At 50.9% G+C, this 272391-nt stretch overlaps 15 protein-coding genes, 2 non-coding genes and 1 pseudogene across 44 annotated transcripts; 8 read left to right on the plus strand and 10 right to left on the minus strand.

Annotated features, from left to right (window-relative positions):
• Positions 1-1425: 1425 nt before the first annotated feature.
• On the minus strand, positions 1426-10375 carry LOC113936558 (carcinoembryonic antigen-related cell adhesion molecule 1-like). Its single transcript, XM_027619914.2, has 6 exons — positions 10208-10375; positions 9011-9370; positions 7220-7498; positions 6577-6831; positions 3560-3838; positions 1426-2612 (listed from the first exon to the last, which is right to left on the minus strand). The coding sequence occupies exons 1-6, from the start codon at positions 10269-10271 to the stop codon at positions 2533-2535; spliced, it is 1317 nt and encodes a 438-aa protein (XP_027475715.2). The 5' UTR covers positions 10272-10375; the 3' UTR covers positions 1426-2532.
• Positions 10376-13793: 3418 nt separating this feature from the next.
• LOC113936614 lies at positions 13794-14358 on the plus strand (annotated as a pseudogene).
• Positions 14359-26064: 11706 nt separating this feature from the next.
• On the minus strand, positions 26065-44626 carry CD177 (CD177 molecule). Of its 2 annotated transcripts, XM_027619107.2 has the most exons (9): positions 44245-44625; positions 32779-32919; positions 31226-31411; positions 30192-30311; positions 29891-30007; positions 27956-28096; positions 27056-27241; positions 26788-26922; positions 26065-26535 (listed from the first exon to the last, which is right to left on the minus strand). In XM_027619107.2, the coding sequence occupies exons 1-9, from the start codon at positions 44399-44401 to the stop codon at positions 26312-26314; spliced, it is 1407 nt and encodes a 468-aa protein (XP_027474908.1). In that variant the 5' UTR covers positions 44402-44625; the 3' UTR covers positions 26065-26311. The 2 variants fall into 2 exon arrangements, with proteins under 2 accessions (XP_027474908.1, XP_027474909.1); XM_027619108.2 differs by lacking the exon at positions 29891-30007 and having other exon boundaries at positions 44245-44626.
• A 5626-nt stretch (positions 44627-50252) lies between these two features.
• Positions 50253-53962, plus strand: TEX101 (testis expressed 101). 8 transcript variants are annotated; one of them, XM_027619446.1, is made up of 6 exons: positions 50253-50271; positions 51404-51505; positions 51621-51764; positions 51896-52078; positions 53295-53423; positions 53583-53962. In XM_027619446.1, exons 2-6 carry the CDS (start codon positions 51442-51444, stop codon positions 53792-53794), a joined length of 732 nt encoding a protein of 243 aa, XP_027475247.1. In that variant the 5' UTR covers positions 50253-50271; positions 51404-51441; the 3' UTR covers positions 53795-53962. The 8 variants fall into 8 exon arrangements, with proteins under 8 accessions (XP_027475247.1, XP_027475241.1, XP_027475248.1 ...); XM_027619440.1 differs by lacking the exon at positions 50253-50271 and adding an exon at positions 50698-50817; XM_027619447.1 differs by lacking the exon at positions 50253-50271 and adding an exon at positions 50698-50817 and having other exon boundaries at positions 53840-53960.
• Positions 53963-89321: 35359 nt separating this feature from the next.
• Positions 89322-89428, plus strand: LOC113936814. The gene has a single exon (XR_003524377.2). It is a non-coding gene; the product is annotated as a U6 spliceosomal RNA (small nuclear RNA).
• Positions 89429-91990: 2562 nt separating this feature from the next.
• Positions 91991-96032, minus strand: LYPD3 (LY6/PLAUR domain containing 3). Its single transcript, XM_027619562.2, has 5 exons — positions 95951-96032; positions 95198-95329; positions 94292-94462; positions 93849-94010; positions 91991-92992 (listed from the first exon to the last, which is right to left on the minus strand). The coding sequence occupies exons 1-5, from the start codon at positions 96030-96032 to the stop codon at positions 92505-92507; spliced, it is 1035 nt and encodes a 344-aa protein (XP_027475363.1). The 3' UTR covers positions 91991-92504.
• Positions 96033-101047: 5015 nt separating this feature from the next.
• Positions 101048-120659, minus strand: PHLDB3 (pleckstrin homology like domain family B member 3). 2 transcript variants are annotated; one of them, XM_027620182.2, is made up of 16 exons: positions 120535-120659; positions 119667-120043; positions 118878-119060; positions 118541-118636; positions 116936-117064; positions 116522-116683; positions 115614-115724; positions 115368-115451; positions 114878-114988; positions 107776-107875; positions 107536-107626; positions 107362-107449; positions 107157-107213; positions 103184-103403; positions 102483-102568; positions 101048-101470 (listed from the first exon to the last, which is right to left on the minus strand). In XM_027620182.2, the coding sequence occupies exons 2-16, from the start codon at positions 119916-119918 to the stop codon at positions 101336-101338; spliced, it is 1905 nt and encodes a 634-aa protein (XP_027475983.2). In that variant the 5' UTR covers positions 119919-120043; positions 120535-120659; the 3' UTR covers positions 101048-101335. The 2 variants fall into 2 exon arrangements, with proteins under 2 accessions (XP_027475983.2, XP_027475982.2); XM_027620181.2 differs by having other exon boundaries at positions 107362-107470.
• A 1177-nt stretch (positions 120660-121836) lies between these two features.
• Positions 121837-139566, minus strand: ETHE1 (ETHE1 persulfide dioxygenase). 2 transcript variants are annotated; one of them, XM_027618168.2, is made up of 7 exons: positions 138799-139548; positions 138312-138456; positions 138055-138203; positions 125000-125129; positions 122684-122773; positions 122168-122284; positions 121837-122005 (listed from the first exon to the last, which is right to left on the minus strand). In XM_027618168.2, the coding sequence occupies exons 1-7, from the start codon at positions 138877-138879 to the stop codon at positions 121953-121955; spliced, it is 765 nt and encodes a 254-aa protein (XP_027473969.1). In that variant the 5' UTR covers positions 138880-139548; the 3' UTR covers positions 121837-121952. The 2 variants fall into 2 exon arrangements, with proteins under 2 accessions (XP_027473969.1, XP_027473970.1); XM_027618169.2 differs by lacking the exon at positions 122168-122284 and having other exon boundaries at positions 138799-139566.
• Positions 123895-124000, plus strand: LOC113936820. Its single transcript, XR_003524382.1, has one exon. It is a non-coding gene; the product is annotated as a U6 spliceosomal RNA (small nuclear RNA).
• Positions 139567-139723: 157 nt separating the features above from the next.
• On the plus strand, positions 139724-148005 carry ZNF575 (zinc finger protein 575). Of its 7 annotated transcripts, XM_027618158.2 has the most exons (5): positions 142304-142479; positions 142935-143167; positions 143447-143542; positions 143891-144136; positions 144595-148005. In XM_027618158.2, exons 4-5 carry the CDS (start codon positions 144055-144057, stop codon positions 145251-145253), a joined length of 741 nt encoding a protein of 246 aa, XP_027473959.1. In that variant the 5' UTR covers positions 142304-142479; positions 142935-143167; positions 143447-143542; positions 143891-144054; the 3' UTR covers positions 145254-148005. The 7 variants fall into 7 exon arrangements, with proteins under 7 accessions (XP_027473963.1, XP_027473966.1, XP_027473959.1 ...); XM_027618162.2 differs by lacking the exons at positions 142304-142479; positions 142935-143167 and adding an exon at positions 139724-139834; XM_027618165.2 differs by lacking the exons at positions 142304-142479; positions 142935-143167 and adding an exon at positions 139724-139834 and having other exon boundaries at positions 143979-144136.
• Positions 139828-172646, minus strand: XRCC1 (X-ray repair cross complementing 1). 3 transcript variants are annotated; one of them, XM_027618156.1, is made up of 18 exons: positions 172523-172646; positions 172058-172150; positions 165163-165273; positions 155506-155664; positions 154537-154611; positions 154336-154441; positions 154003-154112; positions 153816-153927; positions 153187-153442; positions 152747-152863; positions 152464-152557; positions 152198-152330; positions 151678-151732; positions 151444-151583; positions 150452-150542; positions 150019-150094; positions 149799-149913; positions 139828-141347 (listed from the first exon to the last, which is right to left on the minus strand). In XM_027618156.1, the coding sequence occupies exons 1-17, from the start codon at positions 172571-172573 to the stop codon at positions 149800-149802; spliced, it is 1893 nt and encodes a 630-aa protein (XP_027473957.1). In that variant the 5' UTR covers positions 172574-172646; the 3' UTR covers positions 139828-141347; position 149799. The 3 variants fall into 3 exon arrangements, with proteins under 3 accessions (XP_027473957.1, XP_027473956.1, XP_027473958.1); XM_027618155.2 differs by lacking the exon at positions 139828-141347 and having other exon boundaries at positions 149690-149913; XM_027618157.2 differs by lacking the exons at positions 139828-141347; positions 155506-155664 and having other exon boundaries at positions 149690-149913.
• Positions 172483-177673, plus strand: LOC113935761 (phospholipase A2 inhibitor and LY6/PLAUR domain containing). Of its 2 annotated transcripts, none has more exons than XM_027618166.1 (6): positions 172483-172615; positions 173780-173926; positions 174900-175016; positions 176672-176824; positions 177081-177224; positions 177437-177673. In XM_027618166.1, exons 2-6 carry the CDS (start codon positions 173857-173859, stop codon positions 177589-177591), a joined length of 639 nt encoding a protein of 212 aa, XP_027473967.1. In that variant the 5' UTR covers positions 172483-172615; positions 173780-173856; the 3' UTR covers positions 177592-177673. The 2 variants fall into 2 exon arrangements, with proteins under 2 accessions (XP_027473967.1, XP_027473968.1); XM_027618167.1 differs by lacking the exon at positions 172483-172615 and adding an exon at positions 173340-173427.
• Positions 177674-179886: 2213 nt separating this feature from the next.
• On the minus strand, positions 179887-197969 carry IRGQ (immunity related GTPase Q). 4 transcript variants are annotated; one of them, XM_035724982.1, is made up of 4 exons: positions 197852-197969; positions 195729-195861; positions 186332-186863; positions 179887-185118 (listed from the first exon to the last, which is right to left on the minus strand). In XM_035724982.1, exons 3-4 carry the CDS (start codon positions 186859-186861, stop codon positions 183759-183761), a joined length of 1890 nt encoding a protein of 629 aa, XP_035580875.1. In that variant the 5' UTR covers positions 186862-186863; positions 195729-195861; positions 197852-197969; the 3' UTR covers positions 179887-183758. The 4 variants fall into 4 exon arrangements, with proteins under 4 accessions (XP_035580875.1, XP_027473773.2, XP_027473774.2 ...); XM_027617972.2 differs by lacking the exons at positions 195729-195861; positions 197852-197969 and adding an exon at positions 187318-187451; XM_027617973.2 differs by lacking the exons at positions 195729-195861; positions 197852-197969 and adding an exon at positions 187189-187327.
• ZNF576 (zinc finger protein 576) lies at positions 187401-191225 on the plus strand. Of its 5 annotated transcripts, none has more exons than XM_027617976.1 (3): positions 187401-187515; positions 188299-188399; positions 190043-191225. In XM_027617976.1, the coding sequence occupies exons 1-3, from the start codon at positions 187454-187456 to the stop codon at positions 190468-190470; spliced, it is 591 nt and encodes a 196-aa protein (XP_027473777.1). In that variant the 5' UTR covers positions 187401-187453; the 3' UTR covers positions 190471-191225. The 5 variants fall into 5 exon arrangements, with proteins under 5 accessions (XP_027473777.1, XP_027473778.1, XP_027473779.1 ...); XM_027617977.2 differs by lacking the exon at positions 187401-187515 and adding an exon at positions 187522-188068; XM_027617978.2 differs by lacking the exon at positions 187401-187515 and adding an exon at positions 187522-187833.
• Positions 197111-205966, minus strand: ZNF428 (zinc finger protein 428). Its single transcript, XM_035724984.1, has 3 exons — positions 205623-205966; positions 202870-203074; positions 197111-197973 (listed from the first exon to the last, which is right to left on the minus strand). The coding sequence occupies exons 2-3, from the start codon at positions 202943-202945 to the stop codon at positions 197456-197458; spliced, it is 594 nt and encodes a 197-aa protein (XP_035580877.1). The 5' UTR covers positions 202946-203074; positions 205623-205966; the 3' UTR covers positions 197111-197455.
• Positions 205967-208009: 2043 nt separating this feature from the next.
• On the minus strand, positions 208010-221875 carry CADM4 (cell adhesion molecule 4). 2 transcript variants are annotated; one of them, XM_027618842.2, is made up of 9 exons: positions 221747-221875; positions 212696-212842; positions 212216-212368; positions 211890-212024; positions 211357-211521; positions 211138-211228; positions 210553-210725; positions 209587-209715; positions 208010-209040 (listed from the first exon to the last, which is right to left on the minus strand). In XM_027618842.2, the coding sequence occupies exons 1-9, from the start codon at positions 221808-221810 to the stop codon at positions 208931-208933; spliced, it is 1167 nt and encodes a 388-aa protein (XP_027474643.1). In that variant the 5' UTR covers positions 221811-221875; the 3' UTR covers positions 208010-208930. The 2 variants fall into 2 exon arrangements, with proteins under 2 accessions (XP_027474643.1, XP_027474644.1); XM_027618843.2 differs by lacking the exons at positions 208010-209040; positions 209587-209715 and adding an exon at positions 210233-210369.
• Positions 221876-229344: 7469 nt separating this feature from the next.
• PLAUR (plasminogen activator, urokinase receptor) lies at positions 229345-242388 on the minus strand. The gene is made up of 7 exons (XM_027620239.1): positions 242228-242388; positions 240627-240737; positions 239177-239320; positions 233434-233592; positions 232723-232857; positions 231166-231312; positions 229345-229878 (listed from the first exon to the last, which is right to left on the minus strand). Exons 1-7 carry the CDS (start codon positions 242283-242285, stop codon positions 229625-229627), a joined length of 1008 nt encoding a protein of 335 aa, XP_027476040.1. The 5' UTR covers positions 242286-242388; the 3' UTR covers positions 229345-229624.
• Positions 242389-251461: 9073 nt separating this feature from the next.
• Positions 251462-263549, plus strand: LOC113936314. Its single transcript, XM_027619369.1, has 9 exons — positions 251462-251549; positions 252918-253019; positions 253300-253446; positions 255526-255669; positions 257134-257274; positions 258952-259083; positions 260454-260618; positions 260878-261024; positions 262767-263549. The coding sequence occupies exons 1-9, from the start codon at positions 251495-251497 to the stop codon at positions 262994-262996; spliced, it is 1263 nt and encodes a 420-aa protein (XP_027475170.1). The 5' UTR covers positions 251462-251494; the 3' UTR covers positions 262997-263549.
• The last annotated feature ends 8842 nt before the right edge of the window (positions 263550-272391 follow it).

Below are 272391 nucleotides of genomic sequence, written 5' to 3' on the forward strand. Positions count from 1 at the left end.
ATAGAGAAGCTTTCAGCCTTTCACCACTGAGTATGATGTTAGCTGTGGGCATGCCATAGACAGCTTTCCTTCTGTTGAGGACCAGCCTGGTAGATAAGTTTTCTAGTCTTGTAATTTCTGTATACAAATTTGTCTCTGCACAAAAAAATGCCCACTGATTAGAAAGGGGAGCACTGCTGCATGCTGGTGGGAATATAAACCGGTGCAGCCACTCTGGAACATGGTAGAAAGACTCCTCAAAAGTTAAAAATAAAACTACCCAGTGATCCAGCAAGTGCTATTTACCCAAAGGATACAAAAATACTAATTCGAAGGGATACACACACCCCGTGCTTATAGCAGGATTATCTACAATAGCCAAACTATGGAAACAGCCCAAATGTCCATCAGTTGATGAATGGATAAAGATGATGTGGTATATACATATAATGGAATCTCTCTCTCTCTCTCTCTATATATATATATATAATGGAATATATATGTATATATAATATATATAATGGAATACTGCTCAGCCACAAAAGAGAATGAAATCTTTTCATTTGCAACAATGTGGGTGGAGCTAGAGTGTATTATGCTAAGTGAAATACGTCAGTCAGGGAAAGAGAAATACCCTATGATTTCACTCATATGGAATTTAAGAAACGAAGCAAATTAGAATAGGGGAAAAAGAGAGACAGAGAGACAGAGGCAAACCAAGAAACAGATTCTTAACTATTGAGAACAAGCTGATGGTTGCTAGAGGGGAGGTGAGTGGGGGAACGAGTGAAATAGGAGATGGGGACGAAGGAGGGCACTGGTTGTGACGAGCGCCAGGTGTTGTATGGAAGAGCTGAATGAGTATATTGTACACCTAAAACTAATATTACACTGTATGTCAATGAACTGGAATTTATTTTATTTATTTTTTAAAAGACTTCATTTATTTATTTGAGAGGGAGAGAGAGCACAAGCAGGGGGAGAGGCAGAGGGAGAAGCAGGCTCCCTGTTGAGCAGGGAACCCAATGGGAGGCTGGCTCGCAGGACCCCAGGATCATGACCTGAGCCGAAGCAGACCCTTAACTGACTGAGCCACTCAGGTGCCCCTGTTTTGTTTTATTTTTTAATTTTGAAGATTTATTATTTTGAGAGAGAAAGAAAGAGAGAGAGAGCTGGGAGAGGGGCAGAGGGAGAGGGAGAGGACCTCCAGCAGATCACCCCTTAAACATGGAGCCCCTCGAGGGTGCTCAATCCTGCGACCCTGAGATCACGACCCAACTGAAACCAGTAATCAGACTGCCAACCGACTGAGCCACCCAGGTGTCCAAACTAACTGGAATTTTTTTTTTTAAGATTTTATTTATTTGACACAGAGAGACATAGTGAGAGAGGGAACACAAGCAGGGGGAGTGGGAGAGGGGGAAGCAGGCTTCCGGCGGAGCAGGGAGCCCGATGAAGGGGGACCTTCAGGGATCATGGGATCATGACCTGAGCCGAAGGCAGACGCCGAACCACTGAGCCACCCAGGCGCCCCCTAACTGGAATTTTTTTTAAAAAACCTAAAAAAATGTGCCCACTGATCAATTTTTATGTCACTGAAATCGTTACACTGGCCTAAGGTCTGGACAACAAGTTCGTATGTGCCTCTTGTGATGATGCAATAGAAAACCGAGGAAGCATTCTTGCCACAAAATATAACCTGAAACTATTTAATATTTGAGATTCATTTTCCAAATTATAGGGAACACAGGGTTTAGAGAAGCTAGTGAAATGACACCATAAGGAAACAAAGTCAGAACGTGGGCGTTCTACTGGACAACATGTCTGATCTGGTCTTTTCAAAGAGTCTCTATCATGAAAAAAAATTCAGGGCGTAGGGGAACTGTTACGGAATGAAGCGTTTTGCTTACTGAGTTTTCAAAAATTGAACACACCCATGTATCTAGCAGCTAGATCAGGAAACAGAACATTGCTGGCACCCTACGAGTTGCTGCCCTCTTCCATTTATAAATTTCTTTTCTTTCTAAGATTTATTTATTTGTTTGAGAGAGGGGAGGGGCAGTGGGAGAGGGAGAGAAACCCTCAAGCAGACTCCCTGCTGAGCTCAGGCCCGCCATGGGGAGCAATCCCAGGACCCTGAGATCATGACCTGAGCCAAAATCAAGAGCCGGCTGCTTAACCGACTGAGCCACCCAGGTGGCCCCCATTTATAAATTTCTAATGTTGAATCACCTTACTTTGCTGGGACAATCGGAACTTAGTCACGGCGTACTGTCTTCTTCTATGTACTGTTGGAGTTGGTTTGAGAATACCTTGTCTAGCATTTTCCCTCTATGTTCATGAGTATGATAGGCCTGATATTTTCTTCTTTTTGTACTTTTTCTGTTATTCCTATTTCAACTTAAAGGTTATATTAACCTCAGAATGAGTTGGCTGGGGGATATTCCCTCTCTACTCTATGGATGAATTTGTATGTTTTTGAGATGATCTGTCTTGAAATTTCTGCGGAACTCTGAAAAAACTGTGCGGAACAGGAGACATCCCAGGGCAGAACTACAGTGCCAGTCCGACCAGGACCCCGACTGCAATGCCAATGAGGGACCCCACAGGGAGGCCTGTGGTGCTTCTTTCATCTGAAATAAAAAGAAAAAGGGAGGGGAATGAGTCCCAAGTCAAATCTGGGGAAGCCAAGACAGGCCGTGGGGGAAGGGCCTGGTTAGGGAGGAAGGAAAGGCCACTGGGTCTGGGTGATGTGTGTGTTGTCACCACAGTGTCCCCACCCCCTTGACCGCTGCACCATTTCTGTTCCTCACAGTGAAACCCTGGATTTGCTTTAATCCTCAAGTTGTGCCCCCACCCCAGGGCCAGTGCTGGCATCCTGTTTCATTTCCTCTCACATTATGCCTCTTCCCCTGTGTCTTCTGTTCCATCATCATTGATGGTCTTAGAGGGAAGCCCTTAGAAGTCCACTCAACACCGATTAAAGAGAATAACATTAGCTGACTGCTTTTGAGGTCGGCCCTGTGCCAAGCACGTGGGAAATACTTTATGTTTATCTCATCTGCTGCTTCCCGGCCCATGAGGGACCCGGGTGTCACCCCACTGTGCAAAATGAGCATCTGAGTGTGTAAAGGGCTTCAGTAAATCAGTGAGGGTCAGAGAACTGGAACGTGATCAGACAACACTTAATCTCAAATCCCCGAGATATTACAGCTACTTACAAAAATGTTAATAACAAAACAATAGCTGCTAAGTTTGATTGAGGCCAAATCTGTAAATGACGCTGTCTCAATTTCATCACATGAACTCATTTTAACAACCTTCACAACAGCCCGAAGATCCAGCTGTTCTTTCCAGTTTTAGAGATGAGGAAACTAAGGTTCAGGTGGTTGAACATCTTGTCCGAGGTCCAACATTAGAACCAAGATGCTAACAAGATTCGTCTAATTCTGGGGAATTTTATCCACATTGCCCTAGAGGCTCTGAAGGCAGCTCCCACCTCCTCCAGGCCTGCATCCGTTTCACACCCCTGCCAGTAGAATACACAGGGAGGAGGAGGGAGAGGTTGAGGGTCACTCACAGCTCACATCCAGCCTGATGGGGTCACTTTTGCTGGAACTGACCCAGCTGGAGACCTCACACTGGTAAGTCCCGGCATCCTCCCTCCTGACAGGGTCTATGGTGAGGGTCCTGTTGTCCTGGGACAGCTTCATCCTTTCTGTGAGCTTTAGACTCTGGCCATTGAAGAACCAGTGGATGGAGACCCCAGCGTTTTTTGTGGAGCAGGTCAGGACCACAGAGTCCTTATCTTCTGTGACTGTGGTGTTGCTGGCATGGAGAGAGGGCTTGGATATTGGCTCTGTGGGGAAACACAGCATGTCACTAAATGAGAATGGGCCTGGGGCCCAGGGCTACGCACCTTCCTTTGAGATCTTGGACACTTCAAGGGCCCCGGCGAGCTCTGTAAAGGTGCCCCAGAGGATGGCCCTGCTGTCTGCAGAAGGACGAGTGTCTTTGTTCAGGTGACGATCTGTAAGGAGAAGGCTGTACCTCCCCCTCTGACCCTCGGTCATGTGTCTGCTCTGCCTGGACATCACTGTAGTATCAGCACCTGGAACCTCTTAGCCCACGTGGCCAGCAACCTCATTATCATGAGGAATTTTTTCCCATGGACTTCGGTGGGATTTTCTTGAAATTTGTGACTTTAAAAATCAGGCCTCATTCCTTATATACATTGCCAGGTATGTTGGGGGGAGAAGACTCACAACCCTTCTATCTCTGTGTCCAGGGCAGCTTCATGTAAAGTAGGGAAGGCATTTGCACTGTTTTATTTACTAGGGAATGAAAGCCGCTTGCCCTGTCTTCATTACCTCAGGAGTCAAAGAGTTTTCAATCTACAGGATTTCTCTACAGATCTGTGGATTGACTCTCATGGTGAAAAGCTTCTGTCGAGTGGTGGTTACTATATACAGAATACTGGCACCCTTGCAAATAGAAGGAAACTACTGAACATAATAAAAGCCTTACATGAAACGCCCAGAGCTAACATCACACACCATGATGAAACACTGAAAGCCGTTCCTCTAAGATCAGGCAGAAGATAAACATCCCACTTTCAACACAGGACAGAAGTCCAGGCACAAATACTTAGGAGGAAAAAAAACCACAATGTGATCAAATTGGAAAAAAAAAAAGTACAGTTATGTCTGTTTGCACATGACATGAAATTTTATATACAAACCCCTAGAGATTCCACTAAAAACTGTTGAACTAATAAACAACTTCAACAAATTTGCAGGATACAAAATCAACATACAGAAATCACTGTGTTGCTAACACTAACAATGAAAAACACAAGAAAGAAATAGGAAAACCATTTTATTTGCAATAACATTAAAAAGAATCAAATACTTAGGATTTAACATAATTAGTGAGTCAATAGACAGTATATGGAAATCTATAAAACATTGCTAAAAGAAATTACAGAGGACGTAGATAAATGGAAAGACATTCCATGTTCATGGTGATGAAACTTAGTCTTGTTAAGATGACAGTGTTATCCAAAGAGATCCACAAATTCAGTATAATTCTTACCAAGTTCCTTTTTTTAAGATTTCATTTTTAAGTACTCTCGACACCCAACATGGGGCTCAAACCTAAAACCCCAAGATCAGGAGTCGTATGCTCCACCAGCTGAGCCAGCCAGGTACCTCCATCTCAAATACTTAAGGAACTGCTTTGCAGAAATAGGAATTTCCAACAATTCACACAGAAATTCAGGGGCCTCAAATAGCCAAACTTATTCTGGAAAAGAACAAAGTTGGAGGACTCCTACTTCCTGACTGCTGAGTTACAGTAACTGATAATAATGAGGTCTGGTATAAAGACAGACATAGAAACCAATGGAATAGAATAGGCATCCCGGAAACAAACCCTGTCACATGTGGTCCAATGACTTTCAAGAAGGCTGTCAGGACCATTCAATGGAGAAAAATATCTATTCAACCAATGGTGTTGGGAACACTGGATATCCATGCAAAGGAATGAAGTTGGACCCGATCTTACATCATGTACAAAAATTAACTTAAATAGGTCAAACATCTAAACATTAGAGTCAAATAGTAAAAGTCTAAAAACAAACATAATGCAAAAACTTATTGAAACTGGATTTCCCAGGGGCGCCTGGGTGGCTCAGTCGTGAAGCGTCTGCCTTCGGCTCAGGTCATGATCCCGGGGTCCTGGGATCGAGCCCCACATCGGGCTCCCTGCTCTGCGGGAAGCCTGCTTCTCCCTCTCCCACTCCCCCTGCTTGTGTCCCCTCTCTTGCTCTTTCTCTCTCAAACAAATAAATCAAATATTTTTAAAAAACTGGATTTCCCAATGATTTCTTACACCCAAAGCAAAGACAGTAAAAGAAAAAAATAGATGAATTGTATTACATCAAAATGGAAAACTTCTGTGCATCAAAAGACAGAATCCGGAGAGTGGTAGCAGTAGCTATGGAATGAATAGGATATAGGAGTGAAATGTACAGCACAGGAAGTATAATCAATGGTATTTTAATGGGGCTGCAGGGGTCAGATGGGAGCTACATTGTGTTGAATAGAGCCTAACATAGAGCGTTGTCCAATCACTATGTTGTACACCTGAAACTATATCACATTGTGTGTCAACTAAAGTTCACTAACAAAGAAATGTGAGAGCAACCCATGGGTTGGAAGGAAACATTTGCAAACCATATCTGTAAGAGGTTAATATCCGGATTATATAAAGGACTTCTGCAATTCAAGAACAACAAAAAGCAACTTGAGCCAGAGGCTCCTTCTTCCCCATTTGCAAAGCCCCATTTTATGCATGGGGCTTTCTGGAGCTGAGAAGCTCACACCCCACATTCCAGGCCGGACCCAAGGTCTGCCATGAAAAAAATCAGAGAGCAAGAAAAGGAAGCATCTGCAGACATGTAATGGGAGAGTTCAAGGACAGATTTCAGATTTGTTTGTGACATAAGCAAATGCCAATAACTTCAAGGCTCTTTTCTGAAAGCCAGACAGACCTTCATCACAGCGATCCATGCAGATGCTCCAGGGATCCACTTACCAGAGACTGTGATAGTCTTGACTGTGGTCTTATTGAGGCGAGTGCCAGAGTTATAGGCGAGGCAGGTATAAGATCCACCATCATTCGCAGTGATGTTGGGGATAAAGAGCTTCTGTGTGAACGGCTGGGGTTTCCCATTGATAAACCAAGAATACTGTGCAGGCGGGTTAGAGGCTGCGTGGCAGGAGAGACTGAGGTTGGCCCCTGAACGGTGATAGGAGTCTGAGGGGGAAATGGTGGGGGCATCTGGGCCATCTGGAGCAAACAGAATAAAGCCACAGGTGATGTAATCTGAGTGTAACCGAAGTTCCTGGTGTGTATTAGGGCCACAGTGTCCCACTGGGCCCCAACCTCATTTTAAAAAGTTCCAGTAGAATCCCCCTTGTTCACTGAGCCTGGGTCTGAGACATTCACCTGATTCCCGTCATAGGCTGCTGACCCTCCCAGGTAGGAGCAGCCCATCTCCTCCTAGTCTTGGCTTAGGCTGGGCCTGCCCAGGTTTGCCTGGGACAAGAAGCAATGGCCAGCCTGGGGGTCCAGCTGAGAGTCATGGACTCGGACCCCAGAAGGATGGATGGGCCTGGCCCCCGGCATGTGGATTTGGGCTGACAGCCCGGGCCAGGTAGGAAGGGAAGTTACTCACAGAGAACATTCAGGGTGAATGGGTCACTATGACCGGCACTCCCTGGGTTCCGAATTTCACACTCATAGGGTCCTGTGTCATTCCTTGTGACATGGCGTATAGTGAGAGTCCTGTTGTCCAGGGAGAGCTCTAACCTGGTGCTGGCCGGGAGGCTCTTATTGTTTACTGACCACAGGTAGCTTGCGCTCTGAGTCTGAGGTCCACACGTTAATACAACAGAATCCACATTCTCCACAGGGTCGGAGTTGTTGCTTGTGATGTTGGGTTTGGGTAACCCTGCTGTGCAGACAACAGAGAGAACATTGCCCTGGGTGGTACCTGTGATTCCTCCACAGGCATCTTGAATCAGAGTTGGCATCTCTCACCTCTCAGCCAACCTGCGGCCTTCAAAGATTAGGCAGGTGTGTGTAGCTCAGGACAAACACATGAGGATCTGAGCGCTAGGAGAAAGTAAAGCCCCTGCTCTGTGTGCTTACAACACAGGCTGTCTCCAGGGTCAATTACAGAGCAGCATTTGATCCTGGAGGACACAGGACAGAGTCAGAGACAGCCCCAGGCCTCTCCTGGCTCGGCACTGACCTGCCAGCCCAGCCTGGGGATGGGGGTCTGAGCAGAAATGACACCTGGGGACAGCAGGAACAAGCCCGGAGGTCAGTCCAGTACTCAGGTCCCAGGGCCTGGATGGCAGCTCTGCCCAGCTGTTTGATAATGAGTGACATGAAGTAGTGACCCCATCCATGGCAGAGCCGAGTCAGATGACCAAGCCGAGAGCGAGGGGATGAGCAGGAAGCAGGGGTGGTGAGGGAATGAATGATGCATCATCTCTTCAGAGAGGCGTCCTGGGTGCAGGATCCTAGGAGGTCTGGCCACCAGGCTCCCTGCCCTCCAGCGGGAGAGACACCCACACCTTTGACTCCTTCCCTCCTAAGCAAGAGCAACCGAGTTTGTTAACATGTGGACACTGGGCTGGTTTCAGGGGCAGAGTCGGGAGGAGAAGGCAAGTCCTTTCCCTGACACCCCAGTGGGAGTGACAGCAACACAGCAGGAAACAATCAGATCTCAAGTCCAGCACAGGGAGGTGAAGATCGGCCACCTGAGGGTCGGCCGGATCATTCTGCCTCTGATTGCTGATGCAGGTCATATGGTTCTAGAGTAAACACGGAGTGAGCCTCCAGTTGCCGTCACTGCCCAGACCAGCATCCCTCCCTCTGCTGGAGGAGAGGACAGGGCTGTGTCTGCACACAGAGCCTGGGTAACTCTGATCTCCTGCTCACCAGTCTGGGCTCAGTCTCAAGAGCCACATCTGGGGAGGTGAGTCTCGGGTGAAGGACGAGGCTCTGCCCTCCCCAGATGTGGCTCTTGAGACTGAGCCCTGGCTGGTGACCAGCTCAGGCAGCTGGGAAATCATTGCTCCCAGGCAGCTCTGCCCAGGAGCCCTAACCCTTCCTGGCACAGACCCCCAGGGTCACTAGAGTTAGGAGCCCCAACACAGGGGTCTGAGCAGGGGCTTTCTGGGCTGAGCTCTGGTCACGATCCCAGAAGCCCCTCAGGCCTGGTCCTGACTGGGCCCAGCAGGGTCTTTCTCAGATGATCCCAGAGTCTGGATTCTGGGAAAAGAATTCTGATCTTAGGAAGTTTGTCTTCACTGTGTGTGTCCCACACTAAATTCTTGAACCCCACACAGGACATAATGCCGAGGGGGATGGAGGCCAAGTCTTGGCCTGTGCATCCTGTGTGTGTGAAGTAGAATTCACCCCACCCAACACCAGAGGTGAGAGAGGAATTACTCACGGAATACGCGCAGCTGTCCTGTTACTTGTTCAACTTGAACATTTCTCTTCACGGTTTGTAGGGTGTAGTACCCTGTGTCATTCAGGGTGACATTCTGGAACAGCAGGGATCCGTTGGGGTATATTGTCTCTCTGCCGCTGTGTGCGGGCCCTGGGATAATTACTTGTGTATCTACTACATATGATACAATTTGACGCCTGGGCGCTATACTTTTCCCTTTGAACCAGCTAAGACCTACAAGATCCCCAGGCAGACTGTTGACTCGCAGAAGAACATCCTTCCCTTCGGCAACATTGGGCGGCACCGATTCCACAGTGACTTGGGCAGTGGTGGGCGGGTTCCAGAAGGTTAAGAGTGAGACTAGGAGGGAAGGGAGGAGACAGATCAGTATCTGGACCTATGTGTTGGAGGGAAAGCTGGGGCCCTGGAGACAGAGCAGGTCCTAATCCCCCAGCCTCGGGGTGTGTGTCTGAGAGTGTGTGTGTGTGTGTGTGTGTGTGTGTGTGTGTGTGTGTGTGTGTCTCCTGCTGGTCAAGGTCAGCGGCATGATCACACTACTTCAGCGCCTCTGAACTTACTTCCTCCGTTTCGAACACTGTTCCTCACATGTCTGTCGCTCACTCCCTCCCTGCCCTCGGATACCTGCTCCCACTCAGGGGGTCCTGGGGAGAGGCCTGCCCTCCCCACCTCCTCTAGACCCTGTCTTCATGTTCTGACCTTTCCCTGCTCTGTTCCCTTCCTGGTGCTTGTCAGTACCTGACATCACGTTCTAGACGTCTCTGCGTGTCTGTCTTCCTCCTCATAGAAGTGAGCTCGGGGAGGGCAGGGACTCCTCTGATCTGTGCTGTACCCCAGGGGTGGGGACGGCTGCAAATACCCGGGGCTGAATGAATGTGGCCCCAGGGCTCTCCAAGTGTGGCATTTGTCTGTCATGATCTCAGGTTGGTGGGAAGGGGCAGCGATTAGGGTCCCTGGTTGTTGTTATCAGTTTCAGAATTCAGTCCTCAGTGATGAGTAACTTGGGAAACGGCCCTTGGCTCTCCACTTCCAGATCATGAGATTTTCCCGTTGCTGAGCCGGCTCCCCGGTCCTGCCCTGCTCCCCTGTCTCCTCTCAGAGCCCTGTCCTCCCCGGGAGACCCCAGCCAGCCTCTCTCTCCCATCCTCCCGCCCCCTCGCAGGGGATCATCCCTCTCACCTGCCAGCAGGAGCTCCTGCCAGGGGACGCGTCCTCGTCGGGGAGGGGCCGAGGGGGGCTCCATGGTGCCTGCTGCCCGGCCCGTCCCTCCCTCTGGGGGAAGAGCTTCTGCTCCAGAAACGCTCAGGAGCACTGCGGTCCTGTCCGGTCAGCTCTACGGTCCTTCCTCCCTCTGAGCTGCGCGGCCTCTGGGGGCAGGAGCGCTGGGCGGGGTCACGTGGGCCGGGGGCGGGGTCTCTCCAGGGCCCCTCCCTCCTGACTCCCTTGTCCCCTTCCTCCCCTTTCATTTCTGTCCACATTGCGGCTCCCTGGGAACTGCTGAGGCCTCTCCGTCTTCAGATGCGATTTCCCAGCATATGCGAGAGCGCGCACACGCCCTTGTTTGGACAAACACAAGCCTGTGGCGTTGGGGTCCAGTCACCCCCACAGCTCGGGGTAAGGGGCAGGGTCAGCGTCCCCACGGCCCTCTCTCCCTCCCTGTGTGGCTTTCCCTTCAGAGCAGGAGTCTGGGGGCTGCTTCAGGAACTCTTGTCACAGGGATGTCACCCCCACTGTGCGCTGGAATCACCTGTGGAGCTTTATCAAGACTGTGGATGCCCAGGGGACACCCAGAAATGCTGGGTCAGCAGATGCCCAGCCAGGCTGAGAGCCCATGATGTGGGGGTGGGGCCGCCTCTCCCTCTCCTGAGCCCACGGAGGGTCTGCAGAGGCTGTGAAAATGCAGATTCTGACTCAGCAGGTGTGGTGTGGACCCCAGAGTGTGCCTCTAACAAGCTCCCAGGTGATGCTGATCGTCCTGGCCCCGGAGAGCACACTCTGAATAGCCAGACTGAGGGGGACCCTTCCCTTAGAGGATGGCCCTTCTCCCTACTCCAAGTTGGCCTCCGCTGTGTCCTGGCCTTGAGTCTGTGGGCACCACACACAGAGCCCCAGGTCCCCAAATCCAGGGGATTATTTCCGTTTGTAACAGAGAATCCCAGCTGGGCACCAGTCTCCCCGGGGTTCTCACAGGTCTGGGGAGGTTGGACTGACTCCTGGCAGCAAGATCCCAGAGATGACTCTGGAGGTGAGAAAGGGGCAGGCCGGGTGATGACTGGTGAGGGACCCACGGCCCAACCCTGGGTGTCCCCAGTCTGGCCTCTGCTTCCAGGGACAGAGACCCAGGACCGGGTGTCTCAGGAGCTCAGTTCCCAGGTGGGAAGGGGATTTCCTGTGTCCTGGGAAGAGAGAAGGTGGTGGGAGTTCCGGTGGCTGAGGCTCCCAGGAAGGTTCTGAGGAGACCCTCCCTCAGCGTGTGTTGGCTGAACTGTGGCGCAGAGACTGTCCATGTGCCCCTGAGCGTCCTAGGCAGCCTGTGTGCTCTGCCTGGGGGACTTTCCTGTGGTCACTCTGCCTCCCCCATGGGTGGTGCCAGATAATGAGTGGGGGCTGCACAGGGACCCCTGACAGATCAGGGAGCTCCTACGCCTCTAGAAGGAGAGGACAGGAACGTGGGAGGGACCCAGAAGTGTCTTTTGGAGAAAGGGATGGAAAACAGTCTCCTCCTCCACCTCCTCAGCCAAAGCCAGCTTCAGGGTTTAATGGCCTCTGTGTCGTCTGCATGTCCCTATGTTGCCCCCAGGAGGCGATGCTGGGGGCTGCAGCAGGGATGCTGACCAGGCTCCCAAGGATATGCCTCAGTCCTGGGCCGAGGTGAGGGACCGGTCAGCCCGGGTCCTGGTCCCTGTGGGTCCTAGACTGCCTGACTCCATCCCAGGGCAGGGTGAGTCCAGAGAGAGGACAGGCAGTGTCCAGAAGATTCCTGATCCTGTCAGGAGAATTGTCCACCCAGAGGGAGGTGCTCACTCAGCAGGAGCTCTCTGTCCTTGAGATTTCAAGGAATGACTTTGTAGGGGTCCCTTGAGACTTTGGGGAAGAGGCACCGGCCTGAGAGGCTGGGCACCACAATGCCCTGTCTCCCCATCACAGCACTGTGGGGGGATTGCATCCAAGTCATCTGTGTCCCTGTGTCTGCTCTGCTCTGGTCTCCTTACAGGAACCAGGAGCTGGGGCGGCTCCACCCGGAGGGCAGCTGAGGGATCCCAGGGCTGCCTCTGTGAAAAGGGAGGAGACCCTCAGCTTCGGGGAAACAAAGGCAACTCCTGGGTTCTCCTGTGCCGTCTACCCAGGAAGCTCCGCTCATTCCCCATGACTCCTTGGGCTGTTGAGAAACCTTCAGGGAGACATAGCAGGTGTCCCCACAGACCAGGGGCCCGCAGGAAGAGGAGTCACCCCCTGATGTCTTTGGAGGGCAGGGTAGGGCTGTGAACTCCCCTGGTCGTAACTGCAGCTGGGCTGGTGATCCAGAATCTGTGGCAGGTCAGATCTCTGAGAGCAGAGGAAGGACACAGCTGCCCACCCAGGCCCTCCGGGGAGAGCAGTCAGTCACAGACAGAGATGGGAGTGTCCGTGTTCTGGGAATGAATGGGGGTCTGACCTCTAACTGGAGGAGGTCCCTGTCGTCCCTCCTGAATCAGGAGGGAGAAAGACCCGACAGCCTTACCGGCACGTTCTGGCCCCTCCCATGCTGATGCCAGTGGCCTAGGTCTGCGGGAAAGAGGCTCCGACCCCAGGTGAAAGGGAGTGACATGCTTCCATTGTGTGGTTTCCCTCATGCATTTAACGAGTATTTACTGGGCATCTGTGATGTGTCAGGCCCTGGGCTGGGTCCTGGGAGCTCCATCGAGAACAGAACAGATGGGGTTGCTGGATTCGTGGGATTTACCTTGTTATAGGGCCACGGGCAGTCAGAAAATCATGGCACTGAGGAGTCAATTTTAATACAGAGAAGGGCCAGGAAGGGAAAGTGTCTGGTGCGTCTGGACCATGTCAGGGGGTCTTAGCTGACGGTGGGTCCCATGGAGCACTCCTGAGAAAGTGACCTTTTGGCTGAGGCTGGAAGTGTGTGTGAGTGGACCTTTGTCCCTTGAAGGACAGAGGTGTGGAGGGATGACCTGCCCACAGAGGTACCAGTCTCAGCGGGCAGATGCCTGGCTGGCTGGAGGGGCTGATGGAGTCCAGCGTGGGGCACCTGGAGAGCCAAAGGACTGTGACTGAGTGAGGCTGGGGAGGGTCAGACCCTGCTGGGCTGTGGGAGCACTGAGGAAGGCTCCAGGCTGCGGAGCAACTCTGCCGCCTTTGGTTGACTAGAAGGGAAATGTGGAAGAAAAAGTCCTGCTATGCAATTTTGTATTTTAAAAAATTTGTACTTTAAGTAATATTTCATATATGTATATATAATTTTTAACAACTTTTTTGAGTTATACATGTCATATAAGAAACTCAACAGGGGTGCCTGTGTGGCTCAGTTGGTAAGAGTCTCCCTTTGGTTCAGATCATGATATAGTGGTCCTGGGATGGAGCCCTGTGGTGGTCCCTTGCTCAGCACGTAGTCTGCTTCTCCCTCTCCCTCTGCCCTACTTGTGTTCTCTCTCTCTCTAAAAATAAGTCAATAAATCTTTAAAAAATACTATTGGGGACTGGAGCCGGCTAGGCTTGCGAGCTCCGCTGAGGAGCGTTCATTCCTGGTCCCTGGCCCCTCAGCCGCATGGTGTGCGTGGCGACGTTGAAGCAGCCCATGGAGCTCGAGGCGGCGCTGCTGAGCCCTGGTTCCCCGAAGCGGCGGCGCTGCGCCCCTCTGCCCGACCCCACTCCGGGCCTCAGGCCCCGGACGCCGAGCCGCCGCCGCTTCTCCAGACACAGACCCCACCGCCCACTCTGCAGCAGCCAGCCCCGCCCGGCAGCGAGTGGCGCCTTCCAACACGAGAACAAATTTTTCAGAACATAAAACAAGAATATAGTCCTTATCAGAGGTGGAGACATTTAGAAGTTGTTCTTAATCAGAGTGAAGCTTGTACTTCGGAAAGTCAGCCTCATTCCTCAGCACTCACAGCACCTAGTTCTCCAGGTTCCTCCTGGATGAAGAAGGACCAGCCCACCTTTACCCTCCCACAAGTTGGAATAATAGGTGAGCGTCTCTTCAAAGACTATGAAGATAAAATTCGGGAGGAGTATGAGCAAATTCTCAATACCAAACTAGCAGAACGATATGAATCTTTTGTGAAATTCACACATGATCGGATTATGTGATGGTATGGGACAAGGCCAACAAGCTATGTCCCGAAGCTTTCTTGCACATCTGGGTACCAGGTTTGACCTCAAGAGATGGCTGCTGTATACTTTTAGCAACTGGTTTGATATCACATTTCACCTCCAACTTTGCATCCTGAGAACATGTAAACTTTTCTGCAGGTCCATTTTATGCAACTTGAAAGACCTTAAAACTTTCTGGTTGCCACAAGCATATCTTTCTTTTCTGCTCAGCCAATAAACAGCTGTGCCCTACTGTGATAGATTTTCCAAACAAAAATACCTGGAGCAGCAGTTTAGCAAAATATGCCCTCAGTGGCACTCAACAAATGGAGTTTCCCCAAGCACAGTTCTGTAAGAAGTGTGTGTGTGAGAGTGTGTGTATATGTGTGTGTGTGTATTTTAAGTTATTATTTGTATTGTGCAAATTTTTTTGATCTTGGGGATTCTGGCTGTGAATTTGATGCACGACAATTATGGTTAAAAACATTTGCTTGGTCTACAGAAGATCGTTAATGTTTTGTGACCGTGTAAGTTGTAACGATGGATTGTTTTATGTTGTAGGTATTATTGTTAAATACAGGGACTGTTCCCAGGCACAGAATATGAATAATAAGTTAGGATGGACATTAGGTGTGATTATGATGACATAACAAAGGTCTGTGGTCCTAGGTCTACAAATGCGTGGTGAGGAATTAGGACAAACTGGAGACGGGCCATTTGACACATGGACTCTGCCTAGCCGTGTTGAAAAATACTTTGACTCCAAGCCTTAAAATACCCATGTGGAGTCTGTGCTCACCTCATTCACACAGAGAGCTCCCTGGACACTGAACCTCTAAAAAGAAAAAGTCTCCCTGGAGCAGGAGCATCAGGGTTTGCTTGGGAGCACAACACAGGTGAGCGTGGGGCTGGGACAGCCCCTGGTGGCACTGCTATTTGGGAAGAGCCACTTTGCCTTTGTACTGGTTATTAAAAACAGAATTTGGATCCTTGTGGTCAGGCTCCCCCAAATTCTTTTTTAAGAATGACCATGTTCAACTGCTTGAGCTTTGTTTTGGCAACCCCCTGCCCAAAGTTGCTTACAGACTGTTCTTCAAATTGTTTCCAAGGCTGTGGAACAGAAAGTAGCCTCTGTTTTGAGGAGATGGAAGTTAAGTATACATTTATTTTTTTACTGTGACTTGTTCAGGACCACGTTTTACAAAATGCCTTGTTTCCTTTATTATTGTTTCTGGAAAGGAAAGTTCTATTAAAATTGTTTTAGTTTGAATATAGAATAGTTTTATTAATTAGGGGTTATTTTGAAAAATTCTGAGTTTAATTCAAGTGTATGCCAGTACCTTCCAAAGTAAGGTAATATTCAGAGACAGTTGTTCTGATCAGATGGCTTAGAGAAATTCTGGAATATTCATATTCGAAGATGCCTTATTAATGAGTGTCTTTGACTTAAATCTAACCAAAAACTGCAACATTATTCCTTGTACATTTTCATTATATAGTGTTAACAAGCTTAGTTGCAAACAAATAAAAGACTTAAGCTATTAAAAAAATACTATTGTGAATTATTGTTAATTTTGTTAAGTTTGATAATGGCATTGTGGATATGTAGAAGAATATCACTCATAGGAGAGGCAGCCAAAGTACTTAAGAATCGGGAAAAAAGGGAATAAAAGGAAAAAAAGAAATGGTTCAGAAAAAAAAGTAAATGTGGCAAAATGTCACACTTTGAAACTAAGGAGGGGATACAGGTATTCTTTGTATTATTTTCCCAACTTTTCTGGATGTTCGAAAATCACCATAATAGAAAGTTGAAAACAGGGAGATGTGTAAGAACATGATTTGTTGCAGCAGAGGTCATGGAAGGTGGCATCAGGACAAAGATCTGAAGGATGGCAAGGAGCCAGGCATACAAAGACTAGAGACCACAGGCAGAGAGAACAGTAAGTGCAAAGGCCCTAAAGTAGGAAATAGTGAAGCATATTTAAGAAGCATAATGAAAGCTAGTCTGACTAGGACATATTCAACAAGGAGGAGAATGGTAGGAAATGAAGTTGGATGGGTTGGGAGAGTCTGGAGCATGTAGGACCCTGTAAGGACTTTAGCCTTTATTCTCCAACTTATTCACTGGAGGGATTAAAGCCTGACCTTGACATGATATGTATTTTTAAAGGATCTTTCTGGATTCTGTGTGCAGAAGAGATACACTGCAGAGAGGCTAAGGGAACCAGTAAGGAGATTGTTGCAATTTAATCCAGGTGAGAGACACAGATGTCTTGGACCAGAGTGGCATTGGTGGAGGTGGTGACAAGTGGTCTGATTCTGGGTATATGTTGAAGATGGAGTCAAACAGGATTTTCTGGAAGATTATATGTAAAATGCAAGAGAAATAGAAGAGTAGGGATGACTCCAAGCCTGTTGGCCTGAGCAGCTGGAGGAAGAAGTTGCCATTTATCTTGAAATGAAGAAGACTGCAAGAGGATCAGGCCTGGGGTGGACGTTGGGGGAGACAAGGAGGGATATTAGGAGCTTAGCTTTGGGTATGTTAAATTTGAGCTTATTGGACATCCAAATACTGATGATAAATAGGTGTTTGGATATATGAGGTTGGAGAGGTCCTGGCTGGAAATAGAAATGTGGAAATCATCAGCATGTAGGTAATATTGTATTTAAAGCCCTAACATGGGATGGCAGCATGAAGTGCAGGTGGGGGTGGGTAGTAAAGAAGAGAGGGTTGAGAACTGAGCCTCAGGGCACTCCAGGGTCTAGACGGTGGGAAGATGACAAACATGACAAAACAGTGGAAACTTCGGGGAGTAACCGGAGAGGCAGGAGGAAACCCAGGTGTGCTAGCAGATAAACACATGCAGGTGTAATTCAGGTAAGATGAACGCTGAGAATCAGACATTAGCTTTAGCAACATGGAGGTTACCTTTCAAGGAGTTCTGCCAAAAAGGGGTGTAAGGCTTAGGAAGGAATGGAATCAAGACAGGATTTTTTTTTTTTTAATAGGATGAGAGAATTTGTAGCATGTTTGCATTCTGATGGGAATGAGTCAGTAGAAGGGAACAGTGAGCTCCAGCTGAGAACATCCCAGTCTGAGTAGCAGGACTCCAAGGAGAATGACCTCTAATGATCCACCCATGTGGGCATCCCCTCCCCACTCTTGGATGCAGGAGATACAGCCCCTTCCTCATCCTCTTCAGGAGCTATGGCATTATAGACTTTGGTCATGTCTGTGCTCCTGACTAATGCACACCAAATTGAATGGAGTCTGACCCAAATAAAGAGTCATACTGAAAATGAGCCAAAAACACTATCACACCAGGCAGGAAAGTACTACAGGGACAGAATCTGTGACAACTGTGATTCCTGAGTAGTCACCCCATCTGGTGTAAACTGGCCTCCAGACTGGTGATAACAAGGGAAGCTGGAACCCCTGAGCGTGAGTGGAAGCCATCAGGATGGATGGGAGCCTGTGTCCATTCCTGCTGCCTCCATCTTGGCAGTGTGGGTGTCCTGCAGGTGAAGCTGGCGTCCTTTGTCACATAGCTAAACACACACCTGGCTTAGGAGTCGGAGGAGCTGAAAGAAGGTGCAGGGCAAGGTGAGCCAGCAGAAGAGCAACAACTGGGGAGAGCCGCACAAACGCCCACCTGGATCTTTGAAGGGAAAATGCAAGATGGCTGCTATTTCCGGCAAAAATGTCTTCCGTGGCCCAGCCTCACGGAAACCTCCAGGGGAGGGAATTCTGGGAGTTGTAGTTCAGCCCTGACAAGTCGACCTGTTACAAAGTCACCTCAGCTTTCATAGGCCTGAGCACTCTGCCCTGGCTGTGCGTTCTTGGGACCAGGAATTCCACGAGGGTAGGGGTGAATGGCATTCATATCTGGGGCTTGGCACAGAGGAGGGGCCCAGGGAATAATCAGTGAATTAATCAGCAGTTATTGAAGAGAAACGGAGTCCCAGGTTCTCCATTTAAATCAGAAACCTATTGGGGCACCTGGGTGGCTCAGTCGTTAAGCGTCTGCCTTCAGCTCAGGTCATGATCCCAAGGTCCTAGGATCAAGCCCCGCATCAGGCTCCCTGCTCTGGCCTGCCTCTCCCTCTCCCACTCTCCCTGCTTGTGTTCCTTCTCTTGCTGTGTCTCTCTCTGTTAAATAAATAAAAAAGAAACCTATCTAACAGTATCATAGACTTTTATTACCTCCATGTATGTGGGAAAATATGGACCCCTCCATGGCCTGAAGAGGATCAGGATATGAGACCCCCAAAAATGCTACTTCGGCATAAAGATTATTCTGAGCTGAGGCCAACTGTGAATCAGCAGATGTAGGAAGAGTTATCCATCCTCCCCTTATCTGCGTTAAAAGCAGGGCACAAGTTTCCCCTGGGAAGGTGTGTCCCCATGCTGTACCAGAAAGAGAAGAGCAATGTGCATTCCACCTGAGATGGGGAGTCAGCAATGAGACAAGTCTGCATAAACAGACTTCCCTACAATAACCCTATTGTCCATTCTTTCCCCCATTTATTTGTTGGTTGCTTCTTCGAGATTTATCATACCCTAAAGCCGAAAGCTCCTTTCCTTTGTTAAAATAGTATAGAAGCCCCTAAGTCTAACTGCTTCAAATTTCACTTTTCTGTCAACTCCTGTGCACATAAATACAATTGACTCTTGAACTGTGCAGATCTACTTATATGTGGATTTTTTCAATAAATATAGTACAGTCCCGCAAATGTATGTTCTCTTCCTTATGATTTTCTTAATATCATTTTCTTTTCGGGGCACCAGGGTGGTTCAGTTGCTTAAGCAGCTGACTCTTGATTTCAGCTCAGGTCATGATCTGAGGGTCGAAGGATCGAGCCCCACATCGGGCTCACACTCAGTGAGGAGTCTGCTTGTCTCTCTCAATTAGCATTGGCTGTTTTAAATAACAACTCTCCTGATAATGAACAGCAAGTCATCAGAGGTCATGGCTACTGTTAGGATAGTTGAGGGAGCACTAAGTGGGAGCACCCACCAAAGCCTCACTAGGACCCTTTGAGGAGAGTGGCTCTGTCCAGAATTACAGTGTGGAAACTGAGGCTCATCTGGTCATAAAGGCCAGGGAATGACGGATTGGGATCCAGGCTGTGAGCTCAGCCACTTTCTGCAGTGCAGCTCAGGGCCATGGGGTGCATTCCCTCATTCACATTCAGACATTCTACCCATTTCTGTATTGTAAATATTCTGCAATATTTACAATCCAGACCCATGTGGCATGATACAGATGCACACAGAGTATATAAGAATATGGAAACCCAGACAAGGGGCAACCAGTCAAGGGTTAATCCAGTCTGAAAACATCTGAGGTGGCTTCTTGGAGGAGGTGACACTGGAACTGAGTATAGAAAGGGATAGATGATGTTGGCAGAAAGAATTACATGGAGAAAGACCTGGAGGGGAGAGAATGCTTGATTCCTTGGAAGATAGTTAAGAATAGGTAAATATGGAAATGCATAAGGAAGAAGGGAGTTCACAGAAAAGGAAGTGCAAAAAACTCCTGATGCTTAGCCCCTTAATTAGAGACTAGAACTTAATTATTCCAACCACTAAAAAGAAAGGAGAATTATGTAATGTGATCAAGGTGCTAAATATCACTACAATGGCAATCGTATTATAATATTTAAATGAATTAAGTTAATAATATATTGTACACCCTAAATTTATACAAGTTATAGGTCAAATATAGTCAATAAAAAGGGGGGGAGAAAAAACAAAGTCTCCTCTCAACCCAGAAAACCTCTCCACAAGGTGGAAGAGAAAAAAAATGAGAGTTTTATTTTTGAATAAGTATTAAACCAGAATGTGATGTGCACCACAGGTGACCCGCTAAGAAATTGCACAGAGAGGGCGTCTGGGTGGCTCAGATGGTTAAGCGTCTGCCTTCGGCTCAGGTCATGATCCCAGGGTCCAGGGATCGAGTCCCGCATCGGGCTCCCTGCTCCTTGGGAGCCTGCTTCTCCCTCTGCCTCTCTATCTCTCTCTCTCTCTGTGTCTCTCATGAATAAATAAATAAAATCTTTAAAAAAAAAAAAAAAAGAAAAGAAATTGCACAGAGAGAAAGCTCACCCCCTTACATGGCCAGGCAGATACAACTTATTACATACATCTTCTCAGTCTGAACACTAACTAGTTCTCAAGCGAGAGCACTTGACAGCCCCATTTGTCACACATAGTTCATCCTAAATTAGCCTGGTTATTGGGGGTGACCATCTGTGTTAGTTAATTGGTTTTATCCAAAGGAAAAATAAACTTTTCATATCTTTTTTTAAAAGACTTTATTTATTTGAGAGAGAGAGCATGAGCAGGGGGAGGGGCAGAAGGAGAGGGAGAAGCAGACTCCCCACTGAGCAGGTTGCTGATGCGGGGCTTGATCCCAGGATCTTGAGATCATGACCTGAGCTAAAGTCAGACACTTAACTAACTGAGCCACCCAGGTGCCCCTAAACTTCTTATATCTTTATGGCTGCAAAGTCATAATTTAGTTCTGCAAAGTTGGAATGAGGTGCCCCCACCTAAGTTAGGCTCCTACTCTTCCCCAGAAACTGGGAGATAATCTGGGGGCACTATCTTTCTTGCCGGTTCTGTTTCAAAGAAATGGGTCCCATGTCCTTGAAAAAAAAAAAAAAAAACATCCCTGAGTTGTAAAGGGCGCAAGAGGCCTATTTAGATGTTTTCAAGATTTACATACATCTCGAAGGGACAGAGAGAGCACTTACTTACAACTACACATTTCCTAAAGAAAATACTTCTGAAAGAAAGGGGGGGGTCTCTTTTCCTTTTTGCACCAGGGAAAACTAATTTTTCTTTCTTTCTATGTTTGTATTTACCCTTTCAGGGGTGATTGCAGGGAGGAAGTGGTGTGTCCTGTCAAATGCTACAAAACAGTAGCCTGAGGAGCACCTGGCAGGACGTGGTGACCTTGGTAAAAGCAACTCTAGCGGAAGGGAAAGATGGAGAGACGGACAGGTGAGTGGAAGGAAGAAATGTATCCAGAGAATGGAAGATGCTTGTCTGAGAAGAGAACAGGCAGGATAAGGAATGCAAGACCAACGAAGTGATTTTTTTTTTCAATGAGCGGCTTCAGAGGATGTGTCAGATGGGGACACAGCCAACGCAGATGGGGGAGTAGAACACTGGCAGGATACAGGCTGCCTCAGCCATCGTTACCCCAAGAAGAGCCATCTTGGGGGAATCTCTTGGAGGAATGGCCATTTTAGGTTATATAAAGTTCAAATCTACAGAAAAAATAACAGTGAAGGTTTAGGCTCAGGGTCAGGGCTCAGCCAGGTCAGGGTCAGGAATTGGTGATGAGAAGATATTCATGGTCAGAATGTGGGTTCGGGTGGGATGAGAGCTTGTGATTCTGGGGTCAGATTAGAGGTCAATGTCCAGAAGACAGAGGCCAATCTTCAGATACTATAAACCTGAACTTCACTCCATCTCTTCCTACTGTCTATTTCTCCTTCTCTATTCTGTAAGTTTCTTTTGCTCCTATATTTCATTTTTCTTTCTCCCTCTTCCTCTCTTTCCACCTCTCTCTTCTCCTTAAGGATGAGGCAGACAAGAAAGGGGTTAAGAAAAATTGTCTCCCTCGCCCTTATTTTTGCAACTCATGCCCGCAGAATTTAAATAGCTTTAAACGTCGGTTCTTCGTTGATTGAAATTGACTTTAGACCCAACACGAATAATTTAGAAAGCAAATGGGCATAATCTGGCTCAAGTCTCTGCAAATAAGTAAAATCTAAATTCCAATTCCTTTGTCTTCTGGAGTAGCCCACAGTTGATTTTTTTTTTTCTTTTTGCAATGGATCAGTTACTTGTATTCGATTTTTAAAATCTTGTGACTGGTTTCATAAATATAATGGGGCAAAAACCTTACTTCCTGTAAGGGGAAATCAGACTTGACTAATTCTCGTGCTGGCACTAAAAGAAGGAGAATTGCATGTTTGTAAGTGCAGATACATTTGAATATCAAAATAGTAGGGACAGTAAGTGATGGGTCACAGAGGAAATAGTCATAACTTATAAAAAGGCCAAACCATTAAAAACACAAAAGATTTATGCTAGAAATTAACCCTAGCCTTCTCCCACCAAAGTCTTCCAGTTGGAAATATCAAAATCTAAAATAACTCCTGGTTGATTATATTTAGAAATTAATGACAGTAAGAGCGTCTGTTTCAAACCCAGAACGCTTTTTATGGAGTATCTTACAATCTCCAATAGGAGAATCACAGTGAAAAACTCCAGGTTTTGGAGAAAATCCATGTCTCCCTATGCAGATACTGATTTGGAAAGGGACTCCTGGCTTGTCACTGGGCCCGGGTGGAATCTGGATGCCAGGTGCCCTGGACTAAATGTGTGTGTCCCATCCCACAATTTGTATGTTGTTTTTATTTGTTTGTTTGTTTGTTTGTTTGTTTGTTTATTTATAGAGTGTGTGAGTGACTGGGGGGAGAGGCAGAGGGAAGAGGAGGAGAGAGAGAGAATTTCAAGCAGGCTCCATGCTCAGTGCGGAGCTTGACATGGGGCTCAATCTCACAACCCTGGGATCATGCCCTGAGGTGAAATCAAGGTCAGATGCCTAACCAACTGAACAAGCCACGCGCCCCAAGGTGGTATTCTAAGGAAAACCTCAGGCCTAAGAACCAGGGAGCCAGTGGTATAAATCCCAGTCTAAATCCGAAGGCCAGAGAATGGGAGGACTGATATCTGAGGGCAGGAGAAGACAGATGTCCAAGCTCAAGCAGAGAGCAAATCCCTGCTTCCTCCACTTTTTCGTTCTATTTAGGTCCTCAACAGATTGGAAGAGGCCCAACTGCCTGATGTGGGCCATCTTTGCTCAGTCCACCGATTCAAATGCTATTCTTTTCTGGAAACAGCCTCGCAGAAACACCCAGAAATAATGTTTTACTAGCTATGTGGGCATCCCTGAGGATAAAATCAACCATCACATCACCCTTGTAGGAAGCAGCCAGAGCTGCTTAGTTTTCATTCAGCCACGTGAAGACACAGTGAGAAGTCTGCCATCTGCAGCCCACAAGAGGGCATCCTGGTCTTGGACTCTCAGCCTCCAAAACTGTGAGAAACAAACTTCCGTTATTGATAAGCCATGGTATCTTGTTGTAGAAGGCCAAACTGACAAAGTCACCTGGCCACAAACACCAAGGACATTGTGACCCGAACTGCACATCACATACTGGGTGCAAACTACCAAACCATGACTTTGGGTGTGCACAGCAGCATCCGTCATCCACGGAAAAGATGTTTATGGGATTAGATTCAAGTGGGGATGGAAGGTACAGGCGTACACCTAAGCAGATGGCTCAGATGCCCATGGTACCTGCTCCTGATGCATCTCCCTTCACCTATGCCTATGGGCTCATGGATATTCCCTGTGATCTCTTTACAGAGAAGGGGAACAACAGACCAGGTGTATGGACGGATTCGTATGATGGACTGGCACCAGGCAATAGGTAGATGCTGGGTTAGCATTGCACTCATGTGGCCCTGAAAGAGTGATGTAGGGAAGGCCTTCAGGTGGTGAAACTTCAAGGGTCCACCTTGTGGGAGAGAGGGATGTCCTTAGGTCCACTTATGCATGGATCCATATGAGCCACCTGATCAAGGACTTGGAAAGAATAAAAGTATGAAGAGAAAAAAGAAAAGAATGAAAGTATAAAAGGAAGACAGGGAGGATATGTGGAGGTCCTCTGGGAGTGGGCACAGAGTGTGAAGATGTTCATGACCCATGCTGATGCCCACCAGAACAAAGGCACTGAGGAATGGCCATGTGGGCAGGTGTGGAAGCTCCATGTGGTTACAACAAATAGGCTAGCTCTCCGCAAGGCCGACCTGGCTGTTGACAGTACTCAGTGCCCAAACCAACAGAGGCAGAGGCCAATGCCATTCTACAGCAGGACTACCCAAGACATGCCCCGTCGTGGAGAGGACTGAGCTTTATCCTCACAGGGCGATAGACACATACCGTGGGTTCCCATTCGCCTTCCTTGTACACCCAATGCTTCCTTCAACACTGCCATTTGGGAACTTAGAAAATGTCTTTTCGAGTGCTGTGGTATCCCATGAGGTAGTGAGGTCATTAACTCACAGCCATGGAGCTCTCTGATCTTCCCAGGTGCCCCATTTACACAGAGACAGTTGGCTTATCAGAGTGATAGAGTGGCCCATGAAGGCTTATGAGGGCACCGGGTGAGAGATGGTACCCTGGCATCCATCAGGAATGTACATCTCAGACCACCGGTCAGTCTATTGTGCCCCATCCCCCACAGGCAGAAGGCAGGAGTCCATGAGGCAAGAGGAGAATAAGGAAGAGCCCCTCCCGCTACTGCATACTCCCACCGACCACCCACTTAAAGAATTCTTGCTGTGGGTCTCTGTAGCCTTGGGATTGGTGTGGGTGAGGAACCCATCACAGCTCTAATCAACTGGAAGCCATGTCTGCAGCCCAGCCGTTTTGTGCTTCCCCACAAGGCAAAGAGGAGGGGCATTCTGCTGATCACCAGATGGAACGTGACCGCCAGAGGGAGGTTGGGTCGCTGGGTCAGGGAGGACTGTGTTTGGCAGCCAGGCGACATGTGAGGAGTACATCTTCCTATTTCCATGGCCAGTGGCCCTGCTCCATGGAAAACTGCAGACACTCAGTAAAGATCATCAAACACCCAAACCTCCTAAGAACGAAGACTTACGTCCCACGACAATTGCTTAAACTAGGTGTTGGCAGGTAGTAAGCTGATACGGAACGGGTGGGGGAAGGAGCACCCAACCGCATGCAGGACATTTGCAGCTTTGTTTTTACATTATTTCCTGCCCCCCGTCTGCCTCTCACTGTGGGCATATGAAGAACTGGCTATCGCCGTGGGCGTCCAACTCATTGTCACCAGCACACCACGTTGCTGTGATTACGTAATGGGTGGCAATGGTGCGACCTCTATACTGAGGACTCTGGTTTTCATCTGGACAAGGAGAAGGCATGGATGTGAGGAGGAAGAGGGTGGGCCAGGACGGACACCTGGTTTCCTTCTCCCCCTGCTCTGTGCCGTGGGTGGCAGATCTATGGGGCTGCATCGCAGGAATGCCTGCCCTCCAGCTGGGTTCAGTCAAGAGGAGCCCCAACGGGAGAACGGAGGAAGGACACTGAGTAAAGCTGGGGTACTCATTCCCCAGCTCCCTCCCTACGGTGTGGGCTGGGTGGCTTTTTCAGCTTAAGATCAGAGCATGTAGCAGGCAGCCCTCTGAAAACCTCCCCCACACACCCTTCCCCCTGCAGATTCCAGTAATGGTAAAGACTTCTCCCCCTTCTCGGGCCTAGGATGGTTACAGAGACCCAAGGAGATCAGCCTCGGGAAACTGCGCAAACCTTCTATGTCAAGTTTCTCGGGTAGGATGAATCCCCTTTTGTGCTGGGGCCTTGCCTGCTAAGAGGGTAGCCTCATCAGTGGTGCAACACCACCTCCCAGGTCATGGTGGTGCCCACTTACCTTTGGCCCGAGCATCCTGAAGGCTCTGCTACCCTTCAAGCTGGAATGGGGACATGCACCAGAACAGTGACAGAAGGTCCTAAGATGGTGAATCTCTCACCGGGCTCCTCCCCTCCCCAGCCAGATCTCTGCATGTCCTGCCCACCCCCCAAACACACACACAGAGAAACCCCATCATTCAGGGAAAGGACAATGTCTTTATTATCAGACACATGTGGCCACTCTTGACCTCTCCCAGAGGTCAAGTTCAGCTTTTCCCAGCTGCTTCTATATGTTGTTATCAGGCCATGAAGTATGTGGGTGTGCTGAGGGATGATGATTCATGGAGAGGGCAAGGAAATAATTCAGCATCCAAGGCTGCTTGGTTATGAGGTCAGAAGGAAGGTTGGTTTAGGGGGTCAGCAAGGAGCTAAGAATCATAGGGAAATGGGGTCAGCAGAGAGGCATCCCACACCAGACAGCTAGGGATAGTCCAAGCCCCACCACCCAAGCCAGTAAGGGCACGGGGGCCGCTCCAGCTTGGAGAATAAGGTCCTCCAGCTCTTCCTCAGAGGTCTCAATCACAGAGAAGACCCCAATTTTCCGGGCATCGTTCAACAAGGAGCTGGAAGCTTGGGTCACGCAGCCCTGAATGTTCAATTCAGAGTGTATCCCACCTACAGAGTGAGTCAGAGAGGTTTCAAAAGACAGCACACTCAAAGTCCTAAGACCCAGGAATCCCAGACCCCCCAGCCCCCTCAGACGGGGAGACCGCGCTTAGTCCTCTCCTCCCTCAGACCTAGAAATCCGAGTTCCCAGGCCCCCACCCTCAAACCCTTGAGTCAGGGCCTCAAGTACCCTCCCACCTCAGAACCACTGCATCCAGGCCCCCAACCCTGCATTCTTGGAACCTGGCCATCAGCACTTACCTCCCTGGATCTTAATGTAACCACTGTAACAATGAGTGGTGCCATTGGGGCATATAATAGTTTTTGGGTTTTCTGGGCAGGATCCAAAGATGTTCACACAGATGGGACATTGCAGATTTCCCGGGGCAGGGGCAGCTGAAAAGTAGAGAGAAGGTTGGGGTGCACAGCTCTGCTCCTAGCTGGAGCCACCCTCCTCGATCCCTGGAGTCTCTGTGTCTCCCCATCTCAGGGTGTCCCCGGTCCCACCCAACCTGCTGGGCTTCCGTACCTGGACGAGGGAGAGAGTTCAACAGGACGTTGGTATTGCTGGCCCCGTTGCACCTGTTGGAGGAGCAGAAATGGGCATAGGAGGCCACCAGCACTCCAGGGGGCCCCGAGTGTACGGTGATCCTAGGGGCATCCTGCGTCCTGCCCTTGCTGCAGCCTTTGCTTCCTACTATGATTGATTTGTGTCCTGCGGGGAGGGGCGAGAGAGCAAAAGCTGGGCTGGGGGAGTGGGGCTCTGAGGGTCAAAGGCAGGAGGCAGAGCCAGGGGGGCTCCCTGACGCTCAGCAGGCAGGCAGAGGGTGAGTGCATGTGCCCGACTTCCAGAGCCCGGGGCACACTGAGGGCAGGGGGAAGGCTGGGGCCAGGGCCAGCTCTGCCGTCCGTCAGTTCTTCCCCCAACGCCACCTGCTCAGGACAGTCTCCCCGGAGCACCCACTTTCAAACGGGAACCTTCACCTAACTCTCCCTACCTCCTTTCCCCACGGGGTGCTCTCATCTCCGCATCCATATATTACTCTGTTTTGTGTGTGTGGTTTGTTTTTTCTTCCCCACTGGCGTGTAAAGCCTGAGGAAGGAGGACAGAAGGGACCCACGGTGCCTACAACAGTTGTCTGGCACACGGCGGGGGCTCGATAAATCTCAAACGGACTCAGCGAGGTTACCCTGTGCCGGCTCTGTTCTTGCCCCGCCCCCGCCCCCGCCCCCGCAGGGACTGTGACGACCACCCAGCGAGGGAGGTAGTATCACTGCTGTCATTTCTCCGCGTCCAGAAGGGCCAACTAAGGCACAGAAGAAGGAAGGCCTGAGCTTAGAAATTGAGGCATGAGGGGAACCCGGCAGGAAAATCGGGGGACAAGGCCCAGGGTGGGGACATTCGGGACTCTGAGTGCAGCCCACGTACCTACATCGACGAGCAGAAGTGTCTCCTGACACACCTCCCCAACACTACAAAGCTCGTAGCGACCTGTGGTCCACCTGAGGGGCGTCTGAGACAGGTTTTGATTGCTGTACAACGTGAGCCCCCGTTGACAGGTCAGAAAAGCTGGGGAGAAGGAGTTGGTGTGTAAGGGTCTGTGTAAGCCAGGGAATCAGCCATGTCCGCCCCTCCGGGTCCCGTGCTTGGGAAGGTGGCCACATTCTTGGGTCATTTTCCAGGTGACCTGGCCACAGAATCTCTCAATCTCAGATTTAGATGGGACCGTGGAAGTCGGGGTCCCATCCACATTCTTTACCCTGTTTTTTTTTTTTTTTAAGATTTTGTTTATTTGACAGAGAGAAACACAGCGAGAGAGGGAACCCAAGCAGGGGGAGCGGGAGAGGGAGAAGCAGGCTTCCTGCCGAGCAGGGAGCCCGATGCGGGGCTCGATCCCAGGACCCTGGGATCATGACCTGAGCCGAAGGCAGACGCTTAACGACCGAGCCACCCAGGCGCCCCATCTTTACCCTGTTTTTGCCTGAACACCTGTGGGAGCCTTTCTCAAGGGTCCTTGAGGAAGGCCCCTCCTCCCTTTGGGTGTGACAGGCACCATGGCTCTTCCTTGGCCTACATCAAACTCTACTTGCCCTCTCTGACGCTCGGGGCCCTCATCTGGATGAGGAGGGTAGCCTGCCACTATATATATATATATATATATTAAGATTTATTTATTTATTTGAGAGAGAGAGAAAGCGGGGAGGGACAGAGGGAGGGGGAGAGAAAGAAACCCAAGCAGACCCCACAGCTGAGCGTGGAGCCCGACGTGGGGCTGGATCCCACAACCCTGAGATCACGACCCAAGCCGAAGCCAAGAGCTGGACGTTCAACCCACTGCACCACACAGATGCCCCACCACATATTTCTCTCCAGACCAAAATACTCAAATGCCTGGTGCACACTGAGCATCTACCATGTGCCAGGCTGTGGTAGCTGCTGTGCATGGACTAGCCCGTGAGTCTCTCAGGGAGCTCCCCTCACCCGGATTACCTCATTGCCTCACGGCAACCTCCAGTGTAGGTGGCTTAATCATCATCACCCCAATGTCAAGTTGGGAAACAGAGGCACAGGACTTGTGCAGGAGGTGCAGAAGCTTGCCCCATGTCCCAACCCAGGTGACTGGCAGAGCTGAGCTCGAAACGCAGGTGTTCTGGCTCCTTGGGGCGGGTGCTGACCACGCTCGGCCACCTCCGGCCCCCGAGGTCTAAACCTTCTCTTTAGACCTCACATGGCCAGCAGGGATGGGTCCCTCGATGCAGAAGCACCTGGGCTGGTGAGGAGGCATCCACAAACGTGGCACCTTCACCACGGCCCCTCGAGGGAGGCCTGTTCATCTCCCGGCTACGCAGATGACAAAACCGCCCTCTGCTGCCTGCTCCAAGCCTCATCCCACTCCCCCCCACCCTCCAGCCCCCTGCTTCCCCATCTTGCTCAATGGCACCTCCTTTCTTGCAGCCGCGCCAGGAAAATATTGCTGTCACTTTGGACAATTGCCTTTCTCTTAGGTTGCACCCATCAGGAAATCCTGTGGCTTCAGCCGCAAAATACCACCAGGACCTTGTGGGCTTCTCACCAGCTGCACTGCTTTCCCCAGAGCCGAGACCACTGGCCCTCACCTGCTTCCCCCCGATTTCCCGGCCCCACCCCCAGCAACCATGAGGGAATCCTCAAAAGGGGGTAAGTCCATTCATGTCCCTCCTCTGCTCGGAAGACTCCAAAAGGTCTCCATCCCTCTCAGCATAAAATTCCTAGTCCCTCTGCTGCCAAAGGCCCACGGATCTGGTCTTAATAGCCACTCAGGTTGCTCGAGGCTCCTCGCTGTGTCCCCCACCCCTGCAGGGCTTCTTGCGAGCTGACACTCACCACCAGGGCTGCAGTCCTCCCTCATTTCGATGGGCCCGATTTTCTGAATCCCGTTGAGCAGGTTGCAGCCTGCTTGGGACGTGCATCCTTGGACTCTCAGAATGCTGAAGCTATCCCCTGTGGACCGGGGCAGGGAGGGAGACGCTGCTAGGACCACCCCGCCCCTTGGGGGAGCCACCCTCCTCAGGTCCCAGCTTCTGTCCCTCACCAGAGAACCAGATCTTGGTCCTCCATCTCCTCCTCCTGCTGCCTTAGTGCCCCACATCCCATGGCCCACGGGGGCCCCCCTGTGCTGGCTCACCTTCCCTGAGCCTGATTGCTCCGCGGTAGCAATGCGTGCTTCCGGCTGGGCAGGTCAGTTCTGTGGCAGACTTGCAGTCTTCTGTAGACAAGCAGACTGGACACCTCAGGGAGCTCGGGCCTGGGGAGGTGAAGAAAGGGCTCTGGATCTAATGGGGGCCTGCTCTCCACGGCCCTGCCACTTTGCTGGTCCCTAGAAGGAACCTCCCCAGTCTCCCACAAACGCGCCCTCCTTGGCTCCTCCCTTGCAGGCAAGCCAGGGAATCAGGGACAGGTGGCAAGGGAGAGAGCAAGGGCCAAGGGGCGGGCAAGAACCCCGGAGGGGTCATCTGGGCCTGAGTACCTGAGGGGGCGCAGGGAGGGGAGGGGTGCCCTAGGAGGAAGCAGTGGATTCACCCACAGGTTCCACAAAACAGTCCGAGAACACTAGAGCCTCGCGTTCACAAACTAATCCAAAGAGTCGAGAAGCACGAAACATTGCCCCAAACCTGATCTGGGGCTACCAGACAAGGAAGGTGTGGTCCGTGACACTGTAACAGTGTTGTGTGGCTAGATGGGAACCACACTGCTGGTGAGCACAGCACCACACAGAGTTGGGCAATCACTTTTGTATTCCTGAAGCTAATGTCACACTGTGTGTTAACTAGGCTCAAGGAAAAAAAAAATTTTTTTTAAGTTCCAGGCTAATTTCACTTTGGAAGAGGAACTGCCAAAACCCTAAACAAAACATGAGTGAATCAAATTCTAACTCAAAGAAGAAGAAAAAGAAGGAGGAGGAGGAGGAAGGGGTATGCACTAGGTTAAGGCCATGCCCCAGTCTAAGCGAGGTGGCTGAACACCAGGAGATCCCTGTGGCTTGCGGCTCCAGGACAACAGAAGAAGGGGTGCTGAGGGAGGGAGCCCCAGACAGAGCCGACAGGGAGTCGGGAGGGAGGAGGGATCCAAAGGTCGCTCCCTCTGTGCTCACTTCCACTCCTCAGCCCTGCTGCTCCCCTGCGCCCACAAGCCCCTTCTCTGCCCGCTCCCACCTCATACCTGCAGTGGAGGGCAGGGTCCAGAGCGGGAGGCTGGTGGACATGCTGTTGCATTTGTCCTTCTCCCGGCACACACGGGTGTAAGAGAGGACAGTGAGGCCAGGGCCTGCACTGTGCTCCCTGATGAGGACATCCTGATCTGCCACAGGGGTGCATCCCTTGTTGATCACCACGTACACTTGGGGTCCTGCACCAAAAGAGAGTCAGGCCCTGGACCCCTGGGTCTGAGGGAGGAGGGGACTGGGGGCAGGACTCCTGGGTCTGAGGGAGGAGGGGCTGGGGGCAGGACCCCTGGGTCTGAGGGAGGAGGGGGCTGGGGGCCTGGACTCCTGGGTCTGAGGGAGGAGGGGCTGGGCGCAGGACTCCTGGGTCTGAGGGAGGAGAAGGCTGGGGGCCTGGACCCCTGGGTCTGAGGGAGGAGGGGCTGGGGGCAGGACTCCTGGGTCTGAGGGAGGAGGGGCTGGGGGCCTGGACCCCTGGGTCTGAGGGAGGAGGGGCTGGGGGCCTGGACCCCTGGGTCTGAGGGAGGAGGGGCTGGGGGCCTGGACCCCTGGGTCTGAGGGAGGAGGGGCTGGGGGCAGGACCCCTGGGTCTGAGGGAGGAGGGGCTGGGGGCCTGGACTCCTGGGTCTGAGGGAGGAGGGGCTGGGGGCCTGGACTCCTGGGTCTGAGGGAGGAGCGGCTGGGGGCCTGGACCCCTGGGTCTGAGGGAGGAGCGGCTGGGGGCCTGGACCCCTGGGTCTGAGGGAGGAGGGGCTGGGGGCCTGGACCCCTGGGTCTGAGGGAGGAGGGGCTGGGGGCAGGACCCCTGGGTCTGAGGGAGGAGGGGGCTGGGGGCCTGGACCCCTGGGTCTGAGGGAGGAGGGGCTGGGGGCAGGACCCCTGGGTCTGAGGGAGGAGGGGCTGGGGCCAGGACCCCTGGGTCTGAGGGAGGAGGGGCTGGGGGCCTGGACTCCTGGGTCTGAGGGAGGAGGGGCTGGGGGCAGGACCCCTGGGTCTGAGGGAGGAGGGGCTGGGGGCAGGACCCCTGGGTCTGAGGGAGGAGGGGCTGGGGGCAGGACCCCTGGGTCTGAGGGAGGAGGGGCTGGGGGCCTGGACCCCTGGGTCTGAGGGAGGAGGGGCTGGGGGCCTGGACCCCTGGGTCTGAGGGAGGAGGGGGCTGGGGGCCTGGACTCCTGGGTCTGAGGGAGGAGCGGCTGGGGGCCTGGACCCCTGGGTCTGAGGGAGGAGGGGCTGGGGGCAGGACCCCTGGGTCTGAGGGAGGAGGGGCTGGGGGCCTGGACTCCTGGGTCTGAGGGAGGAGGGGCTGGGGGCAGGACCCCTGGGTCTGAGGGAGGAGGGGCTGGGGGCCTGGACTCCTGGGTCTGAGGGAGGAGGGGCTGGGGGCCTGGACCCCTGGGTCTGAGGGAGGAGGGGGCCGGCGGCAGGACCCCTGGGTCTGAGGCAGGAGAGGCTTCCAAGTCCCTACACAGAGTACAGTAGGACTGGGCAAGGAAGGCTCCTTCTCCCGGGAGAGGGTGGGAGTCAGGCTTGGGGCCCACAGGGCCCTCCTCACCGTTCTCAATGAGGATCAGCGTGTCTTGGCAACCCCAGCCATCCTCACATTCCTCCAGGCCAGTCGTCCACTCAAGGGGCAGTTCCGATACATTCCTCAGAGAATTATCTGTCCCCCTTTGACAGATCAGGGCCTGCACTCCTGAGATGGGCAGAGAAATCCATCTGAGCCCATCCTCCAGGAAAATGCCCTCCCAGGTCAGGGTCCTCCCTCACTCACGGGGCAGCATGAGGGTGGCGCCCAGGAGAGCCAGCCGCAGGGCAGGGCTCATGGTCAGGGTGGTTGGAACTCTCGCTCCTGTTCTTTCTTCTGGGTACCCCAGCCTTTTATATCTTGCCAGGAAAGGGCAGGACGGAGAGCCCTGACAGAGGAGGTCCGAGCGCACCCTCTGAGTCTCACTGGATAAGAAATCCGGGTACGCCCTCCTTCCCCAGACCCAGGAGTCCAGGCTCCCCGACCCCCCAACACTTAGAAACATCCCGGCCCCCAGGCCCCCACTGGCCCAGCTCCCCAGCCCCCTTTCCTCCTGCGCCCCACCTGGCGGGTGCCCACCCCCATGCTGTTTGGGTAGTTTGGGAAGGAGGTTTCCTCAGGGCAGCCTGGCCACCTTCTGGCCCCAGGTGGGGATGTTGGGGATATGACCCAACCGCCTGTGAGGACATTGTGCGGTGGGCACTGGTTACTCCCTGCTCTAACCTCTGCCCACCAGGGGTTCTTGCTTCTCCCTCCTTTCTCTTTCTTTCTTACGTTGCTTGCCTTTTTATTCCCATTTTCCCCGATGTTCCCTCCTGCTGTCTATTCCTCTGTTCTCCCCACTCCTAATGCAAGAGGAGCTGGGGTTCCTTCGTCCGGGGAGGGGAGAGGGGAGGGGGGTGGTCGTGGAAAGTGAGTTGCTGTCAAAGACAGGATATCCCTTGACAAAGCAAAGTTTCTTCCCTGGGATGTGCCAACAACCAGCTCTGCAGAGAAACAGCATCAGCGCAACGTGCCTTGTAACAGGGGCCTATTTCTGTGTATAAAACTCGGACTTTGAGCTACCGATCATTTAACAATCAGCTCGCAACATTCTGAAATATTTAGCCATCGGCTTTTGCAAGCCTGTACAAACCAGCTCCAGCACGCTGGGGAGGAGAGGGCCAGGGAAGAATAGAAGCCTTGGCAGTGACTGCAGAGCCGACAAGTGGGTGTATGAGGAAGAGGAAGGTGGGGGCGGTGGTACCAGCAGCAGAGGGGGAGAGAGGCAAACATGTACCTTACAGTTCAAGTCTCTTCTTGATGTCTTTATACATTCTGTTTTATGTTTGCAAGTGTCACATTGCCACACGGGCAGAGACGCGATTCCCACCGCATCTACGCCACTCATGGGGCACACGATGAGTCCTCAATATGTACTGATCGATTGAACAAACGAATTGAAAGGTGGGGGAAGGTGGGAACAGAGTATTTGTGTAGGTCGTGCACCATGGAAACACCACTTCCTCCCCAAAAAGTCCCCTTGTCGCCGTGGCAACAGTGCCCTCTGGAGGTGTGTGTGGCCTGAAGCAGTGTTTTTGGAAGGAGAGAAGGACTGCTAGGCAAAGACACACAGAAGGTCATAGGTGGTCAGTGAAACATCTTGCTTTTAGTCCACAAATATTCACTGAGGCCGGGCTCTGTGCCAGGCACCATCCCCATTGCTGGGGGACTCGGGAAGACCAACAAGAATGAGGCCCAGCTTTTGTTGAGCTCACACCCGAGTGAGAGAGAGAGAGACACTGAGCAAACACGGGAACACACACACACACACACACACACACACACACACACACACACACAGGGTGCTGAGTGCTGGGCAGGGTGAAGACCAGGTGATGTGAAAGGAAGTGAGTGAACTGGATCAGGGCAGGCCTCCTGGAGGAGGTGAACTATGAGTTGAGAACAGAATGCAGGGCGCCTGGGTGGCTCAGTTGGTTGGGCGACTGCCTTCGGCTCAGGTCATGATCCTGGAGTCCCGGGATCGAGTCCCGCGTCGGGCTCCCTGCTCGGCAGGGAGTCTGCTTCTCCCTCTGACCCTCTTCCCTCTCGTGCTCTCTATCTCTCATTCTCTCTCTCTCAAATAAATAAATAAAATCTTTAAAAAAAAAAAAAGAACAGAATGCAAAGAAAGAGTTTGTCATGGAGGGCATGTGGGAAAGGCATTCCAGCCAGAAGGAAGAGCAGGTGCAAAGGCCCTGAGGTGGGGCCACTCTTGGCTTATGTGAGGATTAGAAAGAAAGCAGGTGGCTCGGCTGCAGAGAAGGAAGGAGGAAGCGATGGGTGCTGAGGGTAGAGAGGCTGGCAAGGGCTTGGCAATGCAGGCCTGAGTCAGGATATTAAGGCAATCTTCCTGGGAGTCCCACATATTTCAAGGGGCAAATGCAAGGCTGGGCGTGGAACTATTTAGCAAAAAGGCTTTACAGTTGTAGGTATGTGAAACTCTGCTACCAGGCCGGATCTTGTTGCTCCCTGATTGTGAGGCCTTGGGTCATTCATTTCCCCTCTCCCAACTGCCTCGTCCTCTTCTGTAAAGTAAGGGTGATGACTATTGGCACCTCATGGGTTGCTCATGGACCCAGAAGCTCAAGAATGAGCAGCGAGGGGGCGCCTGCGTGGCTCAGTCATTAAGCGTCTGCCTTCGGCTCAGGTCATGATCCCAGGGTCCTGGGATCGAGCCCCACATCGGGCTCCCTGCTCAGCGGGGAGTCTGCTTCTCCCTCTCCCACTCCCCCTGCTTGTCTCTCGCTGTGTCTCTCTCTGTCAAATAAATAAAATCTTTAAAAAAAAAAAAGAATGAGCAGGGAGGCTGGGTCCATTTGAGAAAGACCCTGCAATGCAACCATGGGTGTAGACAGTGACTCTTCCCCTATGCCAGAAAAACCGGGGGCCATTGATCCGGGGGAGTTGGGCACTGGCCAAAGGCATAAATGCTCAGGCCTTGCAGGGATTCTTTGGATGATGGCTCTGGACAAACATGAATCGCTGCCGTGAAGGAGGTCAGGGCTCCTGCGTGGTCCTGTGATATAGTTCAGAGGGACCTGGATCATTTGAGTTTCTACAGAGCATCACACTGCTCCACTTCATTGACAGATTTATGTTATTTACTCAGATACAGTGAAAAGAGGTAGCAAGCACCCTTGATGATTCAGGAGGAAGACGTGTGTGCCAGAGGGTGGGCAATAAGCCCCCCCATCGTGTTGGTGTAAATCCTAGGGGCCCAGAGGTCATGGGCATGCCCCCCAACAGTAACCCCCCTGTATCAGCAGAAGAGACTTTCCAAAGCCCTCAGTGGACGTCTGAAACTGTGGGAGTACCAAGCTCCATATGTACTATGTGCCTTTCCTGTCCATACATACGTATGATAAAATTCAATTTATAAATTAGAGGCACTAAAAGATTAATCACAATGACTACTAATAAAATAAGATACTATAATACAAGTTGGGTGCATGTGGTCTCTCAAAGTACCTTATTGTGCTGGACTCACCCTTCTTTGTGTGATGACAGGAGATGATAAAATGCCCACCTGATGGGGTGAAGGGAGGGAAATGACGCAGACCTGGTGACCAGTGTTCAGCGAGTCCTGGTCTTCTGACCATATGTCTGAAGGGGGATCATCTGCTTCCAGACCACAGCTTACTGCAGGGGCGGGGGAGGGGGACCACTGTACTCTTCTGAGACAATTTGCTACACCTTTAGGAAAAAGGTCCCTTAAGATTTGGGGCGGGGGGGCGCGGATGTAGCACATTTGACATACTACTCCTACTCATTTCCGAGCAAACCCACAAGACTGCCAAATTTTTTTAAGATTTTATTTATTTGACAGAGAGCACAAGCAGGAGGCACGGGAGAGGGAGAAGCAGGCTCCCAAGACTGCCAGTTTTGAGTAGATCCTAGAGTAGGAAGGGACTCGAATGAAAGGCATGTGACCCAACAGACCCAACGTCATCAAAATCTTCTGTGATATAAAGAGATAATAGGATAGTCACAGTGAGAAACTCAGGGTTTGGGAGCAAAGATGCGTCTCCTTCTGCAAATAACTGTCTTCCATTTAGAAAGCAGCTCCTGGGGCACCTGGGTGGCTCAGTCGTTTAAGCGTCTGCTATCAGCTCAGGTCATGATCTCAGGATCCTGGGATTGAGCCCTGCATTGGGCTCCTGCTCAGTGGGGAGCCTGCTTCTCCCTCTCCCTCTGCCCCTGCCCCCTGCTCATGCTCTTTCTCTCTCTCTCTCTCTCTCTCTGTCAAATAAATAAATAAATAAAATCTTTAAAAGCAAGCAAGCAAGCAAGCTCCTGGCTCCTTACTATGTCCCAGGGGAGCCTGCATACTGGACTCTGGGCCACCAAGGGCATCCTGACCTGCACTGCACATCACATACGGGGCATGCACAGCAGCATCCATCATCCATGGGAACAGTGTATGCGGTGTGTATGGGATCAGGCTCTCGCAGGTCCAGAGGGCAGAGGCGAATGCCTCAGTAGGTGGCTCGGATGCCCACGGTGCCTCCTTCTACTGCCTCTTCCTCTGCTTGCACCTGTGGGTTCATGGGGATACCCTGTGATCTCTTTACAGCGAAGGGATGGAACAGACCAGGTTTATGCACAGATCTGTACGGCGGGCTGGTGCCAAGCAGTGGGTAGCTGCTGTTTAGCCCTGCACTCGTGTGGCCCTGAATGACGTAGGGAAATCCTTCAGGTGGCTAAACATAGTCACCTGAGGGCCTCACCGAGGGCCACACTGTGGCAGCGGATCAGCCGGAACCGTGAGGCACAGGTGGGAGTGAGCCTGCTGTTGCCAAGAAGGATCTGCCTGAGAAGGGCTCATCAAGAGGATGGGGTGCAGCCGGGACTGGGGGTGACTACAAGCCTTCCAGGTAGCCAGCGTGGGTGTGGGCAACCAAGGGAGAGCCATTCCAAGCAGAAGGAACAACGGGGCAAGGCCAAGGAGGCAGGAAACGCCTGGGCACGTCTTGGGAATGGCTGCGGGGGGGGTGGGGGAGCGGGGCCTGGGCTGATCAAGTAGCTGCGAAGCCAGACGGAGGGGTTGGCCTGCGTCCCGAGGGCAGGGAGCCACGGAGGGGTGCAAAGCCGGGAAGGACGCTCTGCCAGGGAAGCCTTCTGACTGCCCTTCCCTTTTCCATGTGGACGTTCTCATCTTTTGGTCGCTCCTTTCCCCCACGTTTGCTCTCTGGGATCATCTGAAGGAACCAACTGACCCCAGCATCAACATATTCACCTCTGCCACCTCAGTGGGGATACCACAACCACCTCGGCATCCAATATGGCGCTCTCCACCTGCACTTCTGTCTCTGCCACCACCAGTGATCCCTTGGGCAACTGTAAAATGATCACAGGACTTGCCTTACCTATACTCCTGCTCCCCCTCCACCCCCAGAGTTCTCTCTGTGCTGCTCCCATGTGGTGGAAACCAAATCCCCAAATGCAGTTTTGTTTCCTGATCCGAGTTATTGAATTGGTCATGGTCCCAGCAGGATAACGGATGGTACACCCAAACTGGGTAATTTGAGTAGAATTTATGAAAGGAACTGCTGTTCGCAAACGTTAAGGTTGGATCCAGGGAAACACAAAGGGTGGTGCAGGAGTTGGGAGTCATCCTGTATTTTAAATATATCGTTTGTTGTGACAATATATAACAAAGAGTCAGGACTACTGTGAACGCAGGTCAGGTTGTGCACTGCACAAATGCTCTACACCTAGGGGGTGCCATGCACTTTGCAGACAACATAACTTGTAGGGAAAGGCTTAATACTGAAACAGGGAGAGAAAGCTCCCCTCTACAAAAACCCACACCTGAACACAAGGCCATGCACATTGATGATATGCTGCTGAATGTTTAACTGCTTCCCTGAGGGGAGAAATAAAAGCTCTGATTTGTAGTGTTTGCCAATTTCCATGGGGTAAATATTCCCACCATGGCTGATTTCAAGCGACCACGATGTCTCAGAACATGGAGTTGGCAAGAAACGCCCTGTGGCAACCCTTATATGATATTTTTACCACACAGATGCAATAGATGTATATAAATAATCTCAAGAGCATAGGTAATACTTGGGGCGCCTGGGTGGCTCAGTCGTTAAGTGTCTGCCTTCGGCTCAGATCATGATCCCAGGGTCCTGGGATCAAGCCCCGCATCGGGCTCCCTGCTCGGCAGGAAGCCTGCTTCTCCCTCTTCCACTCCCCCTGCTTGTGTTCCCTCTCTTGCTGTGTCTCTCTCTGTCAAATAAATGAATAAAAAAAAAAAAAAGAATTTCCACTGGGTTTTTTGATAGTTAAAAAAAAAAAACAACTGAACCTGGGGTGCCTGGTTGGCTCAGTTGATTAACCATCTGACTTCGGCTCAAGTCATGATCTCAGGGTCCTGGGATTGACCCCCTACATCGGGCTCCGTGCTGAGCACAGAGTCTACTTGTCCCTCTCCTTCCCCCTCTGCTCCTCCCCCAACTGATGCTCATTCTCTCTCTCTCTCTCAAACAAATAAATTAATAAAATCTTTAGGGAAAAAAGCAAATAATCTTTTGATCTAAGGAAGGCTAAGCCTAATGTTTTCATTAGTCTTAAATTTTCTGAACCATGCCAACTTGGCCCTGCTGGTTTAAAATCAGAGCAATGGGCCTCCATTCGCTGTGTTTAATTTATCGACAGTGATCGACACCTCGTCATTGGTTTAAAAATAAAGAAGTGTTCTAATCCGGTATGGTGGCCTTTATAACTTTTAAGACCGAGCGGCCATCTGAGTGTCTCCATAGCCTGTCCCAGGGGCAGAATACCCAGCCCACTTCCACGGAGCTGCACAGCCTTGGGTGGGGTCTTTGAGCCTCTCAAATGACCATGATGGGGGCAGCACACTGAACCCCCAGAGACTGTCACTGTTTACGAGTCCTCGTGGGAAGGGAAAGGTCTGAGAGGTATGGACACAGGGCTGGAGAAGGTGAAGGTGTTGAAGGGGGACAGATCAAAGGATCCAAGGGAGCTGAAGGGAAAGTCGAAGGGCCAAACAAGAGGAAGGAGGATCGGGGAAGACTGTGGTCAGCGGGACAGGGGACAGGAAGATGTCAGTGGCCCCTGGGATGAGCAGACTGTGAGGAAATCTTGAAAGGGGGGGTGGAATTTTCCCACAGCACTACTTCCTCTCATGCAGAATCCCTGGGGTCCTAGAGGAAACGGAGCCCCACTGGCGCGTGGAAGAACTGCAAAGTTCCTGTCAACACAAACAGAGCTACTGGTGTCCAGAAGATCTGGAGCACCAAGAGCCAAATGGTAAACCTGGGCCTCTCGGGGGCACCCAGGTGGCTTAGTTGATTAAGCCTCTGCCTCCAGCTCCGGTCGTGATCCCAGGGTGTTGGGATCAAGCCCCGCGTGGGGCTCCCTGCTCGGTGGGGAGTCTGCTTCTCCCCCTGCCTGCCCCTGCCTCCCGCTTGTGCTCTCTCTCTCTCAAATCAATAAATACAATCTTAAACCAAAAACCCAAAACGTGTCACCCAGCTGGTAAACAGACTGCAAGGTCACGAGACATGCCTAGTGTTGTGAGAAAAAAAAAAAAAAACGTGGTTCTTCTATAGAGCTTCCATATCAGTAGTCGCTGGGATTCGTGCAACAGCTAGGAGCCCTTCCTGCGTGTGAGAACGTGATGACGGAGAATGACTCATGCCAGTTTATAACAGGCTGGTGGGAAGCAGACAAGCGCACACTCGCTACGGCCGGTAACGAGTCAATCATGTTCCCTATCAAACTTTGGGTCGTGGAGCTCATGGTGGAAGCTGTAGCTACCTTTGTCCTGCATAAGATAAGAAGGTATATCCCAGGTTTGTTCATGACATTTCCAGAGAACCGATGGAAATTCATAGATTGGTTTAAAAAGATGAGCCAATTTCTATTGAAGAGAACTCTTACTTATATCATTGACAAACTTATTTCTGTTGTACATAATATGATTGACGGAAAATTCTTGATAAATATGCCATATTGTTTTGCACACAAGATGTTTTCTAAACCGGACGATGTGATTGTGGTTTGACTACTCGTCTACCTGTGTGATCTGAACTTTCTGTGAGAATTCTTTTCATTGGAAAACTTATTTCTGTTGTTCACAATATGATTGACAGCATAAAAATTTTTTTTACAGAAAAGTCTTGATAAATATGCCATATAGTTTTGGAGACAGGATGTTTTCTTAACCGAATGATTTAACTACTCGTCTACCTGTGTAATCTGGACCTTCTGCAAGAATTCTTATCATTGGAAAACTTGTTTCTGCTGTACACAATACGATTGACGGAAAAAAAATTTTTACGGAAAATTCGTGATAAATATGCCATATTGTTTTGGACACAAGATGTTTTCTAAACGAATCATTGAAAATCATGAAAAACTAATGATGCACTATATGAAGAATTTATATAAACCTATGGGTTTTTACCTTCATCAAATCTTTCTCCTCCCCCGCTCAGAGCACATTTCAGGTTCCTCCTGAATCTGTGCCTCCCAGATTTCAAAAAAAAAGTTTTGTTTTGCTTTGCAGCCTCAGTTCTTTCTTTTTTGACACACAGGAGCAAATAAACTTCGTATCAACAAAGAGAGTGTCTGCAGCCTTATTGCCGCGTCCTAGGCTCACTTCTTTCTCCTGTGTGGCTCAGGCTCTGTGGCCAGGATCCGAGGAGAAGTAGGGAAAAACCACGGTGGATGAGAAAGAGAGCTCCAGGCCATGGCGTTGGGTGGGCTGGGGAGGGAGAGGTCCGCAGCCTGGCTGGGATTTGCTGCGTGGAGGATGGGGGTGGGGGTGGTTTCTGAGACATAATATTGGGGGCTCAGCATCCCAGGGGGCTTTGGAGATGACTCTTTTCTGAAGACTTGGAAAACTGGGGTCTGGGCTGCTCTGAAGCTTCAGCGGCCACATTGGAAACACAGCTTGGAAATGGCAACCTTGAACTCAGCCCCACAGCCCCGGGCCCCCGCCAACAAAGAGACACGGGGGACTGGTCCGTCCTCATGAATCTATCTGTCTGCTCCCTTGGAGACCCCCCACCAGGGGTCTGTAAATATGCTTTGTAGCCTGGCAGGCAGCTCTGAGAGCTGGACGCCCCCCGCTCCTGGGGGCCAAAAGCCTTTCCCACCACCCCATCTGCGCAGGTGGCTTCACACAAAGTTTGGGGATCCTGTGGCTGGTGTCACATCCAAGGCACCCTTGGTGGCAAATGCAGGAACTCTGGGGGCTGTCTGCTTGACAGTTTCAAAAGCACCTACTAGTAGAAAGGCCCTTTTATTTAGGAAGAAATAAAACTGGCTGCCAAGTGCCCTGAACCCCACAGAATTCCCCCCTCCCCTTTCAAGTTGACCCCCGTCATGCAAGGCTCGGCAGATTCTGCCCCCTTTTCTCATTGCATCCGGGCTCTGCCCACTCCGAGGTCACCAGCCTCAGTCCCCTTCCTGACGGACTCCTGTCCTCCCCATGCCTTCCAGTTACGCCAAAACCCCCTGGAGGATCTTGATAATGAATCCCACAGGAGGATTGGAGGATGTAGAGGTATCGATGGGGGACAATCAAAGGATTCAAGAGAGCCGAAGAAAACATCTAAGCTATAAAGAGGGATGAATAAGGATCGGGGGATGATGAGAATGGAAGTCTTAGATGAGCCAGGTTGGGGATTCCATGTTGCTGGAAATGCCCAGTGAAGTCCCCCAGTGTCCTTAGGAGATGTTTGCTATTTCTGGAGATACGGATCTGATTTAGTGCCATGGCAGTAAGCACAGTCACTGACAGATGAAAAGATGACAAACTACAGAAGAAGATGACAAACTACCCATGGATTAATAGGTAGTCAAACCAGAGAGAAAAAAGCTTGTAGAGAGGGGCGCCTGGGGGGCTCATTCGGTTGAGCTCCCAGCTCTTGATTTTGGCTCGGGTCCTGGGATGCAGCCCCACATCAGCCTCCCTGCTCAGTGGGGACTCTGCTTGTCTCTCCCTCTGCCTTTCACCCTGCTTGTGCTCTCTCTCAAATAAAAGAAAAAAACAATCTTTAAAAGGAACAAAAAAACTTGAAAAGAGCAGGGAAAGAGTCCAGCTTTCTCAACCTCCTTCCTCCTGAAGGAAAGGGGACCACAGCAACTGCTTCTTTGAAAATCCATCCTCTTTAGGAACAAAACCATGTCTCGGAAGACTTCATATTGTTAATACGTCCAAACCCCCAAAGTGATACACAGATTCAATGAAATCCATGTTAAAATCCCAATGGCATTTTTGGCAGGAAGTAGGAAAAAAAAATCATCCCTCAATTCATAACCCCAAGGAGCCAGAACAATCTAGAAAAAGAAGTGGGAGGCTTGTACATCCCAAAACATATTACTGAGCTACAAGAAACCAAAGAGTGAGGTCCTGGCTTAGACACAGAGACACACATATAGACCAAACGAAGAAAACAGAGAGCCCCCGAATAAAGCCTCCCACACATGGCCAAATGATCTTCCCCAGGGTTCCAATCCCACTCGAATGAGAAAGGACAGTCTCTTCAATGAAAAGCCTTGGGAAGACAGGATATCCACATACAAAGAAGGAAAACGGACCCTTCCTTTCTACCATACACAAAAAGTAACTGAAAATAGATGACGCATCTCAACAGAGAACCTAAGACCGTGAAGCTGAGAGAGGAAAAGGGGAGAAAAGCTTCATGACACTGGATTTGGCAATGATGTCTAGGACATGACGCCAAAAGCACAGGCAACAAAAACCAACTACAGGGCGCCTGGGTGGCTCAGTTGGTTGAGCGACTGCCTTCGGCTCAGGTCATGATCCTGGAGTCCTGAGATCGAGTCCCGCATCGGGCTCCCTGCTCAGCGGGGAGTCTGCTTCTCCCTCTGACCCTCTTCCCTCTCGTGCTCTCTGTCTCTCATTCTCTCTCTCTCAAATAAATAAATAAAATCTTTAAAAAAAAAAACCAACTAGAAAACTGGGGCCATTTCAAGCTTACAGACTGTTGGCCCTCAGGAGAAACAATAAATTGAGTGAAGAAGAAACCTACATAATGGTAAAAGGATTTGCAATTCCTATGTCTATCAAGGGATTCAAATCGAAAAGATGTAAAGAAACTCTAAAATTCAAAACAACAAGGAAAACAAACTACCCAACTAAACAATGGGCAAAAATCTTGAAAAGACATTTCTCCAAAGATATACAATGGCCACCAAGCTTCTGAGAACATGCTCAGCACCACTAATCATTACAGAAAGCAAAACAAAGAACAAAGATACATCATGTCACACCCATTAGGATGGCCACTATCAACAATAACCAAAAGAACCCAAAAACCGTAAAACAACTTGTGTTGGGGAGGATCTGGAGGCATTGGAACCCTGGCCCGATGTCGGTGAAAATGTAAAATGGCCCATCTGCCGTGGAACACGGCGCAGAGTTTCCTCCAAAGGAAGAAATAGACTTACCACGTGATGGAGCAATCTCACTCCTGATTGTACATCCATAAGAATTGGAAGCAATGTTACGAAGGATACTTGCACATCCCCGTCCATTGCAGTGTTGTTCTCCAGAGTCAAGCGCCCACATGTCCACAGAGAGGAATGGAGAAAGAACGTGTGGCATCTACATAACAGAATGTTATTCTATCTTAGAAAAGAAGGTAATTCTGGACCTTCTGCGAAGTGAAATGAACAAGTCACAGAAAGACAAATACCCTATGATTCCTCTTATATGTGTATCTAAAATAGCGACATGTAAAAAACGGAAAGAACTGTGGGGGCAGTGGGGCAGACGGGGAGGAACACAGAGCAGTGGGTACAGATCTTCAGTCACAAAATGAACAGGTGCTGGAGAGGCGTTGTATGGCAGGGAGAATATGTACAGCCCTGCTGTAGGATACACTGGTGCATGGCTAATGGTAGCAAACATAATGTTATGTGTTTTTTACTTTAATTTTTAACAGATTTCTTTAAGGGAAAAACCGGGGTAAAGAACCCTGGGGCTTTTGAAACCTTCTTGCCTTCAAAGAGGAAGTTCCGGGTGTGACAAATACAAAGTGTTGGTGGGTGAGTTTCATTTCCTGTTCCCAATCAGCCCGTTTCACCCCAGATGGTTGCTTGTGGGGTCTCTGAGCCCCTCAAGAGCCCACGGTGGGGGAGAGGCTCAAAGCTCCAGGGATTATCGGGAGATAATCGGGAGAAGGGCCGGGCAAGGATGGAAACAGGGGTAGAGGAGGTGGCAGTGTGGAAGGGGGCAGATGAAAGGATTCAGGACAGCTGAAAAATCTAAGATGTGACATTAAAAAAGAAAAAGAACAAAGGGGGTGCCTGGCTGGCTCAGTCCATAGACCATGAGACTCTTGTCTCTAGGTGGTGGTCTCAAGCTTCCTTTAAAAAATAAAAATAGAAGTTCTTGGGTGGCTCAGTTGGTTAAGCGTCCAACTCTTGATCTCAGCTCAGGTTTTGATCTCAGGGTTTGTGTTCCAGCCCCACGTTGTGTTTAAATTAAAAGTGAAATTTAAAATAATGGAAATCAAAAAAGGAAGAATGAGGAAAGGGGATGGTGAGGAGGGAGACACCTTAGATGAGCAGGTTGGGAAGCTCCTGAGTCAGGGGCTCTGTGCGGCCATGGACGCTCCCCTGTGTTTAAGAAAACCTTGCCTTTTCTGAAGATACCAAATGCAATTCGCACCCTAAAGGGGAAGCGTCTAGCAGGCAGTGCAGAGGAGAGAGGAGCAGAGTCACTCGTGGCGTTCACAAATGGTGAGGGCAAAGAGAACACTTTGCAGAGGGCACGGAACGTGTCTCTTGGTGACGTTCCTCCCACTCATGGGCTCCAGGATAGGCATGGAGGGAACCCCTCCGAGCGGGCAGAGCTGCAAAGTCCCAGGAAAGGGACCAGAGCAAGTGCTTCTTGGAATATCAACCATCCTCACCCAAGAGAGCCACATGGTGCTCTGGGGTCTGTCCCCTTTCTGGGCTCAAGGGTACCGTTGGGGTTCACATTAAGAGACAGGACTTCTTACCACAGGTTTTGACCCCCACACAGCCCTGGGACGTCGTAGCCACACTGGGCTCACCAGGCCTGGGCTTGTTGAGCGGACCTTCCCTTTCTCTGGGAGTCTTTGCCGCTTGGGTCCACGCAGCCCCAGCCTCCCGCCTGCTGGTGGCCTGAGGGAACTTCCGTGCAGGGGCTGCCCTCCCCGGTCCACGTGGGCAGGGATGAAGGCATGTGATGAATCTGACGACCCAGAGGAAGGACCCTGGCTCAAGAGAGACCATGGAGGGGAGAGGGTGTGCGTGCAGCAACCACCCAGTGGGGCATCTCCCCTGGGGCCGCCTGGAAATGTGCAGCTGGCCGAGTTCTGGCTCTTTCGGCTCATCATTCAAATGAGGTCTTTACAGAGGTAAAGCGCTACAGGGAAGGTTTGAGTCTTCATGACCCCACCACACAATTGCAAGAAAGGGGATCTACCCCCAGGAACGAAAGGACAGGGGGACCCAGCCTCCCTACTCACACCCACCTCCCCTCAAACCTGGAGCAGCCAGTGTCCCTGAAGCCCGGGGGCCCATCATGCAGGGCTTTGGGGGGCCACATGAGGGACCCTGTGTCTTTTTCGAAGTGCAGTCGGACGTGTCTAAAGGGACTATTTATTCGTTGTTTGACGGACCTGTTTTCCAGAAGCGACATGATCTATTTACATGACGTTATTCTGGTGGCATCGCTCTGCTTGCCGCCCAGAGAAGGCCCCAGAGAGAGGAGACAGTGGAAGCTGTCATAGGCAGAAGAGTGACCCCCCAGGATGTCCACACCCTGCTCCCCAGAGCCTGTGAATACGTGACTGGACAAGGCAACGGGGAATTAAGGTTGTTACTAGGCTGGCCTTTAAATGGGGAGATTGTCTTGGGCGATCCCTGTGGCTCTGTGTCAGGCTTCTGAGCTACAAAACTCTAGCATTAACAAATTGTGTTGTGTGAAGCCACTGCGGTTGTGGTAGTTTGTCACAGCAACAGTAGGAACCTCACGCCCTGCAAGGCTGGTTAGACCCGCCAGGTTCACGTAGGAAATGACAATTTGGACTCGTGGTCGCGGTGGAGGAGAAACTGGTAGAGAAACAGGAGAAATGTCGGGGCAGGTGGGGGACCTGGAGAGCTTTGGGTGACAGATTCCACGTGGGGCAGGGGGGGACCAAAGATTCAACAGTGACTCTCATGATTCTTGCGGCAGCACCCACGTGGCGGGAAAGACCTTTAATAGAAGGAGACGTGTGCAGGCTGAGCCTGTGTGAAGACCGGAAGTGAATGCTGGAATTATGTGTGCAGTTAAGGCGCTGAGGGGGGCGCAGGGACGGGTTCGGCTTGGTCCCAGCTTGTGCGAGAGGCCAGAGAGGAGAGGTGGGGGCAGTCCATCCAGCAGGACACGATCCTCACGGTGTCCACCAGGGCCTGGAGGCATCCATCAAGCCCCACGTATCCCCCCCCACACTTGAAAAGTACATCCAGTGGGGCGCCCGGGTGGCTCAGTCAGTTAAGCGTCTGACTCTTGATTTCCATTCAGGTCATGATCTCAGGGTCGTGGGATTGAGCCCCATGTCAGGCTCCACGCACAGCGGGAAATCTGCTTCTCCCTCTCCATCTGCCTCCCACCCTCCCTGGTGCGCGCGCTCTCTCTCTAATAAATGCAATCTTTAAAAAAAATTAAAATAAAAGATAAAAAACTGAACCTAAAGAAAGACTTACTATTACTTTGTTTACATCAGTGAATACAGTTTTAAACGCACACTAACTCTGAATGCCTGCTTTTGTGTTACTTTATAGAGAAGTGGGTTGGGGCCATCTTTACAATGCCAAAAATGAATTAAAAACACACATGGCAAATAAAAATGCCATGCTCCCTCCCTGACTAGGGTCAAGCAAGCAGATACATACAGGTGATTTACTTTAGAATAGAAAAGGAAAAAAAAAAAAAGCCCCTCATCTAAGCTTGGGAATTCTGGTACAAACTTTAAAAAACCTTCCTGGGAGCTGTATGTGGAACAATGTCCAAAGCCCCCTCTGAAAGGGAAAACATTCAAATTCCAAGAAACCAGGGCTGAGAGACCTTGTTAAAGACACAGGACATTCAGTAGAGACCCTAGAAAAATCATACCTTAGGTGCAGGGCTAAACCAGCCCTAGAGTGAAGTCTATACCCAAGCTAATAAAATTCAAATATTCTATATTATTCTATACTACATATTCTTAAATATTTCCAGATATTAGCAATGAACAACTGGAAAGTGAAATATTTTTTTAAATACCACTTGAGCGGGGGGTGCCTGGCTGCTTGGCGAGTGGAGCGTATGAGTACACTATTCTGTACTCACCATTTCAACTGCAACACACACCTCTCTCAATATATGATGGCTTGAATTGTGTCTCCCCCCCTTCCAAATTCCTGACCCCCAGTACCTCAGAAAGTGACCTTATTTGGAGATAAGGTCTTTACAGAGGTAATCAAATGAAGATGAGGTCATTAAGGTGGGACCCGATCCCGTATGACTGGTGTCCTTACTCAAAGGGAAAAATCTGCACACGAACACACATAGAGGGCAGAGGATATGAAGACTCAGGGAGAAGACAGCCATCCACAAGCCAAGGAGAGAGGTCTGGGAGAGGTCCTTCCCTCCCAGCCCTCAGAAGGAACCAACCCTGCCCACACCTTGACTTTGGGCTTCCAGCCTCCAGAAGTGTGATGATAATACCTTTCTGTTGTGTAAGCCTCCCAGGCTGTGGTACTTAGTAATGGCAGCCCCAGAAAACAAATCCACAGGCCAAGAGTCAATTTAGGATGATCTTCACTACAGGAGCTAGAAGCCAGCCGTGGCGTCAGGCCTGGAGGCAGGGCAAGTGCTAGTCAAAGAGACGGGAAGGGATAAGGGAGGGTCCCAGGGCCTAAGGGACAGGGTCCTTGGGACCAGAACTACCTCTTCATATTTATACTAACCTTAATGTTTTTGTTAATAATATATTAATAATTATACTTAATATTAACTGTCCCCAATTGAAAGTTTTTAATATATTTTTATGTAAAATTAAGAACTTTTACTAACACCATTCTGACTGAGGCATTTTCTCTATTCAAAATAAATATTCATTTATAGCTTAACTTCTAGGAATACTACCAATTCTGAAAGTACACAAAGGGTACTTTATTTTATGTTTGGATGCTGAGACTTGAGGGGGGTAGTGACTTGGATTGCTGGGTCCAGATGACAGTAGGCTGGGACCTGGACCCCTGAGTCAGAGGGAGGAGAGAACCAGGGGCCTGATTCCTGGGTCTGAGGGAGGAAAGGGCTGGGGGCCTGCACTCCTGAGTCTGAGGGAGGTGGGGGCTGGGGACCTGGACTCCTGGGTCTGAGGGAGGAGGGGGCTGGGAACATGGACCCACTGATTCCTGAGAGATGAGAGAACTGGGGACCAGGCATCAGGGACCCAGTATTTGAAGTGAATTTCTTACTATCTTTTCTCTTACTTTGCTCCTGGAGCAGGTGCCAAAACCACAGTGAGCACTAAAAACCGTCTGTCCTGTAAGTCTGTTCCTTCTTAAAGGGCATCAATCAAGACAGTCCCTTCGGTTATTCTAAGAACTGCCAAAGCTTCCAGAATATGCCAGCCAGACAGTGAGGACAGAATCAGCCATGCTCACTCTTCCATCATACAGAGAGACCTCCTCCCCTGAAATCTGTGGGCACTGCCCTGGGCAGGTTGCTGGGGCAAGGATGGGATTGGCCATGGCCCTTTTGTAAGGTGCTTCATCCTTTCCTGCCTCCTAATGATCCCAACGCACCCTGTCCTATAGCCCCAAGATGCAAAGGCATCTGACACCTAAATATTTCTCATCCCCTCCAGGAATCACATGCCGATTCTTAGTGTTTGGAATGTTAAAACATGAAATAATTGGGGGCTACAGTATAACCTAATTGTAACTCTTTTGTCTTGGGTTATTTCATCTTTGAAAACATTTTTGGTGGATTCTAAAAGGCCATGATATTCTTCCTGATCTAGCTAAATGGCTTTCTCTTATATTTATATTAACTCTCCCTAGTTTTTTTAAAGTTCTAATTGTGGTATTTTCTCTATTAAAAATATTCATTTACACCATAGCACTCACAGAAACAGCATCAAGTCTGAGAGTACACCAAGGACCCCTTTGCTTCATGTTACATATAGATCTGGACAGCTTACATATAAATGAAATAGAATTTTCAGCCACGAACAAGAAATCTAAATGAAAGCCACGTCTACTCGGTGGTGGTGGCACGGCCACGTGGGTGAGCTACAGCGGCAACCTGTGCCCTCACAGTCACTGCTCATGCGCACAGTCAGGGGGGCTGGAAATGACTCTGAAGCCGGTATTTCTCTATTCAGCCTTCCAGAAGGCACGGAGGGGGCCGGTGCTGTGACGCGATCAGAGGGAGACGCCCGGGCCGGCCAGGAACCGCCGCGAGGGAAGGTGACAAGGCCAAGCTGCCTCCCAGGGACTATGGCCATCCGGCGGGTGCTGGGGCAGGGCCCAGGCTGGGAACACGGGAGGCGATTTGGGCAGGGAGAGTAGTTCAGTGGAGGATAGCCAAGGCTGTGACCTCCTAGCCTGGCTGGAGAAGCAGAGGCTCCACCGCCCAATGAGAGAAAGTGATCAGGGAGGCCGTTTGAGGACGCACCGCCCACCCTGCTTTGCTCACTGAGCGCTGCAAACACAGCGACCTCCCCGCAACCCCAGCATGCTCGCCACTCGCCATTCTGCGCATGCGTGCCTTCTTAGCCTGGCAGGAATGGGCTTCTCCAGGGCCAATGGGGTGCGGCGTTCCTTTGGGTTCATCCAATAAGCGCATCAGATGCTCTCACATTGACCAATGGGGCTTCGAGTGACCTGTTGGGTGAAGCTGGCCCCGCCTTCCGTGTCTCTCAGAGACGAAGCCGAGGCTGAGTGGACCGAGAGGGGCGTTCCAGGCCGTTCCTTCGGCACCGTGAGGTTCTTGTGAGGTTATCTGAAAGCCAGGTGGAATTTGCGTCCCTTAAAGAGAAAAGGAGGGCTGGGGACCCAGATTCCTAGGTCCTGAGGAAAGAGGACGGGTGGGGGGGGGGGGGCAGGACTCCTGGGTCTGAGCGGGATGGAGGCTGGGGGGCTCAGAATCCTGGGGGAAATGGCGGCTGGAACCCAAAGCCCTGGATCCCTCGGTAGAACAGGACTGGGATCTCAGAATTCCGAGTTCTGGGGGGCCTGGGGCCTGGTGGGCCGAGAATCCCGGGGCGTGGGAGAACGTAGGCTTGAACCAGGCCTCCTGAGCCTGAGGCCGAAGGGGCGTCTGGGCCACACCCGCGACCCCGAGGCCGGAGGGTACCGGTCGTTGAACTCTGTCGTCGGAGAATAGGGGTTTGGGTCGGAGGGTTGCAGCTGTGGAAGCTGAGGCACAGTAAACGTGCTAATGTGCTCCCACTCGCAGGCTAGCCAGGGCCACCCCGACAGTGGCGGCCTCAGTCTTCTGTCGCGCCGGCTGCGCCCCGCAGTGACAGTACTTGCCAGAAGGTCGATGCGGCCTCGTTGTGTGAGGCCGAACAGCCCCCTCTTCTCTCTCAAATCGCAGATCCTTAGCCGCTCCTCCAAGCCGCTCTGAAAGGCGCCATGGGACCCCGTCGTGTCCAGGGTTTGCTGTTCCTCGTCCTCCTCGGGGCGCCCTCCTTGGCCTGTAAGGACGGGGGGTCTCAGGGGGGGGAGCTGGTTCAGGGAGGAGGCACCTCTGGGGAAGGAGGACTGGCGGCGGGGCGGGCAGGTGCTTAACCGCGATCTCATTTCCTCCCCAGTGAAGCAAAATCTGTACTGTCACAAGGGCATATCGGTGAGTGTAGAAAAGGACCCAAGGAAGAGGTTTAATTGGACCACAGAGAAAGTTGAGACTTGTGACAGTGAGTCATTGTGCCAGGAATCCCTTCTGATGATTAAAGCAGGTAAAGTGAGAAAGGGCAGTTGGGTCAGGTGGGGGGAAGGGTGAGTATGTTGTGGGCAGGGCTGTTCCCCCTCCCCTGGGGCCAAACCATAGGCCCACCATCCCCTGTCTTTCCCTCCTGTCTCCGAACAGGGGCCAAGACAGCAGTTTTGGGCACTAAGGGCTGCGTCGCAGATGGGACACAGGCGATAATGTATGTCCAGCACTCCCCACCCCCAGGCATAATCACAGTCTCGTACAGCAGCTACTGTGAGGAGTCCTTATGCAACAGCAGGCAGAACTTACTGGAGCTGTGGAAGGAGGAAGAGACCCAAGGTACGTGGGGAGGTAAGACATGGGCACTGAGAGAAATCAGGTAAACCCCTGAAAAGATGGCGGGTCTTCCTTCTCTGTGTTCTTACTTGGCTCCGGCCCAGTGGGGCCATACACAAAAGAACCTCAGAGCTTTTGCCTGCCTTTTTCTAAATTGTTACCTTGGGGTCTAAACACTGCTCAGAGCACTGGGCTGTCAATGAAGGCTGAGGTGTTAAGTTGGGTTTTGTGTTGATTAAGCAATAAAGTGTCAGTGGAGGTTTCCAAGCAGGATGGTGTGGCATCATCAGTCTGGCAGTTACTGCTTCCCTGATCTGGCCAGGCTCTATGGCAATCTGGCCCTGCCTAACTTTCCAGCTCACTTCCTTCTCTTTCTTCCTTGTTTGTTGTGTTTCAGCTGGGGCCAGTAGTCAAAATACTTAACAATAGATATGGTACTGGCCAATCAGAATGGATGCTGGCCATACAAAAAACAGTCCATCTGAAAAACAAACTGAGGGTTCTAGAGGGGAGGAGGGTAGGGGGATGGGTTAGCCTGGTGATGGGTATTAAAGAGGGCACGTTCTGCATGGAGCACTGGGTGTTATGCACAATGAATCATGGAACACTACATCAAAAACTAATGATGTAATATATGGTGATTAACATAACAATAAAAAAATTAAAAAAAAAACGGTCCACCCCTATCTGTGCCTACCAACTGAATACCAACACTGCAGTGTCTCACAGTCCTGGAAATCCACCACACTGCTCACACCTCCCAGCCTTTGTCCTTGCTGTTTACTTTGCTACCCACCCCAACTCCCATTTTCACTCAGCTAACCTCTATTCACCCTCCACCTCAACTCAGGTGTCCACTCTGTGAAAATAGTTAGCAAATTCTCCCAGATGGTTAGATACCCCTCCATTCCTTTGCCATTATACCTTGGACATAGTGCCTACTGAGATGTACCATAATTACTGGCATGTCCTTCTTCTAGATGGTGATCTCAGTGGCAGGAACTGTGTCCTTTTCATCTCTGTCTTCACACCTAAGCACACAGTTTGAAAGTCATGTTGGATGGGTTCTGATAGCAAAGAGAATCAGTTGGAGAGGCATGGTGAGGTTGCAGTGATAGGCCTTGACTGTGGGGGCAAAGACTTGGGGAAGAGAGGGAAGCAAGAAGAGACAAGTCCAGAGGCAGGATATACCCTAATTGCCCTCTGTTTCTCCCTCTAGCTCCCAGTATGTCACCACGCCTCCACTGCCCAACCTGTGTGGCTTTGGGGAACTGTTTGAATGCTCCTTCTCTTCCCTGTCCCAATGATACAATTCAGTGCTACCAAGGAAGACTTCACATCACTGGAGGTAAACTGAACATCTGGTGGTTTCAGAGGCTGGAAAACCAGACATCTGGGTGGACCCCAAGAGGTTCTGACACTCGGGGTTTGGGGAATGAGGAAGGACTGATTCCTCTCTGATTTCCTAAAACATCCATGTATCTCCCCATCCTTTCTTGTTCCATAGGAGGCATCAGCTCATTTTTGGAAGTCAAAGGCTGTACATCCATAATTGGTTGCAGGCTGATGTCTGGGATCTTTACAGTAGGGCCCATGTGGGTGGAGGAAATCTGTCCATATCAGTCTCTCCCTCAACCCCGAAAGACTGAAAATGGGGCCACCTGGCGTCCTGTTTCGGTTTGGAGGTTAGAGCTAGTGCTGCTGATGTTACTGCAGTAACCTGTCCATTGTTCCTGAGGAGGTGCTTTTTGTCCTGGACTGCAGGACACCCTTCCTGACTGCTGGTCATCAACAAGTTGAGGAGCAAGTGGAGAGCTGAAGAACAGAGAGAGTTCCTGTAGATGTATTTTATGTTTCTAATAAAGTTTCTGCTGTGATTGGTGTATAACCCAAGACTAGAAGTGGAATTTTAGTGCTGAAAGGGCCCTTAAAATTCATTGTCTCCAACCCACACATTTTGCAGGAAACAGAGATCTGGAAAATTTGAGTGTCTCACACTGACATAGCTACGGGCAAAGCAAGACCAGAACTTTGATACTTGGACCTAAAGTCTGGTTTTCCTTTCACTCTAATGGGTCACTTTCTCTTGATAGCTGGGCAAGAGATCAGTATTAGCCTCCTTCAGAGCACTCTGAGCCCAACCTTAAGGCCACAGTTGGCTGTTTTGTTCTAATATTTCCCTGGGAGGTATGGCAGATTTTGAAAAATCAGACTCCAACTTCTTCTGTTAAAACAGACCCCATCTCCTATGTCCTGTCTCTTGCCCCTTTACATCATTCCTTTCCTTCTCTGCTGCTTACTTCATTCATCTTCAGTGGACATAAGAGGCAGCTGGGGCTCAGCAGGGTATGAAAACTGGGGCCTGGGACTCTTGGGGGGAAGATTTGTTTTTGGTTTCTCCTGCTTATTATGCAAGAACACATAAAACCCATCTTATTATAAAAGACTCCAATGATACAGGAGCCACATAGGAAAAAGTAAAAGGTGGGGAGAGGATAAGGGGGAATAGACGTTTATTATTTTATTTAAATAGTTTTATTGTGGTTTAACTGACATAGCTAACTGCACCAGGGGTGGAAGAAGACTTAATGAAAACTACTGACTCCTACAAAGGACAAAGGACAGGGGAGTTTGTCTATCCAAGTTCTTTCTAGAAAGTGTTCTGGTTCTAAATCAACTCTTTGAGTTAAAGACGCACTCCAGCTAATACTTTATCTTTGTCCCTAGGCATCCAGTTTCCCATCATGTCAGTTTGCAGGTGAAAGCACAACAAATCAAATTTGAATTTAAGAGGGGGCATATAAGTTTCTGAAATAATAAGCATTCAGAACCATGACTGGTAAATGCCATCTAGGGCAAAAACAAAAACAAGCCAACTAGATATTTCCCATAGGAGAATGGCTTTCTGATGGCACTGAAGAGAGTTACAAGAGAAATCCCTGAGTGAATGGAAGAATGATACAATTTTCCAAAATTTGGAAATTTTGTGGATTGTTTTGGTATTTTAAAAACTATATGTATCGTATGCCAACGAACTTCAGCGGCACGGGCAAATTTCTCAGGCCGCAAACTCAAATATAATAATATATTTACAAAAATATATACATAATATATATAATATAAAAGTATTTTAATATATTGCTTATTTTTATGATACTTTGGTTGTAACAATCCCTCATCTGACCCAGTGGTAGGCAGAAACTTAACTAGTTTGAATAAACTCAGCCACCTCAGGGCTTTCTCCCTTTCTACTCTCCTTGCCCAGGGCTTGGCTACAGGACTGGTGGGAAGGAGGTGACTGTCTCGTTTTTGCCTCTCTGCTGCTCATGTCCACATTCCTGCTGATGCCTGGTACTTGGCTTCCATTCCTGCTGGCATCCACTGGGAACCTCCAACCCTGTCTGGGCACTGATGGTCATCCACATGGGCCCTCTCAGCTCTGCCATTCCTCTCTCAGCTACTTCAGGGCCTCTTCCAACAGCTCTCAAGTCCCACTGCAATGCTTCAGGACTCTGGGTTGTAGAGGCATCCCATATAGCTGATGAAATTCCCCCAAGATCTGGAGAAAAGATCATTGTACAGGGAACTGCTTCCTCCCTAGGTACTAGGGAAGAGATGGGGCCTAGCCGTTGGGAGTTATCATCCACCTTACACAGACCACTATCACACATTCTTCTCAAATCTATGGTTTTGCAACAATCGTGCCATAAGGCCTTTCAAGGAACTTGAAAATTCCAGGTCTATCAAATCAAAAGTTAGGCCTTCAGAATTATTGTCTCTGTCTCACTTTACATAAGACTATTTTGAAACTTCAAGGCTGAACATTAAGATATTTCTGGCTCTTTGCATTTCTCGATAATGGCCCTACTAACTGAGGGACAAGGAGCAAAAGAAGTGGTATAAAGAATTGGAGAGTGGGGAGACAACAGTTAAAACGAAATATAATCCTGCCATGCACCTATTCATTCATCTGCCTGGACTTAACCTCTGTCCTCACCCATACTGCTCTCTCCAGGGCTCTGGTTCACGTTCTTCCCTCCCTGAAATTCCATCTCCCATTCCCACCTACCTCTCCATGACAGCCCCACTGGACATCTCACTGCCAATTCTAGCAGACCTTTCCTGACTTCTCTGACACCCACGATCTCCCTCCACAGAGCCCCAGCACATTCAGCCATCTTACTTCAGTATTTTTCTGTTGCCCACACAACGTATCAACTCTCCTGACAAGGTAACAGCACGTCAGGCACAGGCCTTGTTTCCAACAGCTTTCCAAGAGCACCCATAAGATGTGACCAGCAAACTGATGCTATGGTTTCTTCCAGAACTGCTTATTGAAGTGAACCAAATTTCCCCTAAACACATACACACTCCTCTCCAACAACTAAACTGACTACCACCAACTGCAGCCAATTACCTTAAACTTGATGTTAACGTGGAGGACAAAAGCAGTGAGTTTCTAGAGGGTAGAGAAGAAAAGAGGCGGAAGTTTAGGAAGGACGGGCACTGAAAAAAGGCAAGAATTTGAAGATCCATCTCCCTATTTCCTTAATAGTGTTATAGTGGCCATGTGAACAAATCCTGGTTTGGGGCAGTGATGTCAGAGTAGGAGGTCAGTTTTGATCAGGAGCTAGGAAACCAGTTGTTTAAGTTGTTTTACTATTATTTAATGTTAACTAAAGTAATAATTTATTGGGCATTAAATCTGTTTCTTGCTCTATGTGCAGAACTTTAGGAATACAATTTATATAATCCCACTGTATGTTTCTGGTGAAGAGCTGGAGGTGACTTAAATAGCCATTACTAAGGGAATGGATAAGCAAAACGGCAGACCTATTCTTTGCATGGTCAACACTTATTAAACCACAGCACTATGTTAAAAAAAAAAATTTCTTTCACAACAAAATCACTTGTAGAAGTTAATACCACAATCAAAATACAAAAGTTCATTCACCCCAAAACTCCCTCATTCTACTCCTTTGTAGCCCCATCCTCCCCTCATCCCGGTCGTAGACAACCACGGATCTGTTCTCTATCACTATGCATTCGCCTGTTTGAAAATGGCATAGAAATGGAACCACACGGTATGGAACCTTTGAGACCAGCTACTGTCACTCACTATTCGTGCCTCTGAGATTCATCCATGTTGTATGTGTACTGACAGTTAATTGCTTTTTAGGGACAAATATCATTCCATTGTATGGACATACTCCAGTTTATCCATGAAGCCATTGAAGATGTTCGGGTTGTTTCTAGTTTGGGGCAGTAACGAATTAAACTGCTGTAAACATTTATTGTACAGGTTTTTTGATAAACATATAATTTTATCTCCAAGATAAATACTTAGGAATAAGATTGCTGGGTCATAAGGCAAGAGTTTGTTTAACTTTACAAGAAATGGAGAAACTGTTTTTCAGAGTGCTTGTGTAATTTTTTTATTACCACCAGCAATGTATGAGAATCCTAGTTTCATAAGTTTTCAGGCTATAGGTACTGATATATCATTAGATTCATATTCATTTCACCTTTTTGAACTATTGTAAATAGTACTTTTAAAATTTCAGTTTTCAATTTTTCATTGCTAGTATATAGAATAAATGCAATTGATTTTTGCATGTTGACCTATATACTACAACCTTCTAAATTCATTTATTAGTTCTAGCAGTTTTTTGTAGATTCCATGGAATTTTTGTAGATTCCATGGAATTTTTCTAAACAATCATGTCATCTGCAAATAGTGACAGTTTTGTTTTTTCCTTTCCAATACGTAGGCCTTTTATTTCTTTTCTTTTCTTTTTTAAGATTTTACTTATTCATCTGAGACACAGAAATACAGACAGAAAGAGAGAGCATGAGCAGGGGGAGAGGCAGACAGAGAGGGAGAAGCAGGCTCCCTGCTGAGGCAGGAGCCTGATGTTGGGCTTGATCCCAGGACCCTGGGATCATGATCTGAGCTGAAGGCAGACAGTTAACCATCTGAGCCACCCAGGCGCCCCTTATTTCTTTTTCTGTTCTTATTGTACCGGTTAGGATTTCTAGTATAATGAATAAAAGTAGCGAGAATGGACATTTTGCTTTGTTCCCAATCTTAGGAAGTTTCTTTAAAAATTAAACATACCCTTCCACAGGATTCAGCCTTTCCTTTCCAAAGTACTACCACTCCCCACCCAAAAAAACCAAAAGCATATGTCCATACAAAGATTTTTATACAAATGTTCATAATAGTTTTATTTATAAGAGCCCCAAACTGAAAACAACTCAAATGCTCATCAACAGAGAAAGAATAGATAATAATATATCTCTCTAATGCAATAATACTCAGTAAAGAAGAAAGGAATGAAATATTGATACATATAACAACCTTTGTCCCTCTACCTACCCCCTGTCCCTGCCTGGGCTTGCAGGCACTTGCACTCTCGCTCTTAAATAAATAAATAAATAAATAAATAAATAAATAAATAAATAAAATCTTAAAAAATAATTGCTCATGTATTTTCCTTTATTGAGATCTTTATTTCTTCATATGGCTTTGAGTTACTGTCTAGTGTCCTTTCATTTCACTTCGCAAAACTCCCTTGAGCATTTCTTGCGGGGCAAGTCTGGTGGTCACAAACCCCCTCAGCTTTTGTTTATCTGGGAATGTCTTAATTTCTCCCTCACTTTTGAAGAACAGTTTTTCTGGATATAGGATTCTTGGTGGACAGTTTCTTTCTTTTAACACTTTGAATATATTGGTCCTCTGTCTTCTGGTCTCCGAAGTTCCTGATGAGAAATCTGCTGGTAATCTTACCAAGGTTCCTTTGTATGTGATGATTTGCTTCTCTTGCTGCTGTCAAGATTTTCTCTTTGGCTTCTGAAAGTTTGGTTATAATGTGTCTCAGTATGAGTCTCTTTAAGTCCATTTTATTTGGAGTTTGTTGAGCTTCCTGGATGTTTATATTCATGTCTTCCATCAAATTTGGAAACAACCCAAATGTCCACCAATATTTCTTCAAATATTCTCACTCCTCCTTTCTCTGTCTCTCCTCCTTTTGGGACTCCCACACTTGAGTACTGGTTCACTTGATGGCATCCCACAAGTCTCTAAGGTTCTGTTTGCTTTTCTCTAACTTTTATTTTCCCCGTCTCAGACTCAAAATATTCCATTGTCCTACACTCAAGTTCACTGATTCTTTCTTCTGCCTGCTCAAATCTGTCTTTGAATCCCTCTACTGAATTTTTCATTTCAATTATTGTACTTTTCAACTACAGAATTTCTTTCTGGTTTCTTTTTAGGTTTTCTATCTCTTTATTGATATTTCCATTTTGTTCACACACACTGTCTTCTTGATTTCCTCCACATCTTCCTTTAATTCCTTGAACATCTTTAAGATAGCTATTTTAAAATCTTTAACATATCTGCCATTAGGTTTTTTTTTTTTAAGATTTTATCTTATTCATTTGAGAGAGATAGCAAGCATGAGCAGGGGGGAAGGGGCAGAGGGAGAGGGAGAAGCAGATTCCCCACTGAGCAGGGAGCCCAACGTGGGGCTCCAGGATCCTGGGATCATGACCTGAGCCAAAGGCAGACTCAACGACTGAGCCACCCAGGCACCCCATGGTCTTTTTTGGAGACGGTTTCCGTTGGGTTTTTTTTTTTTTCTTCTTTGAATGTCACATTTTCCTGTTTCTTTGTATGCTTTGTGATTCTTTTGTTCACCATTTGAATCTAATAATGTGGTAACTCTGGACAACAGATCAACCCTTTCTGAGGGTTCATTGATTTTATTGTTTTTATTTATCATCATTATTGTTATTTTTATTGTTGTAGACTATCTCTGTGCTGAGGATCAGCCTGAGGTATAAACTTAGTCTTCTCCTTCTTCTTTTTTAAGTAGGCTCCACACCCAGCATGGAGCCCAATGCGGGGCTTGAACTCATGATCCTGAGATCAACACCTGAGCTGAGATCAAGAGTTGGATGTTTAACTGACTGAGCCACCTAGGTGCCCCAAACTTAAGGTCTTCTTAGGTCTTTTCTGAGGCTTTCCTTGGGCATGCGCAGTCACTCTCTAATATTCCCTGTATATGTGGTTATTTTTTGAATATCCTAGTCTTTAGTGTCTAGCTCTGAAAGGGGAAAAAGCAAAAGTGAAGGGAGGAGAAAAGGTGCCAACCCTTCACATCCCCTGGAAGTTACTTCAGCTGGAGAGAAAGGGGCTTGCGACAAAGAGGGAGGTACAATAACCATGACTGCCCACCTCTTTGTCTGCACCTCTGTGATCAGAAGCAGCAATCAGCAATCAGAGCACAGATCCCCAGTATCTGGAGAACAGAGTCCTTATTGCCCACATGGGCTCCCACAGCTGCATGCAAGTTGCTCCTGGAACACATGCAATGACAGCCTGTCACGTGGCTGGGGTTGGTGGATGGCTAGCTGCTACTATGTTAAAAACCAAAATCAGGGGCATCTGGCTGGCTCAGTTGGCTAAGTGTCTGCCTTCAGCTCAGGTCATGATCCCAGGGTCCTGGGATCAAGCCCCACATCAGGCTCCCTGCTCAGCAGGGAGTTTGCTTCTCCCTCTCCATTTGCCCCTGCCCTCGCCCTGTTCGTGCTCTCTTTCTCTTTCATTCTCACCCTCTCTCTCAAAATAAATAAAATCTTAAAAAAAAAAAAGAACCAAAATTAACTACAATTTACCATCCAAGCCTTCCCTTGGAAATTGAAAGCCTTCAACAGACACCAGAGTTCCAAAATAGTTGTATCAGACAGATTCTGCAAAAGCAACTGTAGTCTAGATGGAGAGACAGATTCCTGGTGCTTCCAATTCTTCCATCTTCCCACTGTTTGCCATGTTTTTTTTTTAAACTTAGATCAGCAGTTCTAACTACCAAATTAAAGGGAATTCTTGGGGCAAAGGAACATGTTAAATGACACTACATGTATACAATCAGCAAAATCCAGGCTGTGGGAACTCTGTATGACCTGGCTTTGTCAAAAATTATGTTTAGAGAAAAAAAAAAGAGGTGAAGCTATAACTTAAAAGAGACTTAAAAACACAAAACCAAATGCAGTGTGTGGACCTCACTTGGAAGTTGACTTGAAAAACCAGGAAAAATATTTTTATGAGACAAGAAAGGAAATCTATTGATCGCCTGGCTATTTAACCGTAATAGGTATTTTAAATTCTATTTGACATAAGAACTGAAACCATATGATTTCAACATGGCGATGGTTTGTTCCAAGAAGGTCTTGCCTAGGGGTGCCTGGGTGGCTCAGTGGTTAGGCATCTGCCTTGGGCTCAGGTCATGATCCCAGGGTCCTAGGTCAAGATATAGAATATTCTAGGGACGCCTTGGTGGCTCAGTCGGTTAAGCGGCTACCTTCAGCCTGGGTCATGATCCCAGGGTCCTGGGATCGAGCCCCGCATTGGGCCCCCTTCTCCGCGGGAAGCCTGCTTCTCCCTCTCCCACTCCGCCTGCTGTGTTCCCTCTCTTGCTGTGTCTCTCTCTGTCAAATAAATAAAATCTTTAAAAAAAAGAAAGAAAGAAAGAAAGTCTTGCCTAGAAGAAAAATCTGTAAAAGCTCACTTACCAGACAACAGCTTGCTTATCATTTTGTTGTGGTCACCAATCCTAAACCATTGTGTCACAATCCTTGCCTAATCCTGGCCAGTTTCTTGGTATCCTTGATTTTCCCTTTTGTGGTACCGCTGAGATTCTGGTGGTCTCTGTTAGAGAGTCAACTATTAACAGGTATAATAAATTTTTTTGTGTCATGTTTAGTAAGAAAAGGGGAGGCTTATCTCCTTGAAGAAATATACTGAAGGATTTACATATTTTTAGAAGATTTTATTTATTTATTTGAGAAAGAGAGAATCGAGCGGAGGGAGAGCGGAGGGGCAGAGAGAGAGGAAGAAGCAGACTCCCCGCTGAGCAGGGGAGATCCCAGGACCCCCCTCCCCCGCCCAGATGATGACCTGAGCCAAAGGCAGTTGCTGAACCAACTGAGCCACCCAGGCGCCCCCTGATGGATTAAAATGCAAGTAAGACTGAGATTTGCTTCAATATAGTATGGGACAGAGAATGGGTGGGGCATAGAAAAAAATGAAATTGACCATAAGGTGATAATTTTTGAAGCTTGTTGGTAGGTTGGTAGTTACCTGGGGTTTCCTACACTTATTTTTGTCTACTTATGTACATGTTTGAAGTTGCCCATAATAAAAGGTTTTTTTTTGAAGTGTGCTACTCAGACCACAACATTGGAGTTACGCTTAATCATCCTCTCTTCCTCTCTTATGCTATTATATCCAATCCATTAGCACATCCTACATATATTCAAAATTCCTCTAGAATCTGACCATTTCTTATTACCTGCACTGCCACTTCCCTGTCCAAATACCACCGTTTCCCACCTTGATTCCTGCAATAGCCAATGGTTCGATGCTTCAGCCTTTGCCCTCCCTGATCCCCATTCTGTTCTCAACACAGCAGCCAGAATGATTCTTTTTAAAAATAAGTCTAAAAGCTCTTCGCAAAACCTTGCAATGACTCTCCATCGCACTCACAAAGTCAAAGTTCTTACAGTGGTCTACAAGGTCCTACACTCTCTGTCCCACTCCTTGATCTCTCTGACCTCATCTCCTAAGACACATCCTTTGGGTCAGTCCAGTCACACTGGCCTCCTTCTGGTTTTACCAATGCACCAGGCACGCTCCCACCTCAGGACATTTGCACTTACCGTTCCTTCTGATCTAGGGTGCCACCTCTTTCAGGTCTTTACACAAAAGTCCCCTTCTCAATGAAACCCTCTCTGACTGCCCCTATTACAACTGCAGCCATCCCCTCCCCACCGAGGCACTCCCTCTTCCCCACCTTTTTTCTCTCCTGTACTTAGCACCATCATATGTCATACTTGTTTATAGTCTTGTCTCCCTCCTTAGAAAAATAAGTCCCACAAGAGCAGGGATTTCTGTCTGTTCTGTTCCCTCCTATAGCCCCAGTGACTAAAACAGTGCCTGGAACAGAACAGGTGCCCAGTAACTATTCATTCTATGACTTTGGTCACTATTGTTTTCCATACAGTGCCCTCCGCCACCGCGCTATTCCTCCAGGGTTCAAACTTAGGTGTTAGGTCCAAATGGGATAATTAGGAAAGACAATCTTGATTTAAAAAAAAAAAAAAATTATCCTAAGGGAAGAGAGGTAGGGTCCTAGCACAGCAGTCTATGTAAATGATGCACCGAGGGGCAGCGTCTGTGAACAGTGCCTCTGGGGTGAGGGCCGCCAATGGATCCAGGCCCTTAGACAATGGCATTACCGGTAAATCATCCCAGTGTGCTGGGAGACCGGAAATAATGTTCAATTTCTCTTCCTAGGAACCCAAGAAATGCAAAAACAGTAAGTTACTTTGGCAGCTTTACAAACAAGGTAAGGAAATAGAAATGAGCAAACTTTGTTCAGGACAAACTTTCAATGCAGTGTTTGATTTTCTGTGTGTCTCAGACAAATGACTCCAATTTCTGACTTTTTAAAAATACTGAAAATAATCATATCATGGAATCAAAAATACCAGTACGCACTTTGGAAAAACTGTTTGACAGTACCTGCTAGGACTATATCTATGTATGCCTTATGACCTACCAGTTCCACATCTGGGTATTTACCCAAGAAAAGTGATCGCATATATCTACATACAAGAATGCTCCTGGCAGCTCTATTCATAAAAGCTCAAAACTAGAAACAGCCCAAGTGTCCACCAACAACAGACTTGGGAAATAAATGTGGCATAGTCACAAAATGAAATGCTTTACAGTGACGTTTAAAAGTAACAATCCTGCCACATGCAACAATATGGTGGACTCTCACGACATAATGCTGAGTGAAAGAAGCCAATGACAGAAGAATATATAATTGTATGATTCCTTTTATATAAATATCAGGAACAGGCAAACCTAACTCGCAGTGAGAGAAATCAGAAAGTGGTTAGCTCTGGTTGGTGTTGACTGAAGGGGGCACAAGGGAACCTTCTAGAACGTTAGAATATCTATATCTTTTTTTTTTAAGATTTTATTTATTTGACAGAGAGAGCACAAGCAGAGGGAGAGAGAGGGAGAAGCAGGCTCCCTGCTGAGCAGGGAGCCCGATGTGGGACTCGATCCCAGAACGCTAGGATCATGACCCAGGCCAAAGGCAGCCGCTTAACCGACTGAGCCACCAAGGCGTCCCTAGAATATTCTATATCTTGACCTAGGTGGTTGTTACATACACATACACATGTATAAGTTCATAGATATATATGCATATATACAAATTCATTGAGCTCTACACCTAAGTTATACCCCAATAAAAAAGTTAAAATTCTTAAAAATTTTAAATAAAATAGAATAAATAATGTGTGTCAGTACTTTCAAGACCTGAAATACCAGAATGCCGGGCTGGTGGCCCAGTGGAATGTACACATGGAGAATGGGGCCAGGTTCTCAGTTTCCCTCTCTCGCCACAAGGTGGCTCTCTCCCCTCTCTCAAGTCTTCCCCAGTCCTCTGGGAAAACTCAGAAAATGTCCCAGGAAGCAGAGGGTTGTGTGCTCCTGGGCACTTTGGACAGCCTGAGCCCCGGACTAAAAATACTGTGTAATGACGCCGGCCTCACTACAGAAGAGTGTAGCCCTTTTAAGGCAAAGACTTGAATCCCAGTTCTGCCATTTCCTAGCTGTGTGACTTTGGGACTGTTCCTTAACTTCTCTGTGCCTCAGTTTCCACATCTGTACAGTGGAAATAATAATAGTACATACCTTGTGGTGTGGTTGTTGTTGGTGGTGGTGCTGTTGTTGTTAGCGTGAAATGAGTTCACCCTTAGGAAACTCTCAGAACATCACCTGTCAGAGAAGAAGAGCTCAACGTCGTTATCTGAGTTAGTATTAAGAGAGGAAAATGTCAGTAACTGAAAGGGGAACACCTGGCATCTCACTTCTTCTGGGGGCCAAGCAGGTATTAGAAGGCTGATGAGCTGGAGATGAAAAGAGCCTGTTCTGGCTTCTATGTTCTTTTCTAGAACCTATGTTCTTTTCTAGAACCTTCTATGTTCTTTTCTAGAACCTGATGGCCCAAAGGGTTTCGCCAGTCTTTTGTAGCTTTCAGAGCTCTGTACCTCAATGTGGGGAGGCAGAATAATGGTCCCCTTCCCCAAAGATTTCTACAGCCTCATCCCCCGGGCCCGTGAATATGTTACCTTACATGGCAAAAGTGACCTTGTAGTGACCTCATGAGTACCCTGAGATAGGGAAGTTATCCTGGATTACCCCAGGCAAGAAGGATGGACGCAGGAGGATCAGAGTCACAGAAGCAGAAATGAGAACAAAAGCAGAAGTCAGAGTAGCTTGGCTAGGAGCCAAGGAATGCAGGCAGCCTCTGGAGGCTGGAAAACTCAAGGAGGGGATTCTCCCCTAGCGCTTCTGTAAGAACTGCAGGGGCCAACGGCGCACCGCCCCAAGATGCACCCCTTTGGCATGAAGGCTGTTTGAGTTAAAAAAGCAATCGAAGGGCGCCTGGGTGGCTCAGTCAGTTGAGCATCCCACTCTTGATTTCGGCTCAGGCCATGATCCCAGGGTCATGTAATTGAGCCCCTTGTCGGACTCCTGAGAGCGAAGAGTCTGCTGGAGATTCTCTCTCCCTCTCCCTCTGCCCCTCCCCACTGCTCACACGTGCGCTCTCTCTCAAATAAATACAATCTAAAAAAAAAAAGCAATCAAAACCCAGCAGACTTAGGAAAAGCTCTGTAACCACCACCCCCCTCCAACTCAATCTAAAAGAATTTAGATAGGGGACCTGCCCCGGGAAAAGAGCCAACACCATAGATGACTGCATTATAATATGAACTAGGCATGGTGCCCAGGGGGGAGCCTAGCAAGGCCACTCTTGATCAAAGTCCTCCCTTCATCCCCTTGTGTCTGAGTGGCCCGGCAAACATTTGTTTACCAAACATTTGTTTTTCAGCTTTGTGTAAACTGTATTCCTTTCCTCTGAAGTCCCAGCCACCCACCCACTCCTCCTCCATCCAGAAGGACATATAGACCTCTTTTTGCCTGAGTGTCTGGAATTTCCTTGTCTGTGTGGATTCCCCATGTGTACACCTATAAAATTTGATTTCCTCCCGTTAACCTGTCTCATGTCAATTGGATTCTTAGTCCAGCTAGAAGGACCTTGAAGGGGGCAGGAATTCCTGCTCCCCAACAAAACACGGTCTTTGATGTTAGTTAGCCCTGTAAGACCTATTTCAGATTTCTGACCTCCAGAAACTATAAGATAATTAGGCGGATAATAGACGTGTGTTAGTTTAAGCCACTAAACTTGTGGTCACTTGTTACAGCAGCAACTAGAAATGCATACACTCAACTCCACGCAATGTCTGGGCAACCTGCGGGTGTCTGCAGTTGTGGCGTGATTTTGGAGTAGTGTTGTTGGGGTCCGGGCTGACGGCCAAGAAAGAATTCTTAAGACCTGAGATGTCTTTGGTGCAAAAAGGTGGTTTTATAAAGCAAGGGGCAGAAAGAGCTGCTGACTCAGCATTGTGAGGAGCAATTGATTCTATATTTTGGAGTTGAGGGAGGTAAAGACAAAGGAAGTTCCAAAAGGACTTTCATATGCTAAAGAAGACTCACAGGATCCTGGAAGCTTTGCTATTGTCAAACTAAGGTTGTTTTTCCCTCTAGCAAAGCATTAACATTAAGACAGTTGGGAGTTTCCAGGAGGAACATTATACTCTGCCTGCCTCAAGTATTTGTCAATGGGCTGCAGGTTATAAGGACATTTAATCTTACCAACATTTCCCTCTGCCTTTGTTTCCCACATCAGTTGTACATCTTAATTTCCTTCATTTATTTAATCAGGACAGGCAGGGGCGCCTGGGGGCCTCAGTCGGTTAAGCGTCTGCCTTCCGCTCAGGCCATGATCTCAGGGTCCTGGGATCGAGCCCCATATCGGGCTCCTTGCTCAGCGGGGAACCTGCTTCTCCCCCTGCCTCTGCCCCTCCCCCTGCTTGTGCTCATTCTCAAATAAATAATAAAATAAACAAATAAACAGATAGGACACCCAATCTCATGGTTCAACATTCAGTAAGTACACACAACCACTTTAGCTGAACCCATGCATACCCTTGGACCCCGCACTGCCACTTCTGCCTACGTATTTGACAGAAATACCCTGGTATGTCCACCCAAGGACCTTGACAAGAATGTTCCTAGCAGCACTATCTGTCATTGCCAAACACTGGAAGTGACCCAAATGCCTGTCAGCAGCAGAATGGATAAATAAATACACTCATCATTTCCTGCACAGCCACCTCAGGCCCTGAATCTGCCCTTCTCAGTGCTCACGGCAGGAAGGAGCGCCTGAAGACTCTGACCGCAACCCCCCCCACCAGTAAGTACATATAATATCAACAGTCAGTATTTGGGGCTGTCTACGAGCACAGAGGAGTTGAAGCACTGTCCATATGTCAACTGATCTCATCCTCACAGACCTCACAGGTCAGGGCTTTTATTATCCCCATTGTACAGATGGGGAAACCGAGGCACGGGACATCTAAATAAGACACCAAGGCATGCTTGCTAGTGCAGAACGAGGATGTGAACCCAAGCAGTGTGGCTCTACTATAGGAGTAGGAGACGTAGAAAGTCACAAGTGGACGGAGCCTGGGAGCGGCAAGCTTGTCCCCTCACAGCTGGGACACATGCAACACTCGGGTCCCAAACTGCAAGGGGTCGGCAGCCTCAAGACTCTGTCTGGCAGCACTTTCTAATCCTTGGGCTGGCCCTACAAGGGGGCAGCCTTCCCAGGAGGTTGGGGGGCACAGGCTGAGGGTGCCGGAGTGTGGGGCTGATCATGTCCTTTCCCGCTCCAAGCTGGGTGGCGGGACACTTGTTCCTGGTCTGATGGCCAGTGCAGGGAAGCCCTTAGGGACACTGTGGAGGGCACGGAGGTGGAGGTGGGAGAGTCAGGAGTAACTTCGATATTGCAAAAGCCCAACACTTGAACCCGGTCCTTAGCTCTGGACCAGAATAACATCCCTGAGTGGCCAGAATGTACTGGTTGTCCCCCTCTGTTCCCAGACCAAGGACCAGAAAAACTGAGTTCTGATTGGTAAAACACAGGGAAATTAACGAACACTCCAAAGGCATCATGAGGAACAATACCTCGTCCAAAGGTGGGAGACCGGGGTTTGGGTTTGCCGGATCAGCTGTAAAAGCTTCACTGTTATTACAGGCATGAGCCTTTCCAAGGCTGTGAGCCCTGAGGACAGGGAGGCCACTCCAGGAGACCAAGAACCAGGAGCCACCCACACCCAGAGTTACTGGAAGAATGACTGCTCCGGTCTGCGTACTGCAGAGACAGGCCCCCGTGCCAGGACAGCTGTCTCTAATCTGCTGGTGACAGCCCAGCCAGCCTCACTTTGCCCAAGGAGGGTCTAGAACTATCTGGGTCCAATTATTTTTATAAGCAGCAAAAGTCCTGGGAAACTGGCTTGTGCAAACCACTAAATTTCTCACTTGTAAACTGGAGATAATCATCATTCTGGCTGTGACAATTAAGTGGCCTCCTCTTGTCACGTGCAAGAACCAAGCGGGGGCGGGGGGGGGGGGTTGGGATACGGGTCTGTGAGGCCTGAAGCTTACATAAGAACTAAGAGGGAAGGTGTTGAAATGAACTCAAAAGATCTTGGGAGGAGGGGGGGTGCCTGGCTGGCTCGGTCGTGGGAGCATGAAACTCTTGATCTCGGGGTTGTGGTTTCGAGCCCCACGTTGTCTACACCCCTCGTTGGGAGTAGAGATGACTTAAAAACAACAACAACAACAACAGATCTTGGGATGCATAAAACCCACGCCTGCACCTTTACTTACAAACGAATTCTTCGTTGAGCTAAAGACAAAAATTAAGGAAAACCTAGACTGATGTACATTTGATAGATCAAAATTAACTAATCTAGATTAAAAACCCGGGGGGAATGCCTGGCAGGCTCAGTCAGAAGAGCATGTGCCTCTTGATCTTGGGGTTGTGAGTTTGAGCCCCATGTTGGGTGTAGAGAGGGCTTAAAAAAAAATAAATAAAATCTTTAAAAAAAATAAAAACAGGTAACACAGTGACTAATTACAATTAAATAATGTCAAGGCATTCACTCATCAACCCGCAAACATGGATGCCATCAAAGCTTCTGGCCGGCCTCCTGCAGACAACCACACCCAAATGAGAAACACAGACACAGTTTTGCTGAGCCACCCTCTCCTGTTCTGTTCCCTTCCACCACACAAACCCTGTCCATTCTGAGCATGAGGGTTTCCTTCAGAAAAGCCCCGCAGGGGAGTTCCCCGGGGTCCTCTCTCAAAAGGCCTCCCACTCCCCTGCCCAGGAGCAGAAGGCAAGAGCGCCGAGCTGATGGGAGCTATGGAGATTGCACCACCGGCCTCGGTCCTTCCCGTAGTCACAGGACTGGCATGGCCGCGTGCCTCGCTTTCGCCGACAGAATGAGGTGCAAGTGATAGAGTGCCGGTTTCAAGCCTGGGTCTCATTTGAGGGGCCTTGCACGTTTCTACTTGTCCTTTTGCACCTGCATGAGGACGAGCCCCGGCTAGCCCACTGGAAGGCGGCAGACACTTGGAGGGAAACCAAGTCTCCTAGCCATCCCGCAGACCTGGGAGCCAACACAGCCAACCCCAGGAGACCCAGTGGGCCAGCCCTGCTCAAACCACCCACCTGTGAAGTCAGCTTAAATAAAGGAGATCTCGGACAGAATGTCAGGTGGAGAGAACAGCGGGGAAGAGCAGCCCAGCAGAGGGAAGGGATGGAGCACTGGGGGGTTAGGGAGAAGGGAGGCTGCTTTTGATCGGGTGGTCAGGGAAGTCCCCTGGGAGTGGGTGACCTGGCAGCAGACGCAGGAAGAAGAGGGAGAGGGAGCTCGGCACAGCTGGAGAGGGCACAGCCAGTCAAAGGCCAGGAGGCAGGCATGCGGTCGGCGTGCATGAAGAATGGAGTGAACTAGGCAGGGAACAGGGTGGCAGGAGGTGGTGTCCAAGCGGCAGGCAGTGACTGGATCACGAGGAACGAGGACCGTGCATGCTATCATTGCAACAATTAAATGTGTTACTATGTGGAAAGCGCTCAGGACAGTGCCTGGGTCATGGTGAGTGTCCAGGAAGTGTCAGCCCTTGCTTTACTGTTGGCACTTTTATGCACAAAATGCAGTGTCTCCCTCTCCTGGGATCTGAAGAGGAAAATCCCCTCGGGATGATTGCCCCTTCCTGGAACTAAGGAGAAAGAGGTTCACGCAGGGGGTTTGGGGGGGGTATCTTGACAAGGAAACTCACTTTTGACTCTATCTGAGTTGGTAACCTTTGAATTCTTATAGCAAGACTGAGTCCATGTATTATTTATGATATTTAAAAAAATCGCCAAACAACCCAGATGAATCGATAAGCCAGGTGTGGTATATCTACACAGTGGACTATTATATAGTCATAAAAAGGAATGCAGTATTGATCCATGCCACACTGTGGATGAAAACGTGACTCTGAGTGAAAGAAGCCAGGACCAAAAGGTCACATGTTGTTCGATCCCATTTTGATGAAATGCCCAGAACAGAGGACCCACACAGAAAGCAGACTGGTGGTTACCAGGGGCTGTGGGAGGGAGAAATGGGCAGTCACTGCTTCATGGATACATGAAGTCCTTTTGGGGTGATGAAAATGTTTTGGAACAAGAGATAGGTGGTGATCGCACATCACGGTGAATGTACAAAATGCTACTGAATTGTACACTTTGTTTTTTTTAAGATTTTATTTATTTTATTAGAAAGAGAAAGCATGAGTGGGGGGAAGGGCAGAGGGAGAGGGAGAAGCAGACTCCCCACTGAGCAGGGAGCCTGACACGGGGCTCAATCCCAGGACGCCGGGATCATGACCTAAGCCAAAGGCAGACGCCTAACCGACTGAGCCACCTAGGCACCCCTAAATTATACACTTTAAACTCTGGCTAGTTTTACGCTATGAGAATTTTAGTTCAATTCTGTAAAAATACCAAAATAATTGGAAGTCAAGCCTCCTGGGAGGAATCACTCCCATCCTTTGTAACCTGGCAGGAAATCTAAAACCCAATCTGTTCCCTAAAACACTCATTTCGAGTTTCATGGTAATTCCTCCCAGAAGCCATTGACAGGGAGAGGAAGAGCGAGCCAGGCAAACCTCCACCCACCTGTGAGAGGTTGGGTACTTCCAGGGCACCCTCCATGCAGCCTGCCCCGCCTGAGCGTTTCCGGGTGCTGTCCCGTGGCTGAAATACCACCCCCTCCACTGTCCCCTCAACAAGGGCAGTAACATCTAGATGGTTAAACACCAAGTTGGTCCCAGAGCCAGATGGCCCCCTACTGCAAGCTGTGCATTCTCAGGAAGGTGACTTCGCCTCTCAGAAGCTCCACTCCCCCATCTGTAAAATGGGTCCAATACTAAGACCTTCCACTTCACAGAATTGGATGTGAGGATGAGATGACGTGATTTGTGGATGGCACTTCGAACTCAAGAACTCCATACATCTGTTCCACGAATATACACAGGGCACCGACTGAATGCCAGTCACTGTCCCCAGTACTGGGGACACAGCAGCGATCGAGACAGACACAATCTTTGCCTCCGACGAACTTACATGTTAGTGGGGGGCAGGGGGGACAGATGATAGACAGGGCAGAGCTAACTACACGATACGGCAGCCGCAGTGTCAAAACATGGTAGGGAACTGTTAAAAAAAAATGAAGTAGGGAAGGATAAAAGTGTCAAGGGGTGTGTTGTGCAGGGGTGAGGGGTGTTCAACCAGGACGGCCTGGGAAGACTTCATGAAGAAAGCGATTCATGGAGTTAATGTGTATAAATTGCTTAGAACTGTCCTTAGCACATAGCAAACACTGCAAAGTGCAGGTGACACTGCAGATGGTGGGGGATGGGCATTCCAGGCAGAGGGAACAGCAAGTGCAAAGGTCCTGAGGAGGGAAGGGGCCTCTGCTGGCGTGGATCGTTGAGGGGGCCGGCATGGCCGGACAGAAACAGGCAGAGGGCAGTGTGCAAGCAGGTGGAAGGCAGACAGGAAGTGGGAGCTGGACCCCGAGGGGCCTGTGGGTCATGGTGAGGCCACGGTGAGGCCACGGGCCTCTCCCCTGAGTGAGAAGGGAGGCCGCTGCTGTTTTGAGAGCTCACTGTTTTTAGTAATAGTCTCATTTCCCTCATTCACCTCCTTTGTGAAAAGACATCTTCGCCTCTCTCCTTTTCTTCCACGGCTGAGTCCTCCTGCCCCACGGGGATGACGCCTGCCCACACTGCCTCCTCCTCCCACATTTGGGAGGAGGACTTTAAAGAATTTTTGATCACATAGCTCTGTGTAACACACGTGATATTTCTAGGAACCGGGAGTCTTCGGGTCTGGGGACTATGTGACTGGGAGTTTATGTTGCCCTGAATTTTGATAACTGTCAGATTGGAGATGAGCCCCTGACACAAATATGTCATCAGACCAGGCATCCCAGTGTAAAGGAATGCCTACACAGTCAATAACACCCCTCGGGAAAAAAACGAAGAAAGAAAGAAAAAGGAAAAGCACCGGCTTAGGAGAAACATGAAATTCTAGTAAAAGGTAATTTAAACAACAGAGAGAAAGGATTAAGAGCTTGAGCCCATCTGCTCAGGATGGAAGTCAGGACTTTGTAACTCACCAACCATCGGCCTCCGCTGCTGGGCTCAGCAGGAAGGAGGCGCCCAAGGGCTCCATCTGAGAAGGCACCAAAGGTGTGTCCCAACACGTACCTGAATGATTTCATGGTTTATTCCAGAATTGGGTATTTCTGCTGTGTGATCCCCATCCTAAAGCCCCAGAACATAAGAAATGACCATAAAAATCAGATGACTTATTTTTTAACCTAATGCTATAGAGAGTGACTATTTCTCACTTTACTCCCCTCTGTCTCCAAATTTACCTGTAACCCCAAGCACCTCAACCTCATTCCCAGCACCTCAGTCCTGCCTGCATCATGCCCTAGCAAATATCTTTAGGTTTTTTTGCTGTGTTTTTTTTTTTTTTTTAAGATTTTATTTATTTATTTTTTCTGAGAGAGAGCGTGCGAACACAGGAACAGGGGGGAGGGGCAGAGGGAGAAGCAGACTCCCCGCTGAGCAGGGAGCCTGATGCAGCTTGATCCCAGGACCCCAGGATCATGACCTAAGCTGAAGGCAGACACCTAACCTCCTGAGCCACCCAGACGCCCACAAATATCTTTAGTTTTATTCATTCCTTTCATTAGGGGCTTTCCATGACTTGGACTTTGAGGGTACAACGGTGGACAAAACAGACTCAGACCCTGCCCCAGATCAATCCCTAATATACAGAAGAGGCTCCATAAAAGCTTTCAGAATGAACAGAAATGGTCTCTCTCTCTCTCTCTTTTTAGAAATCTGTACCGGCAGAAAAAAAGAGCTGCCCTCCAATTCTGTCTTTGGAATTTGCTGGCTCCCAAGCTCCAAAGTGGGTTACAGAACAAAATCCCAAGACCAAGGTTCTTTCCTAAATGGGCCACGACCTATTTCCACAGCCTCATCTGGTGACTCCCTCCCACGCAAAGCTGCACCCTCTTCCCAGAACAAGGCGGGTTCTCTCGCGCCTTTGCTACTTGGGGCTTAAAGCCCTGCTCCAACGTCACCTCCTCCAAGAAAACATGCCGGCACCCCAGCAGAGTCCACCCGTCAGTGTCTCTGCGGCAGGATTTAGTTGAATGTTGTGTCCCGCACCCCGCCCCACCCCCACCAGCCGGAGAAGGAAGCCAGGAGCGGGCAATGCTCCTCGCAGCCGCCAGAGGGCGCTTTAAAAACACCAACGCGACCTCTTGGTTTCAAATTCTCCCTAGTGTCTCCCAAGTGCTCTTGAGAGTTACCAGGTAAGACGCTTGCTGGATTTCCAAATCCTGGGCGGGCCACTGATCCTGCAACTCTGAGCTAGTGGCATCACGTGTCCAGGCCTCTGGTTCTACACAGTGTCGTCAGGGGATGAAACAGATGGCTTCCTACAAAGCCCTTGGAAGAGCGTCAGACACGTAGGCCATCCTCAGTTTGCGCTGGCTGCTGCATCGCTAAGCCAAGGCTTCTCGGCAGGAAACGTCAAACTCAGATCAAGTGATTGGGGAGAGTTTAATAAAGAGACTATCACAAGAGCAGAGGCAAGTGGTGACACAGCTCCCCAGGGCTGGAAAGGAGGACTGACGGATAGACAGACGGATGGAAAGATGAGTGGATGTGTTTCAGAAAGTGGAGTAAAAACGTTAACTGTAGAATCTAAGTAAGGGGTGCATAAGCATCCACTGTAAAATTATTCCAACGTATGTTCGAAAATGTTCATTAAAAGTGTTTGGGAGGGGGCCCAGGGTGACTCAGTTAAGCATCTGACTCTTGATCTCCCTCGGGTCTTGATCTCAGGGTCAGGAGTTCAAGCCCCACATTGGGCTCCAGGCTGGGCGGAAGCCCACTTAAAAAAAGAATGCTGGGGAGGGTGTTGAGTCAGCAAAGAAATTTGGATGGAATTGGTTAGAGAAGCCAAGAAACAAAGAATTTCTCTGGAACTTTCCACAGAAACCACAGCCCCTTTCCTGCAGCATTCAGGAATGAATTGTGCCAACTGTCAAGCTTCGGCTCCTGAGGAAACAGCAGAAAAATGAAGAGAAGAAAGAAGCAAAGCCCATGCTCCCACTTCTCAGGAATCCTGTCATCGCATCCTGAGATCTGTTTAACATCTGAGCTCATTTATTACTTGATCAACAAACGTTGACTGAAACCCTCCTCCATGCCTGGCCCTGAGCTGAGCAGTGCCAAAAACACAGGCTGGCCCTGCCCTAAGGGGACTCAGAATCCAGGGGCAGAGACAGACTCCTTCTTCTGATACAGACCATCTAGAGTGATCAGAACATTTATGGGGGAAACCCAGGGGCCGTGGGAGCCCCAAACAAGGCACCTGATCCGGATGGAGGCCAGAGAGGGCTTCCTGCTGGAGAGGACATCTGAGTTGAGTCTTGACAGTGTTAGGTGTCAGCCAGGTAGAGAGAGGGGAGGACAAGGGAAAAGCATCCAGGGCAGAAGGAATAGCACATGGAAAGGCAGGAGGTGAGCAGAGGAGCATGATGCTCACAATGAACGACAGGTCCAGTTTAACTGGAGTATGAATGTCAAGAAGGGGAGAGGCTGAAGTAAGCATGGAGCCGTCAGCATGATGTGAAAGGGCGGGTATGGCCTCCTATGCCACAAAGCACATGGACCTTATCCTGACAGTGCCAGGGAGTCATGAAAGGGTTACAGACAGTGGGAGGATGTGAGCAGATGTGCAAACAGGTGAAGCAGGAAGGGAACGTCAGTCAGGACTGGCTAAGGTATGCTGCAGTAACAAACAGCTCCCGGAATTCAACAGCTCAAAACAGACAAGGTTGATTCGTTGCTCATGTGACGTATCATGGATCTGTAAAGACCTGTTCCACGTCACCTTCATCCTACGGCCCTGGCTGACCAAAGCTCCAGCACTGGAAAAGTTGGTGGGCACACCGGCAAGAGCAGAGAACATGGAGAATCACACACATCTGCTCAGATGCTTCCACCTGGGAGCACCTCTCACCACTTCTCTGGCCACCACAAGTCACATGGCCGTGCATTTCTTAAGGCGTGGGAAAGCGTGATCCTCCCACAGGCCCAGAAATAGAGGAAGACTGCCCACTGATGACCAGGCGCAATGGCCACCACAGGACATGAGCGTGGAAGCAGCAAGAACAACAGGGAGCAGGCAAGAAATGAAGAATTTCGGACTTGGGGGGGCGGAAATGGAAGACGTGAAGATCTGAGGGACATTCAGGAATCACACAGAATTCTGTATCTGCTGGCAATCTGTCCCAATTTCTTATTCTGTAAACCAGCTAACACACAGAAACAATCAGACTAACAATCAGTGAAATGGGGAGATGTTGGTCAAACAGTACAAACTTCCAGTTATAAGATGAGAAAGTTCTGGGATCTAATGTGCATTATGGTGACTATGGTGAAAAATGTATTGTATACTTGAAAGTTGCTAGGAGAGCAAATCCCTTTTTTCTCTCCTTTTTTTAAAGCTTTATTCATTTAATTAATCTCTACACCCAACGTGAGGCTCGAATTCACAACCCTGACATCAAGAATCACACGCTCTTCTGACTAAGCCAGCCAGGAGCCCCTTTTTTCTATTTTTAATTGAAGTATAATTAACGTAGAGTGTTATATGAGTTTCAGGTGTACAATATAGTGATTCAACACTTCTATACACACTCAGTGCTCATGGCCACAAGTGCGCTCCTTCATCCCCATCTCCTATTTCACCCATCCCCCAACCACCTCCCCTCTGGAAACCACCAGTTTGTTCTCTGTATTTAAGAACCTGTTTTTTGTTTGTCAAAGAGACTACATCTTTTTTTTTTTAAGATTTATTTATTTTACAGAGAGAAAGAGAGAGAGAGAAGGCACAAACTTAAGGGAAGGGGCAGAGGGAGAGGGAGAGAAGCAGACTCCCAACTGAGTGCAGAACCCCACAGGGGGCTCAATCCCATGACCCTGAGATCATGACCTGAGCTGAGATCAAAACTCAGATGCTTAGCCAACTGAGCCACCCAGGCGCTCCACAAAGAGAGTAAATTTTTTAAAAGATTTTATTTATTTGAGAGAGAGAGAGCATGAGTGTGTGTGTGGTGGGGGAGGAGCAGAGGGAGAGGGACAGACTCCAAGCTGAGTGAGGAACCCTTCGCAGGACTCAATTCCAGGACCCTGAGATCATGACCTGAGCTGAAATCGAGAGTCAGATGCTTAACCAACTGAGCCACCCAGGCTCCCTAGAGAGTAAATCTTGGGTGTTCTCACCACAAATACAAAAAATGGTTAACTAGGTGAGGTGACAGATGTGTTAATTAGCTTGAATATGGTACATTTCACAACGTACGCATGTCTCAAATCATCATTTCATGCAGCTTAAATATATACAAGCTTTAGTCATCAATTATACTTAAATAAATCTGGGAAAACCAACCAGGTAGCCTTTGGAACAAAAATGGGCTCTTTAGTGCTGCTTGTAATAGGAGCAAAAATTCGTGCACCCAGCACGTCTACACCAGCACCACCCGGGAGAAACAGAATGCGAGCCACGTGTGTCCTTCTAAATTTTCTAGTAACCACATTAGAAAAAGCAAAGAAACAGGTGAGATTAATCACATTAACCCAACATATCCAAAATATTATCACTGTGGAATGGGATCCGCACGGACATTACTAACGAAGTATTTTACATTCTTTTATTTTTCCTAAGTCTTCAAACCCAGCGCATCTCCTTTCGGAGCAGCCATGTTTCAAGGGCTCAGCAGCCCCCCTGTGGGCTACGGTACTACAGAGTGCAGATCTAGGCAAACTAGCTAATTACTACATCTTCACAAGAGCCCTATAAAGCAGGTACTGCTTCTGTTTTATAGATGAAGAAACTGAGGCACGGGAAAATGAAGGGATTTGCCCCAAGTCACAAACTGGGGGAGGAGCCAGGCTGTGGACCCAGGCAATGGAGCTCCTTGCACGCAGAGCCGAGATGGGCTCCTACACAGGCCCCCTATGAGGCTGGGTGAGGGAGCGCGTGTGGAGGCCCCTCCCACACTCACTGGAAGTCTCTGCAGAGGCTGAGGATGATTCTGGAAAATCCCGAAAAAACCCGCACTGGTTCCAGGCATGAGGGTGTGGGTGGGCATGAAAAGGTGTGGGAAAGGATTGGATCATTGCCTCTCACTTGCCACAGACTGCCAAGGCCTTAGGAAAATCCCTCGTGCATCTGGCTGCAGGCCATGGGCTTCGATGCTCCTGACTCTGGTAGGATGGAGCAGAAAGTTGGGGGTGAGTCCCTGGGAAAGGCCCAGACCCAGGAGGGTTGGGGTGGCAAGGCCTCTCTTCAATGGCCCGTCTGGTGTCCAGCTCCACACTGAGAACCCCAGTGTCTCAAGTAATGACCCTCCCTTTCCAAGTGGGGAAACCGAGGCTCAGAGAAGTCCTGTGACTTGTCCAAGATCACATGGGAAGAACGGAAAGGATGCATCAGGAAAGACAAAAAAATCTCCCCTCACCCCCATCCCATGGCCACCCAATTCTTTTTCCAGAGGCAAGGGTACCGACTGCCTTGCAGTATTTCCTGCAATATTTTAGGCTATACAAGCATTCACACCTGGATCAGTTTTTTTAAAGATTTTTTTTTTTTTTTTATGTATTTGAGAGAGAGAGACAATCTGAAGCCGAAACCAAGAGCAGGATGCTCCACTGATCGGGCCACCCAGGAGCCCCCGGATCATTTTTTTTTTTTTTTTTACACAGAAGCGGCACAGTGTTCTGTGTCTTATTTTTATTTTTCCCTTAATAATATTATCTTTGTGATCTCTCCAGAAAATACATATGGATGTGCCTCATTTTTTGTTTTGTTTTTTTTTTAATGCCCAGAGACCTCAAACTCTCTGAATGTAGCATGATGAGCTTAACCAGTCTCCTCTTAAGGAACGCCTGGGTTATTCCTCGTTTTCTGCCATTACAAACACGACTGGAATTGGCATCGCTTGGGCAGACCTCCTGCCAGCCACAGGAAGCCAGGCCTGTGGTATAAATTCCCCGGAGGAAAATGGCCAAGTCAAAGTGATATGCATTTGTCATTCCGAAAAACATTTCCACACTGCCCTCCAAATTCCTACCTCCGCCCCTGGTTGGACCGCCCGTGCCTCAAAAGGCCTCTTGGCTCTCTCTGCTGCTTAAAGATTTCGCAGTGAGAAAGGTCTTCACGTAGTACTTATGTAATTAAAATTAAATAAGCCCTTCGTTGAAAACACAAACCTGGGGAGGAGAGAAACCAGCAGGGCCAGTTCAGGCCCTGCCTGATGGTGTCCCCTGTCACACCCGCCGGGTCCCCAGCAAGCCCTGTCTGATAGTGAAATCCATCTCTCAAGCACAAACACAGGCCTCAAAGACCTTGGGGGGAAAGGCAGGGATGAGAGGATGTCATTTTGCCTCTGTTGCTTTTCATCAGAACTAGATTCTTCTGCTCTTCGTGTTCTTCTTCCTTCTCCCTCTTCTTCTCTCTCAAACTTCTGTTTTGGTGAGCACTGTGCTGAAAACATCTCCAAGTTAATGTCCAGTTCAACAAAAGAACACTCAAGTTCTGCAGAATCTGGCATTTTTCTTTTCTTTTTTTAAAAAAAGATTTTATTTATTTTTTCAAGAGAGAGAGCGAGAGAAAAAGAGAGAGAAGGAGCAGGGGGAAGGGGGGGGGAGGCAGAAGCAGGCTCCCCACTGAGCAGGGAGCCCCGTGTGGGGCTCAATCCCAGGACCCTGGGATCATGACCTGAGCTGAAGGCAGACGCTTAACCGACTGAGCCTCCTAGGCGCCCCGAATCTGGCATTTTTCACAAGAAAAGAGGAAAGGGAGAGCAGAGCTAGGAGCTTAGAAGTAGAAACTGGAAAAGCAAAACAATAATTTATTCTACTTTAGATACATTAATCTCAGGGCACCTGGGTGACTCAGTTAAGTGTCTGTCTTCGGCTCAGGTCATGATCCCAGGGTCCTGGGATCGAGCCCCGTGTCGGGCTCCCTGCTCGGTGGGGAGCCTGCTTCTGTCTCTCCTTCTGCTACTCCCCCTGCTTGTGCTTTCTCTCTCTCCCTCAAATAAATAAACAAAATCTTAAAAAAAATACATTAATCTCTCCCTTTCCTTTCCCTTCCCTTCCTGAACACAAGCAAGTAGGTGTCTGGAAGAGGAGACACAGCTGGGGGGGCGGGGCACAGGGCTCAGAATCAGGTGTCAGAGCCAAGTGGGGTCAACAGGGCATCTACCCCAGGGCGCCTGGGTGGCTCAGTTGGTTAAGCAACTGCCTTCGGCTCAGGTCATGATCCTGGAGTCCCGGGATCGAGTCCCGCATCGGGCTCCCTGCTCAGCAGGGAGTCTGCTTCTCCCTCTGACCCTCTTCCCTCTCATGCTCTCTCTCTACCATTCTCTCTCTCTCAATAAATAAATAAAAATCTTAAAAAAAAAAAAAAACTATATAAACAGGGCATCTACCCCAGGGACCAGGGGGTGTGGGCAGAAGGCGACCACAGGACATTGGTTACATTCAGGGGGAATCAAGCAAAGAAGTAAACATGTTAAGATTTCTCACTGATGGAGAAATGAGCCAAAATTAGGCAAACAGAGAAAACTAGGGTGGACTGTGCAGTGCGGGGTTGGAATTGGAGATGCCAGGGGAAACTCACTGATTTTCAATATGTGAAAAGAGATCCAGAAATAAACACAGATGTAAGTCTATGTGCATATATATGTACATATTCCCTGCCTCCGTCCACTGAGCGAGCCAGGGTGCAGCAAGAGCTCATGGCAATGACCGCATGGAATGGCCAAATCCTGGTTTCTGAATCTCATTCCCCAGTGAAATGTGGCAGTGCTTCTTGGAGTGAAGGCGACTTTTGGGACTGGGCTGGGGAAAGTACCAGGTGAGTCTGGCACATCTCTTCATGCCAGGAAGCAAAGAAATGCTCAGAGAATGGGGTTAGGGGGGCCAGGTCAAAAGGACACAGGAGTCACCTCAAAGGGGCTCCCTCGGGTCAAACTGGGGACAATTAGAACAGCAAAGTAAACAATGGTTACAATCGATTGTCTATTCGGATGTGACTAAGAATAAATCAAGGGCGCCTGGGTGGCTCAGTTGGTTAAGCGTCTGCCTTCGGCTCAGGTCATGATCCCAGGGTCCTGGAACTGAGTCCCACATTGGGCTCCCTGCTCAGCGGAGAGTCTGCTTCTCCCTCTTCCTCTGTGTGCTCGCTCTCTCTCTCTCTCAAATAAATAAATCTAAAAATTTTTTTAAATGAATAAATCAGAAGTTTGGATGAGGAATGGGGTATTTGCAGAGCCCCAAAATGCCTCCCCCAGAAAACACGTGAATTACAAAGAGAAAAAAAGAGTAACTTTACAGTAGAAAAGCCTGGAAGACACCACTTTACTGAAGTATCAAAGCGAACGTCTTGATGGGACGTAAGAAGACCCCATATGACCTCTGTGATGCTCCTGACAAAGATGTTTAGCCAGACTCTGATTATAAGAAGATACTAGATGAACGCACATTTATGGACATCCACCCCCAAAACAGCCTGTCCTGTTTGTAAAGTCACGAAGTTCAAGGAAAGAATGAAGAATGTTTCCAGACTAAAGGAGGACATGGAGACATGCAAGGTCATGCAATGCAAGAATCCAGATCGGAACATTTCCTGGGACGATACAGGGCCGTTGCTGGGATAGCCAGTGAAAACGGAATGGAATATAAGGATTAGGGGGCAGTAATTTATCGATGCTAACGCTATTCATCTGTGAGGCTGTAGTTTGGTTCTACAGGAAGAGGTCCCTGTTCATAGGAAACACACACCGAACATCCATAGGTGATGGGGCATACTACTGGCAACTCACTCTCAGGCCGTTTCGGAAAAACAATTTCTTTGTACCGTACCTGCAACTTCTCTGTAATCTTGAGATCCTGCCAGTTAAAAAAATATTCAAGCAGTGCTTTTAAAACTTGTTTGAGCACACGGCAGAGGGGGTGGGGCGGAGAAATACATCTGACATCAAGACCAGCGTGAAACACATTTGCAAAACTGAGAAGAAAATGTCACTGAATGAAACATAACTTTGCTTCAAAAGAGAAGCGCAAACATGGTTTTATAAATTGTTAATATAACACAGGAAAATAACTTCCAAGGGCAACAAACCCCAGAAACACTGCTGGAGACTAAATTGACTCCATGACCTACAATTTTTGTCCAGTCTTTTTGCAAGTACGTTATAATAAGGACAAACACATACCGAGATTGTAGCACGCCCTGGGTGCTGTTCTAAGGACTCTGCAGATACTGCTTAATCCTTGCAACAATCTTATGAGGAAGGTAATCTTAATTCCCAATTTAAAGTTGATGCATCAGAGGCTGGAGAAAGGTGAAGTAACTTACCCAAGGTCACCCAGCTAGGAAAAGGTGGGGCTGGCACAGAATTTTAATCTGACTTTACAACATCCTGCAGAAGGGACATCATTATCCCCCACTTGACAGACTGGGTAACCAAGTTTCAGAGAAACTAAAGGGCCAGCCCACGGCCACGCTGATTTTGAAAAGCCCAGACTAGTACGCAAGAACAGTCTGGCACAGTCGGGGAGACTTCATGTCAATGTTGAATCCTGAATTAGGAACCTCGGGCTGTCCATCGAGAGCTTTGCTATCCAATATGGTAGCCACTAGCCATATGTGGCTGTTTAACTCAAATTAATTAATATTAAAACTTTGGTGTCTCACACTTACCACTTTTATTTCTTTTAAGATTTGATTATTATTTTTTTAAGTAATCTCCACCCCCAACATGCGGCTCGAACACACAACCCCGAGATCAAGAGTCACACGCTCTACCCTACCGAGCCAGCCGGGTGCCCCTCACCACTTTTCAGCGTGTGCTCCTAGCTACCACACTGCACATCATAGACTACAGGACATCTCCATCATCATCGGAAGTTCTCCAGAGATTGCTTTGCAAGGGCTCAACGATTATTCTTCCTTTTTTTTCTTTCTTTTTCTTTCTTAGTTTCTTCTCTCTTTCTTTCCTTCTCTCTTCTTTCTTTCTTCTATTTATTTGAGAGGGAGCACAAGCAGGGGGAGCGGCAGGCAGAAAGAGAGGGAGAATATAAGGATTCCCGCTGAGCAGGGAACCCTACGTGGGGCCCGATCCCAGGACCCTGGGATCATGACCTGAGCCTAAGGCAGATGCCCCACCAACTGAGCCACCCAGGTGCCCCAATTATTCTTTCTAAAACAGGGATTGGAATATTCCAGATAGTTTTTAATTGAATGACAAATGCATGAGCAGCTCCTATCAGACTATTGGTTAACAAGCACATTTCATTGTGTTTTCACGGGAGTGGCACAGCCAGATTTTTCACATAAACCAGTACGTCAGGAAAAAAAGCCTGTTGGCCCACAAATCCCAACTGGGTTTCAGTCCATGGTCATGCCGCCTGATGGTACCTGTACACTCTCACCTTGTAGATATCCTTTTTTTTTTTTTTTAAGATTTTTTATTTATTTGGCAGAGAGAGAGAGAGAGAGAGAGCACACAAGCAGGGGGAGCAGCAGAGGGAAAGAGAGAAGCAGGCTCTCCACTGAGCAAGGAGCCTGACGCGAGGCTCGATCCCAGGACCCCAGGATCATGACCTGAGCCAAAGGCAGACACTTAACCGACTGAGCCACCCAGGTGCCCCCCCCACCTAATCCACTGGGTCGAAACCCCAGATCTTGCTTTGGTATTTGGCATTCTGCATCCAGCAAGGTACCTATTGCCTCGAAGACAGAAAAGTGGGAGAAAACAGAAAGCAAACAAAATGTCTGCCAATAACAGCAGCTACCAATAACTAAACACTCTTCCCAGCGAGGGCTGTTTACAGACCTCATCTTCATCATTCTCACGCTCCCCCGGGGAAGCACACGGGATTACACCCATTTTTACAAATAAACCATGGCAGCTCGGAGAAGCGAAGTCACTGCCCAGATCCACACAGGTCATAAACACAGCAGTCCGAACAGGGATCTGTCCCACCTCGAGCTCCTCATCCAGCTACTTCCCGGGCATGGATTTACTTAATCTAAAGCAAGCCCAGGAGAGACACCGATTCCAGCCTCCAAGCAATTCTGGCTCAGCCCCACTGCAAAGCTCGTCCGACAACTGTGGAAGCAAATAGGATTACAGGACACTCAGGACTAAATCCATGGTAATGACATATCAGAGGCAGGGTGGAGATGAAGACAAAGAAGAGGCTTAAAGAGGACGAACAGAGGAGAGGTTTAAAAAAGATTACAGAGGGAGGGAAGGAACTGTCCCGCTGGCTAAACTTCTCCCTAGTCTGTCGCTGTATTCTCTAGCCCCGCCCGGTGCTCGCTGCTATCGCGGCCGCCACGTGGATTGAAATCGTAGGTCTTTTCTCTCACCCCCTGGAGTCCAGTGCGGCAATAAGAGAAATTTTGATATCCGCACCATCCACCAAGCGGCCCCGTGTGGCTATTTGAGCGCTTGAAAGGGGACTGAGGAACTGAATTTTAAATGTCATTTCATATTAATGAACTTAGACTCAAACGTATACACTACCTGTGGCTAGCGGCTACCATATTGAACGGCACCCCACTACATAGTGAGCTACAGAAGGTGAAGGCAGGGCCTCCCCAGGTGCGGCCCCCAATGCCCAATAGGGGAACTAGGTGTTTTGGGGGCACCCTCTGGGGTCAGGCTCCCTGGGTCCAAACCCCAGGTCTGGGAAACCTTGAGGAAGTGACGTAATCTTGTTTGTACCTCAGTGTTTGCAGCTGTAAAATGGAGCGTCGTGAAGTGGGCCTGAAAAAGCGTTGGAAGTTATTGAATCTAAGTGCAGAGCAAATGAATGTGCATTGTGTGATCTTTCCAACTCGTCTGCATGAGATTTTTTTTTTTTTTTAAATAATAAAAGTTGGAAGGGGCGCCTGGGTGGCTCAGTCGTTAAGCGTCTTGCCTTCAGCTCAGGTCATGATCCCAGGGTCCTGGGATAGAGCCCCGCATCCGGCTCCCTGCTCAGTGGGAAGCCTGCTTCTCTCTCTCCCTCTCCCACTCCCCCTGCTTGTGTTCCCTCTCTTACTGTGTCTCTGTCAAAACATAAATAAATAAAATCTTTAAAAAAAGTAAAAATAATAAAAGTTGGAAAAGTAAATGCTCGTTCTATTCTACGAGACTGCTCTGGGCATTCTGGGCGCCTGTAAACACATGCGTGCGTACCTCAGTGCCTGGCACCTAGAAACAATGGAGGCCTTAAGAAGCTGAGCAAGCATTTACCTGGCAAACATCTCTTCTGTCACGTGCCAGAGACATAAAGACAGAAGAAACAGTAACACGTAGTGAGCACCTTCTAGATGCCAGGTACCATCCTAACCATTTCCATGTATTAACTCATTTTAATCTCCACAACCCTCTGAGGCAGATGCTTATTATTATTTACTTTAGGACAGTAATATTGTTGCCTCTTTTTTATTTTTTAAATGTTTGACATTTCTTTGTTTGACATTGACTTCCTCTTCTACAAGCAGAGTATTTTTATCTAAATCAGGCAATTAATACTGGACTTCAATTATCTAATCTGTGGGCTTTCTTGAGATTTTTTTTCCCCCAGTTACTTAAATCATGTCTCTTGTAGCAAAAGAAAATTCTGGCTCATGCACTGCATTCTGTGGTCAGGGCTCCTTATTCCCCTTTCATCTGGAACACAGTCTCTGTCATCCTTTGTTTCATGACATGGATATTTCTTTTATTTTTTTATTTTTTTAAAGATTTTATTTATTTATTTAACAGAGAGAGACACAGCGAGAGAGGGAACACAAGCAGGGGGAGTGGGAGAGGGAGAAGCAGGCTTCGCTGCAGAGCAGGGAGCCCGATGCAGGGCTCGATCCCAGGACCCTGAGATCATGACCTGAGCCGAAGGCAGACGCTTAACGACTGAGCCACCCAGGCGCCCCATGACATGGATATTTCTGAGGACCAGAGGTGATTTGATTAGTAGAACGTCCCCCAGTTTGGGCGTGTCTGATGTCCCCACACGGTTAGGTTCAGGATGTTTTGCCCAGTACCATGGAAAGCGATGCTGTGTCCTTTCTTGGGACATCCTATCAGGAGGCCCAAGATGTGCGTCTGTCTGTTACGAGCGATGTTAACTTTGATCACTCGGTTAAAGTGGTGCTTCCAGGGTCTTTCTGTCTTTCTTTTCTTTCCTTCCTTCCTTTCTTTCTTTTTTTTTTTTTAAAGGTAAGGTTTTTTTGTTTTTGTTTTTGTTTTTAAAGATTTTTATTTATTTAACAGAGAGAGACACAGCGAGAGAGGGAACACAAGCAGGGGGAGTGGGAGAGGGAGAAGCAGGCTTCCCGCGGAGCAGGGAGCCTGATGTGGGGCTCGAACCCAAGACCCCGGGATCATGACCTGAGCCGAAGGCAGACACTTAACGACTGAGCCACCCAGGCGCCCCCCTTTCTTTCTTTTTTAAGGATTTTATTTTTAAGTAATCTCTATGCCCTACATGGGGCTTGAACTCACGACTCCGAATCAAGAGTCATAGCTCCTTGGACTGAGCTAGCCAGGCTCCTCCCCAGGGTCGGGGGGGGAGGGGGCTGTCTTTTTATGTCAATATTCCTTCCTATGAAATTAAGTATCTCATGGGGAGAAGTTCACAGGACTCAGAGAAACATTTTACTTACTATATCACCAGTTTATTATAAAAAGATATAACTCGGAACAGCCAGATGGAAGAGACACATAGGGCGAGGTATGGGGGAGCCACCATGCTCTCTGAGCGCACCACCCCCGCCACACCTCCAGGAGATCACCGACTCAGAAGCTTTCCAAACCCCATCCTTTGGGGGTTTTATGCAGGACTTCACTGCATAGGCAAGACTGATTTAAGTCATTGGCTACTGGGGACTGATTATTCCATCCCCAGCCCCTCTCCCCTCCCAGGAGCTCAGACGGGGTGGGAATAAATCTAATCACCTGATTGGTTCCCCAGGCAACCAGCCCCCACCCTTCAGCACTTTCCAAAAGTTGCCTCATTAACATAAACTCAGGTGTGACAGAAAGGGGTTTGTTATGAATATGAAGACACTTTTATTGCTCTTATCATTCAGGCAATTCCATAGGTTTTAGGAACTCTGTGCCAGAAACCAGGCCAAAGACTAAATATGTATTTCTTATTATAAATCAAAATATAGCATCTATTACTGGCTCCTGCCTGAATCAGTTATTCTTATGAAAATTCCTAAATGGTGATGTTCTGATTCCATCACTCCCTCTACATTCACTTGTTGACTTGTGACTATAAGAAAGAGCTTTCGCTTATTTATTTATTGACTTACACCCTTAAAAAAAAAGATTTTATTTATTTTGAGAGAAAGAGAGAGAGAGCAGGGGCGGGGGGTGGGTAGCAGAGGAAGAGGGACAAGCAGACTGCGCTGAGCACGGATCCTGACATGGGGCTTGATCTCAAGACCCTGAGATCATGACTTGAGCCGAAATCAAGGGTCCGATGCTTAACCAACTGAGCCACCCAGGTGCCCTGACTTACTCACACCCTTAATATCACTATGTAGTCATGGATTCCTGTTTATTCAATGGGTTATAATACTTTACTATCATTTAATTTCGTGCTCAACTTGCCCCAGATTTGGTCATAGACAGCCCCTTTCATATGTGTCCTTTTGACACACGCCCATCATTCTTTGACTATTTTCTTACTCTGTAGGTCACCTCTGTTTTAAAGATGAAGAAACTGAGGCATAGAGGACTTGAATAACTTGCCCACTTTATACTGATGGTAGCCACGGGGTCAAGATTTGAAGGCTAGCATTGTGGATCCAGATCTAAGCTCTTAGCAACTCAGCCAGCGTGCGTCTTTACCGGGGCCAAAACCATGATTTCATGTTCACAGCTGTATGCCCACCACTCAGCAAGATGCTTGGACCCATGGTACATGTTAAATAAAAATGTATGAAGGGGCAAGTCGGCTTGCCTCCCTCTCCCTCTGCCCCTCCCCCGCCTGCATGCATACATTCTCTCTCTCTCGGATAAATAAATCTTTTAAAAAAAAATGTATGAAATCTGGAGTGCCTGGCTGGCTCAGCTGGAGGAACGTGAGACTCTTGATCTCAAGGTCATGAGTTCGAGCCCCACGTTGGGCGTAGAGCCTACTTAATTTTAAAAAATGTATGAAATGAATAAATGAATGAATGAATGACCCCTCTGTTATATCCCTCAGGTCCCACCTTCCCTCCTTTCTGACCTTAAATCCATTCTGAATCATGATAGTCTCTCTTTTGCATGCACACTCCAGGCCCCAGCTTTGTCCTATTGACAAGGCAATCTGGCAATGTCCCCCCTTCCACCTGCTCAATGCCTGTACCCATGTAAGTGACCAAAGCTGGAGAAAAATCACACAACCCTGCTGGAAAGTCTTACTTTAAATTCATGACTCATAACCTCCAGTGGGCCCTTAATTCTAGAAGTCACCCTACACAGTCAAATCCATTCCCTTGCCTGTGCTCTGATGTCATACCTTCTCAGCTCCCCACAAAGTGACTCCTGTTACCCCCTCAGACATCAAACAAGTGAGGAACGACTCAACGTGATTAGTCTTCAGGGAGATGCACCCGAAAACCACCATGAGACACTACATCACATCTACAGATGGGATAACATTTAGAAGAACTCCGAATGACACCATACGTTGATGAGAATGTGGAGTTACAGGAATTCTTATTCATTCGCAGGACTGTTAAAACAGTACAACCGGTTTTTTTTTTAAGATTTTATTTATTTATTTGAGAGAGAGAGCACGAGAGGGAAGAGGGTCAGAGGGAGAAGCAGACTCCCCGCTGAGCAGGGAGCCCGATGTGGGACTCGATCCCGGGACTCCAGGATCATGACCTGAGCCAAAGGCAGTCGCTTAACCAACTGAGCCACCCAGGCACCCAGTACAACTGGTTTTGAAGAGGGTCAGGTAGTTTCTTCTTAAGCTGAACACATGTCAATCCTCTGACACAGCAATTCGACTGCTGAGAATTTACACATGAGCAACGAAAGCTTATGTCCATAAAAGTAAGTGTACAAGAATATTCATAGCGGGCGTTATCCATAATAGCCCCAAACTGGAAACAGCACAGGTGTCCGTCAATAAAGGAATACAAAAAACAAACCATGATTTCCACATTCTGTGGAGTGAAAGAAACCTTACACAAACGAGGATATGCTGTATATTTCTATTTATGCAAAGTTCTAAAGCTTTAGATGTTGAATACTTGCCTCATAGCTACTGCGAGTTGAAATGTGATGTAAGCATAAATACACAAGGGATCCCAGAGACTGGGTACAAAATCCCCATAAAATATCTCATTAATAATGGTTTTATATGGATAACTTATTTAAATGATGTTTGTATATATGAGGTTAAAATATACTATAAAAATTAACCACACCTTTTTTTACTTTTTTAATGTGGATACTAGAAAATTTTAAATTACATATGTAATTTAAATACGTCTTGCAATATATTTCTGTTGGGCAATGCTGATCTAAAATTGATAGATAGGTGCTCACTTTGGCAGCACATATACTTAAATTGGAACCACACAGAAAAGATTAGCACGGCCCCTTCACAAGGATCACATGCAAATTCGTGAAGCATTCCATATTTTTAATATATGTGAAAAACGGATAGACAGATAAAATTTATAAATAACACAAGGAGTGCCTGGCTGGTTCAGTTGGTAGAGCATGTAACTCTTTTTTTTTTTTTAATGATTTTATTTATTAGAGAGAGAGAGACAGCGAGAGAGGGAACACAAGCAGGGGGAGTGGGAGAGGGAGAAGCAGGCTTCCCGTGGAGCAGGGAGTCCAATCCCAATCCCAAAGCAGGGCTCGATCCCAACCTGAGCTGAAGGCAGACGCTTACCGACTGAGCCACCCAGGCACCCCCGAGCATGCAACTCTTGATCTGGGGTTCAAGCCCCATACTGGACGTGGAGCCTACTTCATCAAAAAAAAATTTTTTTTACATTATAAATAAGACTAAAGCAGAACCACATATATTTCTAACACCTCACTGGAGCACTGTCCAACTTCTAGAACCACGCAAGGATTATCTGGTTCTCAGGGGGAATGTAACTTTTTAAGTCCTACTATTTATTACTGATTAGGGCCCCGACTCTATAAGGTTTAGATTTAACTTTGCAAATGACAAGATTGATAAACTGCAAACGATTTTTCTCTGGTAAGATGCAAATGACTTCAGATGTGAATGACTTCTGCCCAGTAGACAACAGAACCCCAACAACACTGCACCTAACGACGTCAAGAGTATGGCAGGAGAGGCTCTAGAGAGGCCAGCACTCCGTCCGAACTAACTCAGCAGAAACAACGAGCAGTTGAGTTTTTAAAAGGTGGGGTGAGGCGGAGATCTTAGGTCATCTGTGTTTGTTAATTGGCTTTCCCCAAAAGAAAAGGAAATTTGCTTTTATCTCTGTGACAGGAGGCAGTTTAACAACCTGGAGGAAGGTGCCCACACAAGTGAGGCTCTCACCCCCCTTAGGAAACTGGGAGGCAGGAGTACTATCTCCTTTGATATTCACATCTCAGAGAGCTGGCTCCCAGGTCCAAGAGAAAGACATTTTCTGGGCAGGAGGCTTTTAAAGACATTTACATACATCTCAAAGGGCCAGAGAAAGAATCTATAATGACGAGTTTTCTAAAGTGAATGCTCTAAGAAAAGTGAGGTCTGGGGCTTCTGTGGTTAGACCATCTGGATTCTGGAAGGGCCCGGGGTGAGAGGGAGGTCAGGGGTTTAAACGCGGGGAGAGGGGCACCTGGGTGGCTCACTTGTTAAGCGTCTGCCTTCAGCTCAGGTCATGGTCCCAGGGTCCTGGGATGGAGCCCCGCATCGGGCTCCCTGCTCAGCGGGAAGCCTGCTTCTCCTTCTCTCACTCCCCCTGCTTGTGTTCCCTCTCTCACTGTGTCTCTGTCGAATTAAAAAAAAAAAAAAAAAAAAAAACTAAAAATAAATAAATAAATAAAATAAAAGCAGAGAGAAGCCTATCTCAAGTTTAGTCAAGCTGAAGGAAAAGTTACAGCCATCTTGGGCACGCTCTGTAAAGCTGGTCGGCTTGGGTTCAAATCTGGATTCCAGTGCTTATTAGCTGGGTGACCTGGAGCAAGTTTCTCAACCTCTCTGGGTCTGGTTTCTTCATCTTGTAAAATGCAGATGATTAACACTTATCTCATAGGATGGTTGTATAAATTAAGTATGTTAATCCAAGTACAGCAGACAAAACAACACCTGATACATGGATTACACACAAAACAGTACCTGATACACGGATTACTTGCTGTGGGTAAATTACTTTACTGTTCTGAGCCTCGGTTTCCCCAATCATCCCATCTGAGAATGTATATGGAAAATTAAATGAGACTCCAGGTGCAAACACCCATAGTACAGGCCTGGCAGCGTGATAAGACTTTTAAAAGTTATTAACCTTCCTTTAGTTACTATTACTGTTGTTCATGCTCTTATTAATTTCCTATTTTGTTCCTATAATCATCATTTACTTTGAGTTGTCATACTCTTTCTCATTAATAGTGATATTGGAAATATCACTATTATTATCTTGCTCTTGCCCACACCTGGTCACCCTTCCATCAAGCAGTCCCAAAGCCAGCCAGGGCCTCAGGCCCAAACCAGGCGTTCCCTCCCAGGGGCCTCTACGCCTTCATCTGATTGGAGGAGATGGAGGTGGAGTTCAGGCCCCAAGTCCCCAACATGAAGCAGAGATTGACAGCAGCACCCTTGAGACCTCTGGACAAGTGGGACACAGTGGCCAAGCCCACGGAAAGATTCTAAAGAAGCCAAACAGAAGACAAGGTGGGCGGGGCCTGGGGAGGGTGTACCACCTGTTAAACAAAGCTCTCCTCTGCTCCCAAACGTTGCTAAAAGCCCCATTCACCCTCATCCTCACTTAATGGTTTCACGGGGCATCCCCCTCGTCAATGGGACTGCCCCACAAGCTGGCTAAACCCCAGGAGATGAAAGGAATTCAAACCCCAACTTCCCCCAGGGCCATGGTTCTAGATCTCAGCTTCTCTGTTAAAGGTCTTGGCATTCCTGCCCTAGCTCGGCTAAGGGGTTACACTAAGAGGTCAGTGTAAGAGATGAATCCTTCAAAACACTATACAAAGGAATTAAATTTTTATTGAGACCTTTCTGTGCCAGAAGCTGACCACACAGGGGCATAAGGCACAGTCCCTGCCCTTGAGGAGCTCACAGTCTAGTAAGGAAGTCGGCTGCCCAAAAAATTGCCACAGAGATGGGGGGCAGGGGCAGCAGCCAGCACAGGAGGGCATGATTAGCCCACTCCACCCCCCATATTCCAGATTGGCTATAAGAAGGCAAACAGGAAGCTTATCATTATTTCTCCCATTTTCCCTGTGACAGCCCTGACTTTTCTCGGTCCCAGGCACCATGAGGAGAGGAGGGAGAGACAAAGATGAGGGAGATGCATTTCCTGCCTTCAAAAAGCTGCAACACCCTGGAAGGATATATACAATGGTAACTTTATTTCCCAAAGCCGCAAACCAGTGCAGCAGAATCTGGGGAGAGTGGGGGAGATTGGAAGAACAGAGGCTGGGCCAGCCCAGTCCAGGCAGGGAAAGGGAAGTAATGGAAGAGAGGGTGCCCAGGGCCGGGGAATAGGGCAAGACGGAGGTTTCTAGATGGGAAAACTCATAGTAAGTTGCCAACAGTCACAGCCAACAGAAGGGCCCCCAACCCAATGGAGAAAGTTGCAGAGCCTTTACCATAGGCCACATCTTCTGTAGGGAACTGCCCCATATTACTACGGTCCTGGTGGCCAGCAGCACCTCCGGCCAAGCTAGATTCCTCCTTCCACGAGGTCTCAGGATGTACTTCCTGTGGAGAAGTCTGGCTGGTTGGGGCTGAGGTGGGTTTGGTGGTAGAGACAGCAGTGGTTGGGGCTGGGGTAGAAGTAGTGACAGAGGTGGTTGGGGCCAGAGTGGTGGGCTTAGGAGCGGGCAACAGGACAAGGGGTGGGATTCGAGGGGAGAAAAAGGTCTTGTTGTGGAGGTCCGAGTTACAGCGGGACCCCTGGCAGCAGGAGCCACTGAGTGTGAACCCTGGGCCTGTCACCGCATCCCGGGTGCAGAACTCGTCCTGGACACAGCCCCGAACAGGCAAGGATACAGTCACATTTGCTGCAGGAGGGAGACAGGTAGGTCGGTGGTGGGAGGGTTGCAGATAGGGGCAAGACAAGGGCGAGAACCCCCAAAACGGGGGACAGAAGGGCTCTGCATCCATTAATCCGAAGTCTCAATTCAGGCCCCACTTTGAGAAACTCTGTCCCACTGTCTCTGGCACATGGTGAACCACATTTCCCACTTTTGAGAGGAAAAGTGTGTAGGATGAACTACAAGTCCCACAATGCCTTGGGAGAAAAGTTGGGACAGTTTGGCCAGGGATACACCTCTCACAAGACCAAAGAGCCCAACAAACTTTCCCTACAGCCCTCTCTTCATTTTTTTCCCCGTCTCTCTCCCTTCCACCCCCACCCCTGCCAAAATTTAGTCTTAAGAGTTCAGAACTACATCTCCCATAATACACCTGGCAGAAGAGGCGTCTGAAGAACATCCCCCAGGGCTCCCTGAGGCAGAGAGAGGCCAGCTGGATGAACTACCTCTCTCCTAAGTGGTTGGGGGGGGGGGGGCAAACCCCTTGAGTTTTAAGGAGTCGGAACTAGAGTCCCTGCAATCTAGAAGCTTGGAGGCTTATATTTCCCATAGCACATCGTGCCGTTCTGCACCTGGCAGGCCTCTACGGAAATGTATTTCCCCCCAAAAACCTCTAGAGCAAAAGCATCCGTAGCCCCATGCTACGCTGGGCATAGAGCTGCATTTCTCCTGACGCTCTAGCATAAGACAAGAACTTAGGCCTACAGTTTCCAGAACGGGTTGGAGGTGGGGGAACTCTTCGGGTAAAGGGCTACCCACCGCCCATGAGGCCTCGGAGAGGCTACCACAACTCCTGTCGACCCCGAGCTCCCGACTCGCTCACCTGCCGTCAGGGTGACGTTACCGTCGAAGCAGCCCTTGTAGACCCGGTCGCTGGCGTTGTAGCAGCTCACGACGGGCGGCGCCGTGCCCTGGCACGCCTCGCGGCTCAGCCCCACGCAGCTGTAGCACTCGGCACCGTTGGACGGGTACGCACTCTCATTGCCTGCGAGGGCAGCGGGTTGGAGGGAAGGGGTCCAGAAGGTTCCGGAAGCACGTCTCCGCCCCCCGACGGACCCCGGGCTCAGTCCCCTAGCCCCGCCCAGGGTGTGACCCGACCCCACCCAGTGGCCTCGCTCCCTCCCCCAGCCCCGCCTCTAGCGTCCCACCCCACGTGGCCCCGCCCCCAGCCCGTGTCGAGTTCTCCCGCCTCCGGGTTGGGATCACCTTAGTGGCTCAGCGGCGGTGTGGCTCCGCCCCCGAGCCTAGGGCCCCGCCCCCACCGACCTGCGGGGTTGAGCGCTCGCGACGTGAGGTTGAGTTTGGTGTTGCAGCGGTCCTGGGAGCACTGCTGCAGCTGAATGAAGGCCAGAAGCCCGTGAAGGTCCAGGCCGCGGTCATTCTTGCCCGGGAGCCCCGAACCGCAGCCCCGCACTGCCACCGAGAACTGCCCGTGGACTGCGGAGAGCGGCGAGGGGGCGGAGTCAGGGGCGGGGCCTCGGGGCAGGGCCTCTAGTGGACCCCCCTTACCCCTCCCAGAAGAGAGCCGGGCCACGGTCGAAGGGCAGGGGCCTCAGAAAGCCGATCGAAAGACAGACGGAGGGGCAGAACCTCAAAGAGCTGAGTCCGAGGGAACAGACAGGCTGACAGACTCTGGACAAAACCGAGGGGGGAGGGCGATAGAGGGACAGAACCGCAGAAAGCATCCTAAGAAGGAACTGGGAGACTGACAGAAAGGGCACAGGCGCAGGGACAGGTGGGGACTCCCAGGAGCTGTAGCCTTCGATAGGGGCGGCATTCCCCCCGGGAATGGGCCAGCGGGGCGGAGCCTCAGTCTAGGGAACCTAGAGGGAGACCTCGAGAGGGCTCTGCATGATCACGGGCCTACCTGGATAGAGGATTCCGGCAGGGACAGGGTGAGTAGGGAGGTCTCAGGGGCGGGGCGCAAAGGGCTAGGGTGTGCCCTCGAAGGGGACCGGGTCCCAAATCCGGGCTTTCCCAGTTCACCCCACTCACCCCTCAGTCCCGCGCCCTAACGGCGTGGTTGTGTTGAAGGGCTTCCAGCCAGGCTGAAAGGGACGCTTTGAGGGCGCTGATGGATGTGGGCCCATTTAGAAGGGGCGGGACAAAAGGAGGCGGGGCCTGGCTGGCGGAGCTTGTAGGGGTGGGAATGGACCAGAGGGCCCCACTCACTGGTCTCCACCGCCCCCACGGCCTCTGTGCAGACGTCCACGCCCGGCGCGCACTTCACCGTCTTGGTCTTCTGCGGAGAGCATCCGTCGTCTGCTTTCTGCACGCAGCTGTAGCACTCCAGGGCCTGCGCTCCTGGGGATGCAGGGCCGAGTAGAACTAAGGGATCCCTACTGAAGCCTCCTCCCGAAAAGGAGAAATGGTCCTTCCCATGCCCTCTGTCCCCGGGACGGGACAATGCTGTTGCCCACCGTTTTGCAGGGCAGGAGTAAGGAAAACCTCCCCACAAATCTGGTGCCTCCTCTTCTTCAAGCCCCCTATGCCTGCAGTGGGGGCATCCTTCCCACAGCCCCTGACGCTCAAGATGGGGGATCCCGGCTCTGGATGGGAGGGACACCTTCCCACAGTCCTCCGTTCATGATGGCAGAACTCTTCCCACAGTCCAGGCAGCTCAGTGAGGAATCCCTTCCCACTGCCCTTCTGACCAGGGCAGGGGAATCCTTCCCACAGCCCCCATCTGCTCAGGATGGAAGAACTTGTCCCACGGTCCCCCAGGGCAGGAATCCTCCCCTACAGCCCCCTCTGCCCAAAGTGGGGGATCTCTCCCACAGCCCCCTCGACCGGAGCAGATGATCTTTCCCACAGCCCCCTACTGCTCAGGATGGGAGATCCTCCCCACAGCTCCCCCTGTAGGAGACAGCTCCTTCCTAGAGCCCCTACTGTGCCCCCTCCATCCCCTCCTGGCCACAGACCCACCTCCTCCAAGAAGGAGCAGAAGCAACAGCTGCCCTGTCGTCCGGATCACTGCCTGGGCGCCTACTTTCCTGGCAGGGTCCATGACTCCGTCCTGCTCCCTCAGCGTCCCCCCTGGGTGTGCCGCCTCCCAACCTGGGCCCTCTTACCTGAGCCCAGGATGAGTAACCTCCCCCCAGGCAACCCTGGCCTTGCCCAACCAGGCCAAATCAGCGTCCGCCGTGGGGCGGGGCACCCACCCCTGGGTGCGTCACCCACAGCTGCTGAGGCGGGAAAGGGCAGGAGGCAAGGTTCCCTGACAGTCCCCAGGAGAAAGTCTGTGTGTTTGGGGCCCCCGGGGTGGGGGGGGGGAAGCAGGTAGAGGGGAAAGTACTGAGGCTCAGAATGGGGAAAAGGGTCTACTCGACACTCAGCACTCCGGAAATATTTCATGAGTACGTAACGGGGGGCAAGCTTTGGTTTGGGCAACTGTTGGAGGGCAAGACAGAACCAGTGCCCGTCCTCACGGAGCTTACTGTCTGATGGGGGAGACAGATATTAAGTGATCACACCAACTGTTATATACAAGGAACAATGAAGGGAGAAGTGTAGGGAGCTCCAAGGAGGAGGTATGGAGGTATGGAGTCCAGGGGTGGGAGCTGGTTGGTCAGTGAAGCTTGCCGGGAGGTGTCCTTCAAGCTGTGGTTCAAAGACAGGGGGGCAGAGCCAATTACAAAGCAGAGGGAGGACATTCTGCTCAGACGACAAAGAGGAGGAAGGTGGGCGCTGAGGCCCAAGAGCCAGGCAGGGACTAGACTGGTCAGGACATTACAGGCCCTGTGAAGAGATTTCAGTGAATTCTGAGAAAGGTGGATAAATGTTAAGAGGCTCTAAATTTATGTAGAGCTCAGAAGCCTTACACAAATAAACCATACCATGTAACTCCGTTTACATGAAGTTCTAGAACAGAACACGGATTCCATCGTCCCAAAGGAGCGATGGTGATGAGCCCCCACTCTCTTCCTCGAGGCAGTAGTTATACGTGTGTACAAATCTGCAAAGAATTACCCAGCTGGGGATGCCTGGGTGGCTCAGTGGGTTAAGCATCTACCTTTGGCTCAGGTCCTGGGATCGAGTCCCACATTAGGCTCCTTGCTCAGCGGGGAGCCTGCTTCTCCCTCTGCCTGCTGCTCCCCCTGCTTGTGCTCTCTCTCTCTCTCTCTGACAAATAAATAAATAAAATCTTTTTTTTTTTAGATTTTATTTATTTAATTGACAGAGAGAGAGACAGAGAGAGAGGGAACACAAGCAGGGGGAGTGGGAGAGGGAGAAGCAGGCCCCCTGCCGAGCAGGGAGCCGGATGCGGGGCTCGATCCCAGGACCCTGGGATCATGACCCGAGCTGAAGGCAGTCGCTTAACCAACTGAGCCACCCAGGCGCCCCTAAATAAATAAAATCTTAAAAAAAAAAGAATTACACAGCTGTATACTCATATACTTCGCTAAATGTACATTATATTTAAAAAAAGAAAAGAGAGAGAGAGAAAAAGAAAGAATGTCACTGTGGCCTCTGTGTAAAAAAGGAAAGGACTCTGGAAGGAGAGAGAAGGCCAGGGGACCAGTGAGGGAGCTGGACAGTCTTCCAGGTAAAGAAAAGCAGCCCCTGACATCAGGGAGTTGGCCAGGCACCCACAGTGAGGCCGTGGGGTTCTGTTACACACCAACGCCAACACAGAACACCAACCCCAGCCAGGGCCACACTGTGACGTGCTGGAGGGGGACACACTCAGGACCACTGCATCACCGTGTCTGAATTCCAAAACAAACAAGAACATCCTGCGAACCGCAAAATGACTAAGCATCCCCGTATCCAGGCTCATATAAGTGACTGCCTATGTTACGTTAGGCTGTGTTATATTATAGTATTTATATAGATTATGTTTATTATATAATAACATTTATATTATTATACTATATTATATCATTATATAAGCTACATCTCTAAACTTCCTTTGTTTTTCCCAGCTCATAGATAAGATGTTTCTGTGCCAGGGAAAAATAGCGGCTGTGTCCATAAAGATATTATCTATTCCCCAGACCCCGTTGGGCACCCCTATTCCCAATAATGACTAGCACCTCAGTCATATATATAGGTGACGTCACTTGGCATCATGCTGAGGCTCACAGAGAGAAAGTGAATGACTACTTGTGAAGTCATCCAGCACTGGGCCCCTGCCTCCTTGCCTTCCAGCCTTCCAGCCTTGAAATCCCAGCCCCGCTTAGGGTTTGCTGTGTGACCCCAAGGAAGTGTCTTTACCTCTCTGAGCCTCTGAGACATCTGTTTTATAATAAAGGAAGGAGCATCAAAGTATCAACTCTGAAATTGGACAGACTGAAATTTTAATCCTGCCTGTGCCATCCTCTTGCTGTGTGACCACAAGCAACTGGGACTCCCTCTCTGAACTTCAGCTGCCTCTTTTGCCAAAAGGACCTGAAAACCCCTATCTCCTGAGGAATGGAGCGAGGCAGGGTAATAATACTGTAACTATTGTGTGTTTGGGACCAGAGGCCCTGCAGGCCCCAGCTGCGTGGGAGAGTTTCAGGGAGGAACCCCAACTAGCCAGACCAGAAGAACTAGCATCTTGGGAGGGAGTGGTACCCAGGGTGGGGAGTCTCCTCTTGCTCAGGCCTGCCTGGATCCTGGGTGCTGACCCCAACCTGGCCCAGGCCCAGCGAGCAGAGGGAAGGCTGAATGCGGGGCCTCTCCTTACACCTGCTCTGTGATTCTTCCCTGCTCCTGTTCCCAGAGGTCACTGCAAAGTGATTCTAGAACCTGGTTCCCCAGATGTGTGAACAGAGAGGTCAGTGTAGAGGCAGTCCCCAGCTCTGGAGGTCAGGCCAGGGCCTCAGACAACCTTGAGGCCATATCCACTATGGTTTCCTGTACCCTGGGCCAAGGCAGGTCCAGAGCCCGGTGACATTCCCAGCCTATCCTCAGACCCACTCCCTCTGGGACATAGAATCTGGGATGTGTCAGAGAAGGGGTGGGGTTAGGGGCAGGGCTGGCTACATAATTTGTGGGGCTCGGTGCAAAATGTAAATATTGGGGACCCGGTTCGAAAGGCAGGAAAGAATGCCATTAAAGGTATTAAAATAGAAATGCATTTTTCTCTTTCTTCTGCCGTCTTTCTCCACTCCTCCTGGTGTTTAATGTCATATTCCCAAAGGCAAACACCTTGGACACTTGAGAGCACAGACCCTCACAGGTATCTGCAGACCTTGTCCCACAGCCAGAGCAACTGGGTTGCTGGGCTCCCCTTCCGGTAGGCAGCTGCCCACTGCCATGCCCCACCCGAGATGCTATGAGGCACGAGTGCATGACCCTGCTCTTCCCGGCTGCACCCAGGCCCTGCTGAAGTTGGAGGTGACAGTGGTCACGGGGCAGGGGCAGGGAGGGAAAGGCAGACAGAACCTGTCCCAGGGACGCGGGAGGTGGCAGGAGGTGAAGCCGTGTGTGAGCCAAGGCTCCAGTCCCCTCTAGCGCATGCTTGACATCCCTTCAGACCGAACTTACGAGATCCAAATTCAAAAAGAAAATTAAGAATTTCCAGATGGCAACCACAGAGCATCACACCTGAAAGGGCTCTCGGCACAGGGACCTGTCAACTACACTGATCACATGTCTGAGAGGCTGGCCTCCGTGAGCACTCAGTCTGCAGAGGGGCTGGGGGATGAATTGATCCAAGAATCCAGATGTCTGGCACCCGGGGGTAGAGGCCAAGGGACACAGCCGTCCCCGGAGGGCCCAGGGATTGAGGTGTTTGTATTCCCAAAACTCAGGAGCACCGCATCTGGAGCCTTAAGAAATCCTGAAACAGGATGCCCAGGCCCTAAGCAAATAGGAACCAGAGAGACTGAGTGCCTCATTCCAGAGAGGTCTTTCCAGTGGGCGAAGACCTGTCTCTACACAGTGAGGGCCTAGAGTGGTCAGGGCTGTAGTGAGCAATCCCAGGGGACTGTGGAAGCCCAGAATAGGCACCTGATCCAGCCTAGGGATCAAGGAGAGCTTCCTAAAGGAGGGGACACCTTGAGTAAGACTGAAAGAATGGAGAGCCATTTCTTTGTCTGCTTTGTTCTCTGCTGTCCTCGATCCTCAGCAGCTCTTTCTCATCAGTTTATTCAGCCAGCAGACGTTCCTTCAGCACCTAATTTGCACCTAGGCCTTTTGCTGTGCCAAGGACAGAATAGTGACTCGAACAACCTCCTGGGGCTCCCATCCAGCATAGAAGACACACTCATCGACAGTGATGACCCAGAGTCGTCAAGGCTGTGATGGCGGAGGCACAGGCTGGATCATGGCTGGCTGGCACAGGAAGCCCAGAGGAAGCACCTTGCTCAGCGAGGAGAATCAGGGAAGGCTTCCTGGTGAAGGAAACATCTGAGCTGTGACCAACATGATGAGTAGTAGGGTGGAGTGAGGAAAGGTACCTAAGCAAAAGGAACAGTATGTACAAAGACCAAGAGGTGAAAGGGAAGCATTTTTTCCACTTTCATGGAATGAATGTGCCCTATGGTGCTGAGGATGTGGTAGTAACCAGGACACCACTGGCTTTCACCTCATGGGACTCCTAGTCCATATGGGACACAGATCCATTACCAGTGATGACCTAGGGTGTTCAGGGATGGGACAGGGGAGCTCAAAGTGGGGTGCTTGATCCAGGGGGGCAGGAAAGGCTTCCTGGAGGAGGGGACACCCCAAGACCTGAGGAACGAGGAGCTAGCTGCTTAAGGACAGGGCAGAGGGAATAATTATGTGCCAAGGCCCGGGGGACAGGAGCCTAGAAGTTCTTCAAAATTGCCAACAGCCCAGTCAAGTCAAAAAGGGTGGAAGTGCGGGGGGGGGGGGCACAAACTAAAAAAACAAAATTGCCAAAGATTAAGGACGCATGCTTCCCCACCTCCCTCTCTGAGCCTTGACCTTAATGTTGAAGCCTCCATTCCTAAAGAGAGGAGAGCGGGCTGTGGGACGCTTGGCTCTCAGAGATACCTATAACTCGGATGTCCTGCCTAGGGGCTAAGGGGCCCTGGGACGCCTGTGCCAGAAATACACAGCAGCAACAACTGTCTTCCTCCGTGTTTAATTCAGTATTGCAGGAGCACCAATAAATAGTTCCTTCCCGCCCCTGCAATCTTCCTTCTGCCCGGGGCAGGGCCCCAAGGGCTGGCTTCCCGTCGCGGGAAGGCACCTGCAGCCCAAAACACCACGGCTCAGGCCCGCCGAGCCGCGGCACCTGCAGGATTCCCGGAAGTTCTAAAAGGGCGGACCCAGCCCTTCCCGCAGCGGGCGGGGCCTCGGGTGGCGCGGCGGGGGCGGAGCCTTGCCGGGACGCCCCCAAGAGGGCGGGGCCCCTCAGGGGGCGTGATTCTCATCAGCAGCTGTCACAATGACGTCCATCCAAATACGCATGGCCTCCGGGCTGGGCGCCACCATGTAGAATAGGCGTTCGTAGGTTTTCACGCAGAACGTCAGGCGAGGGTTGGGGCTCTGGGTTAAGCAGCAGAATGAAGGTGGTTAAGAGACGAGTTCGAATCCCAGCCTTGCTACTTACGTGCCGTATGGCATTGGACAAGTTACTTAGACTCTCTGAATCAGTTTCCCCATCTGCCTTCCTAAATAATGCTACCTACCTCATTGGGTTATGAAGATTAAATGAATTAACATTTGGGGGCTTACGATTTGGGGAGCAGGAGAAATCTAGAAGGAAGACCCATGTCCCCTTTTTAGCCTACCTTCTATATTAGAAATATAAGCATTCACATCCCCCAAATCTAGGTCCCCCTGGTTTGTAACTGGAGAAAGCAAATATTTATACTCCATTTATTAAGTAGCTACTTGCCAACCCCGAATTGAGTAAATCCCTTAGACCCATTCATTACTTTCTGTTAACCTTCTCAAGTCTGAGAAAATGGGTTACACTGTGCCCATTTTGCAGGTGAGAAAGTGAAGGCTGGCTAAAGGAAGTCACTTTACTGATGTCCCACAGCTGGGATTCCAACCTAAGCTCTAAAAGGCCATAGTCGGTTGCTCCCCAGAGCTTTCTAAATACCGTACCAGTTGCCAACATTTAGATTTCTGGCACTGCACTTGTACAAATTTCAAATTTCTGAGTTCCTTAGGGCAAAAGAATATGAAGTAACACCGTGTGGCCCATTCCCATTTGGCAACTATGGGCAGAGGCTGAGAAACGATCACCTCTTCTAGATGCTCCCAGGCTGCCTCCATCCTTACCCTGACGTCTTCGTCCATTTATTCCCAGCTTGGCCTCAGAGCTTGCCAAATTTTTGCTCTCGATCTTTTGCTCCAAGAAAAGTTAACAGTGGCTGCGAGCCAGGGACTGAGCTCTTAATTTGTGGTCGCTGCAGTGAAATGACCCGGTGGGCTCCTTCTGGGCTGGATGGAGGACCCTGATGGTGCGGTCTACCCAGGGGCAAGCTAGGGTCTGACTGCAGGGGGCTCTGACCAGGAAGGCAGGGGGGGCACCAAGCGGGGGCTTCACCTTGAAGGCACAGCGTAAGTGGTCGTAATAGACTTCCTCGATGGCCTGGAAGTAGATGACGCCTTTGAGCTTGGTCTCTTCCTTGTCTAATGGAGGGAGATGAGGGGGAGACAGCTAGTGAGAGGTGTGCATCTCTGTATCTGGGCAGGGGTCGCTAGACCCAAGTCCTGAGACTGGTGTTGGGGTGAGGGAATGGTGGCAGGGTCTGGAGGTCCCTAAGATACCCTGGTTGGGAGGTGAGTGAATGTTGAGGTTGGAAGGGAGACTGGACAAGACTGGGGAATGGGGTCTGGGGAGCTGGAATCCTAGGTCCCTGAGTGCCTTGGTCCTGGAGAAGAAAAGAGACTCAGGAGAGGTTCTGAATCACTGACTGCCCGGGAGAAGGGTGAGGGGCCTGGACTCCTGGGTGTTGAGGGTGCAGGGAGGGCGAGGACAATGCCGGTTCATATTCCTTCCAGGTATCTTAGGAAAAAACGGGGTTTGGGGAGCCAGAATTGTACGAAAGTGTTACCCATGTCACCGAGGAGGGCTGGGGATTTGGATTCTGGGTCGCTAACAGGGCTGGGGATCCAGACTCGTGGGCCTGAGCGAGAAGGGGACAGGGGGCCGGGTCTCTTAGGTGTCTGGTGGGGAAGGCCTCCGGAGGGGCCACTTCCAGGGTCCTGGGGGCCCAAGGTCCCAGGTGGCCAGGCCGGGCTTACCGGCATAGTAGGCCAGACGGCGGGCCTGGCGGTCGAAGCAGAACCACCGCTTCTTCCAGGTCTTTATGCGGCCACCCATCTTCACCAAGGTTCCGCGGCAGCAGCCTCCCGACACCCTTAGGTGCGGGCAGCTTTCGGGACTGTGGCCCCAGCGTTCCAGGTGCTGCCGGAGATCCAAGACCCGAGGGCTTGGGGGGCGGGGTGGGGGCGTGGGCGGGGCCTGGGGAGGGAAGAGAAGGGGGCAGCTGACATCAAAGCATCAGGGAGGGGGTGGTCCAGCAGCCCGGGGGGTGGGGGGGTCCTGCTCTCCTGCTTCCCTGGGGGGCCAGCCACAGCCTTTAACCAGCCATATAAACCATGCCAATCGTAAGAATGATTCTGGCAGTTCCACTCAGTGACTAGGACACCGTGTCCCCGTCTTACTAGCAGCAACAATTTGACTCCCCATGATTGCCCCTGGGACAGGGCTACTGGGAGCCCCATTTTACAGATGAGCAAACTGAGGTACAAGAAGGTAAAATGAGGGGCGCCTGGGTGGCTCAGTTGGTTAAGCTTCTGCCTTCGGCTCAGGTCATGATCCCAGGGTCCTGGGATCGAGCCCCACATTGAGCTCCCTGCTCGGCGGGGAGCCTGCTTCTCCCTCTCCCTCTGCCTGCCTGTCTGCCTACTTGTGATCTCTCTCTCTCTCTCTCTCTCTCTGTCAAATAAATAAGTAAAATCTAAAAAAAAAAAAAAAAAAAGGGAAGAAGGTAAAATGATCCACCCAAGGTCACCCAGAGCTTCTAGGGGGTAGAGCTGAAACCCAAACCCAGGTCTTCCTGCCCCCAGAGCTCACCCTGAAGCACAAGAGGTATGGCAGAGAAGTGAGGGAGCCCAGTGGGACCCTCATATACTGTGAAACAGGGACCAAGTAAGTGATCCCTACATGAGAGTGGTTTCCATTATTGTTGTTGTTATTCTTGTTGTGATGAAATCAGTGATTATTTCCTGTGCGAAGCACTTTATAGGTGTAATCCCTCTGCCCTCTCAAACTCTCTTGGGAGGTAAGTTAAAAAAAAAAAGTGTGTGTGTGGGGGAGGTATGTACATCATTACTCCCATTTTACAGATGTGGAAAGCAAGACTCAGAGAGGTTAAGTCACTAGGCCCAAGTTACATAGCGAGAGCTGACCGAGCCAGGACTCGCCAGCAGAGTGTCATCTCAGACCAGAAAGGGGAGAACCAAGGCAATGAAAGTGTCCAGTGTGTATGAGGCCCAGCCTGATTGCACCTGTTCTGATCCCTGCAAAGAACGGTAATGATCCCCGTGGTCACACTGAGGCTCAGCGCAGTGTGCCTCAGACTTGAGTGGATAGGCAGACCCACGAGGGATTTTGTTAAAATGCAGCCTCGGGTTCAGTCAGGGGTTGGGGGAGGTTCTGCAGGTCCAACAAGCTCCCGGGCCACCAAAGCTGCTGGTCCACGGACCACACGGTATCAAGGGCTGAGAAAACAGAGGCGAGGCCAGGGCAAGGAAGGACGAGAAACAGGAGACTCACTGGATGGAGATGGGAAGAGCCAGGCGGAGGGGAGATGCATAGGAGGGGAAGGAGCAGTTAGCAGTTAAAAGGGCACCCACTGGGGCCTGGAATCTTCTATGGGTCCTGTGGCCAAATTAAAAGTTACACTAAGGATCACCAATGTGTATGAAAGGTCCCACTCCCTGTCGGGCACTGTGCCAAGTGATCACAGTGATCACAGAGGACACTTTCCTCTCCAGAAACAAAAAACAAACAAACAAAAAAAACCCCTATCTCTTGTCCCCATTTGCCAGATGAGGCAACTGAGGCTTCTAGAGAGGAAGTGGCTCACCAAGGTCACCCAGGTAGGACATGGCAGAACGGAGGCTTCAATCCAGGAGAGCCAGTGGGCTCGGGACTCTCGACTCCACCGTCGCCCACCATGTCACCCCCACGGAACCCCTGCCCCTCTCGGAGCCTCAGTTTCCCCATCACTGAAATTCGGGGGCTATCACAGTACCCTCCTCACAGGACTGTTTTCAAGGACGAGCTCGAGGTCAGGTTCTCCAATCCCGCGACTGCGCTTCTAGGTGCGAATCCCAGAGAAACACTTGCGCGTGCGCACAAGAAAGCAGCTTGGGGTGAAACGGGGGCGGGGGCGGGGGCGGGGGCGGACAGAGCAGGAGACTGTTTAATAAATGATGCTCCAAAGCAGGAGTGCTTCATTTTTAATGAGGTAGAGCTTATGCCTGGCAGCCCGGAAGGCTCCACTGCCCTGCCTGCTTTATTTTACTCCCTGCTGCTTATCAGCACCTGACAGGCTACTTAAAATTTCACTTACTGAAGCTGCTTTTTCTGTCCATCTGCCTCTAAATGCCGGCTTCCCCCAGGGCAGGGATTGTTATTTGGGTTGTGACCCTGGGCCTGCCACACAGTAGGCACTCAATAAAGGAAATATTAAAATAATAATAATAATAAGGAAAGGACAGATGGTTGAGAAAACAAAAAGCAGACTGAGAACAATGTGCTGGCTTATGGGAAAAATGAATTCACAAAAAAGGATTTGATCAGTGTATGTGGAAAAGTATTCAAAAAGACTCGAAGGGGGTTGCCTGGGTGGCTCAGTCGGTTAAGCGTCTGCCTTCGGCTCAGGTCATGATCCCAGGGTCCTGGGATCGAGCCCCACATCGGGCTCCCTGCTCAGCGGGTAGCCTGCTTCTCCCTCTGCCACTCCCCCCTTTCGTACTCTCTCTCTCTCTCTCTAATAAAATAAATAAAATCTTTTAAAAAAAAGATCTGAAGCCTTTTCAACAAGAGGAAACACTTGTGCCTCCTGAGGTACAACAGGGAGACCCTCACTTCCCCAAATTCAATAGCATTTGTTATAACAAAAATGTATTCATGCTATTAGCAGGGGTAAAAATAAAATTTTAATAAGGAGCTGTCAGCTAAATCCAGAATGTGCAAAACTCTGCAGGATAAATGACTCAATATTTTTCCCCACAAATAAATGGCATTTTTTTTTTTTAAAGTAGGGAGGGAGGACGCTTCATCTCAGAGATTTAGAAGACATTTTAAATACATTATGTGTACTTTCTTGGATCCAGATTCAAATAGCCAACCATAAAAAGACATTTCAGAGACAATTAGGGAGATGTGAATGTGGATCACATATTAGGATGTAACAGAATTATTAATCATCTCCTAAAGTATGGCAATGGCATTTTTGTTTCGTTAAACAGAAAACTTATCTATCGGAGATACACAGTGAGGTATGGAGGAAATGATACAATATCTGGATTTTGCTTTAAAATATTCCAGTGCAGCATGGGAAGTAGGTGAGGGATCAGTACAACAAAGTTGGCAACTAAGACAAGATTTGAGACTGATAATCACTGGAGAGCCCAGCTGGCTCAGTTGGTAGAGGGTACGTGCGACTCTGTGACTCTTGTTCTTGGGTTCGTGAGTTTGAGCCCCACGGTGGGTATAGAGATTACTAAAAATAAATAAAAATCTTAAAAAAAAAAAAAAGAAAGACTGGTAATCATTGAAGCTGCGTGGTGGGTACACGGGGGCTTACCAATCTATTCTACCTCTGCATGTGCTTGAATATTTGTATAATGAAGATTTTTAAAAGAATCAAATTTTTAAATGTTTTAAGTGATTCTGAATCAAATTTGAATTGAAACCAGCATATCATTGCCCTCATTTTACAGTAACTGCTGACTTTATCACCCATTTATAGAAGAGGAAACTGAGGCACAGAGAAGTAGAGCATATTACCCGAGGACATGCCATGGATATAGATAACCATAATGGGAACAGAAACCAGGCCTTTTTAGTCACCCCCCCACGCCCCCGGCCAAGCCCCAGACACTTTTCTTTTGGAGGAGAGGAGAGGCTGAGAGAAGAAAGAGCAGAGACTGGGGCAGAAACAGAACAGGGAGGTGGGGCTGAGGGCAGGGGTGGACTGACCATGATGGCAGGTACCGCAGGGCCTGAGGAACCTTCTTTGCTTCTTCTCATCCCTTCCTGTGGGGTGAGGATGAAGGAGTCAATGAGGATGCTAAGCAATAAGAAGTGGGGAGAAGGGGAAAACGTACTGGGTTCCCGGGTCTGAGGGAGGAGGGGGGCTGGAGGAGGGGCTCCCGACCGTAAGGAGGAGGGCCTGGGGTCTCACCCTGGCCTTGAGCAGTCGCTCCCTCTCTGCCACAGCCTGCTGCAGGAGCCGCTCCATGCGGGCAAGGTCTGGATGGAGGGCCCCACAGCTGGGAGGAGGGAACAGAGACCTGGGCGGGTTACAGTGGCCCGGCCTCTTCCTACGTCCCCACCTTCTCCCTCCCCGACATCTCACCTATTCCCAGGGCCACTGTTCAGCAGCTGATAGAGCGGGTGTCTTCCAGAGTCTCCTGAGGCTGGTGGGAGGGCCGAGGCCTCGAGGGGTCCTGGGGAAGAAGGGCTGGGGCTAGGGGGCAGGATTCTCCCTTGTCCAAGCCCCTCCGCCTCTACCCACAGGCACCCGGATTCCTCCATCCCTGCTACGGGAAGGGCGGTGACGGGGAAGGAGGTCCGCAGGACTGGGAGGGACCCTCACCAGTGTAGTGGAGGGACAGAGGTCGGGGGGAGCCCCTCTGGCTTGCTCTCTCTCCCCTCTTCCGGGGCAGGCTTCCAGTCCTCTGGAGGCCGATGGAGCCCTGAAAACACACAAGGCCCGTGCATATGGGAGAAGGGGCTCAATCTCGACTGCCAGTCGGAGGGCTGCCAAGGAAAACCCAGCGGTTCCTTGGCTCAGATCAGAAAGCTACTGTAAACACGATGCTGGGTGGAAGCAGCTAGGCACACAGGCCCGCGCAGGGCAGTGTGCAGAATGGGCAGCCCCAGAGACAGGAAGGAGATGAGTGGTTGCCAGGGCTCGGGGGGAGGAGGGGGGCTGAGCGGGGACAGCTGGAGGATGCAGGGCTCTTCTGGGCGTGATGAATATGCTCTAAAATGGAGTGTGAGGACAGCTGCACCACTCCGTGAATATACAAAAACCCACTGAATTGTACACTTCAAACGAGTGAAGTGTAGTGTAGGTCAATTATATCTCGATAAAACTTAAAAAAAAAAAAAAAAAGCCTACCACGTTGGCTCTCCCCACAATGCTGGGGGAGGGGGAGGTTTCCACTGGAATAACTTTCACAGCGGCCACTTTGGCTTTCTGTATTTTTAAAATGGCAAATGCCGAAACGTTTGAGCCCCAGCTCCACTTCTAGGACTATATCCTATGGACGACACTCATCCATGTACAAAATGACTTGAGTTTGAGGTGATGCCCTGCAAAGGCCAGAGAACGACCTAAGCGCCCATCAGAGGGAGGCGGAGTGTATAAACCGGTCATCGTCCACAGCCCAGAAGGCTCTCCGGCGTGTAAGAGAAGGATGCTTTCTCTATCCAGACAGAGAATAATCTCCAAGATAAAATCAAGTGCACAGCAGCATGAAGAATATTCTAGCTCTGCATAAAAAGATGACAAAAGTGTATTCACGACAGACTGTATAAGCACTGGATAGCTCCGAGAAGACTCGAGAAACCGGTAACCCGGGGCTGCCCCCAGAAGGTGAACACAGTGGATGGAGACAACGAGGGAAGTGTCATCTCTCTGAATATCCTGCCATACCCTCCAACTTGGAATGAGGGGAATGTTGGCTTTTTAAAAAAATAAACCTGACAACCAAATACATCCTGTTCTCCTGGGCCAGAAAAAAAAAAAAACAGGGGCTTTGTTTTGGTTTGTTTTTGCTAGAAAAAACAAGAGGGGCCCAGGGGCGCCTGGGTGGCTCAGTCGGTTGAGCGACCGCCTTCGGCTCAGGTCGTGATCCTGGAGTCCCGTGATCAACCCGCATCGGGCTCCCTGCTCAGCGGGGGTCTGCTTCTCCCTCTGACCCTCCCCCCTCATGCTCTCTCTCTCAAATAAATAAATAAAATCTTTAAAAAAAAAAAAAAAAGATGGGCGCCTGGGTGGCTCAGTTGGTTGAGCGACAGCCTTCGGCTCAGGTCATGAACCGGGAGTCCCGGGACCGAGTCCCGCATCGGGCTCCCTGCTCAGCGGGGAGTCAGCTTCTCCCTCTGACCCTCCCCCCTCTCATGCTCTCTCTCAAATAAATAAATAAAATCTTTATAAAAAAATAATAGGACACCTGGGTGGCTCAGTCGGTTGAGCGACCGCCTTCGGCTCAGGTCATGATCCCGGAGTCCCGGGACGGAGTCCAGCATCGGGCTCCCTGCTCCGCAGGGAGTCTGCTTCTCCCTCTGACCCTCCCCCCTCTCGTGCTCTCTCTGTCTCTCTCAAATAAATAAATAAAAAGTCTTAAAAAAAAAACAATAGGGGCACAGCTGACAAAATATGAATAAGATCTGGTTATTTCAATAATATTATCTCAACGTTAGTTTGAGAACTGAATTTGATCACTGCAGTGTGGTTATGTAAGAGAGCGGCCTTGACCTTGGGTAATAAATGGAGACGTATTTAGGGGTAAGGGGAAATCACGCTTTGAGAGAATAATAAAATGTGTGTGCATGTGTGTGTGTGCGTGCGTGTGTGTGTGTGTGTGTTTATGTACAGAGAGAGTGTAATAAAGCAAATGTCCAGTGTGGTAAAATGTTAATTACAGAATCTGAAATCCACATACACAAGTATTCTTTCTACTATTTCTGCAATTTTTCTGTAAGTCTTACATTATTTTAAAATAAAAAGTTACCAAAGATGAAAATTTGAGAGTAAGTTATAATTTATAATAATACTCTTATTTGAGAGTAATAAAGAAAGAAATAAAACTGACTTTTAAAAAAGAAAAAAAACCCAACTCTGCATGGATAACAAAGAATAGAAATGGGGCATGTAGACAGCTCAGTGGGAAGAACGTGCGACTCTTGATCTTACGGTTGTGAGTTCAAGTCCCATGTTGGGTGTAGAGATTACTTAAAAGATAATAAAAAAAGAATAAATAATAAAAATAATACCTTGCATAATTTGAGCACCAATAAGGATACTCACTGCTATAGATCACAACTCATCAAATATATTTAATCTGTGAGTTGACAACAGTAAAGGAAAAATCGAATTGGTTACCTTGGAAAGGATGCAACCGAAGCAACTCTTTTATTTTGAAGACAGGTGAATAAAGTGAAACCAGCAAGCATGTGTCCTGCATTTTGTACAAAAAACATACCCCTGGTTACCCAGGAAGGCAAGTCTCTCTCTATGGGAATGTTTTAATGAATAGATGAGGAGGAATAACAGATTTTATTTATTTATTTGAGAGAGAGAGAGAGCACAAGTGGGGCAGAGAAGTAGAGGGGCAGAGGGAGAAGCAGGCCTCCCGCTGAGCAGGAAGCCCGATGCAGGGCTCGATCCCAGGACCCTGGGATCATGATCTGAGCAGAAAGGCAGACGCTTAACTGACTGAGACACCCAGGCGCCCCAAGGAGGAATAACAGATTGGAATTTTACCACTCGAGACCTCTCCTTAGACCAACAGATGAAGGAACCCATGCCAGAGAAAGAGAAACAGGCACACCACCCCCATCGAGGTTTGCAAAATGCTGACCCTGCCTCTGCTCAGGCCCCCGCAGCAAACTTCCTGGGAAATACGAAGAGGCAGAGAGGTGACAATGACCCCCATGACGCAATTAGCAAACCCTGCCTGGGAAACTCTACAGGACAGCCATCTGGTTTCTTCACCAAGTAAGTTGCAAGGGGGACAAAAAAAGAAAACAGAGGGGAAGTCTATAAAGACTTAAAATATACTGCCACCAAAAAAAAAAAAAAAGAGTAAACTATCGTGTTTAGGGACAGACGCTGAATGGATTGAACTTTGAAGAAATGTAAGGAAGAGATTGCTAGGAACGTCAGGCCAGTGGTCCTCCCCTGGGAGGCGGGTGGGGTCATTGTTCAGGGGCATGTGGTGTGTTTCTGGAGTGGCTGTCAGTACTGCCTCCTGACATAGCTGGCAGCTCCAGAATGTTCCCATGTAATAATTAAGCTGGGCGTGTGTTCCACGTGACTTTCTATAAGCGTGTTATCTTTAATAAAAAAAAAAAAGTTGGACAAAATAGTAACAGCCAGGATTTGTCAAGTGTTCATGCCATGCCTCACGGCATACCTGGCACCCTGCAGAGCCGCCGAAGCTTCTAGAAGCCCGGGGAGTCGGCAAAGTTTCACTTCCCTCTGCAGGGAGGACACCGAGTCCCGAGCCCCTGGGCCTCTTCACTCTTTCCTTGCTTCAACCGCTATCCCCAGCACGTCCTAGCTCGAGACCTGAGATGCCTGGGAGAGGAAACGTCTGCATGGCGCTCATGTTGTAGGAACTGAATAAGCCATCGTACAAATAACTGTATCATCAGAAACAGCTGTGAGCAAAGAGAATCAGGTGTCCTAGGAGAGGATCAGATTCCAACTGGAAGACTAGGGACAGCCTTCTGGACACTGACCCTAAGGCCCAAAGAATGAGAGTGGGCCAGGGAAGATTGAGGGGAACAGTGTTCCAGGTAGAAGGATCAGCAAATGCAAAGGCCCTGAGGCAGGAGCAAACAGGGAACGTTGGCAGGTCAGGGCTCCTGCAGCTAAAGCAGAGCGTATGTAGGGGACAGCGGTGAGAGGTGGGCAGGGGCCTGATCATGCAGGGACCCGCTCGCTGAGGTGAGGAGGCTCGGGGGATCACTGACAGCATTAGGTGGGGGAGGATTGAAGTAGGAGGGGTCAGGATCATTCTGGCTGTTGTGTGGGGAAGAGACTTCTGGGAGACAAAAAGTAAGATGGAGACATTCAGGAAAGAGGCTGGTCTAGGGTCACAAAATCAGAGATGAGGGTGGAAGTGGGTAGCAGAAGGGCACTAATAATTATAATAACCCTGATAATTGTAATGATAACCAGAGTAAGGGCAGAACATTCACTAAACACCTCCTATGTGCCAGGCACCATGCTAAGCACCGTAGCCATCAACCAGTGGGCGCTGTTATTATTCCCATTTGGCAGCTAAGTAAACTGAGGCAAAGAGACGCATCTCAGTTCAGCCAGCTAGGAAGCAGCAGAACAGGTATTTGAACCCAAGCAGGGTCTGTACACTCGCTCGGGCAACACCTGATCCTGGAAAGAAGGGGTGGAGTTTGAGCCTTGACGGGACTTGGAGGGAGAGAGGGAGGGAGAGGGAGAGGGAGAGAGGGAGAGAGGGAGGGAGAGGGAGAGGGAGAGGGAGAGGGAGAGAGAGAGAGAGAGAGAGAGAGAGAGAGAGAGAGAGAAGGAGGAGCGAGGGGGAGTCATTTGTTAATTCACACACTCGGCATCCACTGGTGTGTGTTCACCTGGCCACGTAAATAAATCCCCCCTGCGTTCTTCCTGTGCCCTCCGAGCTGGGGCCAGCGGCACTGGCCACCTGGACTCTGAAGGATTCCTGTGACCCCCTGGCCTCCTGGAAGGCACTGGTCGTGGAAAACAGGCAGACTTGGCCCAGACCTAGCTCTGCCACTTCCTGGGACTGTGACTCGGGAGTGACTAGTCCCACCACCCTGCGTGGCTGATGCAAAGATTAAATGAGTGGCCTGGTGCAAAGCACCCAGGAGAGTGTCCGGATCGGCCCCCGAGGTGGCACCCAGGTGCCAGGTGGGTACGGGATCCCCAGCTGTGGGCACAGGGTCCGCGGGAGCCAATAAGTCAGGTAACAACTCCACAGGAATGGATGCGGCTTCCCGGCAAGTATTCATAGGTCGGCAATTTACTTCTAAGGGTCATATTCATCATAAGTCATGTTGCCTGGCAATGCAGCTGACCCTTCACCTTTATCAGGCTCCTAGGGCAACCAGCTGGAAAGTGAATTTCCCAGACGGGAAGTCTGCAAACCCTTTACACACAACAGTGGGATCTACCTTGGGGGTTCCTCGGAGCAAAGAATGGAATATTTTCATTTTATAGATAGATTTCATGATACAGATAGGAGGTTGAACCACGTCACACTGCCAACATATGGCTGCTTCTCACGTCCAAATAATAGCAACTCCATGCTTCAAAATGATAAAATGGGAGATGCCTGGGTGGCTCAGGTCATGATCCCGGGGTCCTGGGATCGAGTCCCTCGTGGGGCTCCCTGCTCAGCGGGGAGCCTGCTTCTCCCTCTGCCTGCCGCTCCCCCTGCTTGTGCTTGCTCTCTACTCTCTCTGACAAATAAATAAATAAAATCTTAAAAAAAAAATGATAAAATGGCTTAGAGCCGACCCTGGCCTACCTTAAGCTCTCCAAAATCATGATCGTTATTAATATTGGTTAACATTAATTAATAAATAAGAAATAATATATAGTACATATTCTAGTAATATTTTACATGGTATATGACATCAGACAATACGTTAGTAATGATTAATATTAACTAATATTATTATTAGGTATACGAAAAAGGACACATGCACACACGGGTGTTCATAACAGCATTGCTGAAACTACAAAAGCCTTGGATCCCCATTTTGGCAGAGGGAGGGCTGGGTCAGTGCCCAGTGGAGACTCCTGTGCAACCCCCACCACACCGGGAGCCTGGAGCGGTTAGAGTACTGAAACCAGTGCCTAGTTCAAATCCCAGCCCCACTGTATTCTAGCTATTTAAATACCTTCACCTCTCTGCCTCTGTTTCTTTACCTATAAAATGGACGCAAGAATCTAGCTGGTAGTATCGTTGCAAAGACCAACTGAGCGAATCTGTGTGAGTCACTTAAAACAGTGCCTGGCACACTCTAAGGACTCAACAAATATCAGGTGTCATATTCTTCCTGTTTATAGTGTTACCATGAGAGTCATTAAAAATGACCAGGCAGCTCTAAATGGATCAATACAAAACAGTCTCCACGATAGAGCGTTAATTAGAAAATCAAAGCCAATGAATAGCTTATCTACACATTTCTGAAAAAAAGTTTGCATCAGAGCTACCAATTTTGGGGTGCCTGGGTGCCTCAGTCAGTTAAGCATCTGCCTTCGGCTCAGGCCATGACTCAGGGTCCTGGGATCGAGTCCCACATCGGGTTCCCTGCTCAGTGGGGAGGCTGCTTCTCCCTCTCCTCCCCACTCCTGTTCTCTCTCCCTATCTCTGTGTCTCTCTCTCTCAAATAAATAAATAAGATCTTAAAAAAAAAACAAAAAAACAAAACAGCTACCAATTTCTAAGTGTTTACCAAGCATCCACACAAACTGAAACAAAACTTCACCTAATATTCACCCCCTGCCTCCTGAACAGGCTCTGACACTCTCTACTTCTGTTTCAGTTTAAAGAGTTAGTAACAATGAATGTTGTAACCCGTTAATAAGTGGGGACCCCCCCCGCCCCAGTCTCAAGGAGATCTGGAAGGAGGGGTCCCAAAGAAACAAGTAGCCATGCTGGGGATGGAGGTTGTGGGCCCGTGGGGTGGAGAGAGGGGGCCTTCGTATCCTAAACACGCCCTGTTTGGCTGCTTTTCAAATTTACTGCTGGGTGCACCCAGTCCCATTCTGCCAGGGGAGTGGTGGGGTATTAGGCAGAAGAAAGAAAATCAGTAAGTAAAGCTTGAGCCTAATAAAAATCAAAATAGCCCTCGTTCATCCTTCCCTCTCCCCCAGGCCCCCAGGGCGGAGAAAGCCACAGGGCAAGTTCTGGAGATGTGAGTGACATCGAGACAGTGGTGCGGGGGAGCCAAGGTACCTGCAGGGAGCTGTGGACCGAGAAGAGGCAGGAGGAAGTGGTAGAGGCAGTGTGGGTGGCGGGGTCCTGGAGCACCAGCAGCTGGCGGTCTGTCTTCTGGGTGAACAGGAGCTTCAGGAGAGGGGTTGAAGGTTAACAGGAGCTGGAAGGATCACAGAGGGCCCACCTGTTCCCGGGAGCTCTGGTCCTCGTCTCCAGTGTCGGCCCATTTCTCAGATGGAAAAACAAAGGCTCCAGGTCACAAGGGAGCTGGACTGTGGTCTTAGGGGAGCAAGGACTGTGGGCGAGACCACAGGTTCACTGAGGGGGAGGGGCTGGGGGCCCAAACTCCTGGGTCCCAAAGGTAAAAGGGTTTAGGGGCTGAGAACTGTGGATCCCAAGGGAAAAGGGGGTCTGTGGGCCTGGACTCCAGAGGGCGGAGGAAGAGGCTGGGGGATGGACTTCTGGGTCGGAGGGCGGAGGGGCTGACAGGTGCATGAAGTCCCCATACCTTAGTGAGGGCCTGGTTGGACTCAGAGAAGTCTCCACCTGGGGTTCCCTGGAGGCAATTAAGCTTGAGCAGGCGGCTCCGCTCCTAAGGCAGAGCAAGTTATCACCGGCTAGCACATCACAGACTCAGAATGGGCCGTCCCGGCAGCCTTCCCTGGTGCCGGCAGGCATCTTGGCGTGCAGAGTGGCGATGGACTGCCCCAGAGGGATGTGAGGACAGTCGGACAGGTCTCCCAGGAGAACTCACCTGCGTCAGGGCCTGAAGAGCCTCGTCCTTCTTCCGGCTCAGCCCCCTGCTCTCAGCTGCCATCTGCCCCCCGAGCGACTTCAGCTGCTCCTCTAAGACCTGGATCCGGCGCTGCGGGGCACGGCCCAGAGCCCTGGTTACTCAGCTGTCCCAGGGCTCCCAGCTGGCTCCCACAGAGCCAAGTCCTCCTCGAGAGCCTGGGGTTTGCTGCACCCCGTAACAGAGATCCCCAGGACCTGGGTGCCCATGAGTGGGTGGGGAGTTAAGCTCCCTGGCGCCCTCTTCCCTTTTGGGGATCGGGAAGACATCTGGGGTGGCTTGCGGGGGGTGGTGGAGGAGCTGATGGACAGACCCAGAGAGAGTTGCGGAGAACAGAAAGGGAAAGGGACAGAGAGACCAACTAGAACAGATAAAAAAAAAAAGGACCAAGACAGTCCCCAAGAGGAAGATGTGAGCAAGGAGACAAAGTGCAGACAGAAGGGAAAAGAGAGAGTGACAGGGAGAAGATCCAGAAATGGAGGTGGAGAAAGGAGCCCGGCATCCGAACCGAGTAGGTTCAGATCCCAGCTCCGCCCTGGACAAACTGAGCAATCTTGGAAAAGGTCACTTGAGCACCTTGACCTTCAGTTTCTTCATTATAAAGTGGGGGGGCGGGGGGGGGAAGTCAGATTGGGCTGCCCAGATTCTTGTAAAGATTTGATGAGTAAGGACTCATGAAACATTTAGGACCATGACTGGCACATAGTAAATGCTCAATAAACATCAATCATTGTTGTTACTCTTCTGAAGAGGGTGAGGCAGGTGGGAAAGGATGAGAGAAAGGGCCAGAGGGAGTAATGGAGGAGTCAGAGGGCAGCGGCAAGGGAGGGAGGGAGGGAGAGAGGGAGGGCGAGCCCCGCCCGACTCACCCTGTGCTGCGCCACACTGGCCTGGAGTTCCTGGACCTTGGGGTCCAGCGCCCGGGCCCCAGGGCTGTCCTGGTCCTCCTCCTCCTGCCGGCTCTCCTGCTCCAGCTGCTGGAACTCGAGGTCCTCGTAGGCACGCTGGGCCACATCCAGCTGTTCCCTCATCTGGGGGTGGGAATGCAAACACTGGAGGCCTGGATCCTGGTGCGGGGCGTGGGGTAAGTGGGCTGGGGCCAGGAGTCCTGGGCAAGGAGGGAAGAGGGGCTTGAAGACCTAGACTCCCAAGTCCTGGGAGTTATAAGGCTGGGGCCTGAACTCCTAGGTGAGGGAACAGGGGCCTGAGGGCCTGGACGTCTGGGGCCTGAGGAAAGAGCAGCCTGGATACCAGGTCCCGGAGAGGATCTGGAGGACCCTCACCTCCTGTACTCCCTGCAGGAGCCGCTCGCGCTGGTCCTCCGGCTGGGAGTCGAGCTGTCTCTGGGCCTCCTGGAGTCTTTGGCGAAGACCCTCCACTCGATCCCGCTCCTGGCTCAGCCGCCTCTGTTCCTGAAAGAGCAGCCAGGCCCTCAGCCTTCTCAGTCCAGTCCAGTCTGGACACAGGAAGAGACACAGAGTCCAGCACGGGCCAGGCTAGCTGGATCTCAGAACCCTGCCTGGGTGCCGGCTCCAAGACTGCAGGGACCCTGTCTGTCTGGTTCACTTTCTTTCTTTCTTTCTTTTTTCTTTTTTTTAAGATTTATTTATTAGAGAGAGAGCGAGAGCGTGAGCATGAGCAGGGGAAGCAGCAAAGGGAGAGGAGGAAGGAGGCTCCCTGCTGAGCAGGGAGCCCGATGTGGGGCTCGATCCCAGGGCCCTGGGATCATGACCTGAGCCCAAGGCAGACATTTAACTGACTGAGCCACCCAGGCGCCCCTGCTAGTTCACTCTTGTACAGGCTGGGACGATCAGGGCAGTGAAACACAGAGACTACAGGAACCGAGACTGGAGAGCATCTTCCTGGACGGGAGGATTTTAAGATAAGCCTCAAAAATCAGGGAACATTTAGACCCGCAAGCTAGAGGGAGCTGGAAGGGCACTTTGGGCTGAGGGAACAGTGCAGCCCAAACGCACAGTTGAAAAGCACAGGAAGTTTCGGGGGTAAACTCTGGTCAGAGGGTAGAGATGAGGAGCACAGAGGGAGGTGACAGAGAAAGGCAGGCTTGGCGCAGCTCCTGTCTGGTTGGGCCAGCCTGGCTGAGGAGCCCTTATCCTGGGGCACTGGAAGGACGAGAGGCAGAGGTTCAGGGAGCAGAAAAGACGGGACATGTTGACTGACCACAGGTTTGGGGGTGAGAGAGAGGGAGGTGTGTAGAGCTCGGCCCCTGCTTTTATTTTTATTATTATTATTTTTAAAGATTTTATTTATTTGACAGAGAGAGAGACAGCAAGAGAGGGAACAGAAGGAGTGGAGTGGGAGAGGGAGAAGCGGACTCCCCGCTGAGCAGGGAGCCGGATGTGGGGCTCGACCCCAGGACCATCAGGACCCAAGCTGAAGGCAGACACTTAACGACTGAGCCGCCCAGGCGCCCCAAGGCCCCATTTTTAAACACACCATCCCTGTTTCCTTATCAGACCTGAAGAGTGAACAGGTTGTTAAAGAGTTTACAGACAATATCATGTCTGGCACTGGCTTTTAAGACGGGGGCAGAGGGAAGCAAACTGGGGGATATGAAACAAGAACGGAAGACTGATTACTGCTGAAGCTGGTGAGCACACCACGGAGCCACCCGACTGACTATTCTGTTCGTCCGTTTTTCACAAGATGACAGTTAAAGAGCCAAGAGAGAGGACCAAGGGAAGAGGTCCCAGAACCATGGTGGGGGAGGGAGAAGGAAAACAAGAAGCATCTGCCCACCCCTCACTCCCGCAGCCCAAGGATCCCCATTTGGGGACAACCCTGGGGCTCAGGTCCCAGGAGCACCACCAGGAATTCGGTCCGATGACAAGGAAACTGACGGTGAAGATCGCCCAGGAGAAACTGACCTGTCCCAGCAGCTCCCGGAGCTGCTCCTCCTCGCGCCGGGCAGCCACCCGCTCCCCAGCCAGCTCGCCCCGCAGAAGGGCCACTTCCACCTCCATCTGTGGGGAGAAGGTACGGCTGGGGCCCGGAGGTCCGGGTCCGAGGAAGGAGGAGGCTGGGCACTCGGACGCCTGGGTCCAAGTGGGGTGCCTGGGAGTCTGGGGTCCTGGATTCGGAGGGAGGGAGGATAGGGCTGGAGGCCTAAGGGTGGGATCCCGCTGGAAGCAAGGCCCGGGAGCCTGGCTTGGAGGGCTCCCCTTGAGCTGGGGTCCAGACTGCCCACGAGGGCCGCAGCCTCACCTCGATCCTCAGCTCCTTCCTCTGGCGCTGTAGCTCCTTCACCCGCTGCTCCATCAGGGCCACGCGGGTCAGTGCCTCCAGCTGCTGTTCTCGAAGCCGCCGCGCCGCCCCTCGCACCCCCTCCCCAGGCTGGGTGGATGCGGGGGGCGTGGCCGGGGTCTGTGCTGGGGGCGGAGCCTCCCCCTGAGGTCGGAGAGGGGCGTGTTCAAGAGGAGAGACCTCGCCACCGCCGTCTTCAGGCAGGTTCGTTCCCCACCCCATTCTCGGGTCTGGGGGTCTGATCAGCCCCAGTCAGTCGCCATGCCCGTTTATTCAAGTGGGGGAGGGTGCAGGTGCGGGAGCCCCCCCGGGCCGGGCAGGAGGCGCACGTAGCCGACTCAAGGAAGGTCCCTGTTTCGCTACCCAGGTTCTGGGTAGACCCGGATCTCTCTCCCTCTCCCCGGGTCGCTCTGAGTCTTTCCCCCGTTTCTCTGGGTTTTGTCTCTCCGACTCAGGATCTGTCTCTATCTCTGAATCGCTAGGTCTCTCTCGCTTTCAGAGTATTTCCCTTCTGCGCATCTCTGTCCTTTGTTTCTGGGTTTCTGTCCGTGTCTCTATCCCCATCTCTCCGAGGCTCTGTCTCTGGTCTTTTTGTGTCTCTGTCTCTTTGGTTCCCTTGTCTCTCGGTCTCCCTGTGTCCAGGTCTCTATCTGGTCTCTCTATACCCGTCCCTCTGTGGCTCTGTCACCCGCTAGCGTCTGTCTGTCTGGGCCCCCCGTGGCCCCCTCCTTCGCCCTCCAGGTCCCTCACCGCGTCGCGGCTGCTCTCCGTGCTGCTGCCTTCTTCCACTTCTTCCTCTTCCTCAGCCTGCTGCTCAGCTCCTCGGCCGCTCGGAAGCTCCTTCACTCCCTGGGGCTCCTCCGGGGCCTCGGGAGCCTCCGGCTCGTGGGGGTCCTCGGGGTGCACCTGGGGCTGCGCAGCCCCTTGGGGCAGGACCTCCGCGTCGCCCTCCGGGACCGGAGGCGGCTGGCACCCCTCGTCCCGGCCGCTCGGCGTCCCCATGGCCGCTTGGTGCTCCAGCGGAGTGGGCGGGCCCGAGTTCCGGGGGCGTGGCCTGGCAGCGTGAGGATGCGACCCAGGAGGCTCCAGAGGACTCCGGCGCTCGGAACGCGCTCCAGGGGCGGGGCCTAAGAGATCAAAGCCTGGAACTGAGCGCTCCGGGGGCGTGGCCTGGAGTTTCTAGGGGCGGAGTTCGATGGCTCCCAGGGCGCCACACCCCCGAAGGCCGGACCGGAATTTGAGTTGGGGGGGTCTTCGCACGCCCCCTACTGGCCTCTCCCTCCTACCCAGGTGTCGAGCCTTGTACCCTCCCAGCAACCCCCCACAATCCCTTGGAGCACCCTACAGCGACCCCATCTCCTTCTCCCTCCGGGACTCCCTCCTTTCCCGAGGCTGGTAGACTTGGCTCCGACACTACTGTAGGGGGGAGCAGCGTCCATGCCGTCTCACTCAGAAAACCAGGAGTCGGGGCTCCTACTTTCCCTCCCTGAGCAAACCAAGAGTCTGCGTCCTCTGCTCGTCCCGGGGCTAGATTCCCAAACTCCAGCCTCCCTCCACTCCTGGGAGCCCAGAAGGCCGTCTTCAGCTCCCTCCTCCCCCGCAGCCCCGGCCCCCTCACCGGCTCAGGCTTCGGCGTGCTTGGTCGCTCAGCGCTCTCGGCGCTGCCTTTTCTGTCTGCGGGACAGGTGGCTAGGGAAGAGGGAGGAGAGAGAAGCTACTCTGTCCCCCTCCCCAGCAGCCCGGAAGTGGAGGGGGGGGACAACAGGTCCAACAGCTCTCCGAGGGAGGAGGGAGCGACCAGTTTGCCCCGCCCGCGGCCACGGCATCCGGCCATCCCGGCCCCACCGGCCCCACCCTCGGAAAAGCCAGCATCGCGACCCCTCACTCTGCCTCCAGCGCCCCCCGCCCCGTTCCTGCCCCCTGGAGGGCTAGGCGTCTTCGTCACCTATGTATAAGCGTCTCCCTAATGCCCCAACCCCGGGAATCCTGAAAGGAAGCGGGGAATGGAGATAGGGGCCTCTCCCTCTAATGAGCCCTTTAGAAGGGCTCCGACCGGTTTGGGGAGCTGGGCAAGGGGAGGGGGTGCCCTGGGTTGAGTCAGAGACCCGCCCAGAGACAGTGGAAGTGTGCCCCCCCACGCCCCACTCTGCTAATGGGGTGGAGGGCAGAGGTTAAAGGTCTAAGCCAGACCCTTTCCTCTCGGGGCAAAAACAGGAAAATAACTGGCATGTGAGACAGGATTATTGGATGTCAGGAGCTGTGCTAAACACTTGACACACGTTAATTTCATCCTTACCATAGCCTAATGAGAAAGGGATTACCATCTCCATTTTATAAGTGGGGAAACTGAGGCTGAGGGGGATAAATGTGCCCGGAAGTCTAGACATGTTGTTAATCTCAAGGCTGGATTTGTTCTCTGGAAAGTCCACTTTCTTAACCATTGGGCACACTGTCACTCTGGTGCAGCCAGGAAGTGCCTGGAAGACCATCCCAAATGATAGTAACAACAATAGTCACCACTGATAGGGCACCTGCCATGCAGGCAGTGTGCCAAGGCACCTCATACATGTGGACTCATTGGATCATCACAACACCCTATTATTAGTATTATTTCCATTGCACAGATGAGGAAACTGAGACGTGGAGGAGTGAAGGACCTTCTCCTGGGTGTTATGGGTGTGAGTGGCTCCAACTCAAGATGGTGTTCTAATCCAAGGAGGTGAGAAGTCCTGCCCCAGGTAGGTTTGTTTCTGATCTTGTGAGTTAGAAAATGTCCTCCTTCCGGGCACCCTGCATCTTCACCCTGCTCTCTCCTCCCTAGCCTCTTCAGACCAGACACCTCAGATCAGAAAACCAACGGCTTCCCCCCCAAAAATAGACAGAAATAAGATTCAGAGCAAAAAATATATATTTTTTTTTATTTAAGAAGCTCAGGGGCTGGTGAGGGAGGGGAAGAAGAGAGGCCTGGCAATGGCACCTTTCAATGTACCCCACCTAGTGCATTCTTAACAGAAATGAGCACCTGACAAAGCCGGGTCAGGAAGGGGGAGTCTGGATCCCACAGCGCATGTTAGCTGGAACAGCAAAGTCTGAAAGGAAAAAGCCAGGGCTGAAACTAAGGGGCCCTAGCAGACCCCCTCATGCCCCATTGGGGGGCCAGAAATCCAAGGAGCCCTTCTTTGGGAAACATAATTCTGGCCCTGAAGCCCCTCCTCCCTCAGACCGAGGAGTCCTGGCCCCCAACTGCTCACCTATCTGCTGAGGCTTGGGCAAGTTCAGGTTGTCCATGACTTTGACAAACTCCTCACAGCTGAGGGTGAGCCGCGGGTTCAAAGTCCGCTCCTCCTCCACGGTGGACACGGTGAGCCCTAGCGGCCAAGGGAGGCGAGGAACGTCAACCGGGCAAGTGCCTGGGGCCTCCTAGGACTACATTTCCCAGGAGGCTTAGGGTGCATCTCGTGCCTGGGACTAACAGGCTCTTCCCAGAATGTTACCAAGATCGCCTGCTCTCCTCGACTGGCACTATGGGAAATGTAGTTTCCCATGTTCCCAAAGCTCTCTAAGGAAGTCCCAGGAAAACGCATGCCCTCCGGAATTCTAGTCTTGTTTCTACATCCACACTCAGCACACCTAAGCACTTGATCTTTTGGGGCAGAGAAATTTCTGGGAATTGTGGTCTCCATGCCCCACAAGGACTACAGCAGTTTCGTACTCCGGCTCAAAAGGACAGTTATGTAAGTCCCACTCCTCCTCCAGGAAGCCCTCACCGCGGTAATCATGAGCAGGGTAGATCAGGCAGTCTCCTGGAAGCGTGAAGATCTTTTCGTGGACTGAGTGGTACAAGGTCTTAGCACAGCCTGGGAAGGGAAAGCTCAGAGGTGAGTAAATCAACAGGAGAGAAGCCTTCTAGCCCCCCTTTCCTCAAGAAAGGGTGGGAAGATAAAATCAAGTAGCTAAACCCTCTTCCTCATTTCCCTGCCAGTACCCCTTTGTCTAGGCACAGAAAGAGAGGGAAGGGCATTCATTGTAGGCAGATGGAACAGCAAATGCAAAGAATTGAGGAATGGTGAGAAATTCACCATGGTGGTAAATGAGGGTGGGATGAGATCCTGAAGCACCAAGGAGCTGTGCCCTCAGCCTGGGGATGCCAAGAAAGGGTTCTGGGCAGGGAGGCTGGACTAGAAGGTAAGAAACCGAAGACAAGAGGCCAAAGAAGAAAACGGGCCCATGGTTCCAACATCAAGCTCTGAGTCCTAAATTAGGACAGGGGCAAACCTCTCTGGACCTCCCTTCCCACAGTGAAACTCCTGAACCTAACTGCTCCCTCCCAGCTAAACTCCTGAATCAAAGTCCACACCCCTCCCCCTGCCACACCTCCAGCACCTAAACTCCTTATGTTCAGGTTTTTTTTTTTTCTTGAAGATTTTATTCATTTATTTGAGAGAGAATGAGACAGAGAGAGAGCACATGAGAGGGGGGAGGGTCAGAGGGAGAAGCAGACACCCCACTGAGCAGGGAGCCCGATGCGGGACTCGATCCCGGGACTCCAGGATCATGACCTGAGCCGAAGGCAGTCGCCCAACCAACTGAGCCACCCAGGCGCCCCTTATGTTCAGCTTTAAAAATATGTCCACAGTGGGGGACGCCTGGGGGGCTCAGTCGGTTAAGCTTCCAACTCTTGATTTTGGCTCGGGTCATGGTATCAGGTCATGGGACCAAGCCCCCCGGCCCCCCCGCCAGGCTCCCTGCTCAGGGCAGAGTCTGCTTGTCCCTCTCCCTCTGCTCTCTCCCCACCTGCACACACACACTCTCTCTCTCCCTCTCTCAAATAAATAAATAAAATCTTAAAAAAAAAATGTCCACAGGGTGCCCGGCTGGCTCACTTTGTAGCGCATGCACCTCTTGTAAGTTTGAGCCCCACAATGGGTGTAGAGATTACTTAAAAATATATATATAATCTTTAAAAAATAATAATAAGTGCTCACTTCAGCAGCACCAAACTAAAATTAGAACAATACAGAGAAGATTTAGCATAGCCCCTGCACAAGGATGACATGCAAATTCGTGATGCATTCCACATTAAAAATAAATAAATAGATAACAATTTAAAAAATTAAAAAAAAAAAGTCCACAAACTCACTGACACTTTTCTGTTCAAAACGTGACAATTCTCCTCACCTTGGCTTAGTGGTCTGGACTAAGTGACTTGCAACTAATAAATAGCATATTGCAGAAATGACAGAGTTTAACTTCTAAGACTAGGTCACTCCAAAAAAAAAAAAAAATTAGGGGCGCCTGGGTGGCTCAGTAGGTTAATCATCTGCCTTCGGATCAGATCATAATCCCAGGGTCCTAGGATCAAGTCCTGCACCGGCTCCCTACTCAGCGGGGCGTCTGCTTCTCTCTCCCTCTGATGCTCCCCTGCCCCCTCTGCTTGTTCTCTCTCTCTCTCTCAAATAAATAAAAATCCTTAATAAAAAAATTAGGGCTTCTGTCTGCTTGTCCATCTATGTCTCTCTGACCATTCCCTTTGGGAGAACCCAGCTGCTGTGTCAGGAAGACAAAGTAGCCCCGTGGGGAGGTCCATGTGGTAAGGAACTGAGGCCTCCTGCCAACAATCAGAGCCAGATTGCCAGCCATGTGAGTGAGGCATCTTGGCAGCAGACCCCCCAGTCAAGCCTTCAGATGACTGCAGCCCAGGCTCTAGCTTGACTGCACTCCCAGGAGCGACACTGAACCACCCAGTGAAGCTGCTTCCAGAGTCCTGACTCTCATAAACTATGTGACATAGTGTCAATCATTGCTTTAAGTCATTAAGTTCTGGGGTAATTTGTTTCACAGCAATAGATAATGAATACACCTTTGCATCTAACTGTCTCCCAACAAGGTAAACCGCTGAACTCCTCCCCAATAGCTAACCCATGAATCTAACTCTCCCTCACTCTAGCAGCTAAACTTCTTCAATCTAATCCTGACCCCCTAACAGTCTAACACCTATTCATTCATTCTTGCAACAGGTACTTAAAACCCTGGTGCACACATAACCGTACTAAGATCTCAGGCTAGGGAAAGGGGCCTGTGACCTTGCTGGAAGTCCGTCCGCCCACACCCTCGGATGAGCAGGGCATCTCCAGTGAAGGCCATGCTGTGGTCATTCAGAACAAAGGTGACACAGCCCGGGGTGTGGCCGGGGCTCGCCCGGGTCTCCAAGGCCTGGTGGGGAAGGAGAATACAGACGTTACCAATAAGCCAAGGGCCCTGGCCTCATGATGAAATTGGCCTGAGAGGCCCCCACCTCACCCCAGGGTCACATCTAGCTAGAGTGGTTTATGTTTTTTTTTTAGTTAAAAAACTAAGTTTGGGGAGCCTGGGTGACTCAGACAGTTAAGTGGCTGCCTTCAGCTCAGGTCATGGTCCCAGGGTCCTGGGATCGAATCCTGCCTAGGGCTCCCTGCTCAGCAGGGAGTCTGCTTCTCCCTCTCCCGCTCCCCCTGCTTGTGCTTTCTCTCTCTCTGTCAAATAAATAAATAAAATTTAAATTAAAAAAATTAAGTTAGATTCCCAGACTCAAACCTTGTACCAGGGTAAAGTCCCAATGAATCTAAACACTTAAAGCAAGAAAATAAAACCATAAAACTGTGATGACAACAAAAATACAAATGGATATATATGATTCCTGGTTAGGGAAGAACATTCAAATGTGATCCCAAAAGTTGTAAATCATTACAAAAAAGATCAATGGTTTGACTTTAAATAAATCTGAAGTTTCTGAATGGCAACAACACTATAAACAAAATTGAAAGGAAACCAACAGCTGGCAAAATATATTTATGACATACATGCACCACATGGTGGTCAGCATACTTCATATACAAACAGATCTCCAAATCAGTTAGAAAAAGATAAGCACACTAATATAAATATGGAATACCAAACAGTCATAAAAGTATGTTATTGAAATGAAATTTGATGATGCTGTACACAAATATTTAATGACATGAAAAGATATTTACTATCTGGTAAGTGCTAAAAGCCGATTACAAAGCAATTGTACAGTGTCATCTTTTAAAAAAGTTTCTTTGTTTACTCAAAACATATTTTTTCTTTAGGCTTTGCTTACATTACCCTTTTTTTAAACAGAAAGCATCTCATTTTACAATTAAAAATAGAACACAAGAGGGGCGCCTGGGTGGCTCAGTTGGTTAAGCGACTGCCTTCGGCTCAGGTCATGATCCTGGAGTCCTGGGATCGAGTCCCGCATCGGGCTCCCTGCTCAGCAGGGAGTCTGCTTCTCCCTCTGACCCTCCCCCATCTCATGCTCTCTCTCTCTATCTCATTCTCTCTGTCAAGTAAATAAATAAAATAAAATAAAAATAAATAAATAAACACTCCCACACTTTAAAAAAAAAAAAAAAAAAAAAATAGAACACAAGATTCAGGATAAACTAAAGATCTAAACATTTAAAAACCAGAATTCTAAAAGGAAATATATAAGGATATATATATAATCTTATATAAGGAGATGTGTGTGTGTGTGTGTGTGTGTGTGTGTGTGTAATCTTGAGGTAGGAAAGGTTTTTCTAAGCATGATATTAAATTTAGGGGTGCCTGGGTGGCTCAGTCGGTTGAGCATCAGCCTTCGGCTCGGGTTATGATCCCAGGGTCTTGGGATCAACCCCACATCGGGCTCCCTGTTCGGCGGGGAGTCTGCTTCTCCCTCTGCCTGCCGCTCCCCCTGCTTCTGCTCTCTCTCTCTGTCTCTCTCTCTGTCAAATAAATGAATAAAATCTTAAAAAAAAAGCATGATATTAAATTCAGAGGACATAAGGAAAAACAGTGACAGAGACGACCACATAGTTTAACTTCATTATAGAAAAGGACAAAACAAGAATTAAAAGACAAAAAACTCAGAGACAGTAGTAGCAGCATGTATAAGAAAGTATTATAAAGTATGAATAGCCATCATATATAAACAGCTCCTAAGCATCAATAAGAACTCCCAAAAGAGGGCGCCTGGGTGGCTCAGTTGGTTAAGCGACTGCCTTCGGCTCAGGTCATGATCCTGGAGTCCCGGGATCGAGTCCCACATCGGGCTCCCTGCTCAGCAGGGAGTCTGCTTCTCCCTCTGACCCTCTTCCCTCTCATGCTCTCCGTCTCTCATTCTCTCTCTCTCAAATAAATAAATAAAATCTTTAAAAAAAAAAAAAAAAAGAACTCCCAAAAGAAAAATGGGCAAAAGGAAAAAAACAGGCAAATCATGGAAGAGGAAACAATTAGTCAAAAAACCATCTGAAATCATGTTTGCTCTCCCTTTTAGGGAGAAAGGGAGAGAGATTTAAAATTTTCACCTACCAGATTGACAACTGTTAGAGTTGCTCAGGGTGTCTGAGGCAAGCCCACGTTTCCTGGGAGGCAGGTCCGACTCAGTGTAGCCATTTTAGAGGGCAAGTTTGCAGTGTCTACCAATACCTCAAATGTGGACTCTCTGACCCCCCATAGCTACTGCTACGACTCTGGACTCTGCCCTTAAGAACTTCTTTTTTTTTTTTTTTTAAGATTTTATTTATTTATTCACGAGAGACAGAGACAGAGAGAGACAGAGAGAGGCAGAGGGAGAAGCAGGCTCCCAAGGAGCAGGGAGCCCGATGTGGGACTCGATCCCAGGACCCTGGGATCATGACCTGAGCCGAAGGCAGACGCTCAACCATCTGAGCCACCCAGGTGCCCTGCTGTTAAGAATTTCTGACAAGTGGGCAAAAATGCCCACCCAGGAAATCCTCATTATGTAAATCCCCACACCCAGTTCAGGGAAGCAATTGTCATGGAAAAAAAAATTGTTACCCTCATGATCTAACAACCACTTATAAGATTAGTTGCCACTCACACAGCGCTCCTCCCACAATTAGCATCCTGGTCCAGGTCGGTCATCTGCTGATTATAGAAGGACACCACGTGCAGATCCTGCGTCCACACCTAGCATCCATTCTGCCCTTCCCCACTCTGGGTCCCCGGTTTGGTTCAGGGCATCAGTGTGCCCAGCCAAGCACTTCCTTAACCCTCTGTGGTAGCCTGGGTGGCTTCTGACACGGTTCTCTGGCCACTGAAATCTCAGTACGTCTCCTGAAAATGTCTGGGAAAGCTTTTCCCTTCCTGATAAGAGAGTCTGGCACCTCTCCTTCCCACTTTATCTGGCTCTGGACAATGGTGTGATGGCCGCAGCTACAACCACCTTGCAACCATGAAAAAGAATCCCTCAAATGGGGCGCCTGGGTGGCTCAGTCAGTTAAGCATCTGCTTTCGGCTCAGGTTATGATCTCAGGGTCCTGGGATCCAGCCCCACGTCCAGCTCCCTGCTCAGTGGGGAGTCTGCTTCTCCCTATCCCTCTGCTCCTCTCTCTGCTCATGCTCTCCCTCTCTCAAATAAATAAAGAAAATCTAAAAAAAGAATCCCCCAAATGACAGTGCTACTAAATCAAAGAGAATGACTGCCTTCTTCCAGACTCCTGTTATGGGAGAAAATTGAACCAAATATTTAAGCCACTGTTTGGGTTTTTTAGTTACTTTCAGCCAAATGCCTTCCTAACTCATATATAACAGGACATATGTGCAATGCAAAACAAATGCAAAGCAAAAATTACAGATTTTGCAAAATCTTGTGGGAAAAATCACAACCCTCTCCCCCCCAAATTAACATAACCTTTTGGTGGTCCAGGAATGATCTTTCACTTTTTGTCTGTTTCCATACTCTCTGAATTTTTTTTTTTTAAACAAAAAGCATGGGTGTCTTTCGAACTAAATATTGTGGATGGGTAGTCAGCAGTAATGTTCAAAACAGTCAATCACAGTGATAGCAATGGGTATTGACCAATCAGAAGGACATCAGCTATAAACAACCAATACAGTTAGACAGTATATATATATGGTATTTATGGTACAGTTGAAGTATATGTATGGTATATGTAATTGTGTATATGTATAAATTGGACAAAATATTGCCAGGCTCTCTTCTAAGTGCTCGACATGACTGAACTCATCCAGTCCACACACATCCTTATGAGGTAGGTACCATTCCTGTTCCCATTCTATAGATGAGGAGACTGAGGCACAGAATAAGAATAGGAATGAGCAAACTATAACTATATGTGGAAATATGGATGGATGCCACAGATAAAGCAAAAGCAAAAAGAAAAAAAGGATGTTAGACACAGAAGAGCAGAGAGGTGTGGAATGGAATAGAATGGAATGGTGTGGGATGAGATGTGGGATGAAGTGGGAAATCTCAGGGTGCCTGATATACAGTAAGGGGAAGTGGTATTTCTTGTGTGGAGGTTTCAGTTGTGAATCCAGATGTAAAATATCTATCTCTTGGAGAGGGCGCATGGACTAGGAGTTAGGAATAGCCTTTGGAGCCAGGTGATATGGGTTCTAAATTTGGCTCTGCTATTTATTACTAGCTGTGTGACTTTGGACAAGTCACTTCACCTCTCTGTTTCTGAGCTTCTCTGCGCATTGGTAAAATGGGGATAATAACTGTTCCCACCTCATAGGGCTATTATAAATATTAAGTTACTGGAGCACCTGAGCGGCTCAGTTGGTTAAGCGTCTGCCTTCAGCTCAGATCATGATCCTAGGACCCAACATGGGCCCTGCTCAGCGGGGAGCCTGCTTCTCCCTCTCCCTCTGCCCCTCCCCCTGCTCGTATTCCGTCTCTCTCATAAATAAAATCTTTAACAAAAAAATATGAAGTTACTTTGAGTATGTAAAGCACTTAGAAAAATGCCCAGCACACAATAATCACTAATCAAAGTAACATAATAATAATGTTTTAAAGTCTGGTGTTTTTTTAAGATTCTATTTATTTATTTGACAGAGAGAGAGAGAACACAAGCAGGGGGAGCAGTAGAGGGAGAAGCAGGCTCCCCGCTGAGCAGGGAGTCTGACTCGTGGCTTGATCCCAGGACCCCGGATCATGAACTGAGCTGAAGGCAGCCGCTTAACCGACTGAGTCACCCATGCGTCCCATTAATGTTCTAAAATTTGTAAAAATACTGATCTAGTTGGAACCACAAGGCCTCCTGGGTCCAAATCCCAACTTGGCAGGGCGCCTGGGTGGCTCGGTCAGTTGTGTCCAACTCTTGGTTTCGGCTCAAGTCATGATCTCATGGTCTGCTTGGGACTTTCTCTCCCTCTCCCTCTGCCCTTCCCCCACCCCCAGTCTCTCTCTCTCTCTCTCTCTCTCAAATAAATAAATAAATCTTTAAAAAAAAAAATCCCGACTTGGCCACTTTCTCAGTGTAATTTTTGGGCAAGTCACTTTCCTCTCTATACATCCTTCTTTGTAAAATGAGAAAAATATTTCTGATCTATGTGGTTATGAAGGTTTAATGAGATCTGTTTGTCAGAGGAGACACAGCGGAGGCCCAAAGGCCAGACTCAGCCAGAGAAATGTTTTGTTTGGCCCACTCAGGAGTTGTGAGAAGTCTGAATTTGTAGTCTACCCTTAAAAAGTGGAAGATTTCTCAAAAATGTATATTTGAAGCTTCTATTTAAAAAAAAGGTTTGGCAGTAGACAGACTGCATTCTTTTTTTTTTTAATAAAGCTTATTTATTTAAGTAATCTCTACACCCAGCATGGGGCCCAAACCACGACCCCAAGATCAAGAGTCCCACGTTCCTCCAACTGAGCCAGCCAGGCACCCTGACAGACTACATTCCTAAACATGAATAATCAACTTGAATTGTGCAGTGGGTGTCCTCCATAAATGCAACATGCACCCTAACATTTGCCACAGGCCCCACCACTCCCTGCAGCAATATTTGATTATGAAAATCCTTCTAGACAAACACTGATAAAAAACACTTACAGAGCTCAGCACAATGCCTGACAAGAAACAAACCCTCAAAGCTTGTTAACTATTGTTAAATTATCATCATTATTAACCAATTCAAAATACATACAATCTACTTCAGTTGATAGCAAAGGAAAGAGTAGGTTGAATGACACCATGAGAAAACGACCAGACACACCCAGAAGCGGGATGTCCTACAATAGACTAGAAACTTCAAAAGTCAATGTCATGGTGCAGAAAAGGTATGAAACTGTTCTAGATTTAGAGACTAAATAGACCTAACAGCTGAATGGATTGCATGAACCTTGATTGGGTCCTGGTTCCTAAAAATCACCATAAAAATGATTCCTGGGCACCTGGGGCAATTTGAACTTGGGCTGGATTTAAGAATTATTTCAGGGGCGCCTGGGTGGCTCAGTCGTTAAGCGTCTGCCTTCGGCTCAGGTCATGATCCCAGGGTCCTGGGATGGAGCCCTACATCAGGCTCCCTGCTCAGTGGGAAGCCTGCTTCTCCCTCTCTCACTCCCCCTGCTTGTGCTCCCTCTCTCACTGTATCTCTCTCTGTAAAATAAATAAATAAAATCTTTAAAAAAAAGAATTATTTCAGAATTATCATATATTTTCTGTGATGAAGATTTTACAAAAGAATTGTTCTCGAAGTACAGTTGAGGGAACCCTGAGGGTCTGCAAGGTGAAAACTATTTTCATGATAGTAGGAAGAACCCTTCTGCCCTTCTTACTCTCATTCTCCCGTTTGGTGGCGTTTTCCAGAAGCTCCATGACTGGTGATGTCATTGCTCTGCCAGCAGATGGAGTACTTGTGTTTTAAAAAGAGGGTCTTGCGTGGCTCAGTCGTTGGGCATCTGCCTTCGGCTCAGGTGATGGTCCCGGGGTCCTGGGATCGAGCCCCGCATCGGGGTCCCTGCTCCGCGGGGAGCCTGCTTTTCCCTCTCCCACTCCCCCTGCTTGTGTTCCCTCTCTCGCTGTGTCTCTCTCTATCAAATAAATAAATAAATAAATAAATAAATCTTTAAAAAAAAAAAAGAGTCGTGGTTTTAACTTCTAATGCAGTGAATTTTTAAGATTTTATTATTTATTTATTTATTTATTTGAGAGAGAAAGAATGAGAGACCGAGAGCATGAGAGGGAGGAGGGTCAGAGGGAGAAGCAGACTCCCTGCTAAGCAGGGAGCCTGATGCAGGATTCGATCCTGGGACTCCAGGATCATGACCTGAGCTGAAGGCAGTCGCTTAACCCACTGAGCCACTCAGACGTCCTGTTGACATTTTTAAAAAAGGTCTTATTTATTTATTTGAGAAAGACAGAGTGTGTGCTTGTGCACAAGCAGGGGGAGGGGCAGAAGAAGAAGCCGACTCCCCTCTGAGCAGAGAGCTGAGTGGAATGTGGGGGCTCAATCCCAGGACCCTGGGATCAAGACCTGAGCTGAAGGCAGAGGTCTAACCGACTCAGTCTCCCAGGAGCCCCCAGTTGCTGACATTTTTGCTACATTTGCTTTATTTCTCTCTGCGTGTATATACTGTTTTCCTCTCTTACCACTAAAAAGCTACATTACAGATATGTCAACCCTAACGACTTCTCCCGAGAGTAACAATGTTCTCCTGTATCAGAGGTTCTCAAACTCAATCCTTTTGGTCTCAGAACTCCTTCCCCTCTTAGAAGTCACAGGAGGGCCCTAAAAGCTTTTATTTATGTGGGTTCCAGCTACCAATATTTACTTATTAGCTGTATGTCAATTACAGCTCAGTAAAAATAAATAAATAAATAAAACCTATCTATTCAGAGATGCCAAAAAAAAATTTACCCGCATCCCACATCGGGCTCCCTGCTCAGGTGGGAGCCTGCTTCTCCCTCGGCCTGCCACTCCCCCTGCTTGTGCTCTCTCTCTGACAAATAAATAAAATCTTTTTAAAAATAATTAATTAATTAATCAAAAACTGTCAGCAACTCATGACCTTTAGGTGAAGGGTATGAACGTGTTAACTGTCCTATTATTTCAATTTACTATAGATATTAGAATATTAATAAAAGGTTGTGGGGGGAGCGCCTAATATCTGGACCTCACGCAGCAGCCTCCACTGGTCCAGAAACTGGTTGAAACATCTCAGTCGCAGAACAGTCTGCAGGGATTCTGTGGAGCCTGATTAACCTCACATTCTTCCAACAAATTCCTTCTTCCCTTCCATGGTGCTTCAAATACGTGTCACAGCTCAGCAGCGGTTCCCTTCACCTGTTTCCAGGGGCCGCGGCACCTTCTCCAACTACTTCGCATCAGCTACAGGCAACACGAAAGGGGTCTGCGCAAGCGCACTCGCCTCGCAGAGCCCACGGCCCACACTGCCCCCTGGTGGCAAGCAGAGGCTGGCCATCTATTCCATTTGGTCCCTCTGCTCCATTATTCAAAAGCACCTAACCTTGGTATAACCAGCCACTGTTTCTGTGCACTCAAAGCTCGAAAACCCAAAGTGTCTTTTTCCATTGCGGCTAAACAGTCTGAACCTCCGTCAGCTAAACCTTCCTTCCTTTCTTTTGTGAAAAGAAAACATTAGTTGTTCTAACGTTTAGGGGACAGTGTACTGATGTCTGGAACTTGAGGATGCAACAAAAAATAAGATAGGTGATGGATGGATACGTGTATGCTGTCAAATCTTTTCAACTTTTCTGTATGCTTGTAATTTTTTGTAAAATGTTGTGAGGAGGGAAGATTTGTTCCACAAGTCAAATAATTAGTTCCAGGGGTGCCTGGGTGGCTCAGTCCGTTAAGAGACAGACTCTTGATTTCCACTCAGGTCATGATCTCAGGAATCTGCTTGTCTCCCTCTCCTAATGCCTCCCGCCCCCCCTGCTTCTCTCAAATAAATAAATAAATCTTTAAAAAAATAATTAGTTCCTGGGACGCCTGAGTGGCTCAGTCCGTTAAGCGTCTGCCTTCGGCTCAGGTCATGATCCCCGGATCCTGGGACTGAATCTTGAATCTGGTTCCTTGCTCAGCGGGAAGCCTGCTTCTCCCTCTACCTCTGCCTGCCGCTCCCCCTGCTTGTGCTCTCTGACAAATTTAAGTCATCTCTACACCCAAGGTGGGGCTCGAACTTATAACCTCAAGATGGAGAGTCCCATGCTCCACTGACTGAGCCAGCCAACCGTGCCCCACCTGTTAGCTTTTAAAATAGACTGATTCCCAGGGCACCTGGGTGGCTCAGTTGGTTAAGCGACTGCCTTCGGCTCAGGCCATGATCCTGGAGTCCTAGGATTGAGTCCCGCATGGGGATCCTGGCTGAGCAGGCAGTCTGCTTCTCCCTCTGACCCTCATGATCTCTCTATCTCATTTTCTCTCTCAAATAAATAAATAAAATCTTAAAAAATAAAATAAAATAAAATAGACTGATTCCCTGTGTCTGCCCCGAACAATGAAATCAGAATCTCTAAAGTGGGATCTGGGGCCTCTGTATCTGGCAGTGCTCTAAATTAACATACTTCACAGGCAAGACTAACTTTCCGAATCTGCCACCTCTCACTGGAGATAAAATGTTCAAATCTCATTGCTCATTAAAACAGAAAATTCGGGCGCCTGGGTGGCTCAGATGGTTGGGCGTCTGCCTTCGGCTCAGGTCACGATCCCAGAGTCCTGGAATCGAGTCCCGCATCGGGCTCCCTGCTCCTTGGGAGCCTGCTTCTCCCTCTGCCTCTCTCTCTGTCTCTCATGAATAAATAAATAAAATCTTAAAAAAAAAAAAAAAAAACAGAAAATTCATTATACAATGAAACCACCCAAATCTGGCCCGCTGTGAGTGTAAAATACAACCAGCTCAAAAAACTGGCAAGTTCTACTAAAGTTAAGCATAGGTCAGTCCTCTGACCCAGAAAGTCCATTCCATGGAATTGAGAGTAATGTCCACCAAGAAATTTGCATAAGAGCCTTCATAACAGCACTGTTCTTAATAGCCCCAAACTGGAATCACCGATCAAAAGGAAAAATGGATAAATTTTCATAAATTCACACAAACAAATGCTCCACAGCAGCATTATTCACAAATAGCTCCAAATTGGCATCAACTATCAAAAGGAGAATGGACGAATTAACATAAATTCACACAACAAAATGCTCCACATCAGGGGTTGGCAAACCACCGCTGGTACACCTAATTTGGCCTGTGGTCTGCTTTTGTACAGCCTGAGGGCCACGGGTGGTTTTTAAGTGGCTTTTTAAGTTTTTTCATGGTTGAAAAAAAAAGAAAATCAAAATGAGAATTATTGAAATTAACACTTCAGAGGCCAGAATTCGAGTTCTTTTGGAGCACAGCCATGCTTATTCATTTATGCATTGTCTCTGACTGCTTTCACACCAACAGGGACCATATGGCCTGCAAAAGCAAAAATATTTACTGTCTGGTCCTTTACAGAACAAGTTTGCCAATCCCTGCAATAGAGCAACAGAAGGAAAGAACTGCAACTATACACAACATGATGTAGAGTGAAAGAAGCCAGAACATAAAAGAGCCCATATGGTATGAGTCCTGTTGATGAGGTCCAGAACACGTAGAACTAATCTATGATTAAGTTAGTTGGAAGAGGGGCCCCTGGCTGGATCAGTCAGCAGAGCATGTGACTCTTGATCTCAGGGTTGTGGGTTCAAGCCCCCTGTCTGGCATGGGACCTACTTAAAAAAAAAAAAAAGTTGCTAAGATTGCAAATCTTCAAAGTCCTTATCATAAGGAAAAAAAAGAAAAATTTTAAAATAAATAAATGTCAGAAGCTGGTTTCTTGATTGGGGTGTCAGTGGCCAGGAAGAGGGACAAGGAGGCCTTCTGGGGTAATGAGTACGCTCTGTATTTGGATCTCGGCGGTGGATACTCAGGTGTAAACATATGTAAAAATTTAACAAGTGGCACACATACAATATGCATGCTTTCTACTATATAACATGCATGTCACAAGTCAATTTTTTTAAACTGGGGGGGGAGAAAATGAGGGAGAAGAAGTGTGACCATCTCTAAAGGTTTATAAAGAACTCAGATGAAAACCACATGAAACATCGAATAATCATAAAGACAGATGCTAACAAGTGTTGGCAAGGATGTGGAGAAACTGGGACTTTTTTTTTTTTAAAGATTTATTTATTTATTTGGGAGAGAGGGGTGGGGAGGGGCAGAGGGAGACAGAATCCTGAAGCAGCTCCCCGCTGAACATGGAGCCTGACACAGGGCTTGATCCCAGGACCCTGAGATCACAACCTGAGCCTAAATCAAAGAGTCCACCGCTTAACTGACTGAGCCACCCAGGTGTCAGGAAATTAGGCCTTTCATACGCTGCCCGTGGGAACGTAAAATGGTGCGGCCACTTCGGATAATAGTTGGTCAGTTTCTCCAACTGTTTTTTTTTTTTTTAAGGTTTTATTTATTTGGGAGAGAGAAAGAGAGAACATGAGCAGGGGGAGGGGCAGAGGGAGAAGCAGACTCCCTGCTGAGCAGGGAGCCCCACATAGGGCTTGATCCCAGGACCCTGGGATCATGACCTGAGCCAAAGGCAGACACTTAACCGACTGAGCCACTCAGGCAGCCCCCTCCAACTGTATTATGGGTAAGCTCCACACCCACCATGGAGCCCAACATGGGGCTTAAACTCACAACCCTGAGATCAAGACCAAAACTGAAATCAAGAGTCAGACACTCACCCGACTGAGTCACCCATCCTATACATATATCCAAGAGAAATGAAAAACAGCCACAAAACTTGTACGTGAATATTTATAGCAGTATTATTCATAATAGCCAAAAAAATGGAAGGAACGGAAATGTCTATTGGCTGATGGATGATGAATGAATTAATGAGGTATATTCACACAGTGGAATATTACTCAGCCATAGAAGGTATGAAACACTGACACACGCTACAGCAAGGATGAACCTTGAACACTTATGATCAGTGACAGAAGCCAGTCACAAAAGACCACATAATACATGATTCCATTTCTATGAAACACCCAGGATAGGCAAAACCTGTAGAGACAGAGAGTAGATTTGTGAATTGCCTAAGGCTGTCAGAGGGAGAGGGGAGGGCGCTGGGTTCAAATGGATGAACTGGACGGTTCGTGAATGATATCAATTAAGTCGTGTGAAAAAAAAACAGACACTGAAGCTAAATCTGCCACAGCTAAACCCTTCGACATTCATTCAAACGTCGCTCATCCAATCTAACAAAGGGCTCATCTTGACACGAAACCCCAACCATTTTTCACCCTTCTAAGCCTGCTCAAACTCAAGAAATGCTTGTTAGCATCTCACACTCACGGACAGTGTACATAAAGGTGCAATGCCCTTTTTTACCTGCTTCCAGAAAAGGGCTTGAAATAAAGAGGCTGCCACCATTGTAGCTCAACCCTCTGATCCCACACACAGCTCTCATTTCCTCTAAATGCTCTGACTCAGATAAACTGTCCCCATTTAGCAAAATCCTCTAAGCTGGAGGTCAAGTCCCCCCTCTATCACTTGCCCATTCTGTCCCCAAAGTCAGCCAGGCTCTCCGTAGCTTTAACAAGTCTCATCAGAGAAAAACCTGACCAGCTGTTTCTCCTCCCTCTGAGGGCAACCACCCCCCTGCCCCTCCAGCACCCTCTCCACCCTGATCTATTGCTCTGGGTTGAAATCCTGGCTGGAAACCTGCTGACCTTGGCCTGTGACAAAGACCGGAGAGAAGGTAGGAAACTTCAGGCCCTTCCTGTGTGAGGCAACAGCCCCACCAAGGGTGAGGCCAGCAGGCACAGAAGGGTGAACATTTAAGGAGGTGCTGACTCGCAGGGGCCTACCCTGCCTTTGCATGACCCTGAGAGTGAGTGCCTCCTTAAATGTTTGCACCCTAGGCGCCTTACTCGCCTCACCCTAGTCCTGGCCCTGGGCAAGGGGATGCTCCTTCCTCTAACAGTGGCTCTAGAAGACTGAGCTGGGTCTCTCCCTCAGCCCTGGCCTCAGATTTCTAGCCCTCAATCAACTTTTATGGAGAGCCAGGCCAAAGGAGCTGCCCCAAGGCTATAGGAAACTCCACAAATGCTGTTGACTTAGGGGCTTGGCTAGAGACACACCTGCCCAGAGCGTCTTGCCCCAGTGCCCCACCTGGGTTTATGGCGCCCTCCTCCCAGAGACAAACTCAGGGATCAGGAGCCCAGGTCAGAGTTCCCTCCTACCCCGGGGAACAGGAGCCCACGCCCTCAGCCCCCTCTTCCCTTAAGTCCAAGAAATCCAGGCCACCACCCTCTCGGGCCCCAGCATCCAACTCACGAAGCGCCCGAAGTGGATGGAGTCTCCATCCTCAATGTGCAAGTCAGCCTGGGCTCCACTAAGGCGGGAGATGACAGACTGGCAGCCGGGGAGTAGGGACCGGAGCAGCCCTGAGCCCGTAATATGGTCCGCGTGGCAGTGGGTATTCACTGGGGGAGAGAGGTGGGCCAGGTCCTGGAGGGCACAGAGAGGACGCAGGATTCCCAGCCCCCAGGCCCCTCCTCCCCCAGACCCAGGGGTTCGGCCTCCACACTGACCAGCATACAGCAGTCGCAGCCCCAGTTCCTTGACCAGCTGGGCATCCCGAGGCGCTGTCTCCAGAACCGGGTCGATCAGAATGGCCTCACGGGACTCTCTGTCACCCAGGAGGTACGAGTAGGTGCAGCTCTTGGGCTCAAACATCTGGGAAGGGGGCGTGGGACAGGTGACTGCGAAGAACGAGACTCCCACTCCCTGGGGCCCCAAGAGTCCGAGCCTCGCTCGATTCTCTTCCTAAGATCCAGAGACAGAAAACCCAGTCCCTTCTTCCCCTTTGGTGTCAGGAATCTGTTCCCTCTGAAACGAGTTCCAACTTCCAAATACCCCCCAAATCAGGGTCTCCAGCAACCTCTTCCGTAAAGGACTCCGGAGCCCTGCTCCAAGCCCAGGGGATCCCGGATCTCTCCGCTTTAAAGGACCCCGGGGTCCCGCCCCTGCCACCGCCCAGCGCCCAGTAGTCCCGCTGCGGGCCCAGCCTCCTCGCACCTGCCGTAGGAGGATGGGGACTCCAGAGCCGCTGAGCTGGCTGAGCTGCCTCTCCGCGCCTCTCAGTACGGATCCCGCCATCGCGCCCGCGGCCGGGTGGGGACTGAGCGGACGCCCCGCGCCGGCGGAAGCCGGGTGGCCCCGGGCTGACCTGGGAGGGGCGGGGCGGGGCGGGGGAGGGGCCCGCCTTAAAGGGGCCGCGGGCGCTGGGGCTCACGGCGGTCAGGCGGAGAGAATACAGAAAGACGGAGAAGGCATTGAGACCCGGAGAAACGGCGAACAGGGAGACACTCAAAAGGCTCAAAAGGCTCAAAAGGCGAGGGAGAGACACTGGGACAAGCACAGACAGGGAGAGAACTAAAAACCCAACAAGAGGCCCCAATACACTGATAGCGGGACTCCTAATGTATTCCTAGTGGTTTTTATCAGGAGAGAGACCCAGAGAGCCACTCAGAGACAAGGGAGATGCTTAGAGACTTGAGAGAGACTTGGACTCTGAGATACCAAGAAGAGAGACCTGGAAAGACTTTCAGAGATTCATGGAGAGATCTGGGGTTGAAATGGGATGTCCGTCAAAGAAATACGGTCAGAAGGATACACTTGGAAATTCTAGACATTTCGAAAGATAGGAGATGTTGGGACATTAGAGGAAGGAGAAATGAGCAGAAAGAGGGAGAGAATCTTTCAGAGAGGAGAGAAACTGGCCGAAAGGAAAGTTCAAAGTCAAGGGGATAATATTGCTCATTTATTTTTTTAATTTTATTCTTTTTAAGATTTTATGTATTTATTTGACAGAGAGAGACACAGCGAGAGAGGGAACACAAGCAAGGGGAGTGGCAGAGGGAGAAGCAGGCTTCCGGCAGAGCAGGGAGCCCGATGCGGGGCTCTATCCCAGGATCCTAAGGCCATGACCTGAGCCGAAGGCAGATGCTTAACAACTGAGCCACCCAGCCGCCCCGAGAACATTGCTCATTTATTCCTCACTTGAGGGCTCCCGTGCACCTGGTCCAAGCTGGGCGAAGCTGGGGACCCAGAGGTGAGTCCTGTCCAGTTTGGTGGGGAGAATGGTGCAGACACTGGGGCTGAAATAGGCTCAGGGATTGCTCGGAGCTCAGGGGAAGGAGGAAACAGGAAAACAGGGATCCTCAGGCCCTCTTTACTGTCAGGGTCCCCCAAATAAGACCTCCTCACCCCTGGGGCCGATTCCTATGATTTTGGCAGGATTGTTAGACCCCTGAAGGCATGCACACCTCTGGGTCAGCTGTGAGATCTCCTAAGAGGTAGAAACCTGAGCATCACCCTTCCCAGCTGTGTGACCTTGGGCTCAAAACTTATCTTCTTCTGGGCTTCAGTTTACTCCTCTGCAAGATGAGGTTGAAAATAGCTCCTTCCCTCATTGGGAAGATCTAATAAGTTCAGACATGTAAAGAGTCCGGGAGAGCAGGTGGCACAGAACAAGCCCTTGACAGGAGCTGGCTATCATTCTGTCCTCACCGTCCTTGACTCTTTCCTCCTCTGTCACCTCCTCCCCCCTTCATCACTAGGGCCCCGTTAAGTTAACCTCTCCAATCAGGCCACTTCTCCGCCATCACTCCCTCAGCCTCTGTCAAGAAGCAGCAAAGCATACATGCAAATTGCATGGATGCCAGGGCCTGGCTGCAGGAGTTCAAATCCTGACCCTGCTCCCTCCAGGCTGTGTGACTCCCCCCTTGTGCCTCATTTTCTTCTTCTGAACAGTGGGAATAATGGTAGCGCCTCCTCTTAAAAAGTTGCTGCCAGGATGAAATGAACGAATGTATACAAAGCGCCCAAGACAGTTTCAAGTATATAAAAAGTGCTAAATAAATGCTGGGAACGAATCGTGTCATTAATATATAGCAGCCACCTCACTGGGCTTCTGGCTTCTGCTCTGCCTCCCTACAATCTATTTTATGCGGTAACCAGAGCAAGCCTTTTAAAATGTCAATGACAAAGAGACTGAAGAATCACAGAAAACAAACACAGCGTGTGGATCTTGTTTAGGTCCCGATGGAGATACACCAAGTGTAATAAGAAAAAGATATTTATGGGATAAGATGTCTGGCATATAGCTTCAAAATCATCTGGGAGGAGTGGGTGGGAGAAATGAAACAACATTGGCCATGAGGAGGAAATTGTTGATGCTGGTGCCGCTGGTGTTATTAATGCAGAGAACAATTCTGTTCTCTCACACTTTCTGTATGTTCGAAGGAAAACACTGTTCTGGAAAGGAAAAACAAGATATACATGGGACCATGGGAGAAATGTGATAATGTAAAGAAACAACCCGAAAGTCTGAAAGTTTGGTAATGATCCTTTGGGTTGTGTTTAAAAGATAGAAAGAAAGTTCTTATTTTTTAGAGACACACACTGAAGTGTTTCTGGATGAAATGTGTGGAAGTTGCTTCAAGGACCTTAGGGGCAAGGGGATGATGGAATAAGATTGGTCATGATGAACCTGGGTGATGGGCTGGTGAGGGGCTGATTATACTCTTTCTCTCCTTTTGGTTATGTTTGAAATTTTCCATAACCTAAAAAAAAAAAAAAAAGAGTATATGAAAACCCAAACTCATTCATGTCACTTCCCATATTTAAAACCCTCCCCCTTGGTTTCCCACTCAGCTAGGCCTCTTTCTCACTCCTTGACCTCAAGTTCTCCATTGTCCCCATCAAGATATCTTCCCATCACAGAGAGTTTCTGGCTGTTAATTCTTTTCAGCATTTATTTGATACAGAGTTACTGGACACCGACTATGTGCTAAGCTCTGTTCTGGACAGAGTGATCAACAAGACAGACAGGTTGTTCATCTTAACAGAGCATACAGTCTAGAGGACGGGTATGCTGTGTTATGTGCATATACAAGGGAGATGCGACAACAGAGTAATGGAGGGAAGGGGGCTCCACGAGCTAGGGTGGACAGGGGAGGCCTTCTGCTGTGGTAATATTTGAAAGGAGATCAGACGGGGGTGTCAGACAAGCAATTTGATGGAGGAATGACCTTGGGGGGACAGAGGGAACCGCTAGTGCAAAGGCCCTGGAGTAGGTTGGACCATGGCATAGACCAGCACTGGAAAGGAAGGTGACTTTGGAGCATCGAGGTAAGAAAGACTCCCAGAACACAGCATGCTCCTTCCCATCTTGAGCTCTCTGCACTTGGTGTTCTGGGACGACCTTGATCCCATCATGGCCTAGTTCAATGCACAATAAAAACAAGAAGTAGTATTGGTAACGTGTACTGACCACTGTAGGCACTGTTCTAAACTTTCCATTGATTACTGAATTTCATCCTAACAACCCAGAAAGGTGGAGAGACTTGGCCAAGCTTACACAGCTAGAAAGTGGCCGAGCCAACCAGTTACCCAGGCAATCTGGCTCCAGAGCTCGAATAACCCCACCGTCTAACTCCCACGGCTCCCAGGACTCAGCAGACCTTGTGGGTTTTATCAGACTGAAGACCCACCCATGCAGGGCATTTTTATGGGCACTTCGCGGTCACTCCCGTGTTGGGCGGAAAAGTGCACCATCACGGCCCGGGGAAAGGTGCCAAGCGTGCCACCCTGGGCCTGGCACCAGGAGCTCCAGCCCTCCGAAGAACTCCGGCAGGGATGCTTCGGGAACCGCGGCCCCCATCCCCACGCCAACACCCGAACCGCGGCATAGGGGTGGGAGGGGCTGAGATTCTTGAATCACCCAGTGGCGAAGGGTGCCGGGGCGCTATGCAAATAACATGTTTTTATTGGGCGTCAGCTTGCTCGAAGCTTCGCGTTCCGCCCCGCCCTCTCACTAATTGGCCTGGCTTCTTTGCAAACGCTTTGAGGGGTGAAATGGGCAGCCGGCTCTTGAAACTCCCTTCGGAGAGGGAACTCAAGCTCCCAACGGAATTCTCGAAAGGGAGGGGGACAGAGAAAAGGAAGGCGCATATGTTGGGAACTGTCTCAGTGATCTCTAAGCGCAGTTTCCCCGAGTTAGGTCCTGCACGTGCTTGACTCCAGTCAGCCACCGTAGGCCCCGCAACCCGCAGTATACTTTCTTACGGCCCTTCTACCCGTAGCTCGGCGCTTGCTCACCAACTTGCCTGCCTTGCGCACTCACCCCTCCTTCCATTTCTTCTGGGCAGCAGCCTCCGCTGGCCGCGACTGCGCATGCGTACTGACGCCCCCTCCGGCCCCGCGTGGAAGCAGGGGATAGAAATGAGGCTGGGCCGAGCCCCTCACGCGCGCTCCCTCCCCTCCCGTCGCTGGGCACGCGCCAGGCGGTGCAGCTTTGCAGCGTCCGAGGGCAGCGAAGCAGCTGCAGCGGCCGCCGCGGGAGGGGCCCGGAGCCCCGCCCCCGGGGAGGGGCCTTCCGCAGGTGAGGCGGGCACGGGTCCGGGCCTGGACGCCTGGGTCTTCGGGAAGTGGATTGGGGGCTGGACGCCAGGATCTCCCGAAAAGGAATCGATTGGCGTCCCGATGCATAGGTTCCGGAGGGGCTGCATTAGTGCCTGCGCCTTGATAGGGTGCATTGGTCCCGAATGCCATGATTCCGAGGCGTGCGTTGAGGCCCGGACGCTTGGGACCCCGAGGGAAAAATCCAGTAGGGATCTCTGGATCGCAAGACACGCCACGTTCTTTCTGCATCTCCCTCTAGGTCTCCCCTCTACCCTCCACGCTGGGGATGAAATTTAGCAACAAGAAGGAGGCAGTTCACGCGGCGTTAATGGACTGAGACTAAACCAAGACTCGGGTAAAGCTACCTATTGGAGGTGAAATCCCGCCCACTGAGCTCAGGCTCCTCCCCTGAGAGAGAGTTGTAAAAGACCCGCCCTCTCCGCTCGAAGGCCCCGTCCCTGGGCCTGAGTTGCTTTGGGTCCTGTCTATACAGCCTCGCCCATCCCCGTCTTTGCTTCCGCTGCTGGGAGGTTCTGGTGGGGGGAGGTCCCGCCCCCTCGATGTAGAGGCCTAGCCAGCTCCGCGCTCAGGGCCGCCCGAGTTTAAGTAGTAGAGGCCCCTCCCACTCGGCTCTAGGGCTCCAACCCTGGGTCTAAGTCGCAAAGGGTCATGTTTGCATAAACCCCGCCCGTTGTGCTCTTAGGCTCCGCCTTCGCGTAAGGCCCGCCCTAGCCTTTGGAGCCCAGGCTTAAGAAGACCTTGCTCCTGAACAGACTGGTCCCTGATTTTAGGCCCTACAGCCCTATCCCCATCAGCCTGGTAACCACCAGCATCGCCTACCTCCCTCTGGGTTCCTGGGCCAGCAAGATGCTGGAGCGAGATGCAGAGTCCGCGGCCGGGGACACCGATCCTAGTCCCACTGGCAAGGAACCAGTAACCAAGGGAGGAGGTGAGAGCGGTCCCGCCCGTGGGTGGGGGGCACCGGGATTGGGGCTAAGAAGATCATATTTTGAGGGAATCTCAGGGTGAAAGTTTGAAGGCCTGGGGTGATGACCATTTGGGGTACTCCACAAATATATTCTGGGGAATCCCACTATTGGCTTTGGGGAACTTCAGTGATTTTTTAAGACTCAGAAAATTGTCAGGGGGTTTGATATGCAGAAGTTCAGGGTGATCCCTTGGGAATATACTAGAAGCAGACACCTTAGTAGCTTTGGGGTTCCAGCCAGGTAACCCTTTGGAGCCCCTTTGGATGGTGCATGGCATAAGGTGGGGAACAGGGACATGTCATCTGAGGGGTCCCAGATGACCCCTGAGGTGTCAAGGCTGGGGTGGGGGAGGGGAAGCCTGGCCTAGGTTCGGGGTGTGGGTTGATGCCTGGAGCCCACCGGCCCTCCTGTCCTGTAGCCCCCCACCAGGGCTCGCCGCAGGAGCCCAGCGAGCCGGTGCCAGGGCCTGCCACGTCCGCGGGGGCGCCTTCTCAACCCCGCCGGCGGCCCCCGCCCCAGCGCCCGCACCGCTGCCCTGACTGTGACAAGGCCTTCTCGTACCCGTCCAAGCTGGCCACGCACCGGCTGGCGCACGGCGGCGCCCGCCCCCATCCGTGCCCCGATTGCCCCAAGGCCTTCTCCTACCCCTCCAAGCTGGCAGCCCACCGCCTCACGCACAGTGGTGCCCGCCCACACCCATGCCCACACTGCCCAAAGGCCTTTGGCCACCGCTCCAAGCTGGCAGCCCACCTCTGGACCCACGCGCCCGCCCGCCCCTACCCGTGCCCCGACTGCCCCAAGTCCTTCTGCTACCCCTCCAAGCTGGCAGCCCACCGCCACACGCACCATGCCACCGATGCCCGCCCCTATCCTTGCCCGCACTGCCCCAAGGCTTTTTCATTCCCCTCCAAACTGGCTGCCCATCGCCTCTGTCACGACCCCCCGATGGCGCCAGGCAGCCAGGCCACAGCCCGGCATCGCTGCTCCAGCTGCGACCAGGCCTTTGGCCAAAGACGCCTCCTGCTCCTTCACCAGCGCAGCCACCACCAGGCTGAGAGCCAGGGGGAGCGTGAGTGAGTCCTCCCCTTGGCTCACGGCCCCCTCTGCCACCAGCCCGGGTCAATAAAGGGGCGGCATTTTTAAGCTGGGCTGTATGGACTTGCCTTGACCAGATAGCTGGCAGGGAGACTGACTCCACACTGGGCTCCAACTTATAAGGCTGAGGAACTCTTTATTCACCTGTTTTGGGGGAGGGGAAGGTTGTAACCCACAGAAAGTTAGCGCTGGGCCCCAAACCACAGGCTTGGAGCTGGGGTTTGAAAGCAAGCCCTGGCTCTGGTTTTTCCCTATTTATAAGGCAAAAGTACAAAGTCTGCTAGCAGCGTTGGTTGCTGACGAATGTGGGGAAACAGGGTCTCTCCTTATTGTAAGTTAAATTGGTGCCTCCATCTTGGCCATTTGATGGTCTGTAAAAAATTTAAAATGCTCACATGCCCGTGTCAACTATTCCACTTCTAGGAACTTACTCTATAGATAAACTCAAGCACTGAAAAAGGCATAAGGATGTTCATCTGTTCAAAAAGGCATAAGGATGTTGGGAAACCACCCAAGTGCCCATCAAGAGGGGACCAGCTAATGAAATACAATACAGCCATAGAGTGGACTATGTTGCTATAGGGAAAAAACCTCCATTTGTACAGATGTGGAATGAGTCCCTAAATATACGAAATGATAAAAGCAAGAACAAAGGGCATACTGTCAATAGTATAAACATTTTTTAAAGCTCAAGCTTTGGAGCTAGCCCTGACCCACTACTTATAAGCCGGGGGGCCCTGGACAAGCTTTGTCACTTCTCTGGACTCAGATGCCTTATCTATAACATGGGAGTGCTAGGAGGCCTTTGTAAGGGCACAAGCATCATCTCTGGCATCACTTCCCTTCTCGGAGCCTGTTTCTTCTGCTATAAAATAAGAATGAGCTAACACTGGACTGCGCTTTGTTCTTCAGATGTGTATTAAGCACCTATAGGGTGCTGGACCCTGCCCAGGGTGGTAGGCACACAGCAGTGAACAAGACAGGCCTGGTCTAGCGAGGGAGTGGGTGCTAATCAAGTAGTGGCCAAAAAAAGAAAAGAAAAGAAAAAAGTAAAGGAGCCAAGTCCATCCTAAAGAACAAAGTAGGGGAGGGAGCCTTGCCCCCCACCAGCCCCACGCCCAGCCCAGGTACCAAGAATGATTTCCAAGTCGTAGGAATGACATCTGTGGTGCTGGCATGGGAACAGGCAAGTGGAAGAGAACCGAGGGCTCAGAAACGGCCCTGTGCTCACAGGAGGTCCTGACAAATGACAATCCCCATGACTAGACTAGGGATTGGCACACTTTCTCTGGAAGGGGCCCGATGGTATGTATTTTCAGGTTTTGCAGGCCACGGTGTCTGCCACAACTACCCAGCTCTGCCCCTGGAGTACAAAAGCAGCCACACACATTATGATACACAAATGAAGGAATGTGGCTCTGGCCCAGTAAAACTTTACAAAATGGTAGGTGAGCTGGATTTTGCCTACGGGATGTAGTTTGCAGATCTCTGCTGTAGGTGAATGGGGCAAGGACAGGCTCATCTGTGAATAAGCTGAGAGATCTGGAAAAAAATTAAGTGGGATCCTGCGGAGGCAGAATAATGGTCCCCCAAAGAGATCCATGTCCTAATCCCCAGAACCTGAGTATGTTAGTTTACGTATTAAGAAGGGGCTTGGCAGATTTGTGATTAAGGATCTTATCTTGAGATGGGGAGATTATCCTGATTATTCCAAGGGGCCCAATGTAATCACAAGGGTCCTTATATGGGAAAGAGGGAAGCAGAAGAGTCAGAGGGGATGTGACAATGGAAATGGACACCAGAGGGATGCAGGGCCATGATTCAAGGGACTCAGGCAGCCTCTAGAGACTGGAATAAGTAAGGAAATGGATCCTCCCCGGAAGGGACACAGCCTTGCAGACACCATGATTTTAGCCCATTGAGACAGAAGTTGGACTACTGACCTACAGAACTATAAGCAAATACATTTGTGTTGTTTAAAGCTACTAAGCTTGCGATAGTTTGTTACAGCAGCAATAGGAAACATACAGATCCTGATCTCATACCATACACAAAAATAAGTTTCTGGTGATTTAAGATCTAAATTTGAAAAACAAAATAGATGGAAATAATAAAGGAGAATATCTTTGTAACCTCAGAGGTACAGGAAGAATCCTTAAGATACAAAAAATGTACCTCATAGAGGAAGAGACTGGTAAATTTGAGCATAAACAAATCAAGTTACAACTATGATGAGATACAGTATTATGAGTGTATACCGGGCACATACTATTATGTAGAGGGTTAGCAAAGACCTTTTTGAGGAGGTAGAGTTTTCCTTGTGATCTGAAATGTGCAGATGGAATGAGAGATGGTTTGTGGAAGTATCCAGCATCAGGGGTGGCACTGGGCAGGCAAATGCAAATTAGCAGGCCGTTAGACCAGCCGCTAGCTAGACACAGTCCACTGGGCAAGGCCTTGGGGAAGGAGTGGGCGAGGAGGGGGATTAAGTCCCTCCATGCCAGAAATGCGGCTGCCATCAAGGTTTACATACAGAGCTGAGCGGAAGATTGCCTCCACAGCAACACACCACCATCAAAGTTTCAGGGACACAAATGCATTTGAGAGGTGTCGATCTGGTCCAACCATTGATGTAGAGAGAGGGAAACAGGCCAGGAAAGATGGGATTTGCCTGCGTCCACACAGCGGGCCAGTGCTGAACCAGGGCGGATCCTGAGTCTGTGACACGCTGACCTCCTGCTGCTCCTTGTATAGGTCAAGCCGGTTCCTGCCTGGGGGCCTTTGCACCTGCTCTTCCTCTGCCTGGAATGGTTCCCCCAGACTCTCCCTTACTTCTCCCAAGTCCCTGCAGAGGGGTCAGTCCTCTGACACACCTTCCCTGCTGACCCTCTCTGAACCACGCCACCCTGTCCCATGGCTCTGTAACACTGCCCTGTGTTCGTGCTCAACGCTGCACAACACACTCGGTCTCTTCCCCAGCGGAATGTCACCCCTGAGAACAGGGCCTCGTGTCTCTTTTTCACACTGTAGTCCCACCGTCTCACACACGGCGGGCTCGGTAGGCAGAGAAACGGCCTCCTAAAGATGTCCACATGCTGATCCCTGGAACCCATGAATCTGCTATGTGGCAAAGGAGAATTAGGGTGGAAGGAATCAAAGTTGCTAATCAGCAGACTTTAAAACAGGGAGATTATCCCAGATTATCCAGGCGGGCTTGGTGTAAACACAAGGATCCCTGAAGGTGGAAGGAGGAGACAGAAGAGGCCGTCTCAAGAGTGATGTGGCGTGAGGAAGACCACTGGCCACTGCTGGCTTTGAAAACGGAAGGGGAATTGGGGAAAAGACAAGAACACAGACTTCCCCCAGAGCCTCCAGAAGGAGCACTGCCTGGCCTACACTGAGTTTCAGTCCATTTTGGACTTCAGACCTCCAGACCTGGAAGGTTATAAATTTCTGTAGGTTTAAGACATAAAGTTTGTGGTAATTTGTTACTGAGCTCTGACTGCCCTTTGCTCTGCTCCAACCCCCTCTTGACCTCCCCAGCTCCAGGATAATGTCCAAGCTTCTCAACCTGGCGCTCGCAGCCCTTCGGGATAGCCTTGTCCTTTTGCTTCGACAGTGACGTGAATGTTCTCCATCTGTGTGCTCTATTACAGCCGCCAGTGGGCACCCGAAATGTGGCCAGTGTGACTGACAAAGTAAACTCTTCCCTTCACTGTAGTTCATTTAAATAGCTACCCGGGTCCAGGGGCTACTGTGTTAGCATAGCTGCAAGGACTATGTCCCTCCTTCCAGACAGATCCGCCCCTAAAGCCTCTTAAGCAACTGACCCCGGGGAGCCAGGCTGGTTCCCACGTCCTGGCCTCTGCCTGCGCCATGGCCCCTGCCTAGAACTCCATCCTAGCTTCCGCCTGATTCCCTAACACCCTGCTCAGTTCCCAACTTAAATGTGGTGGAGCCTCGCAGGGGGTGATTAAAATACCCCTCCCCCTGTTCTACCATTGCCCTGACAGTTCTACAGCCACTTCTGTAAGCCCTGGAGAAAGGGAGCTATCCCTGGCCCAGGGGAGCTGAGACGGACCTCAAGAGAGAAGCACATCTCACGAGCATCCAGACCTCCAGCCCAGGACCAAGAGAGGGACAAACAAAACCCAGGAATGGGCTCAGAGGGCTGGAACCCCAATTCCCTGCCACCACAGGGAAAAGTGGCCAGGGAGAAGTAACACAGAGCTCCTTCCCTACCAAACCCCTGATAGGGAGCCCCTCAATTCTTCCCAGGACCCCAGGAGAGCCAAGACACCACCTGACCCTCAGAAGGGAAGCAAAAACCAAACACATGACAAAAAGCTGGGAGCCTCTAGGAGGTTCAGGAGACTTCTGAGTAAGAGGGGCAGCTGCTCCAAACCAGGTCACCTTTATTAAGCTCATCGTGTGTGTGTGTGTGTGTATGTGTGTATGTGTGTGTGTGTGTGTGTGTGTGTGTGTGTGTGTGTGTACACACGCATGCATACGCATGAAAGCACATACTTTAGGCCTGGGGCACCACCCCATAAAGCTGGTGGGGAAGTAACTTCTGCTTCTCGTTGCAACTGTAGATCCATCGGGGGCGGACAAACACCAAGGAGGGGTTGTCCATCAGGGCCTGCAAGGTGGAGCGGGGTGCATATGGGAACATGTGAGTGAGGAGGGGATGGAGGTGACTCAAGGACGGGTTGGGTGTCCCTTTCCCTGCCCCTCTGGAACTCACCTCCTCAAAACTGGGGTCCCACTCCTGTGCTGTGATCACAAACTGGACCCTGTCGCTCATGTAGTCCTCAAGCTCCCTGGCAGGAGAAGGAGAGAAGCAGAGAATGAGTGTCCCCTCTCTTGACATCCTGGTCCCCAACCATTCTCCAAGGCTACCTGCGGGCCCCCATCATTCTCCCCTGTGCCAACCTTGCCACAGCCACAATACCGAGGGCTCCCACTGCTGCTACGCCTTTCAGAGGCCAGGCCGGGGGGAGCCTCATCTTAGAGAAGAGGAAGAGAGGGAACACTACAAGTCCAGGGCGGCCGAGCAGAGCGAGCAGGGCCTGTGCCCATCCTGCAGGGCATGCCCCTTCTCCGTCTTCCCCATCACTTTCCTTCCCACAAGCTAACACCATCCCTCCGTACCCGCGCCCCGACCCCTGCACACTGACCCATTGAAGGCTGTGACATATCGGCTGAGCTTCCGCCGCTCGTCCCCAGGGAACTCTCCATACAGGAAGAAGTGTTTGCCCTGGAAGAAGTCTGCAGGGGAGATGGTGGAGGAGGCAAGTGTGAGGCCCCCGGAGTTTTGAAGCCCCAGCCAGGAGCCACAGAACACTCGGAGCAAGACGGGAGGGAGGCCAGTACAGCGGCTGGAGAGGGGTGTTCATGCAACCCTGGCAGAGCCGTCCAGGACAAACAGTGCTTCTCAGCCAGGCCTGTCAGAACCTTTCTGGGAGCTGGGTGTTTTCCAGTACCTTCTCGGGCTCTGACCTTTAGGACGGCTCTTTCCTTTGTTCCATTTTCACATGGTTCTCCAAACCATCAAGCTGCTAATGCCACTTTTGGGGCTTTGAAGGATCAAAGTACTTTCCTGCCCATCACCCACAAGGAGCCGGATGGAAACGGCCTCTTCTAATCGCCACTGACCCTCACCTCTGTTCAGACCCTGGCTGCCCAGCTTCTCCCTCCATGCTCTCCTGGCCAAGGCTCTGACCCCTGCCCCTATCCCATGCCCCCTGCATTCGTGTTGGGGTGACAAATAGCAACGCCATCACCACCTAGGTCGCAACAGAGATCAGTGCCCACGTCATCTGTGTGCCTGGGTGACCTCCCATTCCAAAAGAACCGAACCTGCGGGGCAGGTGAGGGAGGTGCTGTTCGCCCTTGGAAAGCCAAAGGGGGGGTCACACCTCGCAGTGGGCTGTGATGGATGTGGTCACGGCAGGAAGTCACGAGGGCAACAGAGAGGGAAGGCATGAGAGGATGCCTGTTTCCTAAGGCAACAAGAAGGTAGCAGAGGCAGGGAGTATGGGTGAGGGAGGTGGGGAGACAAGTCACAAGTCATGGGGAGCAGCCACGATCCGAGGGCTGGCTGGGGGGGTCACAGCTGAGAACTGAGAAAGACAAATCCCACTTCGGGAGGCAGGGAGGGATTTCCTACCTGGGAGCTCAGGAACTGGCAGGTCGGGAGACTCTGGGGGACCCTCGTTGTCTGTGTTCTCATCTGTGGATCCTGCATACGGGTCCTCGCCGTTCTCCCCCTGCTCAGGGGGCTGCTTTTGCTCCCTTTGCTCGGCCACTCTGGGAGAGCCAAAGGGGGTGGGGGAAGAGCATGCAGACCACATTGCCCTCCACCCAAGCCGGGGGCCACCTTGAGCCCCGAGCCCCGCCTTACCTTCTCAGCTCATCCTCGGTATCTCCAGAATCTTCTGCCCCACTGCCCTGTTCTTCTGTAAGCGGAAGCTTAGTCAGTGCAAGGCACCTGCTTGGTAACCCTCTCTCCCAGCCTTTTGCCCCAGCACAGATGCAGGCGTGCCAACCCCCAACCTCAACTGCCCTCCACACCCAGTTATCTGGGACCCTCAGCCTTCCCTCCCCCAGATCCATTGTCTGGGATCCAGCCCCTCCTCCCTTAGATGCAGGAGTCTGGGTTTTCAGCCCCCTCCTCCCTCAGACAGGAGTCCAGGCCCCTAACCCTTCTTCCTCCCTCAGACCTAGGAGTCCAGGCCCCCAGCCCCTGCTCCTCCCTCAGACAGGAGTCCAGGCCCCCAGCCCCCCCTCCTCCCTCACACCCAGGAGTCCAGGCCCCCAGCCCCTCCTCCTCCCTCACACCCAGGAGTCCAGGCCCCCAGCCCCTCCTCGTCCCTCACACCCAGGAGTCCAGGCCCCCAGGCCCTCCTCCCTCAGGCTCTGACCTGACTGCTCCCCCTCAGTGTCGGTATCTTCCTGGGGCCCTGGTGAGGCTGGTTTGGTCTCTTCTGGGGTTTTGGGTCTCTGAGGTGAGCTGGGTCCTGCTGCCTGAGGGGGCTTGGTTTTGGTCTGGGGGCGCTGAGGAGGGGGCAGCATGCGTATGAGTGTGTATTCTTGCAGAATGCAGGAGTGGAGAGTCTGGGGTACCAAAAGAGACCCATGTCCTCCTCCCACTGCACCCTCCCCCACGCCACAGCAAGAGGCATAGGACCTTTTGGGGAAGCTTGGGGGCTTCATCCCCGCTGCTGCCGCTGTGGGAGCCCCCTTCATCCTCACTGCTGGAGCTTGGCCCTGCCATGAGATACCTAGGGGAGGAATCCGGCCTCAGACAAACAGCATATCGTGTCCTCCAGGGGAGATGGGGTGGGGGGAGGGCGCTCAGGAAGCCACAGTGACTGGCATGTACTAATTGCTCAGGATGCCCTGGCTTCCAGCTCTGGAAGGGCCCCAATGAAGCCGTCAGGCACCGCAGCCACCCACAACAGAGACCTCACCTTCGGGAGGGCAGCCGCTGCCGCATTCGGTGACAGTCTAGCACCCATTCTTTCCGCACGATGCGGCCTCCAAGGCCTAGGACCTGGCTGTACTTGGGGGTGTTGGCAAAGGCACAGCTGTTGGGGGAGCAGAAGGGAGGGTGTGGTCAGTCAGGTGTGGTCTGAGTGGGAAAAGGGAAAGAGAGATGGGGACAGGGGGAAGAAAGAGAGATAAGTCAGAGACAGAGAAAGAGATGGAAATGCAAGAAACAGAAAAAGACGTGAGGAGACCAAGGGAAAGATGTAAGAATCAGAAAAAGAGGCAGAGGATACAGAGAACTGAAGAGACAGAGACAGATGGGTAGACAGGCAGACAGGGAGAGAGAGAAAGCAAGATGGAGGAGCCAGAAGGAGACGGAGAAGCAGTGGGGAGCAAGGAGGGGAGGAGGGCACAGGCCTACATGAGGTGGGTGCTGTCTGGAGTCCAGTCCGGCCGATACTTGGCCCCCAGCTCTAGGGCCTTGTCCCGGAGCTCCGAACGGAAGGGGTTCTGGAAGCCACTCAGCACCACCACTACACCCTGAAGGATCTTCCCCAGCTCCTGCGGGCCAGCTCGGGGTCCCCTGGGCTCAGTGCCTTCTCGGGTCTTCTCTGGCACTGCGCCTCGTGCTGGGGCAGGGACTGGGGTGGTGGCCGGGGTGCGGGTGGGAGCCGACACTGGAGAAGACAAAGAGTGGATTCATTTAATACTACTGGGACTAAACCCAGCCCTCCTCCCTCAGAACCAGAAGTCCAGGCCCCCAGCCCCTTCTCCCTCAGACTCAGGAGCCCAGGCCCCCAGACCCCTCCTCCCTCAGGACAGAAGAGCGCAGGCCCCCAGCCCCTCCTCCGTCAGACCCAGAAGTCTAGGCCCCCAGCCTCTCCTCCCTCAGGCCCAGGGGTCCAGGTCCCCAGCCCCTCCTCCCTCAGGCCCAGGGGTCCAGGTCCCCAGCCCCTCCTCCCTCAGGCCCAGGGGTCCAGGCCCCCAGCCCGTCCTCCCTCAGGACAGAAGAGCACAGGCCCCTACAAGAACAAGGAAGCCAGCACTCACATTTGGGTCTCTTGACGGCAGGTGGTGAGGGCTGGGCTGATGGTTTGCTGGGCGTCTTCCCTTCTTCTTGGTTCAAATCCAACTTTCTCTTCCCTTTGGGGCACTCCTGAGGCTGAGGGGTTGGGATGAGTTGAGGCCCTTAGCCTCCCTCTGCCCTCTCCACCCCACCAGGGTCTGACTACCTCACCTTGGAGGTGCTGCCCACTGCCCTGGACATGGGAGAGGCTGAAGAGGCGGCGCTAGAGGCCTGCAGAGTAGCAGTGGCATAGCTGGGTCCGGCCGGGTCACCGGCTGCAGCTACCGAGGAAGAAAGTGGAGCCAGGGTGAGAGGGCAGGGCCCTGAGAGCCTTCCGCTCCCACCCAGGGGACAGAATGTTGTTCCCAAAGCCCAGCAGTGATCCGGTTAGTCCAGGCCCCCAGCCACCTCCTCCCTCTGACCCAGGAGTCCCTAGGCTCCTCCTCCCTCAGACCTTCAGGTTCCAACCCTGGACTCCCTGAGGACTCAAGCTTCCACACTTACCTGGGGAGGTCTTATTGATCCGGCTGAAGAAGAGGGCCCCGGGTCTCAGGGAGTTGGCACCCTCATCCTCCTCCTTCACACGGAACTGGCCAAGCTTGGTCACCTTCTAAGGTCTCACAAGGTCAGCACAATGAGTGGCTGTTGGCATGTGGGGGTTAAGTGGTAGGGAGAAGGCTCTGGGGGGTGGTGGGCAGAGCTTACCTGGGGTGAGGCCTCTGCCTCCTCTTTGTTTGGGGGGCTGTGAAACCGTATAAAACTCAGGCCATAGGGGGAGTCCTGGGAATGGAGAGTGGGGGTCAGGAAGTCTGGCCAAGGACAGAGGCCTGACCCCAAGCCCCTTTCACTTGGCTCTTTCCCTCTTATAGACACACATGTCTAGGGAGGTGCCCAGAGGACAATGATGACAATAATAACATCAAGCTGCTAATGAGCCCTAACTCTGGGCTGGGCTCAGCTGTGAACCCTTTACATGCACCAGCTCCGTTAGCCTCATGGCAAGTGACAGAGGCTTCTGGGGGTCCGAGTGAATCCTCTCCTGCATGCCTGAATTCCTGACCACAGAATGGGAGGGAGCACTGTGTGCCACTTCTGGAACACAGAAATACTCCAGGCTCTTTCCCACTCTGCCGGCTGGACACAGAGCCTGGGTCCCTGGATGACCGGACAAACACCCCCCAAGACAGGTCCCCGGGTAAGAAGGCTACCTCCACTGTGTGGTGGACATATGTTATGACATACTCGAGTCTCGCTGTTACCAAAGCTTAGCATCCCTACCTCACAGCAACCCTATGAGGAGCAGGAAACTGAGGTAAGAAAGGTTAAGTCACTTGCCCAGGGTCACACAGCTAAGAAGTGGTGGACCCAGCCTCTGACTCCAGATCCCATGACGGTAACTGTTAGACTGCTCCTCTGCCGAGTCAGCTGCCCCCTTCCCCCATTCCCATCTGAGATCCTGCAGTTGGCCCTTCCCAGACATCCTCTAGGGAATGAAGCATCACCTATGGGAAGGATCGCAAACCCCTTCAGAGACCTCGGGGACCCAGCCTCCTCCTAATCCCCTGGGGAGATCAGCTGCCCCATCCTTCCAGCCCTCTAGGACTCAACGCTGGCCCCTCACCTCTTTCCTTGCCCAGGACCAAGGACCCTGCACCCCATTCCCGCCCCGGGTACCTTGCTATAGGGCTGGCTACAAACGATTTTGACGCGGTCCCAGCGCTTCTCCGCTGCTGCCCGGACCAACTTGTCGGGCCCAAAAATGCGAACACGGTTGGGGTTTGAGCCACTGCGGCTCTCGGAAGGGGACATAAAAGACGAAGTGACCAGCAGGACCTGGAAGAAGGAACATCGAAGGAGAACCAGGGCTGGCCACCTTAAATGACACCTCCTGGGGCCGGGGAGAAAGCAGGGGCTTTCGCCAGATCCAGCCTGCACTTCCACATGCCTCAACGCCTCTCTCTTCTCTTGCTTCTGGGCCTCAGGTCAGTTCCTCCCTGACACAGGCCCCAGAGGGATCCCTCCACTTCCAGGTCTAAATGAACCCCCTCCAAACTCTTTCACAGGGTCTCCTCTATCTGGCCATAGAGCCCGCTACACGGCCTTAAAGAACCCTCCCAGCGGAGAATAATCACGATGACTGGCATAATGTTCAAACACCTTTTGGAAATGCACGGCTGAGTTCACAGAAAGCAGAGGAAGTATCGGGGAGGCCAGACGTGAAAGAGCGGAATCCAGAGGGCTAGGAGAGCTGCACCTGTGATGAGTGATTCTCCTGGGGCTCAGCGCTGGGACGCTGGGCAGGGACATGGCTGCCTCTTCGGCTGCTCCTTCTCGGGCCCTGCCAGTAGGGGGAGCTATGGAGAGGCCGCGAGGCAAGAGGTCGGAGGAGGGATGTGCTCCCCGCTTCTTGGGGCTCCAGTGAGCATCACCCCTGGTGTGCTTCTGCAGCAGCCTCTCCCCAGGGCAGCCAGCGAATCTGCTTTCAGCGTCTTATCACCTGCAGAGCTGGCGTCATCCGGCCCCTCTCAGGGATTCCAGTGCCAGCTCCTCAGGGTCTGAGTTTCAGCTCTGTGGAACCCCACTTCCGAGCTTCTAAGTATCGACGTTTTAGGAATTCCAACCATATCGCTGTTTCCCTGACCCCAGGCGTGGCAGCTGCTCGCCGCATTACTCCTTCACCACATCTCGGTGTTCTTGCCTCTCGGGTTCAATATGTAGCTGCTAATTCTTTAGGTTAAATTCTCGGTTTTGATAACTGGTGTGGTTTCAGTCTCTTGGCAGGACCCTGACTGACAGGGTGGGTGGCACTGAGGTTGGTGTTTGCCCGGGCTGCTGACTCTGGGTGCCAGAGAACGTAATTTTAATGGGTGGCAGGGGCGGGGGGTGGGGGAGACGGGAACAGCAGACAAAGCCTGGGCTCCAGGCAAGGAAGAAGAGTAGCTCAGAGACCGTCACCAACTCACACGGAACTTAGCCCCCTCAAAGGGCAACACCCTCCGTGAGTAAATTAGGGGAAAATGTGCCTTGTGGAGTGAGTCAGTGAGAGGCCCTCGCTCTGGAGGACAACAGAGAAAACATGAAAACTGCTCTGGAGGAATCCTAAGGACAAGTCTGTACTCTTAAGGATTTGGAGCAAAAAATTCATATGAGCTATCTGCATGGAAAAACCCAAGCTGAAGACTTTAGTCTTCAGTGGTCCTGATGTGGGAAACAAAGGCAGGAAAAAAAGTATTAAATTTCCTTACTACCTACAGCCCATTGACAAGTCCTTGAGACAGGCAGAGTGGCATTCCTCTAGGGACTCAGCTGCCTCGATGTTAATACTTTGCTAAGGGCAAAAGGCAATCTCAGCCTGACCCCCAGGATCCTGTAGATCTACTTTAACATACAAAAAATTCCTTTGGAAACTTCCTTTATCTCTACTCCCCAAGATACATGTTGGCAGTCATCCTCCGAGCATATGACCCGCCGATATACATCTGAAGAGTCTCATGACTGAGTTTTTACTAAAATAAATGACCTTTTCCTAACAACAGCTATCCTCCTCAGGATCCTGGAAACCTTGTTTCCAAAATACCTGGGAGATTTACACTCTCCCTAACCCCTTCCCAACTTGAAAATATATATTGGGCCACTCCTCATGACCCCAGTGCAGCTCCTTCTGCCCCCGGGGCCTGTCCCCATGCTTTAATAAAACCATCTTTTTGCACCAAAGACATCTCAAGAATTCTTTCTTGGCTGTCAGCTTTAAACCCTAACGTTTTCTCCTACAGCAGACGCATGTATACAAGATCACCTGACACTGTGGCAGATCCTCTTTGGAGGAATATACTTAAAACCAAGTCCTCAGAGATTTCCCACAGACACATTCCTAAAGAACAGAGGTCAACACACACACACACACACACACACACAACGATGAGGCATATGGAAACAAGCAGCAGAAACCACAAACTGCGGACTCAGACTCCTGAAGGCTGCATACATTGAAATTCTCAAACACACAATATAAAAGTAAGTCTATTTAATAGTTTAAAGAAATAAATGGAGATCCTGATGGTATGATGAGGGGACAAATGAGAATCAAACGGACCAGGCAGTTCTGAAAAAGAGTGGAAGAGCTGTGTGCCCAACACTAAAGGATGAACCATGATTGGTCCAAGCCGTGCAATTTCCTCTGCTAATGGCCAGTCGGGGTCGGGCACATGACCCAGTTGGCCAATGTGATGGTAAGAGGAAGGCTGCTGGCGGCTTCTGGGAAAGTCTTCCTTCCTCATTACTGAGAAACAGGATGGAAGACAGCCACTGAACTCCTGCCATTCCACTTCCTCCAATCCCTGCTTTGGGTGCTACTAGGTGATGGGTGGAGCAGCAGCAATTATCTTGTGACCGTGCGGACAAGTCCAAAGAATCAAGAGGTGCCAAACAAGCACCCCAACTGCCAGATCAACTCTGGGTCTCCCTAATGCTGGACTTCCCTCCCAAGGAAACAATAAATATTCTTAGGCAGTGAGCCAATTTGAGTTGGCTATGTTCTGTTTTACTTTGTGTTTTCTCACAGACATGCTGTGAACTTTGGTGAAATCAGAAAAGAAAGCCTTTTGCTGAGAAAAACATTGAATCTGTTGGCCTCTTTGTGCTCAGCTCTGATTATGAAGAGGAAACAACAAAGACAAAGACAATTCTACAGAAGGAAAGCCGTCTCCCTGGCCTTGACTTGTTTATAAAAGGCCTGATTTTGAGCCGACAGGGGAGCTGATTTGATCATCCAGTGACAACAATGAAGGGACAATGCAAACTATGGCAGGCAGCTGCTACCCATACCACCAGGTAGACGTCCTTGCTCCTACCATTCGTTGGAAAGAGAAAACAACTCTAGTTACCAGATTTTTATTAACCGACACTGTATTTAAAGTTCTAGGGCTAAACCTTTATTCTCTAGACCATGTTAACCTTGAAAGCTTATGTATCTCCCTTGTAGAATTTGGAGGAGGAAGAAAAGAACAGGTTGATCTTGTAGGAAATGGTATTAGTTATTACACGAGGTGCCTTACGCTTGATTTGTGCAGGCGACCCCAATGTGGACCAGCCCTGCTCTGCCCTTCAATTTCGTTTTCTTTCTGGACTCTTCCAGACCCATCTGGTCTCTGGGTGGAAGCCAAACATCACAAGTCCCAGAGCCTTTTTTTTTTTTTTTTAAGGTTTTATTTATTTGACAGAGAGAGACACAGCGAGAGAGGGAACACAAGCAGAGGGAGTGGGAGAGGGAGAAGCAGGCTTCCCTCTGAGCAGGGAGCCCGATGCGGGGCTCGATCCCAGGACCCTGGGATCATGACCTGAGCCGAAGGCAGACGCTTAAAGACTGAGCCACCCAGGTGCCCATGAAAGAAGTTCTTAAATGTAGTTGTTTTTTAAAAAAATATTTTATTTATTTTTTTGACAGAGGAAGAGAGAGCACAAGCAGGGGGAGCAGCAGGCAGAGGGAGAGGGAGAAGCAGGCTCCCCACTGAGCAGGGAGCCCGATGCAGGACTTGATCCCAGGACCCTGGGATCATGACCTGAGCCAAAGGCAGCCACTTAACCGACTGAGCCACCGAGGCATCCCCCAAGTCTTTAATTCAGTCTTGGTTAGAAGTTATAATAAAAATGCAGGACTCCAGCAGAAGTTTAATCAAAATTCTTGAAAGAATGGGAGACTTTGAGCATCGGCATTTCAGAATGTGAAGATAAAGCCCCGACTAGCCATTCCACCTTGCTAGACAGATAAGAGGGCGAATAATAAACATTCACCTATAAAGATATGATAAAACTGTAACTAAAAACACACTTATTCAGGGTGCCTGGGTGGCTCAGTTGGTTAAGCGACTGCCTTCGGCTCAGGTCATGATCCTGGAGTCCCGGGATCGAGTCCCACATCGGGCTCCCTGCTCGGCGGGGGGTCTGCTTCTCCCTCTGGCCCTCTTCCCTCTCATGCTCTGTGTCTCTCATTCTCTCTCTCTCAAATAAATAAATAAAATCTTTAAAAAAAAATTAAAAAAATAAAAAAAACACACTTATTCAGTTTTCATCATTACAAATAGAATTTTGATCCAAACCTGTTTGCCAAGAACAGAGAATTTTTTTTAATAGTCCCCAAAACTGCTGACTTTGTTAAAACAGTTAACAAGCAAGGTTTCTGGGACTGGGTGATTCTAGTGCTTAGGGAGCCTCTGTAAATAAATCCAAATCTAAGCCAGAGTCAGAAAATGAAATTCAAACACAATGAATCATAAACAGCCAACTAAATTTCTCAAGTTTGAGAAAATGAAATTCAAGAACCACTATTCTAACAGCCAAATAACTAGACTTTCCCAAACAAGGCAACTGTTTAAACTCTAGCCAATTAAACCATGTCTTTGGTTTGCTTCAGCGTCTTCTCTATAAAAACCTCTGCCCTAGCCTGCCCACAGAACACCCCTAATTATTTTCAGTTTGAGCCCCCGATTCGAATTGTTTGTTCAAACAAACCTTCAAAATTTCATGTGCTTCAGGGAATACCTTTTTACAACTTATATAACCTTGAGAATGAGAATGTTTGCCAAAGGAAAACCTCATTTGTGAAAATGTACCTCACAGATCAGAAAAAGCACTTGACAAAATTCTACGCACGTTCATTAAGAAAGCTCTCAACAAAGTAGTCTAGAGAAGAACGTCCTCAACCTGACAACACACATCTATAAACAAATCTCCAACTGACATTGTATTTCATGGTGAAGACTCACCACTCTGCCAGTAAGACCAGGAACAAGACAAGGATGTCTTGCTCTCACCACCTCTATTTGACACTGTGCTAGAGATACTAGTCAGTGTGATAAAAATGAGAAAAAGAAAAAAAAGCATAAAGATTAGAAAGAAAGAAAACTGTCTTTATTCACATACAATGTGATTGTCTATGTAAAAAAAAAAAAAAAAAACACAACCCAAGGGATCTACACAAATCCCATGGGATTCTCCTATAAAAATTAATAACTAAATTTAGCAAGGTCACAAGATACAAGGTCAAAATATAAATATCAATTTTATTTTTATCATGCTATCAACAAATGGGAAATGAAATTTAAAAACATATCATTCAGGGGCACCTGGGTGGTGCAGTCGGTTAAGCGTCTGACCCCTGGTTTCGGTTCAGGTTGTGGTCTCAGGGTCATGAGATCGAGCCCCACGTCAGGCTCCCTGCTCAGTGTGGAGTCTACTTGAGATTCTCTCTCCCTCTCCCTTGCCCCCCCCCAATAAATAAATAAATATTAAAAAATATATCACTCAAATAGCATCAATAATTTAGGCAAGAATCAGTAACAGATGCTAAAACTAGTGCATACAAGTTTGTGGAGTAACAAGATATTTATACAGCCTCAAAGTATTTCCCCATAATACTTATTCATTACAAAGGGCAAAACAATAATTTTACAGTGAATGAGCCTGGCCCTCACCACCTTAACAAAAGGACCCAAGTTGCCACCATCAGTAATAGAGCAAGTCAGTGGCATGTGCTCTGATCTGATGCACCGAGAAAAACACATTACTTCTGTGGTGTTCTGGCCAAAGGTGTATAGCCTACATGTAATCATCAGGAAACATCATTTTGTACAATGAGTGACATTTTACAAAGTCAATGACCTCCTCTATCATTCCAAAATGTGAGTGGCATAAAATGACAAGAAAGTCACGAGAACTGTTCCCAGGGAAAGGAAACCAAGCAGACATGACAAATCAATGCAATGCATGATTCTGAATTTTCTTTCGCTATTAAGAACATTATTGGGCTGATGAAGAAAATCTGAAAAAGGTCTGAGATCAGATGACAAAGTACTATATCAAGGTTAGTTTCCTAATTTTGATTAAATGTACTAAGCTTAAGTAAGAGAATCTCTCTCTTTTTAGGAAATATCCACTGTAGTGAATAGGGATAATGCAAAATCATGTATGCAACTTACTTTTCAGTTCAGTAAAAAATATGTACCTATGTGTTAACATTTGGGGAATCTGAGTGAAGATTATAAGGGAATCCTTTGTACTACTTTTGAAACTTTTCTGTAAGTCTGGAATAAATGAAGTTATTGACAAGCTGGTTTCATAATTTACATGGAAATAAGTGCTAAGGATCTAGAATAGTCAAGAGACTACTGGCAAAATTGGAAGTCCAACACAATCTGATTTCAATATTTACTATTAAGACAGTGTGGTATGGGCACAAAGATAAACATACATATCAGTGGAACAGAATAGAGTACAGAAATAAACCTACACATATATGATCAATTAATTTGCAATAGAAGAGCCAAAACAATTCAGTGGGAAAAGGAAAATCCTTTTTTTTTTTTTTAAGATTTTGTTTTTAAGTAATCTCTACACCCAACGTAGGGCTCGAACTCACAACCCTGAGATCAAGAGTTGCATGCTCCACTGACTGAGCCAGCCAGGCACCCCAGGAAAATCTTTTTTAGAGTATTTTCAATAAACATTAAAAAACAAAACAAAACAAAACAAAAACAGGAAAAAAAGGACCTTGTCCTCTACTTCACACAATATACAAAATTTCATTTGAGAGATGGATCAGAGATCTAAATGTAAAATCTAAAATTATAAAGCTTCTAGAAAAAAACACAGAAGATGGTGGCAGGCAGAATCATGGTGCCCCAAAGAGCTCCATGTGCTACTCCCTGGCACCTGTGAATATAGCAAAAGAGACCTGGCAGATGTGATTAAGTATCTTGAGATGGGGAGATAAGCCTGGGTTATGCAGGTGGGCCCAGTATCATCACAAGGGTCTTTATAAGAAAAAGTGAGGCAGGAGAGTCGGAGTCAGAGAAGTGAGGATGGAAGCAGATGTTAGAGTATTGTCATCCCCGCCTTTGAAGATAGAAGGGGCTGCAGGCCAAGAATGCAGGCAGCCTCTAGAAGTTGTGGTAGGTAAGGAAATGGATCCTCCCCTAGGGCCTCCAGAAGAAACCCAGCCTTGCCAACACTAAGATTTTAGCCCACTGAGACTGATTTTGGACTTCTGACCTCTAAAGGTGTGAGACAGTAAGTTTGTGTTACAGTTTTAAGCCACTGAGTTTGTGGTCATCTGTTATAGCAGCAATAAGAAATTAATACAGGGCATATCATATGACTTTGGGACAGGCAAATATTCCTTACAGAACACAAAAGGCACTCAGCAGTAAAAAAGAAAGCAGTAAAGAAAAAGAAAAAAAGAAAAAGGAAGGAAGGAAGGAAGGAAGGAAGGAAGGAACTTTAAAAAAAAACCTTGATTGATTGAACTCCATCAGCTCCATCAAAAGGCACCGTTAAGATAATGGAAAAGTAAGTACATGGACCGCGGTGAGCACTGAGTGAGGTACAGAAATGTTGAATCATTACATTGCACACCTGAAACTAGTCACAGACTGGGGGAAAAATCTGCAACACATGTATCTGAAAAGAAAAAATAAATAAACCCATGCATGACAAAAAGATGTACAACCCAGTAAAAAACAAGCAAAAGACCTGAACAGACACTTCGTAAAATAAGATAAATGAATACCTAGGAGGTCTGTGAAAGGTTACACGATGTCACATTACTTGTCAGGAGAATGCAACTTAAAGCCCTAATAAAATACCACTGCGTGCCATCTGAATGGCTGAAGTCGAACAAGTTAACAACTGGCAACATCACGGACAGGTAAGGATACGGGGCAACTACAACTCTCAGCTTCTGCTGAAGGGAACACAAAACGGTACAACCATTTTGGAAAACTGTCAATGTCCAATAAGGTTGAGACATACATCTACCCTAAGACAACGCAATTGCACTTTTAGGTATTTACCCAAAAGAGATCTCCATGCAGAGGCTTATACAAAAATGTTCACAGCAGCTTTCTTTGTAATCGTCAAAAAGTGGCAACAGCCCAGGTGCCATCCACGAGAGAATGGAGGCACAAATTGTGGTCTCTGCCTGAGGTGAATGCTACTCGGCTGACATGAGATATGGAAGAATCTCAAAAACACAGGACGCTGAGTGAAAAAAAGCCAGCCACAAAAAGAGTACATACTGTAAAATTCCATCTATATGAAATTCTATGACAGGCGAAGCTAGTCTGGAGTGACAGAAGAGACCAGAGGATGCCTGAACTGGTGAGGGTGGGGGGCGGGGAGTGACTGCAAAGGGTGCAAGGGACCTCCCCGGGATGCTGGCAAGGCTCCATGTCCTGACTTGGGGGCCGGTTACACAGGTGTATACAGTTGTCAGAACTCTTCAACCCGTACACTAAGATCTGTGCATTTTACTGTTTGCAAAATATACTTCAACTAAAAACAATTTCTCACTGCAAGGAAAAAAACTCATCTTGTAAGAAACTGGTTTACTGTTTACTGAAAATTATAAGCTTGCTTTTCCAAGTAGGTTTATTTCTACCCCAAAATATTTTGTGGATTAACCAGCTGGCTAACTATGATGTCACCAACCCAGCTCTAATGAATTCAACCAGTAAGAAAAGGATTGTGCCAACTTTTAAAATATTTGTAATAGAGTGGGGCGATTGGGTGGCTCAGTCAGTTAGGTGGCCAACTCTTGATTTTGGCTTAGGTCATAGTTTCAGGGTCCCGGGATACAGCCCCACATCTGGCTCCAAGCTCAGCAGGGAGTCTGCTAGAGATTCTTTCCCTCTCCCTCTGCCCCCCTGCTCCTCACGCTCACATTCTCTTTGTCCCAAATAAATAAATCTTCAAAAATAAAATAAAAGAGGGGCGTCTTGGTGGTTCAATCAGTTAAGCGTCTGCCTTCAGCTCAGGTCGTGATCCCGGGGTCCTGGGATCGAGCCCATGTCAGGCAGGGAGCCTGCTTCGCAGGGAGTCTGCTTCTCCCTTTCCCTCTGCCCTTCCCCCCATGCTTGCTTTCTCTCTCTCTCTCTCTCAAATAAATAAAACCTTTAAAAAATAAATAAATATCTGTAATAGAGCAAAATGCATTCTTTCTTGTCAACATTTGTCCCATATAAAGTGACTAACAGAGGCATCCCAAACAATGTGGAATCTCGATTTGCCAGGACATCTGTGAGAACCTCTGGGACCAGAGAAAAGCAGGTTTGCCCTCAAGCAGTGGCTGCCTCTTAGACCAAACAAGTGCGCCCGGTTGTTCACGGCCCCCTCCCCGAAGCAAACGTGGGTCTCTGCCCTGGTGTGCGGTTTATCACCCGTGCCTACTCCTCCAGGGGGCAGAGTGCAGTGGGACTCACCCAGGAGGCCCTGGCGGGAACGGGGGCTGGGGCACCTGGGGCAGGGATCACATGGGGCTCATCTCGAAGCCCTGCTTACCTCGTAGTCTTGCTCCCCAGCCCCTGCAGCTGAGCTGCCCACCAGCACCTCCACGAAGGCCGAGCCGTCATTGCCGATGTCCACGCTGTGTATCTGTTCCTCCTTCTCCAGCTGTGGGAGGGGAAAGCCCACTGTCAGGGCCTGCTCTGCCCCTGGCCTCACTGTGGGCCCTCGGGAGAGGTCTGACCCCCAGCTGGGCTGCCTCATTCCCTCACAATGTCAGCTCTGTGACAGTGGGAGCCAGGATAAGGGGTGTCACCGTGTCCCCCGCATGTAACACAGGGCATGGCCCAGAGGTCGGAGCTCAGGAGATCTTCCCTGGATGAATGCATGAGCCCCCATGCTTGCCTCCCCAACGCCTCCAGACTGCCAGATCAGTGTGGAACCTGCTGTCATGGAGCTCTCCATGGTAGCACCTGCCAGGGTTCCAACTTCATTCAAATAATCATGCACACAAATGGCACATCTGTCCCCTCTCCCCCGAGTCACACAGGACTCTGAGGAAGCTCCCCCGGGGTAGGGGCCTGGTGTGGTTTTGCTCACCATGGCTTCCTGGGTTTGAGTCCCAGCTCTGCTATACACTAGCAAAATGGCCTTGTCAGCCAGTCTCTTGGTGCCTCAGTACCCTCATCTATAAAATGGGGATAATCACCAAATCCAGGAGTATACACATGAATACTGTGGCCACAGAGCACAACACGTAGTAGACACTCTGCCCCGCAATCAGGAGGCACTGTTAGTCAATGCTCCATAACACTTTTTGAAGGAAGGAAAGAGCTGTCTATGTGGAGGAAGGCTCCCCAAAAAAGGGTCTGCCATTCCCGTCTTGACAGTTAAAGGCACAGAAAGCCATGTGGGGGTGGAAGGCAGTTAGGAACGGATGACACAGTCTGCTCTCCAGTTTGGGGCTCTTCTCTGTGGCTTCTAGAATGACAAGTTATTACAGCACTCAAAGGTACCTAGTCCACCGCCCCCAGGAGCATCCGACGCTCCAGTCGGCCCTGTCACTCGCCCAGACTTCGCCTACACGCTGCCACAAAAAGAGACTTCCCTACATGGGTGGAGGAGCCTGGACTTGGGGTGAGGCGAGCCTGGGTTCAAATCCAGCCCTGCCATTTCCAAGCTGAGCAAGCCCGGGGGCCATGCTACCTCTGTGAGCAGCGGTTTTCTTCCGTGTAGGATGGGCGGGCTGTCCTTATAACCCTCCTCCTCAAAGGAGTTGAGATGACTCACGAAAATAACAGCCCCAGTAACACGTGCAGCGAACATCGACGTGCCCATGCCGCACGGGACACGCAATACGCGCACCTCTTCTCCTCACAATGGCTCTGCCAGGTGGGGGCTGACATTACCCCCACTTAACACATGAGCGAACAGAGGCAGGAAGCGGTTATGTAACTTCCCCAAGGTCGCACAGCTGGTGAGTGGCAGAGCCAGGCCTGGAGCCCAGGGAGGCTGGCTCGAGTCCACACGTGCTCCTCCAACCCATCACGGGCACACTGGAGAAGGAGGCGGTGCTGAGGGAAGGGGCTTCCCATGGCAGAGCCAAGCTGGCCTCCTGACGGCTCCCCCTGCCTCCAGAGCTCTGGGCCCTGGGACGGTGTGCGGTGCTGCCCAGGACACAGGTCCTAGTCTGACTTCTCAGCCTCCTGCCACACTTGATGGCTCCCCTCTAGCCACGCCAGCCTTCCTTCTGTCCCAAGAGCACAATGGCTCCTTTCCACCACAGGGCCTTTGCACCTGCCATCCCCCCTGCCTAAACCATTCTTATTTTTCTTCAGTTATCACCACTTAATTATGTAACTACACTTTTTATTTGCATTTGTCTGGCATCTCTTTCCCCCACCAGACTTTTAAGCTCCATGAGGGCAGAGACAATATCTAAGCCATGATTGCCGTCGTGAATGCCGAACACAGTGTCTGGTCCTTCCCAGCTCTGCATACTTAGTCTGTGTGACCCTGGAGCAAAGAGTTTCATTTCACCCCTGTGTCTCAGTTTCCTAACCTATAAAATGGGCACAGTGACAACTTCGAACTTAGAGAGCTGTTGTAAAGATTCAAACGAGGGATACGTACAAAGCCCCTGGAATGGTGCCTGCCATAGAGCAAACACTCCTAAATGTCAGTGGACACTGTTCCCACAGAAGGCCTTCAATACGTTCCTGATGGATGGATGGACAGATGGACAGATGGATGGGAAGCACCTAGTAACCATTTGCTGAAGGAACCAATGCCCCCTGAGTTGTAACTCGGGCTCTGCCCTTCCTGACCAAGTGGCTTTGGTGAGGCACTTGCCTCAGTGTCCCCATCTTGTCGCAAAGGAATCATCGTGGCCAACACTTTCCGATTATCACTGTGTGCCAGAGGCCTGGCGTATTCGTGTCCCACTGCTGCTGTAACAGATGACTGCAAACTCACTGGCTAACAACAATACCTCTTACAGATCTGGAGGTCAGAAGCCTGAAATCTGGTCTCACGGGGCTTCAATCCAGGTGTCGGCAGGGCTGCATTCCTCTGGAGGTTCCAGGGGAGAATCTGTTTCCTTGCCCTACTTCCAGCTTCTAGAAGCCACCCGTGTGCCTCAGCTGGTGGCCCCTTCCTCCACCTCCGAAGCCAGCGACGGCATCACTTTGGCCTCTGTTTCCCTCTTCATGTCTGCTTCTCTGGTTCTCCTGCCTCCCTCTTTCCTTATAAGGGCCCTTGTGTGGATGCTGGGTCCCCTCCTATCCTCCAAATAACCCAAGCTAATCTCACTACCTCAAGATCCTTAACTTCACCACAACCACAGGATCCCCTCTGCTGTGACAAGTGACACGTTCCCAGGTTCTAGGGATCAGGACGTGGACGTCTTTCAGAGGCCATGACTCTGTCACTGAATTGTACGCTTCACATGGTTGACATGGTGCATTTCATGTTATGTGAATTTTATCTCAAAAAAAAAAAAAATCGGGGAGCCTGGGTGGCTCAGTCGTTGAGCATCTGCCTTTGGCTCAGGTCATGATCCCGGGGTCCTGGGATCGAGCCCCGCATCGGGCTCCCTGCTCAGAAAGGGAGCCTGCTTCTCCCTCTCCCTTTGCTCTGCCACTACCCCGCTTGTGCTCCATCTCTCTCTCTCTCTCTCTCTCTCTCTAATAAAATCTTTAAACATAAAAAAAAGTCACAAACATTAGGCTGAGTGACAGCAGCCACAGACGTCTATCCTGCGTGCTTCTATCTATATAAGATTCAAAAAGAGACAAAATGAATCTGTGCTACTAAAAACCAGGACAGTTGCCACCCTGTGGGGCGCAGGGACAGGAAGGAATGAAGGGGGCCTGGGGCCTGGGCCCATCCTGTGACTCGGATGTGGATGGGGTGTAGATGGGGAGTATGTGGGTTGCAGTCTGTGAGGATTCACTGAACCGTGTGCTTCGCTGTACACCTGTTACACATCAAATAAGCGAAAAACAATTGAAAATGCCATGAGGACAAACTGAATGGTTAGAAAGCCACTGAAAAACCACCACAAAATGTGCACCCCCCTGCTGTTAAGCATTTCTTCTAAAGAACGCACATCAGCGGGGCACCAGAGCTACCTGGACCTTGTCCCATCCGTGCCCTCTGGCCCAGGAGTGGTTAGCCAAGAAGCCGGAACTCCCCTCCTGGGAGCAGCTGATGGGTTATCCTCGGAGCCTCCGTCAGCTACGGCAAACAAAAAAGGTGTGTGTGGCCGTCACGAGCAGAGGGTTGAACCCTGTGTAGCAATCCAGATGTTGCATAACATGGTTGGGAGGAACACTCCACAGATTAATCCACACGCATCTGTGTCCAGAAATGTCTGCCTTTCCACTCGCTTGACAAGAACCAGAATCAGCATTAGATGAATCTGGAGTCACCCTGAATCCTGGCCATTGCCAAATGCAATCAGATTGCCCAAAGTGTCTCTCATGTGGGATAAATTAACAGTCGCTGTGATGCTGCTTGCCCCCTGCGCTTTATTCTCAATGTGGAAAGCAGGATTCCGTGAGAAGCTAAGTTCGCTTCTGTTCCTCCTTCGCTCAGAGCCCTTCAGTGGCTCCCAACTCATCCAGAGTAAAAGCTCAAGTACTTACAGTGGCTCTCAGGCCTTCAGCGTGTTGGGGGCCCTCCACCCCCCCCCGCCCCATTAGCTCATCTCCTGCTTCTCCCCACCTTGGCTAACTCCACTGCACCCACACTGGCCTCCTTGCTGTTCCTCCAGCACGCCAGGGACCAGGCCGCCGCAGAGTCTGTGTTTCCTTCCCAGATCTTTACATAGCTCACTGTGCTCAATGTCACCTGCTCAGGGAGGCCTTCCTGGATCCCTATTAAAAGAAAAACCTCTTGGGGCACCTGGATGGCTCAGTCGGTTAAGCGTCTGCCTTTGGCTTGGGTCATGATCCCAGGGTCCTGGGATTGAGCCCCGCATCAGGCTCCCTGCTCGGCGGGAAGCCTGCTTCTCCCTCCACCACTCCCCTGCTTGTGTTCCCTCTCTCGCTGTCTCTCTGTCAAATAAATAAATAAAATCTTTAAAAAAAGAAACACTTCCTGTCACTGCCTCCTCCTCCAGCTGCAGCATTCCCCTTTCCTCTTAAGGGTTTAATGTTCCTCCACAGCATTCACCATCCCTCTGACGCTCTTTACATATTGGTTTGTCAGTCTTTCCCTCCTAACACGAAAGCTCCACACGACTGACATATTTTGGTCTCGTGCTATCTGCTGCTGGGTAGCCCCAGGACCTAAAACAGTGCTTGGCCTATAGAAGGTGCTTCATAAATAATTAGTGAACAAATGAACATAAGAATCCATTTACTCCTGAGTCTATAGGTCCTGCCCCTGCGCTAACAACTTCCACACCTCTGTCTCCATCCAGGTCCGGTTCTGATTCCTAACTGCCGCCTGGACCTCAGATGTCCCAAAGTCACGGCATGCCTGGACATCCCAACTGAAGGTATCACCTTCTCAAGCTGCCCCTTCTCTGGGTTTCCCATTTCAGGGACAGCTGCAATATCTTCCTCAGTCTCCCAGACCAGAGAACCCTGTGTTTTGCTCTGGCCCCTCTGGTTCCCGCATCCCCCGTCACGTCTCTCTTCCCTCTGGTCTCTCTGCTCCCACTGCAACTAGGGTACAGAATGGAATGTGATTCTCCCAGGGTCACCTGATCCTAAGAGAACCCAGCAGAATCATCACCCAGTAATAAAAACATGAATCCCTCCCTTTACACAAACATCTACCTGTTGACAGAGCACTTTTGCAGACGTTATGTCACCATATTTTCACAATGACCCTGGGCTTAGATCTCATTATTCTCAATGGACAGGTGAGAAAACAGGTTCAGAGAAATGGAAAAATGTGCCTGAGGTCACAGAATGAGTAAGAGGGAGAGATGGGGACTTGAATCCATGTCCCAAGACTAAATCGTGAACAACTTGTCCCTCCCTCAGTTTATATATTTATTTGTTTTGTACCTCCTCAGTTTTAAACACTGGCTTTAATCAAATGGCATAACCTCTCTGGGACTCAGTTTCCTCATCTCTCAAATGGAGATAATACTAGACTCTAGGCCATGGGGTTTTTATAGATTCAATGAGTTGATCCATGTGAGGTGTTCAAAACCATAACTGGCAGTTGCAACGTTGAACCAATGTCAGCTCTCATTATTATTACTCTGTTAGGGACTGAGGAGATGTTTAAACTTCTAAAATCAGAAAGTCTTATAGGTCTGCGTATTTTTCCTGGGGTGAGAATCCTCAGCTTCTCTCTAATTCTAAAAAGGCTCTGTGAGCTCAAACTTTTTCGGAACCACTGGGCAAGAGAGACCAAGAAAAGGTTCGACACAATCATGTAAGCCTTGCTCTGCAACATCCCTCCCCAAACACCCCTACGTTCAGAAGGAGTAGGGCCAAGATCAAGAAAGCCAGTGTGTTGGGGGCGCCTGGGTGGCTCAGTCGTTAAGGGTCTGTCTTCGGCTCAGGTCATGATCCCAGGGTCCTGGGATCGAGTTCCGCCTTGGGCTCCCTGCTCAGCGGGAAGCCTGCTTCTCCCTCTCCCACTCCCCCTGCTTGTTTGTGTTCCCTCTCTCGCTGTGTCTCTCTCTCTCTCTGTGAAATAAATAAATAAATAAAATCTTAAAAAAAAAAAAAGCCAGCGTGTGAACACAAAGCAGTGTGACAAAGTGTTCAGAGCACCAATGTGGGTTTGAGTCTTAGCATGCCATTGACTGATGGTGATAAGGGCCCTTGTGTCACACTGTGCCTGTGAACAGTGAGATCATCCAGGCCAGTACCCAGCACAGAGCAGATGCTTCAAACATGCTTAGCTCTCTCCTCCCACCAGTTTCTTATCCGTGACAGGAACAGCCCGCTTGGAATTCTGTAACCATATGGGGTCAAACCACACTTTCCTCCGTGCCTCCCTCCAACTTCACAGCACTGGGGTGAAGAGTGGGTGAGAGCACTCAGAAGAACCTGGCAAGCATTCTAGAATGGCACTTAGCCTAGCCACGTCACTCCTCCCCACCTCCCGCTTCAGTTTCCCCATCTTTAAAATGGGGTTGATTGGTTTCCATGAACTTCGGGGACACTTTCCAGCCCGGAGCCCACTGACTTCAGGAGGCAGGATAGTGAAAATGATTCACTCTGTTCCAGCTGAGGAATCTGAGGCCCAGAAAGTAAAAGCAACCACACATTGATTCCTATGGTCATCCTGGCCTAGTCCTTGGGCCACCTTTGTTCTCTGCTAAGGGGCACAGCAATCACACTGCCCATTTTCCAGGTAAGGAAGCTGAAGTCCAGAAGGGAAAGTGTCTTAACCCACTGCCAGTTGGCTCAAGAGCCGTGTCTGGACCTTGAGTCTCCAGACTCCTATTAGGAAGGAGACAGGGGGAGGGCAGGATCACCTGGAGCACCACAGAGATGGTCTTCTCGCCTGCCTTGGCTGCTCGCCATTTTCGGTAAGTGTCCGCCTTGAGGAGGTTTTCTGCACAGTGGGTCTGGAGATAAGCGTGGAAAAGGGAAAGTAAGGGTACAGGGAAGAGAGCTCGGTCCCCGGCTCTCACATTATTCCTTTGAGTCCTCCCGAGCCCTCTGCGCTGCCCCAGATTTAAAATTCCCCATTAATCCCACCACACCCTGCCTCGAGTCCCCTGTAACATTTTCCCCTGGATGCTCCCCAGTGCCTCCTTTCCTGACCGGAAGTTCCCCTATTCCACATCTCTCCCAGAATTCCCTCAGAGCCTCCTGGAATTCCCCCATGACCCGCCACAGACTTCCGTGAAGTTCCCTTTCACTCTCCCAAAGTTCCTGTGGTGCCCCCGCATGGATTCCCTGACGTCTTCCAACCTCCTCCCAAGCCAGCTCCTCACCGAGTCCTGGCTACTGCAGGACACCACATGACGGAGACGGATCTCCGGCATGTCAACGTCTTGGGCTTCGCCTGGCGCGAAGGATGAAAGAAGGTCCGAGTTTGGGGGGGGTGTTGGGGGGGTGCGCCCTGCGCGGGCTGAAGTGCGCAAGCGCACAGGCCTCGGGCCTTTCAAACCGCGGCGCGCCGGCTCACGCGTCGACGCCGCGCATGCCCAGTCTCGCCTCTCCGGAGCGAGGCGCTTAGTTCCCTAGCAACGGGCTTTCCTCTAAGCTCCGCCTCCCGGTGTCGTTCACACCCTGCTTTCTGGGCGCCTGGCAACAGGAGCGGCCTCCAGGATTGGCCCCTAGAAAAAATTCGCCGTTCTCATTGGGCGATGCAGTCACCGCCCAAACTGAAGCCTTAGAAAATAGGAGGACGCAGACCCGACTGGTTTTTCCCGGGGAACCTGGAACATACCGCTACGGGATCCTCTCCACGGGTTCCTGCGGTTACACTCTTCCCCGCTACCCCCCCCCCCCCACCACCACCACGCACACACGAACAAAATCTCCGATCTCTCTAGGGTTATGCCTGAGGCGAAGAGAGAGTGGATCAAAGACCTAAATAAGACCCAAAGCATGCATCCAAACCAGATACACCCAACGTAGCATGCTTTCACCGATGCCTCGGGTTCCCAATATGTGACCTGCGGGCATCTGTCTCCTACCACGCCCGCCCCTGCCTGTTGACAGGCATCCCTCTGTTCGGTCCCCGTGAGACCCAGAGGTGCAGCCCCAGGCGGGGTCGGAGCTGGGGACAGCCCAAACACAGAACAGGGAATATGAGCCAAGCGCACGAAGAAGGAAGAGAGACAGGGCGCCTAGTCCCCCGCAGAACGAGCCTGGACATGCTGGGCCCTCCCAAGTAGGGCCCCACCCACGCTGGGTGCCTCCTTGGAAAGAGAGGGAAGAGAGAGGGGATCTCAGTCCTAGCAGCCACCCTATACCTAGAGGGAATCAAGTGACCCGACTCTGACCTTGGGCTTCAGGCCAGAAAAGATGGGGAGAGGAGGGCAGTGGGAATGTGAGAAAACAGGAAGGTGACCTTCTGGGTCTTGATGGAAGAGGGGGCCAGAAGCCCAGAGTGCTGGGGTCTCTGTGGAGCAGGTGGCTGAGCATGAGATGCCCAGGTCCCTTTTGGATTCTGGTTCCATATCCCCAACGCAGAGCCACAAAGGCCTGCCCTGAGATCTTACCTCAGCTATTTCTCACCTCAGGGTGAAGGTGGATCCAGACCCGCCCCTCCTCAGCTTCCTATAAGGGCTGGGGACCTGGGACTACAGGTTCACTCACCATGAGGACTCCCATGAAACCGGGGACCTTCCTGCTGGCCTTCACGCTGCTCTGCACCCTCCTGGGTCTGGGTAAGTGAGAAGGGATCTGGACCATGAGGACCATGAGAGAGCACTCAGCAAGGTCTTGGAGGGGGAAAAGAGGTGGTGTCCTGGGAATTCAGATTCATGGTGAAGGCAGGGTCTGAAGGAAGAGAAAGCCTGGGGCCTCAAGGGAAGAAAAGCTCAAAAGTTCATGTGACTGGATCCCTGAGAAAGGAGGGAGCTTGGTGGGCTCTGAATCCTCTCTCCCCCCAGGCAAGGTCTCCAAATAAGACATGAAGTCTAGGAAATTGGATGAGAGCATGACTAGAAAGGCGGGGGGGGGGGGGGAAACTGGGGGAAGGGCGGGATGCGGGAGTAGAGATTTCCTTTCTCCCTGGATTCTAGAGTTCAGACCCCCAGCCCCCCTTCCCTTAGATGCCGGAGTTCAGACAAGTTCCACCTTCCCCAGGACCCATGTCTGGGCCCCCAGTTGCCTCCTCTCTTAAGACCAAGGAGTCCATGCCCTCTGCCCTCTTGGTCTTGACTCACCCTTCTTGATCTGGGATGAAGACCCCAGCCTCAGGTTCCCCTGCCTGAGCTCCTACCATCCCCAAGACCTACACATGGTCTTGTGTCCAAGAAACAGCTGGACCTGAAGCTTCACAAAAGCCCTTGGAAAGCTTCGCCAGGACCCCTCCCTGTCCCCCAGCCTTCTCAGAGGACCCTAGCGTCCCAAGTCCCCAGCCTTGTAATTAGGGAAACAGGCTCCCTGGTGGAGTCGCTTCCCGCCCCTGGAAGCAGCTTTGCTGGCTTCACCACCGCGTCCCAGCAAGGGCCCTGGACAGCTCCCTGGACAGCGGTCCGTGCTCCACCCCTGAACAATTAGGGAGACACCTGTCCCTCCTCCCTCAGGACTCCAGATCTGGCCCCCTTTGCCCCATCTCCCTCTGGACCCTGAAGTCTCACTGGTGGTCCGCTGACCATGCCCCTCATGTCGACAGCCTGGCTCTCTACACTGCAGGGTGCCCGCTGAGCTGTGAAGTGTGCCGGGGCTCCGGGCCCACGTGCAGTGGAAAAATGAAGGCCTGCGAAGCCGGCAAGGACGCATGCGTGGTCATCGTCGGGGAGTCGAGCACAAGTACGAGGAGGGCCTGGCGTCACACCCTGGGGAGGTGGTTGTGCCTTCAAGGGTAGAAGATAGCTTCACGCCAAGGGAGGGATCATCACGGTGCTCGTGTGGGACGTCAGGGAAGAGGGAAAGACTATCCTGAGGTGGTGGGTGGAAGGAAGCGAATTCAACGGGATGATAGAAACCATTGTTCTCAGGGATTTCGGAAAACGAGGCTCTCCAAAATATTAGTTTGGGGTGGGGGGAGCGGGGGCAGATATAGAGACTTTCTAAGGCAGGTGGAGGTGAGGAGAGGAAAGGACATGGGGGAACAGAACAGAACAGGTGAGGGGGTAGAATCTAATAGGCAGGAGGTAGAACGGGGGCGGGGGAGGAACGGAAGAGAAGGAAGACGCTGGGGTGAGTTGGGAAGAATGTGATCAGGTGGACCATTTAGGGTGAGAGGGAGGAATCGTCCAAATTGGGAAGAACAGACCCCACCCCACCCCCGCCCCGGGGATGGTGGGGGTGGTGCGGGCTGGAAGGGACCATTCCCGACAGGTGGAGGTCGAGAGACATAAAAGGGACCATGGCAGACAGGAGAGGAAAGAGAACCCTGCAGTATGAAGCAAATCGTCGTGAAGAGAAGTAGATGGAGATGGGGAGGCAGGTGGGTGAATTGGGAGAGGAGGGCGTGACTTCAATGGAAGGGACCGCCCCAGACCCGAGAAAGGATGGGGGAGAAGGGGAGCGATGAAGAGACCACGGCGGGGGGGGGGGGGCGGGGAGGAGCGCAGCGTTTTTCATTCAAAGCTGAAAAGGACCATTCATTAGGCACAGGAGAGATGATGGGGCCGAGGCAGGTGTGAAGGCGGCGGCAGGAGCTGAGGGCCACCTGGAGTGTAGGAAGAAACCACGCCCCACCGCAGGGGGTGTGTAAGGAGGGTGGGATAGAGGATTGCACGCTGCCCTACCCAGCGAGCCGGCGTGCTGGTGGGCGAAAGGATCCGAAGGGCTTGGAGAGACGACCCCAGGCTTACAGGAGGGAGATTCAAACCCCTGGCACTGGGGGAGAGGAAGGTGGGGGAAAAGCACCTTTTAGGGGGTGATGAGGAAAATCCTTGGATTGGGTTGGGAGAGACCACCACTTGGTCGCGAGGGGGAAGACCACGGAGACTAGAAGAGACCACTGCAGCCAAGACGTGGGGGGCAGCAAGAGACCACCTTAAAGGATATGGGTGTTGCAGGGTGGGGTTGGGGGTGGCCTCCCAGGGTTTGTTGGAAGGGATTTGGAAGGTGCAGGGGGAGGGCGAAGGTGGAGAAGGCTGGGAGAGACCATTTCGCACAAGCCTAGGCAGGGCCTTTGGAAGATGGCAGTGGGGCGGGGCACAAGGGACCCGGTCAGGCAGGCACCTGGGCTTGGCAATGGGGAGCTGCAAGAAGCCATCAAGGCAGACTGGGGGCTATGGTAACGGGGCGGGTGGCGGGGGCGCCACTTTATAAACTACCCCAGGCAAATAAAGGGGCATGGCTTTGGGGCGCTGGAAGAGACCATCCAAGGCAGTCGCGGGGGTGTGGGAAGTGCAGGGTTGGGAGACCCCCCCTCTCACCGAGGCCGGGGTCCGCGCTGGAGTGGGGTCAGCGGGCGCTGCGGGAGCCCTCCCTTCCTTCTCCCCATCCTTCAGAGGGCCATCACGCTCTGAACACCTACAAGGGCTGCATGAAGTACAGCGACTGCTACTCGGGATTCGTGTCCACCACGATGGGCCCCAAGGACTACATGGTGTCCAACACCCTCTGCTGCCAGAGTGATGGCTGTAACCGTGGCTCCGTGCCCCGTGAGTGCCGGCTCAGCCCCGCATCGGGACTCGCTTCTTCCAGCCACCCCCAGAGCCCGCTCTGTGTGCCCCGGCCTGCCTCTGCCTGGTGCTCAGACACTGCCCAACTTGCTTGCCGTGCCCCTCAGTTTGCTTACCTGGAAAGGCAGTGTCCCTTCGCAGCCCATGTCCCTCCCCCCACCCCCACCCCGGGGGGTTGTTGTGAGGTGAGGGAAGGCTTTCATCTCCGCACCTTACACTGCACCCTCATCCCCAGCTCCCCAGAACAATCGCACTGAGAACGGTCTCCAGTGCCCAGCCTGCATCGTGCCCTTTCAGGAGACATGCCCTGGGACCCAGGCAGCCCGCTGTGTTGGCCAGGAAACCCACTGCGTCTACTTCGCTGGCAACGTGCAGGCTGGTGAGGGGAACCTGGATCTCTAGAGGAGGGGACAGGGCCCCAGAACTGGAAGCCCATACTGCCAGGTTCTAGGGGAGATGGTAGCTCCAGGGAACTGGGTGAGGACATGCGGAGTGGAGCAGTGTGGGGGGTGGTGGTGGTGGTGAGAAGACCCCTGGGTGGTGAGGAAGGCGGGGGCAGGGGCCGACTCCATTCTGAAATCCCCTTCCCAGGTCTCATCAACCCCAAATTTGCCACTCGGGGCTGTGCTACAGAGAGTGCCTGCTATGCCAAGGCTGGGGCCCAGGTGCCTTCAGCCTCCTATCTCTACTTCCTCCGCCGAGCAGACTGCCTTCCAGCCCCCCAGCCCCCTGGCAGGGCGGAGTGAAGAACTGAGGCATATGTGGCTTGAGGTCTCCATTTGTCCTCAGCCTACACCTCCCCATGTGCGTATACATTAAACAGGTTAACAAAGCAAGCCTGAGTTCTTGTGATATGATGCATCTCAGGAAGGTAGGGTGCAGAAAGCAAGGGTCTTAACCCTTGGGAACTTCCTCTTTGCAAGGAAGGGAGAGAAGACCCTACTGTTTATTAAAGGAATGCTCCCTGCTGGGCTGCTGTGCAGAGTGTTCTCCATGCTGTACCTCATTTCAGAATCCCAACAACTCTGTGAAGTGCATATTATGATCCCCATTTTACAGATGAACAAACTGAGGCCACAGGTTGTGGTCACTTCCCTTGGGTCAAACCACTAGGGAGGGGCAGACCCCGAGTCCATGATCACTTATGACTAACCTCTCCCTCTTTTTGCCTGTCTTCACGTCTGCAAAATGTGGATGGTAATAGTTATAACCTCGTTGGGTTGTTGTGTCAAATGAAAGAAAACTGCAAAAGCACTTGGTGCGGTGCCTATCACCTGTAAGACAATGTTGGTTCTAGAGACAATATGTCTGTACATGGTAATCATCATAAGAGCTGCCACTCAATGAGTGGCCATTTCTTGGAAGGCGCTAAACACTCTCCTCTATCAGATTATGCTACAGGAACGAGCAAGTCCCTAATCTCAGTGGTTTAAGGCAACAACGTTGTATTAGTCGACTAATGCTGTGTAACAAACCATCCCCAAACTGAACCATCACAACAAGCATTCTTCTTTCTGAGGGTTTGTGGGTGGCTGGCTCTGCATTAGCTGGTTTGGCTCCAGTTTGGGAGGAGGATTCAAGTTCTGGGATCAGTGGCTAACGTTCTTACAGCAGATCACAAGAGCACAAGAGCCCAAGTGCATTAAAAGCCCCTACTGAGGTCCAGTGTGCTAACATTCCACTGAGTCAAGTAAATCATATGGTCAAAGCCAACATCAACTGAGCAAGGAAGGGTGCTCCCTTTCCAGTGTGAGGGAGGAGAGCAGTATTTGCTGAACAAGTCCCCATTCACAAATAGTCGATTCTTCCCTCACCCTACATGTCCGGCACCATTCACAGGGTGTTCTGCTCATCACAATCGTGGAGCAGCCACCAACTCGAACATTGCTGTGTACAGGAAAAAGCACAGGGATGTCTCATGTGGGTGATTAAATGCTGTGACCCAGAAGTGACTTGACATAACTCATGGGACGGAGCTAGTCGCATGGTCCACCAAACCCAACAGGCTTGGGGGGGGTGGGGCAGCTAGGAAGTGCAATCCTGCTCGGTGACATTGACCATGGATGTGTTTCGTAAACAGCACGAATGGCTGCCAGGGCCTCCTAGCAGAGAGTATCATTTTACCTTCATGACAACTCCCTCTGATAGGCACTGTTATTCTCAGCCCTGTTTTCAGAAGAACCTGAGGCTCAGAGGAGGGATGTTACATTGGAGTTCATGCAACTACAAAGCGGCAGAGCTTAAGATTTTAATCATTGCGTCACGTCCAGGGGGAAAAAGGACCACAGCACACAGAGCGGGAACAAGCCTATATCCGTTATCTTTGGCTGTATCTGTAACCACCCCAAAACTTAGTCACTTAGAACACTCAATCCCCTTTTATTTAGCTCATGATTCTGCCAGGCCGCAGTTTGGTCTGGGATCAGCCGGGTGGCTCTTCTGCTGGGTTCAGCTTGTCAGCTAGGCAGCTCTGCTTCAGAGGGTTGGCTGGCTGTAGCTTGGGGTGTCAAGACTGACTGGGCCACATGCCTCTACTCACCCAGCAGGTTAGCCTGGACTTCTTGGCGTGGCAGGGGTTCCAAGGGCAGCGAGAGAGGAAGCCCTAATATGTGAGCACTTTTCAAGCGTCTACTTGTATGGTGTTTGCTGTTTGTTGTTCCTGTGGCCAGGCAAATCACGCGGCCAGCTCTACAGCCAGAAGGGACTCTCCAAGAACACAGAGAGGCATTAATGGGCCAAGCTGCTTCCAGGGCTGGGATGCTTTACTGTCACAAGCCCCTAAGGTCTAAATGTCACTTTTCCACCTGCATCTACCCTCCCCCTCCCCACTGCCGGGAGTCTCTGGATTCCAGCTCAAGGGGTTCTTTCCCAAACAGACCCTCACCACCCAGCACTCCTCTCCCAGGACCCAGGAGTCCCCACCGTTGGTCTCTTCTTCCTTCAGACCCAGTACTATCTCCAGCCCCTTCCTTCCCCAGACTGAAGCAAAATCCCAAGCATCTTCCCCTTCAAATCCTCAAAGAAGAGACACAGAGTGGGATTTCTACACATTTTTATTCACTCCTTCAAAAAGCACCGCAGGCCAACCACACCTTTGATTAGCCCTCCCAGGTTCCCCACCCTAGTGGATACGAGTCTCTTCATCATTATCCAGAAATGTATGAAATTCGGCTAAGGCGATGAGATCATCTCTGGCAACGGCAGGGCCAAGACTTAGCATCCATTTCCTTGAATTCTTGCCTTCGAGGGTCTTCCAGCCTGGAAGTACGATGTCGACACACCCCGGGGGCAGCCAGCAATCAGTTCTCAAGGGAGTCTTAAGTCTTTCTGCTTGGATGCTCCCAGAGACAGATGCCTGGCTAGCAATGTGATGCCTCCCATCAAAAGTCATAATTTAAAAGACAACCCCCCCCAATTAGTCACAACACCCAAGAGTGTCAATACACAACGACAGAAACACAATCAGCACTCCCCAGCAAAGACACAGGCAAACAAAATTGGGTTTTGCTTTCTCAGATATGATCTCTGGCACGACCCTCGTTGGCATGAGGGCAGAGGGAATTTGGAGCAGGGCAGCATGGGGTAGAGGTGTCAGGCAAGACCAAATCCGAGATGGCGTGAAAAGTGGCAGAGACAGAGGAGGGCACTGTGAGCAAAGGCATGGGCGTGAGACAGAGGTGCCCAGACTAGAGCTGTCTGGGTGCTGCCTGGGGCCCAGGGCATAGGCAACAAGACTTATGGCGGAGCTCCCCAGGGGCCAAGCTTCTCCCAAGGGCTACAGCGTGAGCTGACGGGTTGTGTGTGTGTGTGTGTGTGTGTGTGTGTGTGTGTGTGTGTGTGAAGATGCATGTACATACATACATACATATTCTTACAATTACCCTGTGAGGTAGATGCCATTTGCTGAGTGACTTCCCCAAGGTTACCCCAATGTCTGGAGGACTGTCTGACCCTAGAGCTGTGCCAATAGGATTTCCCGTGATAATGGGAGCGTCCTAGGTCTGTGCTGTCCAACGCTCTAGCCACACATCACAGGTGGCTACTGAGCCCTTGAAACGTGGTTAGTGTTAACTGGGAAGTGGAGTTTTAAACTTTATTCACTTTTAGTTGAAAATGGATACACACCTCAGTTATTGGGAAACTGGTCAATATAATCGGGACAACTTGGGTAAAGGAATCGATTTCTCCACCGACAAATTTTTCGGAAAGTTAAATAGAGGTACTTCTGATGAAAATTTATCATCTGAAGGCGATGTACGCTAAGTGTAAAATATCTCATTCTTTTCTCGATTGATTACATGTTGAAATAATATTTTGGATTTACTGGGTTACATAAAACATAACTAGCTTCACTCTGTCTCCTTTTACCTTTTTTAATGTGGCTGCTGGGACATTTCAAGTTACAGATGCGGCTCACATTCCGTTTGTCGGACAGCACTGCTGGGCGCCTCTCCCACTTCCCCACGTGTTGTACTGGATATTACAGATATGGGCAAACACCCTCCCCTGAAGCCCAAAAGGCCTTTGAGGACAATGCCTGAAGCCGTTCTGTATGGAGCCAAATGCTTTTCCCCACCTCGGCCATCTCAACTCCGAAGGGACAAATTGTGCCAGTGGTAGGGGTTCAAGATGGACACGGGGGTACCATCTGGCAGGTATCTGCCCCTCAGATGGGTCACCCCTGTCTCCCACTGTTAAAGAAAATAGGATCTTGGAAGTGTTTAGGGTTCTCGTCCAGCCCTTTCCTTTCGCAGATGGGAAAATAAGGCACTGGTCCAAGTCACCCAGAGTGCCAGTGGCAAGGCCTTGCTTGCTTCCCAGATCCCCTGACCTCCGACAGGAGCTTCTCTCCCACCAGATGCTTGTTTCTCCCTGCCTCGCTCATTTCCCCTGTCTTGTGGCAAGAGGCCGACAATCTAAGTTCCAGTCTGCCATGGAATAATGAATTCAGTATTTACTAAGCACCTACTGTGTTGTCAGGCACTCTTCTAGGTACTGGGGATGGAGCAGAGAACAAGACAGGTAAGAGAATCATAGCTATTAAATAGGTAAATAAATAAGGTAATTGTTTACAGTAATAATTGCTACAAGAGAAACACTGACGGGCTGAGATGAATAAGGGGGATGTGTGAGCTACTTCAGTTACACTGGTCAGGGAAGGCCTCTCTGGGGGGACATGTGAGCTGAGACCTGCTTGACAAGGAGGAACCAGCCATGGGAAGATCTGGGGGCAGAGCATTCTACGAAGAACAGCAAATGCAAAGGTCCTGGGGTAGGATCCAAGGTGGCCCACCCAGGCATCAGAAGGAAGATCAGGCTGGTTGGGGGATGGGGGGGGCAGGGAATGTGAATAGGCAGGGGCCAGACCACGTAGGACCTTGCTGTGTGCTGTTGGGCCTAGAGCCTGCCCTTACTGGGCTTTGCTCTCCCCATCTCTCATAAAAGAGATTCACTCTACTTAATGGCCTTTCGGTTCCCTTTCTGTTTGTTGACACTGAAGAATTCTGTGACCTGTGGCGTCTTTTCTACCTATCATTGGCAGCCTAGAACATTCCAGGCACTGTGGTTTCTGGCTTTGCTTCACTCATGGCACACTCCCACGGTCTGGAACGCTCCCTAGCTTTTCTGTGGGTCTCTTGCCCTCTGCAGCACTGTGTGTACACCAGAAGGCAGAACCTCTTGGTGACACCTGAGGTCGCCAACACAGAAATGTCTGGATCACTGCAGTACGACAGCTGCTTTTCCAAAAAAGGCAGGAGTATAAAATACCAAGGCCAGAAAGGGTTAGGCTTAATGTCAGAACAAATCAAGACCAAAAAGTGATAGAAACCACTAAGGGAGAGAGGGACAAAGGAAAAGACTCACCAAAGAGCCCCTGAATCACTCAGCACCTATGAAAAGGGGCAGTCATATCCCTTCCCAAACTCACACAGAGAGAGACAACTGCCAGGGTCGAAATCCATTAAGGGATTTGTGGGAGGTACCTCTGAGGTATGGGTTCCTACCCTTTCCACACCTAGAAGGCCTCATTTCTGGTCTCTGGCTACCATGCCCAGACCTCTTGCCTCCTCCCCTCATTTTTGTGGGACCATCCTCCCCACAACAGCTGGGAAAGGAATCTGGGTCATCAGTCCCCTGGAGCAGCAAATATTAGGTATCTCTCTATTCCTCAAGGGGGACCAAAGGCTCTCCAGCTCTTTTGCACAGCCCCCTGTTCCCTCCTGTAGATGGAGACCTCCCACCACCCAGGAATTAGAAACCAAGGTCCAGTGAAGATTCAAAACCACCCCCTCTTGAGGAACTGGGAGGCTGGATGCAGACCCATTCCCTCTGGGAAGCCTGGATCCTATATCCCCATGTGTCTCAGCAGTTCCAAGGATTCCGGCTCCCTGGGGTACCCAGACTCCTTCCTCCATACTGGAATCTCCAGGATGATGGAGACCCTCTTCATCAGGAACCAGGGCTTTCACCTATTCTCCCCCCTCCCAGGGCTAGAGGACCAACAGATCCAGTTTCTACTCCCCTGGAGACCAGGACAGAACCCCTTCTAGGAGTCCAACCCCTCAACTTCCTTCAGGACACAGTCTGGAGTCATGCCCTGCGGTCCCCAGGGAAATCAGTTCTCTCCCCCAGACCCCACTCCCCTTCAGGACCTAGGGATCCAGGACACTACAAGTCACGCATCCCAGTCCGTAGTCCTAGAGCCCTCATCGCCTTCAGGCACCCAGGATTCTGGGTGGTGGCCCCCAGCTCTGTTACCTCAGAGGCCCAGACATCCGACGCCAGATTCTGGACTCCCAACTCCACCCCCACCCCCCCCCCCCCAAGCGGGACCTGGGAGTCCTCAGCCCCTGGTGGAGCCAAGCAGCACGGACGCTGAGCACCCCGGAAGCCCCGACCCTCATCCCTCCCCTCACTGCGCGGGCCAATAGGGTGCCAGCACCGCCTCGGCATCGGCCTGCATTTCGTCGAGGGCCTGCAGCAGGACACCGTGCGCGGCGCGGTAACCCAGGCCGCCGGTGGCCGCCGCCCCGCCCGCCGGCCACAGGAAGGAAAGGGCGCCCAGCGCCGCGCCCCCCGCAGTGCCCTCGCCCGCCCACGCGCCCAGCCTCGCCTCCACCTCGGCGCGCGTCACGGGGCCCGGGAAGCGCGTCCGCTCTGCCAGCTCCCCGGGAGCCAAGCCTAGCGCGCGCTCGCGTCGAGCCAGCGCCGCGGGTTCGAGCCCCAGCGCGCGCCGCCACTCTGCCAGCTGGCCCCGCAGCAGCGCCACGTCGCACGCCCAGCCTAGCCCTGGTACCGGGGCCGCCGCCGCCGCCAGGCTAGCCAGCAGAGCCGGCCGCCACGCCCCGGCCCGCAGCGCCGCAGCCTTCATCCGCGCCCCGTGGGGAGACGCAGGTGGCAGCGCCAGCAGCAGCGCCCCCGCCTGGGCCGGGGGGAGCGCGCGCCGCAGCCACTCGCAGAGCCCGGGGAGGCCGCCAGGCCGCAGGGGGAATACGGGCGGCGGTGCCTCCTCCAGCACCTCCCATGTCTCATCCTCCGGGCTCAGTGCGGCCGCACGCTCTGAGTCCCCACTGCCCGATTTCTTCGCGCCGCCGCCAACACGCGGCAAACTCTCACTGCCTGCCTTCTCTGAACCTTCCCCGCTGCCTGCTTTCTCAGACTCTTCCCCGCTACCTTTCTGCAATCCAGTGCCACGGCTCTCCCTTCCCTCACTGCGTGCATTCTTCAACCCCTCTCCGCCTGCGTTCTCTGAGCTCTCGGAGCTGGGCTTCTCTGCCTTCTCCTCTTCCTCCGGGTACTCTGGATCCTCGCCCTCACTGTCTGTTCGCACGCAGACCAGCGGCGCATCTGGCAGCACGAAGGGCCGAACCTCAGCCCAGTCCTTCTCAGTAGGGGCCCCCGGGGTGACGAGGATGAGGGCGTCGTAGTGGGTCGGATGGGGGGCGGCAGCAGTGCCCGCGGAGCCCAGAGGTACGTTCCAGAGCACCACGTTGGGACGCTCTGGGGCGGGGTAGGGCGTGGGCCCCGGGGGCGTGAAAACAGGCTCGTCATCTGGGTCAGTGGGATCCAACCCAAGTAGCATGTTCAGCACAAGGCTCGCATCAGCCTTGCCGGTCACAGCCAGGTCCAGTTGCGCGCTGCCCAGGCGCTCCAGGCCAGCGCGAACCCACGACAGCGCCGCCTCCAGGCCACCGGTCTCAAAGGCCTCACGCACAGCCTCCAGTTCTGCCGCACCCAGTACCTCGAAGCCATCCTGAGCGGGTGGAAGGAGCCTGAAGGAACAGGAAGAGGGAGGGTAAAGGGCAGGAAGAGGGTTTAAACGCTAGAGGGCTGTGCTATGCGGACAGGACTAGGCTCGGATGATAAGGGTGGAATTTTCCGAATGATCCCTGAAAGAAGAGGGAGGGGCCAGACTAATGGTACAGCATATAGAAACCAGGGCTTAAAACAGGGGTGGGGCAGGTTCGTTGAGGTCAGGTTTCCAACAAAGCCTAAAAGGGGGAACCTGCTAAATCTTCTCTGGGATTCAAGCTTTTGAGGGGAGGGGGGGGCTTTTCCAAGGGACCTGCAGGGTTAAGAAAGGCCAAGCAAAACTCACCGAAGGTCGGGCTCAGGCAAAAACAGGCTTGCAACTTAGAATTGTGGACTAAAGAAAAGTCAAGCACCTTCCGACCAGAGCAAGGTCACCCAGGGCGCTCTTTGCTGAGACTAGGTGTAAGGAAGGGAATAAGGACCAAAGAGGGGAAAAGCCTCACCTATCAGTGCTTACCAAAGAAGAAGATGTGGCTAAGGAAAAAAGATGCACACTGAGCCTCATTTGACTTCTATGAAATAGGTGGCCAGGGGATGGGGGAAAAAATTCAGAAGGTAGCCAGCAAATGGGCATAGAAACGAGACGGGATTAGAGAAAGGCGGTGGGGGAGCGATCCCAGAAATAATAAGGCTCACTGAGGGTGTGGCTTTACAAGGACTGGTGTAGCTGGAGAACAAAGCTGATGATGGGGAGGGCGAGGAGGGCTCAAAGAAAAAGTGTGACTCCTAGGGTAAAACCTTCGCGGGCATCACAAGCTTGTGTGCTGAGTGGGCCCTCCTTCAAACTTTTGCGGGGGAGGGAGGTAGTATTTGGGCTTTAGGTCCTGGCCTCTCCTAAAATTCTCACTGGGGCAGGGCTTGTGACCTCAGAACACTGGCAGGAGAATGAACCTGGAGGACAGGTCGGAACCTATAGCTGACCCTTGGATGGGGCGAGGCCTAGAAGTGGGGAAAGGGTCCAGCACTGAGCTTGGGCTTGGGGTGGAGCCTCGCTGACCTCAAAGCCTGCGCTGAGGGGTGGGATCTGGACGAGAGAGCAGGGCCCCCAGCAGCTATCCTGTTAACGCCTGCCCCAAGCTTGCTGGGGGTGGGGTCTCGCGGATCTCAAAGAACATTTTCTGAGTGCGAAGTCTAAAAGACCAGGCCTCCAACCCACCCCAACTCCTCGCTCACCTTTGCAGCACCTCCGCCTGGCTCCGCAGCGCCACCCGCAGGCGCTCCAATTCCTTGCAGCCATCTCCGCTGCCGCAGTCGGCCGGCAGCACGAAGAGAGCCGCGGCCCCCAACCCTGCGCTGTTCAGCAGGGCCTCTGTCTCATCCCGGGCCTGAGCTTCATTTTCCGAATCTCCAGGACGGAGGTTCCGCACAGCCAGCAACGGGGTCCCTCCGGCCAGGGCGGCCCGCGCTGCTTCTCCCAGCGCTGGGGCTAAGGGCTCCCCGTTCCCGTCGGGGCCGGGCAACACCAATACCAGCACATTGGCCTCCGCCGCCCAGGGCCCTGGCGCTGCGGGTGGACAGCTCAGCTCGCCCAGGAAAAGGCCAGGGCCGGCAGCTCGCAGGCTGGGGATCCCGGAGTCCGGCCGTCCCTCGGGAATCTCTATCGTCTCCACATTCCCGTCGCACAGCGCTGCAATCAGCGCGGACTTGCCACAGCCCGGAGGCCCCAGGAACAAGGCGGTCACGTCACCCCGTGGCGGTGGCATACCTGGAAAGCAAGGGGGTGGGACAGACCCGGGTCAGGGAGCACTCAGCCTTTTTCATTCTTTGTCATCCCACTCTGGTCTCAGACTTCAGTCCTTCACCCCGTCCCCTTCCCTTCTTGGATGTCACTCCCAGGGAAAAATCCGGCACCCACGCCCTACTTTTTCCCCAGAGATAAGGGCATCTTATCCGCCCTCTTTCTGGATACATTTTTCTGTTTCAAATTCTCAAAATCGGGCCTCCAGCCCTCTCCTCCCTCAGGGACATAGATGTTTCTATCCCCCACACCTCCCTTCCAAATCACTAACCGAGCAAACCGCCGACACAACCTGAGAGTTCAGTCGGCGGCGACTTATCAGCCGCCGAGAAGCCCCGCCCCTGGGGTCTGGCGGACGGAGGCCGAAGAGGTTAGAGGGCCGGGATTTGGGGACGTCCGGACACGTTCCGGGGGCTCTAACCTGACGTCACTCTTTTAAGGAGAGGGTGTGTCTTGGAAGCGTGACCTCGGGGCTACAGCCCTTCACGGCGCCTGCGCAAAGCCATCGACGTACGCCCGCTCCTTATGGGGGTCCTGCTGCCGCAAGGCTCGGAACAATGAAGGAGTCAAGGCGCCTGCGCGACAGGAGAGCCTGGCCACAGTGGCGCAAGAAGCTGAGGTCTGTACGGCACCGGGGCCTGCAACGTCATCATAACGCACCCCAGTGCAGAAAAGGACCCCTCCCGTTACTCTGAGGACCCGGTTGGCGAGACTGCATCACTTGCCGGATAGCATGCCGGGCCTGGGCTTCGAGAGGCTCATCAGGCGAAAGGGCGTGGAAGCCACTGGGACCTTAAGACTCGGTGGGCCCTACCCCGCTTCCCTCCGGGTGGCGGCGCTGTGACGAGCGACTGACAGGCGCAACGAAAGGCAGCCCTCTGCCGTCTGGAGAAAAACGGAGGCCTGGGCTACCCGCCTCGGGAGGAGGGAACCGAGGGCAGTGCTTGGGGCGAAGGCTGAAGGCGCGCGTGGGAGGCGGGGGCCCTGGGTGGAACGAGGGTTACAGGATGTCAGAGAAAGATGCCTCCCGGGAAGAGGCGGGCTAAAGCCTGGATGCCAGCACCGGCCTCAAGACACGTGGGAGACGGGGATGAGGCTGGTGTCAAAGCTCAAGGGTTCCATGCCGAGTTCAGGGAGTTAGTTTGATGTAGGAGGCCACAGGTCTCATACAGGTGAGAAGGCTCGAAGGGGTGTCACAAACCTAGGGAGTCGACTCTTTTGGGAGGGTCGAAGCTTCCCTAGGGAACAGCTCCATCAGGTTAGAGTTCAAGAGGATGGCATCTTATGGGGGCAAGGAGAGCCTGTCAGAAGTCACGGGATTAGCGGGCCCTTTAATGCTGTCGATAGACGAGCGACTTCACTTGATTTACTATTCTGTCATGCGTGCTACTCTCTTGACCAGAGGGATCCCAGTCACTATGGAGGACCCGCACCCTGAAGAGACCATGGAGCAGCAGGATTCGTCCAAGGAGAGGAGTCCCCGCAGTCCAGGAGGCGACATCTGTGAGTGCTGCTGGCCAGAGGAGGGTGGGGTGCTGGAGCTGATGCTAGCTAAAGGTATTTCTATAGCATTTCAGTGTCCCAGGCGTTACAAGCACTTGCCTGCTGGGAAGGGTCTCTAATAAATGGCTTCTAAGCTGCCCTACCAGGGACTGCCACTCTCCACCCTTACCCTCATTCTGCTCAGATGTACCCACCCTGCTTTGTCCACGTAAGTTCAAGTGGGCTGCAGTTCGGGGGAACAAAGTGGCATCCAGAGAGGCTTGGGGTGGGAGATGTGGCTGGGAAAAGTGGGGCACTGGCAGAGGAGCCCCAAGGTTCCAGGCCCAACTCTGCCTCAGACTTTCGGTGTGACTCGGGCTTGGGTTTCCCTATGTCAAGAGAGGTTGCCACTACTCAGGTGACACGGCTGTAATGGGGATTGGGGCAGAGAAGGGGAAGGTCTGATGTTAATGAAGGCAGCCAATTTGACAGAGCATGATAGCAACAGCTTCTACTGAAGGCTCTTGATGCTTATGGGCGCTTTGTAAGCTTTTAACCTTCGTTATCTCAGTCCTCCTGTCGGACCCAGGCAAGGAGAGGTTATCTGTGACAAGGACAGCCCCAGTGTCAAGGCCCTTCAGCCAAAGACCACCAGGAACACACCCTACAGTTGAACGAGTTGGGTTTATTGCTCTTTGCACTGAGGAAGCACACATGCCCTGGGGCGCTGTGGGGCATCTCCGTGTTAGAAAGGATTTATCTTAGGTGGTTTTGGGAAGGGTTCAAGGAAGGGTTTTGCTCCAGAATTAGATGCTGCCTGGTAAGCAGGTGCAAAAGATAGGGTGGTCAGATCTTATCTAGGAGGGAGGCACAAAGGCTCAAGCTGCGACTGATAAAGCAGCAGCAGCCCCTCCTAAGAGCCAGGATAGTGGGGTGTTTGGTCTTTCTTGTGGCTTGGACAACGTTCATGTTTTGTCTGTGTTCAGACGTTATTCTGGCATGGTCTTGACTTGATTCATCTCAGTCACAGCATGGCCTTGTCTGACGAGGTTCTGTGAAACTGCTTATGTTCAACAGGAGAACATCAAGGCCTAGCTGCGAGCGCCAGGCCGGCCCCCGGCTGTCAAGCTGCTTTTCTCTTTCTCAATACTAATAATTGCAAACCACTGTGTAGCACTCTTCTAAGCACTTTATATGAATTAATTCATTTACTCCTTCCAGCAACCCAATGAGATAGCAATAACCGTACTGATCAGTTGTAGCCATACTGATATGGTTATGACCCCATTCTCCAGATGAGGAAACTTGTACTTGCCTAGGAAGTGGTAGATCTGGAATTCAGTGCCAGGCGGTCTGGCTCCAGAGACTGTGCTCTAACCACGGGGCTCTGTTGGAAGGGCAGATTCCCCGGGTTCCAGTCCTGACTCCACCATTTCATTTCCCGGCCTCATGACTGTAGGCAAGTTGCCCGGCCTTTCTGAGCCTCAGCCTGCTCATCCATAAAACAGGTCCTGTAATAGTTTGCCTGTGCCACTGTCCAGCCCTGGCATATAGCCTGGCACATGGTAAGCCCTGAATGTGAATTGTTGGCATGACTCTGGGGCTTGGGAGAGGTCCTGGTGACTCTTGCTGGCTTCCCCCCGACCTCTCCCCACGTCCCTCAGGCCACCTGGGGGCCCCGCAGTGCACCCGCTGCCTCATCACCTTCGCCGATTCCAAGTTCCAGGAGCGTCACATGAAGCGGGAGCACCCAGCGGATTTCGTGGCCCAGAAGCTGCAGGGGGCCCTCTTCATCTGCTTCACCTGCGCCCGGTCCTTCCCCTCCTCCAAGGCCCTGATCGCCCATCAGCGCAGCCACGGTCCAGCCGCCAGGCCCTCCACGCCAGTGGTGCCCACCGCTGCCCAGCCTACATTCCCCTGCCCTGACTGTGGCAAGACCTTTGGGCAGGCTGCTTCTCTGAGGCGGCACCGCCAGGCGCATGAGACCCGCACCCCTCCCGGCCCCTTTGCCTGCACTGAGTGTGGTCAGGACTTTGCCCAGGAAGCTGGGCTGCATCAACACTACATCCGGCATGCCCGGGGGGAGCTCTGAGTGAGGGCTAAGCCCTCCCTAGGGCAATGGGTGTGGGGGAGGGTTCTTTGGCTGCTAGAACCCACCTCTGATATGGGACGGGGGCCTTGGAAGGATTTGCTTCCCTCCCTGGACAGGCAAAGGACTCCTGATAAGTAGGACCCAGAAGATGCTCATCTACAGCTTCAGTCTTTGGAGGACACAGAGGCCTTCAGGGATATAGTGAAATTAGTGAAATCTTTTGTTTAAAAAAAAAAATGAGCAAGCAAAAGGGAAAACTGTTATTTGTATCTCCCTCATTCCCAATTAAATAGTTTGAAATCACAACTAGCTGCAGATTGTGTAATCACCTTTAATTCTTCCCAGACGGGTGGCATGAGCTGTAGGAGCAAATTCCCCTGGATGTGTGCCTGAAAGGGGGCAGGGAAGGTGAGGTGTTGCGGGGCCTGTAATGTCACTGGAAGGGTCCCAGACGTGGAGGAACTTGGGCCTTTGGAGACAGAATAGCAAAGTTGGGGGCTGTACTCTGAGTCATGTGGGGGTTGCAATTCAAGTCCTTGTCTTCTACCACCCTGTCAGTCTTTCCCACTCACGGAGAGGCCATGGTATTGGATGGACTGGGGCTCCCCCCCCAATGATCTATTGCCCGCTTAAATAATTTTATGTACTATTCTGGTCATGGAATATTTTCTAGATGTGTAAGTGAGATGACATGAATAAAATTAACAAATAGTATCTAAAAACAAAAAAGACCTACATTAAAATGTCTAAACAAGGAACTCTGGCTCTTGAGCAGGAATTCCCAGAAAATATAAGGGCACAGGATGGGGATGCCTAGGTGGCTCAGGTGGTTAAGCGTCCAACTCTTAATTCCGGCTTATGTCATGATCTCAGGGTCGTGAGAGCCAGCCCGGTTTCAGGCTCTGCACTGAGCATGGAGCCTGCTTAAGATTCTCAATCTCCCTCTCCCTCTGCCCCACACCCCTTCGCACATCCCTCTCTCTCACTTTCAAAATAAATAAAATAAAAAGAAGGGCACAGGGAGGGGGAAGCTTAGGTCAGAGCTGGCCTGGCCCTGCAGGGAATCTGGTTTGAAATCAAACAGAGATACCTTCTGTTTCCTGTTGTATTTGGCCAACATTGGGAGAGCTCCCATTAAGATCCTATTTTCAGCTCTTGAAAAGCCTAACCCTGGGCCGAGTCCCACCGGGCCTCGTGCTGAGTGTGGTCAGGACTTTGGATTACCTGTCCTGCCCCCTTTAGTGACAATGGTTGATGCCCTGCATACAATAATCACAGAGTCTATCTGAACCGAGGGATGGGGGGCGGAGCAAGATGGCGGAGGAGTAGGAGACCTGGATTTTGTCTGGTCTCAGGAATTCAGCTGAATAGGGATCAAACCATTCTGAACACCTATGAACTCAACAGGAGATGGATGAACTGAGGGATGTTTTTAGAGCCCATAGCTGAGATAGATATGGTAGAGACTGATAGATGTCTCCCAATTTTTAGCTAGGTACATGGTAGCTACAAACACTCCCATTCCCCAGGGTCCCTTGCAGCTAGGTGTGGCCCTGTGACCCGAGTTCTGGCTAAATTCTGGGTAGAGTTCTCAGGCTTCAGAGAGGGACATGCCTTTTCCTCTACCTGCCTGCCTGGAGTGTGGACATGGTATCCAGCCATCTTGGGCCATGAGAGCAAGATATGGGCTGGCAGAGCAGCAAGACAGCAAAAGGATGGATCCCTTGACCGTGCGCCCCTGGGACCATGATGACTTCATGGAGCAGTCATCATACCAGCCCTAGAATATCCACTTCCATACTATCACGTAAGAGAGAAATAAGCCTCTATCTTGTTTAAATCACCCTTATTTTGGGTCTCTGTCACATGCAGCCTCATTTAAAGCCTGTCTGCAGCGCAGAACTGCAGATCTGAGTAGTCGCAATGGAGACCGTATGGCCCGCCAAGCCTAAAATAGGAAAGGGCCATCTGGCCCTTTACAGTAAAAGTTGGCTGACCTCTTCTCTAACAGACAGACAAACAACCTACTCTGAGCCTGGCAGCCAGGATTCCCATCCCGGGAAATACTACCTCTAGTAGGGGGCTGTGCATGCATGTGTTTGTTTGTGTAGGATTTGGGCGGGGCTAGCTAGCCCGGATCTCTTTGCTTGGATGACTTACGGGGGAAATTGGTTTGGAGTCAGTTGGCCATCACTGTTTCCTAAAATATCGACTTCACCAAAGTCAAATATTTCCTCTGCACCTGGCGACAGCTCAGAAGTTTCCAACCCAGATGTTTTACACCTCCCCCACAGCGGTTCCCTCCAACCCAAACCTAAGGCTGGAATCACACATGCTCCCCTGAGATAGATAGCAGCCTGCCTGTGTTCTTCCTGTTCTCCCCACTCTCCAGATGTCATAGATTCCCAAGATTTTAAATAGCATCACTGGTGACTTCCCAATCTTTATCTGCAGCTCAAACCCCAGACTTCTCCCCATGAGAAAGTCACTTGGATGACGAATAGGCGTCTCAAAAACGTAAAAAGGGTCGATGTGACTCCTACAGCCCCCACCTACACCACTACCATGAGATTGGTCAACTGTCTACTCTACTTCTAAATTCCCAAGTCCTGGGGCGCCTGGGTGGCTCAGTCGTTAAGCGTCTGCCTTCAGCTCAGGTCATGATCCCGGGGTCCTGGGATCGAGACCCGCATCAGGCTCCCTGCTCCACGGGAAGCCTGCTTCTCCCTCTCTCACTCCCCCTGCTTGTGTTCCCTCTCTTGCTATGTCTCTCTCTGTCAAAAAAAAAAAAAAAAAAATCTTTAAATTCCCAAGTCTGACTGGCCCTCCCCACAGCTGCTCTCCTAACTGCTCCCCTCACCCCACCCCCGGACCTGCTACCACTGCTACCCCCTCCAGTCCACTACAGACCACCCCCCGTGTATGTAAGTCAGTGCACATCACTCATTTAAAATCCTCAAATGGAATACCATAAATAACATCCCAAGACCTTACCCAGGCCCAGAAAACCCAACAGTGATGGGAGCCCCTGCCTGCTAAGCAATCTTAACTCCCTCCCAGCTCTATCTTCACTATACTCCAGTCACACATGCCAGGCTGGCTTCTGCCTCAGGGCCTTTGCACTTGCTATTCCCTCTGCCTCAAGTGCTCTTACCCAGAATTTTGCAACACTGTCCCTACGTTATTCAGGACTCAACACATGCTACCACCTCAGAGAGGTCCTCCTTGACCTGCTTGGCTAAAGTGGCACCAGCAACCCTTACCCTGACTTAATTTCTTCTTAGCGCTCTTCAATACCTGGGATTATCATGCTTTTGTCTGTCATTATCCGTGTTCTTACCCTGGAATACACACTCTCGAGGGCAAGTGTTATGTCTTCCTCGCTTCCCCAGCACCTAGGACACTTGATCTCAGAGGTTCAAAGAATGCTCAACTGTGCCCATTGTTTACTGAGTGTCTCTCGGCATCATCCCTGTGATGCTCTGTGATGCTGGGCTTTCTGCAGTTAGGTTTCCCAGACTCCAGAGCTGGCTTCCTCAAGTTCTGCCCACAAGAGGGATGGGCATAAAGAAGGTAGGAAGACGGAGAAGGGACTCACCTTGCTTTGGATTCCCTCCAGCAGCAGCTCAGGCTCCAGTGCCATTCTGTACTGGGCACAAGGTACTGTGCTAAACCTCTTGAGGTTTAAACCTCTGCACACGGCCTGTCCTCCAAGCTCCTGCTGGGCCCGGGACCCCAGTCCTAGGGGTGGGAGCTTTGTGCAGAAACGAACTGCTCAGTTGCCTCAGTTTTCCACATTTGTGCTCTCAGACTTCTAACAGCTGCATGACCACTCCCCTGCGTTAAGTCCTCTCGTTGTAACTCCCAGCTTGGTGTCCCTATCCTGCCTGGACCCCAAGGAACTGAATGACCCCACTGGCAGCAGACTAGGTGTCTGGATTCCCAGTCTCTCATATCCTTAGGAATTTTTGCTGATGAATGGATTGTTCTCTACACCCATGCTTAGAAACCCCCATCTTAGGGCAGGAGAGCGCTTAAGCATGCTGCTCCAGGAAATAAAATCCATCTGTGGTGTTTTAATGAGCTGTGAATTTCTGCTTTGACGATTCTAAGAGTCATTGATGTTAAGCTATAGTGGTTAGGAAAGTCTCAAGCTGAAGAGTGGATAAATGTCAGGTTTTCAGATTCTGAGTCTCTAGGATGAAAAGTGTGGGTTTTGACAGATGCTTTGGTATAAGATCCTGTAACAGGCATCAAAATGCAAGTGTTCTTTGTGGCCAAGCAGGTACCGTCATCAGGGAAGCAAGCAGGGCGTGAGGGGTCCACATGCCAGATGGTGGGGAATGGGTGCGTGGGCCGGAATGCCCCATTAGCAGAAGGTAACCCTTACTCAGCTCCAACAAGCTACTGTCCTATGGGATTGTGGGTTCAGCAATCGAGATCTCACAATTTTCAAGAGAAACTCCAACCCTCCATTTTGATGTGAAATCTGCCCATTTTTAAATGTTGGTAACCAACATGATTAAAAAACCTCCGTAACTCTGTGGAGACCAAACACACTCCTGCCAGTCAGATGGTGGCTACGGACAGCCAGGCTGCCATTTCTGGAATGTAGCTTAACGGGGAAGGACGTATGCCCTGCATCCCGTTGTGAGGAGTCAAACCTGGGCTCTGCTTCTTATTAGCTGTATGACCGACCTGTAGCAGTTAAGTCAACCTCCCTGGGCCCGAGCTGGAACCGCTATAAAATGGTTGTGATAATAGCCCCTATGCCTCTAAGGGTTATGACAATGACTGGAGACATGGAGACACAGCCCAAATTGGTAGAATGGCTTAGAAGGCCTGGCCCTCTGCCCCTCCCTGACTTTGCCTTCCCACCAGTCTTCCCCTGCCTTCATCAGCAACTGCCTCATGCCCTAAGTGTTCTTCCATAAATATCCCAAGTAGGGCCCCACCTCAGGGCCTTTGCACTCACTGCCCCTGAAGACAGGAGCCACACACACACACACACACACACACACGCCTCCCCACCCCGTTTTCCTCCACAGCACTTACTACCTTCTAATGTTCTCTACGTTTTATATATTTTACTCTATCTAAAGTATCTGTCTTCTGCGTTATAAGAGGGGTTTCCAAAAAGGCAGGGAGTCTTGTTCATGCTCACTGCTCTACTCTCAGCTCCCAGAATAGTGCCAGTATCTCGCAGGTGCTCAATACATCACTGTTGAATGAATGAATGAATAAATAACAGCCCCTACCTCATAAGGATCCGATGCGATTGTCCATATAAAGCGCTTTAGCCCAGGGCCTGGTCCACCGTGAGCGCTGATTTAATGATGGCCATTACGGTAATTCAGGTTCTATTCTTGAAGGTTCTTAGTTGCCAAGCTTCTATGAGTTAACACATGTAAAGCGCCTTAGAACAGGGCTTGGCATACAGTAAATGCTCAGTAAATGGTAGCTATCATTATAATTAGGCTTCTATTTTCTAAGAAGCTTTGGTGCCAAACTTCTATGAATTAGTACTTCCCATCTCCAAGCAAGAGCCAAGTTCCAACAAAGCTCTAACCAGCTGGCCCTCCGCTCCCCTCTGCCCTCACCCCTCCAGCTCTGCCCTCTCTGACACCCAACAGGCTCCTGCCTCCTCCCGCCTGGACTGCTCGTCCCGCCTAAGTATGCAGCTCCAGCTCCCTCCTCCCCTGTGCCTCTGCTTAGGGCTCCGTCACCTCCTCAGGGAGGGCTACATTTAAAATGGCAGCCCCCTTCCAGCACTGTTCTCCCTCCTCTGCTTTGTTCTTCTCCACAGCATCTACCCCCGGCCAGCATACGCTCCATCTTACTTATTTACTGTCTCTCCTACCCTCCCCCCTGCAAGCTCCATGAGGACAAGGGTTTTATTTTGTTCACTGGTATATTCCCAATGCGCAGCATACAGCAGGGACTCGGAAGATAATTCCTAAATGAATTAATGGATCACAGTCCCTACCTCACAGAGTTATTCTAAGGACCTGATGATCTCATGCAAATAAAATGCAGCACTCTGTAAGCGCTGGGAAAATGGCAGCTGTAATTATAATTAAGGTTCTATTTTTGGAAGTTCCTAGATACACAACTTCTATGAGTCAATATATATAAAGCTCTTGGACCGGCACTTGGCACCCAGGAAGCACAGCTCTGATTGTAATTCATGTCCTCTTTGTGAAGGCTCCTGGGCAGGGGCAGAGGACATCAGCTGTCCTCCACCACCCTCCACAAACTGTTCTCTGCTTTCCGGGCACTGGCTAGACCGCTTCTCCCAGGTTCCCCTGCAAGGAGCTGTGGCCATGTGACTCATTTCTCAGCAGAGGGATGTCAATGGGAGCAGTATGTGCCCCGCTGGGGCTGGGGCTGGTAAGACATCACAGGTACCTCGCCAGGCTGGCCTTCCTCTTCCACCAGCAGGACCCAGGCCACAGCCACTCAGCCATGACCCTGCGGATGACAGTCGGCTAAGGGATGGCCCGGGTCCTCGAATCACTGCATGGAGAAAGGCTGTCCCCCAACCTGAAACACCCCCCCTGGACTATGATGTGAGCGCGAAACCTCTGTACTGTTGAGTCCAGCCCGTACATCATGGGGTCTGTGAGTAAATACATGGAAACCACACTGAACAGAAGCACTCAGGAAATGTTGAAAGTCTTAATGACGATGTTAAGGGTCCCCCCAGGGAGGAGCCCCAGGGGATGGGAGGGGATAAACACCCAGGCCCATGCCTCACACACTCAAGAGTCTACACACATGCACGCACGCACACACACACACCAAACACGCTGGACCAACACACACAGAATTTGGCTTTTATTCTGGCCTTCACACATCTACTGCTAAGACGACACAGATCGGCGTTACCCCCATCCCCCATGACCATTGTGACCCTCCCCCAGTTTCCTCTGCCCCCTCCTCCCACCCCACCCCTTTGGCCAAGCTCCCTGGGTGGGGTCTCCCCCTACACCTCCCCCCGGGCATGCAGCATGAAGTGCCCATGCAGCTCCCCGAGGTTGTCGAAGGAATCCTCACACTCTGTACAGTGGTAGGTGCCCTCCTCCTCCTCCTCCTCCTCCTCCTCCTCTTCCTCCTCCTCCTCCCTCCCAGCTGGTCGGCCCTCCCCAGCCCGAGGTGGCTCCTCCTCTTCCTCCCCGAGGGCCCTGCCTTCAGGGGCTGGAGCTTCCTGGGGGGCTGTAGCAGGACAGCAGAGCCGGCAGGGCGGGGTCCCTGGTGGGGCCTCCCCAAGGGGCGAGCGGCCACAGAGCTGGCAGGGCTGGGCTGGGGGGCCTGGGGGCTGGGCTGCACGGGGGGCCCGGCGGGATGGGCCCCCCCGGCCTCCCCCCAGGCGCTGCTTCACCTTGTAGCCAGGGTCATATTCAGGATCATCAGTGGCCTCCTCCTCCTCCTCCTCTTCATCTTCTTCCTCTTCGGAGTCTGGCTCTGAGAGAGTGTACTCAGAGTCAGAGGAATGCTCGGGGCCTGTAGGGGGATGGACGGGGAGAGACAGAGGCATCTGAGGCCGAGGGCTCTGCCCCCTCCCTGAGCCTCATTCAGACTCTCGCCACAGCATGGAGGGGGCAGCCCGGACACAGCCCCTGCTCCTCCCCCCAGAGGAATCCCAGTCGCATCGAACATGGCCTGGCACGCAGTAGGTGCTCAGTGTCTGAGCAAATGGATGTCTTGCGAGAACTGCACCTTAGGGGTTTAATAAGGACAAAGCAGCAGTAATAAAAACGGTAACAATAACAGTGTTCCTTGCTATTTTAAGAACCCTGTTCTTGGGGCGCCTGGGTGACGCAGGCGGTTAAGTGTCGGGCTCTTGATCTTGGCTCAGGTCTTGATCTCAGGGTCACGGGATCGAGCCCCGCACTGGAGTCTGCACTCAGTGGGAAGTCTGCTTGGGATTCTTTCTATCCTTCTCCTTCTGGCACCCCTGCCCCCCAGTGTGCGCGCACGCGTGCTCTCTCTCACATAAATAAATCTAAAAGAAAAAAAAAAGAAGAAGAACCCTGCTCTTATATATTAACCTACCTAAGGCTTATAACAACCTTTGGAGGCAAGTACCATTATTAACCCTAAGTGACAAATGGGAAACTGAGGAACAGAGCAGTTAGGTGACTCACTCACCTCCAGTCACACAGCTCTAACAGGGAAAGCTAAATATGGGTGATGACCTACAATGGATCATTTTAGGGAGACAAATAGGTCTTCAAGCAAATTAAAACACATGTATGTGGTGTGTATATACCTATACAGTTAAGTGAATTAACTCTGTCTTTTAGAGAGAGAGAGCACACGATCTCATGACCCTGAGATCACAACCTGAGCTGAAACCAAGAGATGGGTGCTCAACTCACTGTACCACCCAGGCACCCCTAAAAATTTTTTAATTTTATTTGAGAGAAAAACAGAAAGAGAAAGAGAGAGAGAGAGTGTGTGTGTGAGAGAGAGTGTGTGTGTGTGTGTGTGTGAGAGAGAGAGAGAGAGAGAGAGAGAGAGAGAGAGAGAGAGAGTGTGTGTGTGTGTGTGTGTGTGTGTGTGTGTGTGTGTGTGTGTAGGAGCAGGGGGGAGGGGCAGAGGGAGAAGCAGACTCCCCGCTGAGCAGGGAGCCTGATGCAACTTGATCCCAGGACCCCAGGATCATGACCTGAGCCGAAGGCAGACCCTTAACCGACTGAGCTGCCCAGGTGCCCCTGCTAAAATATTTGTAAGTACAGATATATTACTGTGATTTCATGGGCATGCAGGACATGTCTAGGACAAGTGTGGGTTACAAAAAAGGAAAACAATTTGCAGTCGATGACAGGAAAGGGTGCCATCAGCAGTCATTACGGGGGTGCACACAGAGCACTGGTTCGGGGGGAGGCCCCCCTACAGCAGCAGTGGTGTGGGAAATACTGCAGGCACCTATCAAAAGCATCCCCTAAGACTGCTACAGCCTTGCTCTGCGTCCATCCTGGGTCCTCTTCCTCATTTCCCTCCAGCAGCCTGGAGGGCTCTTATGACAACTGAGCCAACCACACTGGGCTCCTCATGGCTCCTCGACCCCTCAGGCATTCACCTGCCGCAGGGCGTTTGCTACCCCCTTTTTACAGATGGACTAAGGCTTGCTCCCTCCCCTCGCCAAGTCTCTGAGCAAGGGTCACCTTCTCAGAGACACCCTCACCACTCTGTCTGATCGGCAATCCTTCCCCAGCACTCCCTATGCCCCTGACTCTGCTGTTTTTTCTCCTCAACTTCTCGTATCCAACATCAACCTGTGTGTTTACTGCCTGTCCCCCAGAGCAGGGACTTTGTCTGCTTCATTGCTGCATCTCTAGCATCTAGAACGCCTTCTTTGTGCCTGGCATTCAATTTAGCAAACCTTTTCAGAGGTTTTCACACATGTTTTTCCCTCTGCTGGGAAGGTCTCACCCTGGTTTTCCCCATCATTCTTTAGGACGCAGTAGGAAGCCTCCCTCCTTGGTGAGGCTGTCCCAGATCTCCTCATCCTAGGCAGCCACTCACTGTCTTTTGCCCTCTGGCTGTCCTCACCCTGAGCCCTGAGGGCTGTGCCTGTACAAAGCCCTTTCCCACCAGACCAGGGGGCAGGCCTGCTCTGACTCACTGCTGGGTCCCCGGCATCCCCCAGCTCAGGAGAGTAGGTGCTAAATGTTGGCTGAACGTCCCTCCCTGCGGCTCTCTCTCTACTCATTCCTGCCTCGGTCTTGCCGTCTCTCTGCCATTTAACACCCGTTTCCTGAGGCCCTGGTGTGGGCTGCTCCCTCCTCCTGGAAGGCTGTCCCCCACTCTGTCTGCCTGGTGACCTCCTACTCATCCTTCAGGCCCCAGCACCCAGGCTCTGTTCTCTATGATGGCGGCTCCCTCCACCCTGGCTCCCGCTGGCCCGGCCCTCTCCCCTGGCTGCAGCCATGGGCCCCGGTATGTCTTCCCCGTCAGACTAGGACTCCTTTAGGGCAGGTCTGACTCATCTTGGGGTCCCCAACACTGCCCAGCTCACACATCACCTCCTCTGTGAAGTCCTCCCGGACTCCTCAGGCGGTTAGTGTCTCTCTCTTGTCTGGGAACCCTCTGCCCCTGTCCCCACCCCCCCACCCAAACTCCAACACATCCTGACTACCTGGGTAGTGACCTGGAGATGGGGGACTCCTGGAAGACAGCACCTGGGTCTGACCCATCTCCATGTCCCCAGCAATGCTGAGTCCCCAGGCAGCCTCAGCAGACATTTGCTGAATGGCTGCAAAACACAGAGGAAACCCCTCTGGCCTTGGGCCGGGGCCCCACCCCTCTTTCTCTTCCCACCTGACTTCACACCACCTGCCCTCCAGGGCCTTCAAGGCCCACTATGACTTCATGCGGTTGGCTTGGGAAAGGCAATCAGGTTGTTGTCCATGGCAACCAGGTCTTTCATGTCCACTGTGATTTTAAGGACCACAAGCCCTTTTGCACCTACCATGCCTTCTCCACCTACGAGATCCTCCAAGCCTGGCATGTCTCCAGCATCCACTGAACCCTCGATGTCCACAGTGCCTCCCAAGCCTCCCGCCTCCTTGAGGCCCACCAAATCGGCAATGCCCAACAGCTCCTCGGTGCCCACCAAGCCATCAACGGCCCCCAACTCGGCCACAAGCCCAAGCAGTTCCAAGTCTACCAAGTGGGCAAGTACAAAGACAGCCCCTTCTAAACAGCCCGGCAGCAAGTCCCGAGTCCACAGCAGGGCAAGGACGCCCAGCAAGGCCAGCACTGACACCAGGGCCAGCAAAATCAGCAAGGCCAGTGGGGTAAGACCCCACCAGCGGAGGGGCACACACAGCCGGGGCCGACCTCCTGGCAGAAGGGGAAGCCGCAGCTCCAAGAGGTCACCCAGCAGGGCCAGCACCATGACCAGGATAAGAACTCACGGTGCCACACCAGGTGTGCCCAACAGGGCAAGAACTCCTACTTCCCAGAAAAAACAGAGTGGGGGCAAGAGTTCCAGTCAGCCTAGAAACAACAACTGGGAAAGAAGTAAGAGCCAGCCTGGAAATCTGAGCAGAGAGAAGAGTTACAGCCCACCAGGAGCCTCAGGCATGGGGAAGAGTTCTGAGCTGGCTACAGCCCCAAGTAGGGCCAAGAGTTACAGCCCCACTAGAACTCCCTTCAAGAAGAAAGGTTACAGCCAGTCTCCATCATCATCGAGGAGGGTGAAGAGATATAGTCAGATGACCACCCCTGGCAGGGAATGGAGTTACAGCCCAACTGAAGTATCTAGCAGGGGCAAGAGTTACAACCCGGATAGTGCACCCAGCAGGACCCGGAGTCATAGCCGGTCTAGCACCCCTAGCGGGGCCCAAAGTCACAGCTGGTCTAGGAGAGCAAGAAGTCGCAGTCAGAAGAGAGCCCACAGTGGGATGAGAAGTCACAGTTCGAAGAGAAATCACAGTAGGGCAAGAAGTCGTACCCGGAAAGGAACTCCCAGTCAGATGAGAAGATATAGCCAATCCAGAACCCACAGCAAGGGAAAAAATTATAACCAATCTAGAACCCCCAGAAGGGAAAAAAGTCACAGCCAGTCTAGAAGCCCCAGCAAGGAGAGAGATCACAGACGATCTAGAACACCCAGCAAGGAGAGAGATCACGGACGATCTAGAACACCCAGCAAGGAGAGAGATCACAGACAATCTAGAACACCCAGCAGAGAGAGAGATCACAGACGATCTAGAACACCCAGCAAGGAGAGAGATCACAGACAATCTAGAACACCCAGCACAGAGAGGTATCACAGACGATCTAGAACCCCCAGCGAGGAGACACAGCACAGCCGACCTGGAACCTCCAGCAAAGAAAGAGATCACAGCCAATCTAGAACCTCCAGCAAGGAAAGAGATCACAGCCAAACCAGAACCCCCAGAAAAGAGAGAAATCACAGCCGATCCAGAACCCCTAGAAAAGAGAGAGGTCATAGTCGATTCAGAACCTTCAGAAAAGAGAGAGATCACAACCAATCCAGAACCTTCAGAAAAGAAATAAATCACAGCCTATCCGGAACTCCCCGAGAGGAGAGAGATCACAACCTATCTAGCACCTTCAGCAAGAGAGGTCACAGCCAATCTCAAACCCCCAGTGAGGAGAGAGAGCACAGCCGATCTCGAACCCCCAGTGAGGAGAGAGACCACAACCAATCTAGAACCCCTGTTAAGGAGAGCAATCCTAGCCAATCTACAACCCCCAGAAGTCTCAGCCGGAAGGATTCCACCAGCAGGGCACACAGTCCCAGTCAGAATGGAACACCTAGCGAGACAAGGGGCCACTCCCCCTCTAGATTTCTCAGTAGAGCCCCAATTCCAAGCCAGGATGATATTCAAGGCAATGCCACCATCTCTAAGGCTGCCTCACCTGGAGAGAGGTCCTCATCGTCTTCTTCCAAGCTGGCATAGCCCCCAGTCTCAGCTGGCTCACGGGTCTCTGTCATGGCCAGGGGAGGGGACAGGAGACAGGAGAAGAGCAGCAGCTGGGCAGCGTCCCTCCCCGGCCAGCTCTTCAGAGCCACACCTGGGTCACAAGTTCTCCAATGCAGGATGTCGGCAGGTAGAGCGGGATGCTGCGCAGGGGAAGGAAAGGCCTGTGGTGACTCAATAAATTTTTACATAGCATCTGCCTCCCTAGGCCCAGCTGTGTGCTCAGTGCTGGGGGAAAGGAAAAGAAAGATAGCCCCAGCTCTTCTATAGATCTTAATTTCCCCATCTGGGCAACAAAGCTGTCAGTGGTGTGGGGAAGCATCCCAAATATTTAGCAGCAGGTATCAGCCTGGGCACCAATCAGAACTGAGTGGAACATGGTCCTATGCCAAGAATTAACCCTTTAGTTGCTAAGTTTGTGAGAAAGTCCGGGGCTGGGGGAGGGTCCAAAGTGGCAGCTGGGGGTAGGGAATTCCTTGATGTAGTGGTGATCAGTCTAGAAGGACTTCGGTATTTAAATGAGTGGTATGACAGCACTAGTTTGTGTCAGCCCTAGTTCTATACCTTGGCAAAGTGGTGTCTTGGTCTGAACCCTAAATCTGCCACATTCTAGCTGTGTAGCTTCAAGCAAAGGGGCTCCCGGGGCTTAACCCATGTAGTCCTTGTAACTACGTTGAGAGATTATCACCTTCTTTGTACACGAGGAAACTGAGGCACAGAGAGGATTAACAAGTAGTTCAAGGTCACACCAACTAGTTGGTGGGTGAAATAGGATTTGATGTTACCCTATCTCTCATAAAATGATCCCTCGGCTGAAAAAACTTTTTGAATTCAGTGGGCTGATTCAATATAAACTGCCGGTATGTGGCAGGTACTCCATTAACAGTGGCTGTTAATACTCCCACCCACGACCCTTTCTATAAACCCCAGCAATTTCAGACTTCTCACCTCTCCCCGTGCACACCAGGGCTTTTCACATCTGTGGGTCTTAGCAAATCCTACTATTGCTGTCTAGAATGTCCTTGTCTGCCTGGAGAACTCCTACTCACTCTCCAAAACCCATCTCAAACACAAGAACCTCTGTACTTCTTCGAGCCCAAATACCATCTCTACCTCTGGCAAGAAGCCTTCTCTGACTCCTTTCCTTCCTATCCCTCTTCACCAACACCTCCCTTCACACACACACACACACACACACACACACACACACACACACACACAGCCTTCTCTGACTCCTTTCCTTCCTATCCCTCTTCACCAACACCTCCCTTCACACACACACACACACACACACACACACACACACACACACACACACACACACGGCAATTCTTTTGTCTCCCATTGCACTCCCTGGCAGTAAAGAGCCAAGAAGAGCCAAGCTAGTGAAAGGATTGGCAGCCTCAGCTACACCTCTTTATGCCAAGACTTGTGCTGGGTACTGGGGATATAATGGTGGAAAATACACAATCCCTTCAAAGCCTAGAAGTCAAGTTTAATGCTGGGGACTAAAGAAAAAAAAAAAGCGAAGCCTGGAGGAGGCTGGTGCATGGGGTGGGGGGGCGGCCTGGTAGCAATGGCAGGGGAGCTTTCTAAAGACACCTGGATCTGGGCTTTAAGGACAGGAAATTCATAATTGGCAGAGAATTGTCCTAATGCCCTACTGCTTGTAGGGTCCATTTAATTTGGGATTTCTACTTCATGCCAGGATAAGTTTGCCAGATTTAGTAAATAAAAACAAACCATGCCTGGTTAAATTTTAATTTCAGATAAAAAGAAAATTATTTAATATACACAGGTTCCATGCAATATTTGGGATAAACATTTCTAAAAGGTTATTTACCTGAAACTCAAATTGAACTGGACGTTCTATATGTTACCTGGCAAGCACACACTAGAGACAATCAGGACTTCCCATGAGATTACCAGGAGACATTGCTCACCAGTCCAGCCTACCTTCCCCCAAACCCACATCACACAAGGACCTTCCAGAGTATTCCAGATGTCAAGTGGAGACATTCTTTGGTGCACAAGTCCCATTCCTACAACGACTATGGTGGCCATACCGGCTTCCATAATTTTAAAGGGACACAAATGAGGCTCCCTCACTACCACAAGGAAAACACTGTGCCTAGGCCCCACCAAATACTGAACCTACAGGAACGAATTCCCAGGATGCCCTGCGTGAACATAATAGGCACACGTTCCCACAATGCTAGGGCAAGGAGGCCAGAGCAAAACCTTACACCGGACAATAAGGACCAGTCCCCACAATGCCCTGCGACAATCCTTCCCAGGACGCCTCGGGCCTATAATGACCACCTTCCAAGGTGTTCTGCGTCGAAACACTCCGAGCTTCCAGGATGCTCAGCGGAAGGTGTGTGACAAAAGGGACTGCTTCCCCACAAGGAGCTAGGATAATGCTACCCAGAATGCACTAGGCCCATAACGACTAGCGGACCGACTCCCACAATGCCTCAGGGCCGAGCGTCCCGTTTCCCCAGGATGCCCCAGGGCGGCACGGAGCCGCGTTGGGGGAGAAAAGGGAGCCTGGGTCTCGCCCTCCGGCCATCACGGGCCAAGACGGCTGCCTGCTCGCCCCGGTGACGGGAGCCGTCACTCCCATCATGCAGCGGTGCCGTAGCGCCCGCTTCCCAGCATGCCCCGCGCACCCCTATCCCGGACACTCACCGGCGCTAGCTGCCCCCGCTCTGGCTCGGCGGCGGCGGCTGCACGCCTCGGCTCTGCGCCTGCGCTGCAAGTCGGGTAGGAGGCAGTGCAAAGCGGCGTGAAGAACCTAGGGCGCTTGCGCGGCGAGATGGACCATTCCCGTCGTACTGTGGGAAGAGGGGCTCTCCGAGTTGGGCCGTTGACGAGGCCCGCGCAGGGGGTTCCGGGCTTTGCCCCTCGCTGTCCGGGTTTACTTGGTACAGTCCGCAGCTAAACGAACAAGAAACTGCAAGGCTTGCGCGTGCGTGAGCGAGCAGGAACGCGCCTTATAGAAAATGTGATGAGCTAGGGGATGGGAGCGTCAGCTAAACCTGGATCCTGGGCCTGAGGCTTGCTTATTTGCATAATCTTCGTGAGGGACAATAGAAGCCCTACGGCGCTGAAGGGGTGATTTGCATATTCCCCGGAGAGGCCGTACTCCCGAACGCCGTGATTAGCGTATGGGGAGGGCGGCGGCTGGCGGCGCTCCTGAACAAAGCGCACGGGCTGAAGGATTGCGGACTAGCGCGGAGCGGGTGGCCTTGTTTTTAGTTGGCATCAGTTTGCATCCGGAGAGGGGGCGCAAGGGCCAAGACACTTACCAACCCCACAAGCCCTCCCCCCCAGCATAAATATTTACTGCTCTCTTTTGTGCCAGCCTGTGCTGGTGGGCACTGTTTTCCGCAGTAGACAAGACACACCTGGCTCCTATCCTCATGGCACCTCAAAGGAAGGAGAGCCACAAAAGTCAGAACCACAACCCAGATTGGTCAGACTTGGGATGAGTGGAGTATAGGAAACTGTGGGAGCCACAGGAGGTGCCTGCCCCAGCCTGGAGAGGCATCCAAGAGGTGATGATATTTAAGCCAAGGATGAATAGAAGCCAACTAGAATAGGAGTTTTTCTGGCAGAGGGAACAGCAAGGGTAGAAGCCTATAGGCAAAAAGTAGTTATGGTTTGATTGAGAAAATGATAGCAGCTAAGTATCCCTGAAACACAGAATTAAGAGAGGGGAATGGCTCCTACAGGTGAAGTTAAGACCTCAGACTACGCTGACCTGACCGTATAGGAAGCTATTGCAGCATTCCAGGCTTCCTCCAATTGACTCAGATTCCCCGCTCAGAACTCTCCAATGAGCTCCCGTTACACTTAGAAAAAAATCCACACTCTGTCATGGCCCAGGGGCTTATACACATGGTCTACCCCTACTTGTCTCTGACTTGACTCACCTCTCTTTATCCACTCCACCGCCTAGCTCCACTTCCCCTCAAACACTGCAATCTCTTTACCACCTCAGGCCTTTGCCCTTGCTATTCCCTTTGCCTGAAAATGCTTTTCCCTCTGATCTTTGAATAGCTGATCTTATGCTCATCATTCATTTCTTGGCACAGGTGTCAATCAGGCAGGCTCTCCTTGATCTTTCAAAGATGGCACTTTGAAAGTGCCATCTTTCAAATCTGAAAGCCAGATTTGCTTTAGAGAAGTGAGTGGTGTTATGGTTAAAGCAGGTTTGGTCATGAGTCCATGGTTGTGGAAGCTGGGGTGAAGGGTGCATGGGACTTCATTATCCTGTTCTGTCTACTTCTGTTTTGAAGTTTTCCATAATAAGTCAATAATACCCCACATCACCTTACTCTGCATTTTATCTTAAGGGTACTTAGGGCAATCTGAAATTTAAGTTTTTTTGCTTCCTTACTGCAGTCTGTTCTCATGGAAGCTTTGTGAGGGTAAGAATGGAGTCACCCTTTTTCTTTGGGTCCTCAGTGCCTAGACTAGGATCAAGTTTCAGATTAGTACTAAGGTGTCTAGAACATCTAACATTTGCCTTTTTTTATTCACTATGGCATCTCCACATCTTTGAGTAGCACCTGGCACAAAGTAAGAGGTCAATGTATTTTTTAGTCTAAAATTAGAATCACTCATCTAAAATTTAGTTGAATGAGGAGGAGGAAGGAGTCAGGAATGCCAGGCTAAGGGGGTTTGACTTGACCTAGAGGTGATGGGGAGCTAGGGAAAGGTTTTGAGCAGAGCAGGGACAGGTGTTGCCAGGGAGAGAGGTCCTTTGGAGATTGATGTCAGGGGTAGGAGTAAGCCAGGGGAAGGATCCAGGCCATTGGCTGGGGATGGGGTAGCTCAGTGGCTACTGAAGAGACAAGACTCAGTGACTTTTGGCTTATGGAATGGCCAGGAGAAAAAACAAATTTCTTGGAAGAGGGGAGGTGCCTTTGAAGAGGTAAGGACCCTCTCCTGGCTTGTACTGTCCACCAGCAACCATCTTACTCCTCTCCCTCCTCCCTCCCTTAGTTCAGTTCCCCTCCCAATATCGTGCAGCTCTGGGCAGAGGGACAGACACACAGCCACCCCAGACACTTGTTCTCTCCTCAGTTTAATGGTGGTTAGTGGGATTGCCAAACCCCCTCCCCGTCCCCTCCCCATACAAAATGTGTTTTTGTTTTTGTTTTTTACAAGAAAAAGGGGGCAAAAGCCAGGAATGAGGGGAGGGGGGTGCAATCTGATATTTTCATACAGATTTTTAATTTTTTTTAATATATTATATATAAAACCATAGAGACCAACGCACCCCCCAAACTCCTTTCCCTCTCCCTGGAGGGCCTGGAGGAGAGATGGGGAAGGCCCCCCCAGGAGTGGGTAGAAAGAGAGACAAATATGGATAGGACAGATATGGGGGGAGGAGGTGGAGGGAAGGGGAGCCCAGGAACCTGGGGATTGGAGAAAAGGGTTGGGGCTGTCTCCCTCACCACCCCCATCGAAGTTATGACACAAAGACACAGAATCCCTGTTTCCATGCCCTCCCCCCACCCTTACCCCCACCGTGCAAACATGGCTTTGCAAAGAGGTGCCCAGAGCTCTGTGGAACTCCTACAATGGCTGGCATGGGGTCTGGGACCCCCAAAGAAATCTGTGTTCCCCTTCCCTGCCCACCCCACCCTTCCCAGAATCTGACCCCCTCCCCACAAGACCTGGTTCTGCAGCCTAGGGGCCGTGGCCTTCCCCCAGTTATCTTCCCCCAACCCAATCCCTACCGCCCTCCCTGGACTTGGGGGGTCTGGACCTTTGGCCCCTGCCCCCTGGGGGGCCCAGACCTCTGGGCCCTTGCTTCTGGCCCTTGCAGAGACCCGGGATCCGACACCCCCATCCCTGCCCAAGCGTCTGAGGTGTTAGTGGTGGGGAGAGAGGCCCACCATCCCAGACTCTGGTAAATGTCTTTGCAGCTGGCAGTGGGGTGGACCCCAGCCCAGGACCAGGCCCAGGCCTGGATGGACGTGGGGTCAGATGAAGAATTCTTCTTTCCTCTTGTGTCCGTCGCTGCCATTGAGAAAGGCTTCTCTTGCTTCTCCCTGCTCATCCAGGCCACTGGCCTCATGGGTCAGATAGGAGCCTGAGGGGTGGCAGACCCCCAGGCACAGGCGACATATATGTGGACCCAGGAGTTGGGCAGAAATATACGGGAAGACGGAGACAGACAAGACATACCAGGCGAAGAAAGAGGGAGAAAGGGAACATACAGGGAGAGGGCATCAAGTCCAGGGGATAGCAAAACAGGGGCAGAAAAGAGGTAAAAGCAGAATTAGGAAGACTCCAAAAGTTCACAGAAAGACCACCCTTATCCGTTCTCTTGGCGGTGTCCCCTTGCTCTGCTCCCAACGAATCCAACAATTAGGAAGATAAATGTTTTATTCAAACCCATGGCCTTAATTGGCCCTCAGCGTTTCACCCCTTTTAAGAGTCGTGGCGGAAAGGCCCGCCCTTTTGGCATCTTGGCCTCAGGTCCCGCCAGATTTCGAATCCCGGATCTAGGCTCCGCCCCCTTACCATCTCGGCTGTACGCCCGCCCTCTTTCCAACCCGGGCTCTAGGCCCCGCCCTCTTCCGGATCCCACAACCAGCCACACCCCTCGCTGAAGTCAGACCCCGCCCCCACTCACCCTTCTGCCGTACTGAGCACCAGACCATGCCCACCAGCACACATATGATCAGAAACACCAGTAGCGCCAGGATGCCGCCCACAATGGCGTAGGGCACCGACGTCTGAGCCTCTACCACCGCACCCGGGTCTGCCAGAGAGACAGGGCGCAGGACCAGGTCATCGGAGGACGGTCCCAGCCCGGCCCCATAGCTGTGGATCGCTTAAACCAGTCCACACACTAACCCTGCTTTTACGTGCCACGCCCCTCAAGTTACTGACACTCCTGCTCCCTTGTCCTGGCTCCACTCTTTCCTGATGCTCCATTTCCACAAAGAATGCGCGCGTGTTGGTTTGCACGCTGCCCGACCCAGCCCCTGAGTCCCTTTGACAGTACTATCCCACTTCCTGCCCCCACCCCATTCCCCACAGAACAGAAACAGCACATCCCTTTTCTTTGGTCTCCTTGACCCACAGAACCTCAGGTCCAAGTCCCTTCCCCCCTTGTCTAAAACGCTCCAGGTATTTAAAATGCTGAGCTATAGGGCCCAACAACTTCCAAAATTCCTGCCCCACCGTTATAAGGGCTAACCACATAACACTTATTTTGTGCTAGGGGCCATTTCAACCCCTTTATATATTTAGCTCATATAATCTTCACAACCCTATGAGGTGGTTGCTATTGTTTATTTCCACTTAACCGATGAGGAAACTAAGGCGCAAAGTTACCCGCAATAGGATGCTGCAGAGCCCAGTGTGAACCCAGACGGTCAATCTGGCCGCAGAACTCCAGGAATTCTGTTGGCTGTTGACCCCAAGGAATCACCCTTTGCACAGGCCCCTCAAACACCCCTGGCAGGTCTTGAACCATCCAATCCAGCTCGCCCATTCCCAAGGCCCCGCCCCACCCAGGACTCCCGGAGACCTCCTCCGAGGCCCCGCCCCTGCCTTGAGCCCCGCCCCCAGGCCGGCCGCTGCCTGCCCTCACCGTAGACCACGAGTACATAGAGCGCCCTCGCGTGGCCGTGCTTGTTCGACGCCTCGCAAGTGTAGGTGCCATTATCCGCTGATACCAAGCCTGGCAGAGTAAGCGTCTCCCCGACCGCCTCGGCCCGCTCTGGCAAAGATTCATTCCCGCGGTTCCAGCGGATCTGGTTTGGCCTGGGCATGAGTAAAATACAGTGAGAGTTAGGGTCACAGGTGCCAACATCCGATTCTGAGTTCTCAGTAATCTAGATATGTAGCATCTCCAAATAAGAGGGTCTTTACTAGCCAGCCCTATCCTTCCAATATAACCTGCAGTCCCGGGCCCAGCTTCCACCCGACACCAGTCTCAAGAATCCTAGCCTCCCGACCCCTGCCCGTTCCACTGTCAGAATCCAAGAGTCCAGGGCCCCACAGCTTCCTTCCTCAAGATCCACAAGCCCAAACGCCCAGACTCCTCCCTCAGGGCGCAGAAGTCCGGGTCCCAGGCCCTTCTGTGCGTCCAGTTCCCCCTTTCCCGAGACACAGGTGTCCAGGTTCCCGGTCTTCTTCTTGTCGGGACGCAGGAGTCTCGGGTCCAGCAGCTCACCTGGGGTTCCCCGTTACAGCACACGTTAGCACCAGCGTGTCTCCCTCCCTCACCACAGCTTGGGAGGCATGGATCCGGGCCGTGGGAGAGTCTGTGGGCGGAAATGAGATGGGAGAGAGATGGTCAGGGTCATCACGCGGGGCTGGAAACCCTCCCGGGGGCAAGCGGCTGGCGTTGGGACCCTCCGGCCCCCAGGGTCCCGGCCCGCCGGGCACTTACACTGCACGTCCAGCACGTACTGCGTCTGCTTGCTGTGTCCGGAGGGCAGCGCCTGGTTCTGCGCCTCGCAGATGACGATACCGCCGTCGTCCTTGCGGTCCACCCGAAACCGCACTGTGCTCGCCACGCTCCAGACCTTGCCATTTTCCTGGCCGCTGCTCACTCCTGCCAGGCGGGGCCGGGAAGCTGTCGGGCCAGGGTTCCGGCTCCGCCCATCGAGAGCGTACCCACCCCGCCCCCCCGCCCAAAACAAATCATGTCGTTTGCCAAGCTCCGCCCCTTATCCACCAGGTACGGGTCCTCCAAGCCACGCCCCTCCACGAACCAAGCCCACCGCCCCAGGTGCCTCGTCCCAAAGCTCCTCCCTCTTTCGCTCCCACGCCCTCTCCTCTATCAATTCATTCCGTAGAGGGGTATTGAGAGGCCAGTGTCCGCCTGTGCGCTCTTCTCCAAGCCCCGCTTCCTCAGTCCCACCTCCCGCCGGCACCTCCCCTCCCACCCCGCCCCGTCCCGCCCGCCACCCCAGGTAGTACCTTTCAGCTCCTTGCGGTCGCGGTACCAGCGCAGGACCGCGGCAGGGCGGGACCGCGGAACTAGGCAACTGAGCTCCACCTCGCCTCCCTCCACCGCCTGCTCCCGAACCTCCACCACGGGATTCTCTGGGGCCACTGCCGTAGGAAGTGGTAAGGGGAGGCGGTCAGCGGAGGCACCGAGGGAGACTCAAAGTAACTAGGTGGAACAAGGATCCCGGGTGGTAGAGGTCAAAAACAGCCAGGTTAAAAAAAATCAGGTCTCAGGATAAGGGGAAAGCAGAGGAGAAAGGAGGAGGGGATGAGTCTGAGGAGAGGGGTGGCGTTACCCAATACAGTGAGCGTGGCAATCTGGTGGTGGGTATCCTCCGTGTAGAGCTGGCAGAAGTAGCCCCCCTCGTCCTCCAGGCGGGCATCTGAGAGCCGGATCCGCACGCGGCGGGGGGAGAACTCCTCAAGCTGGAAACGCTCGTCCTTCAGGGCTAGACAGAATGAACAGGAAGGGATGAAACTGGGGAGTCCTGGCCTCAGGGGTCCCGCCCTTCCGCCAGGAGCTTAGAGACCGGCTCTCGGCGTCCCCTCTCCAGGCAGCCATACCTGTGCCTCTAAGGGGCCCACCTAGTTACTCCCTTGGGGACCCAGAACGATTCAGGCCCTCCCGCCCACGGGACCAGGAGCCCAGACCCCTAGCTCCATGCTCTGTCAGGACCCAAGAGTCCACACTCTCCGCTCTGTCCTCTTTCAGGACACAGGGGTCAGGCCCCAGCCCTCCTCTTTCAAGACGCAGCATTCCCTACCCCAGCACTCACCGCGGGTGCCGTTGAAGAAGAGGGTCTGCCGCGCTGGGTTCTGAATGACAACTATGGACCCATCATACTGGTGCAGACGGCAGGTTATCTCGGCCACCCCTCCCTCAGCCACGGTCACGTTCTCTGTCTGTACTTCCTGTCCAGCCCCTGGGCCAGTAGAGAAACTCGTTGAGGGCTGCAATTCCATCTTTTCTCTCTCCCTCTGTTCCTCTCCCACCCAAACCTCCAAACTCTTTCTTTTCCCTCTCATTCAGTTCATTGCACCCAACATTTCCTGAGGGCTGGACTCTGGGAGACGGAGAAAACCTGCTTGAGAGGGGCTGCCAGTCAAGATCCAGTGGTATGTGCTCTAATGGGGGCAGCACGGGGCACACTGGGAGCCCAGAGGAAGGGGAGAGACTAAGGCCATCTAGGGAGATGGGTGATTAGAGAAGGTTCTGGAAGGAAGCTCCATTGGATCCAGATCTTAGAGTGAGCAGGAGATCACCAGGTGTGGGAAGCTGCTATGTGCTCACCAAATCCCGTCTTTCACACCTGGGCACACGTTGTAGTTTGCCTGCAAAGATGGCCACAATATTCTTCCCATCCCTGTGCATGTACTTTGTAAGTTGACTTCTCTCCTCCTCTCATTAAGGAGGCACTCCGACCCTGTGAATCTGGGCGGGCCCTGTGACTTGCTTTGGCCAACAGAATTTCCTAAAGGTGATATTGTCTGAGTTCTAGAGCCCAGGCCTTGCAGTTTCCATTTGTGCCCTCTTGCTGTCCTGAGACCATCAGGTGAAGATATCCCTCCTAGCCTCCTTGAGGGCAAGGGACCACATGGAGAGAGAAGCCCAGCCAGAAGCCAGCACCAACTGCCAGTCATGTGAGTGGGGCCATCCTGGGCCCTCCAGCCCCACGTGACTGCAGGCACATGAGTGACTCCAGCTGAGACCAAGAGAAGAACTGCCCAGCCAATTCAGTCTGAATCACTGACTCCCAGAGTCATAAGCAAATAACACGACTGTTGTTTCAAGCTACCATGTTTTGGAGGGTCTGTTACACGGCTAAAGTTAACTGGTACAACACGCGATTGGGCTACATTTCCTGGGATGCCTTATACTTAGTTGGGGCCATGTGACCGATTTCTGGCCAATGGGATGTAGGTGGAATAGAGAGACACCCCTTCCAGCCTGGCTCCTGTCACTCAAAATCCTTCTTGCTGGCTGAATGGAGAGGACCCCGAGGAGCCTTAGGATGACAGGATCACAAGCTGGAAGGAGCCCGGGGCCCTGACTGACTGTCCCCTGCAACCTGCATGCACAGGACTGTGACACGAATGAGAAATTGACTTTTTTGTTAAGCCGTTGAGATTTCAGGGCTCATGTTATTGCAGTCAACCTACCCTGATTAATCCATCAGAGGAGCAAGGTAGTGGATTAGTAAGGGGGTATTTTCAGCAGAGGCAGTAGCCTAGAGTAAAGCTCAGAGCTGGGATTAATCAGCATCAGCATCACCATCATCATTGTCACGGTCATCTTCAAAATAAAATAACCACATAGTGGTAGCTGGTGTTTATTAGGCACTTGCAGTGCCAGGCTCTGTGCTAAGGGTATCAGCTATACAATTTCCACCTCATCATCACAATACCCGGATAAGGTAGATACTATTACCAATCCCCAGGTTTTTTTAATTCCCATTTTAGAGATGAGAAAATTGGTCCAGAGAGAGAAAACGACTTGTTCGAGGTAGTAGTCAGAGGGGCAGTGGGGAGGGGGGCAGGATCTGCATCCAGAGCTCTCTCTAATTCTACAGTTTGATTTCACATCCCCTCCTGGCTGTCTGGGTAGAAGGAACTGTGCAAGAGGGGTTGTGGGATTTGCTAGTGAAGGGCCACAAACACCAAGCTCGGAGATGAGCTTTTATCCTGAAGGCCGGGGGAGGGAGGTTTTTAAACAGGAAAAGTGCCATGATCAAATGGGGTTATTTCCCTTTAAATGTGGGATAACTATAGCTTCATGTCTCTGACATTCTGGCCCATTCATTCGAGTGTTTCCTGAGTGGTAGGTAGGTGTTTAGGGGCCGGGTGCCCAGAGATGAGTCAGATGAGGTCCCTGCCCTGGAAGGCCTTCCAGATTTACAGGGAGGTAGACACAAATCACTGTAATAGCCCATCAGAAGCGTTATGTTCCCTGTAAGAGGGCTAGGTAAACTGATTTGGCTGCCGAGGGGTAGAGAAGATTAAGTCTGGAGGATGGAGGCAGAGACAGCTAGCTTTCTACCTGGCATCCACAATTCCCTTTTCTTCTTAGTAAAAGAACCCTGATTGTATTTATGGATGCCCTATGTCCCGCAGAAAGAGATATTTCCCAGACTCCCTTGCAGCTAAGTGAGGCCATGTGATCAAGTTTTGTCCAGTTTGATAGAAGGAAAAGTAATTTCTCTGGTAATTCATGTGGTAATTTTGGGAGGACTTCCTCAAGAAAGGGGATAAGTCCTTTTTCTTCCTTTATGCTGCCTGGAAGTAGGATGTGATGCCTGGAGTTCTGGCAGCCACTTTGACAAGAGGACAAGGGCAGTAGGGATGGTGGAACTAAGAGCCAGAAGGTGCCTCGAGTCTCTGGTGATGCTGTGGAGCTGCCTCAAAAGCCCTGGATGCCTACTTCTGGACTTCCCTTAGGTTTGAATATCATGCCTTGTGTATTTAAGCCACTATTAGCAGTTAATTTAGCAGCTCCTGGCACATCAAGCTTGACATGTCCCATCCTGGCCTCACATATTTTCCTCCTCAATCTCACTAAATATCACACCCATCCACCGAGTTGCTCAGGCCTAAAGACCTTTCCCTCACTCTCACATCCATTCCATCAGCAAGATCTATCCATCTACCTCTAAAAAGCTTATCCCAAATCAACTCATCTTTGTTGACCTCCTCTACCACCACCCTAGCCCGATGACACCATCTCTTACCTCGACCTTCAAGAGCCACTCATGGGGCTCCCTGCTTCCGTGCCTGCTTCCCCTCAGGCCATTCTCCACACAGCAGCCAGATGGATTTGTCAAGAAGGTAAATCAGATCAAGTCACCTCTCTGCTTAAAACGCTCTGAAGGCTGCCCATGACACTGAGAATAAAATCTGGTCTCCTTCCCTGGGCCTTCAAGGAACTATGTGGCCTGGCCCTTCCCTGACCACAGTTCCAACCACCCTCCCGCTACTTCTTCACTCCAGGCTCCCAGGCCCTTGATGTTCCTCAGACTCACTGAGCATGATGCCACCTCAGGGCCCTTGCACGTCTTTCTGCCTGGAATGTTCTTCGCCCTTGATCTTCCCACCACTGCCTCCCTCCTGCTCTCAGTTGGATCTCTGCTCACATCCACACCTCCTCACGGAGACCCCCACTCACACCCTGTCCCTCCACCTCCAGAACACTTTGTCATTGCCATTGGCTCTCTTCTACAGAAATGTCCCTGAAGTTATTTTGTTAATTTGCTTACTTGTTTATTGCGTTTGTCCCCCATCACTAGAATACACACCACACACACCCCATGAAGGCAGGGGTGTCATCCATTGGTTTTACTGCTGCACCCCTAGTGCCTAGAAGTGTGCCTGAGACTTGGTCCGTGTCTGGGAGATGGATGAACGAATAGCTTGTGTCAGGCAGGATTTCATTTCCACCTCACAACGACTCTGTGACATTGTCATTCTCCTCCTAAACACCTGGGTTGATCCCAGCTGGACCACTGGCCGTCTTTGTGACCTTGGGCAAGTGGCATGCCTTTTCTGATGCCTTCCATGTAAAAGGGGGTTGATGCCAGTGCCCGAAGCTCAGGGAGCCCTTCCTGCAAAGCTGCTGTTATTACAAGTCCAGAAACATGCCCGTGCACATGAAAACTGGCCTGTCCGCATATTTTGGCGCTTAAAAAACAAACAAACAACAACAACAAACAGAAACCATCCTGAAGCCTATCCATGGATTCTGGACCTCAGGGCTAACCTAGTGCTACCCCCCATTTTACAGATGTGGAGAATGAGGCTCAGGGTTCCCAGGCAAGTCAGTGGCAGAAACTCAACATCTCCTGGGAGCCATCAGGACCTCGGCATCTCCCCCCCCCCAATTATTCCTCTGCTCTCTGCTTGAGGGTGCACATGGGGTGAGGGTGGGGGGCTTTTGTCTTGTTCCCTCCCCCTCCTGAGGAGTCAGTAACCAACAGTGTCTGTGCCTGGAATATTAATGTCCCAGGAGCTTTTGTTTCGGGGTTGGGGGGTTGGGGGGTGGTGAGGCGGGACTTTCTGGTCTGAGAGGGCTAAGCTTTTGGGACTGGGGCACTGGCCCTTTAAACTGTGTTGACAGCCTGGAGTCGTCATGGGGATGGTGCCTGGAAAAAGGGACTGGGGAGGGCTTGGGAAAGAGTGGCTGAGCAGGTGATATGTAGAGACCCAGAATCCAGCCCTCTCTTCCCTTAGACCCAGGAACCCAGCCCCCCAACTGCCTCTTCTCCCAGGATCCAGGAGTCCAGGCTCCTAGCCCCCTTCTCCAATCAGGATCCAGGAGTCTGGGTTCTTAGGCTCCTTCTCCTTCAACCCCAGAAGTCCTGAGCCCCAGCTTCTCCCCCTTCAAACCCAGGAGTCTGGGCTTCCAGCCCCCTCCTCCTTCAGGACCCAGGAGCCAGGGGTCCAGAGTACACAGCTGCTGGATGTTTCCATGGAGACTAAACGGGGTGGGGGGAGCACTTCCTGGGTCCTGAGTCAGCGAATACCCAAGGGAGTCTCAAGGTCATGGTTCCGCGAAGGTCACAGCCACCCCCTCTGTATCCGCTCCCCAGGGGGCTCATGGCTTCATGCCTCCTTCCCCCACTTCCTCCCCTAGGGAGGTGGTACATCCCTGCGTCCTGAATGAACCCCCCCTCAGCCCCCCATCAATGGCGGAGTCCGAACATCCTAGCACAAAGCTTCAATTCTTCCCCAGCTCAGCCTTGTGAAGGCGCCTGTATTCGCAGGACCTAGGCATCAGGGTCCCAGCCCCTCCTCCCTCCGAAACCTGGAGTGGGACCCCCCCCCAGCCCCTTCCTCTCCCCAGGACTCAGTAGTCTGTACCTCCATTCCTAGGAGTATGGACCCTCAGCCCTCTTCTCCCCTTAGACCCAGAAGTTCAAGCCCCCGGCCCCCTCCTCCCTCTCACACACATGTCCAGGACCCTTAGCCTCCTCCCTCAGACCCAGGAGTCCAGGCCCCCCGCCCCTCCTTCCTCAGACCCAGGAGTCCAGGCCCCCGGCCCCTCCTCCCTCAGACCCAGGGGTCCAGGCACCCAGCCCCCTCCTCCCTCAGACCCAGGAGACCAGGCCCCTGGCCCCTCCTCTCTCAGACCCAGGAGTCCAGGCCCCCGGCCCCTCCTCCCTCAGACCCAGGAGTCCAGGCCCCCAGCCTCCTCTCCCAGAAACTTGACTCCTGGGCCACAGTCCTCAACCCTCAGAACCACAGTCCTGCCTTCCCCCAGCCCCCGTCCCCCTCCCATCTGGGGACCAAGCATCAGGTGGGGGCGTAGGGGTGAGTCAGCAGCCTCACACACAAAGTGCCCCCTGTAGCCCCCACGTTCCTGAGATATTTGGAACTCCCTAGATTCCAGGCCTCAGGCCCAGCCAGGGGGTGGGAGGTTCCCCCTGGGTGTGGGGTCATGGGGGAATTCTTGCTTCCTCCAGGAAGGGTGCAAGCCGGCACTGAGCCCTCACTGTCCTATCCTCCAGCCCAGTGCCCTCTATTCACCCCCTCCCAGGAGAGCCCAGGCTCTGTCACTGCCCTCTTGCCCCACTGAGTGCCTGTAGAGGAGCCTTGGGGCCCGGTTCCCAGAGGACCTATGGGCCTGGGATGGGCCTGGGGTCCGCACTGGCAGGAGCCAGTGGGTGCTTGGGTCTTGGTGCCACAGGCCATTGGGTGCTGGCAAGTCTGACTATCTCCAGCCCCCCCACCTCCCCCACCCAGAGAGAGAAAGCTGCCTTTGTGTTCCCCAAGACGGGGACAGGCCAGGCTCGCACGACATTAACCCACCCCAGGCCCCAGCCCTGCTGTGTCTAAGGTCTTGGAATCCACTGAAGAACCTGACCCCTGCTCTGGGGACTCAGGCGTCTGGCTCATGGGTGGGTGGGGGTCAGTGACAGAAACCTCCCAAGACCTGCACCCTGGGGTGACTCATAATTGGGGGGGAAGGTGCCCCTGCTCTCAGAGTGGCCTGTCAGAACTTTAGCAGGGAAAAGTGAATCACTTGGGAGGAAAACATTTGGGATCAACAAGCCCCCCCCTTCTACAAAGCCCCCTAACTCTTAACAGTCTCTCGGTCTTGTCTTTGTATCTGGATATCTGTTTCCTCAGTCCCTTTCAGTTCAATCCAATCCCTGGCCTGTGGATCTCTGGTTCTGCCTGCGTGCATCTGGGCAGGCAACGAACCTCTCTCTTTCTCACTTCCTCTCGCCTGCCCACCCTGGGCCCTTCTTTCCTTTGGCATAAATCTCATCATCCTTCTCCGGTGTTCTTGGCAGATGTGTAAGCCAGGAAAGAGAGAGAATTCGTTTTTGAAAGGGCACAAAGGGACCCCATCTTCCATCCCCATTTCCGCGGACTGGCCAAGGACAGAAAGGGGGTGATGAAGAGAAAGATGAGGTGGGGACCACGGGCAACCCCTAAGATCCCGTGGCCAAGGTCATTCAGAAATATCCAGTGAGAAGGAAAGCAGACAGGGCCCTCTGACACCATGTACTCCGGCTCCCTAGCTCATGCTGTACAGAAGTGGAAAGTGAGGCTCAGGGAGTGACAGAGGCTGACATAAAATTACACCAGGGAGGCCTGGTCCCTCGGCTCCCGGTCCAGAGGGCTCCCCATGACACCCAGCTCTCTCCTAACTTGTAAAGCCCTATGCCGTTTAATTTAGAGAAAGTTTACAGAAGGGATTAGGGTGCCAGGAAGCAGTGACTTTAAAATGAAACGAGAAACAAGCCTATCGAGCTACCTCCCAGGAATGCTGGAGAAAAGATTCTTGAGCCGGGTAGGCAGTCATCTTAGTCCACCTTCTGATTCTGAGAATCCATCCCCATGACAGTCTAAATTGTCAAGATTCCAGATGTCAGACGGGTCAACATTCAGGATCTCCCGGAGGTCAAGATCTCAGACTTTTAAAGATGTCAAGAGGCTAGAACCCTAATGCTATCAAGGTTCTAGAATATTAAAGGTGTCAACATTCTAAAGACTTTGGGATTCTAGGATCCTGAAGGTGTCAGTGTTTTAAGATACCCTTAGGTTCTTTGTTTCCTGGACTCGTTGGTTCTAGGATTCTATGAACCTGGTTTGGGGGGGCCTAAAAAGGAAAGAAAGAAAAATAAAACGGGATGGCAACGTAGTTAAGGTACCAAAGCGCTCATCTGGGAAAGTGTGGCACGTTTGTTACAAAGAAGGAAGAAATGAGGAAAGTTCCGAGCAATGGCAGAAGACTGTAGAATAAAACAAAATGCAGCGCGAGAGGTCAGCTTTGCCCCTCACCTTGTCCTGAGGAGAGGAAGGCTCTGTCTCAAACCCTGCAGGGGTTGGGGTGGGGGGGTGTTGTAACCTCATCCAACTTGCCAGAAACCCCTTGGGAGGTCTGAGCTGGAGTTCCCTTTCAGGTCCCTGAGTTCAAAATCCTCCCTTTACAGAAAGGGGAACCGAGGCCCGGAGAGAGAGGAGGGTGCTTGACATCCACCGCTGGGGCAAATGGCAGGGGGCAGGATGTGAATAAACGTAGGCCCCCCAGCCCTGTGCCATCTGGCTACACACCTCTCCCAAATCTCTGCACCGCTTCCTGCCCTGCCGCTTCCCAGTCCTCCGCTCCTCCTAAGAGCAGCCTTCCCCACCAGGGAGGAGGGGGTGACCTGTCGTAGGTTCGAGGCACCTGCACTGTGAGAGTGTGAGTGTGTGGGTGACGTTTCCTGACCTTGTCCCCAGCCTCAGGGTCACCCTCTCTTAGAGGTCTCCGGCTTTTCACAGAGTGTGATGAGGATATGCGGACGGACCCCTGGATGTCCTGGAGGGGGGGCTTCTCTGGAAGTTATGGCCTGGGTGTGTGAATGGTTGGGGAGGGGCAGCATTTGCGAGGCATTTGCTGAATCCACGTGTGTGCCCACATGCCAGGGTTCCTCACACACTTCCCCACACACATACATACACACACATTTCCCTCCAAGGCCCTTCAGGGTGCCCTGTCTGACTCAATTCCTCTCCAGGGGCACAGAACGATAAAGGGATGGAGGCATGAAGGATGGAGATGGGGGAGGTTGTAAGGGCAGAGAGACAGGGACACCCTGGGACAGAGGGGGGGACAGATGGTGGGGGGAATGAGGAAGAGAGGTGACAGAGGGGGCTAGAGAAACAGGCAGGAAGGATAGGGGATAGAGTCAAGGGGATGGGGCAGATGGGGGACAGAGAAACAAGGGCGACAGAGAGACAGGGACAGAGAGGGAGAATGGGGGCAGAGAGGGAGGGCAGAAATATAAGGGACAGAGAAGGGGGAGTAGAGAGGATGATGGGGGGCAGAGTGACCCAGTAAAAAGGGACAGAGACCAAGGGACAGAGGTGGGGGACAAAGACAGGATGGAGAGGTGGGGAACAAGGAGGCAAGGAGAAAGGGGGACAGACAGGGGGATAGGACTTCCAGACTGAGGGATAGAGGACAAGGGTAGGCGGACAAGGAGAGAGACTGAGGGACTCAGAGACAGGCGGACAGAGGGACGCAGAGACCGGAGAGAAGGACCGTGGGACCGGCCCGGAGAAGGCGGGCTCGTGTGTGTGTGGGGGGTGGTCTCGGTCCCTTTGTCCCCGCCGGGATCGGGGCCTGTGCGGGGTTGGGGGGGGGCTGCGGCACAGCGGCCGGGGCCCGCGCCCCCCTCCCCCCGCTCCCGGCTCCCGGCCCGCGCTGCGCTTTGTCCCGGGGAGGGGGCCCGGCCCGGCCCCGCGCGCATTGTTCGGCCTCTGCGGCCCCGCGGCAGCCGGGCTGTCACCGCAGCGCGCCCCCCGCCCCGGCCCGGCCGGCCGACCCCGGCCCCCGACCCTACCTGGCCCCGCCGCGGCCGCCCACAGCAGCAGCAGCGGCCACTGGAAGCGCCGGGCCCGGCCCATGGTGCCGCCGCCGCCGCCGCCGCCGCCGCCGCCGCCGCCGCCGCCGCCGCCGCCGCCGCCGCTCGCTCCCGGCCCGGCACCTGCACCGCCCGCGCCGCCCGCCCCGCCCCGAGCCCCGCCCCCTGCCCGCCCGGGGGCGGGGCTCCGGGGCCGGGGCGGGGCCCAGGCCGGGACTAGAGAGGCGGGAGACCCAGGGAGGCCACGAGACGGTGGGGAGGGGGGATGGTGGGGGTGCGACCCCCAAGAGCTGGGGGTGCAGGGGGTGCCGGAGAATGGGAGGGTGCTAGGTGAGGGCAGAGGTTGTGGGGGTTCTGTGAAGAGGTGAGTGTGAGGGTGTTGGTGGAAGGGTGTGTGAAGGTGCAGGTTGTGTGAGGGTAAGGGGAAAGGGGAAGGTAACTGTGAGGGGTGTGTGTGAAGGTTTGGGTGTGTGTGGAGGGGAGTGTTGTGTAAGATTGTGAGCATTGAGGGAGGAGGAGTGTTTTGTGGGAAAGGTGAGTGTGAGAGGCGTTCTGTGGACAGGTGAGTGAAGGTGAAGGTGTCACATGACAGGTTGTGAACTGAGCCACCTCGAGATCGAGATCCGAGAAGGCAGCAGAGGGGTGTCTGGGCAGGTCCAAGAACTCCCAGGGCAGGGCTGGGCGGGGCTGGAGTGAGGCCCCACCCTTCCAGAGCCGGGAATCCAGTGTTTCCACATCATGCATCGTTCTCCCAAAAGAGGCCCCTGGAAGTGAACCAACTGAAAGGAAGCCTGAGTCCTGAGCCCCAGAGAGGGAGCGGCTCCTGTGGATGCCTCCCAGGCCCTAGCGACCAGCTTCCCCACCCAGCTTCCCTGCTCTTCCTGCCGCAATCTCTTCGAGTCCCCCACCCTCCATGTGCCCTTCCCACGTCTCTCGCATCACTGTTGCTGCCTCACCCCTCCAGACTTGGGTCCCTTCTCCCTCCGGGAATGGGTCTCCCTGAGCCCACTTCTGTGGGACCTTGTAGACCTAGTCCAAGTTTATCACCCTTAGGACCCGGGAAGAGTGAGAAACCACGGAAAGTAGGAGATCTCAAACTCTCCCATGCCCTTTTGACAACCAGGTAAACTGAGATGCGCTGACTGTGAATATTCTTGCTCTTTATCTCCGTCACTACCAAAATAGTCTACATCCAGGCCCTCCAGGGAACTTCGGCTTCCAGATACCCTTTCTGTCCTCAGTATCCAGCTCCCAGCATCCTGTCTGTTTTTGGGACCCAAACTCCCATCAACCCCCAAGTCCTCGGGACCTCTAGGATCCTCACTGTTCTCGGGACCAAATCTCCCATCAACATCTCCGTCCTCAGGACCCCAGCTCCAAGCAATTCCTTTCCTTTTCCATTCTCAGGTTACCCTTCGGTAAATAGGGAAAGAGGCCTCACATTTTCTGTCTTAGGATAGGTGGAAGAGAGGTGTCTGACCTAGATGTGGGATACTGGGTCAGGGGGAAGGTAGCTAATAGTTGTCTTTCCCCCAAGAACCTATAGGTCCCCTTGCCCTCGTGGCTCTAACCAATGTCTCCTGCTCCAGCTGAAGAGAATCCAACACCCGGGAGATGTTGGTTTGATTCTCATCTGTCTTCTTGGGGACCCACCATTTCTCCCTTCTGAGGACACCAGGAGAGTGGTGGTCCTGTCCCCATCCTGTCGAACACCAGGGTGCTTTATCCGTTAGAGCTTTCATGCAAGTGACAGCAAATCCAACCCAAGTTGCTTAAGAGAAAGAGAATTGGGTCACATATAAAAAAGTGTCAGCATGGCCTGCCTGTCTCTCTGTCCTAAGGGTAAATGGCTGCCCTCATGTTGCAAGTTGCCTGGGGCCACACCTTTCCTTCTTATGTGGAGAGGGGCAGAGAGAGAAAATGGCAAGACAGATGGAGAGAGCCAGACTGAAGGAGACTGAGGGGGGATGAGAGAAAGGGGGAGCAGAAGCTTTAAGAAGCTCCTTCAGCAGAGTGGGGAGATAACTTCCCCCAGAAGCTTCTAGAAAACTTTTCATTGGGTTTCATTGGCCCAGATGATGCCACCTGCCTATCACTGAACCAATATCAGTGGCCAGGGGATGAGATTATGCTGATTAAATTGAACATGAACCACAGGCTCCCTCCACCCTCAGGTCAGAGGTGAAATCAGCTTTTTTAAACAGAAATTATATTGGGAAGCCCCCTGCTGGGATTCCTATGGGGGGGTGGGATGGGTACACCATGAGTTGACCATTCTTGAATTTTTTGAAGTGTTGGGATAGTGCAGACTTTGTTAGTTGTTTACTCAATATCATTCTGGGAGATACTAGAAGTATGTATTTGGTCTCTGCCTCTGGTTCCTGGCACAGAGGTCCGGAAATCCTTATAATTTCCTGGGTGATAGGAGTGTCTTTTATTTTCTTTTTAAAGATTTTATTTATTTATTTGACAGAGAGACACAGCGAGAGAGGGAACACAAGCAGGGGGAGTGGGAGAGGGAGAAGCAGGCCTCCCTCGGAGCAGGGAGCCCAATGCAGGGCTCGATCCCAGGCCCTGGGAAAGGGGCAGACGCTCAACGACTGGGCCACCCAGCCGCCCCAGAGTGTCTTTTATTTTAATGAGGAGACTCTGGGTGGGCTTCTGGACGGCTCCTGGAAGAGAGCTGGTCACCCAAGAGAGCAAACTGTGATTAGAAGCTTGGAATTTTCAGCCCTGCCCCCCATTCTCTTGAGAAGGGAGAAGGGTAGAAAATGGAGTTAGAGAATGATCATGCCTATGGAATGAAGCCTCCATAAAATTGCAAAAGTTACAAGGTTTGGGGGGCTTCCAGGTTGGTGAGCCTGTGAAGATGCTGGGAAAGTGCTCACCGTGGAGAGTTCCACGCCCCTTCCCGCATACCTTGCCCTATGCCTCACTTCTGCCTGGATGCTCATCCGTATCCTTTGTCATATCCTTCTATAATGAACTGGTAAATGTAAGCAGACTGTTTCCCTGCATTCTGTGAGCCATGCTAGCAAATCCAACCTGGAGAGGGGGTCAAGGGAACCTCTGATTTTTAACCAGTGGGTCAGAAGCACAGGTGACAGCCTGCACTTGCGATCGGCATCTGAATTAGGGAAAGGAGTGTGCTTGTGGGCCTGAGCCCTTTGCCTGTGGGATCTGACGCCTTCTCCAGGTAGATCATGTCAGAGTTGAGTTCAACTGTAGGACACCCAGCCCATGTCACAGAGAATTGCTGGGTGTGGGAAAACTCCCTCAGATTTGGTGACCAGAAGTGTTGTGAGTGTGACAGTGAAGGTAAAGGAGGCACACAGGAGAAAGACGCGGTGGGAAGAACTGGGTTTTTCCATCTATGGGAGAAAAACTGGGTGTTTTTTTTCCCCCTAATACACATTCTCTCCCTCTTTTTCCTTTTTTTTTTTAAAGATTAATTTGTTTATTTTTTAAAAAAAGATTTATTTATTTATTTGAGAGAGAGAGAGATATGTATAGAGAGAGCACCACTGGAGGGAGAGGGAAAAGCAGTCTCCCCGCTGAGCAGAGAGCTTGACTCGGGGCTCGATTCCAGGACCCCAAGATCATGACCTGAGCTGAAGGCAGATGCTTAACCGACTGTGCCACCGAGGTGTCCCTATTTGTTTATTTTAGAGAGAGAGAGAACATGAGCAGGAGGGGCAGAGGGAGAGGGAGAGAGAATCTGAAGCGGACTCAGTGCTGAGCGCTAGCCCAAGGCAGGGCTTGATCTCAGGACCCTGAGATCAAGACCTGAGCCAAAACCAAGAGTCGGAGGTTTAACTGACTGCACCACCCAGGCGCCCCCTGGCCCCCCCACCTTTTTCCTTTTTAAGAGAATCCTGATTTTGTTCAGGCATCTCCCTTTCTTTAGTAGCCAGATGATGCGAGGGAAACCTCAGGAGTGGGGTCTGCATATATTTTGCTCAGTATGATGGTTCCATGCCCCCTTCCAGTGATGGTTGTAGGCATATGTGTATGAAACAAGTCAGGCAAATAAAATGTGAGGGCAAGTTGGCTTGCAAGTGTTGGGTTAAATTCTCTTTGTTTTTTTTTTTTTTTAAATTTTTTTTTTTAAAGATTTTATTTATTTGAGAGAGAGAGAATGAGAGATAGAGAGCACGAGAGGGAAGAGGGTCAGAGGGAGAAGCAGACTCCCTGCTGAGCAGGGAGCCCGATGCGGGACTCGAACCCGGGACTCCAGGATCATGACCTGAGCCGAAGGCAGTCGCCTAACCAACTGAGCCACCCAGGCGCCCAATTCTCTTTGTTTTAAAAAAAAAAAGAGACCCAAGAAGAGATGGCCTTTTGTTATTGCCTCTGAATGTGGCTATGATGTCTGGAATTGCAGCAGCCATCTTGGGGCCATGAGGTGGACAAGCCTGAATGGATCCTTTAGGATATGATCTCTTGTCATTTAAATAATCAATTTCTTCTTTGTGTTTCAACCATTTTGAGTTGGGTGTCCGGTTGCGTACATCCCTAGCCTCTGTGTTGCCTCTGATTCATATAAAATATTCATATAAAATATATAAAAATATATTTTATATTCATATAAAATATATTCATGTAAAATATAAAAAAGCAGGAGGCAACCCTGCTTGCTGATTAAAACACTCCAAGTGACAGTTCACTTTTTCAGTTGGTCTCCCATCCTCGTGGTAGGATTCCTCTCAGAGAGATTGCTTTTCCAGCTCTGGCTGAGTGGGCTGCATACCACGAGAGCTGCAGGAGCAGTGGATGCCTGTTCACGACCTGAACAACTGTCCCAGCTTCCTGACTTTGGTGTGAACTTCCCTGGCTGTAGCAGAGAAGGTCGGAGTCAGAGGACTGACCCCAACTAGACCCCATCAGGGTCTGTCTGCTAGCTCAAGTTTTAGAACTGGGACACAAGGAGTTCTTGGTACTTGACATTTCAAGGGCATATTTGGCTACTGTGTGTGAGGTGGAAGAAGGGGGGTCTATGCGGAGACAGAAAAATAAAGTGGAAGCCCAGGAGGGAAACCACACATTCAGAGAGAGAAAGAGAGAGACAGAGACAGAGACAGAGAGAAATTCTGCAAAAGGAAGACAACCTTGATTTCACACAGCTTTTCAATTCTATTTCTTGTCCCTAGTGAGGCCCAGAGACCTAGCTCTTGCTTGGATTCTAAACTTCCAATAATGTCGTTTTGCTTAAGTCAGCTTAAACGGATTTTATTTCTTGCAACCGAAATCCCTGAACAAAAACTTGGGAGCCATTAACGATGAGGTCCTGATCGCAAGCTCTGGTGTAGAACATTACGAGAAATGTATCCTGAGCCTCAAGATCTGCTGTAAGACATCATGGGACACGTATTTCAAACCTCTGATCCTCACTGGAGGGCATGCTGGGAGATGTAATCCTAGCCCCCAGTCTCTGCCACAGGGCCTCATGGGAGATGCAGTCCTAGCCTCCATTCCTGCTGCAAGGCATCATGGGAAATGTATTCCTAGCCTCCAGGCTCTGCTGGAGGGCATCCCGGTGGATGTAATCCTAGCCTCCAACTCCTGTGCTAGGCAATCATGGGAAAGGGGAAACTACCCTCAATTTTAATTGTAGAGCAGCTCAGAAAATGTTATCTTGGCCTCATCTCTGCTGTAGGGCGTCATGAGAGATAGAACTCTTGCCAGTTTTTGTTGTACGAGACTGAAGATGTGATCTTTCCTTCCTCCTGTCCTTCCTTCCCTCTTTTCTTTCTTAATTACCTGCCATGTTCCAGGCATTATTCATCTCGGTACTGCGAATACAGTCGTAGTGAGCAAATAAAGGTCTTGCCCTTTATGGAGATTATAGTGGGGAGGGTTAGCAAACTACCAAACAAGTGACTATTCCCATTAACCATTGCAGCATAACAAAATGCCCCAAAACTCAGTGATGTGAAACCATAACCTTTTTATTTTACGATTCTGTGGGTCAGGAATTTGAGCAAAGCACAGCAGGATCAGTGCATATCTGCTCCACAATGAACCGGGGCCCAAATGGGCTGGCTGGAACAGCTGGAGGTGGGTGCGATGGTTCATATGGGGCCACTTAATCTGAAACCTTGGCTCTGGCTGCTGGCTGGGGTTGTGGATTGAACTGTCCCCCCACCCCTCCGCCCCATACATTGAAGTTCTAACCCCTAGAACCTATGAATGTGACCTTATTTGGAAATAGGGTCTTTGCAGATAGGATTAAGATGAGGTCACACTGGACCAGGATGGGTCCCTAAATCCAATGAGTGGTGTCCTGGTAAGGAGAGGGAGAGATTTGGAGCCGCACAGACACATTCACTGAGAAGGCCACGTGAGGACAGAGGCAGAGATTGGAGTAGCGTGGCTGCAAGCCCAGAAACACCAAGGATTGTCAGCAACCCCCAGGAGCCAGGATGAGCCAGGAAGGATCCTTCCCCAGCGACTTTAGAAAGAGCGTGGCACTGCCAACACCTTGATTTCAGACTCCTAGCATCCAGAACTCTGAGAGCATACATTCCTGTTGCTGGAAGCCACCCAGTTTGAAAGTTGGTTACTACGGCAGTCCTGGGAAACAAAAACAGCTGGGCTTCCCGACTCTCCTGCATGCTACATCTGCTGGGGTTGCGACGTCTAGGGCCGCTCCTTCGCCCACTTGTCTGGTGTCTGGGCTGAGATGGCTGAGACATCTGGGGCTCTCTCCCCACATGGCGTCCATGCATGACATAGTGTGGGCGTCCGCAGAGCACGGAAGCCTCAGCGCAGGAGGATTTTGACATGGCAGCTGGCTTCCCCAGAGCCAGTTTCTTGAAGCCCAGAACGTGGCATGGTCAAAGCAGTCCCAGAGCCACGCACGTTCAAAGAGGTGGAGATACTGAGGCCACCTCTTTAAGCCACCACAGTGACACTCAGTGCTATGTGATTTGAGGAGGTCCTAAAAAGAAACCCGTCCCTTCCCTGCCCTCAAATACCATGGAAGATGCCTTATCCTTTTCTTCATTAGCCATAGGGTCCTGGGGAACATAATTTTGTCCCTTTGGGCTTGCCTCAGCAAATCATAGGAAACGTGAATTCTTCAATATTGTGTCCCAAGGGTGCCAACTGAAACGAGAGTTCTTTTTCTCAGTCTGAAGGCATCCTAGGAATAAGAGCCCAGCTTTTATCTCTTGCCACCAGGGCATCTGGGGAAATGTAGTCCTGATTCCTCACTTCAGGGCCCCCAGGGAGTTCTGGCCATCAGATTATCCCTCCCATTCATCTCAGGTCTCAGAGCCCCCTAGGAAATGCAGATGCCTCTCCTTAGAATAACAAAATAGTCTTGACCTTTGGAGCTTAGGAGAAGAGACTGGAAGGTTAGTGCTTGAGTGAGTGAGTCGGAGCCGAGAAATGGATGTGGAGGTGGCTTAGGATGGAAGCCCATGGAGAACAGCTCCCAAGGCTGAGGCCCCAGATGCCTGGGTCCTACAATGTGACCCCTAATTCCAGGAGGTGGGCAAAAGGTGCCCCCCCACCCATTCATCCTCCCAAAGAGAGATGCTACGGGGAAGGGAAGATCAGGCCTTGTTCTCTGGTACAAAAATCTTTATTTAAGTATAAAATATTAAATAAAACAAATATTAATAATAACAACAATGGTACAACAATGCTAACATAAGACCTCTCCTGCTGGCCTGCAGGCTTCTCCAGCTTTTCTCCCCTGGTTCTGCAACTCCATGAGACAGCTGGGAAAACTGAGACCCAGAGAGGGCAGCACACTGGCCTGAGGTCACACAGCAAGTCAGCAGGGCTGGGAGCTGAGGGGAGGGCAAAGGGCTCCTCTGGATCCGGCCAGGGAAGGGGGAGTGTGGGGCGTCAGGTCCAGAGGAGAGTGCCTCCCCACAGTCTGGCAGTTATAAGCAGGGTGGCCATGAGGCTGAGGTGGGCAGGACCGGGCCGGGGGGCACCGCCCATGCGGGGCTGGTGACCCAGGACTGGGTGGTTACAGCCGTTTCCAGTACAGCATGAGACATTGAGAAGGGTCAGACTGAAGGCTTCAGCCACGTGGAGACTCTGGCACCATGAGGAAGTTGCACAGCCTCGTACTGTGTAGCTCCAGTTGCCCAGCCCTGAGGAGAGAGGACTGCGTGAGACTCCCAGCTCCTGGGGCTGGGCCTGCAGTGCTCACCGGGTGACCTGCCACCTTGTGGTGGATCTCACCTGAAGAAAGCAGCAGTTTCAAGTGTGGTCCCTCAGACCCTTCCGGGGGAACTGAGAAGTCAAAACTATTCTCATAATAATGCTAAGGCATCATTCGACTTTTCCACCCTTGTGAGTGTACAGTGGGGGTTTTCCAGAAACCCTGGGACATGTGATCTTGCAGCCGACTGAACGCAGAAGCCAATATGAGGAGGATGAGGATCTAGCCATCTTCTATTAAGCCAGATATGAAAGAGATTTGCGAAATGGTAGAACAACGCCGGTCTTCTTGTTAAATGTTTTCATTGTGGAAAATGTCATTTTTTTTTAAAGTAAAAAATGTTATGTTCACATGGAATGAGGTTTTATTTTATATTTTTCTTTTAAAGTAATTTATTTTAAAATAAATTAATAGGGGCACCAGGGTGGCTCAGTCGGTTAAGCGTCCAACTCTTGGTTATGACCTCAGGGTCATGAGATCAAGCCCCGATTTGGGGGCTCCATGCTGGGCATGAAGCCTGCTTAAGATTCTCTCTCTCCCTCTCCCTCTGCCCTCTCTCCATCCCCCACTTGCGGGCTCTCTCTAAAAAAATAAGTAATAAATAAATTAATAATTTACATCTCTTAAAATATGTTTTAACTCCTAATGCAGTAAATATCTATAGCTATATCTGCCGTAAGTAATAATTTTTAAGAGCAGGGAGGAATTTTGAGATGAAAAGGTTTGAGAACCCCTGGAACAGAGAGCCGCTCAGGATGGCACAGGATGGAAGCCCGCCACATCCACAGGAAGTCCCACCCCCTCGTGGGAAGTTCCACCCCCAGAGAGGTCCACATTTCTGTGGCGGGAATGCTCATTTCTTTTTTTTTCTTTTAAAGATTTTTTTAATTTATTTATTCATGAGAGAGAGAGAGAGAGAGAGAGAGAGAGGCAGAGGGAGAAGCAGGCTCCTAAGGAGCAGGGAGCCCGATGTGGGACTCGATCCCAGGACTCTGGGATCGTGACCTGAGCCGAAGGCAGACGCTTAACCATCTGAGCCACCCAGGCGCCCGGGAACGCTCATTTCTTAATGAAGTCCTCATTCCTGATGACACTTTGCACCCTCCTGAAGGAAGTCCTACCTTTTCCACCGGAAGACCCAGCTCCGTGAAGTCGACCTGTGGCCGACAAGCCCCCACCCACAAGTATCCTCTCCCAGCCTCCTGGAAGGGCTCACCATTAGTGCCCGTGGCTTCCAGGCATTGATTCATGGGGCCTTGGCAGGCGGTCAGGGAAATCTCCTCGGAGGAACATCCATGGGTGCTGTTCCCCTCACAGCTGTAACATTGGAGGCCATTCAGAGGCAGGTTTTGAAGCTCCAGGACTTGGGAGAAGACAAGTGACACAGAAATCAAGGAAATTAGTATGGGGGTGCGGGCAGGTGGGGTGGAGGGATGTCCTTCCTTGCATTACCTCCCCTAGGACTGTCAACTCGCAGCCTGAAATGTCATGGAGCCACCTAGTGGTCAGGCATTGGAACAGCACTGTCTCCGGAGGGGAGGGCTTTTTTTTTTTTTTAAGATTTTATTTATTTATGTGAGAGAGAGAGCGGGAGAGAGAGCACGAGCATGAGCGGGGGGAGGGGCAGAGGGAGAGGAAACAGACTCCCCGCTGAGCTGGGGGCCAGATATGAGACTAAATCCCAGGATCTTGAGATCATGACCTGAGCCAAAGGCAGACGCTTAACTGACTGAGCCACCCAGGCGCCCCTTCTCAGGGGGTTCTTTATAGAACCTGCGAGAGAGATCCCACCTCGCCGCTCCTCCTGAGCCCCTATCTGACCAGGCACTGGGCGAGCAGCTGTGGAAGACGAAACAGTCCCTGCCCTGGAGCACTTACCACTTAGACCTACACTGTCCAATATGGTAGCCACTAGCGACCTGTGGTTGTTTACATTTACACTGAAATGAATTCCTATTAACTAAAATTCAAAGTTCAGTTTCACATTTCAAGCGCTCAACAGCCATACGAGTTAGTGGCTACCATATCGGACAGTACAGATATGGAACATTTCTATCACCCTGGAAAGTTCTATTAGACAGTACTGGTTTGTGGAGACAGAATGACACCAAGGAGCGAGATTATAGTGGAGGGGAGGGACAGGGAATGTTTCCCCGAGGACAATACTTTAAAGCTGAGACCTAACCAATGAGAAGTAGCCAGCCAGGTAAACTCTTGGGGGAGATGTGTTCCTGGTGGAGGGTACTGAATGCGCGAAGGCCATGCGGCAGGACAGAGTTTGGCAGTTGCAGGAACTCAGTGTAGACCATGAGGCAGACAGGTGCCAGATTACATAGGGCATAGGATGGTCTTTAGATTTTACGCTGTGAGCAAAGAAGAGTTGCTGCAGTGCCTGAGGAAGGAGAGTGACATGCTCTAGTTTACATTTTTAAGAAATCACCCTTGCTGCTGTGTCGAGCATTGGTTGTAGGAGGCAGAAGCGGAAGCAGGGGGACCAGTGAGAAGGTTATCGCAGCAATCTAGGCAAGAGCTCCCCGGTGGCATGGACCAGGGCGGTGAGCTGCGGAAGCATTCAAGGAAGTATAAAGCAGGGGTCTCTGGTAAAGCTTTGATGGGCACGTTGAATTTCCACACAAGCCTTCTTTGAGGAGGGGCTTTCAGGGGAGATGGCCACCTAGAGAGGAGCGGTGGCCTGCGAGTGAGGGGCAGCAGCCTGGGTACACCTCCTGCCCCGAACCCCGGCCTCATGCTGCGTGGGTCCCCTGCCCCTCACCTGGGCCTCCATTGCATTTGGTGGTGTTGCAGCACTGCAGGAAGTGGAAGGTGTGGTTGTTGTGGAAACCGGTGGGGCCTGGGCAGCCCGGAAGGTTGCCACAGCCGCGGGTGTGGTGCTCATCCCTTAGACTGCCTGTCGGGAGCAGAAGAGAGAGGTCAGATCGTTCGGGGGCTGAGACTGGCTTTGCCCACCACTGCAGCAATCATCTGTCCATTTCCTGCCTCACTGTTCATTATAGGACGCTCATTTTATTTGGGGCAGCCATATATCTAGGCAAAACCACATTTTCCAGCTTCCATAGGTATAATCATGTGGCTAAGTTCTGGTCAATGTGATATAAATAGGAGGGTTTTATGGGACTTCCAGAAGGGAGAACCCCCACAAAAAGAGGGGTGCCTATTTTTTGTTCCTTTTCTTCTTTCTCTTTCCTGGAACTCGGACATGAGGTTTGGAGCTCTGGCAGCTATGTTGGACTATGAGGCAATTGTGAGAACGGAAACAATATTCAAGAAATGAGAAAGCATCTGGGTTCCTGGTGATGGTAGAACTGTCCTAGTGGCTCAGGACTTCCTATCACTAGACTTTTTGTGTGTGAGAGAACTAAATTTCTACTTTGCTTAAATCCTTGTTATCCTGGGGTCCTTGTTAAGGGCAGCCTTGGGGAGGAGCAATGCAGGGGGGAGATGCTGCTGGCAGGTTGGAGCTCACCTTCCAGGCTCCGGTGGGTCACCACTTCCACGCACTGTTCTGTAGGGCTGCGGCATTGCAGGCTCTGGTCCCAGCCCCTCTCACAGCTCAGATCTGATGAGGCGCAGGAAACACATTCCAGGTAACGGCTTCGAATTCGGGGAAAGGTGGAAGTCCGACCTGTTCGGGGAGGGGCAGGAGGGTGAGACTCCATGGGGAGAGTTCCAGAAATCTAGCTCCTTTGAAGACTCACCTAAGCATCAATTTCTCCTTTAGCCAATCACCAAAGCCCTGCCTATCCCACCTCCTGAATCTTTCTAGCATCCATCCCCTCCTTTCCAGCCCCATGACCAAGTCAGAACTTCTTCAAACACCTGGCCTCCTGATTTCCATCCTTGCCCCCCAACCCCACCCAGGGCAGCCCCACATGGCCCTAGGAGGATGTTTCTAATACTCAAATCTGACCCTACCTGCTCCGCTCAAAACCTCTCCATGGCTCCCCAGTGCCCTCAGAATAATATCCAAGCTACTCCATGCGGACCTCTCCTGTCTCATCTCCCTCCACTAGCCCCTCAGACTCTACTCCCCGTGACTTCCCACGGTCCCTGAATGTATATGCTGACTGGCATCCAGCCCTTGCCTAGAACACGCTCCCTTGGCTCCTTACTTTCCCCGTCTTCTCCTACTCATTCTTCAGGCATCATCTTCTCAAATCTCACCTCCTCTAGGAAGTCCTCCCTGACCTCTGAGGCTGCATCAGTGTGTCCCACCAGGCTCCCCAATCCCAGCCACAGCCACCTTGGGTCATCCCCGTCTGACCGGCCTCTGAGCCCCAGGAAGTAGGGCCAGGGCTGTCCTGATCATTACTGTGTCCCAACACCACCCAGCACAGGGCCAGAGCCAGAGAAGACATCCAGTAAGTATTTGTTAAATGAATGAATGAAGAACTGCTTAAAACCCTGCTATTGTTCTTTGTGGTAGCCAACCTCTGAGACGGCCCCCAGTGACCCCTGTTTCCTGGTACGCGCACACAAAGAACAGGGCTGACCTGTGTAACTAATGGGATATTGCGGAAATGATGGTGTATGACTCCTGTGCTAGATCATAAAAGGCATCGCAACTTCTTCCTGGCTCTCTCTTGGATTACTTGGTCTGGAGGAAGTCCAGCTGTCATGCGGTTAGAACACTCAAACACCCCATGGCGAGGTCTACGTGGCGAGGAACTGAGGCCTTTGTCCAAAGCCACGGGAGGGGACCAGCCACGTGAGTAAATCTCCCTTGGGAGCCTTGGGATGGTGGCAGCTCCGCTGTCGTCTTGACCACAACCTCATGAAAGAGCCAGAACCATCCTACTTAAGCCACTTCCAGATTCTTCAGAATCTGACCTTCAGAAACTTTGTGAAATAATACCTGCTCATTTTTGTTTTAAGTTTTGGGACAATCTGTACTGAGGCGATAGATAGTTAATGTACTACCCAATTGGGTCAGGGATCCAAGCCTCACTTGATGATTGATCTGTGATAAGCCTCTCACACCTGCTGGTCCAGGCCAAGGAGGTGAATTATTTTTCCCTGGAAACACTAGAGTCATTCCTCTGGAGTCATTCCTCTAGATTCCTCTAGAGTCATTCCTCCCACCATTCCGAAGCCTGGCATGCCCTCCCCTTCCTGACCCCAAATATCCAAGTTGAGTTGGGGCCAAGTCCTACATAAGGGAGAGGGCTGTCTCAGCCACTCTCTCAACTGGTAGGCCAGCTGCTGGAATTAGGTGAATCACTTACATCCAAGGCCAAATCTTCCCCAACCCTAAAGAAAAAAATAATTAAAATGCCAACAACCCATGTCTTCTCACACGAACTTCCATGAAAATGAAAACACGGAGGGCGCCTGGGTGGCTCAGTTGGTTAAGCGACTGCCTTCGGCTAAGGTCATGATCCTGGAGTCCCGGGATCGAGTCCCGCATCGGGCTCCCTGCTCAGCAGGGAGTCTGCTTCTCCCTCTGACCCTCTTCCCTCTCGTGCTCTCTCTCTCTCATTCTCTCTCTCTCTCTCAAATAAATAAATAAAATCTTTAAAAAAAAAAAAAAAGAAAGAAAATGAAAACACGGATTGCCATCACCGCCATCATACCACCCTCAGGTCCCCTCATAAACTCTTGTTCTTGTGTCGCTCTTCTAAATGTGGGTCATCCTCAGGGTTCTGTCTTAGGCCCTTTTCATTTCTCACGGTGCACATTCTCTCCCATGGGGATGTTATCCATTGACCTGGCTTCATTTCCACACATCTGCTGGGAACGTCTCTCTGAGCTCCACACCTGTATACCCAACTGCCTCCTGGGGAATCCCTCTGGCCGTCCCTCAAACACCTGAATCTCTTTAGGCACAAAAGGAAGCTCTCCATCTTCTCTAAACGGGTCTTTCTCTCCTGAATTCCATATCTCTGTGGTGGTCCCGTTCAGTCCCCCAGGGCAGACACCTGGCAGGTTCCTTGATCCTTCACATCTAGGCACCAATCTGGAGCCGTCTCCTGCCCTGTCTTCTAGTTCTTTAATCCTTTTGCCCCACTGCTTCTGGGCTCTATGAAGCACATCTGTTGAGTTCTTAATTTCAGTCACTATTCTGTGTTTCCTGTTTGACTCTTTTAAAAAAAAATGGACTCCACATTTCTGTTAAAGTTTATCCTCCCTATTTTTTTGGACTATATGTATATTTTTAAAGATTGTATTTATTTATTTGACAGAGAGAGACACAGAGAGAGAAGAAACACAAGCAGGGGGAGTGGGAGAGGGAGAAGCAGGCTTCCCGCGGAACAGAGAGTCGGATGCGGGGCTCGATCCCAGGACCCTGGGATCATGACCTGAGCCGAAGGCAGACACTTAATGACTGAGCCACCCATGTGCCCCTGTTTTGGACCATATTGATCATGGCTATTTTAAATGTCCCTAATAACTCCACTATCTGAATCGTTATGACTCTGTTTCTACTGTTGGATTTGTCTCTAGGTTTCTTATTAATTGGTCCTTTCAATTTTCTTTGGGGTACCTTGTAAGTTTTGATTAGATGCCAGACATCACAATGAAAATTTGGAAGGGCTCTAAATAATGTTATTTTCTTCCCAAGAAGGTCAGTTTTCTTCTCGCTGAAGATCAGATGTAGGAATCTTTAGGGCTGGTCTCTTTCAGTTTTGCCCTTACACCTAGGGTATGGTCTCAGCAGAAAGCTTGGGGTGGTTACCAAGGCCTCTCTCTCCAACTTTGCAACTTTGGTTTCCCTAGCATCATATGCCTGCTGGAATCCTTTTTCAGTTCTGTAGCTTCCCAGATACTATTTTCTGCTGAGTTCCTTGGAGTCTCACCCTGTGCATGTACAGCTTGCCAACAACTTAAAGGAAATATGCAGATTTGGGGACTCCCTTTTCTTTGGTTTCATATGTTCCTGGACTCTACCTCTCATTCTTCAGATGCTCTGGCAGCCAGAGACACTCTAACCCCTGGCTTCTCAGTCTAGCAATGATCTCTCTTATTTGGGTTTTATTTCCCCTTCACAGCAGTGAATTGGAAATGCACTCAAGGATAAAGCCAGCTTTCTGCATAACTCAATTTCCGTGCTTCCCTTATTTCAAAGATTGTAGCACCTCAAGGTCCTCTCTTCATTAGTTGCTCTCCAGTGACCTCAAGTAATTGTTTATGATTTGTCCAGCTTTTCTGGCTTTCATTGGCAGATTAGTCTGATACATGTGACTCCATCATGACCAGAACTGCAAACCCACCCCCATGTCTAATCCATCACTAAGTACTGCTCATCTACCTGCTAAAGAGTTCTTAAAATCCACCCACTTATCTCCATGTGCATGGTTGACCTTCTAATGTAGTTACTCTCTTCTTCACCTGGACAACCTCACCCACCTCCAAGTTGGACTGCCCTCATCTTCTTTCCCTCCATCATTGCTCTCCTCTGAGGTCAGAATAATTTGTTCAAAAGTACAAATCTGATCATGACACTCTCTGCTTAAAACCCTTTTATGACCGGGGCACCTGGATGACTCAGTCAGTTGGGTGTCAGACTCTTGGTTTCCGCTCCGGTCATGATCTCATGGTTGTGGGATCGAGCCTCCTCCCCCGCCCAATCCGTTGGCTCCACATTCAGTGGGGAGTCTGCTTGAGATTCTCTCTTTCCCTCTGCCCCTCCCCCTGCTCACACACTCTCTCTCTCAAATAAATAAAAAAAAAATCTTTAAAAAACCCACAAAAACCCTTGGGACACCTGGGTGGCTCAGTCGGTTAAGCGTCTGACTCATAATTTTGGCTCAGGTTACGATCTCATGGCTCATGATATCAAGCCCTGCATCAGGCTTCTTGCTCAGTGGGGAGTCTGCTTGAGATTCTCTCCCTCTGCCCCTCCCCCCACTTGTTGTGTGCTCTCTCTCTCAAATAAATAAATAAATCTAAAAAACAAACAAACCAACCAAAAAACCTCAACCCTTTTATGACCTCCCCCTGTTCCCCGTATGGTCTGTACCCCTCACCACAACCTAGAAGGCCCTGTGTAATATGACCCTGCCAATTTCCAGCTCCTCTTGCCGTTTTCTCCTTCCTCCAGTCATACTACTTTCATCCACCTTTGGGCCTTGGTGTCTGTTGCTCTTCCTAGAAAACCCTTTCCACTGTCTTTTTAACAGTCTGACTCCTGCTCATCCCTCAAGATCCAGCTTAGTTTTTGCTTCCTGGAGGAAAACTTCTTTGACCTGAGTCCAGTATCTCCCCTAGGGTCCCACAGCCCCTATTCTTCATTCATCCCAGCCCTGATCACTCTGGCCGCTGTTTCCCTTATCTCAGCCCTGAAAATTCTGGACCGTGCTTCCCAACTACAGCTCTGGCCCCTCTCAGACCAGAGGTCTCATGGTCCTGGACCCCTCTGTTTGTGCTTCCCCATCCTGGCTCTGACTAATCTGAGCAGTCACTGCTTGGTGATGGGTCTGTCACCCCCACTCCCACCCCACTGACTGTAAGCCCATGGTAAGGCCCAAAGCTGTCTTGGTCACATCTGTATTCCCAGTATCATATAAATACAGGATTTGGTTTAACAAACTATTCCAGTCACCACAAGCAGTGTAAAATGGCCTGAGAAATGGGGGCTAATAATCGCTTTACTACTTATTAAGTTACTGAATTGACAGCTGCGCTCCAAGCTTGCTGGTGGACCCTTGACCACTCCCAAGTCTCTCTTTAGAATCCCATGTCTCCAAGATCCATCAGCTAAAGAGGGGTGTCCAGGATTGATCAATGCCTTCTGCATTGACTGATATTGTTAAATCTTCTGAATATTATCTATGATCCAAACAATTACTTAGACCCAATTATCAGTGCTTTCCTTAAGCACATCTAACAGAAAGCTGAAGCCAGTGTCCCCTCTCTTGTCACTTTCTTGAAAATAAACATCTGATTCAGTCTCTGTCAACAGACAAAAGTTTGAGGTCAGCATGGCTGAACGAGAAACAGGGCAAACGTAGGTGCTCTGCTTACTGACGTCACTGGGACGGGCCTGGCCTTAACCAATTTCCTGTCTTGCCAGGCCCAGAAAGAGGAATCTGCACGCATGACCATGCAACACAGATCCATTGCTTTCTACCCCCTCCTGCAGGAACTGGAGAACTTGAGCCTCTCTAAGTCTTTTTGTTAAACTGGCATTTGAGAGTTGGGGCTGATGGTGACAGGATCAGGAGAATGATGGGCGCGGGGTTGGGGATCGTGAGGGCTGCCCAGCTCACCAGGGGTGGGTCGGTTGCACAAGTCAGTCCCACACAGGGCCTCCGTAAGAGTGATGATCTGCATGCCTGTCCGATAGCTCATGGTCCTGTTGCTCTTCTCTGGGTGGGCACAGCCTCTCTCCACCACCTCCAGCTCTTCACCTCCTGTGAAGAATGTATCTTTGTCACCCCAAAGGCTGCCCTGGGCCCAACCAGTCTCTGATGCTCCTGGTCCTAAGGTCACCCACTTCCGGGGCTGATCCTTGCCAGGCCTCTTCTCTGGGGTCCAGCTGTCTCCTCTCCTCACCCTCCCACCACAGGAAGCCTACTCCCTCTTAGTGACCACACTATCACTGAGGCTGTCTGGATCCATCTACCCCTCCCTCCCAGCTTAGTGATTTTAGCAGGGAGATGCCTCTAATAGGAATCTTTAAAGGGAAAATGTTACAAGCCTGCCAAAAAGCATAAGAGAACGATACAATAAATAACTATGCATTCATCACCAAATTTTATAAAATATTGGAAAATTTTGCTATATTTGTTTCAGATATTTTTTAAAAGAACTTAAATTTGAAAGATAGAGTTAAAGCCTCCTGCTCACTCCCCCAAATCCCATTCCCCTTATGCCCTGTCCAGAAGCAACCACTGGTATAGGTGATTTTCACCCTAGGTACACATAATAATGTATACTATCATTTATTTATACGTTATTTATTGCATATTGTTATATACTATTTATATTAAAAGGTATCATACCCTGAAACGTTTTTTTCCCCCTCTCAACCTGATGTTTTTGAGATGTATCCACTTTAATACCTACAGCTCAAGTTCCTTCATTTAAAGTGCTGTGGAGCGGGGCGCCTGGGTGGCTCAGACGTTAAGCGTCTGCCTTCGGCTCAGGTCATGATCCCGGGGTCCTAGGATCGAGCCCCGCATCGGGCTCCCCGCTCCGTGGGAAGTCTGCTTCTCCCTCTCGCACTCCCCCTGCTTGTGTTCCCTCTCTCGCTGTCTCTGTCAAATAAATAAAATCTTTAAAAAAAAAACAAAACTGCTGTGGAGCATTCCATTGTGTGATTATACCATAATGTTTCTCCTCGACTGATGACTAACCTGTATCACAAACATAACTGCTAAGAACATTCTTACACGGAACTCTTAAGAACATTCTTACATGTGTGCCCAAGGTTCTGTGGGGTTTCTATATTCCTAGAAGTTGGATTGCTGGCAGGAGGGTATGCTAATCGTCATCTGTACTAGGTATTGCCAAATTGCTCTGTGCGGTGCATGCACGAATTTATCCTCATTAGCCGGGTCTGCAGCTTCACATTCTCATCCATCTCTGCATTGTCAAATTGTTTAAAAGCTTGTCTGTCTGGTGGGTATGAGATAGGGGTCTCCTTGTCTTTTTCGTTTGCATTTCCCTGATTACTGGTGAAATAAGGTTCCCCGTCGCTGTAGTGGGGAATCTCACCTTCCCATATGCGCATGATGGTGGTCCTGCAGAGGTCCTGGCCACGGGCACACTCTTCCACCTGGCACTTCCCGATCCTCCCACACAGCATGCACTGCAGGCTCCAGGAGGCTGCGGGGTAAGTGGGAAGAGAGGAGAGATTGAGCGGTGCTCCCCCTCCCTGCTCCTTCATGCCCCAATACCAGGACCAAGTCTCCAGGCCTTGTGCACTCAGGTTCGTGCTCCACATTTTGTCCGCCCTTTGGTTCCAACACTGGGGTCGGGTCAGCAGTACTTCCGGTCTATCTGTAACCCCACGTTTTATCTACACCCCCTACCCTAATGTTCTATCCCTTCCAACAGTCTTTCCCTAAAGTCACGCCCTGGCTGATTTGCCCTTGAATTCTGTATCAGCGCGGGACCTATCCTGAGTCCAATCCCCACCCTCTCTGTCCATCAGAATATTCCAGCCCAGCTCCAGTTTAGGTCCTTTCCCCCATTCCACCGGCCCTCCGTCTATTTGGCTTTGCAACCTCTCCTAAGGGCGTTCTACCCTCAACCAACTGCAGCTGATCTTTACGTTCTACCCCAGTTCCCGGTGACCCCCACTGACTATCCCCGCCCTTAATGCCCCCAGACTCTACTCCTTTCCATAGCCTCTCCCCAACATTCTCTCCCCGCCCATCAGTCCAGGCCGAAGTTTTAACTTCGCCCATCAGCCCTCGGGAAGTTCTAACCCCAACTGCAGTAGCCCCCCCGAAGTTCTCTCCCAGCCCCTCAGCTCCTCGCGCGAGGCTCTCGCCCCGCCCCCAGCTCCTCCCCCGAGTTTCTCGCCCTTCCCACTAGCGCGTCCCGTGGTTACAAGTTGGCCCACTAGCCCCGCCCCAACTCCTTACCCTCCCACCCCGCCTCTCCTGCTGGGGGTCCATTCCCCACCACAAATTCGCAGTCTTCTAGAGTCATTACTCATTCCTGGCCGCGAAAGATCCGGAGAACTTTCCGGGTTATTCATGGCTGAACCGCCCCGCCCTGACCAGTTCCTTCTCAATTTCCTCTCGCTTTTCGACCCTCTCCCGTACATTTCCCGGGAAAGGAGTTGAGAGGGTAGCTAGGGGATAGTGAAAGGGAAGGGTCCTCCAGGGACAAGCCCTGGCTTCCCCCAGCCCCTGTCTCTGCGACTTTCGGCCTCTCTGTTTAGATCTTTTGTAACAGGAGGCTCCGTGCTCCCGGTCTTTCCAGGGCCTGGGTCGGTGCGGGGGCGGAGAGCTGTGGGCCAGAATCCCCCTTACTCCAGGACCGCTCTGAGCCTGTTTCCTTCTCTGTGAAACAGGGCTAGAATAGTTCTGACCGTCCAGTTTGAAACTGCAGGGAAGGCGCTTAGAGGAGCGCACTCACTCCGTGGCTGTTAACAGCCTTCGCTCGACGAGTATTTCGCGAGCACGGACTGCTGGCCAGGTCCTGTGCTGCGTGGGGCTGCAGCTGGCTGCAGCGTGACGGGGAGGGCTGGGGGCTGAGCCGCCCTCCTCCAACTCCTCCAGCTCGGAGCCCCCCGCCCCTCCCCCCTCTTCACTGCGTTCGGACCCCGGTGTCCCGCGCAGGTGTTTTGGGCACCGGGTCCCTACCTGGAACGCAGGTCTGAAGCGAAAGCAGCAGCAGCGGCAGCAGCCCCGGGCGGCCCATGTCTGGCCGCAGCTCCAGTCCGTGTGGCTCCCTGCCCCTCTCAGTCTGGCCCGGGCAACCAGACAGTTTTGTGCCCCCGGGGCTCCTCCCAGAGATTTTGCGAAAGAGCGAGTCAGCCCCAGATGCGTAGGTGCTTCCCCCTCCTCCCCCTCTGACCCCTCCTCCTCAAAAACTTCCTTTGCCAGGGCGCGGCCAGCCAGGAGTGGGGGGGGGGGGGTAGGCTCGGCTCTGACTCATGTGGCAGTGGTCACACAGCTGTCTCCACGCTGCGGGGGCGCACACTCAGTGGGCTTTCACAGCTCACTTCCCAGAGCGCGAGTTCCAGCAAGAGGCAGGGCCAGCTGAGGGACACCCTGCAGCACCGAGTGAAGTCCCTGCAGCAGCTCCAAGCCCTGATTGCAGTTTATCGGACACATCTTCTTGGTGCTGCACAGGGTCACACGGACGAAGATGTGCCGCCTTACTCCAGATCATACAGATGCGGCAGGGGCTCGTGGGCTAACAGCAGTCCCGACCAGCCGTTGTGGGCTTTAGCTGCTGGTGCTGAGCATTCCCCATGGTCTTCCTGGGCCTTCTTGTGCCAGTATAATTGAAATAAAAAAAATATATATATATTGAAAGATTTTATTTATTTGACAGAGAGAGACACAGCGAGAGAAGGAATACAAGCAGGGGGAGTGGGAGAGGGAGAAGCAGGCTTCTCGGGGAGCAGGGAGCCCGATGCGGGGCTAAATCCCAGGACCCTGGGATGATGACCTGAGCCGAAGGCAGACGCTTAACTGACTGAGCCACCCAGGCGCCCCTGAAATAAAATATATTTTGTTTCACCAAAAAAACCAAAAAACAAAAAAAACCCAAAACTTCCAATTCTCCTTCCTCCTGCTCTGGGACCTTGGGCAAAGGACCTCAGCACTCCGATTAAAACTTGTCCTGAGGGAATCAGAGAGGGAGACTAGCCATAAGAGACCCTGAACTCTAGGAAACAAACTGAGGGTTGCTGGAGGGGAGGGGGTGGGGGGATGGGTTAACCAGGTGATGGGCATTAAGGAGGGTCCCTGATGTGATGAGCACTGGGTGTTGTATGCAACTGATGAATCACTGAACTCTTCCCCTGAAACTAATAATACACCATCTGTTAATTAATTGCATTTAAATAAAATTTAAAAAAAAGAAACTTGTCCTGATGGGACATTTGTGGCTGATCATTAGTTATCGTTAGAGTTTTTGTTAGTTTTGTTAGGAAGGATAATGATGTTGTGGTTATGTGGGGAAATGTCTGTATCATCAGAGATGCACACTGGAATATTTGAGGGGTGAAAGAATATAATGTCTCTAATTTACCTTCAAACACTTCAGCCAAGAAGTAGATATTGCTGTTATGAAAATGGTTTTGTGGTTATGTGGGAAATTGTTCTTAGTTTTTATAGACGCTGAAATACCTAGAGGTGAATGTCATGGCTGTCTGCATTTACTTTAAATGCTTTAGGAAAAAAGAAAGGCAAAATACTCGTATCAGTTTTTTATCAGGGTAACTTACATGCCATTCTGTTTCCTTTTTCTGCGTGTTTGTAAAGGTCCTCACTAAGTTTTTTAAAAAGTAAAATAAAATGTAGGGGCATCTGGGTGGCTCAGTTGGTTAGGCGTCTGTCTTGACTTCTGCTCCGATCATGGTCTCTGGGTGGTGAGATGGAGCCCCCCATCGGGGTCCATGCTGAGCATGGAGCCTGCTTAAGATTCTCTCTCTCCTTCTCCCTCTGCCCACCCACTCCCTCCTCCCATTGCTCTCCCTCTCATTCTCTTAAAAAAAAAAAAAAAGGTAAAATAAAATGTAAAAGATAAAATCATCTAGTCTCTCCACCTCCATGTGTTTCCGACCCATCAGAGCAATTTAACGCTGGTGAAAATGCCTGAAATAGTTGCTGACCCACAAGGAGGGCTCAACAAATTCCTTCAGCATTTACCAAGAACCTACTCTGTACCAGGCACTGATCCAGGAGGAGCTGGGGACACAGCAGGAAACAAAGTGTAGTCCCTGCCCTTGACAATGAAGAGTAAATATGTGTTATTTAATCTATGACTGTCAGGCAGCAATAAGTAAAACAGAGAACAAACCAGGAGGCAGAAAGTACAAGGATACGAGTGAGGCATGGTTAGTTTTAGGTGGGGTGGTGCTGCCCCACCTTCCCTGAGCAGGTGGCATTTGAGCAAAGGGTGAATGTGGTGAGGGCAGAAGTTGGGTAGATGATCCAGGAAGATTTCCAGGGAGAGGCAGCAGCCAGTGCAAAGTCCTGAGGCGGGGGTGTCCTGTTGAGCTCTAGAAACAGCAAGTGGCCAGTGTGGGGGCTGAACAGAATAGGGGAGGCCAAGGATAGCAGACAATGAGTTAAGCAGTAGCGACCTCTACCACTATAATAATGAGGATAGCATTATTATTTTTACTGATTCATTGAAGCCTTAAGGTAATAATTTTAAGGTAAAGCAAGAGAAGTCCCAAAGAAATCCTCTCTTCTAAGAGGCAGTAGAGCCTAGTGTTTAAGATATGGGAGCTGGCACCAGACTGGGAGGGTCCAAATTCCAGCTACTCACTGCTGTGTGGGCTTGGGCAGGTTACTTAACCTCTCTGTGCCTCCAGCTCCTTCACCAGTGCCTCTCTCCCAGGGCTGGTGTGCTAGGGGCATAAAACAATGCACCCAGGGTGCTTGCCACCGTGCCTGGTGTGCGGAAAAAGACAGTAACCACCATTGATTATTGCTGGGCCCGCTCTCCAGAGCTTTCTCTCCATGGGGGTGGGGAGAGGGTTTGAGGTCAGGGGAGGTCATGGCTGCAGGACTGGACTACTCCTTGGCTACCCTGGGCCAACAGATGTCTTCCCGTGAGAGCCTCGGCTTCCCTCAAGTGGAAAGTAGGGCCCCTCTTGCTGTTGGTGTGAAGACCAACTGAGGTGGGGAAATAGACAGTTGGGCTTGCGATCCAGCTTCCTAGGAGGATGACCTCACTGCCCTGAGGTCATCCCTTTTTATTTGTTTTTTTTATTTAAAGAATGAGGGGAATATCTTGGAGCCCGCCCATCCCCACCTCAGACCGCTCTAGTCTCTCAAAATCTGTTGTTCCCCTCCTGTGTCTCTCCGTCCGTCTTTTCCTGTTTTGGTCTTTTTCTTTGTCTCTGTCTCTGTTTGTCTCTCTCAATCCCTGTGTCTCTCTCTTTCTGACTCTGTCATGATATCTCTCCCTGTCTGTGTCTCTGTATCTTTTTTCCTGTCTCTTCCTGTCTCTCTCTCTCTGCTTCTCTTTTCTGTCTCTCTGTCTCTGTTTTTAATGTCTCTCTAGGCCTGTCTCTCTGTCTCTGTCTCTCTGTGACTCGTTCCCTCTGTCTCTCCCTCAGGTGACACACACCTGTGAGGTCCAGTGACGTGTCACGGGAGGGGGCAGGCAGGAGGCTGGGTGTGTGCACAATCCCAGAAAAGTGGCAGGAATGTCCGCTCTTTCCTCCTCATGACTCACCTGGGCCTCGCCTGCTTCCTACCTGCCTGCTGGGTCCTGAGGGAGGCCCACAGGTTTCGGGGGTTTCCCCGGGCTGAGGAGGGGAGAGTCCTGTGCAGAGTCAGAGAAGGAGAGAGATCCAGAGAGACAGAGGGGGAGAGGCAGTGAGAGAGATAGAGGGACAGAGACCACTGACGGACTGACTCCAGGGTAGTCAGAGAGGGAGAGAGATCTCTCCACCTGAGAGAAGCACAGAGACAGTGAGAAATGGAGGGACGGAGACAGAGGCAGAGGCAGTTGGGGAATGACCCCCGATGGCCCTCAGAGAGAGCAAGTAGAGATGCAAAGAAATTGCTCGTGTGAGTGCATGTCCGTCTGGGACCGTCCTCAGCCTCCTGCCACCTGCCTAAGCTGGGGACCGCCTCTGGCCTGGCTGTCGTTGGGGGTGCGGCTGCGGCCATTTCCTCCCCAGCTCCAGGGGACACTGATGTGTGGCTTTTCCATCCTGGCCTGGCCACCTCCCAGATGTGGGGATGTCTCCTCTCAGGGCCTCCCTCTTCAAAAAAACAAAAAAAAGGGGGGGAGAGGAATCGCCTCAGGGAATGAAAGCTGGAAACCCCTGAACTCCACACCCCTCTTTCCCCATTTTCCAGGTAGAGAAACTGAGGCCCAAAGTGGAAACGTTTATTTTATTTTATTTTTTTTAAGATTTTATTTATTTATTTGAGAGAGAGAATGAGATAGAGAGAGAGAGCATGAGAGGGGGGAGGGTCCGAGGGAGAAGCAGACTCCCCGCCGAGCAGGGAGCCAGCCCGATGCGGGACTCGATCCCGGGACTCCAGGATCATGACCTGAGCCGAAGGCAGTCGCTCAACCAACTGAGCCACCCAGGCGCCCGGAAACGTTTATTTTTATTTTATTTTATTTTATTATTTATTTATTTATTTACTTACTTTTTAAGATTTTATTTATTTATTTGACACAGAGACACACAGAGAGAGGGAGCACAAGCCGGGGGACGGCAGAGGGAGAAGCAGGCTTCCCGCCGAGCGGGGAGCCCGATGCGGGGCTCGACGCCAGGACCCTGGGATCATGACCTGAGCCGAAGGCAGACGCTTAACGTCTGAGCCACCCAGGCGCCCCTTTATTTTATTTTTTATTAAAAAAAAATTTTTTTTTTCAAAGGGGAAACTTTAAATGAGGCTCCCCGCCTCCCTTCTATTGAGTCCTCGTGCTAAGCCCGGCGTTGTTCTGAGCGCTTCTCTGGATGCAACAGTGCATCCTCACAGTATCCTATTTTACAGTGGAGGGAACTGAGGCTTAGAGAGGCATGGTCGGCTGAAAACTGACCCCCAAAGAGCTCCAGGTCCCAAGCCCTGGAAACCCTGAGTGGTACCATATGCAGAAAAAGGGTCTTTGCAGGTGTGATTAAGTCGAGGATCTCAAGACGGGGGCAGTATCCTGACGATCCGCGTGGGCCCTCCATGTGATCATTAAGTGTCCTTAGGGAGGAAGGCGGGGGGGCGTTTGACTACGGACAGGGGGAGGAAAGCAGGGCCAGCTTTGCTGCTGGTTTTGAAGGTGGAGGAGGTTGCCAAGAACAGAGGGATGCCGGGAGTGCCGCTCTAACTACTGGAAAAGCCAAGGCGACCCTGCTCCCTAGAGTCTCCGGAGGAAGCACTGGCCTGCTCACACCTTAATTTTGGCCCCTTAGGACTCACTTTCAATTTCGGACCTCCAGTGCTATAGGAGAATACATTCCTATTGTTTTAAGCTACTAAGCTGACGCTAATTTGTTACAGTGACCACAAGAAAAGAATACAGGAGACTACGTCACTTGCCTATGATGGCCTGTAGGCCTAGAGTCAGGATTTGGACCCAAACAATCTGGCTCTAGGGCCAACGCGCGCATAATGATCACCCTGAGTGTTGCCGCTCTGGGGAGACAAGAACCAGGAGCTAGGAGCCCCCAGCCTCTTTCCATCCTGTTCTCCACTGGTCCTCATGGCCATGCCTCCCTCTGGCTTCAGGGGGTCGAGCTGACCTGGGGAGAAGAGGGGGTCCAGAGGAGAAAGAATCTGTACAAAGAAGAAAGTTCTCCCCGTCTCTAGCCCCTTGCAGCTCAAATTCCACCACTGAGTTGCCATGTAAGAAATCATCATTGCAATTCAAGAGCTAGTGTTGCTAATGTATAAAGAGCTCTGGTTAAGGGTTGAAGGTGTCTTCCTCCACCTCTCCAAACCCCACCCCTCCATAAAAAAAAAAAAAAAAAAAGGATATGTTGAAATCCTATTTTCTAGTACTCAGAATGTGACCTTGTTTGGAAAGAGGGCTGTTGCTGATATCAGTGGTTAAGAGGATGTCACCGTGGGGTAGGGTGGGCCCCTAATCCAATATGTCTGGCGTCTTCATAGGAAGATGATCATGTAGGAGGTGCCTGGGTGGCTCAGTCGGTTAAGTGTCTGACGTCAGTCAAATGTCTGATGTCAGTTAAGTGTCTGCCTTCGGCTCAGGTCGTGATCCCGGGGTCCTGGGATCAAACCCCGCGTTGGGCTCCCTGCTCAGCGGGGAGTCTGCTTCTCCCTCTCCCTCTGCTGTTCCCCCACCCCCTGCTCATGCTCTCTCTCTTGCTCTCTCCCTCTCTCCCTCTCAAATAAATAAATAAATAAAATCTTAAAAAAATAAATTATTAAAAAAAAAAGAAGATGGCCATGTGAAGACAGAGACACGGGGAGAAGGCCTTAGGATAGTGGGAGCCCAGACGGGTTAGGGAGCTGTAAGCCAAAGACGGCCAGCAAAACCACTAGAAGCGGTCAAGAGGCAGGAAAGACTCCCCCACGGGTTTCAGAGACAGCAGTTCTGCCAACACCTTGGTTTTGGATTTCTAGCCTCCAGACAGCACATTCCTGTGGTTCTAAGCCACCGGCGTCTGTGGCGCTTTGTAGCCACGGGAAACTAACACAGTTCCTGTGAATCAACAGAAACATCAGCACAAGACAAAAGAGGAAACATGAATGACTCTTATAAAAGCAACACATATCGCGCCTCAAGGTTCTGGGGGTTGGCGGGGCCTACTTGGTCTCGGATGTCCGCCCTAGTAGGTCCTTGCCCAGCCTGGCTGGGAGACCCGAAGCCTCCCTCCATGTGGTCCTCCCCGCTGCAGGAGGCAAGCTCATCCCCACAGTGGTGGCAGAGGGGTCCCAGCAGCAAGGCGGGGACAGCAGAAGCTGCAAATCCTCCCGCTCCGAGACTCCCAACTCATGCAACATTGCTTCTGCCACCTTCTCTGATCAAAGCGAGCTCCAAGCCTGGCTCAGAGTGGAGGAGAGGGGAACAGACCCCATCTCTTGATGGCGCGAGCTACGCAGAGTTCATGGCCCTTGGCGTCCTGCCACGCCCCTTTCCCCTCCAGGCTGGCAAACAGACAACAGCTGGGTGACACCCAGAGTCGGTGAATCTGTATGGAAGCAGACATTCCTTTACGCAGCCGGTGGGAGTGCGAGCTGGTACCGTCCCAGGAAGGGTGATTCTGCAGTTGCTCTCAAAAATGACAAACGTAGAAAAGCCTTTTGACATAGTAAAACCACTTGGGGGAAATTGGCACACGTCTCAAGCGATACTGGCACAAAGTTCTTCATTGTGACACTGTTTGTAACATCCAGCGATGGGAAAATACAGAACCGCACAAAGGTGCATTTATCCACTGCGGCAGAAAAAAAAAAAAAAGAGGAAACTGTAACTCAGGTTGCATTATTTTCAAGTGGAGATTTTAGGGGAAGAACAGCGTTTTACTGTTTGGGCCTTTGAGGGAAGTGCGTAGGCCCATGGGCCTGTATGTGCGTGACATAACCCCTCCCATGGCCCCTCACCTCCAGGTTTCAAATTAAGGGCAAGGACACGTCCTTTGCCTGCCTGCCGACCCTTCCTCCCACACTTCACCTCGTGTTTGTGTGGCTCCCAGCCTGTTTGCCCAGCCTGAGTTATCAGCTGACCTTTGAGGAAATAGGTTTCTAGTCAACAAAGCACCAAGAGCCGCTCCCTCCTCCCTGACTCCAGACTCCACACTGGGGGATTGACTTACTCCCTCTTCTTCCCACTTCTCCTGGACCAAAGGGCTCTGGATCCACCTGGGAAGGCGGTGGGCCTCCTCCCTAAACTTCTCCCTGCCAGAGCACCCCACAGGAAAAGCCACCCCCTTAGGCACAAGCTCCTTGATTGTACCTGCGGATTGAGGGCCCCCCCCTGGAGTCTGGAAGGCCCAGACAGGCCTGTGACCGACCTTGGATGGGTCCTTTCCCTTGTTTGGGATCTCTCCTCTGAGCCAAGGGGAGAGGCCAGCCCCAGCCTTGCCCGGCACCCTGCTGAAGGATGGTGACATATATCAACTCATTTAATCCTCGCGGTGGACCTTTGACACAGGTCCTCCTACTTTCCTTGTTGGACAAATGAGGACACTGGGGCTATGGTAGGTGACATGACTTGCCCAAGGCCAACGAGCTTGAAGTGGGCAGAACTGGAACTTGAACCCAGGCCACCTGGCTCCAAAGTGCTCATCCTCTTCTGGATGGGCATGTGGTTTCCTTAAAGCCTGAGCATCACTAGCACGAATCCTCCCAAAACTCACTACACCGCCACCATGTATCCAGCAACGTCCATGCCAGTTCAGTGGATGGACGCACTGAGGACCAAAATAAGGGGAAGGGATATCCCCAGAGTTATACCTCAAAGGAGAGGTAGGTGGGGAGTCAAAGCAGTGGGGAGGTGACTCGGACAGAGATCAAGCTCTGGGGTCCCTCGTGGGGTGCTTGAGATCCACCTTATTCCCATTGAACGGATGTGCAAATCAAGGCTGCCCTGTCCGAGGCAGGGGCAGGAGGGAAATGCAGACCTCCTCTGGCTGGGGCAGGCCATTTTCCAGGTAAGGGAAGGGGGCTATCTTCCCTCTTCCTTCTAGGTGAAGCCCCACAGTCAGGTCTGAGAGGCCCGGGTTCAAATCCTGATTATGCCAACGTCCTCACTTGGTGGCTTTGGAGTCGGGCCTCCGTGACTCCGAGACTTGGTTTCCTTTCCTATACGATGGGGAGAAATTCAGGGCTCATTTCAACTGTACCAGCTGTTAAAATACTGAAATACTTCCAGATCTGGTTGGTAAAAATCTGCTATCCCAAGACCTTGAGTGCCCCCTCCCCCTCCCCGTGGCCTATCTGGGTCCCCCTGGGGCACCTCCATGTTCCAGCAACTCAAAGTTAAACACCAGTTCACCGGAGACCACCAGGCTACTGCTCCAGCCGTTGTGCAGAGCTGTTACTGCCACATAGCCTGGCCTGTCTCGACGGACAGCAAGTATTTGGAATACTGTCTCCGTCCCGGGATGAAGGGTAATGGCTTGTAGGACTATTATAAGGATTCAGTGGGTTAACATCTCTCTGGAATGACCGGGTGCTTGTTAATAATAGCAATAACAATACCAGCATGCCCATCTGTCTTTCTTTGGCCTCAAGAGTAGCTCAGGCTTCTCCCACATGCCTCTCGGGCCTCAGTTTCCCCATCCCCATGCTCCCTAAGCTCCTGTCCCCGGCCAAGTGTCCCAGGGGCCGGGATGGCAGGTGGGGCCCCTATCTCCCTAGGCTGTTTGCTCTCTCTCTTTTCCGGGGCTGCTACCCTAGCCAAAGCCCTTGAATAAAAGGCCAGGTCACCTGTGTCCTGCTTCCTCCCCTCTAGCCTGGATCATGCTCCAGCTCCTCACTGCTCTGGCGCTCTTGGGAGCGCTGGCCACCCCAGCAGGTAGGTGCATTGTGTGTGGTCCCCGAGAGCAAGAATGAGAGCAAGAATGAGAGCAAGAGCCAGTACGAGCAAGAGAGGCAGTCCAGGTTCACATACGTGAATCCAGCTTCAGGGTCTGAGGCCTGAAGGGGTCCCAGTCCCTTCTCCCTCGGCTGGCTTTTTGTCTAGCAGAGGCAGCCGGACTGTGCTTGAGGCCATAGTTCTGGAGCCAGGCTGCCAGGGTTCAAATCTTGGCTCTGCCCCTTCTTTGTTGTGTGACCTCTAGCAAGTCACGGAATGTCGCTGTGCTTCCGTTTTCCCATCTGTGAAATGAGGGTGATGATGATCCTGCCTCAAAGAGCTGTTGGGGAGGGAAAAAAAAGAGCTGTTGGGGGCATCCATGGAGTTAACATGTTTGAAGAGCTTTTTAAGAGCTTAGAACAGTATCAGGCCATACGTAGCCCTGTCCTAAGGGGCTCTTATGGAGAGCTGAGAGCAGTTACTGTTCCTTACTTTGCCTACCTGTCTCCCCGTTGGTTCTAGTTCTGCCCCTAAGTTCTAGGACTTAGCCAGGATTTCACTGCGTGATCTTGAGGGAGACTCTGAGCCCACCTGCTTTCAGTTTCCTCGTGTAGTCATCTATAAGCGGCAGGTGTACGAATGAGGCTCGCTGGTTTCCAACCGTGCTTCTTCGAGCCTCACGGTTTCTTGGAAGAGCCCCAGGTGCCCGGACAGACACAGAAGCCCCCAGCCTACCTAGCCCAAGAAGGGACATTCCACTTTTTTTTTTTAAGATTTTATTTATTTATTTGACAGAGAGAGACACAGCAAGAGAGGGAACACAAGGCGGGGGTGGGGGATGGGAGGGAGAGAAGCAGGCTTCCTGCTGAGCGAGGAGCCCGATGGAGGGCTTGATCCCAGGACCCTGGGACCATGACCTGAGCCGAAGGCAAGACACTTAAGGACTGAGCCACCCAGGTGCCCTGGGACATTCCACTTTTATATGTTCAACTCCGGGCTTGCGAGGGAGATGTTTGAAGAAAATGTTCCCCGGGAGAACTGGTAGGTGAGCTGGAGATCACCCGAGGCTCCAGCTCAGAGATGCTGATCCCTGCCTCCCAACTTTGTGCGCATCGGAAACACCGGTCCCACACCTCTTGGAAAAGGTCCCTTGATCTCCCAACAGTCCTCCCCCATCCCAGCCCTTAGTCCTTGAATAAAAGGCCAGTCCGAGGCAGGGGCAGGAGGGAAATGCAGACCTCCTCTGGCTGGGGCAGGCCATTTTCCCGGTAAGGGAAGGGGGCTGTCTTCCCTGAATCCTGGGTGTGTACACACGCCTGTGTTTTTCTTCTTAAATCGCAGGCTCTGATCACGCCTCTCTCCCCACAGGGACCTCCAAGACGTGTCCAGCCTGCTCTCTGCAGGGAAACTGCACCGAGATAACCTGTCCTCCGGCCAAGGAAGCCTGCTTGTTTAGCCAGATGCAGCTGGGTGGGGGACTGGACGGGGGCTGGGTGGGGGACCGACAAAGTGGGTGGGCAGGGGTTGCGGGGGGAGGCATGGAAGAACCACCCTGGGGCTGGAGGTTGCAAGCTTTGCCTCATAACTCAGCTCCGGGCCACTGGGGTGGGGGTGGGGCTGCAGGGGGCTTCCATGCCAGCTGAGACCCCAGGCGGACCTCTGGGGACTGCTACAGACGAGACTGTGGTCCGGGGCGGGGGACGGGGTGGCGAAGAGTCTCTAATATCTCCTCCTCAACCTCGATCCCCAGAGCATGGGACTGTCATCAAGAACGGGTCATGTGTCGCCCCTGGGGAATGCCGAGAAGGTGTCTATGCCCTGACCTATGGCCCCCACTCGAGTCTCTGGGTCAGTATGGCCTGTTGTGAGAATAACTGCAAAGGGGCCACCCGACAAGGTTTGTTGGCAGGACTTGGGGGGCACACCCCCAGGGAGGGTCTTGTGGGAACTTGGCCTTGGTTTCCAGCTCTGCCTGGCTGACCGGGGCAAGGAGAACCTCAGTATACTCATCTGGAAAATGGGTGTGAAATCAGCTTTGCAGGGGTTGCCTTCCAGCACAAGGCTGGCCCTTAGCAGGCCCTGGAGAAATTGTGGTTGCACTCACTGAGTTACTGGGGGGCTGGAGAGAAGCCCCAAGGTTTTATTTCTCCTTAGGAGAGGAGCTCCCCGGAGGGCTAGCCAAGCAGAGCAAGAAATGTAGGGGTGGCAGCAGGCCCAGTCTAGGGTGAGGCCAGCGAGGCCCCAGGGTGCAAAATTTAAGGAGGCATTCACTTTCAGGCGCTGACTCTGCACTTGCATGACCTTGGGAGGGAGCGCCTCCTCCCTGGCCTTACTCCAGACCTGGCTCCGAGCAGTGATAAAGATCACCTTTTGTTGCTTGGTTATTTTTCCAAAGAAGGAATTTGTATTTGGCAGGTGTAGCAACAGGGGGAGATCTGAGACAGCTTCACACTCGGGGCTACCAGCCATCCTTTCAACCACCTGGGATTTCCCTCCTCCTAAAAATTGTGCCGCTCACCAAATAAAACAGCCAGTTCCAAGCTGAGAGTTTGGCATGCTGTACGGTATATAAAATGCCGGGTATGATTATAACTGCGTTAGACAAAATTCTTATGTGTGAAGAAAGATCAAAGGGACTACCTCGGAATACTTTGGGTAATGGCTTTTGGTGGACAATCTACAGCAGCGTCACCCGGTAGAAATGCAATGTGAGCCATATACGTAATGAAAGCTTTTCTAGTAGCCATGTTAAACAGTACAAAGGAGCAGGGGAAATTAATTTTAATAATGTATTTTACTTAAGGTAACATATCTAAAATATTCTTTTGACATGTATATAATCAATATAAAATTATTATTTTTTTTATTTTTTTAAACATTTTATTTATTTATTTGAGAGAGAGAATGAGATAGAGAGAGAGAGAGAGCACAAGAGGGAAGAGGGTCAGAGGGAGAAGCAGACTCCCCGCCGAGCAGGGAGCCCCATGTGGGACTCGATCCCGGGACTCCAGGATCATGACCTGAGCCGAAGGCAGTCGCTTAACCAACTGAGCCACCCAGGCACCCATCAATATAAAATTATTAATGAGATATTTTGATTGTTTCAAACTAAGCCTCTGAAATCTAGGGTGTATTTTATGCTCACGGCACATTTCAAAGGGAACCTACCGTTTCTTTCTTTCTTTTCTTTTCTTTTTTTTTATTTTTTAAGATTTTATTTATTTGAGAGAGTGAGAGAGAGAGAACACAAGCAGGGGGAGGGGCATAGGCAGAGGGAGAGAGAGTTTCAAGTAGACTCTGCTCTGAGTGCAGAGACTGATGCAGGGCTCAATCCCACGACTCCAAGATCATGACCTGAGCTGAAATCAAGAGTCAGACTTTTCTGTTTGCCAATATTGCTGTATAAACCCACATGAAAATGTTTGGTGGCTTAGTTTTGCCTCACGAAAAATATGCTTAAGCAGTTGTCTCTTAAATGTTTCAGATCTCTAAGAAAGCTCTGGAATCGATCAGGTGGTGGAGAGCCCAGAGGCCACAGCCCTGCTCTTTGGCAGAACACCACACACAGTATCTTAAAACCTAAAATAACAAGATCACTTTTTCAACGCTTTTGGAATTCAGTGTGTTCAAGGGAGGGCTTTTGTCAGTGAGGTCAGGGCTGTGTCTCCAGAACAGGGCCTGGCACACAGTAGGTGCTCAAGAAATGTTTGTGGAAGGAACAAAAGAGCCCATAGGATTCAGCCAGAAGGTTTGTTTAGGACAAATGACCAGTGTGGGGCAGCCACACCTTTGGCTCTGTTTGCTGCTCCTCAGAATATGTCTTCAGGGGTTGGAAGGAGGTGGCTGAGACCAGGCTGGTCCCACTTCAGAGGAAAATGCTCTGGATTGTGGTGGGGGGTGGGGGTGAGAACAGAGGGCTTCGGGGGAGGGGTGTTCTCAGCCTCCATCCCACCCTGACCACACCCACTCCCTCCAGAGGGGGCGCCCGAAGCCCAGCTCAACGGAGTGAAATGTCACTACTGTTTCGGGGATAAGTCAGCCTTGTGTGACTCCCGCTTGGTCATGAACTGCACCGGTGATCAGACTGTGTGTCTCACCCTCAACGGGACATGGAATAGAGGTAAGGGTTCCTTCTCCTCCGGAGGTACCCGGATGGCATGAGTAAGTGTCGAGGTTCATTTGCACGTGCATTCTGGTTACCTATTGCTCTTTAGCAAATCACTCACAATGTAGCAGCTTAAAAGAATGGCCATCGTTTTATTGGCTCTCCTAGCTTCTGTGGGTTGGGAATTGTAGAAGAGCTCGGCTGGACGGTTCTGAGTCTCTCACGGGATCCCAGGCAGAGGGTGGCTGGAGCTAGAGCTGCAGGGCCCAGGGCAACGAGGGGCTTGCCAAGCATCTCACACATGTAGATGCCGGGTCTTTCCAATGTGGTTTCTCTGCTTTGGGTAGATTGGGCTTCCCCACATTATGGCTGCCACCCCCTTTACATGGTTGACTGAAGACTTTAAGCGCGAGCATTTCAGCAAACAAGGTGGCGGCTGTGTGGTCTTTTATGACCTGGCCTTGGAAGTCCCATAATGTCATTTTACTGTGTGTTATTGGTTGATACCGTCACAGAAGTCCATCTGGTTTCAAGGGGAGGGAGCATAGGCCCTCACGTCTTTCACATGCCAAAGAATTTGCGGATGTATTTTAAAATCAGCATTATGTGTTTGCAAATGGTTGGAGCAGAAGCTGTTTGAGTGAAAGGCTTGGAATAGAACCACACTGACCAGAGGAGAGACTATTAAGCCAACAAAGTGACAGGGAGAAGTCTGGGCTTCTGCACCTGGGAGACTGGATCCTCTGAAGGGTCTTCCTGCTACGAACAGTGGCATAAAGAGAAGGTGTGAGGTTGGGGGTGAGGGGGAACAGGTGGTGGGAGTAGTCTGTCTGGGGGGGGCAGTATTTTATCACTGCTATTGTTTAGAAATGCTGTAATATGATGATAAAAAGAAGCAGACTAACATTTAGTCATTATTATTATTTCTTTTTTTAAAGTAAGCTCTATGCCCAACGTGGGGCTTGAACTCAGGACCTGAAGATCAAGAGTCCTATGCTCTACTGACTGAGCCAGCCAGGTGCCCCTAGTCAGTTTTATTATTGTTTTTAAATGTTCCACAGGGAGTACACCCCCTTAGAGCCTGCTCCCATTACTCTCCCCTGCGGTATGCCACTGTTTACAGATCAACATCCACCAAATATGAGCTCACCCTCAGAGCTCATGAAATGCACAAGGGAACAAATCACCATGAGTGAGAGCAGAAGCAACAAACAAGAGATGTAGACTCATGAGGAGCTCAGCTCTCGTAATTATCAGCTGCAGAACATAACTGTGTGTGACTTATTTGAAGGAATAAAATTAGAATCGCAAAAATGAGCAGGCATCAGGAGGTTGTAAGTAATGACCAGGCAGATTTGAAAATCAATCATATAGAACAATCAAGAGAGATGGGAACTTTCAGACAGAGAAAGCCTGAAAATCAAGATGGGAAGGCTCTGGCTCTGAGTCTCCCCCTGCAGCTTCCCCATGTTTCTGCAGGGGGTCCCCAAATCCTGAAGGGCTGTGCTACCCCAAATATCTGCCACCTGCAAGTGAACATGACCCTCGGCCTGGAAGCATCTGGATTTCATCTCACCAGCAAGCCTGAATGCGACTATGTGGCTACTCCCACCCCGCCAGGTGCATTGAACCCTGACTTCCTGAGATTCTACCTTCTCTGCCCTTCCCAGATCCCACATGCCCTTCCCAATCCTATGCATTTCCAGGGTCTCCCCTCCCCCTACCAATAATGGTCTCAGGAAGTGCAATTACCCGTATAAGAGCGCGTACACACAAACACACACACACGCACACACATACCACTTAACACACCTAGAAGCAGAAAATCCTGCTGGCACACACCCACACATCCACAGACATCTACATCTATATCCCAGCACCCAAAACACACCGACAGAGGAGTACACATTTCTAAACACAAGCACCCTGTCGTATAAAGGAGATTAGAGATACAAACTCTGTTTAAACAAGAAACCTCATGGTCTTTTTCTTTCTTTCCTTCACTTCCTTGCTTGTGAGAGAAGACAGATTTGCCCACAGTATTCTTTCCGGCTTAACAAAGAACACGGACAGTAAGTTTTGTCTTCCGGAAAAGAGAGATGCTAATTGAGATTGTATTTACCAGGGCAACAGTTTTTTTAAGAGAGACAACTGAGCAGAATCGCAGACGTTTTGGAGGTGAGAAAGGCAATTTTCAAAGCTGGATAGAGCAGCATTCCCTCAGCTGCGGGGATGCGGAAGCCTCTTTTGTTAGAAACGGCACAGTGAAGACAGATCTGCAATGCAGAGGAGAATCCATTCTCCCTTTGGCTTCTTCAGATTACCAGCTGTTGGAGTTTTACTTTTGTTTTATTTTTATTTTAACTTTTTAAGATTTTATTTATTTATTGACAGAGAGGGAGACACAGCGAGAGAGGGAACACAAGCAGGGGGAGAGGGAGAGGGAGAAGCAGGCTTCCCGTGGAGCAGGGAGCCCAACATGGGACTCAATCCCAGGACCCTGGGATCATGACCTGAGCCGAAGGCAGATGCCTAACAACTGAGCCACCCACACACCCCAGAGTTTTACTTTTAAAAACTAAACTGTGGATTAAATTAATGATCACAGTGAAGGGGGGAAAAAAAAGGTGGATCCAGGAGCTCAAAATGTATGGTATGACAGGAGAAAGGGCAAAACAGGGTAACTAACAACCGGAAGACAGGACATGGAATGTTTGCATATATGGTCCCTACAGGCATGTAACACATCCGGGCAGGGACTCCTCTGTTGTTGGGTCCGTGCACATGGACAGGTGCAAGCACACAAACGTATAAAAGTACAAAATATACACAGACATGCTGAAACACTTTATCAACATCCGCAGAGACATTCACATCCGTACTCCAACATCTATATCCAAGCACCCTAAACCTTGCTGGGAACCCAGGCACAGCCAGACACAGAAACACGTTCAGACCCACAAAACCAGCCTTATATGTGTCCACATAAACAGGTGCTCTGTTCGCACAGAGAGGCACCTAGACCCCTTCTCACAAAGGGGCCCACGGAGCTGCGCGCAAACACCCCCACCCTTCCGCAGAGAGTTCCAGAACACACAAGAGTTCAACAGTCAACAGTAATGTAGTTTGCATGCATAAGCACGCAGACCTATTTCCCTGTGTGCCTGCATGCTTGTGCATGCAAACTACATTATTGCAGACGTGCACACATGCAGCACATTCATACCCAAGTGCTCAGAAAGGAACACAGACACACACAGGTTGTTCTCCAGCTGGCTTATCTTCCTCTCTCCCCAGGTCCCCCTGCAGCTGTGACTCGGACCAAGGATAAGGTCACCACCTGTTTCACCTGCTCAAACATCAGTAATTGTGACACTGTCCTTTGTCCAGCAGATAAGAACTACTGCCTCCAGACAATGGGCACCCTGGGTGAGTGTCCCAGGCTTGGGTGCGGGAGGCAGAAATGGGGCCTGAGACACACCAAGACCTCTCCTTGCCGCCCACCCCGCATGTTTGCTGCCCTGACTCCAGCCATGGAGGCCAGAGGCTGGTTGCCGGGGAGCATGTGGGTTTAAGATCTGATGCCACATTGCTATCGTTATTTATGGCTGAAGAACAGATCAACTCAAGACGTAGAGGTCTAACTAGTCACAAAAGAACAGATACCATATGACTCCTCTTATAGGAGAGACCTAGGGTAGTCAATGTAAGAGAATGGTAGTTTTATGAAAAGTTCTGGAGATCTGTTGCCTAACAATGTAAATACAGTGGACGCCACTGAATGTACACTTAAAAATGCCTAAGAGGGTAAATTTTATATTGTGGGTTTTTTTTTGTTACAATTAGAAAAAAACTTTGTGTCTTAAAACAACAATTTATTATTTCTCACTATTCTGTGGGTTGATGAGGCTCAGCTTAGGCAGGTCTTCTCCAAGGGGTGAGGTCCCCCATGTGGCTGCATTCAGCTGAGAACCTGGCGGGGCCTGGAACATTCAATGCAGCCTCTCACCTTGTGGGGTGTCTGTGCATGTGGTCTGTCATCATTCAGTAGCCTCGCTGAGCTTCCTTATAGTATGGTGGCTGGCTTGCAAGAAGGAAGAGGTAGAAACCGTGGGCTTCTTAAGAGAGAAGCCCAGAGCTGGCCCAGTGTCAGTCCTGCCTTGATGAGAGCAAGTCTCTCGATGAGAGCAAGTCACAAGGCCAGCTCAGATTTGAGGGGTGAAGAAATGGATCCCACCTCTTGCTATGGGAGTGGTAGGGTAAGATGCAGAAAAGCACTGGGGATGGGAGATCAGCTTGCAGCCATCTTGGTATCTAGGGCAACATTCTGGGCAAGGAGGCCTCTGTTGGTCTGTCCCATAAAGGGAAAAACTAGACTCTTCTGTAAACAGGAAGAGGGGTTTGAACTGGAAACCAGCTCTTCTCTGTCTCCTTCTAGCAACATAAGGAGGGGGAGGAAGGATAGTGTACCGGGCCCGGAGGTGGGCATTTCTGGGATCCTTGAGACGTTTCTGGCTAAGCCCGTGAGGTGCTCGTAGATAGGTCAGGAGACATCACAGGTACAGAGCCATCCTGTTCATTGGAACCCTAGTGGGAGAAGGCAGAAGAAGGAAGGCTTTCTGCGCTCTGTGTCTTGGTGAAAAATGACAGGCTTTGACTGTATTGGAGGGCGGGGGGAGTCTTAAGCAAAGTGAATGGTGAATACCAACAATGACACCCGGAGGGATTTGGAGGGTTTCTAGTTAGGGGGTGGCTCATGATCGCCTTTCCTCACAAGCCTGCCCTCCCCATCTCTCCAGCCTTAAGGGAAGGTAACTCTGTTGTCTGGAGAAATGGTTCCTGCGTGACCTCCAAGGAGTGCAGATTCGGCAACTCCGTCTCTGCCTTCAGCTACAGCGTTGACTTTGGCTTCTGGATCAACTCCACCTGTTGCCAAGGAGACTGCCAAGAACTCACTCCTCTCGGTACACCGCTACCAGAAAGCAGTTGCGGGTGACCAAGGACGCATTGGGGTGACTTCGGAGGAGAGTTTGTCCTGAGTTGAGGAAGGCAGGCTGGCAGGAACATCCCCATTCCCCAGCCAGGCTGCCCGAAGGCACCCTGACCCCAGCTAAGTGGGAAATCCCAGGAAGGTCATCCCCCTGTGGAAGAGCCTGTGAGTGTACAGAGGGCCCTGGAGGTTCTGAGAGTCCTCCTCGCTGACTGTCACCCTCCCCTCTACAGAAGTTCTGCCAACCTCACACACCCTGAGCGAGCTCCTGTGTCCTACGTGTCCTAGCGGCCGACTGGGGCCCTGCAATTCCTCCTTCTATATGCAGTGTCCCAGTGGAGAGACGGAGTGTGTCCAGCTGGACCTGGTGCTTGTAGAAGGTAATATACGTGTGTGTGTGTGTGTGTGTGTGTGTGTGTGTGTATATGCGTACGTGCGTGCCCGAGAACGAGCCTGAGCACGTTGGTTTTGGATTTGGGCATGCCTGAGTTGGGGGTCTCTGAGTCCATGAGACTTCTGGATGGGTACTGTCCAAAAAGAATAGAATGCAAGCCACATGTAGAATTTAAAGTTTCCGAGGAGCCACATTAAAAAGTAAAAAATAACATGAAATTAGTTTAATATTTTATTTAACCCAATATATCCAATAGTTGTAATTTCAACAGGCAATCAATATAAGAAATTACAAATGAGATATCTTACATTCATTTTTTTCCTACTAAGCCTTTGGAATCTGGTGTGGATTTTATACCACAGCCCATTTCAGTTCAGACCAGCCACATGCCTAGTGCTCGATAGTTGTATGTGGCTAGTGGCTACTGTATTGAAAATTCTAGAACAGGGGCACCTGAGCGGCTCAGTCAGTTAAGCGTCACACTCTTGCTTTCGGCTCAGGTCATGATCTGAGGGTTGTGGGATCGAGCCCCGTGTTGGGCTTTGCACTCAGCAGGGAGTCTGCTTGAGGATTCTCTTTCCCTCTCCCTCTGCCTCTCCCCCTGCTCGCACTCTCTCTCTCTCAAATAAGTAAATCTTAAAAAAAAAAAATTCTAGAACATAGTAAGTGCTGTGTATGGCATTTCAGTGAATCTAAGACCCTCATGGCTCTTCGAGGAACATACTCCAGTTCAGGGCAAACTGAGACAAATACAGACTGTGCTGTGGGGTGTTTTTTTTTGTTGTTGTTGTTTTTGTTTTTTTTTTGTTTTTTAATGGAGAAGGTCAAAGATAAATAAAGGAGTGAACAGTTTAATAAATCCCATGTGCCCTTCCCCCAACCCCAGTAATTATCCACTCATGGCCAATCTGTTTCATCTCCACCCCCGCCCCACATTATTTTGAATGCAACCTCAGATATCAACCCTTGAACCCTAAGTATTTCCATATATTTCTTTAAAAGATAAGGACTTAAAATCAAGCCACAGTTGTGGTGAGGTGTTGTTCCTCCTTGGTAAAATAAGACAGGATCACTTTCATATCCCCCACCAAATCCTCAATAACCCGGTTACGTCTGTATATTAATATAAGAATGGATCACATCGGACCATCTTCCATCATATATAGCTCTGAGGAAGCATAGGAAGAAGTTGAGAGCACCAAGTCCGTTGGAGGGGTGTGTGTGAAATAGAGTGACCTTCCAGGGTCACAGTTATTAATACATTCAGTATTATGAATACTGAATACAAGTAAAAGAAAGCCTGCAACATACATATAGGGAATAGAGTAACAATGAAAGGCACAGTGGGACCAGGCTCCAGCTTGAGGATCCCAACCTTTTCCGGTGAGTTTTCCCGAAGGACGTGGGTCAGAGGGCCTCCCCAGCCTCCAGGGTTGGCCCGCTCCCACGCTTCCTGTTGGATGTGACAGTCTCGTCTTTTACGAAAACTCGGCGATGGTGACGCTAGCAGATCCCGAGTCTCTGTCCGACCTGGGGAGACAGGCAGCCCCGCGGGGCTGCAGGGAGTTGCGGGGAAACGGGCTTGGTCAGGGCCTCCCCCCCCCCCCGCCGAAGCCCGGGCGCGGGGATGGGTGCTGGCCGGGCTGGCGCGCAGTGGCAGGTGCGTGTGCGCAGCGGCGACACCTGCCCGCGCGCGGCCTCACGCGCGTCCTCCCCGCGTCTCCGCAGGCGGTCAGAGCGTGAATGTGAGCGGCTGCGGCTCCCGGGACCTGTGCGCTGCCCCCGCCGCCACCGGGCGGCTGCTGGAGCTGCCCGGCCACCGGCTGGCCCGCCGGCCCCACTGCAGCCCCAGCCAGCGCGCCATCATGGACTCCAAGTGCCACTCGGGCGCGCCGCCCGCCCTCCGCCTCGCCCTGTCCGTGCTGCTGGTGGCCCTGGGCGCCGCCGCCCTCTCCTGAGCAGGCCCGCCTCGACCGCCCTTGCCCAGCAGCCACTCAACCCCGCTTGTGTCCCACCTCGCTAGATGGCGCCCTGGCTCCCCCCTACTTCTGGCATCTCTAGGCCTGGTAGCTTCTGGTGAGAAAAGTCAGACACCAGGAGGGTGAGGCTCCTCCCTCAGACTAAGGGCTTCCACAAGGCTAGTCCTCTTTCTTAACACCAGGGTCCCAAGGGCTATACCTCCTCCCTCAGACTAGGCTGTACTTCTGCAGACCTCAGACTAGAGATGCCTCCATGGGCCCCAAAGACTAAGCCTCCTTTCTCACACTGGGGGGTCCCCAACACCAGGTTACTCCCTCTGACTAGGGCTGTGTCTCTTTTCCTGAACACTGGGAAGCAGCTCCTTCTGTCTCCCTCTTTAGGGTCTAACAAAGCCTCGGGCGGCCAAGATGGGGTTTGAGGACCAAATGCACCCCCTTCCCAGGCTTTTAGAGCACCCCTTCCACCCCCACCACAGTCCCTCTTCTGTCTGGGCTCAGTCTCCCCACTGTCACCAAATGTGAATGAATCACATCCCACAATGCCAAGTTGTTTGGGTTTCCTTTTCATCGCATCGCAGCCTCAAACAGGGCCCTGATGTGGTCTGCTCTCTCCTGCGGGGATGCGGGCCCCGAGGGGACCCGCAGATGACGGTGTCTGGGAGCCGGGGGTGGGGGGGCATAAGAGCAAATGCTCAGTCTGGAGTGAGTGTCATTTTTGAGCCAGCATTGGACCCAGAGGATTGAGCAGAGAGGTGAAGCTGGGGAACTCAACAGGAGGCGGGAAGCCAAGACCCATCTGCTTTCAGCTGAAAGTAATACAAAGTCCAACAAAAAGAACTGAAAGCATTCACTCGGTGCTAATTGGACAAATATTTATCGATCACTTGCTATGCGTCAAGCACAGTTCTAGACACCGAGGATACATAGTAAAGAAAATTCTCTGCTCTCAGGAGGGTTATGTTTCATTGGGGAGATGGATAATAAACAGTGCAGGGATGAGGAGTGGGGGAGGCCTGCAGAAGGGGTGCACTTTTATAGGAGAGGCCTCAGGAGGGTGACATCTGAGTGAAGACCCGAAGGGGGTGAGGTGGAGGGCCATGCGGGTGTGTGGGGTGTGGATGGGGGCATTCCAGGCAGAGGGAACTGTAAAGCCAGAGGCCCCGAAGTAGGAGCAGTAAGGAAGAATGGAGGTAGGGGCCCCCAGGGGTCATTAATTCAGCGGTTCAAAGGAGTCACTGAGAACCGAGCTTGCTGCCCTGCCATCCTCAGCATGTTGCTGTTTGCATGATGGTGGCTGGAGCTCCAGCATCATGCCCTCGTACGACCCAAAGCCAGAGGAGGCGACCTCCCGTCCTTGTCTTGCCAGAAACCCTGTCCCCTGGCCGACTTTCCTCATGTCCCCATTGGCCAAAATGGAGCCAGCCAATCCCTGTCAAGGTGATGGTAATCCTGATTGACTTCACCTAATCAAGATTCCGTCTCTGGGGTTGAGAGAGGCCTCTCATAAGGTACGTGGCTGCCCCCAGATTTTGCACAAAATGGGGTTCCTTTTTGTTTTTTTAAGATTTACTTATTTATTTTAGAGAGACAGAAGCCACACAAGCAGTGGGGAGGGGCAGGAGAGGGAGAGAATCTCAAGCAGGCTCTGACTCCCCACTGAGCGCAGAGTCGGACTCGGGCCTCGATCTCACCACCCCGAGGTCATGACCTCAGCTGAAATCGAGGGTTAGCTGCTTCACTGACTGAGCCACCCAGGCTGTGTGGCCAGGGCTGGGGCCACGCAGGAGGCACCATGGCCAGTTCCATGGATGCTGCCAGAAGCAGGAGTGGGGGAGGAACTCTTCACCCTCTGACCTGGAGGGAGTGCTCCCTCTTTGCAAAAGGTCAGGTGGCAAAGGAGCCCGGGAAATGTAGTTTTCCAACTCCCAGCCTCAGCATGATAGGGCAGAGAGGGGTGGATATGGGAACGAGGGACCACAGGTGAGGAACCATGACATTGGGCCGGTCCCTTCCTCTCTCTCAGGCCCGGTTTCCTCGTCTGTAATGTGGGAGTAGTAATTGTTCCTGAAAAAGTAAATATATCTGGATAGTGCTTAGCAGGTAATAAGCTTTCAGTGGATGGTGGTTGTGAGGCTGCTTCTTGCCTTAGTCAGCTCGGGCTGCCTTATAACCACACACCACAGACACTGTGACTTACACTACAGACATTTTCTCACAATTCTGGAAGTTGGAAGTGTGAGGTCAAGGTGCCCGTGTGGTTGGGTTCTGGTGAGGACCCTCCTCCTGGTTTCTGGGTGCACGCTTTCTTGCTGTGTCCTCACGTGGCAGAGACAGGGAGCTTCTACTGTTGTCTCCCCATTTCATGTAAGGACGCTAATCCCATCATGAGGCCCTGCATTCGTGACCTCTTCTAAATGATCTCTCAGAGGCTCCACTTCCAAATACCATCACCCTGAGGGGCTAGGGCTTTCACCTATGAATTTTGGGGAGACACAAACATTCACTTCCTAACACTGCCGAGAGAGAAAAGGGAAGGATTTGTGGTGAGCGCCGTGTTGGTGTTTCAGATCATTTATCTTAATGCCCTATGACGTCGGCGTTATAGACCCTCATTTTGCAGATAAGGGATGGAGACCTCTGAGTCTCCATCTCAAGGTCATGCATCAAGTAGCTGGACTCATCTGTAGCTACTGATTCATGATTCCTGTGGACTGAAGGGTCACCGGGCCCAGTGTTGAAGGATGGGGATGTCTTGTAAGGACTCCCCACACAGAATCCATCAGCCTCACCCATAGTGGACATGTCGTGTGAGTCAGAAGTAAACTGTGTTGTTGTTGTAAGATGTCGGGAATCCCCGGGTCCATCCTGACTGGTGCAGAGATCACAGCGGGAACGGAAGGCAGATGTGGGGGGTAGAGCCACGCATCTCAAAACTGCTGCCTTAGACAGGGTCGTGGGTAAGATCTCTGGACTCAGGCTTGGGTTTGTAGTGTGGCTTCACAAGTGATCTGTTGTGTGGACTTGGAAAATCTCGGGAGGCCTCTGAGCCCTGCGTTCCCATTTGGAAGAGGGAGGTAGTAATAGTTTGACCTCCAATTATTGTCAGGTGTGCCAAGCAAAAGGCTTGGCACGTCCTAAACTTTCAACGGATGGAAGTAGTCACGTCCTAGGGTGTTAATCATCACGACAGCTGTACTATTTATTATTTGTGTGAAAGAGACAATGGAGGCTCGCAGGAGAAAGTGCTAGTAAGGGGCAGCCATGGGATTTGAACCCACATCTGCCTGATTCTAGAGGATAAACTTTTGCCCCCGTTAAACACCGAGGAAATGTCAAAACACACACAAGAGTAGAGAAAATAGTATAACGAACCTTCAGGTATCTATCCCACACTCTACCGCCCCCGTGTCAAAAATCACCCACGTTCTGCCAATTACATCCCCTTTCCCTTCTTCCCTCCCTCCCTCCTCTCCTCCAAATCTTCCTCTCTTCCTCTTTTCCTCCCTCCGTCTTCTCTTCCTTCTGCCCTCCCCCCTTCCCTTCCTACTCCTACGCCTCCTCCCTTCCTTCCGCTTTGTGCCAAGAAGTTTTAAAACAAATCCCAGACATCGCATTTTCCGCAGAAATACCTCATTGTGCATCAGAGCCTGCACGCATAACCTCTGCGTTACGTGTCCTTCCTGGGAGGGAGGAGAAGAATAAAATAAAGCAGAGAACTTCCCTGACCTGCCCGCATCCCTGTCCATTAGTAAAAGGCCCCGGAATGTCCTGGCCTTCCAGGGGAGATTCCCTCCTCACCCCCCGGGGGCTGTGGTGTTCTTCCCAATCTTCATAGAAAAATCACGTCAGAAGTGCCTATCTCGATATGCAGATGGGAGTTGCACCCAAAAGAGAGATGGTGGTTAAGAGTGTGGACTCTGGGGCGCCTGGGTGGCTCAGGTGGTTGAGCGTCTGCCTTCAGTTCAGGTCATGATCTCAGGGTCCTGGGATCGAGCCCCCCATCGGGCTCCCTGCTCAGCGGGGAGTCTGCTTCTCCCTCTCCCTCTGCCCCTAACACCAGCTCCTGCTCATTCTCGCTCTCTCAAATAAATAACTAAAATCTTTAAGAAAAAAAAAAAAAGTGTGGACTCTGGGGGCGCCTGGGTGGCTCAGTTGGTTAAGCGTCTGACTCTTGATTTCGGCTCAGGTCATGATCTCAGGATCATGAGCTAGAGCCCCGAGTTGGGCTCCACGCTGAGCGTGGAGATTCTGCTTGAGATTCTCTCTGTCTTCCCCTCGCTCTGCTGCTCCCCACTCCTCTCTCTCTCTCTCTCTCTCTCAAAAAACAAGAGTTTGGACTCGGGTCCCAGTCTGTCTGGGGTCATAATGCCAGGTTTGCCAGTTGCTAGTTCTGTCAGCTTGGGTGAGGACCATACGTGCACAGAAATCAGAGTTCAATACAAGTAAGTAATAGCCTTCAACTCCTATCGTTTGGGAGGGGGAGCGCCCTCCGGGTCACACGGCCCAGATGTGTGTTTGGGGGCCGTAGAGTGTGGGATAGTTACCTGATAGATATCCCCTTTCTTCCTGCTTACCCAGTATGGCCTCCTGTCTGCCTGGATGGATGCCTGCTTTAAGGTGGAGTGCAGAGGAGCCTGGGGTGGAGAAAAAGGAAAAAGATGTTTCTGTGAGATTGGAGGCCCAGGGGATGGGGCCGGGATATGATCCAGCTCGCCTGAGCTGGGAGCCCACCGAGGTGCTCAGGAAATGCTTGCAGGCAGAAATAGCCATCTGGTGACCGTGACCCTGGAGTCCACGGGGAGTGGGGGTGTGGAGGGGTTAGGGGGGTGAGGGGGTGCTGGGAGACTAGCCTGAGCAGAGAGTTTAATTTTATTGTACATTCCTAATTTTCTGGAAGGGCACCAATGTGAGTATATTATTCAAGTTTTTCAAATTTATTACAAATTACTTAAAACATACAAAAACAGAGAGTAAGCAGTGTCTCTCGCTGCTCAGCAGACAGGAAGCATCAAAACAGCTGCAGTCCCGAGCGGCCCCTTCCCTGACCACTGCCTTTCCTCCTTCCTCTCCTGAGATAAGTGCTACCCTGAACACCATACTTGTAATTTTGCTACAAATATACATGCTTTGAATTTTTCCCCTTTTCCTTTTCCCTCCTCTCCCTCTTTCCTCCCCATAGGCTCTCCCCAGGGACCTTCCTCTCCCAGGGATTTCATGTTAACAGGCTCCCCGAGCTTCCTCCTGTTATCCTCCGAAGTCGAATAATCCCATGTAGACGTTTGGTGCATGAATACACATAGATACATACATACACATGTATGTTGGTCTATAAGTGTGTTTTGGTCTTTAATAGGATATTAGCCACCACTCTCTGCATCTTGCTTTTCTCCCTCAACAGCACCTCGTGGAAGTTCTCCAAGTCTTCTGATTCACCCCCTTTCAGTGGCTGGATGGTGTGGTCTTCCTGGCCCATGGAGCGGATGAACCAACATTGATTCAGTCGCGGTCCTACTGACGTGTGGTCGTGTGTGTGTGTGTGTGTGTGTGTGTGTGTGTGTGTGTGTGTGATGTATGGTTCCCTTTCTGCCCCTCCCCATCATCAGAGTCAGCAGCAGTAAACATCCTGATGACAGCAGTGTATATGTTTCTATATGTCTTTAGAAAATGTCTGCTACATTTTAAAAGTTTGGATGACATATGTCTTTAATGCATTGAAAGACCTAAAATGTATAATGAAGTGGAATCGAAAGTTAAAAATGAAAAGACACAGTGAATCGGGGTGGGGGGTGTATGGGCTGGTTCAAGGAGCAGCTCCGCCTGTCTTCCCTGGTGTCACGGTGTCACCTTTACCGAGGTGAGGCCTCCTGGACATCCCCTCCCCCCGACACAGACTTCAGGAAGCAGTCAATTAAACTGCTTCAGCCCTTGAACATCTATGGGATAGATTTTCAGGAGAAGGGATGTGGGTTGGAAGGAACGTGTGCTTTTAATTCACTAATGGGTGATGCAAGCTTGGCCTCAAGTGTTTCTTCTTTAGCCCGGCCTTCTCGTGGGGGCACCTGATTATCTCTCTGCAAACAGACCTTGACTTCCCAGCCCTCCCTCTTTGCTTACCACCTTCAGGAAACAGATCTGCCCTATCTCCCTGACCCTTCTCAGTAACATCTTGGGGTTCTGACCAGTGCCGTGCTGAGCCATATTGAAGCCTGATGGAAAAGGCCCTGTATACATACTTTGGCTTCTTTTTTAATGTGGTTTTTTTTTTTTCCAGAACACTAAAGTAGTTGAAATAAACATTGAAAAAATATAAGTCGGGCATATTAAAATTCACATTATTTTTATTTTATTTATACCAAGACAGAATTTAATATAATTTTATTTCAGTGTAAGTCAATTAAAATTTATTTAACATCATCATTTGGTCAAGAGAAACCGTCAATCATCAAAATTCTCTTGGTCGAAAATGCAATAAGGGGGGCCGAGGTGGCTCAGTCAGTTAAGCATCCAACGCTTGGTTTCAGCTCAGGTCATGATCTCATGTCCGTGCTCAGTGCAGAGTCTCCTTGGGATTCCTTCCCTCTTGCTCTCCCTCCTCCTCTGTTCCCTCCCCTCACTCCTGCGCAAGCACGCATGCGCTCTCTCTCTCTCAAAAAAATTCTAAAACAAAATGTGATAAGCCAAGATGCAGATTTTTAAGAAAATATTATTGATGAGTTTGCTTCCATCAAAGCCAGGGGCGCACATTTTTCCTTTTGCTTCAGGCACCAACATGGTCCAGCATGGTGCTGGTCTTAATTTAAAATTTTGGGATCTTCTTCATTGAAATATCATAGATTTTTGCATTAATTTTTATTTAAAAAAAAGTATTACATTACAATATCATTTATCTCGGTAACTGAGTTTTTTGGCACCCCCTTAAATTTTGCACCTAAGGCCACGGTCTCGCTTTTTGGCCATAGTCCTGGCCCTAGTTCTAACCAAACTGTGTCACTGAGTGCAGAAGGATCCTCGCCTCATCCCTGTGCCCCTCTCATGACACTCTCCAAAAGGCTTCTGATGCTCTCCCAGGTAACAGGTGTCTATATCGTCGCTGTGGACTATCATGAGATCTGGGCCCTGATTGCCTCTCAGGTCTCATCTCCTAGGACTCTCTCCTCAGTCACTCTGCGCCAACCACACCAGCCATTGTGATTCTCCCCCGGACACATGAGACTCAGTTCTGCCTCAGGACATTTGCATGTCCATGCCCTCTGTCTGGAAAGCTCTTCCCCCTGATGTCGACATGGCTTGTTTCCTTACTTCATTCAGACCTCGGCTCAAATAGAATGTCAATTTCTCAGGCCTTCCTGCACCACTCTATCAAAAATAGAACACCTCCTCCCCCAAGTCACTTGGCTATTTAGTGGCCTAAAGCAATGCTTTATTTCCCACAAGTCTGTCCCACAAGTGGGAAATTCTAAGCTCAGCTGGTTCTCCTATTCCCATGTGGTAGCAGCTGGGGTGGTTCTTGTGGCTGCATTCAGCTGGAAGTCAGTGGAGACCTGAATGTGCTGGGTGGCTTCTATCTCTCCATGGGGTCTCTCCAGCTGGGTAGCAGGACTTCTACTTGGTAGCTCAGGTTCTGAGAGAGAGAAAGCAGAAGCCACCGCCTCTTAAGCCTGAGCTTGGAAGTCTCAGAAAGTCCTTTCAGCTACGTACTGTTGATCAGAGCAAGCCACAAGACCAGCCCAGGTTCAAGGGGAGAGGGCAGAGACTCCCGCTCTTGGTGGGAAGAGTGGCATCTGCCTACAGAGATGGGAGAAATGGTTGGCAGCCATAGTTACAGGCAACCTACCAACCCCACCCTTGCTTTCTTCTTTTTTCTTCTCACTATTTGATACTACCTTATTTTGGTTTATTATCTTTCTCTTTCTCAAAAAATTATAAGCTCCATGGGGGTAGGGGCCGTCTGTGTGTCAGTGCCTACAGCTGTGTCTAGCCAGTAGGTACTGCAATGGATAAATGAGTGAATGAATGAATGAGTCCTTGGGGACTAACTTCCGGTTTCCTCAGGATTATGGCGAATGGAGACAAGGTGAAGACCACATGTGTCGACGTTCCTAGGGAAGTGGTTTAGGCTTTTGAAGAGACACAGAGGGAGGACAGGGACGGGGGGGGGGGGTTAGGAGTAGGCAGGAGAAATGGGAGGAAAAGGAGGCGGCGGAGGACCCGGAGCTTCGCGAGGGAGGCGGGGTCTGGCACACAAGCAGGTGTTCAGCGAATGAACTTTCTCCAAAAAGCCTTCCCTGACGCCACCCCATCCCGCGCTGGGTCAGGCATCCCCTTGGCTCTCACGCTTGTCCGGGGACTCCATCCCTCCTTTACCCCCTGTGGGTTGTCTCTGTCGGGGGAGGGTTCTGTGTCCCTCACTGGACTCTTGTGAGTCCTGTGCTGGGTTCCGAACATCAACCAACGGGTTGTTGGTGCACAATGATCATGTGCTGCGGAAACCGCCCTGCTGCGGTGCGGGAAAGGGCTGTCGCCGTCATTGCTGTCCCCAGCCTGGCAGACACAGAGTGGACACTCAGGAATCACTTTCATTGATTCTAAGATGCACTGCCCCCGCCCCCACGTTTTAGCAATTCTGAAATCAGGACGAGTCACAGCTGATGGCACCTTACAATCACTGTTGGCCAGGAGGCCATTGTGACATGGCTGTCACTGCCTGGAGGTGATAATGGAGCTGCTTTTAATAGCATCGTCCCTGCTCCTGATGGCAGGGAAGGACGTGGAGTGTGGGAAAACAGGGGCGACCACTGCTCAGAGGCAGAAGTGATCCCACAGAGTCAGACTCTGTGGTTAGGAACAACTTAGCCAATTTATTTCCCTTGTATTTTCCCAGCTAGATACAGACACAGAGTGATATGCGATTAAGGAAAAAAAAAATCTGTGTTTTCCATGTAAGTCTATAAAGAGTAAGTGTGAAATAAAAATTTTAAGTGATAAGGAAACATCATGTCATACTTGTATTGGCAGCAATTTGTCCCCTTGTTAGGGGGATGGAAAATGATGCAGCTGACAGCCAGTAGCACCTTCGGTCTGATTATACAGGAAACCCGTGGAAAGAAGGAATGAATAAATGTGTAAATCTCATTTGTCTCTGTCTTCCTCTCGATTCTGGTCTCAGCTCCTGGGTTTTAAGTCTGTCTGGGGATGACAGGTGGGAGAATTCTAGTCCCAGTTAAATGGGCTACCTCATCTGACGGGCTTCCCACGACGCTTGGCACGTTGTAAACACCTAATAAGTGGGCGCTCTGCCTCACGTGTGGCCGTGTCAGCCGCCCCCGGAAGCCTGCGAGGTCTGTAACGGCAGGGGTGAGTGCGACTCACACCTC

The sequence above is a fragment of the Zalophus californianus genome, chromosome 17 (assembly GCF_009762305.2).
Source record: "Zalophus californianus isolate mZalCal1 chromosome 17, mZalCal1.pri.v2, whole genome shotgun sequence".
Classification (NCBI taxonomy): domain Eukaryota; kingdom Metazoa; phylum Chordata; class Mammalia; order Carnivora; family Otariidae; genus Zalophus; species Zalophus californianus.

Coding starts and splice junctions, on each gene's coding strand:
- LOC113936558 (XM_027619914.2), bottom strand. CDS start 10,271: ATGGAGCCCCCCTCGGCCCCTCCCCGACGAGGACGCGTCCCCTGGCAG. Junction 9,371..10,207: donor GCAGGAGCTCCTGCTGGCAG/GTGAGAGGGATG, acceptor CTTCCCTCCTAG/TCTCACTCTTAACCTTCTGG. Junction 3,839..6,576: donor CAAGACTATCACAGTCTCTG/GTAAGTGGATCC, acceptor GTTTCCCCACAG/AGCCAATATCCAAGCCCTCT.
- CD177 (XM_027619107.2), bottom strand. CDS start 44,401: ATGCCACACGTTCTTTCTCCATTCCTCTCTGTGGACATGTGGGCGCTT. Junction 30,008..30,191: donor AGCAATCAGGCTCAGGGAAG/GTGAGCCAGCAC, acceptor CCCGGTCCACAG/GGGATAGCTTCAGCATTCTG. Junction 27,242..27,955: donor ACTTCTGCTCGTCGATGTAG/GTACGTGGGCTG, acceptor CCCTCCCCGCAG/GACACAAATCAATCATAGTA.
- TEX101 (XM_027619446.1), top strand. CDS start 51,442: ATGGGACCCCGTCGTGTCCAGGGTTTGCTGTTCCTCGTCCTCCTCGGG. Junction 51,506..51,620: donor CGGGGCGCCCTCCTTGGCCT/GTAAGGACGGGG, acceptor TTTCCTCCCCAG/TGAAGCAAAATCTGTACTGT. Junction 51,765..51,895: donor CCTTCTGATGATTAAAGCAG/GTAAAGTGAGAA, acceptor GTCTCCGAACAG/GGGCCAAGACAGCAGTTTTG.
- LYPD3 (XM_027619562.2), bottom strand. CDS start 96,032: ATGGACCCTGCCAGGAAAGTAGGCGCCCAGGCAGTGATCCGGACGACA. Junction 95,330..95,950: donor TCTGCTCCTTCTTGGAGGAG/GTGGGTCTGTGG, acceptor CTGCATCCCCAG/GAGCGCAGGCCCTGGAGTGC. Junction 92,993..93,848: donor TAACGTCACCCTGACGGCAG/GTGAGCGAGTCG, acceptor TCCCTCCTGCAG/CAAATGTGACTGTATCCTTG.
- PHLDB3 (XM_027620181.2), bottom strand. CDS start 119,918: ATGGGGACGCCGAGCGGCCGGGACGAGGGGTGCCAGCCGCCTCCGGTC. Junction 119,061..119,666: donor CGGAGAGCAGCCGCGACGCG/GTGAGGGACCTG, acceptor CTCCGACCTCAG/GGGGAGGCTCCGCCCCCAGC. Junction 101,471..102,482: donor ACTTACGCTGTGCCTTCAAG/GTGAAGCCCCCG, acceptor TGCTTAACCCAG/AGCCCCAACCCTCGCCTGAC.
- ETHE1 (XM_027618168.2), bottom strand. CDS start 138,879: ATGGCGGGATCCGTACTGAGAGGCGCGGAGAGGCAGCTCAGCCAGCTC. Junction 138,457..138,798: donor TCCCCATCCTCCTACGGCAG/GTGCGAGGAGGC, acceptor CCCCCTTCCCAG/ATGTTTGAGCCCAAGAGCTG. Junction 122,774..124,999: donor GCGGACGGACTTCCAGCAAG/GTCACAGGCCCC, acceptor TTCCCTTCCCAG/GCTGTGCTAAGACCTTGTAC.
- ZNF575 (XM_027618162.2), top strand. CDS start 144,055: ATGCTGGAGCGAGATGCAGAGTCCGCGGCCGGGGACACCGATCCTAGT. Junction 144,137..144,594: donor ACCAGTAACCAAGGGAGGAG/GTGAGAGCGGTC, acceptor CCTGTCCTGTAG/CCCCCCACCAGGGCTCGCCG.
- XRCC1 (XM_027618156.1), bottom strand. CDS start 172,573: ATGCCGGAGATCCGTCTCCGTCATGTGGTGTCCTGCAGTAGCCAGGAC. Junction 152,558..152,746: donor CAGCGGCTGCCCTCCCGAAG/GTGAGGTCTCTG, acceptor TTCCTCCCCTAG/GTATCTCATGGCAGGGCCAA. Junction 150,095..150,451: donor TATGTCACAGCCTTCAATGG/GTCAGTGTGCAG, acceptor TTCTCCTGCCAG/GGAGCTTGAGGACTACATGA.
- LOC113935761 (XM_027618166.1), top strand. CDS start 173,857: ATGAGGACTCCCATGAAACCGGGGACCTTCCTGCTGGCCTTCACGCTG. Junction 173,927..174,899: donor CTGCACCCTCCTGGGTCTGG/GTAAGTGAGAAG, acceptor TCTACACTGCAG/GGTGCCCGCTGAGCTGTGAA. Junction 176,825..177,080: donor TAACCGTGGCTCCGTGCCCC/GTGAGTGCCGGC, acceptor CCTCATCCCCAG/CTCCCCAGAACAATCGCACT.
- IRGQ (XM_035724982.1), bottom strand. CDS start 186,861: ATGCCACCGCCACGGGGTGACGTGACCGCCTTGTTCCTGGGGCCTCCG. Junction 185,119..186,331: donor CAGGCGGAGGTGCTGCAAAG/GTGAGCGAGGAG, acceptor CTGTTCCTTCAG/GCTCCTTCCACCCGCTCAGG.
- ZNF576 (XM_027617975.2), top strand. CDS start 188,171: ATGGCATCTTATGGGGGCAAGGAGAGCCTGTCAGAAGTCACGGGATTA. Junction 188,400..190,042: donor CAGTCCAGGAGGCGACATCT/GTGAGTGCTGCT, acceptor CACGTCCCTCAG/GCCACCTGGGGGCCCCGCAG.
- ZNF428 (XM_035724984.1), bottom strand. CDS start 202,945: ATGACAGAGACCCGTGAGCCAGCTGAGACTGGGGGCTATGCCAGCTTG. Junction 197,974..202,869: donor CGATGAGGACCTCTCTCCAG/GTGAGGCAGCCT, acceptor ATCCCCCTACAG/GCCCCGAGCATTCCTCTGAC.
- CADM4 (XM_027618842.2), bottom strand. CDS start 221,810: ATGGGCCGGGCCCGGCGCTTCCAGTGGCCGCTGCTGCTGCTGTGGGCG. Junction 211,229..211,356: donor GTACGTGCTGGACGTGCAGT/GTAAGTGCCCGG, acceptor TTCCGCCCACAG/ACTCTCCCACGGCCCGGATC. Junction 210,726..211,137: donor GCTGTAACGGGGAACCCCAG/GTGAGCTGCTGG, acceptor ACTCATGCCCAG/GCCAAACCAGATCCGCTGGA.
- PLAUR (XM_027620239.1), bottom strand. CDS start 242,285: ATGGGCCGCCCGGGGCTGCTGCCGCTGCTGCTGCTTTCGCTTCAGACC. Junction 233,593..239,176: donor GTGCAACCGACCCACCCCTG/GTGAGCTGGGCA, acceptor CTCCCCGAACAG/GTCGGACTTCCACCTTTCCC. Junction 232,858..233,433: donor GACCCACCGGAGCCTGGAAG/GTGAGCTCCAAC, acceptor TGCTCCCGACAG/GCAGTCTAAGGGATGAGCAC.
- LOC113936314 (XM_027619369.1), top strand. CDS start 251,495: ATGCTCCAGCTCCTCACTGCTCTGGCGCTCTTGGGAGCGCTGGCCACC. Junction 253,020..253,299: donor GTTTAGCCAGATGCAGCTGG/GTGGGGGACTGG, acceptor CTCGATCCCCAG/AGCATGGGACTGTCATCAAG. Junction 259,084..260,453: donor CCAGACAATGGGCACCCTGG/GTGAGTGTCCCA, acceptor CCATCTCTCCAG/CCTTAAGGGAAGGTAACTCT.